The sequence below is a fragment of the Telopea speciosissima genome, chromosome 2 (assembly GCF_018873765.1).
Source record: "Telopea speciosissima isolate NSW1024214 ecotype Mountain lineage chromosome 2, Tspe_v1, whole genome shotgun sequence".
Lineage (NCBI taxonomy): Eukaryota > Viridiplantae > Streptophyta > Magnoliopsida > Proteales > Proteaceae > Telopea > Telopea speciosissima.
Genome location: NC_057917.1, coordinates 63888162 through 64175474, shown reverse-complemented (window position 1 = coordinate 64175474; position 287313 = coordinate 63888162). Strand labels below are relative to the sequence as shown.

Here is a 287313-nt window from a genome sequence, read left to right as displayed (position 1 = left end):
CCCCTAGCTAAGGCTTTGGTTGTTTGTGTTTTTCTTGCCCCTAGGGGCCCTCTGTATTTCTTTTCTTCTATTCGGTAATGATATTATTTATTCACCCAAAAAAAAAAAAGTAAAAGAGAGAACGACCCTAGTTTATTTTTCAAAGTACAGTAACAAAGTCCCAACTTCACCACAAGATAAGTCACCTTGACATTTAGTTCATAGAGAATTCTCATAATTTTCTCGGATGTACCCAAGATTTTGTCTACCACCTATCTATTTACCTATGTACTCAAATATGATCTTAGGTCTAATTTAAAAAATATCAGCCAAATCGATTTCAAAAGTATGTACATTTTAAAATTTCTATTATGACCGCATCATATGACTGATAACGAGTAGATGAAGAAGGTGATTATACTCTTCAACAAAATCACGACACTGATATTGTCCATTATCCAAAAGCGCAACTCCCATCTGGGCAAGAGAATCGGTTCTTGCCTTTGCTTGAGGTTTGTTGTATCAATATCCCACTTGTCTTTTTTTCTATATCCTTATTTATTATATATAAATCTTCTTCAAGTTATGATTGTTTTATTTTTGTTGCTCTTATGTGCATATTTTATCTTCACTAAAACTCATCCTTCCCTCATAGCTATTGTAGAAATCATGTGCCTCATTCTCTATGCTAAACTTCTTAATCTGAAAAAAAAAAAAAAAAAATTCTCTAAATTAAACTTCATGTCGATCCGAGGGCGATTCTCAACATCTATACCGATGTCTTCATCTCCCATACTATACAATCAAATTTGTGTTTGAGAAATTAGTAAAAACACACACTAAATCAAGAACCTAAAAGATATTCTTGAATTACTCAGCAATTTCCAGAATAAATGATCCGAGGCAGCAGTCACAATTGTTCTCGAATATTTTTGCTTGTCGCAAGAACAATAAAATATTTGATGAAAGGGACTGATGGTTTTCTCTCCAATGTCTTCATCTCCCATAGTTCTCTTTCTCCTTCGTGCTTGATTTACCCTAGCAGGAACCAAACAATTAAGAAATTTAAAAAAGAGAAAACTACAATGTGCTTTTCAAACTTCTCCATGATTCACTCAAACAATCAATAGAGAGAGAGAGAGAGAGATCATAGAGAGAACCTAGGCCAAATAACGCTAATGGCAGCTACTGCTGCTTGCCTGCTCATCAACAGAGGTGGTAGTGGTTCGACAGAAGCAGAGAAAAAGCCATTCCTACCAATAGCATTTCTCTGAGATGAAAACAGGGGATTTTGAGCAGTGAAAAGGGGGATTCACTCAAACATGTGCTGCATATATATGCGTCAGATTCAGAAATAGGATAAAACCTTCTTCCCAGGCCGCTCTCTTCCATTCCATTCTTCTGGCCGTTTCGCTGTGTTAATGGCGCGTTCATTATTGGCGAAGAAGATGAAAACAAATTAATTTTCACTCTACTTCCTTCTCACAAATTGTAGCTCTTCATAGGCATTCATGAGACTTTTAAACCATGGTTGGGTGGGTTAATTGATGAATTTCAATTTGGTCAAGAATACTTCAAATTTATCAAAGCTTTCTCATCCCTGCATCTCAAAGTCATTTTACATTTTTGGGTGTAATATGCGCTTTAAATGGGAAAATTTGGTAATCTAATATGAGACAATTTTCTTCTAGACCAACAATTCTTGAGATTTTTTTTTGATAGAACATATATTTACAAATACAAGGAGGCAAACTGGAATTTTGTGGACTTATGGGCCCCAAATATCGCTGCTCATGCCAAATTTTAATACAAAGAAAGTTTGCAAAATGGTATTACCGAGTTGATGCATGTACTTACATGGAAGAGTGTAATGGCATCAGAGGTTACATGATTGAATATGGATCCGAAATTTGAGATGTGGTAAATCCAAACAATATTCGAAATATCTATATGGTTGGAGAATTGCTATATTACCCCTCCATGTCACACATATTGCCACACTAGCATCTATGTGTATTGGGGATTCATATAAAAGAGAGTAGAATAATCGCATGTTTTAATAAACAGATAGGAATTCTATTATACAAATATGAACATAATTTTCATTTCCACGGTCAAGGGAGAATCCCTCAAGGCATTTTATGTAGTTGAGAGTGTATTGTACAACAGTGGGAGTACAGTATTCTCAATCATTCCTAAATAGGGAGTAGACATTTACGACCATTGCTAGACGATGGGAAATCTTCCTCAGAATTTATTAGTGGGAAGATGATAAAAATATCACTGCGCTTCTGTGATTTCAAGCTTTTACACGTTTAAAATCTAAAACATGCAGTCAATGGTTGCTTAAATGATCCTCAAAAATTGCAGGCAAGCAGACATCCCTTGGAAGTACTACTCAAAGGACCTGATCTGTTTTGGAATCAGACTAATCCACTTTCAAGATTGTGCCCTTCGCATTCCAAAGGAATTTGCAGAGATATCTGATGTGAAGCAATGAATAATACACATAGAAGTCTGAAAAGTTGTATGTTTGTATAAATAGCTGTTGCAACAGATTCATCAAAAAGACAGGAAAAACTGGGATGGGATTCTAATCAAATTGGCTATCAAACCAATATTTCAGTAATGAGGTACCTCATAACTGGATTTCCTTGATAATTTTTCACTATCTGTGAAGAATGTTCAAGTCCACACGTGTCATCATTTTCCAATTGATAAATCAATGTTTGAAAAGAGATGGACAGAGAAATACATATATATTGAGTTTCTAACTTCAAATGAGGTGGTCAGAAAATCAATTTACATTTATAACATTGGGGCATAAGTGGAGATTCGTGACCTTTTTCCCTAATTAAATTAACATCAGTATTACTAAGCAAAGCACTTTTGCTCAAGTTCACCAGAACAAATGTATATCAGAATCAAGCTGTTGATTAAGCTTTTGTACTTGAGGTTTACAGATTCAACTGAATCTCTGACTACAAATATAGATTTATGATGACAAAAATGCTGCATCAAAACCCTACAGGGAGAATCAACAAGGTGGGAACTACAGTTACTAGCATAACAACTATGGACAAAAAATGCCAGCCAGACAGCCAAAACATGGGCAGAGTAAGCAACAGAGTGACCCAACCCCGCCCCCCCCAAACCAAAAACCTACTCAACCCAGTTATGTATGCAAGGAAGAAAAAGAACTAAAGTACTACAAGGAGAAACCAATACTGAAGTGCAGCCTGTGAGGGTTCCAAATTTCCATGTTTACTTCCATCCTGTTGTTAGCTTTTTGTGACTACTAGTATGTACTTGTACTAGATTATGTATGTACTGTATCCTACGATAGTGTTTTTAAAAGCTTCAGTAAAGCAAAGTCACAAGGATAGCATAGGTATATTGCTAGGGTTAATCCCAGCCACTTGCAACAATAGGCCCATGTTCAAAACCGTATCCATGGAGCGAGGCAGTGTGCGAGCCACCAGTAGCTAAATCACTGCCAACCCCATACGAACTTGAGTGGTACTTACCACCCCTTGCAGAGGAATCTCCACGATAGTCATGGCCTCCAAATCTGGCACTACCATATTTGCGGCCCCTTCCACCGCTACCATAAAATGATCTCTCAGCATATCTAGCGAGCCAAGGAGGAACCTCCTGGTTTGCTTCTTTCATGAGTTCTGCCAATGCCTTCGCCAAAGTTCTGTTTCCTTCATTAAAGAATGCTGTCGCTAGGCCCAACTTACCAGCACGACCAGTTCTCCCTATTCGATGAACATAATCATCTATGTCTTTAGGCAAGTCGAAATTGATGACATGAGCAACATTTGGAATGTCTAGGCCTCGTGCAGCAACATCTGTTGCTACCATAATTGGGGTATTACCACTCTTGAAGGATCTCAACGCTTGTTCTCGTTCCTTCAGAATAGACAAAACAAAAGATACAGGAAACACAAATCAATAACTAAACAAACATAATGATTGCATTCAAAATAAATTGGACATCAGAACCTAACAATCAGGTCTGCGAATGATTTATACGTGCAGGCAAATCCTATAACTCTAAAGTGCTTCAAGAATTTGTTCCTTGGAATTCAGGAAGAATTGCCAGCATTGGTGACATCAACTTTGACAAGGATAGATTATACAAAAGACTTCATATTATGCAGCACCACAATCGCAAAAACATCTAATGGTAATATTAATGAGAAAACACAAAACTGATGCTGCACAATCACCAGTCATAGATGCCAAAAAATGCCCAAGGGGGAGGGGAATCACAAGAATTCATACTAACCATTTGCACTTTGTCACCATGAATCGCCGTTGCAGGAAAACCATTCTTTGACAACCAGTTCTCTAATGCATCAGCTCCTCTCTTCGTCTCCACAAAAACTAAGGTCAATGCTTGCTGCAGCACAAACAAGAGAATATTACCACCACACAGCATTGTCAATATATTTCTACACAAACCAATTGATTCAAATTTGAGTATTTCTAGTTGTAAAGTATGAAAGAAGACAATAAAGAGTGACTACTTGGCCAGAAGTAGACATGCAACCACAGAAAGAAATCATCAATTTACCTTCCCATGCATTCCATTCTCTCTTTGGGCATGAAGCAGATCCATCAAGTAGCTTCTTTTGTCCATATCCTGGACAAAATCAACTCTTTGCTCAATAAGATCTGTACTCGAACCAACCCTCCCAACAGCCAGGAAAACATAGTTTGAAAGAAAATCAGAAGCCAATCTCTGCAGAGAAACATCAAAAGTGAAATAAGAATATGTGCTCACATAGTTAGCAGATTACAGCTATGAATACCACGGGAACCAAAAGCTCAATGGTAGTTGGGGCACAAAAAAGTTGGCCGTACCAGTACAAAAGGCAAAGCAAACTGCAGTGTCATCTCCTATCAAAAAATCCAGCCAAGGAGGTCTACTAAGGCCAACTTAGATCCAGACAACCATAACCATGAATTTTATTTGTTTAGTATGGTCACAGAAGGTATAGACAAAATAGAATAGATGTTTGAAGAAACAGTAACAACGTATTGTACTACCATTAACAACATATGTAATATACTGTTTTTTATTTTGGGAAAAAAAAACCCTAAACATCTATTGAATGGGCAACATGGATGTTTTGCACAAGGTTTGCTAAATGCTAACACATTCGAGAATCATTTGACACATTGGCAACTGGTGGCATATCTATAATAGATAAATTAGGTGAAAGGTTAAAATGATTCAACCTGTATCTCATTTGGAAAGGTGGCGCTGAAAAGCATAGTTTGCCTTGCACCAGAAGGCGGCATGTCCATCTGCTCAACAATCTTCCGGATCTGTGGTTCAAAACCCATATCCAGCATACGGTCAGCCTCATCCAAAGCCAAATACTTTATCATTCTAAGTGAAACCCTTGCTCTTTCAACTAAATCCACTAAGCGGCCAGGGGTGGCAACTAAAATGTCTACACCTCTTCCCATTTCTCGCAACTGTAGAGAGCATAGTTTCAACACAAAATCAGCAAGCATCAATCCGCAATTGAAATAAATTAAATATGACAGACAAGCACAGCACATTGTACACAATGGGAAGTAATCTAAAGATGATGACCAATATAAACATCATGAATAGGTAATAATTAAGGAGTGAGCAAAATATTTAACTTCATCATCAAGCAATAGAGTTCATATACCAAGAAATGTGAGAATATATAGCTTAAAGTCATGTATTACAGTGGGGCAGGTTAGACCCAAGCTATGCAACCCCCCCCCCTCCCTTCTGTTGAAATTCAGTCGTCTGCTGGGTATGCACAGTGAAGCTTATCTCAAAAGACAAGGTTAACAAAATAGGAATTTTGCCATAAATGAAAGTAGGCGTTCTATTGAATGATTTGATTGAAAAAACATGAAATCAACATCATCTTTAGGGTAAGTATCTGATTAATAAATGAAATCACAGTTGGCTAGGCTTTTGAACTAGGCCATAATGCCACAGATCCAAAACAGTATAGTACCGAGTTCTACCCAAATTGCATACCATTAATAAAGGACATAATCAATGATCAACTCCAAAGGACCACATGTTCCTTCTGATAATTCCAAGCGCAAATCATATGATGGATGTTTACAATACTTGCACAAAAAACAAGCCCAAGAACAGACCCGACCAGGCACAAATAACTCTACCCCCAACCCAAGAGGGGAAAAAGATTCAGAGCTGGCTATGAGATACGTCCAAACGCATAAACAATAGCTTAACAGACTCTTAAAAAAGGAGATAATAATTAAAAAATAAGAATATAAACAAATGAAATATTTCGTAGAAACAGCAGACCTGATGATTAATCGATACTCCTCCATAGGCAACAGCCACCTTGACACCCGTCTGATAAGAGAATTTCTTAGCCTCTTCGTGTATCTGCAGAATAACAAACACAAGGGTTTGAAGATCTCCAAGCAGGAGGAGAAAAGAATATCCAAAATCCAAATATATCCATAGTTCCTAGTTGATATAAAAGCACCTGGCAAGACAACTCTCTGGTCGGGGAGAGAATGAGAGCATTGGGAAAAGCAGTTCGTGAGCCACGCGAAGGCAAGCGCTGTTGCTGTTGCTGTTGCTGATGCAACTGGTTCCTCATAATCCCACTGATAATTGGGAAACAGAATGCAGCCGTCTTCCCCGAACCCGTCTGCGCACAAGCCATCAAATCCCGGCCAGCAATAACGATGGGGATAGCGTGGCGTTGAACTGGGGTTGGCTTGACGTATCTGCACCTCGTAATGTTCTCGGTAAGAGCTTTCCCCAGATCGATCTCTGCAAAAGTAGTGACAGGTGAGGGCACGTCCAAACCACTGGTCTCAATAGGTATGTCTTCATAGGCATCAAAATTGATCCCCTCATCACCACCATCATCGGTTTCCTCCTCTGTAACCCCCAATTCAGCAAACTTGTCGGCAACATCAAATGGATTTGGTTGCTGACGCGTTACCCTCCGTCGATCTCCCCATCGACCCCTAGACGACCTGCCGAATTCCCTACCACCAGAATGCTTCAAATGATAACCAAGACCAGGAGACGACTCGTCAGGAAACGAAAAGGAAGAAGAATCAGGAGAGGCTAGGGTATTGTTTCTTAGATGAGGAGGAACGTAATTAGCACGGGTAGGACGAGATGACCTAGAAGTTGCATCAGCTACATCATCAGCCCAAGACATTGTCATGGCAACACAGTAATGTCAGTTACCTAGCAAGCTAGAAACGAAACTAAAACTATGAACCCTAAAAGTAAAGAAATCCGCAGTTTATATAACCTGGAAAGGAAAACTAAGACCAAAGAAATGAAGGGAGAATAAACAGTAAGCAAGGTCCAAACCAACTCAACTAAGCCTTATCCCAGCTAAATGGAAGTCTGAAAACCTAGAATTATTGACAACGAAGACACGGGAAATAGATCGATTTTGTTTAGAAAGGAAGGTAAGATAGCTACAACTCAGCAGAAGAGAGCAGAAGCAGAGCTTTCGCTGCACTGTTCCAACGAGTGAGGAGCCATAACCCTTAAAAACAGAGAATGTGTTTGCTTCCCCATGAAGCTCTCGTAGACCTAATAAAATAATAACTGCTCTCTTAAAAGCTCACATAGATGCCCAATTGCCCTTAACAAAGTGGTTACAGAAAAATAATAATAAATAGATGGATAGCGAGTGAGAGAACTCAACAGTAGTGACTGGATGGTGTAAGCGGTAGGCCTTGGGGAAGCGTAGCCGCAGCTTTTGCCCTTTTTCCAATTAACATTTGCGGCTACTGGGCCGACGAACGATTCCCCCAAAATGAAAAGGCTTATTATTATATGGTCATAATCGTGCTTTAAATACTTTTAGTACTCACTAATGTATTAATTAAGTCTAAACCAAACTTCAACTGCCATGTTTATTTGCATTTGCGGTAGTGGGTAGGGAAAAAGAAACACATGCATGCATGCAGTGTGGAAATGCTTCCCCACGCCCTACACACATTCTCACATCACTTCAGCTCTACAAAACTGTTGGGTGTCAATTGGTTTGGTTCTGATTTTTCAATTCGGTTCAAAATAAATATGCATAAATTGAAATGGAATACTTTTTCATGACCTAAAATAGAAACTGAATTGAATTGGTTCGATTTGATTCGATTCTTATTCGGTTTGTTAGTCTATCTTCAGCACAGGATCATTATCCCTTATAATTTCTTGTCCGTCCATTTCTTGCAATTTCTCTTATAGGGGGGTGAAATAATTTTTCCTTTAGCACAGCACACGTACACTCAGTTACCACCAAAAAATACTATCTAGAGAGGGGTAAGGGTGGGGGGCTGTGGGAGGAGTCGTCACTAGGGGACTGTCCATGTTTTAATGGTTGATTCTCAAGTGTGATGCACTAGGCAGTGCATCGCACTTGTGAGGATAAAAGCCCTAAGTGGTTCATGACAAGGGACTGTTGCTCATGGAGGGAGATGGGGAGAAGGGGCTTGCAGGAGGAGACATCGTCGGGGGAGTGGTGGTTTGTCTTCTCTATTCATCCTCTAACCAAGAGAAGGAGATGGAGAAGGAGAGAGTGAGAGATTGATGAAATAAATTAAAGTGATTTGAGTGAAACAACTAAACACCATTTACGATATTTTGATTTCCATTCAGTCCAACAAAAGATAGTCTTAATATTCTACCAAAAAATAAAGATTGCCTTAATATAGAATGTTACACGAATTATAGAAAAGAGGGTGGAAAATGCAAGGTAGGTAGTACAAATGTTAAAAATAGGAAAATTAATAGATGGAAAACTAGTTTGATGAATGAGGCTTGTTTGGTTGGCAATAAAAGAAAATTTTGAAAATAAAAGAGTGTCATATACGATCATGTTTTCGGTTGTTGAATGGACATGATCGTGTACAATACAAAACCCTTCATCCCCATCAAACAGTTGCAGGCACGATCATGCATGGTCATGCACCCACAAAACCTTTTACCTTTTTTTTTTTTTTTTTTTTTTCAACCAAACACTCCCATGCTTTCAGAAAATGAAACTAGCATTAGCTACATAGTAAGAAATTACAGTGCCAAACCCAACCTCATGGCACCAAATTCATAAAAGAATGTTCTTCATTGGAGCAAAACGCCAATAATTGCTGAACAATTGCTATGCCTTTTCTTTAGTGGTGGAAAAATATATTGATGGAAGGAGACCGACGACAGAGATTGAGCATCGTAACCCATGGGTCCGTCTCTCAAAAGCAACTTTACTGCATCTGTATTTTTATGAAAAGTGAGCATTGCTTGGATGCTACGAATAATTTGGTGCGACAGTTCATAGAAGTAAGTTCAAATATTGAACAGTAATTTATGACATCTCTTGATAAGTTTGCATCATACACCAATGATAAGGCTAGATATAAGAGGGTAATAGGTCTTTTCCAAAGTTGGGGAGAAGAGAGGGCATTCTTGTGGGTGTTCAGATCTTCTACGGCGCAGCTGTCTATCTTGCCTATGCTACATAGATATAGGGGTGCAAGTAAGATCATTTTACCCCATTCGAGCAAGGCTCTCAAACAGGGATAAGGTGATCATTGCGCATGACCCTATGTCTGTGCAATACAAACAGAACAGGCAACTGCGCCATAGAGAATCCAAATCCTTCCCGTGGTGTGCCCAAATTTTTCCTTTTTTTTGAGGTCACAGCTTATAATGGGATATGGTTCCACTTCCACAACGAGAATACATATATCTAGAAATATCTCTTTCACTAAAAGTAGATGGTTGATAAGTTCTTACTTATGTACGGTAAGAGGGGGGGCCACTCAGACTTGAGTCGGTTTCTTGGTGCACAAGTCACCGAATTTTTATTTTTTTTTGTTTATTATGCGTAAAAAATAGCAATTTATCAAAAAATAAAAAAGTCAGACAATCGATTTCTTGGTGCACAAGTCACCCATTTTTATTTTTTTTAATGTAAAAAAAATAGCATTTTACCAATAAAGAAAAAAGGGAAAGTAGCGAGGAAAGACAACCTCTCTCACTTTGTTTATTCTGAATTTTTTGATTCCGCGTTCAAGCCTTTTGAGAAGAAAAGTTCTCTTTATGAAAAGTTTAGTTTCGATTCCAATTACGTGAAGTGGTGGTTTCGGCTGTTCTTCGTACTAGATTACGGTGTGACGGTGTGACGGTGTTCTCTTTATCAAGGGTTGGGGGGAGATATTTTGATTTATGTTGTATTTATCGGGTTTGAAGTGAGGGTTTTTTTACTCTTGTAACCCACTTATTTGGGTGAGTTAATGTGATTCAAGAGGTTTTATTTCTCTTGAGATTGGTTTCTTCTAATTCTGTCTAAAAAAATTGTAATCTCATTGTTATTATTATAGTGAAAGATTTATCTGGATTAGATTCCGTGGTTTTTTTCTTTTCACCTTGGAAGGATTTTTCATGTTAAAAATTGGTGTCTTCGTTCGGTGGTTTGGTTGATTTGATTATTTGTATTATTGGATTTGCAAATATTTTTCCGCTGTGTTTGTCCATTAATTTGTATACAGGTGAAAAAGGGTTTGATTTTCCCAACAGATTTTAATGTAAATAAAATTTTCAAGGACAGAATAATCCTATGAAGGGGAGGAATTCATTGATCACGAGGCTTGAGATGCACGTAGGAGGATATTTTGAGGAACATACTAAAACCCTATAGAGGTTTGTGAATCCTAAGATGGTGCGGTGAACCTTCCCACACGGTGGAGGAAAACTTTCTCCAAATTTCAACGTATAGCAACAATAATTAAGAGTTAAAAGTTGTTTCTATTAGGACGAACCTCTTATAGAGATTCAAAACACTGAACTAGGATCAAGATCAACCTGTATATTCTTGGCCTCTAGGGTATTTTTTCATAGAAAGATCAACTTAGCTGCATCAACTGGAGTCGAGATTAACCTCGTGATTCTTAAAATTGTATCCTCCTGCCATTTGGACATTAAATTATTAGTGGTGGCGGTGTGTTATCCAATATTTTTGCAATTTTGTTAAGAAAAAAAAAAAAGTAAACGCTTTTTTTCCTTTCACTTGGACTATATTTGAATGTCCATAAAAATAATGAGACAAAAATCATTATAATTCAATGATTGATTTATGTGTCTATTTTTCTCTTCAAATTCAACCTTTTTTTTTTATTTTTTCATTTCTTTTTCTCCACATTCAAATATAGCCTTAGGGCGAAAAAAAGATAATTTCTTCATCCATGCATGGTGATTTCATGATTTGACCTTTCATAGGAGAATGGGAAAATGAGAAAGTAATGGAATGGTCTACATAGGGTTTAGCTAGATTTTGGAATTGTTCATGCTAAAATACAACTAATTTCATATGTTATGATATACATAAGGATGAGCTAGGATTTTGAACTTGTTCATGCTATGTAGAGCCAAAATACACTAACGTTGGTCCTTCGTGGCCCCTCCTGACCCCTTGTGGGTCTATTGTCTTGGCCCCTTTGTGGGTTTGTCCCTAGTGTTTTATCAAAAAAAGCCAAAAAAGTCTGTCCCTAGTGGCCCCTTGTGGGTCACCTCTAGTGGACCAAATTCTAGCATTCAAAAAAAACAGCTGAAGTTCATATCTTATGATTTACGTAGGGGTTTAAGTTGTTTAACTAAGATTTTGGATTTGTTTATGATAATGTCCAAAATAAACTAATTTCATAATTTTGAAGTCCATGACACCTACCAAAAAAAAAAAGTCAATGGAATCCACTTCACCAAAAAAAAAATGTAAATATCAATATATTGGGTAAATTATAGTTCACCCCCTGGTTTTCATACGAAACTTAGATCACCCCTGATTTTTGAAAAAAACTTAGATCACCCCTTAGTTTAGACCCCAATATATCAAATTAGTCCCTAATGTTAGTTTGATGCTGTTAAATGATGATGTCAGCCAGTTAAATAATTTTAAATATCTAAACTACCCTTGACCAATGTTGATTTACGATTTTACCCTTGAACCTAAAAACCATCCTCATCCTCACACCACTCTCTTCCTCAGGTGACCTACAACTCAATCTCACACAGAAGAGTCGCCGGAGAGAAGAAAGAGAAGAATACAAAGATTGCTTGCCAAGATACACACGAAAACCACAATCCGATTCTGTGGAATAACTTGAGGTCCAGAACTTCTCAATCTCCTTTGCTGTTCTTCCTGGAATTCTCTCAGCAATTAAAGACCATCTGATATCAACGAAACATCAAATTGGGTAAGAAACAGAGGAGACCCAAATTTGGTCAAGAAATTGGCCTCCTCCATGGCAGAATCACCTCCTCCGATCACAGCCAACGGCTTGATCATGATAAGAATATTTTTTTTCTTAAATAAAGATGAAATCATGAGAAGATGAATGATAAATAGAAGGATTAAAAAGAACCCAATGACCGTTTTCTGAAAAATGTCAAGAACATAGAAGGAAATGAGATGGGTAACTCTGTATTTATCCTTAAATTGATGGACTCAGCATAGAAAAAGCCCCATTTGATCATTATATAAGCGAAGAAAAGATTGTTGGAAGAACACAACATAGTTCTGTTTCTGGTAAGGTGTGTTCATCATCACTTTCCCCCTATTGGGTTATTTTTAGTTTGTCGTTGATTTATTTTCGTTCCCTTAATTGATCTGTTTTCCATTGTTCGTTGTTGTTTTTTATAATGTCGTGGATGTTTTCTCCAATGTTCTATAGATGGGTTTCCGTTTTCCACTGCCCTACTTAACATTTTTCTTTGTGGATCGCATTTAGGGTTTGTTCGATGTCATGAATCATGATTATGGAAGAGTGGTCCTTGTAGTCGAAGGTTGGATAAACATTAAAAATTCTCTATCTCTCTTGCTTAATGTTTGCTGGTCTTTCCCATCGTCTTATGATACGTGTTCAATCGTTTGAGTTTGATTTTCCCCCCTTCTTCTAAGTTCTTTGACTATGGACAGTTAATTGAGTGTAGATTCGGTCTTATGATATGGATTCAATCGTTTGAGTTTGATTCTTTCTTCTTTACTTATGGGAATTTAACCAGATAAATCCGATTGTCTACTGTACTCTTTTTTCTTAGATGAAGATTCTTATTTCAATTAACCTTCTTCTAATTCATTGCAACCTGCATGTTGTCATCTCAGGAGAAAATTGGAGAAAACCCACCTGGGTTTATTGCAGAGAAGGCAAGAAAATGGAACTCAGGATGGAAAACTTGGGTTCCTTAACCTCGGAAAAGAAGAAGAAGAAGAAGAAGAGGCTTTGGAAGAAAAAGATGGAAATGGGAATTTGACGCCCTTGTACCTACGATGACGGTGAGGAAGAGATCAGAATTAGATGGATCTACTTATGAGGAAGAGAAGTAGATAGAAAGAAAAGAGGAGAGGAACCTGAGAAGTGTGAGATAGAAATCAACTACTTCGGAGGTGTAGTGCCAGTGACAGTGGTGGTGGTGGTGGTGAGCGAATGAGAATCCGACGGCGGGTCCGATGGTGGTGGTGGGGCTGTGAAGTCTCAACTCCCTGAACATTTGTGGAGAACGATTGAAATAAAACCCTAATTATCAATTTTTATTTGTTTAAATCTAAAGGGATAAATATGTCATTTTAATTTTTATTTGATTTAAGTTAACACCGTTACAGCAGAGGGGAGGGATGAGTTTTTTCAAAAATCAGGGGGTGATCTGTAATTTACCCTAATATATTTATATTACAATGAAAATTTTCCCACGACGCTAGTGGGACAGGATAGTCTCTCTAACCATGGTTTGAGTATCAGTATTAAATTGCTTGTATCACAGGATTCATATTGGTATCTTTAGTCATCGATCCTGATCTCTAGTGGATACTGTATCGGTAGAACGGTATGGATCAAAAGTAAAAATATCAAAAAATCATGTTTTTAAAGAAAAATCAGAGGCATTTTTGCCTGATATGGACGATCCCATATCGGTTTTCAGGATGGTCAATACTTGATCCAGTATCGTGCACTAAATCCATGTCTCTAACTTCTCCCTTAAAACCCTAGACATTCTCTCGCCTTTGCTGCTATTGATAGAACCAATATGTGCCTCACATTTTGGGCAAAACTGCATGGAGTCGAGGTTTTAGTTCACGGTATTGTAGATACAATGGACAAAAAAAATCTGGTTTGGTTCACTCGGATGTGAGAGCGATGTAGGATTGTTGTGATATGATAGGAACATGCCACCTAAATCGGGGTCTAAGACCCACAAATTAATGGTGTCCTTCTTTCGTAGAAGGGGTGTTAAAGTAACTCCAAGACTAAATGGTTGGTCTGCCCCAAATCTCTGAGTAAGTGTCAGTGGACCGGGAAGGTATTAGGCATCCAACAACTGCGCGACCGATGGCTGGTCTTCTTAGACCAACCTTTGTTGTATATTATTGTATTATACGTTTCTCTATGGTCACAAACAAGGTCAATTGTACAAGAGTGACTAAGACGCAAAACTAACAGTGATACAATGGAGAAAGGCAATTTATTTGGAAGATAAATTGACTTAAGAGACAAAATTATGCAAATGCCCCTAGGTGACCAAAATATGTACAAATGCTTAAAATCACATTTAAATGCCACAAATATTTAAAACATGAACATTTAACATTAAAAACATCCATATGAATTATTAAAAATATTTACAATGCTAAAAAGCACAAAGTGGCAACATTATCAAAATGCTCTTATTAGGCAAGAATGCAAATATACATGAAAACTCATAAAAATGCAAACTTATGCTTAATAAATGCTTATGAATAATTGAACATACAAAGAAAGTGTTAAGAACCTTTCCATGACCCTAAACATGATTCAACCACAAAATGATCAAAATGCTCCTAAAGGGCAAAATGGCAAAAGTGTTAGAATAGACACTTTTAAGTCATTGCAAGCATTGGAAATGATTTTAAACATACTAAAATGACCAAACATGCCAAGTTATGGTGCTGGAAAACCATTTTGGGCTTTGTATGTGATAAATTATCAAAATACCCCTAGAGGAACAAAACTTAATTTGTATGCATGAGATTATGACACATGATGGCTGTATGAACATGAAAAAAATTTGTAAAATCATTTGAAACAACATAGAATGCAAGAAAATTATTTTTTTTCTGATTTTTATGAAGTTACCGTTATGACCCTAAAATTGAAAAAACATGGATAACATGATACATGTATGTAAAACAATGGATACTGATTCTATAAACTTAATCACAATGAAAGGAGAATTCCATACTTTTTTGGGGGGAATTTTATGAATTTTTATTATTTTTAATATTTTTTTAAACATAAAAATAGGGTAAGAAGAGAAAATTATAAAACCTATCATTAGAAGCTGAATTAGACCAAACCAAAACATATGTATACTAAACAAAACAAAGTTTTTAAACTCAGCACAAAGGTTGAAGTGTTGAACCCAAGTCACACCCCATAGGTTCAGTTTTTACAAACTCCCAAAATCTTCACAAGGGTAAAACTGTCATCAATAAAAGTATTTGGACCCCAAAATTTAGTGGAAATAAAAAACAGTGATACATCTCCCATTAAATTATAAAACTCTTACTAATTTTAAGATTTTTCTTATTAAAAATAGCCTATTTTATTAAGAAAAATCAAGAAAAATATATATAAGTACTTAAAAAAGAAGAAGAATAAATACCCTTGAAGTGTGGAAGGATCTGAGCTCAGTGTGGGTAACCTCTAATTAGGGGTGTAAATGAATAATCGAAATCCGTTTTCGTATCCGTGTCCGTATTTGTTTAGCACTATTCGAATCCGTCCGAAAGCTAAACGGATGCGGATACGGATACGGATATGGATAAGCTATAGCTATCCGAAAAGTTATATTTACATGTAAACGGATAAAATATCCGATCCGTATCTGTATCCGTTTAGCCCTATCCGAATCCATCCGATAGCTAATCAGATGCGGATGCGGATATAGCACTATCCGAGTCGAATCTGATCCGTTTACAGCCCTATCTCTAATGGTCAAAGTAGTTCATTGAAATCATCCGAAACGCCGTTCGAAGTGCGCAACCCAAATGACAAATACTTAACAACTAAGGGTATTTCAGTAATTCTAAATCTTTATTGGGCAGGAATATTGGGGTGTGGCCGGAGGCAATAGACGGAGGGGAGTAAGGGCTTGGTGTGCATATTTAGGTGTCTGGACACTGGATCGCTCTCCACAATGAGCTCAAATAGGGATATTTATAGCCCTCCAAGTGCTTGTGGAAAAGCCTAATGGCCCTGGGCATTGATGGCAAGGGGAAATCAGGTGGGTGGGCGGATGGGTCCTGCATGTGGCAAGGCTCCATGTGCTTGGCCCTTTGTGGGGCTTTGCATATTTTTTGGGCAACCCGGTCTGACACGGGTCAGAGAATTTTTTTGTAAATAAATTTTATTCCATTTTAAGGGTCCATATTCAAATGGAAATATCTTTCAATCTGTATGGTCGATTTTGATGTGTCACATTTCGCCATGAAGGTATCGATGCGTACTTTCCATCCGTATGGCGGTCATGACCAGATTCTGTCAAAAAACGATACGAAAATTGAGAAAAACACAAAATGATGTTTCACATTAATTGAAGCCCAAATAATACAGAATCACATGAAATTTTACATGCAAGCATAATATGACTAGGTAAGCCCATCCAAATGATTTTGGGTCACATCGGGTGGTCCAAATACTGAGAAATTTTCCAAGGGCAAAATGATCGTTTTTGCTAGATTTGGATGAAACTTCATGTGTATGCTTTGTCCATGTAACGTGCATTGGATGCCCAAAGATCATAGAATTTGTTTTTCTCATTCGTTGGTGGGGTAGGTAGCAGTGTCAACCGGTCAGTTTCGGTTGAGCCTAAACAGGCTTAACCAATTTCAACTACTGCACCGTGACCACCCGTTTAGCTAATCGGGCCGGGCTCGGTCGGGCTTAGGTTATAATGGGGAACTAGAATCAAGTCTTAACCAGATTATGGGCTTGTTTAACTTTGGACAGTCTTTTAACGGGATCTAAACGATGCAGCCCTAAAATTGGTCTCTAAAGTGGGCCAAAAGGCAAAATAAAAAATGGTTGCTCATAAATTCCCATTTCACATTAATCATGGGTTTTAAATGGGCTTTCTATGTCCTCGGATAATATTTTAGATTTGTGAATTTAAAAAAAAAAAAAGATATGTGAATTTAAATTTTGTATTTCTGGTTTGATAGGAGTGTAGGACATCAATAGTCAACACTCATCGACTTAAGGAAATGGCCTACGTCTAGACACAACCCGACACAAAAAGACCACTATACCCCCTAGAAAGGTGGAAAGGTCTAGGGTGAGATAGTCTTTTCGCATCAGACTGTGTCTAAACATAATTACATGCCCATACATAGCACCGATTAGTGTTCCTTTTGCCTAAGAAAATATATAAATTAAGTATTGAGTTTTCCTTTCACTCATCGTGAAAAGATTTGACCTTCTAATATGTTGTACCACCACTTAGTTTATGAGCGTTGGAGGGAAAAATAAAAAATAAGAATTTCAAGCAATATTAAAAGGTTTGGTTAGGCCAGGCGTATAATCGGTTGGTCCAATCGAACACTTGATGGACTAGGACCCCACATTGGGAACAATCGATTTAAACCTGATACTTTAATAATCGAGTCGATTCAAACCGAACTTTAATCGATCAATGGTACCTTTTCACTCTACAACTCTTGTAATCGACTTTAGAGAGAATAAATGTAACTTCAAAATTTATCCAGTATTGGTTATGGACGATACCATACGTGTTGGACGTTATCAATCCAAATCGGCTAAAAACTAAACGACCTTTTTGACCAACACATGATATATATTATTAGGGAGAGTGTTTTCTGTACCACCGTAGCGCAGGCTGTGACCAGGCGCATGAGCCTGCCATTCAAGGGGTAGGGTGATCATTATGCCACCCCTATGTGCCTGGGCACAGTCTGCGCTACAGCACTGACAACAATGCTCCTATTAATTTATATCGCTAAAAGTCAATCCATATATATATATATACTGATCCGATCCAATTCGATAGGTCGACCGTACAAGCTCTTTGTTTGGTTGTTTAGTTTAACGGAACAAGTAAACATTAGTTAGTTTTTTTTTTAAAAGAAAGTAAACCTTAATTAGTTAGTGAATCAAACTTAAGAGGAGGGCATGGGCAATCCCGCACGGCACACTCTTGTGATACACTGTTGTCTACATTTGGACCAGTTCAACGGACAGGACTAGAGGGGCCTTTTGACTTATGACACTTTGGAGGCAACGAGGCAAATTTATCTTCTCAAATGCATTACAATGCCCAATACTACCCTACTGCTCATGTTTTTATTGTTGGATTCTTAAATGTGGTGTCTTGGATAGTGTCGGTACTTGAGGGACCGATTTAGCATTTCACCCTTTCTCTAATAAGCTAATCTTTTGTTTAGAATCGAAATCCTACTAAAACGATCAAACTAGTAATAGACAGAGTTTCGAATCCAATTGCTTGCACCTATGTGTGAGAGGTAACCACTTGTCCCATTTTTGCCAATTAATAAGGGAGGAAGGGTATTAATGGAAACATAAAAGACAAGGGACAAGGGACAAGTGGTTAGGAATGTAAACAGATCAGATTCGGCTCAAATAGTGCTATATCTGCATTCGCATCCGATTAGCTTTTGGACGAATTCAGATAGTGCTAAACGGATATAGACACAAATACGAATTTGATATTTTATCCATTTACATGTAAATATAGCTTTTTGAATAGCCATAGCCTATTCGTATCCGCATCTGTTTAGCTTTCGGACGAATTCAGATTGTACTAAACGGATACAGACACGGATTCGAAAATGAATTTCGGCTATTCAGTTACACCCCTACAAGTGGTTACTTCTCACATGTATGTTCACCTACACATACGTGCAGATGATCAATTCTCGAGATCTTTTCACCACCTTACGTCATTAACAAGTGATAGGGTATGTTGTTCTCAAGGGCACAAAGATTCCAATCCAACGTTGAGTTGGACATTATCAGATTTGATAGAGAAGATCAACCAATCAGATATAGTGTGTCGGCCGATACAAGATCCTTTTTTTGGGGGATCAATTCCTAAACCCTAAAAACCTAAAGCAATGGCGATAGATAAATTCCCGAACGTGTGAGGATATTTTTTTCCCGTGGACTTCTAATATCTTTTTTTTTTTGACGAAACATGGATTTCTAATCTTGATCACGTGAGTTTCGCACCGACACTGACCATCTCGGATCATGTAGCCATGTAGGCCCTGTTGACGCCATTGCCATTTCCAAATACTCCAAATAACCTGTCTCCACAGAAGTATAGGATTCTGAGAAATCTCTGAAACCTCAATTATATATATGTGCGTAGGCTTCTTCTAATTTATATTTTCTTTGGTCCTTTCTGTTATCTTTTTTTTTTGGTATTGCTGTTCGCTTATTAGCTTCTTTGATTCTTTGTGTTATCTTCTTTGTTATCGCTATACATCCAAAAGCTCCGGAATCCGAAAATTCTGGACTCCCCAAAAATTTCTGCTTAATTTAGTTTATAGTTTGTAGTAGAAAAGGAGAGCGAAAAAGAAGGAAAAGATAGATAAAGGAAAAAATGGGAGCGGAGAAGATCTGGGACGCTAAGGAAGTTGCAGAGGAAGTTCGAGAAAATGGTATTTCAGACATTCCATCTTCATCTCTTACTGTGGACATCAGCCTCCCTCTTCCTCAACTGAAACCACATATCATGTTCGTTATTTGCTTCTACTTGCATCTTTTCTAGTTGTTTAATTGGATTGCCTGTAATTTCAATCGCTTTCTTTTGAATTTTCATTGAAATTTGTTGCTTCTGTTCGTATCTCCTTTAGCTACAGAGGAGCTGACAGTTTTGGTTTTGTTTCATTTCCAATAGAGGGTTGTGCAAGGATCTATTCAAGAATTGGTTGCAATTGGATGAATCTTGTTTCTTGGTTGAGACAGTTTCTGGTGGCATAACAAATCTTCGTGAGTGAAAATTTTCACACCTCTGCTGTTAAGGTTCCCCCTCCCCCCCATGGAGATCTTGATTAGAGTATTAGGGTTACAGTATGCTGTTGTAGTAAATTATTGTTTGAATTCAATCTTATGTTATTGTCTTGTGTTCATCTCTTCCTTTTTGAAGTCAGAATATAAATGCAGTCTGTCATCTGTTCTTGCAGTTCTAAAGGTATCTGTGAGAGAAGACAATGCACATGAAGTTTCCATTACTGTTCGACTGTATGGACCAAACACTGAATATGTGATTGATCGACAACGGGAATTACAGGTGGGTTCTTCTATTCCTGTTTATACATGTAAGTTTCAAAGTGACCAGGTCATCATTATCTGACAATCTGTTGATTTTGACTGTAACAATTCCCCGGTCCTTCTTTTTCACCCTGCTTGTTTGTGACATCCCTCTCAAGAATGAAGTTTCATGCTATTCACGGACTGGGCTTCCTTTAAATGAATTTATTTGTCATGCTCATTTGACAATTCTGTGGTTGTCCATCTTCACTTAGAATTACTAACTACTCATTTGTTTAGGCCATTAAATATCTCTCAGCTGCGGGATTTGGAGCCAGGTTGCTTGGAGTATTTGAAAATGGCATGGTGCAATCTTTCATCGATGCCCGCACTCTTTCTCCCCCAGGTATATATGATGAAATACATAATGGATATGAAAGCTATCTTTTTAGATGCTGTAATGTATCTAATTGACTTAACTTTTGAATTATACCTTCGATTAAGCACTGAGGAAGTTAGTGGAGAACAACAGAGACATATAAGATGCACTCTTTTCTGTTGAAAAGTTCTGCTCCGATGCCAACACTTGTCCTTTTTTTTTTTTTTTAATTTCCGAAACCACGTTATCTCCCAGCCATGCCTGGGGCCTTCCTTGCAGTCAATATTTTCGGTCTCTATTTCAGGGCTCTTTTGAGTTATTTATATAAATAAAGAAAATTTGATTTTATTCTTTTGAGGATCTTATAAAATAAAAAAGACAAAAAGTCCATATAGTTGTACAATGTGATTCTAGATGCTTTTGAGCTACTTTACTTCCTGATTTATTTCAGAACCATTGCATTTGGGTACCAGCTTATTCCATATGGAACTAAGGTTAAATTCAGACGCCAGTGCTTTTAGGTTTTATTAGCATTCAAATTTGTTTCCTAGCGATTTAACACGTTTTTCTGTTTCATTTGAGTGAGTGGCAAGGGATGTCCAAGGGAGATAAAAATAAAATGTTTAATTTCTTGCGAGGCTAAATACATTTTGCTTCTTTGAGCTGCCTCCTTGTCTGCCAAATGGAACTGAAAGTATTGCTTTCACTAGAGTCAAGGAGTAAACCAGACAGAAAGTGGAGCCCGTGCGAACACAATTGTATGCATTCTCAAATTTCCAACAGGATACCATAAATTTCTGTTTTCATGAATCTTTCTCTTATTTATTGGCAGACATGAGAAAGCCAAAGCTGGCTGCTGAAATTGCAAGGCAACTTCGTAAATTCCATCAAGTTCAAATTCCTGGTTCTCAAGAACCCCAACTGTGGATTGACATCTTCAAGTTCCTAGAGAAAGGTCCCTTCTTGGCTAATGCTGTTTTCTTTGGGATTATTCATCTAAGAGAAAGATGTTGGTTTGCTTAAGTCATAGTTTCTGGAGAGGAGGGAGATTTTTGAAATGGCATATGTTACTTGTTATAAGTATATTTCACTCTTGGTTGCAGCCTCTGTTCTTAAGTTTGAGGATAGCGAGAAGCAGAGAATGTATGACACCATTTCATTTGAAGAAGTTGGCAATGCAGTGGTTGAACTCAAGGTAACCTTTCGTTTAATTGATGTACTTTTCTGGAATTGTTCATAATGCATGTCTGAATTCAAGGTATCCTAATTTGATTTTAGGCTTCCCATATGATGAATAAAATTTGGTTATTTGATAAAAAGAATCACTTTCTCACAGATAAATGAATCAAGATAATGGGAAGAGTTTATCAAGCGTGACTGATGGCTATGAAAATTTCATCCTTGTATCTAGAGGGAACTTAGGGCAAACAAGATATGAAAAAACTGACAACTTTGCAGCTTTTCCAAACATTTTGTGTGACCATTCAAAACTACACTTTTCCTCATTTCATTATATGTGGGAGGATGGTTAATTTCATCCTCACATTGGTTATTGTATAGTTCTCATAATCAAAATTCCTTTTGGGGTTATCTCTTGGTCACGGTTTCGAGTCTGGAAACAGCCTCTCTGTGAAAGCAGGGGTAGGGTTGCGTACATTATGAACCTCTCCAGACCCCGCTGTGGCGGGAACCTCATGCACTGGGTATGCCCTTTTTAGCTTATTAAGAGCTTTGGTTCTATTTGAGCGATAATGAGTTAATGATGTGGATTGTTCAACAGGATCTGACAGACCTTTTCAATGCACCCGTGGTATTTGCTCACAATGACTTGTTGTCTGGAAACTTGATGCTGAACGAAGATGAAGGTGGACATACTCCCCATTCTTCACTAGATGAACTTTTTTGTGGTTTTGATTGAAAGCTTGGCTAGCTTCCTATTTTTCTGTTACAATTTGAAGCTGGTTAATTACTTGTTCTTTTTCCTTTTTTTTCTAATGCAACTTCACAAACCATGTAAAGTTAGTATTTGCAGCCAGTTTTGTCTGTCTTCTTCTCCCTCTCTTCCCTACTTTTCTTTCTTTTTCTTATTTACGTCAGGTAAGGTGCCTGTCATATATTCTGAAGTCCCTACCTGTTACATCTCCTGCATGAAAATCTAATTTGATCTTTATGGTCTAGAATCATTCATAGAATGTCCCTATGCTTCATCTTTTTGTACCTTTGTCAATTATGCATTATCATTCCTTTTCTGGTTAATTTGTGAATAATTTCTTCTGTTTCTTGCCTCTAAATTAATGTACTTGCAGAGAAACTTTACTTCATTGATTTTGAGTACGGGTCATACAGCTATAGAGGCTATGACATTGGAAATCACTTCAATGAATATGCAGGCTTTGATTGTGACTACAGCTTGTAAGTCTTCTTTTCTCTATTTATTCTATTGTTTTTTTTTAAAATAATTTTTAGTCTTCAAAGTATACTCATGGTTGAAAAACTAGACCCTGATTGTTGGATCTGTTGTTTAATGTAGATACCCTGATAAGGATGCTCAGGATCTCTTTTTTAGGCATTATTTGCAACCTGACAAACCTCAGGAGGTAAGCAAGTTGGATAATTAGCCTACTTACACTTCAGATTTGTATTGAACATGTGTGTGGTCATTTATGGGTTTCAAAACTTCTGAGTGATTCTTACTTTCTGTTTCTGCAACCTCTGCGCACAATCAATTGGTGATGACTGAACCGCTTCTTTGCTTCCATGATTGATACTGAGAACTTCAACCCCGAATGACCTTAGGCCATGGTATCTGTTTCCTAGAAATTTTGAAAACCCAATCTACGATTGCTTGGACCTGTATGTTTGCTTACTTGTAAACAAGTAGACTTAGAAATTGATTTGGGTCTATGAATTTAAATGTAATTGTTTTACCTAATGATTTGGAGATCTGAGACACAGCATGGCACACCAAATCAAGTATTCTATTTGGATTAGAGTTGAATCTTCCATTTGCCAGCTAATCAGCCTTACCATGATACTAAACACATAACCCCCTCCAGTTTTCTAATAAATTCAAGCTTTTTGAGCACCAGGTGTCTGATGAAGATCTCAAAGCACTGTTCATTGAGACAGATTCCTACATGTTAGCATCACACTTATATTGGGCTCTATGGGCACTGATCCAGGTAAGCTCCAGTGTTCCCTCAGCTCCAAGAATTGATACAGGAATCCAATTTCGATCTTAAATCGTTCTCTGTGCTTTGTGTAGGCAAAGATGTCTCCAATCGATTTCAACTATTTAGGTTATTTCTTCCTGCGCTACAATGAATACAAAAGGCGGAAGGAGGGATGTTTCTCATTGGCACGATCATACCTTGCACAATCTGGGTCTGGGTGAATTCTCCATGTCTTTGCTGACAAGAGAGACAAGAGTGTGTAACCTATTCCTGTTGTGAAGTTGTAGGAGAAGATCCTTTAGATTCTTAAGATAGATTGTTTGTAGGATATTCTTTGTAGCTGATTGCCAGAAGAAAACCGAATTTCATTTGGTTTACGTCTCCTTGTTCTTTTTTCTGTAATCCTGAAACATGAATGTTGAAATACAATAAAGTAGTCAAAATCTAGCGATTCCTTTTGTCTCCTGAAAAATGATTCTGTTCTCCATCCATTTTTGGCTAAATTGAATGCCTAATTCCTAGATGAAGCGGTTGTATGACTGTTTAATGTGTTGCATGTGTAGAAGTTGGGGTTAGGATAACTGCTCTTCGCCTGGATCTGAGCCTGCTGGGTGATTGTAACCTGTTCATTCTGTTTTGTCCTGATACAGTTTTCAGATGATGCTAAACAGGCCAGAACGGTATATATATATATATAGACTCATGGCCGGACACAGTTATTTTTTCATATATATATATATATTCTTTGAATTGGCCAAAAGCCACATTTTACCAACTCTTGGCTATATTAGTGTCATCAATTTGTTTAGATAGCTCTAAATTTTGTCAGTAGTTGGATTTCTTCAAAACATGACACAGTGATGAAGCTCTGAAAATTAATTGAAAAGTCAGCGTTTTTGAAAATTTTGAGCTTTTGAGGAGATAAAAAAGGGAAGTTATCTTATGTATGTAGCTGTATGCCCATGTAAGCTTATATTACTGTTGTCACCTCCAGGAAAAAAATAAATCCTAAAACCTGCCTTGCATCGAGCTCGCATGGTTAGATGAAGCTTCTTCCACGTGTCGGCTCTCAGGCCAGCACTGCAGTGCACCGCAAGATGCCAGCACTATAGAGTGTAGAGGATTTTAATCCTCCACTTCCAGGGATAAAACAAGGCAACCCAAACATACTCTTTATAAAAAATTAGAAGACAAACCATAAAAAGATGGGGCTATTCAAGCCAGGCTAGCCAAGGTAGATGTGTTGTTTGGTTTTTTAATGAGAAAGGGTAGATGTGTTGTTGGGTCCTTGATTTTAAGACTTAAAATCAGATCAGCGGCAACTGATTCATCAGATACCTACCTAATCCTACCCCAGTTCTACTCAGCAAGAATTGGGCCAGATTGGCCGAGTCAACTCTGGTCCGAGACCCAAGTTTCAAAAACTTGGTTGGGTTAGGTATGAAAGATCTCGACCTGAGATCAAGTTGTTGGTCGAGTTGACTTCTAAAAAAAACTAGGAAGTAAAGACTGTAAATTGGGCATCCAAAAATAAAAAATGAAGACTGCTTAAATTAACATCAGAGAAAATATACTAAAATATTTTATAATGTAAGATTATTGTAGGTAAAACATGCTTACAGGAGAGATGGAGAGATCTCCATCAATTTTGCAGTTTCAACATATATATTTTTCACATTTCACACAACTCCAAAATGGTGCAAATCATCTAGCTCTCATATGAAGGATGCTTTTGGCTCTTTTCAGTCAATAGGTTCAAGTGGAATCTTGATGTCTTAAGCTTGAAGAACCTGGCAATGAAGAATGTGGCTTTTCAGGCGGTTACGACCTGCAAGGCTTGACCAGAGGTTTGTGATCATATTCTTAAACTGCCCTTTCCCTGCAATAGTTTCCCACAGCTGATCTGCATCAGCAGCTTGTAAATTGATGGACTTTGAGAGATCCACTAGAGAAATGCTCATGTTGTTACGGATGATACACAGCTTGCCATTGAGAGGGACAAGTGCCGCAGCTTCCATGGCCCGGGAATTGCCCTGGTGCATTTTGCTGTCAATGTGCTTGTTCCAAGAATCAGTAGCCTCATCATAGACTCTTAGCTTGCACCCATCCTTGCAGTCCAAAGCGTAGAGCTTCCCATTCAAGGAGGCACTTGGATTCCGCCAGCCTGCAACCATTCCATTATAGACTGGGGACCAAATGTCAGTCTCAGGGTGGTAGACTTCACTCAGGACCTGGCGATGAGAACCCAGCCCCTTCAAGAACCACTTCCTCTCGTAGACAACCCCAATGAATGGTACCATAGCGGTGCTCATATCAGCAATGAAGGACCATCTATTCTTGTTAGGATCATAAACCTCGGCAGATCTCAAGAACCGATGAACCCCCTCACTCTCCCCACCAGCCACATACAGGCAGTTGTTTATGACGCATGAACCAAATAAATGCCTTCGGCGTAGCATATCAGGGGCACGGTGCCATTTATTTGTCCGGGCACTGTAAAAAATAACTCGTCTCATTGACCCTTTGAGTGGGTCCTTACCTCCAAATAAGTAAAGGTGACAGCCACTGAGAACAGCACACCCAAAGCCAAGGGCTTCGGAGTACTCTCCAGGTATAGGAGGGAGGGGCTGCCACAGCTGGTATATGGGGTCAAAGGCATGCCATGATATTTTCCCATCTCGGTCTCTCTTTATCACATAGATCCATTCTTCTGCAATCCCAAGGCTCTTGCGAAGGGAGTAAAAGAAGTTCCCAGCAAGGAGACGATACCATCTCTTGCAAACTAGCCGTAGCTTTTGGTGCTCAATTCGTGGGACCCGGATCAAGCAAGCAATCGCCAGGTCATCAGGTAGCCCAGGAAGCAGAGGAGATTCATTTCGACTCCTTTCTCCACGAGCTGTTTTGTGTCTGGAAGGATGAATGGATGGTTTGATGTTGGCCTGAATGCAATGCTTTGTACCTGGAACAAATTTCTTTGCCCCAGCAACAGTTTTGAGGCCTGCGTCTACTCTACAGAAACACGCAGTAGTATCAACCTGAGGATGCCATTAGTTAGTCTTTGGGTTTCCCTTGACAGCAATTCAATATGATAACTTCTACAAAAGGGAACTATTCTCTTAAAAGGACTTGAATTATGTCAAACACGTAACTCAGAATAAATTAATAAAATATGACTAGTATCTGTATTTGACACACAGTAGGCGACTATTGGCTTCTAAGATTTGTAGCAAGAAATGACAAATATAACATTCTGCTTTTTGATGATATAAACAAGTATAATAAAAGTAAAGCAAATTGTGGATTCACAGTTGAGTATTATAGAAAGATCAGTAACAAAATATTAGATCTAAAAGTAAAGCATAATCAGTTTTATCATAATTAATCTAAAAATACTTGTCTTCCTAGAAATAATTGATAAAGAATCTCAATGCACCTCCGCATTGAATTCTGAACTCTGAAGTGTAAAGCATCTGCTGATCATGTGCATAAATACAGGCAAACTCATGAATTTGACTTTAGCACACCAGGTATCTATTTCACATGCAGACTTGGGAGGAAAACTCAACACTAAGGTTGCAACTTGGGCCTGGATGGCTGAAAGCCTGATACTCAACCTTTTGTTCACATCAGCTAGGCTTGAGACCACAAAACCCGACATAAAGACAGATAAAACAGATGAAAAGAAGTTTTTTTTTAGATATGCCACATAGATTTCTTTGCCATGAGAATTCCATGACTTAAGCCATACTGAGGGATGATATGGTCAGACTAGAACTTCCATAAATAAGGAACATTTGGGATTGTCCACATGACAAGTTTCATATTCGGCCTCTAACTGTAATGCCAGATGATCCTCATATTCTTCTCATAATATTAGACATCAAATTATTAAAAAAAGAAAGAAAAGAGGGCTACGTTTGTCACATGGCATGTTACACTCAAGAAATTTTTAAATTTGACATGGAATAGATACAACCTGGAAACATGATGGGCAAAGCATATAAACTTTTAGTAGTTAGGCTGCATTTGTTTCATCGTTGAATATTTAACGGTTTTTGAAAATCAATACAAAATTATATAAGGATCAGAAAGAGGGAAAGTATTTTACTGAAATGCAATACAAAAAGTTGTAAAACAATATTCATTTCAAAATTCAGGATGATTTCTCAAAATAGTGATGGTATCTTGATCATTGGTACTCTTGACACTCATGCAGCCCCATCATATGATTAGATTATTTCCCTAACTTAATCATGTTCAAATGTGATTATTGGTCATGTATAACCAATAAAAGGCTATGTGACTGGAAAATATAAAATAAATTTAAAAATAATAATTTTATCCCGTAAATAATTTACGGAGAAACAAATGCAGTCTTAGGGACAGAGCTACAGCATTCATTTTCCAACATCCTGTGACCAATGTTTTCAAAAATGGACTGGGCATCGGATTGGTCAGGCCCAGTGGTTGGTAGTCCCAATGACTCAATTCCTGGCCCAACATTAGACCTGAAAAGGGGGGGGGGGGGGAGGGGGGGAACTTATTGCGGACAATTAATAAGGTGTATGTTCCAGATGATCTGACCACAGCCAAATCTTCTGTTCCAACTTCCAACTGGTCCCTTTACAACATTGATGATAGCTTTGTGAAATTGGCGCCAAGATGACAATGGAATGATGTAAGACAGCTGCTTAGATTTTCTGCCCTCCAAGGCAAGTAATTGATTTGGTGATGACTACAGACTAGTCAAGATATAAGTAGGTTGACTGGTAAACATATTATGGTAGTAATGAAGTAGTGGCACAATATATTTTCAGCCTTCCTTAAAAGCTCTGATGAAAGAGCCATGTAGTCATACACATTAAACTTATAAGAGATGGGTGTTCAAAATTAGCTATTTCACTTCCTGTAAAGAGCTATGTAGTCATACAGATTAAATTGATGGTGTTGAGTCCATATGACAATGACAATTTCTCATGGTATTAGAACACACGGAAAGAAAAAAAAAAACCTCAGGTAGCCATTGCCAAGTTTACCTTTATGCAGCCTATAAGATCTAGGTCATTAGAGTCTGTCAAGTAGTGATTATCGTTTTTCTCTTTTCTTGACCAGCAACGAAAATGAACTAGTCATTTCCTAGGCAAATGGTTTGATTACGCTGCTTTGAAGGTTGGCAGCTTCATTGTCAAAATCTGGTTTTATAGATAAACTTGAATTCCTTGTGGCTAACTTGAGCAACTACTTCCTAAAAGCAATATGAATCATGGTTCGAGTAAACGTAATTGGATCAGGTGATTCTGTAAACCCTCTTTCGAATCACCTTGGTTTCATGTTTGATCTTCATTTCTTTGCCATTGTTTACTTTTTTTAGCTAGTAAAATAGCAGAAAATCAATCAAACTTACATTTTGTAGCAAGATCCGCAAGTTTATTGAGTCAGAAACTTAAAAAAATCATAGATTTTGGGATATCTTTGCTTATTCTTCCTGATTCCAATTTCTAGGGTTCAGACTGATTCTGAATCAGATTCATCCAATTTGGATCAGAATTGATGGTGACTGATTCTGTATACTTGAACTATGAAATGAATACAGGCCAGTTAATAGCTGAAAACTAAAATTGAGACCAACCAGATCGGATGCAGAATCTCCCACTGAAGCAAGGATGCCCATCCCTACTTTATTTTCTATCTCTGCTAAATCCAACCCCTATTTTGATGCAATCAAAAGAAGAGGAGGAAAGCATGAATTGCATAGAACAAAAACTTAATAAATTGTACTGAAAAGATCAACAATAAAATTTACAGATGACAATCAGTCAAATACAACCAGAATATTAAAGGAGTTCAGAAGCCCTAAAACAGAAATGCACTTAGACATCGTCCACAGAACCAAGATCCAAACTGAAAATATAATTGCAGAAAAGAGAAGGAGATCGACTTACCAATGGTGGTTGAATCCCTCTTTCCATTTCCCCTCATTCAAAGATTCATCAATCTGACAGAGTGACCATCTCTCCACCTTCACTACCAATCTCGTAGATCGAATATACCTCTCGCGAATAAACTCCGGACTTAAAGAGCAAACACAAAGTACGTATCAAAAAAATAGTGACTGCAACTCCATCTCCAAGGTTCCACCCCACCCTCTCACAATCAAGAACCCAACTCAGATGAAATTTGTAGTCAACTTGCCCACAAAACAAGCACCGAAAGGCACCATCAATTCACTCTACTTAACCGCTCAGGGATCAGAAATGCTGAATCTGGCAGGCGAACTAGAAATCCAATCCCACCAACTCTCCCATCTCCTAAACTTCACCTAAAAAATGCAAAAAACCATTTCACAAACACCCTGAAACGAAACGCCGCAAGAGTTACTCCAAAAACCGCCACCCTCTCATTTTTCGAACCCACCTCCCAAATCAGAAACCCATATAAATAATGTTAGGTGTTTTACTTCAGATATAAAAAAGCACACTCCCAAATTCTCTGCTCCAGAGGAAACCAGAATAGAAATGCTAAACAGGGGAGGGCACCAAAAGGGTACAGAGATAAGAGGTTGACAGAGAGAGACATTGCATTACTTGCATAAATTTTCGGTGCAGTATAGGGCCCATCACCTCAATGGCACAACCTAACAAATGCTAGAGAGTTTATAACAAGAAACGGGTACCTCACTGGAAGACAAAAGCGAACCTAAACCATTAAAAGAGAAAGAGAGAGAGAGAGAGATAGGGAATCGGGAAGGTGTAAGTTTGCTTTACCCTTTCCTGCTCGTCTTATTGTGGAAGGACGAACAAAAGCTGCAAATTGATAGGAAAATAGTTGTTGTTGGAGTTGGGAGTTGGAGGGAGAGAGTGAGACAACAGTGAAGGACAAATCTACAATGACGACTCATCATAATTCAAAATACAGAAAAAATTGAAATTGCGAGAGAAAAGAGAGGTCAAATGGTGTTGGGTCTTTTTAACTTAAAAAAAATTATTTAAATCAATTCAGAGAGTCTACAGACCTTAAAGACAGAGAGATCCAGAGGCCCACAACTCCACCAAACTGGATGCTTTTTCTGAATTCTTTGATTGATTTAAAATTCTCAAGCCAAAAGGACCCCACATAGTTGCCTACTCCACTTGAGGGCTTTTGGGTCATTCAAGAGATTGACCTCCTTTTAACGGAAAATTATCCTCACCATTTCCTTAAAGCTCAGCTGTGCTACAGTGCTAGGTGGACATGTCGACATGTGACAGCTTGAACATCTAACGGTCTGAATTCAATATTTACTGTCGAGCTTTAGGAATTGGAGAGGATAATAATCCCCCTATACCTTTGGGAAGTTGTATGTGATGTAAAAATTGATTTTTGATGCTCAAAAGCCAAAACTCAGAAACAATATCATTTTCCATTGCCATCCTGCCCAAAACAAATGTGCTTGGATGTCAAAAAATAATAATAATAAAAAGTTTAGATATATAAATTAATCATTACTTTTTCATGATTTTTATCTGGTTACGTTTTTACTTTATTTTCTTTTTCTTTTCTTGGCATACAAACATAGCATTATGGTGAAGAATAACTTGAGACTTTGAAAGCATTTCTTGCAATGCTGGTTCTTTGATAATAATTATCATAGTCAGTACTTGTGGGAGTCTAATCATTTATGAGTTTCTCTACACCCATGGTGAGGAGGGAATCTTCACATCTAAGGTCAGCTAACCCTTTGGATTAGTATAAAGAAGGGTATTTTTAATCATATACAATAGACTGTGGGAGTAGAGTCCAATCAAATGATTACATCATCAATGTTGAACAAATTTCTCTATTCCACGGTCGAAGGAAAACTTAGTCTGAGATTTCTTTACTCCACAGGTGAAGGAAAACTTAATCTGCATGCTTTAAGGTGCTTGAAAAAAAGAGAGGAGATGAGGTGAGATTTTCTTTCAATCACGACGAAAGGTTCACCCACGAATCTAAGGTAGGCCTTTCTTTTCTTTTGGTACTTCTATTGGATTTTTAAATCCATAATAAACATCACTACTACTTTGCACTTTCAATAATTCTTTCCCATAATTTGAGTACAGTGGGCAATTGGTCATTACAATGACATAACATCTCTCTCTCTCTTTCTTTCTATCTATGTGTTTTGATTTTTGAATCATGAGTGACCCCAGAGATAACAAGGCATGCAGGACTTCCTTTGCATTTGAGGGTAACTTTTTTCCTTTGTAGCTGGACAACAGACCAATAGTGCAATCATTTGTTAAACTAGAGGGACTAATGTCAATTTCACAACTCCAGTACCAAATGATACAAATAAATATGACAAAGCAATTAAAATAATTGTCATCATCCTCATTCATTCACAACTGGGAGAGTTCATGTTCACTTTAAGGGCCCATTTGGTAACAACTCCATTCTAGAACGATGTTCTTCCACAAAATAATCTTTTACTGTTTCTTCATTGAAAGATCATCCTTTACCTACTGTTGGGGGTTTGGTAAACTTGTTCTGAAACTGTTCTTGGGATCGTTCCTGAATTAAATGGTGTTTGGTAAAACTTGGTCTGGAACAGAAATTTAATACTATTGCCAATATTTACATAAAAACCATTATGTAGATTAGTGACATTAACATTTGGGTAATTGATAAGTGGGATGACAAGAATTAAGGTCTGTAATGACTGTAACGAATATCACTTTCTTCTGAAGGCCTTGCCATTTAAGTACCAGATGAACACTAATAATATTTGTTCCAAGTGACTGCTCTCTACCAGTAAATATTTTCTATCAAATCTGAACTTTTCAAACACTAGCAATTTTCTATGTTGGAGGGTCTAATAAAAATCTTAAAGTATTAGATGAAGAGAGCTCCTCAAGCATACAAAGACACTAAAGACCTGAACAAATCGGATATGAAACTATAAATCTATAACTCCCAACATCTCAACATTCTGAGCTGCCTAAAACAGTGAAGTTCTCCACTAGGGTCTGGTTTTATCACTGAAAGGTCTTCTATATTCAACTTGGATAATGGAGACATCAAGCCCATGAAATTGCAGATAAAACTGAAAACAAACATTGTTCATTAATTAGGCTCATCAACATCCATGAAGAGAGTATCTGACTTGGACTAACTTCATATTTTCATTTTTAATCTTTCTTACTCATTCATAGAAAATTTTGAGTAGTTATGTGAAAATCCACATGTTACATTCATAAAGGACTAGGCTAATTTTCTTTTTCCCTTTTTTTTGGCTTTTTTGGTCCACTTTTGTCTGGAGACTGCAGTGGTATTGTCCTTCTCAAACTTGGAGATGGATTGAGAAAGAGTCAGTGAGCATCCATCCAGCAAAGCACAATGTGGTCAAATAACTACTAAAATAAATTTGAACAATCACCACAAGGCATCATATATAACTGAGGCAGACTCTCTTACCATAAGTTGCCCCTCCCCATCACACTTTACTATTTTTTTGGGGGGCTAATGAAGGGTGTTTGGATCTTCGGCATACCTGAATATTCGATTTGATAACTTGCTACTAATTCTTCTTTTGCTTATGGTAAATCAAAAGGTAATCTCTCAAATTCTGCTAGGGAAGAATTAAAAAAAAAGTAATCCCTATAAATTGCCACCACAAATTCTTCCCCTCAATACCATATTTGGATTGTGCCTCAATTATATATATATAGAGCAAGATAAAATAAAAATTATAAGATATTGTTTTTTAATAAATTAGAACTTTTTTGGTGCTTAGAATAGACCAATATTAATCTCTTAACACAGTATCTATTGTCTATCTTATTTTTTTTCCATATACTATTTGCAATGCTAAGCTTAAATTATCCATATTGCTATATGGAAAGGTTCTTTAAAAGTTTCATTAGAATGCCTTATTTTTTGTCACCCAAAAAAAAAAAAAAAAAAAAATTAGTTAAATTATTGAAGATGCTTGAATCATATATTAAACTAGTATTTAATAATTGAACCATAGAATTGCACATCAGAGTGGCGCAGCGGAAGCGTGGTGGGCCCATAACCCACAGGTCACAGGATCGAAACCTGTCTCTGATAGTTTCAAAATATTTTTTATAGCTTTACAAGCACATGTTATCCCACATCGGTTACAATAGTCATATAAATTAGTTCATATTTTTATGTGTCACAGTGCAATGCACGACCTTTCTTGAACAGGATCTGTTCTATAAGCTCGTGCCTCTGTATCCTTAAGTTCGCAGGAGACAGGATCCTAAGTCTGGTGGATGTACAATGACCTTGTTATCAGAGCGTGATTAACGGACAAGATTTCTAATTTTAGATTCGCCTTGGCTGTAGAGGATCGCTCTCAGTCAGATCTTCTGGCTGAGATGGTGGCATGGTTGTCTGACAGATTTTCAAAGTAAATATTTTTTGGCTGCGGCACAGAGAATATTCTCCCATATTTTTAATCCTAACCCAATAGATTATTAGATAGTTTAGGAATTTTCATCTGTCTCTAGTTTTAGGCGACTCAACATAGCCAAAGTGAGACCACAACACCACTATCTCTAAACTCAAGACTTCCACTCTCTAATCTCTAATAGTGATGCAAATGGATATTCAAAATTCATATTCAATTTGTATTCGTGTTGAGGGATTTATAATCTAACAATTGGTTTTAAACCTAATTGGATACAAATACGGATAATGTTGTATTCAATTTGGATTCTATCTGTTTACATCCTTAAAATTTATTACGAAGAAGTCCTTTACAAGTTACATTTGAATGATAGATTTTGAGTACTCAGAAGGGGGAGGTAATATTGTCACAAGGGTTTAATTTATCATTATTTCAAATTTTACCAGGCATCTATTCTACCATGTGGATAGATGATGTGTACATTTAGACTATTGGATAGAGAGGACACCAGACAAAGGTGATAGGACAACATGAAATGACAACCTCACCCCCTGAAATTAAAAAAACCCACCTCTTTGATGCCCCTGCACATGCTCTCATTGACCCCATGCTTGTGCAGGACTGTACATCTTGGCAGCATTCAATGTAGGTGCCACACAACCTGGTCGCTTGTACACTTTTTTTTTCTTGGTAAATAAATGCAAGATTAAGATAAATAAGGTTAAATAGTCTCCAAAATCACAAGACTCCTAAGCTGAGACTCCTGAGAGTTACAAGCTAGAGTAGCTAAGTTATTCACTATATACAAGTGTTGTTGATCCTTCACATAAATAGATAAAGACTTAAATTTAGACAACAACTTTGAAACTAAGAAAATAGCAGGAAAATAATCCCATTGCTACACTGTTCGTTTTCCGGTGTCAAACCATTGAACCATTTACCAATTGTGGTTCTTATAAGGATTGGAGTCCTCACTCCCTCATGAGGCCTTTTAAAACCGTAAAGGTGACATTAAGCTAGCTTTGGTGGGCAACCCAGATCGAACAATATCATGAGACGTATTTCCTGACCTCATCATTGGTGCTGTATGTGGGAACCCCTGCTCGGGCAAGGTAAAAACAAGCAACGCACGTTTCCTTGCATTTGTGGGGGCGGGGGGGGGGGGAACTAGCCCAGGGGCAATTAAAGATAGCCCCACATCGGTGAGGGAATGGAAGATTGTGGTCCGTATAAGGATTGGAGTCCTCACTCTCTCATGAGGCCTTTTAAAGCCGTGGATGAGACATTAAGCTAGATGCGACAGGCAGCCCAGAGCGGACAATGTCATGAGCATATTTCCTGACCTCATCATTATGTTTTCTTGGAATGCATTCTAGGTTAGTTTCCTAAGATACTAAAAACAGGCATTCCAAGAATGCATACCATACACAAGGGTATGTCCATGCCCTTTAAAACTTGGATAAGAACAATCAGAATCCAAAGTTTCTCATAGGTCAATGTAATTAGAGCATTTCTTATATAGCTTAGGCCTTGTTTCAAGTATGACCTGGAATAGAGCTGATTGAAGGGCGATCCATGTAGCCGACCCCATTTACTTAGGATAAGGCTGAGTTGTTGTTGTATTATAAGAAGTTTGTTTTCTCAATGGATGGCTTTATCCACTTGACAGCTTCAGCTCAGATGACAATGCTAAAGCTCTCAAATCTGTAAGCCTCCCACTCCAATCACAATTCAAAATTTTGACTCGTTTTCAGTTTCTACATATTGTTTCCTCAACCGAATCCTCGTATCAAAAAACTAAAACCAAATCAAACGAAACCAAACCCTAATTTTGCACTTTCAAATGAATGAACTCTCAACGAAGAATAATGGCATTTACAGGACCCAATCCACACATCCATCTTCCCACCAGTCACTTCACTTCCCTGTCTTTTCCATGATATTAGAAAACAGATCACCAACCTCTCTCTCTCTCTCCTTCGATAGTGGAAACCCCCACCCAACTCTCCCTCTCCGTTCCTCACTTCACATCCCTCCATTGACAGAATGCTCCTGCACTGACTCCACCTTACAACACCAAAGTTGGTACCCAAATCACAATATATCTACTTCCTCTGCAAGTCACCCAAAAAACTTTGCATTTAGACCTTCAAGTCTGTAATGTCCAAAGGACAGGCAGGGTTCATTAAGCGTTCTGTCGACTGAGAGGGTACATCAGTTTAAAATACACAAGGAACAAATCCAATACAAATGAAAATACACAAGGAGCAATCCAAGACAAATGGGTCATATGATGCAGTTAAACTATCAAATTTGAGACCATCAGATTCTATACTTTCCAATATTTTATATAATGGAAGAAGTTTCTGAACTTAATCTCGATCAAGTTTGGTTATGGAATACAGGAAAAAAAGGAGGGGGGGGGGGGGGAGTACCCTGAATAAAGCAAAAAATGCACTAGATAAAACCATAGAATAAAAAATGGGTATATGTTTTGCAGTTGAAATAAGAGAAATATGACTAACATGTCCATCAACAAAAATTATCTGGTCCTCGGTTGAAGATTTCTGACATTTATGCAGGCTTTTTGAAGGCCTTTAGATAACAAGGCTCAAACCTATTAGCTTAGTAATTCCTTTCAAAGTTTTCTCTTCAGTGAATCTGTCAGGTATCATATGCAACATCCTTGTGTGATTATCATGGTTCAGAAAGCTTTTTGAACAATGGAAAGTTCATAACAGCAACAATTTCAACCAAGTAGAGAAAGAATACAACTCACAAGTCTAAGATATAAAAATCTTCAAAATCGTTCAAAGACCAAAGGAGAGGATACCACATCTGATTAGGATAGATTGTGTATAAAACAATACACTCAAAAACCTCAGCATCCATCCCCACTACCAACCCCACTGCCAAAATACAGGTTTCATTTCTTTAGTAATGTTTACTTCTGCCCGTAGAAGTAATCAAAAACTGACGATCTACCCTTCAAAGACTCTTCAGCAGCAAACCTTGTTGGCATATGTTTGTTTCGTATGTCATGATACAAATCTGTTATGTGTAATGTAAACGACTTCATTGGCAACATCAACATCATCATCATCAGAGAAAGCCAACCACCAAAACCATTAAAAATTCATTAGTCCTGCGACCCATCTGCTTTTTAACAGAATTCTGAACTGAACCCCATGTCTTCGCATCACTACAATTTCGACATTGAGCAAAGCTTAATCTGTACGAAGTGTATCCGTTTGAGGCCTCAATCTTCCAATCATCAAGTACGGAGATACAACTATGCAAGCCATTAACAATGAGAACTGCGACAAATATGATAATGGTGGTTAGAATATAAATGTTACATGCTATACAGATATTGTATGATAAGCCAAAAACAGGGTACACTATACCAGAAGAGGGAGGGTAAAAAAACTCCAAATTGGCCACAAAGCAAAGCACCACCTATAAAAGGAGGGAAAATTTTCAGCTGAGGCTTCTACGCCCTAGGGCATTAGAGCATACAGAAAAATAGAGACAGATGGAACAGAAAGTTTGATTTGTCTTACAAGCAAAAGGAAAGAAGCCCAAGTAAAGCCACAACTGGTGCAGCAGATGGAGCCAACATTTCCAATTTGTCTTCAGATTTCCTGAAACCCCATCCCAGAAGACTCGTGTAAAATATGATCCCAATGTTCAAAACAATACCCGCCAGTCCTAGATATAACGGCCACCTACAAGAACAACTAACACAGTTAAGTTTGACCATAGAAAATGACAATTCTTCTCCGTCAAGTAATGGATATATAGATTGGCAGTCCAAGACTTCACTTTTTTTTATCCCATGCACAAGAATTTTTTAACATTTGAGACATATTGATATGAAACCAGACTGTCCAATTGTTGGGTAGAACTTTGTATTGGCCAATTGAAAGATGAATTTCACAACTGATGTAGAAGCATTATTCAAGAGGGATTTCTGTGGTTTGGTTGCCTACTGCAGTCCTACAGGTTGTATTTTTCCCCCCATTGGGAGAATTGTATTTATTGTAAGATGGCTACCGTGCAAAATATTTTTTAAAGGGAATTTGCCAGTCAACAACCTAGAGTAACTTGCATAGTTTGAAATTTCGCGAAATATTTTTATTTTGACAGAAGTCAAAATGGGGTTGAAATTCGAAATTTCAAACCTTAGTAACTCGTTAGTTAAGGTTAGTAATGGGAGAACTATTATAAGAAGTTCAGCTGATCTAGGTTACATCTCCTATGTAAGAGTTAAAAGGTCAGTTTCATTTTGATGGTTAACTACTCGAATCAAATCTGTTTGCTGTTTTAAATATCCTAAAAACTAGTTGCCAAGTTGGTAGAATCCTAAAGATAATTTAACTTTACTCATAAAATAACTACCATGATTTTTTTGGAGGGCACGATTTTTTTGGGGGGGGGGGGGGAATAATATTGAGTTATTTTAGCGGCGGCCACCACGAAATATCATATGACTGTCTGTTGCACATTGCTCTCTATCTCCTTTCTTTTTTCTTTCTTCCTGTTTTCTATAATTCTCCCTTTCTTTTCCTGATAATTAGTAATTAATTGATGAAAAGAAATGAGTGATTAGCAATTTCTTCTCTCATTTCTATTCTTTTTTTCCTCTTCCTGATTCCTTTTATTTTCTGTTTTCTTTTTTGATTTTACAAAATTTTACCACTCATTATCCACTTCCAATATAACAAATACTAACACTTCCTATATTCTGTCATTATCCACTTCAGATCTGGTTATCTTAAAGTCATCTGGCTCAATGCAGAACCGACTGCTGAGTTGGACTTAAGGTCCTATACAGATGAAGAACTCTTTGAGGACTACAACTGTGCAATCAGTTAAGTTTGATTGGTAGATAACCCATTGGTTAGCCTTGGAAGCTCCTTAATTTTATTGCATCCATAGCCTATTGCAAATCCAGTCAAAGAGCATGAAACTCTAGCTCTCTCTCTCTCCAGCCTTTATAGTGGTGTGTGGTACCGATTCCCCATTTAAATGTAATTAAATTCAAGATTGGTGCTTTCACTTTAGTATCTTAGTAGAGGGCAATGTGGCATCAGTTTCAAAATTATAGAAAATTAGTGTACAACATGAAATCCAGCTAAACCATAAGAGGGGATACAAAAGAAAAAAAAAAGGAATACCAGAACAAAATTGACTGTTTACTACACCCTCAACAAGAAGGATTTAAGATCAAATACACAGTACACATACACACAAAACACAGACTAATTAAAAGAGATGGGCATATAGACATATGCACAAACAAAAACAAATAACGAAAGAATATCCATTGAGGAAAAGGATAAAAATTATGCCTTGTCAACTGAAGTTCCAAATTAAGAAATTCTGAATAACAGTTAATATGTCTTCCTCATAATCTTTATTGCAATCAAAACAAGTAAAAAAAGGGAAAGGAAGTCTACCATTATACACAAATATAAAAAAAAAAACAAACAAATTATCATTAAAATCAAATTACAGAACACAAATCAAGTCAAGAATGAGATATTAGAAAAAACAATAACAGAACCCAAATCAGGAAATTGGCAAAGATGTTCTTACCTCCTAATCCTATCATCCCACCATAAAAGATATATGAGATTAGAATGTCGATCACCAAAGTAAATAATGAATGCAGCAGAGGCAATCCAAAGAACATTCTCCACAACCTCAGTCCATGTCCTTGCCTTTGGGATTTGAGGCGTCGCTTGCTGAAATCTTGAGCAAGCATCGTCCTCAAGGTCATCTCCACTGGAGCCATATCCCTGACTATGTCTCTGTCTCATTAACCCACCTGCAACGGGTGTCCCCCCCGACATTCTTCACAAACAAAATGGAATACAACTACACAAAGAACACACAATTTATGTAACCCCTCACCAATGAAAAACCCTTATATTTGGGATTACGTTTGAATTCCAAATTCTAATGATTATCTCTTCGTCTAAATAAATTTTCTCAATCTCAAACTTATCCGTTACATCTAGGATTCTAAACCCTAGTAAAAGAATTTCCTATAAAACCCAGCTAAGCTCTCAGAATAAAAGACCCAAAAAACAATCTCTCTTAAAAAAAATGTGGAATAGCCATAACCCAACAATGGGCCATTCACCGTTGAGAGGAAACTCTCCACCGACCCATCAGAGGAAAAGATTATCTCAAGACCAATGAAATCTCTGCAACTCCAAAGGAAACAAAAAGATTCGATTTTCGTACAAAACCCATATCACGCATTCTGCCCAAGACAGCGAATCTGAGATCCAAACCGAATATTTCTCAACGAACCCATCGTCTGTGTTGCGACACCTCTGCAACCCCAATGCTTCTGCCCCTCCAAACCCACTTATCATTGAGATTTTCTTCTTTATAGGTATGATCACTCCCTATGTTTCTAAAAAGAAATTTCAATCCTGAATTCATCAAGAACCAACCGCCATAAAAAAACCAAAAAATTCAAACGCAAAAGAAGAAGAAGAAGAAAACGCCGACATAGGTTGACTCTTGGGTTTTTCGGTGAGAATCCGTTATCTTATGGGGAGAGGAGAAGGATCCTTTAAACGAACGTAACGGGACTGGAAACTGGAAAGATATGCAGGAAGTGGGCGGGATTCGTTTCGTGTGCGATAGACCCTAGACCACATAACATTGGAATCTTCAATGCTATTTCGGAACATCAGAGGATATTTAGTCTCTAAAAATATTACGATTATTTCCAATCTTACAGGATCACTGCCAATGTGTGACAACGTGATTTCCATTTTCTACAAGATTTGACTAAATTAATCACAATTAGTTTTTATTTTTTATTTTGGGTAGAATTAATCACAATTAGTTATAAAAAGATGCTAAAGACGTTACCTTTAGCTTACTTGTCTTGGGGGGTTAAGTTTGAGAAGTTATGGTGCACCAGTATACAGCACAGAAGTGAACTAGACCATGAACTGGGATCCTCTGCTCCCCTCTTTGCGTTGCTGTCCATGTTCCCACCATACACAGGAAAGGAAAAAGAATCTCAAAGTATCTCTGATAGAGAAGAGGGAGGGGGAGGAGGGGGTGGGGGGAACCCTATTTTGGATGTTAAGTAGGAGCTGATAAGATCAATTTTGATGGAACAACATTGCAGGTGACATTCTATTCTAGGTACCATTATTGTATCGGTCGTCAATACATATCGGTATTGTGGGAGATCAATATCGATATGGGTACTGATTGTATTAATGGATTTTTTTTTATTATTGAAAAGTGTCTTTTTAATCTCAAATCGATCTGATATGGTCCGATACAGTCGATCTGTACCACGCCAATGGACTGATACGGTGCCTGATAGGTACTGTGTTTTATAACCTTGATGGCACCAGCAAGTTTGATTGGAAACTTTCCTTCACTCTTGTATTGTCTTCAATCCTGGATATATAGATCACTAGTTTAATCATTCTTAGCTGCAAGTCAAGGATTTGAATGTAAACTTTGGGCTTAGAAGTTAGATTTCTTTGTAATATAGATTGCATGACTGGACTTGAAGAACATCTTTTAGCTCCAATTTTTTCTTGAATCCCAAGTGAATCCTAGGTGGGTGTTTGCAATCATGGTTTTATTGTACTTTGACAAGAATCCTAAAGTTCACATTTTGATCTTAGAACTTAATTAGCTTAACCGTAGTTCTTCATTTGCCTTTTTTCATGGGAAATTAGGGAATTCAATCAACTAAAGTTCAAGAGGGTCCCTGCATGTATTTGATCAAATATAGGATATTTATACTTTTGGACTATGGATCCAGCAATTAATGGGCTCATATGGAGATGGAGTCCAGCATGGTAGTTGGACTTTTAACTGTACAAAGCCCTTCATAATCACAGTGTCAAGCTTTAGCCCCCCAATGAATCATTATTTGGCTTTGTTAAAAGCTAGCCTCACAAATAGAACTCTATTTTTTCTATGTATAAAATGTAAAATTTTACTTGTTGGAATGCCAAATTCAACTTAGAAAGCAAAAGTAATCAAAGGGTTGAGAACCTTATTACCTTACTTTAAGAGGAAAAAGTTTTTATTTAATGGGGTGCTGTTCTCTGTGCCGCAACGCAGGCTGCACCCAGGCACATGGGGGTTGGGTGCAATAATCACCCTGCCCCCTGAGTGGCAGGCCCATGTGCCTGGGGCGCAGCCTGCACTGCGGCACAGAGAACATTCTCCCTTATTTAATTTATACTTTCTAGAGTTTTGAAAAGAAAAATCCACTTATAAGAAAGAGACATTTTCAAGGCAGCTCTATGATTTATTGATTTATGCCTTGAATGCTTAAGTTGGCTTACCTGCCATTCCGTAATCTTGTTGCATTATTATACCTATTAGCTGTGGTGTCATAGTTAAGAAATTGAGGTGAGCACGCTTTGGATTTCTTCTTATCTGGATTTCCAGTATTCGAGGGTCCAGTTTCTTCAAGTACTTTCTTGTTTTTTTTTTTTAATAACAAAGATCGTTAAGGACCTGGGGTACACAGAACGTAGGGCTTCGCCACTTAAAACTAAGAGGTAGAGAGAGACCAATCTGTTTGTAACAAGTAACAATAGCAACATAAAAGTTGCATACCATGTGAATCCATAGTAGATGAACTCACCACAATCTGATCAACAACCAAGATTGGTAGAGAGAAGAATGGCAAATTCAAAGAAGAAAATAAATTTTTTATTAGAATAACAGCAATACACAACTATCCTGATTACAAGAAAAAAACAGACAAATTAATTTCCTGCCCTTCTTCAACTGCTGTCTTACCTACCTACCTACTTCCTTCAAGAATCAATGATTAATTTCCACTGCTATTACACAGCAAGGTCAAAAAAGCGCGTCATTAATGTAGAGAATACAATGCTTCCAAAGATAAGTGCCCTAAATATCGATCTCCTAATTTCTTCAGACCCACCCACAGTGAAATCCATCTGAAGCTTGCCCGGCCTCTTCCATCATCCCATCCTCCATAACCAACCACCATGAGATGCCCCCGGCCATGTATCTTCAGGATCCACGTTGGGTGATCCAGTTCAAATTAAAGACAAGCATAGAAAATCCCGGCTCGCCTTCATTCCCACCATATATAAGAGCTTCCTCATGAAGCCAACGAACAACTTGACTTGCAACCTGTCACAAATTAAAGACCATCACTGAATACTTATAATCAGAATGTAAAACCATATATATAGGACGTTAAGATTTGTGTCAGCATGCAACAAACGGCATGGGGTAGCATAACAGTAGAGGTTACAGGAAGACTACTGATTGGGGCTATTATGACATGCCCTGCTACAATGATGTCATCTATACCCTCCCAAACAAGCAAATAATACTTACTTCCAGACTTCAAAAATGAAATTCGAAAGCATTTAATGTCAAGATTCTCTTCCTTTTTTCCATTTTAAGGAAAAATTAATTATAAATCCCCTTTCGATAAATCAGTTAATGGCTGACCACAACCTAAATACTTCGATCAGCAGACACAGAAATATTATTTATATGAATGATGAGAAATTTTAAAATCCACCATCAGAGCTAGTATCAAATTGGAAGAGACATACTTGCTGCATGCAGGAGGACCACAGGATGAAGATCAGGCAAATTAAATCCATAACTGTAATTCATTGAGCAGAGATATTCTCAGAAGAACTGCTCTTGAACAAGCCAACAACAACATTAGGTGCACCCTCCCCTTCTACACTGATCCGGTCATCATTCACCACGACCTTGGTCTGAAACTGTGACTTGACAACATTCTTCGTGCTTTGGACATCCGATGGCCTGGTTCGATGGCCAGCATGAAGAATGGACTGAGGAACCTTCATAGTCAATGACCATGCATGAAGAAGTCCGAGAATGCCAAGTAGTAGGATGAGATAACAAATGAAGATAAGGCACTCTGCTGGTCTGCATGTATGGGGACAACATTAGTGAGGAGACTGAAGATTTTCTCTCCTTTTTAATTAATTAATAAAAACAATCAAAAAAGTTAATACCAGAATTTCTAGCTCTGCCAGAACTTTGTTCGAAAAGATTCTATGAACCAAAGTCATACAAAAATGACCCAGAAGACCAAATCCATCTGCTGCTACAGGCTGACCAGATAATTGAGTTCTAGCAGTAGATGGGCCGCGGCGTCTATCCTTTGCTCTCACAAAAACATTTTCATGGAGAATCTGTTGCAGATAAATTTCATAACCGAATGGATTAAGAAACCTTGACTTGCATTTCAGGGAATCCTGCTTGTTTCCAGCTGCCTTCAACCCCTCAAGTGGGTCCGAAGATAAGACTGCAGTTTCCAAATTATTGGAAAGCAGTTGCATTCTCTGTCGTTTGATCTGCATCTTGCCCAGAAGGCACAAGTGAAATAAAAACTGAGGCTCCTTGACCTACCCTATTAGCTTCTCCTAGACCTGCCCATAAAAACCATATAAGATTCAACCCTATTCTCATAAACCTAATCTTAGATTTGACATAAAATACCCCAACCGGCCCCAAATCAGCCAGCACCCTTTTGTGAGGGTTTGCTCTACATGGCTCCTAGTAGGTTTTCTACCTATCTAGGACTACATTAACAGCCCAGTCCACCATTGCTAGTGACAAGTTATGGGATGATCTAAAGAAGGTTGTAAATGTTAGACCCAGTTGTTATAGTGTTGAAAATGGTGGATCAACAGCGGAAGCCCACCTTACCACACTTGTGGGCAGCAATTGATATGATGAAGATGTAAGTGGAGGCAATTTACAGAAGGAGAGATTATCAAGAATCGATCGGAGACGCAGCTCATGCATCCACTACATAAGGCTAGTGAGTTACTACTAATAACTTATTAGTTTATCAACTTCAATTCAACTTATCAATGTACCATTTTCATTTAGTCTCTACTTGTAGAACTTTTTTTGTGTTCAGCATACTATCTAAATCCCAAGTACCACTACAAGCATCAACTTAGCATGCAACTAGATTTGATAAATGTGGTTCACAATGTAGTGGAAAGGTTCGAGCCAAATTCAACCACCCAGTCTATCATCAATGCTGAGGTGAGAACCAATCATTGTTTAGTAGGTAAAAACATATTCAATTATACTTGTTGGTATTGATGCTAATTAAAATGATAATATCAGATGAATGCTTTTCAGGATGCTATTGAGAGTTTTGGCCGATAAGTGGCAACAACGGTTCCTGAAGGCACTACTGCTGGTTAGTATGACTGAATTAGTCATTCCATTTATATTTAAGTATATAACTATATACCCTTATTTACTATTACCTAACAATATTCTTTAATGCTCTCTTGCAGCTGAATGGTGGTTGCAAAATGACAACGATTCACCCAACCTATCCAAGGTAGCACGCAAAGTGCTACCTCAGACATGTTCTGCCACTGGATGCGAGGTGATATGGTTCCGAAGGATGAATCGGGTATGGACAGTTCCAATAAGATTTCATTCTGGAAAAAAAATCCATTTTTTGATTTATTTCATCTATTCCATGAACGGAACAGGGGGGGATATACGCTACACCACGATTTTGAATCAGAAGAGAGATATCAAGAAATGGCGAATCTATTCACTCTATCAATAACCTAGCTGGATCTGGTGAATCATAAGGGATTTGCCTTTTCTATTGATTCCTACGGATTGGATCCAAAAAAATTCTTGAATGAGGTATTCAACTCCAGGGATGAATCGAAAAAGAAATCTATATTGGTTCTACCACCTATTTTTTATGAAGAGAATGAATCTTTTTATCGAAGGATTAGAAAAAACATTGGCCCGGATCTCCTGCAGGAATGATTTGGAAGGTCCAAAACCAAAAAGAGTGGTATTTGCTAGCAACAACACAATGAACGCAGTAATTGAAGGACACTCAACCTCATCCACTCCAAGAGGCAGAACCGATTGGGTGTGAAGAGACTAGAGGACTTGGTCTATGTGCACTATAATGCGATTGAGAGAGAAGCACATACGACTAGGCATGGAAGCTGATACAACCCCAATTGAGTTGGCAGATATATTCCAAGTAGATGACGATGATGAGAATTCCCTTCATGAGTGGGTCAGGGATCGAGGTGAGCCTTTATTAGATGAGGATGGGGGTTGACCTAACATCCATATTGCTTCATAGATGGGTGCTAAACTACTACTGTTGATGTTAGTATAGCAACAGAGGGCAGATCTTATTCACAGACCCCACGTCCATTTGAGCCACACCCTGATAGTAATGGAGCTGATGATGATGGCTGGTCCCATTCCTCTGATGCCACTCAACCACCCACTGATGATGATGATGGTGGTGGTATGAGGATTGGTGGGATATCTTATACAAGTTGATGATGGGGCTTATAGATGGGCAGTTATGGACTAAGGACTATCAGAACAATTGGACTCAAAGCATGTCATGGGATACATATGTGGTACATTTAGAGGAACGGCTCCAAAATATTCGGTGGTACACTGTTGGTGGATTGGACCCACCAAGAAACTCCGCATGGAATTAAGCAAGTGTTGACTGTTGAGCACCTTTTTTTTTATTTGGATGTCATGTATTATTCAATGTTCTTGTACTTTTAACTTTAATGTAGACCTAGGTTGGAATAATCCTTACTGGGCTGCTTGTGGGCCTACTCACACAAAGGAGCACTCAAATCCAAGAGAAAATGGCAAAACAGTAATTAAATCAATGTTTCCAAACGGAGGGTGGCAAATCTGTAATTAGATGGAAGTTTAAACATCATAATCATATCATACATACTCTTAAAAGTATAAACTCAATTCTATTTTCGTATACTTTTTCTGTAGACAAAACTACCTTTGCTATGAAATGCTTCCCTAAAAGACACCTCCCAAACTAAAAAAACACGTCCATCCATCCCTGTCTGTTCTCTCGGTGGTTAGTTATTTTTTTACCTTATTTTTTCTATTTTTTCCTTCCTTTTTCCTCTATTATAGAACTCAAAAAACACGTCCATCCTGGAAAGGAAAGCTATACTATAACATAAATAAAGGTTTTGGAAAACTACTGGAAAGGAAAGCTATGTCTATAACATAAATAAAGAAAATAAAGGAGGGTTAGGGTTAGGAAACTTACATGTTGGTTCTAAAGGGCCTAGCCTAGTTGGGCAAAGTTTCAATGTTTCTTAAAGAACTCCGACTCTGGAGTGTGCTGGAGACTTTTGGGACTCTGGAGTGTGCTTCTTATTTTTTCCTCTCTTTTCTCTTCTTCTCCTCTGCTATTTATAGGCATTTTGGAGGTAGGGGGAGTGTGCCAGCGCAGAAAGGGGACTTTCGCCGGCTATTCAGCTTGCTTGCCGGCGAAGTGGGGCAATTTGCTAGCACATGTGGGGGTTTTTGCACCAACGAATTCTTACTTTGTCAGAACCGCCTCTTTTAGATAATTTTTTTTGGGGAAAAAGTTCTCTGTCCGGGAGTGTAGCCTACGACAGTACTCCCATGAGTCTATCTCTCTCCTCCTCATGTGAAAAGACACCTCTGCCCCCTTGTTTTAAGGAGGAGAGAGATAGACACATGGGAGTGCTGGCGTAGGCCACACTCCCATACAGAAAACTGCTTCTCCTTTTTTTGTTTGTAAACTTGTGGGAAAACTTTGGAGGGCGATATCTCCTAATCCGATTGTCGGAATTTGACGATCTGGATATTGCCGCAAAATTTTTCACGCGCACTACCCAATGGTATCGATATTAGGGGTAAATTATGTTGGAAAGCAGGTTAGAATGTCCCAGAAAGTGGGAGACCTGTATTTAGCTATTGGAAAGGGCGTTATTTGGTCGTGCCTTCCTTAGTGGGTACGACCAATCTTTATTTGTGAGGTTTGGTTGAGAGGGGCAAAATTCAATGTCTACACTAACCCATCTATGTATTCCCAAAATTGTAACTTATTACTTCATCCAATTCTACTTGGGGTGCATAAGTGCTAATTATATTGACAACCTCTTTCTCAACAAACTTGATGGATATAATCCTATCATCAAATCTTTTAACATCCACCACATCATTCTTTAAAGTCATCCAACTCCTTACCTTTTTTACCCTCCCATCTAATCTCTTGAATACAAGCTATTATAATCATTCTTCTCCTCTTAACATCTATCAATTTTAGACTCTTACCTGTAAAGATCCTATGTTCCAAGATGCAAGTCTAATCTTACGCTTAGCTCGAAGAATCATTTATCTAAATAAATATTTCTAAATGGTATTCATCTAAAGGGGAAAAGATCCCCACGATGCCAGTGTTCAAACCCCTTTTGCACGCCCAAAACTGTACACGGGCATTGGAAGGCCTCTCCCTTATCTAAATAAATATCATGAAATATTTGTCTAACTCGAGACTCAATTCAAACACTGGACTTTCTTCAGAACTACAATCTCCAGAACTATAAAACCTAAAGTAGAACTTAAACCCTAAATCAATTTTATTCTATTATTTATTTATTATTATTATTTTTTGGGGGGAGGGGGGTTGGGTCCATCCTGAAACCCTACATTCTTCCAGAGAAAATGCCAATTCATTAGCTTCAGTTAACTATGGAACCATACTGCCTAGAGCACCTTCCTTTATCTCCAGTAAATTTGAAATGTGAAATCTTCAAATTCATAAGAAATTCAAATGCAAACCGATATCGAATTAATGAATAGCAATAAGAGAGACCAATTGGCAATACCGTGTTGATGAGATCAATAATGAAGAAAGCTCTTGATGAGCCAACTGCAAATTGTCCATCAAGCTCTGCCATGGCCACGGAGTCGAAGTCTCCTTGGAAGTCTTCTGCTTCTTGGCGTCTTTCTCTTCTGCCCAAGCAAAGTCGATACGCCGAATCAAGGAAACCCACTTCTCGTCGTGACCTACGCCATTGACACGAAGAACAGATATCGAAATTACTTGGAAAACAACGAAACGAGAAGAGAAACAGGGAAGAAGAGTATCATACGGAGGAAATCTTTCTAGTCCATTCTCTTCAATGGCGTCCAATCGTTTGATTGGGAGCTTATCGAGCGAGATCTCCATGTCTCCGTCCATCTATTCGCTTTTTTTCTTCAGAGATTTAGAATTCGCGCGCAGTTGGGATCTCGAACACTTAAGCAGTACGACAGCCCTACATCAGAGTCGGGCTTCGAAGTTCACAACCCCTAAAACAATTCAAAACACAGATTTTTTTTTTTTATTTTTTTTTTGGGTGGAATTCATTAGACAGATTTACTCCTCATATTCTCAAGATCAAAGGGATAAAAATTTAAAAAAAAAAAAACTTCAGAATTAAAGGAAAACTATATGGGTATAATAGGAAATAGATTACTGATGAAGGCTCGCTCTGTATTGGTTCTCCGGATTATTATCCTTTCCAATTCTTAAAGCTCGGTAGTGCCGCAGTGTGGCAGTGCTAGGTAGAGATGCTGACACATGGCAGCTCAGACATCCAACGGTTTGAGCTCAACATAACACAATGTTGGATGTCCTAGCTGCCATGTGTTGGCATCTCCACCTAGCACTGCCGCACTGCCGGGCTTTAGGGAATTGAAGAGGATAATTTTCCTTGGTTCCCTTCCCTTTCATCAATGACATTTGGGCCATAAGCCCAAGAAATGGTTCCAAACCCAGACCGGCATATGCAGAACGTCGTTTATTGAATTGTCTTTGAACCTACTACCCGGTTTTACAAAGCCTCCTCCACCCCATGTAACATTTCATTCGTGGGGACTCGAACCTGGACCCCCATGACCGAAGCACATCATCTTAAACTAGCAGAGCAAACTAACAGGGCCTCTAAAAGCAATCCTAGCACAAAATCCTATTCTTCCTATCATTAGAGAACAGATTCTCTCTTCACTGTACGTGAAATAAAACTTAATCCATTACAAAATCCTGTTCTTCCTTTACTTTCCACACAATCAAACAATGAAGTAGTCTTATGAGAAGGAGTATAATTGTACAATTGTACTCTTATGATATCCAAATAAGAAGCACAATTGCATCAATGACTTAGAAACCAGGAACATGAGGAGATATCGTTGTCTTAGTGGGTCTAATGTACAGGTTTATAGATGTAGAGCCCAGTAAAAGGGAATGCTGGGAGAAAACGAGATTCTGTAGAATTCTGAAGCCCACATCTATAATAACCCCATAAGTGAAGGCCAACCCTGGACCTTTCACCAGCCCAAAACTTGTATTTAGCTCAATGGGGTGTGTGCTCATATTCTAATAAAGATGAGGGAAGCTTCCCCATGACGGCAATATATTATTTCCCTTTCACATTGGATTTTTTATTATTTTGACTATCCTACTTTGAGTCTATGATCAAATGGATCCCATGTAGATGATTCAGGTATTTGTACATCCATTGGTGTGGTATGCATAAGGATGTCAAAATCGAACCGAAATCGATCGTTTACAATCAAACCGAACCGCACCGTAGAAAATGATCCGATTTTGATTTGATAGGTTCTCTTTCCGGTTCGATTTTGATTTTCACCGCAAAACCGCGATTCTAAACCGAATAAGAAAATGATACATCTTACTTTAATACTAACCCATGCATCAATTGGATTAATTAATAATATATAATTAATTTAATAAATATAATTATTGCATCAACATGAAACATAAAATAAGTTTAATGCCATGGGTAAACTATATATATTATATTTGTTTAATTATGAATTGAAAATTATGGATGATGTTAAAATGGATTAACACAATCCTACTTTTTAATAGAAGAAATAGTTTGTTCATCATATGAGAGTGGATAACAAAAAAAATATGAAAAAACAAAGAATAGGAAAGGAAAAGGACGGGTGAAGAAGGGAAGTTTTTTATTTTTATCACGTAGGCATAGGAAATATGATGAATGAGGGAGATCGGGAGAGAATGGGGAAACACGGGAATATAAAGGCCTTGAAAACCAAGGTTGTCTTCATTACTGATTCCCAAAACGAGACTACACAAACCGGTTGTGAATCAGGTAACGAAAATCGAATAGAAACCGATAAAATCGGATCGTATGCTAAACAATTCTGATTTTGGCTGATTCCTATCCAGTTCGATTTTGATTTCACCTTATCACAATATAAACCGCACCGCAACCGAACCGAATAATTAGAACCGCATCGTTTGACACCCTTAGGTATGCAGATTCTTAATTCCTCACAATTATGTCGAGGGTAACAGACTCACAGTCTCCCCTTAAAAATATAGACCCTGTTTGTTTAGAGGGAAAGGTGGGGTGGGATTGTTGGGAAAATTAGGGTGGAAATGTTGAAGGAAAGTTACTTTTTCGTGAATAATAACCAAAGTCCCACCAAATTTGTGGGACTTGGTTAAGCTAGGGGTGGGATTTTGAAGTGCTATTACATCAGCAGACAAAGCAATTACTGATGTACAATTAACTTTTGTATGTTCACCACCCAGGTTGGGGTGGGATTTTGAGATGCCACATCAGCATTTTCCCACCCCAATTCTCTCACCTCACCTATGTTCCGTCTAAACAAATGGAACCTATAAGGAAACTAGTTGGTCCGGTGGCCATCACTTTTTTCTTCTTCAAAGGTTCAGGGCTCATGGCAGATTTTCAGGGTTCTATTTGGAAGTTACTCCGCAACTTCCATTTAGCTTTCAACTGAACCATCACAACGATTTCAGGTGAATGGATGGTTTGGAATTTAGTTCCGATCGACCACCTACCTTGATTGATAGATAATTTGATATATCTATGGGTTTCAGGATCATTCAGATCCGAATTTTGTTATCTTGTTTCCTATTAAAGCTTCCAACTTTGTGGTTTAGTTTTAGTGGTTTTATCACTTTATGCGGGAACTGAGACAGACAATTCATTCTATTATTTTTCTCTTGTTTTGGTAGGATTTTATTTTGAGGCTATTGTTGCATCAAGAAACCTTCGGTGGGTCCTCCAAGGATAGAACATGTACAGAGGAATAAACAGACAAAGGAGAAAAGTGCTTGTGGGATTCCGGTAAGGAACTCTCTGATTCCTAAGTTAGGTCTTTTTAACAAACAAATGAAACAGTAAGAGTTTCAAGAGTTTGATCCCTTTGCATGGGGTATTAACTTCCTATTTATAAGATTGATTTGATGGATTGATGTGGTAACGAGAAGATCCTAATTGGATGAAGATGAGACACTCCTTATTGTCGAGAGATGGAGTGTTTTTGTTTATCAAGTACTAATGGTGAGTTCCTATCTGAGTAGATCTCCCAATTGTCAGAGAGCCTTGTTTGGTGGGCATTCTTAAATGCTCATTAATACGATTGTGGTGTAGGGTATGGCTTCCTTATTTTGTTGGATAACCATACTAGTTGGTGGTGATGTGCCAAGGCGTGATGACTCACCTTGGTCTGTTCAGAATGGATTCTCTCATATGAATAATCGGTCGACCAAGTCGTACCGGACTCGTGCATCTAGAATACTGCACGGATACAATCCATCGATTTTCTTCGATCAGGTTTCTTCTGGGCACCACGTGTCACACTATTATTGGGTGTCTATTTTATGGTATAATAGTTAGGATAGATTATGCTAGATTTGACAATGATTAATATATCCATTGGTTTCTATTGCCTTCTTAACCCATCCAACCTGCCCATACGTTGCTTTCTGGGCTAACATAATATCCTGGTTTTAAATGAAAACAACTCAAAAACTAATGCCTCTGTTGGTTGCAAGTAAAGAGAAAGAATAAACAAGTGAAATCAATTTTAAAAAGAAAAAGAAAAATTTTATAATTATGCTCGTATAATCCACTTGAAACTCGATCTTACCAATTTATTTATTTTACAAATAAAAAAAATTTTGAGCCGATAATAAAGTAAGTGAAAAGAACCACTTCACACTTTTACCAAATTTAACTAGTATTTTTTAGATAAAATATTATTTTATTTTTCAAAAAAAAAATTTGAGTGCACAATAGAGTAAGGGAAATTAATTGCACCGAAGTAATATTTCTCTATCACATTGGGTTCTTTATTATTTTCTCTCTTCTACTCTAACCATGTAGCTAGGTCTCATGTAGACGCTTTTGTTGACTGTACCACCATTGGTGTTACTTGTAGATTCCTCCCCACATTAGCATTGTGGAAACCCTTTATCGTTAAGTAAATTTAATAGTCATATATATTTGAGATGTATGTAACTAATTACTCAAGCGTGTGAGACAATGATTATAAAAACTTACAGTTTAATTTTGATTTGATTTCACTTCTCTTCCAATTATGTCTCTTTTGCAACTAGGAGTAGTTAGTAGGATTTCATCACTCAATACTAGTTGGCTCTATCAGTTTACTAGTAAAGAGTAGGGAAAATAAATGAAATCAGTTTTAAAAGAAAGGGGCGATGTTCTCTACCTAGGAGTGCATGGGGGTGCAAGTTGCGCCCAGATACATGGGGCAGGATGGGGCAGCCAAGGGTAGACCGATTATTTCACCCACCCCATGTGTCTGGGCCTTAGTTAGTAAATATGCGTACCCGAATTTTTGAACGTATAATACTCCCGTCCCCATATTTTCCCATATTTTTATAAAAAAATGCATTTTTTAATCGACCACATATTATACTCATATAATACACGTATCATACTCGTATAATATGCGTATCATACGAATTATACTTTCTTTTTTTTTTTAAAAAAAAAAAATACCCACAAGATTAGAATTTAGGGAAACGATTTCACTTTCCCTTTCGTCCCTTTTGATTTGCGTTGAACATCCAACCGTAGCAGGCAACAGTAGCCGCCCTCCATCTCCAATCATCCTCCCCATCTTCATTCAACAAAGCTTCGTCGGCGACGGCAGCGGCGACGTTTCTCCTTCTTCCACTATTGTTCGGTTAGTATCCCTTTCTTTAGTTCCTATTGTTCAAAAATCACAAAGTTCAAAGACCAAGAACTGAAGCTCTGCAATTCTTTGGGCAGCTCAAGATCTCTAATCCTCAGTTCTGTGAAGATTGCAGAAAGGTCGATGGAGAAGAGAAATTTAATTTTTGGGAAAATAAAGAAAGAAAGAGGGAGAGAGAGTGTGTTCGGACACTTTTTGTGTTTTTGGATCTTTTTCTACTTTAGCTTGTCATATGCACGAGCTTTTATTGACGACAGAGATGGATTTGGTTATTTCTTTGGGACCCACAACGCGGCACTTAAGTCTTGTACTCTCCTCTTGTTTCTCTGGTCTTTGAACTTTGATGGTGGTAGTGAAGCAAATGAATCTGGTGTGATATTGGCGAGAACGGCTGAATATCTATTCTATTTTATTCTTGTTTTTCTGTCTCTTGTAGCTAATGTGTACAGTGGAGATCCATATCCGGAACTCTCCCTCTTGTCTTGTGTTGGTTAATTAGTGGGAACTCATCCCCCTTCACAAGAACACATCTGGTTAAAAATATATGGCTATCTCATTGTAGATAGAAAGAAATGTAATGTTGGAAGAATGATTTAATGATAAAGTAATCAACTTGGTCATCTCATTTTCAGACAATCTACATTCATTTCTTGTAGATTATTAATATTTTGGTATGTTAAATGATAATCTTAGAGATATTATATAGCCTATTATATTATTGTGTTTATTTTAGTTCATAAAATCATGATATTATTTTGTTTATTAGGTGGTGAATGCATGTTATATAATGAATATATGTTCTTTTTTTAAAAGTATTATTGTTGTCTATGCCGTATTATATCCGTATTAAACACGTATCATATTATTACCGTATGCGTTTTATGAAGTCGGATTTTTGAAAAGTATTATTACCGTCTAATCCGTTTAATTGCCATACGTATCCGTTCCCGTTCAATTGCCGTTCCCGAACTTACTAACTAAGGTCTGGGCGCATCCTACAACCCTAGTGCAGAGACCATTTCCCCTAAAAGAATAATCATACTTGTGGGTAATCCTTAAACTCTTATTAAATAGGGTATCATATTTTTTCAATGTGATATTTATTTTACTTCTTAAACTAAGAATTTTATTGTAAAATATAGTACAATTTAATAACTAGATTTAGAATGTTTTGGATTTAGATAGACAATCTTGTTATGTAAGATTTCACATATAATAAATGGAAGGGAAAAGATCAAAGCTGTTGCGGGATGGTTCTCTCTCTGTCTCTTTCTCTCTTATGAAATAACGTTGTTGCCTTTCTATGTACAAAACCATTTCAGTGCCTCTCCTTGGTACGCTCCCTTGTGCCGATTGCTCAGAAAACCCTCTCTCTAATCTTTAAAGGGAAATAACAATTTGAAAGGTTTGTTTAATATTCAGTAAAATTCACAAGTTGAAATGGGATTAGCAATGACAGTCTTGACAGACATGGATGGGTCACTCTTATACAGACTACCATAGGCATCTTTTCAATCAAGTTTTAGCCCGGTAAGAATACACCCTAGATTTAGGCTGTCTCGTGTTTGGTGGATTAAAGCTCCACCTTTAACTGTAAAAACTTCTCTTTCCTTGCCTAAGAACTTTTTCTTGACAAATTTTGAATAAAATTTCCCTTTGACCCAAAAAAAAAAAAAAAACATCCTAGAGATCAAAAGATGATTCAAAGTTGGATGAAAATATAAAATTGCCATTAAAACCTAGATGTAATAATTAGAATAGGTTAATGACACCTTGGTAATTTTCCATGACCTTCAACACACTTTTAATTATCATATCTAACTTATGTTTTTTGGGTTTTTAGGGAAATGGAGAGGGGGGGGGGGGATTAAGGAGTTTTGTTCATTTGTTTTTGAAAGAAAATTCTCATTTGCATAAACACTCAAAGGGTCAACCAAATCAATGACATGGATAAGGGTTTTCCTTAACAAGGACCCACCCAACGTATGAAATGTAATAATTATATAAGGGAAAATTATGATCATGTTGTCGGTATCATAAACCTTCTTACATTCTCTCTCCTTACTGACATGTGGACCCATATTTACGTACCATGCAACACCCCTCTCATGCTCCCATTGACTTAATGTGAAAAATTTCATCCACCCTACTTAAAAATTTGTGAATATTTATCATCTCATGATTTAACATTTTACTTTTGATTTCGAAGACATCATGGAATATGATGTGTGTAAAAGTTGTAAGATTAAAATATCATGGGCAGCAAGTATAAGACTAGAAACAATAAATAAATAATAAATACAAGACTTATCGATTGGTATGACAAATAGTATGCATATAGTCAACAATACACGTCCTCTTGTGTAATCCGAACAATAAATGGTAGAGTTGAGTCGCATCAAGCGATGCTCTCCTTAAGGTTTTAGATGCCCCATTCATACTGGGTTGACCATGCATCTATACCTCCAAGATGAAACAACTCTCTAATCACATAGGTTGCGATTCCAAATGTGATTACAAAGGGTGTCAAAGGCTATATTCACTAACTCATCGACACTAATCGACATAAGGGAAAAACTAAAAATGCTTCTAAAATTAATTTCAAAAGCAATTGTTAGTTTTTTTCCAATCGTAATCGATTAGTGTCGATGAGTTAGTGAATATAGCCTTTGACACCCTTTGTAATCACATTTGGAACTGCAACCTATGTGATTAGAGAGTTGTTTCATCTTGGAGGTATAGATGCATGGTCAACCCGATTGCGTAACTGGGGCATCTAAAAACCTTAAGGAGAGCATGCGTTGATGCGACTCAACTCTACCATTTATTGTTCGGATTACACAAGAGGACGTGTATTGTTGACTCGATGCGATACTATTTGTCATACCAATCGATAAGTCTTGTATTTATTATTTATTTATTGTTTCTAGTCTTATACTTGCTGCCCATGATATTTTAATCTTACAATCTTAAGGTTTTTAGATGGGTATAAGACTGTAGAATTGCTTGATTTCCTATATGAAAAAATTTGTTCTATATTTATTGGGATTGAAAGGGAGAGCGTCTCTATTACATACACTGAACATGGCAAACAACACAAGTATTTGTGAAGTTTGATTTTTCACATGTATCATTCTCATTGGACATGAAATGCAGTCAATGGCATTTACCCAAAAGCCTATGTGTGAAACGGTTGAAATCACTGGTTTGTGGTGGTTTTTCAAAAGAAAGAGGGTGCTTGATTGTTTCTTGTCTAAGAGAGAATGGGTAAAGTTATGTGGCGGACGAGATGTATACTAGAATTATTGGAGGCGTGCGGCTTATGTTCTTCCACGTTCAAGCTTCAATTCCAATCTCAACGGAAATGATGGAAACTCTAAATTACAGCCCGGGCTGCTTAGAATCGGCATAGAGGAGGCTTGCGTTCACGAAGATACGCTGTGCCGCCTTCAAATCGAAGAAGGACTTCGTAGACTTGTCTGTGGAAAGGAATCAAGGAGGGAATTGGCGCTATCTGGCGGCCGCATGCAGTGCGATTGCTCACGGCAAAGGAGATTGATATCTTTGCTTATGTGGGAAGCGACGGTCCCTCCCTCTCGATTTGTGTTTGGCACAGCATTCGTGTGGACAGCCATATGAGAAGAAGTCGATTACGCTCGATCGGTAGTTCATGTATGCTTTACTGTGGGCAGCCACTGTGTCGAAGATTGTGGAATGTGGGCGTCATAGTTGTGAGCAAATTTGCCACTTTTGGAATAGAGGTGGTATTTAAATTCCTCTTTATTAGAGATATAAAAGGATGATCGGTTGATATGTGACTCTTTGTCATGACAACCGTTGGAATAATTGTAAAGGATGCATGGTTTCACACCTACACCAATTGGTCCTTTTGGTTTTATCAGTACACTATTCTTTGGTCTCACATGTTTGGGTTGACAAGTTTGGTCACCATGTGGTGTTGGTAAATCATAGCGTGTGTACCGTATCTAGTTGTCTTTGAGAAGTGCAATCACGAAGGTTTGATTTTCAATTTCACTACAATTCGTCTCCTAGAATGGATTAAGTTCACGATCTCTTGTCTTAATAAATGATTGGATTGTTTTTAATTCCAATGTGTTGCATTATGGTCATTGATAAAATGTTTCATGGAATTTTTGAGTTTTTCTTATTGGTTGTATGGGCATATTCTATGGGGTAGAAATTCCATAAGACCGACCAATTTTGTTTAAGCGATCTTTGGCGGTTCAAACCATGTGGATTCGTCTATTGGTTTGGTTTGTTGGCTTTTCAAGCCAATTGGTAATTAAGTTATTTGACTGTTAGTTGATCGTAAGTCTCATTTATATGGATATTTGCAAGTATTTGTATGCATATAATATTGTGAACACGCAATCGGTATTGCTCGATTATTGTGTTACAAGATGCAAATTTTTTTATTGAGAGGATCGTGATACTTTCACTTATGGGCCTAATGGACAACGTTATATGTCGGAAATTGATTTATTCAGCCCTTCAATATGTTGCATCATATGTTATCGGAATTGGATGTTTAAGTTGAAGGCTTGGTTCTTATATTTGATACTTGGCCAGGTTTATACATATTATTATTAGATTGGATTATGGAAAGTCTATGTATGTATTGGCTAATAAAGCCATGTACTAGATTGACTACCTTAATTGTTTGTCTATTAAGACAAGTGACAATATATGATACATGTTGGTTGAATGCTTGTTCTATCAAGTATTTGTGCATGTAATTATATATATATATATATATATATAAGTGCATGGTTTCATGGACTGTTTATTGATAAGCTATAATTTGATATGCAAGTAAAGTTGCATGGTTGAATTAGTATGGAAGTGTGGGGGTCACAGTTCTCTCACAAGGACATTCTCATATTAATTTGGCTTATATCTCTAAAAGTGATAAACTCAAAATGTGGGGGTTATTATGAGAATGCGTGTATTCGTATGCAAAGTCTCTCTTTTTCAAAGAGATAGTTCAAGTAAAATGTTTGATTTCTACTTGGAAAGGAAGTCAAGTACATATGGAACGATATGAAACAACACTTTGGTTCAAAGGTGGCATGTACAAACATGTGTTAGTGGGTGTGATTCATGGAATCGGTAATATAAGCCTAAGTTATAAGTTCCACCATGATTTTATTTTTTATGGCTTCGTAAGAAAGTCGGATTTGGAGCCATACGGCTATGAATATAAATGATAGATATATGGTGATGACCAAAGCCAAATTGTGTTACGAAATACAAAGGATATGGTCGGTAGAGAAATAAAGACTAATATGTCTTGATTACATATATCCGGTGAGGCTAAGGAAGGTAGCATTATCATTTCAGATAGTCGGACAGAAAATGACTAATACTATTATATAGCCTCGACCATTATTGTGGTATACATTTAAGGAATGAGTTTAAAGCTCGTGTCATAGGTCATGTGATGGACACCCAACCTATGTGAAGAGGTTTAACTCCCGAATTAGGTTCAAAGGGTACAAACGAAGTCACCGATGACCGACTAGTACTACTAAAATTTACTCATTCGATTACATGGGAAAGTAGTACCACCACAATGAAATGAGGATGAGTTAGATACTCTTAATCAAGCCAAATCCTACGAAATGTGGGGGTGTGTTAACTGTGGTGCGCATTGGTTGACCTTAGTGGATGTAGGAGGTGAGGCCGCCTCCGGTGAGGAGTTTTAAGGCGAACTCTTTAAACGTCCATGAGACCAAGATAGGGGACAAGGCCGGTTAAAAATGTCCAATTTTGTCATGAACGGGTTAAGTCACGTAAGGTCGATGGTAGGATATGGATGGTGAGCTTGCGCTCGCCAATGAGGAAAGGTTCAAGAAGTCGACTTCACCCGTACTCGTAGCGAAGTTCATCAAACCTAGTGTAGGTTCAAGTCCGAAAGACACACGCAACGATGTGTCCTACTAGGTCTAATATATTCACTAACTCGAGTGTTTTGTTTTATCGGTATTTTGAATGCGTGGGGGATTATTGGATTTTTAATTGTTTTAAAATTAAAGATTCAAAATACGATTTTGTTGGAGGGTTGAGTGCTTTCCTAATAGACACCTAAATAGCCAATAGGTGCCTATTGGAAGACTTGTTTGAGTGGCTAACAAACAAGCCTTATGGGAAAAGACATGAGTTCGGACATATCTCTTGGAGACATCCCTTAGTGGTGTCTCTTCCTCTCCTATATAAAGAGAGGGGTCTTGCTCATTCTCCAACAATTGCTTTTGAAATTAATTTTAGAAGCATTTTTAGTTTTTTTCCACTGTAATCGATTAGTGTCGATGAGTTAGTGAATATAGCCTTTGGACACCCTTTGTAATCACATTTGGAACGCAACCTATGTGATTAGAGAGTTGTTTCATCTTGGAGGTATAGATGCATGGTCAACCGTTGCGGGTGGGGCATCTAAAAACCTTAAGGAGAGCATCGTTTGATGCGACTCAACTCTACCATTTATTGTTCGGATTACACAAGAGGCGTGTATTGTTGACTCGGTGCGATACTATTTGTCATACCAATCGAGATAAGTCTTGTATTTATTATTTATTTATTGTTTCTAGTCTTATACTTGCTGCCCATGATATTTTAATCTTACAAAAGTAGATTAATATTTGTGAATTAATTATGTAGTCTTTTCATTTTTTTCGTAGATTAGAAGTTTTGTTGATGGCAATGTGGAAGGTGGGGACTTGGCTCTTATCCAACACTCTGCCCGGGCTGCGTGTGCAGCGCTGGACACAATGAGGCATGAAAAGACCGCCTCACACCTGCCCGAGTGCCTTGCTCGAATAGGGGTGAGGCGGTCTTTTCATGCCTCACTGTGTCCAACATTGTACATGCAGCCCCGAACACAGTGAGGCGTGAAAAAACCGCCTCACCCCTGCCCGAACACCTTGCTCGAACAAGGGTGAGATGATCTTTTTCCGCCTCACTGTGTCCGATACTACACATGCAACCCGGACAAGGTGCTGGACATGATCCTTTTAGGGAAGGTGGAGCTTCTATTTTGTATCTTATTCTACTGATAATCTTTTTATTTCATTGCCTTCTTTTAAATACCATTCGAAAATTTTTAGCAAAAAACAAAACAAAAAAAAATAAAATCATAGGTCAATATGATGTGCTGATTCTGGTTCAAACCATTCCACTGGTTGACAGCCCATTTATACGGCTGAATGAACAGATTGAATACTACCGTCCACCCACCATACCTCTTTGTCTTTTCTGGCCGTCTCTGTCTTGTCCAAACTCCTTTCTTAAAACCCCCACCAGCCTAAGCTTCTCCAGGGCATTTCGTCAAACACCTAGTGGGTACATTGAAGCGACATGAAACGTATACAAATTTTAGTAAAATATTGACATGTTAGGTATCTTAGTGACATGCATGCATGCAATAAGGACAAAAAATGAAAGAACATCATGGACTCATGAATGGTCTCCTAAAACTTTAAAGAGGCTCAAAGTGCCCTTTGCACTTCAGTCCATCCCTGCATTACCATTTTTTTCCTGCGTCCAGCACTTCTGTTTTGGCCGACAAGAACAATATTATAGAACAAAAGAGTCTGAAACCCACTGAAGCTGTTAACCTTACAGAGAAGGAAAGGTGGAAAACTGGAAAGCTAGATAGGAATATAGAAGCAACAAGATAAATAGCGGCAAAAGTTGACCTTTCTTCTAATTTATTTTTGGGAGATGGTTCTCTACCTAGCAGCATGGTCTCCGTGTTAACACGGAATCATTCATAGCGTGCATGGAAGCATCAATAAGGATGGCATTTTTTGCAACTATCATTTCATTGAGGGCGTAGAAACCACATTGCTAGACAATTTTCTTTTTTCCCAAAAGTTTTTCACCACATTAGTGTACTATCATCTTCTAATATAAAATTTCTTTATTATTTTTCTCTTATTCTGATCATGTGGGCTCATTTAGACGGTAATAATCTTCATTTATACGGTAACAATCTTCGTGCCACCATTAGTGTGAAGTGGAAGAAACTCCCTACACGTATGACGTGGAGAATCCTGTCCTTTTTTTTTTTTTTGGTTCCAAACAAAATAAAGTGTGAAAAGAGAACTCTTGAAGGGTTTGTAGGATTGGAAGTGACAGTGGCCACAAGGGATGGAAATTGCTCAAGTCTTAAGAGCCACAAAACATTTAGTTTATTAATTTTTGTTATTATTTAAAGGGAACATCTAATTATAATCACATTGGTTATAATTAGATTTATAATCCTGCCTTAATTATTCTATACGAAGAATGATATATGACAACTTTGACAGATTGGATATCTAGGGAATTGTCCAATTTAAGTAGTCTTTCTATTTTAAAACATTATAAACTCTAAGTGAACTGAAACTTGACATGTGAATTGAAAACCTTGGGATCTATATATATTTCCACAAATCTTAAGCTCCATCGATCTGAACTATCATGTAGTAGAATCAAGGCCATGACTACAGTTTAGCTAGTAAATTGACATGATTATAACTACAAACTCCCTTAAATCATTCAATAGAAAACAAGTTGAAGCAATGGTGCTTGAGTTGGTTTGGATAAGTATGACAAAAAAAAAGGGAAAAGTTGGATAAACTGTCTGCATACCGCAAGCTAGAGTCTGTTGTGTCTATCTTTATCTTTCCCCTTTGAAATGACACCCTACCCCTCTAATATGATTCCCCGTCCTACACCCCCATTGGTATTACCTGCTAGTTTATCACATGTACACGTCATGCCTATCCCTCTCCCCAAAAAAAAAAAAAAAAAAATAAAACACAAAGGAATTGAGAAGACTTAGAAGCCGGAAAACGTGTAGGCCGGCTTTAATGATTTATTTTATTATGACTTTAAGTCATTCTATAGAAAAGATGTACAAGGAAAGGTGTTCGAAATAGTGGAAAGTATTTTACAAATGGGAGAGGGTAACCCACGAGGCCAATGTGGGACGGTTGTCTTGAAAAATATTTATATATATTATCCAGATGAGGCGTAACAATACAGAGTAAGAGTGAGAAAATAAAAAATTCATGTTAGAGATGGTTCTGATAATCAAAATGTGCAACGTAACTTAGAGCTAGCCTTAGAGGAAGTAATGTGTACAAATTACAAGTCATAGAATTAGAGGTATTATTAATAATCAAGAAGAGATCGAACAAGATGGTCAAAGATGACAAGAGTAGTTGTGAGTTAACAACATAATTATATGGTCTTAAATAAGTAGAATGGTGTAGATATATAACATTATTTTGTGTTAGGTTAAGGCTTATTCTTGTTGTTGTTATAGGTGTTGTATAGAATTGGATTCATATTGGTAATGGGTTTGTTTCAGATTAAACAAAAATTAAGGGTGTTAATCGATTCAGTTTTGATAATATCGAAATTAAATCGAATCGAAAATAAGAACACATTTTCAAAACCAAAATTGAATCAATTCAATTAGATTTAGTTTTAATTTTATTTTGGAAATAGTCTTTGTGTGAAAATAAGGATAAGATTGCGTACATTATGACACTTCCTAATCTCTGCAATGGCAAGGGGTTCTTTAATTTAATCCATGTGCCCGAATTTTCTATTTGTTGATTCATGGAAATTGTATATATTTCATATGGAAAATTAATTAATTAATGTGCCAATTGCAAGAGAACCTTCAAATTGAAGTTAATTATACTTAATATATGCGCCCTAATTATCAAACACATTTGTAAATGATCCATATTTTCTTTTGTCTGAGATTGAAAAAATGGACAAAAGTCATATGGAAAGATTTATGTAAAAGGAGTCAGTAAACATCACATTCCCATATATGAATCACTATAAGGTGGGTTATTCATTTCCAAGGCTGCGGTTGACTTTGTATTTCCCAGTCAATGCCCATGCATGCCCTGGGACTTTGTTCCCAGCCGTGAGAGAGACTTGTGCCCATGCGCTGCAATTGCACCGTGGGTGCATGAGTGAGTCTTTGCGTTTTAGTCGCACAAGCAATCGGAGCGCGGCCACTCTCTTCATGTTTGGGTGAGAAAAAAATCTCTCTCTCTCTCTCTGTCAGATTCAATCCACCACCTGCTTCATTCCATTTTTTTCTGGGTTTGACACGATCTGATGAGCTCTTAACTTACCTCATCACCCACAAAAGAAGAAGAGGACGATGGATGACTATAGAAGTCATGAAATAGGCCTATTGACATGTCAGTGGATGAGCGTGAACGCAATTAACAGTCAAACAGTTAAACTAGATATCTAGTCATCAGGGTTCACAGTCATGAGATGTGGAGATACGTCTCTCTAATATTATCTCCTCTAGTTCTCTGCTCGGCCCAGTTCCTCAGTTCCTCTAATAGGGGGTGGTGGATCCCATCAAGGCAGAGTGTTTGGGCAGGGATAGGATAGTCATTTCAGTCCCCCTTGTAAGAGGAATTGGACCGAACAGGGAACTGGAGGAGATCGATAAAGATCTATCTCTCTCTCTCTCTCTCTCTCTCTCAAAATACACCATTGAAGTGTTTGGCTCTCTGAGCCTCTGTGGGGGAAAATTATTGTCGCTTCTGTACGCATCGTGCGGCGCAGCAGCGCCCATGTGTGCACAGTAGGCCCCACCATGCACACATGAGCACTGCTGTACCGCACGATGTGTACAGCAGCGCCCCCAGTATTGGGGCGGATAAAGATCCCTCTGTGGGGGCTTAATTTCATAACAAAACATATAGATTAAAATGGAAGCTCGTGATCCATGAGTTGGTGAAATGGTCGGATACTGTGTATCTCTTTGAAGGCCCCATTTCTACTTCCTTGTCTTCTAACTTTATCTTCAGACTTGTATTTCTTTTCGTATTTTATTTTACTCCTTTTTATTGATTACTGAGGACTGACCTCTCTCTTGTCTCCTTCCTTTTCAATTTCTCTCACTCGTCCTTATCAATGACAGCTAATGCTATACACACTCATACTCATACACAAAAAGTAGTATTCTGAATTCAGGGTTGGTAGCTAATAGGGAGTCCTGATCAAGTAAAAAGTATTAATGGTTTATTGGTGAAGCATGATCTCATGATCTCAGGGGAAGTACTTGTTGATTCTTTCTTAATCTCCGCGGTCCCATTTGCTAGAGAGTACGTGGGTCCCTTCCTCCCACTTCGAATTTTTGGGACGAGTTTTGTATTTTCGGGGATTAGGGTCTCTTTATATTGTAACATGTCAAAATGCTACGTATATATATATATACACACACACAGAGAGAGAGAGAGAGAGAGAGTTGATATCGAATTATTCCTGCAACACTGATGAGAGAGAGAGTTGATATCGAATTATTCCTGCAAAACTGATGTTGAGCCATTCTCGTCCAATTTGAACGAAATCAAGCTACCCTATCCGTGCTACGTTAGATTATTATTTTCTTTTACCAATCGTTATTGGAGTTCGGTTCCTCTGGACGTACCAACAGGTGAACACGTACATGTGAGAGCCAACCACCTATCCTACTTTTATCATTTACAAGGGGAAGAGGGGTTTTTTATGAAAACAAAATTAAAATGTGATTGACTCTGAGATGTACATTCACCAGTTGGTACGTGCAGATGATCCATTCGCTCGTTGTTATCATGGGTTGTTAATTCTCTATGGTACTTGAACATTCCAAGTAATACCCAATTAAAAAAATTTAAAAAAAAAATCTAAGGTCATTACTTACTTAAGCAAGAAACAATTAATTAAGAAACTGATCGATCCTTGTCTTTTTGTAAATTAATGAATATTAGATTATGATTAGTTGATTAAAGTAACTCCATTTAATAAAGAGAAGTGGCCATGCATAATTACCGGCCATTACAACCGTTTTAAGAAACAAGATAACATGCATAGTGGGGACAGTACTGGGACTTAAAACGAGTACTGTTTTGTAATGCTGGCATCTCTTCTTTAAAAAAGGTTTTATAGACCTAATTACATATAATAAGATGGGAAATTAAAGAGGGAATAATATTAATATACATTACAGGTGTGCTCAAAGGCATTAATGGCCGTGATCCCACTTTATAATGAATCCCATTTTTCTGATACAAAATGTGATCAGAATCTTATTGCATTGAGTTCGTTAATCAATTTTTAAGATTCTGACTCGCGCACGTTTATATCACGTCTCTCTTCATTCTACAATTTTATTTCCTTGAAGTGGACCAAGAAATTTTAAGTCAATTAAAATGAATCAAATTATTAGAATAGAGTTTCAAATTGGTTTGATTCTAGGTCTAGAACGCATTCCGGAATTTGATTTATCCTTATCTTTCCTGTTTTGGAAGGCATCCTATGACCGAAATCTATTCTGAGAATGTTGTTATGGTTGAATGCTATCGGTCTACAAAAACCAAAGAAAAAATCTTTTCACTAACCATGGAGAAAAACATTAGATTAGTAACTTGGGAGAGGGTTTTCTGTCTGGCAATGTGGTCCTTATGCCAGTGCACGCAGTAGCATAAACGAAAGATTTTTCGCATACGTGGGGGTTGAGTGGTCATTTTGCATCCCTTTGTGTCTAGGCGTAGGCACCGTGCACGTTGTCAGACATGGTTCTTTTTCCTTAATAACCAAGACAAAATGGACCCAGTATTTCTTCACACATGATGAAGAGAGAATCTTTTCACCCAATTGTTGTTATTACCATTGAATAGGGCACTAAGGGTGGTTTCACACTTCAAACAACGGGGAAGATGATATGAACCTTGATTTTTCATGATTCTCTCAATCATGGATGAAAGGAAAATTCCTTCATCGAGGGCCTCAGATGGTGTGAAAAAGTTTTGGGAAGCAATGAGAGGCATTATCGATTTAGTACAATAAGAGTAAGTAATTATGACTCTTAGACTGTGTTTATTGTGCATTTTTTGTTAGACTCTAGGTCTAAAACTTTTTGAAGCTAAAAAATAAGAAGAATTAGGTTTCAAAATGCAATCTAGACCCAGATTCTATTCCCCCCAAAAAAAAAAAAAATTATCAAACACAACCTAAGATTCTAGGAGTTTCTTTCACCATGGATGGTGGAAGCTTTTACATTTTTTGGGTAAAGTAAAGGGTTTTATTCCACCCTAACAATTAAGGGCTCCAAAATGTTGACTTCTTAACCGACTGGTGACAAGAAGAAAATAATTGGCAATTGGGCAGTGAATAGGGACCTTTATTCACTGCTATAATTGGAGCACTGTTGTGTGCATCATGCGGTGCAGCAACGGCTATGTATGCACAGCCTCCTGCCGCTGTTGTGCCACATGATGTGCACAACAGCGGTCTAATTATAGCAGCGGATAAAAATTCCAGTGAACAGTTGGGCACTCACAACTCATAAGAGAAGCATCCAGAACTCCTTTTTTTTGCTTTCTTTAAATCTGGCTGTCTCTAACGTGGCAGCAATTAGTAAAAGCCTCTCTCTACCCATGAATCATGATAACAGGCCGTCCGGGTAAAACCATATGCCGGACCCTGAACCTGAACCCAAACTCAAACCCGAACCCATGAAAGAGTATGCCAAACTCTATACAGCAGTTACCCTAGCTGGTTCCAGCTTCCAACTAAGCCTGATCCCAATCCGGTCTGGTTCACCATGGCTAGCATCTTTTTTTTATTTTCCATAAAATTGCTTCGATAATGTCCAGTCTGGTCCTACCTACCCGAGTTGTAGTCTCTTTCCAAGCTTAAAATTCTTGGACGGCTTGCGTGTACAAAGCTAGCCTGTTATCTTGTTTGTGATCATCACGAAACAATCAAGTTACAGAAACGGAAGTCATGAATTGACCCGCAGGTGACGCTCTATCATTATATGATATGGGGCGAGATTACGAAAATGCCCATAGATATTTTTTCTGTTCAGCAATTACTATCACTACCCTACACTTAGCCTATGTTTACTAAAACTATCCTACCTTAAACTTTTTTGCTGAAACTACCCTGCTTTTAAATTTTTACATCTCCTTCTACCCTCATGTTTTTAAATATCCAGATTACCCTTCATTTTCACCTAGTAACCTTCTAATCTATTTAACCTACCATTCTTCTATTTTTTACTATATTTGTCATTAGAATAGTAAAAAATGAAAACACCCACCTGCTTCTTCTCTCTCCGTTTTTTACTCCTTTGGGTTTTTATTTTATTTTATTTTTTTTTCTTCAAATTTTCTATTAAATTAATTGTTATTCAACAATTCATCCTTGTCTATACCGTGCTACCGATACGGTATCAGCATGGTATCGGTATCAGTGACTAGTAAAATCGATATATATCGTTCGATATGGACGATACGATACCAATACTTAGAACCATGATCTGTTCGAAGAAGAACGATAAGGATGAAATGTTGAATAAAAAATTAATTAAAAAGAAAAATTGAAGAAAAAAAAAAAGAATGGAGTAAAAAATGGGAGAGAGAAGAAGAGGGTGGGTGCTTTGATTTTTTATTATTTTAATGATACAAATAGTAAAAATAGAAGAAGAATGGTAAGTTAAATAGATTAGCAGGTTATTAGGTGAAAAGGAAGGGCAATCTGGGTATTTAAAAACTTGAGGGTAGAAGGAGATGTAAAAGTTTAAAAGTAGGGTAATTTCAGTAAAGACGTTTACAATAGGGTAGCTTTAGTAAATATAGGCTAAGTGTAGGATAGTGATAGTAATTGCCCCTTAAAATTGTGGTTGATGTAGTTTTTCAGGTCAGTTTTGTGGGTGAGGCCTGAGGCGGGTAGTTTTTGTTGACGAAGTCATCAACGTGGCATCTACGTGTACAGTCACCATCGCTATCCTAAAAGTAGGGTTTGGAAGAGATTACGTGGCACCCATGAGATTCCACTCACTCACGAGTCACGTCTATAAAGGGCCACAACATCATCGAAGGTAGAGGAGTGCCGTAAGAAGCTATTTCTGCCTCTGCGAAACTAGCTCTCTCTTTCTCTGTGTTTGCTTCAGTCTTCGTGTTCGTGGTTTGCTCATCGTATCCTTCCCTTTTAATCGTTGGTTCATCTTTCTTTCTCTCTCTTGATCTTTCATTATTGGGTTTGAAGAGGAAAAATCTCCTTTCTTTCTTTAGATCATCGTCGTCTGTAAAAGCTTGAAAGAAAAGAAAAAAAAAAACCCTAAATTGTTTTGGGGTTCTGGTTTTACTTTCTCCAATTCTTTATTTAAATACTCGTTTTCCAAGTTCGAACTCGAAGATGTTGCAATCGAACGGTAGTTCTCTGCCTTTGACATCCTTGAATCACATATCACTCGTATGTGCATCAATCGAACAATCCTTGAATTTTTACCAAGACATTCTTGGGTTCTTCCCTATCCGAAGGCCTGGTTCTTTCGATTTTAATGGAGCATGGTAAATTTAATTCAAAATCTTCTCGGATTGCCAAATTTGTAAATTTAAAAATCCCAGAAGTTTAATATAAACATGATTTTGATTTTGATTTGTTGTTGTATGATTTAGGCTATTCAATTATGGAATTGGGATTCATCTTCTGCAATCTGAGCATCCTGAAAAGATGACCAAGAAAACCGAAATTGATCCAAAGGACAATCATATCTCCTTTCAGGTAATTTAATTTGAACTTTGATGCCTCTTCGGTTTTCGGTTTTTTGTGTTATGGGTTATGAATCTTCAATGGAGATAGAAACAAAAAATATAATTGACAACATTAATGACATTAACACGTGGAGGAGGATGGCCTAATAAAAAAATTGTCCTGTATTGGGCAAAATGATCTTCTGAGCTCATCAAATTTGTTTTGGTTTGTGTTTGTATGGGCAGTGTGAAAGTATGGTTGCAGTGGAAAAGAAGCTCAAGGAAATGGGAATCGAATATGTGCAGAGGGTTGTAGAAGAGGGAGGAGTTCATGTTGATCAGCTGTTCTTCCATGACCCAGATGGTTTCATGATTGAGATCTGCAACTGTGACAACCTCCCTGTAGTCCCACTTGCAGGGGACTCAGTTCGTATGTGTTCCAGAATCAATTTAAAGCACCAACAGCAACAGAAACAGGTGCAGCAGCAAACTACGGTTCAATGTTTACCTACAACTGCAGTTCATGTGAAGGAAGATGACTATCTATCTTGTGCTTAGATCATGCTAGAGAACCTTTCTCTTGTCAGTTTTGAATGATCTCATTCTTATTTGGTGTCCCCCATGGTTTTGTAATTTACAATAAAGATGATCAGGAGGAGAAAAAATAAGTCCAAGTGTTTTACTTTCACCACCTGCAAATTCAATGAAAAAAAGCTTTTCTTCTTTCTTTCTTTCTTTCTGTTCTGGATCACTTTAGTCTTCCTTAACCTAACATGATATAATGCCTACCAAAAAAAAAAAAAAAAAAACCTAACATGATATAATTACATGATAAATTTAAGGAGAAAGGAAAGATTAATAAGAGTTTAGGTGATATTTAGCTTTGTTGGTAGAGAGGCACATGGGTGTGGCTTGGGGGCAGCAACAGCCTTAAGAGGTCCCCACCCCAAAAGAATTCAGCATGTTTCAATCTGGGCCCACTCCATTTGTTTTTCATGGGTGGGGCCAGGGGACAGCAACAAACTTAAGAGGCCCCCACCCCAAAAGACTTCAGCTGGTTTCAATCCGGCCCCTCTCCATGTTTTTCATGTGTGGGTATGGGGGCAGGGGGCAGCAACAAAACTTAAGAGGCCCCCACCCCAAAAGACTTCAGCTGGTTTGAATCTGGCCCCTCTCCATTTGTTTTTCATGGGTGGGGCCAGGGCTTCCTTTGCTGAGGAGGTTGGCAACCTTGTTATGAAGAGGGTTTGAAAGAAGAAGTCCATGTCAGGACTGAATGACTGACAGGACACAAAGGAAGGAGGGAACCCACAACCCCCCCCCCCCCCTTTCTTATTTTGTTATCAAAGAGGAGTGGGTAATATTTTGAAGCTTGAAAATTCTAGTTTGGATAGTTTTTAGGGACCATCAAGGAAAAATAGTTAAGGACTTTTGTTCTTCTCATATGGGAGCGGCATTTCCACCATTCAAAGGGTGAGACGGTTATTTCATTCAATCCCATGTGTCTGGGCGTAGCGTATACTCACATCACAGAGAACATTTACTTAAAATTATAATATACTAATGGAATTTTCTAATTGATACCTAAAGGTGTCAAATTTTGTAGAAAAATATATAAGACAATGACTTATGTGGCTTTCGAAAAATTCTGTTATATCTTTATTTTAAAGAATTTTTTTTTTTTTTTGAATAAGACAAGAGGTAATGGGAAGAAGTGATAAATTCTAAATGCACCTATAGGCTATAGAGTGTAGATGTGTCATTCAAACCTATAATTCTATATATTAAAGAGCAATGGTAATGTAATAAATAAACATAATCTTAAAAGTCAAAGATCTAAAAAAAGGAGAATTAAAAATTAAAAAATACAAGGAAAATTAAGAATTAAAATAATTAAAAAATATGGGCTAAGTTAGAAATAAAGAGGAAGAGTCACATGGAAGGGAAAAGAGAGGAAGAAGGAGATATAGATTAACGAAAAAATAATGGTTTTAATGATCAGGGAGACAAAGGAAAGAGGAGGGTGGGAAACAGAGCGAGATCAGCACACAATCGCAAACAAGTCAATTTTTATTTAATTCTCAAATTTATTTAATAAATTAATTTCTTACTTTACCAATTAATCCAATCTAAGCTTTTCATATATAAATACGGGGAGAGGGCTCTGTGAAAGGTAGTATGACCCCTGCACCAACACAAGGGCCAATGAGAACACGCATGAAAGTATCAATAGGAATGGAATTTTTATCTTTCGTTAGGGATAGGGCAATCATTTTACCTTCTATTTGTCTGGGGCACAAGAGCCACGTTGTCTTTCATGCTTCTTTTTCTCAATAAAATTAATTATTACAAATTAATCCCAATCGTATTACATGATTTGACTTTTGAACAACAATATGGTTGAATGATCAACCAAAGTATTTCCTTCTCTTTCCGTATATCTGCATTAAATTGCACAACTGATAGGGTGGAAATAGAAAATGAGCTGTACTTATTTACTCACCACTTATTGTGTATTCTCCACCCAAAAATTTGAAACCCAACCTATTATTATTATTAATTCCATCCTTGTGATCAAAGGAGCCAAGAAGATGTACTTCATAATTAATTATTATTTCTTTTTCGTGACGTGTGGTTATCATTGTCACGTGCTGATGAGCTGTTCTCATTGGTGGTCAAACCCAGTTACAAATTATTGACCATGATACGGACTTACCATTGACACACCATGACAACGGAGAAGTAAGTTCTAGCCCTTGGCTTATTTATTTATCCTTTTCCTCGATGCCCTCGAAGTGCGAGTCAAGATTTAGACCGTCCGAACTATTTTAGTTGAGTTGGGAATATTCTATTTGTGGGTCCCACTTATTTAAAGGAGCGTGTGATGGGCTTATAATCCCATGGTGGATGGACCCATCCCCAAGTGGGTTCTTTTCTATTTGAAACCTATGGGCAGACCCATTTAGTTAAGAGGCCCATTCAACTTGAGGGCCCATTTGACTCTATTTAACCCAAAGATGGGTTAACCCATTCCTGTACCCTAAATAAGACCACGGGTCAACCCATTAAGCCCTCTTGACCCATTTATCTTGGATCCACCCATTTAGCTATTTGACCCATTTAACTTAAAGTATCCATTTAACTATTTGACCCATTTAACTTAAAGGACCCAAGCCCATTTTCTATAAATAAGACAAAGGGGGGGGGGGGGGAGAAGCATTCATTTTCATTTCTTCTCCCATCTAACCTAAATCGTGGAGGAGAGAAAGAGGAGAGAAAGGAGAACGAAGAAAGAAGAAAGAAGAAAAGAAGAAAGAAGGAAGAAGAAAAGGAGAAGGAGCAATGGAAAAGCTTGGTTGAAGGCTTGGAACCTCACCTTGTGGGAGCCCTCTACGTGGAGCTTTTCTACATTGGGGAAGGTAAGCCATTGAAACCCACATCTCTTCATCTATTTTGAGTTTTGAGGTTTGGAAAATGGGAGAGACTCGACCTAGGGTTCTCTTGGAACTCAAGGAATCGATGGAACCTCTAAACCTAGACTATGGTGGAGTTATTTCACTCCATTACAAGCCCTAAGCCTAAGTAATCTCTTTCCATTTAAGAAATTTAAGGTTTCTACTCTATTATGTCCTAATTTAGGTTCTCTTTGTTTTCTCTCTTAAATCCATGGGATTACATGGACCTAATGAGGTCTTAGAACCCTAATGGACCTAGGAGGAAGCTTTCTTGAAGCCTCCTTACCTTTAAACCCCTTGGAAAATGAATCCCTAGTGAGAAACCTTTCAATTTTCGATTCTGCGGGTATGTGGTTTTACATGTGGTTTCGGACTGAGAAACCACACGCAACCACCCTTGGCGAGAGACCTTCCTAAGCCCCCGGTTAGCTAGGATTTACATGTGGTTTCGGACACGAGAAACCACACCGCAACCACCCTTGGCAGAGACCTTCCTAAGCCCCCGTTAGCTAGGATTTATGTGGTTTCGCACAAGAAGAAACTACCCAAATTACCTCCCGAGAAGGCCCCTGTGAAGCTCGGATTTATGGGCGGTTTGGTTTTCAAACCACATCCGCATCGACCTTGACTAAAACCATCCGACCCCCGGTTTCCTAGGATTTACACTCGGTTTTAGTTTTAAAACCACATCCGCAACCAACCTTGACTAAAACCTCCGAATCCCTGGTTTCCTAGGATTTGCATGTGGTTGCGGAATTTGGGCATGAAACCACTCCTGCAACCACTTTGTTTCTAAAACCTTATACTTAAGTGATTATGGAAGACCTTTTGGGGATCCTTTCCCTTCGCTCGTTTAACCTTATTTCACTCTTTGTTTAGGTTAATATATTCATCTTGTGGCTTATTGCTTGATCGAGGCGACAATTGATAATCTTGGTGCTTGGCGATACGTTGTGAGTGGGTTTGGTTGTTTGGGCTTGATATTATTATTGCATTGTATATTATGTCATCATTATAAATTATTAAGCATGCTTGCATGATATGCATACTTTTATATATGAATGTTATGATGTTAATTGGAGATGCTTTACTTTGATGGGTCTCGGTGCCGGTGGGTGCCAGTCTTTAACCCGATACTATATATATTTATGAAGAAATTATGTTGAATGTCAAGTTGAATCTGTATGCGCGTGTGTCTTGTGTAGGGCACTAAACCGGATGAAAAGTTGATGCGCCCGGATTACCTCTCGGGACGATAGGACTTGCATGTAGTCATGGCTAGAATTTTACACCCTTATGCTACGACCCTTACCAACAGGGGTTTAGGTGTTGGGTAATCGACACGGATTCGTGAAAGGTGGGAGAGGCCACATGGTAGTATTGGTTATCGGGGTCCGCCACCGAGTGGTCTTGGAGGCTTCGATCGGCGTGGTCCCAGGTGACAATTGAGGTTTCATTGTGGCGATAAGTTAAGTGACCCACGTGTCTCCCGAGTTGTCACGATAGCATATGCCATTGACTTAGTTGTGATGTTAGGTGAAAAATTTACTTAACATATGCATGCATCATTGGACTATGTGAATTGTGTGTTTGTGCATCCCCATCCCCTCATGGCTCGGTGGAGAGCTAACCCCCTCGTGTACATAATTTTTAGATTATGATGCGGTGCGGAGGAGCCGGAAGGCGTGTTAGAGGAACATGGCAACGGGTGTCCTTGTGACGATTGCGCCTACGGGCCGTGAGAATTCTAGGGACTTGTTCCCCTTTTGTTTATTTTAGGGCGTAGGCCCATGTAAAAACATTCTTGTTATACCCTTGTTAATCATTATTAGATGGTAATGAAAAATGGATAAACTACGATATTTATCATCTAGGCTTTGATCATCTTGTAACTATTGATTTTATACGCTTCCGCAAAACTACTGATCATTTGGAATGTAATATTTCCCTTTCCGCACTCTGATATTATATTATTTTAATATTAGTTATGACTATGCGTTGGGACACGTGTCGATGATCGAACGCGCTTAGTAGGATGACAAGCGTTGTCCTAGTCACCCCTTATAATGTATTTTATCCCTTGTTGGGATGGGGGCGTGACAACTTCAATATACCAACAATTGCTTAGCTCAGTTGGTGAGCCGTGGTGCATTTCATGCCCATGCTCATCAGGAGGTCTCGAGTTCGACTCTCCTGGCTGGTACCTTATCCCCTCCCCGATTCAATTCCCCCCCCTCTATACAAAATATATATATAAAAGTCCCAATTCCAAAAAAAAAAAAAAACAAAAGATGTACCTCAATAGAATCAAAACATGAATTTTGATCAAATGACAAGGAGAAAAAGAAAGAAGAAGGATGCTTTCACCTTTAATACAGTTATTAAGTGGTCTACGCCAGCACTCCCATGTGTTTATATCTCTTCTTCTCAAAATAAGAGGTCAAATGTGTTTTTTCATATGGAGAGGAGAGAGAGAGACTCATGGGAGTGCCGGCGTAGGCCACACTTTCGGACAGAGTTCTTTTTTCTTAAACTTTATATATATTAGCTTTAGCTTGTTCAAAAACATGTAACACACCCAAGCTCTATGAGAGATGACTTACATCTCATATTACCAAAAAATGAGTTTTTTTTTCTTTTTAGCTTAGAATTCTTTTATAATTTATATGTGTTTAGGAATGACTCTTTTAGTTCAAGTTATTGATTTTGAATAAAATAATTTAGAGAGAAAGTTTTCTGTCTAGAAGTGTGGCCTATGCTAGCATTCCCATGAGTCTATCTCTCCCCTCTCCATATGAAAAGATACATTTGCCCCATTGTTTTGAGGAGGAGAGAGATAGACACATGAGAGTGCTGGCGTAGGCCACACTCCTGGACAGAGAACTACTTCCCAATAATTTATTCTTGTCAATTTGGCACTTAAGCCAAGAAAACCTCCAATTTATAGAAGACATCAAGTCAGTTGGGTCGTAGTCTATATGAGCACGACAACTGCCTCAGAAGGGTTAGCTTTGGTAATTCGGGACCATTGAGTTCTTTATTTGAATAAGACAAACATAATTAACAAGCTAATTGATTTTTGCGCTTGTTGTATTTGTGGAAAATGATGATAATTTACATCGTTGTTAAGAATAATAAAATAAAGGAAATCTTATGTAATCAAGGTTGGTGAAAAAAGAAGTTATAATTTTTTCTTTTAGTATATCATATATATATTTTCCAATGAGATTAAATTCTGTTATTTTACATATAATAATGACACTACATTCCTAGAAGTCACTTTCAAGTTATTTTGAGGAAAAATGATGTATACATTACGGATTCTGATTCTCTATTGCCGCCTGCCCGGCTTGCGGGCGTGTTTCCTCATATAAGTAGGGGCACAATGATCGCACTACCCAAATCAGGTAGGGCGCTCAAGCAATGGGTAGGGCGGTGGATGGGTACGCAGTAGTAGATGATTCAAATTGATACATGACACCTTGTATATATATACCCTCTCACATATTTTCTCTTGGTCTCTCATCATTACTACATGTGGGTTCCTTGTTGTACATTCTATTTTTTTATTTGGTAACACCTTGTTGTACACTCTGACACCCATCCAAATGAAGGTTTTCCTCTCTAGCGTATTCAATTGTACACTCTCACACCCGAAATGGAGGTTTCCCTCTCTAACATATTCAATATACAATGCTAGTGTATGAATCTCTCTCTGTGTCTCTCTCTCTCATTTTGAAAACTTCTTTTTTACTCTCGACATAAATAATTATTTAGGAATAACAAATGCAGCAACAAAAGAAGGTTACAACATCTCTTCGTCGATTTGGTGATAACAAGATACATCCAAAATAAATATTGGAGAAGAAAAAAAAAAAGGGGAGAGAGAGAGAGAGATATATTTGCTAGTAAGCTATAATAAGGAGTTCCTTTTCCATATCCTTTCAATTTTTTTCTTCCTTTTTCCAGAAAGTAAATGATTGAATTTGAATAAAATATGTAAATGTCCTCAAAATTGAATTATTGATTGTTGTATTATTATTTTATAGATGCACTTTGGGTCAAAGCACTTGTTTCAAAAAAGCACTTTTTCAAGTGTGTGTCAAAGTTTCAAAATTGTGTTTTGTTTCATTCCCTCCTTTTTTTGTTTTCCTCCTCTATTTTGTTTGAAATTGGTTGTACTCTCTTGTGTGCAAGAGGCTAGAATTGAGCTCAAGAATAGTCCCACATTGGTTGTGGGAGAGTTATGAAGGGTATATATATAGGATTGTTTCCTTAAGGTGTGAGCCTTTTGGAGAGGAAGACACCCTACTCTCTAGTGTGTGGGGGGTCCTTGGGGTGCTTTTGAATCGCGCGCGCGCGCGCCGAGCCGAGCCGTGGCCGAGGTCGAGGTCGGGGTCGGGGTGTGGACAAAACCTTATAGGAGTTTTAATGTTTTGTTTAAAACTCGATTTGGTTCATCCATACGGTTGAACCACACTTGTCTATTCGTACATATATATGAATAGTTACACCCCTGTACGTATATCACCTATATTCATACGGATGTATCCCTTCATGAAAGGGTACACCCCTGTACGTATATCACCTGTATTCATACGGATGTATCCCTTCATGAAAGGGTACTCCAAGATTATATATATACACCATGTCATGCCTGTTTTTGATATAGAAAACAGAGACGTATTGTCCCTACCACAGTCGTTCCAGAGCAGACATCGTATTTTTGTTTAAGTATTAAGAGGGTCGTATAGCCGTTTGATATCCCGGTACTCGTATTAGGTTCCGCAACCTATACGTTTAGGAGTTGTATTTATCTTGGAGGGTAAGGTGCAAGGTCAACCCCGTTGCGTAAGAGGGCGCATCTAAATCCTTAAGGAAAGTATCTTACAGATACGACTCAACTCGATTGTCCGTGCTTCTTCCTTCTTCGCTTCACTCGCAACCGGTGTGCGATAACATGTATTTCTCTATTTCGTATATCTGCTTTGTCTTACAAGATATGCCTAATATAACATTGATCGATAGAAATCAATGCCATTGAAGCATATAACAACTATTTTATAGGGCTGCGATTTTTGGAACAATTTTTTCAGTATTTGGTACATTCTTTATGAATATAGAATTAACTTGACCAGTCACCCTGAAAACCAATTAATCTTTTAATAATGGGTGAGGTATATCTAGCGGCCCAAAAAACTGCCCTGCAACAAGTTAAATGGGGCCCACCAGTCAAGTTTCAGCATAATTGAAATTGGTTAGTGGCAAAATAAAATTTTGAAAAATGCAAAACTTAAGGAATATGTAACCAGTGCGGTTTCGATTAAATGGTTCAGTTCGATTCGGTTCACGATGTTCAGAGGTGGAAACAAAAATGAACTGTTTAAAGCGTTGTATGTAATGAAATCAAAATCAAACCATTTATTTAACAGTTATACGATTTTTTTAAATAGTTTCATAGAAAAAACCTTACACGAAAAACCTATTATCATTAAAAAAAAACATATAAATAATTATTTAATATAAATTTATTTTTATAGAAAAAAAAAAAAGCTTAAACAATTATTTTAATATAAATTCATACTATTTTTTTGAGTTTTGAATGAATGCTTTTCGAAGAAGTATAAACAATTTCATTAATGTGGAGAAGGGATTACGAGGAGGTCGAACATTTGGGAAGATGTTATTTATTTAGTATATAAAGTAAAATTTAATCAATTAAAACAGTTTCGTTTTTTTTAAACCAAAACTGAACCATTTAACTAAATGATATTATTTTTTAAACCAAAATGAACCATTTATCAAACTGTTTTTGACATAAACGACTCGATTTGATTTCTATAAACGATTTCTGTTTGGTTTTGACACCCTAAATTACAGGGGATGCATGCCAATGCATGGAAGGTTAGGAATACATTGTTACATGAGACATAAATGGCAGGTTATTTCATTGAATATGAGTTTGGAATTTGACACATGATCAAATCCAACATTTGCCTATTCTATCCAATGTCAACTAACCCATGAAAACTCACAATTTGTAGAAGATGCCTAGTCATGGTTCAACATCTCATATACTTTACACTTGTGGATCTTACAATTGATTTGAAATATCTTTACCAGAAATGCAGAGAGAAATAAAAGGGGGAAAGGCATGGTTTTAGAGCACAATATCGATCAGTTGTAAAATAGATATGATATTGATACGGTATTGGTACGGATCGGTCTTATCAGACAAATTTTAGCATTGATTTTTCTTGAAAAATGATTTTTTGACAGTTTTACATAAGTGTGTCAAAATCAAACTGAAACCGAATCGAGCCGTTGACATTGAAACCGTGAAAGCGTTTAATTAAACAATTTAAATTGAATCGAACCGTTTAAACCGATGACAAATCATTTAAACCGAAACAAATATTAGTACCATGTAATGGTATTAATTAAGCATTAATGAGAACAATAAATAATTAGTAAATATATAATGATACAAAAGAATTTATTTAAAGAAAACATATAAGAACTTAATTCATACTTCCATTTCAATTAAAATTTAAAGAGGAATTATTAATGTAACAAGGGTCTGTTATTTATCCAAACATAACAAGACACCAACTACTCTCTTAAAACTAAAGTAAAAGATGTGTTTGAAAATAAATTTATAGGATAGTTCAGTGAAATCACATTCACGGTGGGAAATAGAAACAAAAAAATTGAATAAAATCTAGAATTTAACGGAATTTCTAATAAAGGATTAAACCGTAATTTACACACCCCATCTTCCCCAACGGCCCAACCCCCTCTCTTGGTTGGCCGGTGAATCCTCTGTTCACTCCGGATTTTCTTTTCCACACGTCTCTCTCGTTTTTTCTACCGAAAACCTTCTTCACTATTTTTTCTCTCGTTTCTGACAAGGGTTTAGGTTGTTGATTAAATCCGATATCAGAATTCTAGTGTTTTGGCTGCATCGCTCTCTTTGACAGCAAATGGTATGCTTACTAGTCGGTTTCTATGCGAAGAAACCCCAAACACTAATACGTAGGTGTAGCAAATCATGGTTTTTCCATTAGAACATTTAATATTGTATTTTTTTCACTCTTAACAGTTTGTGTTCTCCATCAATGACTCAGAGGTTCAAGAAGGGAAAATCTACTCATGGTCTATGAAAGAGAAATTACAAAATTTCCTTCTGGATTTTGTTGGCACTGATCTATGGTGTGCCCATATTAGTGCGCTTCTACTTCTTGGGTACTTCTTCAATACGGTGTCAAACCCTAATGTTTTGTAATTTTCTTTTAATCACCAGCTCTGCGTCTCTGCTTTCACCAAATAACCTCTCTCCTTTGTCTTCCCAGTGGAAGTTGCTGCAAGGTTTTGATGTGAGAGAAGCAGAAATAACAAGAAGACTAACGAGCAGAAAAGTGGATTAAAGGACATCAAAGACCCACTTCAAGAGTGCTTCCTTTCGGAAACGAGTGAGACACAGGGAGGGAAAGGGTAATTGTGAAAAGACAGAAATGTCAATTTACAAATTAATCGTGAGATGCTAATAAAAGAAAATGAAATGTCTAAATTGTCCTACGTAATTCGTCCTTCAATGTTCCAGTGCTTATTGTATTGGTCTTTTCATCATTTTGTTATTTTTTCAAACATAACCCACCTTTGTTACATGAATAACAAAGACATATAATGAAAAATAGCCATTTAAATAAAAAAAAAGTTTAAAAAACCTTATAAAACCGAAACCGTTTATATATGATTTCGGTTTATTAAATAGTTAGGTTTTGGTTTCACTTGAAAAAATTTGCATTGAATCGAATTGAACCGTTTACATTGAAACTGAACCGTTTAACACCCTTAGACTTTTACTCCTTGTCCATATTATGTCACCGATATGGTATCAACACAGTATCAAGATTGACGTCTAGCAAACCGATATGTATCACCTGATACGGGCAATACGATACAAATACCTCAAACCATGGGAAAATGATTGCTACGCTTCCCTGGGTGTCAATTCCAGGCCCGGCTTAAGCCTGATATGTTTAGTATTTGGATGGTCCCAGTGTGAGATCCTAGCCCGTCGGACGCCTAACCAAACCAATTGATTCTAAACCTAACCTAACCCGCCCGGTACAGTCCGACCTAGCCCAATCCTTTATCTTGTAAACATAAATTTTACGGTTTACCTGAACCCTAGAAACATATTGGAAATTGGCAGCAGCTCCGGAATGCGGAGAGTTACAAATTTTAAAATACCTATTGAATCAGAATCAGAATCAAAATAAAAATCCAGGAGATCCTTTCACAGTACACACTGCACAATAATTGAGCCCTGTAGGCTGTAGCCCTCTTCTCATATGCACATGTTGAGCACCCAGTCAACCCCTTTGTTTATTCTTCTTCTTCTTATGGTTTTTTTTTTTAATTGTTTCTCTTTCTTCCTAGTTGTCAAGTTATAGTGGCTTATGTTATGTTGGAAGAATCCTTTCTTTTAAAATTTTCGAACGTTACTGAATTATTATTTCAAGTACTAGTGATGCTCTCTTACCTTCGGTCTTCTTTGAATCCTTGTTTACATAGCTTTGGGCCTTCGGCATCATCATGAACTTAATTTTTTATGCGCACATGAAACGTACGTGTTAGCAGCCGCATCACCACCAGAGTGAGGTCAAAATTAAAACCTTACTTGGGTGAAATCACGAAACCCATATTAGAAAGGAATGAAATCGGGTGTCACACTACCCACGAAATGGCTGCAAATGCCCGATTAAATTATCAATTGGGTTTCGGGTGGACTGAATTGCTTGGGGGGTTCAAGCTAAGAGGGGAGAACATTCATCAAAACTTCTATCTTGGCGCTTTGTAGATCCCTTTTGGAAGCTGAGGAGGATTCTTAGTGTGGAGTCTGACTGTGCTCTTAAGAAGAACATAAAGTTCATAGGGAGTTTTTAATTTTAAATCTTATATTGAATGTTGGTAAATTGATTAGGAAACCATTTAAATTGAAATAAATATTAGTAATATGTAATGGTAATAATAACCAGGTAAACCGTTTAGGAACAAAGTTTCTAAAACTGTGATTGAAACATTTAGGGCCGATAAACTGAAACCGTTTAAAAATAAGAAATCGAAACCGTTTACTAAATGGTTTTAGTTTCAATAATTGAAACCGTTTAATAAACAGTTTGGTTATGGTTTCACCTAATAATCCTTGCACCAACCGAACCGAACCGATTACACCAAAATCAAACCATTTAACACCCTTACCCACACCTAAGGGTGTAATGGTTCGGTTTGATGCAATTTTTTAGGTAACCAAAAATCGAACGTGTTGAAACTAGAACCATTTATAAATGGTTTTGGTTTAATCGGTTTTAAAAGGTTCTTTAATTTTTTTTATTCAAACGGCTACTTTCCATTACATGTCTTTTATTTTCTTTTATTGAAATGGAAGTATGAATTGAAATCTTATATGTTTTCTTTAAATAATTGTTTATTTATATCATTATATATTTACTAATTATTTATTGTTATCATTAATGCTTAATTATTACCATTACATATTACTAATATTTGTTACGGTTTAAACGGTTTACCAGTGGTTTAAATTGTTTGATTTGGTTTAAATCAGTTAACTAAACGGTCTCAATTTAAAACCAAAATCGTACCATTTGTTAACCAGCTTTCACGTTTTGCAGTGTAAGCAACTCGGTTCAGTTTTGATAAACAATTTTGGTATCATAATCGATACAAGCAATACGATACCCCAGTTGTGGGAGGAGAGAGATAGGCACAAACGTAAAATGAGGTGCTAGCGTAAACTATGTAGTTGGACAAGGAACTCAATCACAAAAAAATATTTATGTGAGTAGGCGGAGGAAATGCCTTAGGTTCAGAGAACCTTTCTCAAATATTAAAATCAAAGTTTATCAGATGTCTCCAAAGTAGTGAACTAAGATATTGTAATGTTCTTTTAATCGTCCCTTGTATTATTCCCAAAAGTTATTTAATGTAAAGGAAAAAATGGTTTTCAAAATTTGAAAGTTATTTAATGTAATATTTATTTAAAATAGCATGATTTATCTTCATTGAAAAAAATGTATATTATCTTAAAAGGAAAAAAAAATAAAGTTACAACCACTTTGGTTACAATAAGAATTTCTATGATAAGAAATTTTCTATGCAAAAAAATCAAATAATTTAACAATGGACATTTTTTCACCAAGCTGTGGGCTTGGGCTGCGGTTTGTCAGAACAACTTTTCCAGTATTTTAGTCGGCCCATACATTAATTTCCCCCCAAGGGATGCTATACTTGATGCTAAGGAAACCACATTCTGACCTATAATTGCTAATTATATAGTATATAGTATATAAACAAAAGAGGGACTTGTGTGGGGAAATCGAAAAGATCAAAAATAGAATACATAATTGAATGGCTAAATATGGGCCTGGTAGCTCAAGTTCAGCCTAAGCCTTCACAGCTGGGCTGGTCTAAGGTTTAGGCCCAACTGGGCCCGAAAATCTCCACCCCTTAAAAGAGAAGTTTTTTTTTTTTGGTAGTAGTGCATCATAATTCACAAATGTAGGTGCTAGGTGAGGTAAGAGCTAGAGAAAGTGCCCCTACCACTTGGGCCCCATGAGGGTTATTGAATTCCTTAGATACCAAATTTGTTTGTTACATTTTTTCCTTGGGGGGTGGGGGTGGGGGTGGGGTTAACGTACATAACTACCATAAAACATTGGAGAAAGTTTTCCACCACTCAGTGTGAAGAAAGAATCTCTTCATCCAATAAGATTTGATATTATGATTGGACTCTTGAAATAGTGAATACCATCGTCAACTCCTATCCTCTATTTACAAATGCCTGAATAGTATTTCTCAATCCAGTCAGAGGGTCAGATCCCATGGGTTAAGAAGTTCCTTTATTCACATGAAGTAAAGGTGGGGAACCCTTGCCCTTGTCTTATTGTTTTGAGGTTATTTCCAAATGATTGAGCCTCTTTCATTCCATTGCAATTTATGAAGTTATTGGGGCCACAAAAATATTTTGTCATAAGGACGTTTTTTTTTTTTTTTTGGAATTGAAAGTGTCCGGACTTTGGCCTACTAATTTTCCCAGGACTCATGCACGACTCGCAACACACACGAACCGGGAGATACTAGACCCTCAATGTTCACCACATCTGCAAAGAGTTAAATGGTTTACAGATCTAGGAATGCCTTTAAGTGTGCTTAATGCTTATCCCTATTGACCCCAATTATAATTGTTGAATGAAAGGCTTTATCCATTCATGTGTTTTTAATAATTAACAGGATCTTATCATGCACATTTCAATCACATAAAATACAAATATTTATAATTGTTGAAGACTTCGATTTCTCATGAGATTCTTACAATCTTAAACGAACTGGCCTTGGTGGCCTAGAAAAAGAGAAACCCAGACCAGAAAACAGAGTGTTCCCAGGACAATTCCACATTTAGATCAGATCATCATGGAAACAAATACGAATAAAAATGAAAAAATAAAAAGTGAAACGACCAAGCATGATGCAGAAGAGAAGAGAACACATAAAGATCGATATGAACAAAGATTAATATAAATTGAGGAGTAGGGGTGGAGTAGTTAGAGTCCCCTGCTCAACATTTGCTCATAATTTTCTATGGATTCAAGACGTTGGATCTGAAGTTGCTGCTTGAATCTCCTTATAAACTCCTCAGCACATTCATCGATGTTTTCTGGCGATCTGCACTCCCCTTTCTTCTCATCCAGAGCCAAATTCTTTTCCCCTTTACTTCTAATCACAAGGGAGTTGCTCAATCCTTCGAGGTCTCCTACTCTTGACTGTGGGACTCTCTGCTTCAAATCTCTGCTGGCTCCAACATGAGACTGAGACTGAGACTGAGACTGAGACTCAGACCTTTCTCTATTGGGAGGTGAAGGAGAGGGTTCCTGATCATCACCTGGTTCCACTAGTACTCTTCTATCTTGGAGGGTAGACATGGATGGAGCTTCACTTCTTCTTGACTCTCTCTCTCTCTCTCTCTCTCTCTCTCTTTCTCTGATCTTTCAAAATTGAAAGGACAAGTTAATCTGAATCAAAGCTTATCATCATGTTTCATATATTTATAGGGTGAGAAGATGAAGGTCAGAGAGAGAGAGAGAGAGAGAGAGAGAGAGAGAGAGGCAGTTTGGTTGCTTGCCTGCATGTGGGCATGGTGGGGATTGGGATATACTTCAGGTCAAAGATTTTAGCGGAGAATGGGGGCCGAAAGGGACCCCCTGAAGTGGGTTTTCTTTGACAAGTGGTATTGCTGTTAAAGGAGATCAGGAAGAGGAGGAAGAGGAGGAAGAGGAAGGAAGCTTGTTAGTAATTGCTTCCCAGCTGAATCACTGAGATGGTTATCACACTTTATACGTCTGCTTCACATGCTGGGAGACTTGAAAATCTGGTCTCTGCTCTGTGTGTTAGGTAGAGATGGGTTTGACTTTGATGTAACTTAAATTATTAATTTCACTGATAACGTAGAAATACTGGAAAGTAGGAATTTGGAACGTCGGTGCAGAATAAAATTTCGCTGCTATGGCCATAGCAGGATTGTTCCTGCTACATGTACGTGGCTGATACTCGGCAAGCCACGTTTCTTTTTCATTATCTAATATTAAAATCCAATATAAAACAAACTTAACGGAAACTAAATCTGTTTGTTCAACGTTAATTTAAATTTTATTCTAGCTTAGCCCTTTAGTTTGGGGATACAATAGTAAATATAAAATTAGAGATGCAATTAGACTTGATCTCTCTCGCCTGTTCTTCTTCTTCTTCTTCTTCTCGGTTTCTACTTCTTCTCAGTTTCTACTTCTTTTCTTTTAATTCTTCTCCATTTACACACAACAACCATATATAAACAACCACGACCTCAGGGCCTCCTTCGATAAGGAACTGCTCCTCAAGAGAAATTTCTTCTCCGTTCTTCTTCTGCGTTCGTCTCCAACCTCCCTTGCTAATTAGAAAATCTGTATCACAGAGTGAAAATCACTTCTTTGGGCCTCACTCCAATCTCCACTGGGATTTCTGTGTGGTTGATCTTCACGGGTAAGAGATACTTCACACGCACACTCCTCCATAGCGTTATCTTTATCTTCGTTCTCTCCAAACTCACAAACTGATCAGAACTTATGGAGATGTTTACAAATTCTAAGGCCAAGGCCAAGGCCAAGGCCTGCGGTTAATTTGCTTCCCTCACGGTAGATGATTGAAGACCTCTTACACTGCTATTGCTATTTAAATCTAGCACTTGCAGCGCCGCACGATGAGTATAGCAGCGGATAATGATCCTAACTGAGACAAGGAGCTGTACCGTTTGAATGATTCAAGAAGGTTCATAAACCTCTTCAAAAATATAGAAGAATATACATGGAATCCCTCATGTAGGATTGTTGACCACCGAAAGTGAGCCCAAAAATTAAGCAACTTTTGACCTTTTCCTTTTGTGTGTTTGTATTGGGTCTCTGAGGGAGACGATTTATTATATAAAGGGAATAAGCCTCTCTAGCTTTGCCGTGGCCAAGCAAGTCAGTAAAACTCTCTCATATGTTTATTTCTTTCATCAGTTCCACTCCTACATTCTATTTTTAACTATTGACAACACAGAAATATCCTTGAAAAGACCAGTGATTAAATAACAGATATTAGCTATAAACTCTAGAACCATGTTAGATTCATTAAAATAAGGAATTCCACGAATTCTACATATAACTTTTACAATGGCAAACCACAGTGAGGCATTCACCATCACCAGCTCCAGAATTCTCTATTCTCAAAGCTATTTAACTATTTTCTGTCTCTTTGACTTTTTGGGTCGATAATCCTCATTAATTACTCGACTACCATGAGCCCCCATTTCTCTCTTTTTCTTGTGACTCCTGTCTACTTCTGAACTTTCTCTCATATGTTTATCTAACCAACCAACACTTCCCAGTATTAGCAGGAATCAGAGACCTAGAAATGTGAAAAATCTCCTCGTCAAAGCTCTTGATTAAGAAGCGTATCATGCTTCCAACCTTGATCACATGTCGCTTGTGAAGTGTGCTTGCAAATACTTCCTCACCATGCTTCCAGCCTTGATCGCCGTCGCCATCGCCGTTGCCGTTGAGGAATTGAGCCATATAGCAAAGATTCCCAGGAGGCCATTGAAGGGAGATGGGGAAGATGAATGGGGATTGGGGGCAGCGATGGCTATGGTTCGAAGATATGGTTGTTGTGTGTAAAGGGAGAAGAATTAAAAAAAGAAGAAGTAGAAACCGAGAAGAAGAAGAAGAGGCGAGAGAAATCAAACTAAAGGGCTAAGTTGGAATAAAATTTAAATTAACGTTGAACAAACAGATTTAGTTTTCGTTAAGTTTGTTTTATATTGGATTTTAATATTAAATAATGAAAAGGAAATGTGGTTTGCTGACTATCAGCCACGTACATGTAGCAGGAACAATCCTGCTATGGCCATAGTAGCGAAATTTTGTTCGTCGGTGCACGAGAGAGCCCTCAAGTGGTTTTCAATAATTTAAGAGAGTATTTTTTTGGAAAGTTGCTGAGTTGAAGCAATTAGCCAATTTACTCTGTTATTTTTTTATTCTTGATTCGGGTTACAAGGAATTTCATTCCTTTGACCTCTTGAGGGGCATGCGCTCAATCGGCAATGCCTCATATTGGGCTCTTCTTCTTGGAGGACATCTCCCAATGAGGCATCTAATGGCTGGGTTGTGTCAATTCAGTGCGTGCCCAGTCAGCCATCAAGATGTGTGCAACACAACCCAACCGTTGGATGCCTCATTGGGTACTCATTGGACGATACACTCCAAGGAGAGGAGCTGAATCCCAATGCCTCCTACTAACCAAGCTAGCGGTTGTTTGCAAGTCCTTCGTTGGTATGTATAAATAAACTTAGGGAACCAGTTTTCTGTACGGGAGTGTATAATTTTTTGTTTCCAAAACTACCCATATTTTCACGTCAAATTTCCATCCCACACGATCCATCATTCCATCTCTCTATTCACCAAAGGGATTTGCATTCACGGATTAGAAATCTAGAAAGATGGCATTTGAATGAAAATTTGAAAAGGCAATAAGGATATTTTTGGTAAAAAGAATCATCTGTTGCTGACATGGACCCCCCAATTTTAAAAAGAAAAAGGCTAGGCACGCAGGTAATGTTCTCAGCCTGAGTCTGTCTTTCTCTCACCCCATGAAAATGACTCCATTGCCCTCCTAATCCCTCTCTCTTCTTTAGGCACGACTGCTAAGCTCTAGGAAAGCCTGTGGCGTGTTCAACCCTTTCCCTTCAGAAAAAGAAAAGCAGGTTTCTGGCCTACGCCAACACTCCAATGTGTCTATCTCTCACCTCCTTAAAACAAGGGGGTAGATGTGTCTTTTCACATGGGGAGGAGAAAGATAGATTCATGGGAGTGCTAGCGTAGGCACACTCCAGAACTTTTTCCCATAAACTTATTATGTACGATAAAAACAAAATTTTAAAGGCTTTTGTATTATATCCGTATTTATACGTATAATCATATGTGTAAATTACGTACTTTTACGTATCATACGCTATTGCATTATAATTAAAAAAAAAATCAAAACGCAAAAAACCCAAATTCCCAAATCGAAAGTTCGAAACAGCGAGGAAGAACTACTTGGATTATCATTTCTCTGATTTTGGAACCCAAGCTCCTGCCCCCTTCCTCTTCTCCGTCTCCGTTCCCAGTTGATAGCAGCAGCGAATCTACGTTCCCAGACCCAGATCACAGTTGATTGCAGCTGCAGCCGACGAGTCTATTCCGGTAAGTCCCTTCCTCTTCTCCGTAGTCAGTACTCTATATCTATGTTTTTTCTCCTGTCGATGGCAGAGGTGAACGGTGAACCAACTTTCGCTATGAAAGGATAATCCATCTTCTCTTCTCTAGACATTCTAGTTCACTTTCCACTACATTATTTTTCTAAGATTATACGATTGTCACCATTGGTTCTTTTGCCTTTGTGATGATTCACGTTATTCTTCTTTTTCGGTTGGTGAGAATTGAAGAAAGCGTCTGCAGATAAGCTTTTTGTTAAATATATGTATCAGACCATGTAGGTTGAACCTGTTGATCCCGAACACCACACACTAATAATTCATAGAATCAACAATATTCCAGCCTGATCTCACACTTCCAAATGCAGCAAATGCATAGTGGTTTGAACTCCGTTGATTGTCCCATACCGTCTGAAGTTCTGAATTAGCCAGACCCAAATGTTTAAAACAATATTTTAGCCCCTGTGGTTGGTGACAAGTGACAACAGCTCGGATTAGGCATTGCCCTTGGTAATGGTATGAGAACATAAGATTCATTACTAGAAGTTTCATGAAAGGTGGGTTGGATAACCTTATTTTTTTTGCCCTTGACCTACAAATCTGCAATTCAAAGTCTAAATGTTAAGCCTCTTTTATGATCTTGGCTAAACACCTATTGAACTGACATGCAGTCATAGCTTTGTAACTCGGAATCAGTACACCATGTCAACCGTCACCTTTAAATACTGAAATTAACAGTTCATAATGAAATTTCTTCTTTTGGAAGATCTATACAATGGCTGTTTACTGTGGATTATGTGTTCTGTGTGAAAGTTGCACCGTGTTAGATTGTTATATTGTTGAAGATTGCTCCATTGTTTTGGATTACTTATTCTATTCTGTATTTTGCTGCATTATGAACATGTTATTGTGTTTATTAGGTGGTGTAAATGTCTGTTGCATAGTGAATATATGCACGTATTTTCGCTCTCGGAGCAGCCATATTTAACACATATTATATCATTGCCGTACACATTTTATTGCGCCAGATTTTTGAAAAGTATTATTGCCTTTTGAGCAGCCATATTTAACCCTTCTTTTTTTTGCCGCACCTGTTTTTTGCCATACCCGAACTTACTGAGTCCCAATTGCAATTTGCATCCATCTCCGTTCCCATTTCAGTTTATTGGTGGCTGATGAGTCTATATCTAATGCTCAATACCCCTTGCCCCCTTCCTCTTCTTCATCTACTCTCCATCTAAGGCGGTTGCAGGCTGCGATTGCAGCATCTACTCTCCATTCCTCTTCTTCTTCTACGTCTCCGTCTTCATTCAGCCAAAGATTGCAGCAGTACTTGAAGCAGACCTTGGCCCCTTATTCTTCTCTGTATTAATCATACTATAAGTTGCTGGATCTTGAAATATCCCATTGTAAAGGTGCTTGAGTAAGCTTTCAGATGGTTCAAAATCCAACAAGCCAACACCACTACTTCCTCTCCATCAGACATTTAGGTTTATGTTCTTCCCTCCATCCCTGCCAGATTCAGTGTGGGGAATATACAGCATCAATTTCCCAGACAAGTTTGCAGCTCCTATTCCAACTGTTGAGTGATTTCCTGTAGCTGTAGGTGTTGTAGCTTGGCAATACTTCCATTTTTAATCCAACATCTCTCTCATTGAAAATACCATAAGACAAATACCCTATTTATAGTTAATGATTTGTTCATATTGACCCAGCAATTTACTCACATCTGCCGGTTAGCAAATTAGTCAATTCTCCAAGTTCTAAAACCGTGATTTGGAACATCATTCGTGGAATGATGCCAGTTTAATGGTTTCCAACTGAATCAATTTTTAGCTTGTAGATGAGGCAACAGTTGTAATAAAATCCAAGATTCAAAATGAGATTCAAGTAAAAGAAGTAAAGAACATTCAAATTAATACCTTCATTAATACAACGGTAAGGTTGCTTCATTGTGACCAAGTGGTCACAGGTTCGAGTCTGGAAACAGCCTCTTTGCGAAAGCAGGGGTAAGGCTGCGCACATTATGACCCTCCCCAGGCCCTGCAGTGGCGGGAGCCTCGTGCACTGGGTGTGCCCCCCCTCCCCCCAATTAATGCAAGACCCACCATAATCCAGAGTTTTTGATTTTTTAATTGGGTTACACAGGTTTGGCTGTGGATTTGTAATTTTGCCATAGTAAAGGCCAGAATTAATTCAGAGGACCACCTTCAATTTTATTGTTCTTTTATTATGTTTATGATTTTTCCCTTCTTGGTAGTTGGGTTTATGAGTTCAAGGTTTGATAAATAGGCCCAATGACGTCATCAGTCTCATGGCTCCATGACTGATTAGAGAGAGCCCACCACTTGAAAATAGGGGATATTATATTGTGTTTATTTCACTTGTGAGGCTTCCCTTTGATAAAATTATTGTGTACATGCTATTATTTTGTTTAATCTATCTGATTCAGAAGGGAAGAACTTGCATTAGGTGGTGCATGTCTGTTACATAGTGAATATATGTCCATATTTTTGCTTATGGAGCAGCCAACACTTACCGTACATGTTATATTACACCGGATTTTTGAAAAGTATTATTTCCGTCTGACCCGTTTAATTGCTGTACGTATCCGTAACCGTTCAATTGCCGTTCCCGAACTTACTAACTAAGATCCATAGTTGATTTATCCTCTTCTGCGTTGTTTAGAAAGTATGCAGAAAGTCTGTAACTTAATCTCAGTTACTGGTTGATCCCACGTCTCTTATGTGTCGCAAAATATTTGACTTTGTTTTACTCCTCTTTTGAAGTTTGAAACCTGTCGGAGTTTGAAAGTTCTTCTGGTAGAGAAGGATATGGCAGGTACAGCATGTTTCATTATTGTCAGCAAAAATGACATTCCTATATATGAAGCTGAAGTGGGCTCTGCACTTAAGGTATAGTTTCCTTTTTGTTGTATTTTGTATTCATTGTCTCTATGTGCTTCCCCAGAGGCATCTCCAACCCCATATTTAATTTGAAGTCCTAATTCTAATGGAGAGTGTTATTTTTATGCAGTTTTGAGATGATATAATGTTCCAATACTTTGCTTGAGAATCTTTTTTATAATTATCATAATGAATGGCTTTCCTAGTGGAACGCTTGGATTTTCAGCAAGTTTATATGTGGGGACATAGTAACCATGTGCTATTATTTCATGAGTTATCATTTCAACTTCTTTCATTTCATGGATTTCACATCATTCATCCAACTTGTCCTATTCATTTGAAGAGTTTGATAAATTATTTCTAACCGTTAGCAATTCAGTGTGTTTATTTGTAATTTTCCTACTTTCAATCCAGTGTGTGGATTTGTATTCCTATTTTCAATTGTTGGATGTATTAAATAACTTTTTGAGAAATACCCAAACCGCACCTATAACATGCGAATTATGCAAAGTTCACCAATAATATGGAAATTTGCCTACTAGGCTTCTAAGAAACTTTATGTTCCAGTCTCTAACAATATGTTGTTCTAGAGAGCACTTTGGCCACAATAAATTATAATGTTCCTGGTGCATTAATCATTAATGTGTTATCATTAAAATGTCTCTCAAGAAGAAATGTGTAGTAGTTTCACCATTACAATGTGTGCTGCTCTACTGCAACTTAGTATAGACTATAGATGCTGTATGTTCAGTATCCTCATTTTGGGTAAATGCTTTTGTACTTTCCTTAGTAATCATTTAGGGTTGACCCAATGACCTTTCACATTATGGCAGAAAGAAGAAGCCGCCCAGCAGCATCAATTCATATTGCATGCAGCTTTGGATATTGTTCAAGACATTGCATGGAATACAAGTGCTATGTGAGATTCCATTGCAGATTTTCTTTTAAATTTTACTTGATGGAGGTTCACATTAGCCAATTAGTTCCCTCTTCCAATAAATTTATGCTCGCGTGGTTTTCTTCTTCCCTTTTTTTTTGTTTTTCATCATCTTCTCCCCTTCTGGTAATTTTTTCTTGCGACATTCTTCGTACAGGTTCTTGAAGGCAGTGGACAGGTTCAATGATTTGGTGGTGTCAGTTTATGTTACTGCGGGTCATATCCTTCTTATCTACAAATTGATTCATGGGGTAATATAATTTAGGGATAATGTTTTTCTGTCTGGGAGCCCTGGGTTTATCTCTCTCCTCCCCCAATTGGAGGCAGAGATGTCATTTCATAGAGGGGAGGAGAGAGATAGACAGGGAGGGGCGCTGGTGTAGGCCACGCTCCCAGACAGAAAACATTTTCCCTATATTTTATTATTTTGACAGAAAGAACAAATAACAAATAAACCAGAGTGCCTGTAATTATTTTATCTGAGGGATATTTTGTTAGGGGTAATATTGCGGTATGCATATGTGGTGTGCATGTTCGTGCATGCATGCTTACGTGTGTGTATTTTTCACATACTACATTGTTTAATTTCTTTGACTGATCTTATCATACATACACGATTTATGCTGCTTCATGATTCTCGTAATGATGATGGAATTAAAAGCTTCTTCCAAGAGGTCCATGAGCTTTATATAAAGGTATACCTACTGACCCTTGCTTTTCTGTTGTGCAATGTACTTCCACATCTTTTTTATTCTGTATTTGGAGAATGGGTTCTACTGTACTACTATGCTAAACATGAGTACTGATGTACTTTATGAAACTGATTTCTGAAAGTCTATAGTCCTGCATATTTTTTTGAATTTGGTCCACTAACCATGAACTTAAGAGGGATAATAATTGGGTTCACAAGTTATTCTATCATAACATTCCGGGCAAGGGCCTTGTGTCTCCTTTCACTTGACTTCTATAATTCCAGAAATCCAAATCTTAGCTGTTGAACAGCTACATCCATATGACTGTAGTAATAGGCTTATGGTGAAAATTTTTATATACTAGAAGTTAGAACTCATTGGATTCAGAATTAATTGCCTAACATTTTTGAGAATGCTCGAGTGTTATTTCAGCAAAACAATTTGAGTAGCTTGGTCCCTGTGATTGATCTATGACAATGGTGGATAGAATCCTTGGATCTTCCTCTAGATTTTTAGGAAGGCATGCCTTTTGTGAGGCAGACCTCTATCTCTTAATTGAAGTTGTATAATCTCCTCAGCCTGCATTACAGAAGAAACCCATTAAGTAGGAGTTCCTAATCAAATCTGTTCTGGGATGGTTCACAGAATGTCATACGAATTTTCCAATAGAATCCATCGACTTCAATTATGAAATAAGAAAACTTCGAAGTACATTTTATGTTATCTTGACTTTGACAACAGTTACGGTGAAAACCAAGACCCCTATGAAGGTAGAAAATGAGTTCTTGACAAATAGTTCGAGAACTCGCGAGATCTCGCCGAGTTTCTTGGTTTTTCGAAATCCCGAGACGAGACTGCCTACGAGTCTCAAAATGTCAATATCTCGCCGAGATCTCGGATCTCGGTTTGACATAGGAAAATGCCCATATAGGTCCTTTATATGAATGCCAGATCTCGAGATCTTGCTGGAAATTCTTGGTATACAGACACCTATCTATGCCAGGAACCAAGACAGACAAGATAGACACTTATTTATGCCTAATATCATTTAAGTAAATGGTTTCATTTACTTAAGATATTATTCATAAATAAGCAAATACCCCCCTATTTGAATCCACTAAAAATAGTTAAAAAATCAAATTCCAAAAGGAAAAAAAGTCAACCCCCCAGTTCAAGAACAAAAACTGGATTTTCGGCGGTAGGAGCAATTTTCAACTTTCTAATGCTGGGGTTTTTCTCAAATCTAAAAATTTCATAAATCTTATTATGGTAAAACATTACTAAAAACCAAAAATGCGGTAAAATATTCATTTGTTTTGATGTTCAAAAAACTATTTTCATTCAGAGTGATTTTGACAGCATTCGCGCACACCGAATTAAGTTTGACCGGTACATAACTCTTAAAACAAATTTTCCAACAAATCCAAGATTGCTAAAATCTGATTTATATTGAAGGAGTTATGTACCGATCAAACTTAATTTGGTGTGCGCGAATGCTGTCAAAATCGCTCTGAATGAAAAAATATTTTTGGACATCAAAACAAATGAATATTACCGCACTTTTGGTTTTTAGCAATGTTTTACCATATTAAGATTTATGGAATTTTTAGATTTGAGAAAAACCCCAGCATTAGAAAGTTGAAAATTGTACCTACCGCCGAAAATCCAGTTTTTGTTCTTGAACTGGGGTGTTAACTTTTTTTCCTTTTGGAATTTGATTTTTTAACTATTTTTATTGGATTCAAATAGGGGGGTATTTTCTTATTTATGAATAATATCTTAAGTAAATGAAATACAAGCATTTACTTAAATGATATTAGGCATAAATAAGTGTGTTTGTTCTAGTTTCTAGCATAAGTAAGTGACTGTCCTGCTTGCCCACTAACTGAAACTCCTATTTGGACTTTCTTTTTGCAAAATCTGATTGTGTCATTGTGTTTAAATGACCTAAAATAGGCTGAATACCAAGTTTCAGACCCAAACTAGGTCTAAAACCCACCGAGATGAGGCTTCGAGTCGAGAAAAAAAAAAGTTCACCAACTCTGTGAGTTCTCAACTCGACTCAATTTTTCAAGGGTCTGAGTTGGCACCGAGACCCGAGTTTTCGAACCTTGGTTCCTGTAAGTGTATGTTGTGCATAATCATTGAATATAGTTTCATTCATATGTTTATAGATAGGGTGTTAGGAGAACTAATGAATTTCATTACCTTAATGTGAATATTCATCTTAGTATGCGTAGTTTGTTTTATTTACTTTCTTGGCTGACGTGTACAATTCTCAAACGTTTGGAAATTTGGCAGATTCTTCTCAATCCCCTCTACTTGTCTGGTTCCCGTATTACATCTTCCCATTTTGATACCAAAGTTCGAGCACTTGCCAGAAAATATCTGTAAAGCCATCCTATCCTCTTGGGTGAAGTGATGAAGTCAAGCTCCAGGGAGACAACATGAAACAGCTAATCACTTTCTTGCATTATGCATTTTGATGCCACTTTCTTTGGCTTGACATGAGATGTATTGAGCAGTACCATAGCCAGTTTCTTGAAGTGGTCTAGAATTTAATTCCAAGATGAAGTTTATAGAAAGGTTTTGATCATAAAATTGAGTTGCTTGTGTGGTATACCTTTTTTTTTGTCTTCAATTGTACTCAACTTTATTCACAAGGAATCATTTTTCCCCTTAACCTGGAGGGCAATGCTTACAATTGCTAAAATTACTGTTACTGTATATTATGTGTAATACCACCCTTTAGCGAATGCAGCGATGATGAAATATAGGCTGAGAGTTGAATGATCCTAACAGGGTTCCTATCTTCCATTCCCATCATCAGCAAACCTGGTTCAGGCAGGTGGGTCATGATCTGCTTCATCAAGTAGATCCCCTATGAATCCCATACTGAAATTTGACCTCGAGGGAGGGTCTGCTTGACCATTTTATTGGGGTTGCTCGTAACACGATCAACCAACAATGATGGTGTACTACTGACTTCCAATGGCACCCCAATGATGCATTAAGGCATTAGAAGTCCATATGATGAAAGTGGCTTTTCACATAATCTGTGTGTGTGAGCAGAGAAGTAAGGCATTTAAGTTGAAATTGTGGTACACCCTCTGCTTTATCTTCTGTCATTCCAAGGACTTAGATCAAACAGAAATACCTTCTCAAGCACATAACATCTGGTTATCGTGGAATGCAAGCTACAATTTGACATTTTGATTTCTGTATTTTTCCCAACCCGAAATACCTTCTCTCTTTGGCATGAAGCTGCCACTATGGAATTTCACAACTATACTGAGTGGCTTTGATTTCTCATAGAATACGTTATGGGATAAGATCTATCAGAGCATGGAGATGACAATATATTTTTGGGACACTACATTAGGTGGGGATCTGGTTTTTTGCCAATGTTTCTATTTTCAGTAAAGAGCAGAAAATTAAAGAAACTTTCCTCCTGTTGCAAGATCCCCAAGTTTGTTAAATAAAAAACTCTAAAAGATCAACAATTTAGGGAAATCTTCGCTTCTTCCCAATTCTAATTTCTATGGTTCTTGCCAATTCTGACCGATTCTAATCCAATAAAAATCGAAGGAGGTTGATTTCATGTCCAATCCCAATTATTTAATCCTTACAAATGACACAGATTAAGATCCCCACCTGCCCATCAAAAAACAGATCCCCACCTTCCTTTCAAAGTTTCACCTTCCTGTGGAAATTGACCAAAATGTAACCATTATGAAGGCCAAAATTTGGTGATAGGGCTCAGGAGAATGCTTGGTTTTAGTACTCATAATCAGAGTTGCAGGTTCCACGAATTGCCATGAGACCAAATGGAAATGAGTGATCTCTGACATGGCCCAAGACCTGCTTCCTATTTGGCCACCTAGTCCTAAAGTGGCCAATCTTCAGGTTCTTTTACAGGTGTATGAGGAAAGAGCATTCATCCAACTGTACTTGCTGATCTGTACTGGCCAAACCTTAAGCCACCCAAAAAGAAAAAACAAGAGGTTCTACAACCTAGTTTGTTAAATAGGGAACCAGTTTTATGGGTAGGAACTCATAAAGAAGGTATCTGTTCTGCCATGTGAAAGGATGTACAGGACTAAAGTTAGGACAGATACACCTCAAGGTCCCATGCTAACATGTCAAGTTCCAACCTAAACATGATTAGTCACATAACAAAGCAAAGCGTCGAGAAAAAAAAACCCAAGTTACTGAGGGAAGAAGCATAAATTGGAACAGAAATATCGTTTGATTTGTCGATCCTCAAAAAAAGAAATAAGCAAAGTTGCATTGTTGATAGTGCACCTACACGTCTTCATCGACGTTTTTCGACCGGAAGACTGAGAGCTAATTATCGAGACTTTGGGTTATCAAAACACATACTTCGCGAAATGGTTCATGCACGTTTGTTGTCGAGGGTAAGCTGTGCGAGATGAAAGTCTCATGCATTATTTTGAATGAGAGAAAGAAGTGAGGGAATCTTCTTTTCCACTCTGACTCGTCCACCCCAGTCGTTGCCTTTTTTTTTTGTTACTTCAGAAGTAACTTCTTCCACTTCAGCCACTCGAATTTTCGATATTCGAAATTCAAAGATAAACTAAAGAAAGAAAAAAAATGCAATTCCAATTATCTTATTGGATTATTAAATTTTTATTTCAATTTAATTGGAATTCCTTCATATTTAGTTTATAGTTTAGAAAACATTTTATTTGTCTGAAAACGATTCGATCAATCCCTTTGCCCCTCATTCATTGAGAATCAGAAACATCCTTTTCGAGTTTGAATTTGTTTATTTTGAATCTGGGTGGTTCTTTTATACTTTCTTTCTATTTTCTTTTAAATACACAGGGAGGACTAATGAACAATTTTGAATCTAAAATTTAACGTGTGACAATCCAAATGTGGCAAATATGGATGTCCAAGTCCATATATTCCATGAGTGAACTAAAACCTTTTGCCAATTAGATATTGGGAAAGGTTCTGTGAGTTCTCTCTCCTCACATGAAATGACCTTGTGAAGCTCATTGGTGGGCTTTCTCCACTATGCGGCTTGCTCAAAGAACCCTCTCCCTTATTAGATATATATATATTTTTTTTTTTTTGAATTGGGACCTTTTACATATATTTTATCTTTTTTTAAGAGGGGGGAATAGGGAGAGGGTAAGGTACCAACCAGGAGACTCGAACTCGAGACCTCCTGGTGAGCATGGGCCTAAAGCGGACCACGGCTCACCAACAGCACAATGCAGTTATTGGTGACTTAACCCCCTCCCTATCCTCTCTCCCCCCCCCCCCCAAACAAAAAATAAAAAAAAAGTAAAATGTATATAAAAGCTCTCAATTCCACAAAAGATTTAAATAAAAATTTATTAGATGAAACAAAACAATACTTAACAAGTGACATCATTGGCGCATGATTGAAATTGAAACAAAACAATGAAGTCTTGAAAATAGATGAATTCACACCAACTTGGGAGTAACTGAAGAACCACTTGAATTGAACAGTTTGAGTCAGACACAAAATGAAACAATCCCACATTCCAGACAATGAATGGTTTGAATCTGTTGTTGGCAAATACAATAATCAAAAAATACTAAACACAAAAACTCAACATCATATTCTGACATCGATGGCATCCTACCTAACCTAATAGGAGCCAGATAAATAATATTGGTGAGGAGGCCCATAAGAAAATAGTCATCTGATGCCATCACCCCAACCTCCCCAAAACAAGCCCCCCCCCCCCCCCCCCAATTCCCTTTTAGCTAATAAGCTATAGAACTAAAATGACTTTTGAATACACACATGCTTTATGTGGTATCTTGTTATCTACACAAATGTGAGCAGAAGGGAGGCACAATATGGCTGCCGCAACAAACGATTGTCCAAGGATTAGCAATCGATGCCACATTGACTAGCTGTAGTAGTTGTCGTAGTGGAGGAGGTGAAGGGATCAATACGGACCCATAGTAACGAAAAGATGGAAGCAATAAGGATGGACCAGACGATGACAATCGTTGGCGTACGGTTTTGGCGACCCAACAAACCCTTCAGGAAAGGATAGAGATGGAGAATAACCCATATGGCAAAGAAAAGCTTGCCAAAGAGAGGGCCCCAGGACTGGTACCCGCTGTTCACTGCAAAAGAGACACCTGCCACAATGCCCACTAAGTTCACGATGATGAGAGTCGTTGGCGGTATCAGAAGTGACGTCCACTTAAACACATACAGTTCAGCGAAATCCCCATCTTCATCAGATGCCTTGGATGTGACAGTGAAATTGGTATCAATCCCAGCAAGCACCTTCAACAGCCCTTGGAAGACGGCAAAGAGATGAGCAGATGTACCACCAATGACCCAGAACTGTTCGTTTCTCCACCAATCCTCAATCCCAACCCCACTCCACCTGAGCTCTAGAATTCCAGTTGAAAAAATGGAAATGAAAAGCAGGATGAACCACATGCTTGCAAGGTTACTTATCTGCAAGTAGCAGTTGTGACAGATCAGAAAGATTTTCAGAGTTCACCCAAGGACATCTAGTTGTAAAAGAAAAATCCCACACATAAATTTTTCCATAATTAAACAAATGCAATGCCAAACATTCATGTCATACCTGATAATATGAAAGACATATGAGGGGAAATCTTATTCGGTCTTTAACACAATCAATTTCCCAAAATTCTCAGGTTTGAGAAGATGTCAAGAGAAATATGCATCAGTTATCCATGAGGATAGGTATACATTCACATATGTCAACGCGAGTAAGTGGCTGGATGAACAAATACCCCCGGATGCCATACATCCTGGAGTGGGTATGCATGTATGCATAGCTCAATGACTTTTAAAGTCCACCAGAATTACAGCAGTCAAGAAACTAGAAGAACACAAGCATAAAATGGATCGGAGGAATTCTACTCACATTTGGGATGATGAATTTCCCCGTGAGAAGGCAAACTGCTGGAAGAATACAATAGGCAATCAATGGAATGGAAGTGAGCGGGTAAACAATGGTATTTATGTAGGCCAGTCTCTCCAACAGCTTCAGTCTTCCACTGTAACCATACCATATAGGACAATGCCTACTCAGCAGAATCTCAATTGATCCTAATGCCCATCGGAGAACCTGATTCAGACGATCAGAAAGATTGATTGGTGCAGACCCCTTAAATGCTGGGCGGGGAGGCATGCAATAAATTGATATCCATCCTCGGGCATGCATCTTGAATCCAGTTAAGATATCCTCAGTCACAGAACCATAAATCCACCCAATCTGAAAGAAGAAAAGAAGCTTTGTCCAGTCATATAAGAGACAAATCCCATTAAACTAAAGAAGCAAGATGTGCTTAGATTTTGGCTCACCTCTTTGCCCCATTCAGACTTGTCCTCGTAACCACAGCTAATGACATGGATTGCTTCTTTTAGCAAAGTCGCGGGATTGGTTGATGGAGGGATGCCCCCCTGTTCCATGAAGGTGGATGCAATAAAAACCGGGGACTGACCAAATCGCTTCTCTAAGCTCTTTTGAGACATGAGAAGTGACTTCTCATCATCATAACCTGAAGAACATCAACGGATGTGATACACATCAAATCAGGTAGACAGACTATAAAAACAATAAATCTAGACAGATTTGTCATAGACTAGTCACATATACATGGGAATTTTGATACATTAGATAAGTTGAGGTCGTGCGTATGTATGTGTATGCTTTTGTATGGAAACTGGATTCCACCAAACATGGATGGGATCAGCAGTGAATATTCACTTTAAGACAAAAGAGAAAGGATTCATGAAGTTTGTCTAAAAAAACACACCTTCTACACCCTCTTCAATGTCTTCCATGTTGAAAATAGGAACTTGCGACTCAGTTCGATTCATTTGTTGCTTCTTATCATTGTATTTTTTATTCCCACTCCTGCCCTTCTTTCTTGAACCACAGCAACTCTTCACTATGATGTTGGGTTCCAAGTCTTCCTCCGTTAAGACAGGATCATATCCATATAGAGCTTGCCTGTTAAAACAGCATCCTGTCCCCACATAGACCGGACCCTGGATGCCATCCAACCCCTTCAAATTGATCTGCAAGTAAAACAGCATTAAGAATGAATTCTTCACCTATGATAACTTCAAATATGGTAGGTACTCGAAAAATTTGTCGATGGGATGGGAGATGAATTCATACATCAAAGAAGACAATGTTGCGATTAGCATATCGATCGTGCAGATCAATCCCATCAAAACGCTGGGGGAACTGAACATAGCAAGTTTTCCTCCCCAGGGCAGGATCCATCATGAAGCACATAGCTTCACGAAGAGCTTTGCTGTTATTGAAGTAGTGATCACAATCAACATTCAAAAGGTAGGCGCCATTGGTCAGGACAGCTGATACTCTGATCTGAAATTACAAGATAAATCCACGTCATTACCATGAAATAGGAAAACTAGTAGTGTGCTACTCCTAGGTGGAACCACATTTTCCGTCTGGCAAATTGGCAATTGATCACATTTTCGGTTTCGAGAAGCCTCAAAATCAAACAGGGGTTGATTCTATAGGGGTACCAGATTTTGACCGAAACTTCAGCATTTCAGCTGGAATTTCGGTCTCATTTCGGCGAAACGATACAAAGCAATGTTATAAATTCAACATTTCGATCAAAATGCGTTAAAATTTTGACCCGTTTCATGAGTTTCGACAGCTTCAACAGGAAGAGAAAAAACCCCAGAAAACCTCATATTTCATGATGTTTGCCAAATCACCTACATTTCTTGGTGGAACAAAGTGTTAGGGACTACTACAACACATTTACATCAACGATTTGCAGGATTTAAGCAAGATTCCAATTTTGAATGCATTCCGATTATGGAACAAGGTGTTGGGGACTACCATGTCAGTATGGAACATGTACAATGTAATGTGATTGATAATTAGAGAATGGCTTCCAATATTATGTTTTTCATTCCTAATGCACATTTTAGTTGTTTTAATAGACTTTTGTGTGTTCTAGTACTAAATAATGTGTAGAATAGGCTATATTAGAGAAAGTATACAGCAGGGTCTAGCATAGCCTAGCAACCTAGGATCCAAAGCCAAACTACCATTTTGGTTGTTTTTTTTCAATAATCTAAAGGTTCAAATATGTTTAGAGATGTTTAATTAGGATTCCTCTAAAGTTTCTGGGAAAAATACAGCCATTGAAATGGCCAACCGAAATTTACAACAGAAATATACCAGATTTTGGTTGAATTTCGACCAAAATCCAAAATATTTTGGTTTCGAAACCCAGATCGAAATTTAAATGATCACCTTGACTCTGCACAATTTTTTATGATCCGTAAAACGCAAGTGAGGCCATCAAACTCATTCTATTGGCAAGATATTTGAGCTATGGCCCATCCAGCTGCTACCCAGTCACAGCATGACTCAGCAAGACGACCAGCAGCATCAATTACTCCTAAAGATGTATCTAGGAAAAACACTTGCACATAAAAAAATTGGGAATTTTTAGAGAATACATACCAAAGCATTCATAGCACCAGCTTTTTTGTGATGTTGGAAACCTGGTCTTTTCTCACGGGAAACATAAACAAGTCGAGGCAGTTCATTTCCATCAGTATCAAGCCCTCCACTATGGCCTAAGAACACCTGTGCTTCCACAAAACAAAAGAATAAGCAGACAAACAAAATAATGATGGTGTCAAAACATAGTTTTGGAAGGGAAACAATACCTGGATCATGCCTGGGTGATCCCTAGGATTATTGCCTGGCCAAGGAGTACCATCCTGCATTGTCCAACCCTCTTCAGGCATTTTCTGAGCTTTGGCAACTAACGCATTGATTCGCACCTTAAATTCTTCATACTCCCTCTGTGAACAAAATGATCCTCATCTTAGAGGTTGCAAAATCAATAAAAACATAATAAACTAGTTTCATTCTACACACACAAGTTCGTTCCAATGGTTCTCTATATGGAGTGGTCCAGTATTTTACCATGATGCCTACCTACCATATCTTGCACAAGTGACTTAATGATTCAGGTTGGTAGGTCAGCAGATATGCTTCTCAGATGAAATGCACACCGAAACGTAGACAGTGGCACAAGTCTAAGGTCTAACCACCCAACCTTGAAGTTTGCCAGTCATTAATATAATCTTCCTTAAGCCATCCATGTTCACTCCACGCCTGAAGGTTTAGATTCCTCTGTAATTTTTGGGATGTCCAATTAAATGTAGTGACCAATTTCAACAACATCATTCAGTGACTTAACAAGGGGTAAGATCCATTGAGACTGATTGGCCAGGGGCCCTCATATCGCCTATGTACTTGAGTGTAATCCAGTTACATGCAATATACATATCCAAAGTCATAGTCATGGTGCCAAGGTGATGGCCCATTTCCATGATGCCTGTGTGTCAAGGCAAGCACCATATATTAGATTCCAGATGACTTCTTATTTAATTATGTCTTCTAAATATATTATAGTTAACTTCTTATTTAGTTATGTCTTCTAAATATATTATAGTTACTTATTTTATAGTTCATAATTTATATTTTAAAGTTTTTTAGTTAATATTTAATAATTCTTCCGTGCGTCAAAGCGACCAGGATATGACTCAAACTAATGCACTCACTCTCACTCACCTTCATTGCCCTGCGCTCTTTCACAAAAGATGGTTGTATCTTGTCCTTCAAGTAATCAATCTTCTGGGCAAAATAGAATTCAGGGGCCCGAGGCTCAATACTATGCTTCTTACAGAAGGGCACCCATTTCCTTGCAAACTCTGCAGTCTCAGACAGAGATTCAAAAGTCAACATGGCGGAACCATCATCAGATACATAGCATGAGACCTTGTCAACTGGGTAATCCACTGCAAGTATGGACAACACAGTATTGGCAGTTACAAGAGGTGGCTCTTTGAGAGGGTCCACCGTACTGACAAAGACATCTATTGGAGCAAGCTGTGATGGCTCTCCTTCCCGGTCATATCTGTAAATTCAAACCGTAGATAAACAGAATTATAATTCAGAATTTCTAAAATATGGAGAAACAAATATAAATAGAACAATTTCTACTCCAATCAGAAAAGGAGGAAACAATTGAGGGAATTAAGCATTTCTCCAGCATTTAATCCTTTCTCCCATTCCAACATAAGTTTCAATATGTTTTAGAGCACCAATAAAAGGGAAGAGCACACACAACATAACTAACCTGAGAGCAAGCCTGTCAAGGTATGTTTCACGGTTGACAGGATACCATTTCGGAAACTGATCCAGAAGCCAAGACAAGGCAAACCAAATCTCACAGATAACTGATGTTAGCCATAATGGATAAGCATCAGGTACAGGGTGCGTCACACGGTATTGCAAGAAGAAACCCAGGATAATAAGCCGTAGTATAATCACAATGCGATAAGGGGTGAGATGAGAAGAAGAAATTGGCACCACACGACTCATTGGTTGACGAGCATCATCAACCCTGCAGTGGAGGGATGAGTGTATTGGTTCAAATGTTAAAATCATATTGTATACACCAAAGAATATGCTGACCGAGTGCTCAGACATTCACAAAACTCTAAATAGAGGACATCATTAATAAACAAGCTAAATAAATTTTTAATTTTCAACAAGCCAGTGCTCACATTTGGAGATCTTCACCATTTGAACCAGTGCCTTCCATGTCTCCCTTTCCTTCAGTGTATCTGCTGGTCATTTGCATCATATTCTTTTCCTGTTTAAGTTTCCAACCTTCCACCCTTTCCTTCCAGTCAACATTCCCAAGCCCATAAGAATTCAAATCCTTTGAAGGATCAACAATCCTCACAGGAACTGTTATCATTTAGAACACAATCATAAGATGCTCCAAAGAGGTTAACAGCATTAATAAATACAAGTACATTGATACCTGGTTGACTTGGATCAACATAAGAAAGCGAGTGGCCACGCTTCTCACCAGAACACAGAGGACCTGACGTAGTTCGGACAGATTGGTTGTCAGGTGTAGCATTAGGCATTTCTCCAGAGACCTGAAAAGATGGTTAAGCAAATAATGGCATTGAACAACACATCCACTTTCACAAATTCACCACGTACCGTAGCAAGCCAAGATGGATATTTTCAAACTTTTACAAAACAATGAATGCTCTTTACACAATAATAATGATCTTGTTCTTGCTGTGTGTTAATATCGTTTTACCAAATAATTAGTAAAGGGAAAAAAAGGACATTTTAGCATAAAAAGGGCTTGACAAACTGAAGGTATGTAGAAAGGTTTTCTTACTAAAATAACCAAAACAAGAATGTCATTAACAGGGCATAACCAAATGTAGTTGTAGCCTCTGCCTCTACATATGCTTTAAATGAAACAAAAATCTTAGATGTCAACAGCAGTTGGTGTAGCTTCTCAAATGAACAAAGTTCCAGATGTCCAGTTGGTCACTAATGTCCCAAAGCTCTTCATTGATCAAAACCTGACTGAGTCACATAGTTTAGCCAGGTTCAGGATCAGATCATAAAACTACTGCCATGTGAGCATTAGGGTCACCTGATTATAAAATCAAGAAAAGATTCCGTGACCAAAGCTTGTACAGTTAATATGATCTGAATACTTATTTCTTGATTTGGTGTTTTGTAAAACACCGAAGGACACCAGACCTATACTTGTGATTTTTTTTTTCCGATAATTGTGATTTGAACGAACTTAGAAACAAAAAGCTGGGAACACTGGAGCTACCATTAGCTTGCTGGTGAGGGAATTCAAACAGAATGGAAAAAAAGGGTATTTACAGCATGAGGATGAGAAAAATAATAGAAAGAAGATACAGAGAGGTGGAACTCACCAAAAATAAAAATAAAATATCCTAAAACACATACAACAGAGTAGTGAGTCAAACAGATGACACAGAGAGAACAAATAGATGAAAATTGCCACTCTAAGGAAGAATCATTATTGATGGTTAAGATTGACATAATGTGCATATATATTAACCATAATTCCAACAGAAGTGATTAAGATTGACATAATAGAAGTAAGTGGATCGATCAAGTGGCCGAACTCTAAGGAAAAATCATTATTGATGGTCCAAGACCATACATATTGACAGATAGAACTGCCATTTATTTGAAGAATAGACAGATCGACCGAAAAATCATAACTATACTTAACAATAAAACACTAAGAAAAGCCCACCATACAATAAATTTGGGAATTGTTATTATTCTCATATACATTGAACTTTGAAACATACATGCCAAATAGCATTTTTACAAAGATACTGAAAAATGCACGTATTTTATATCTTGCCCATACTACTAGTTGAATTTAGCAGTACATTTCCTTATTATTCAATCTTCTGCAGTATTTTTCATTTCCAAAAGATATTTATATTAAAAAATAATTAATACACATCAATAAAAAATATTACTACATTAACATTTTATATATCTGTCACATTTTGCATCGAACATAAACCAACATCCTATTTTTTCTGTTCCAGAATTTGGTTGCTAACCATAATAACCAAGCATTTTAATTTCCCTTTTCTTTTTTCAGTTGGGTGTATGCATGTGTGTGCTTATGGTAAGTAAGCTTTTACTTTAACCTACCAGAAGCCCATTAGTGAGAAGCGGAATTGGATGTTGGGACTCATGTCTTGAAGATGAAGAAAGCTCAACATCATCTCCCTGCCACTGACGCTTTCCATGGGTGTAATTGAACTCATTCTCCAGATCATCAACATCATCCTCTTCATCATCACCCTCAACTCGAGGACTCCCTGAAATTTGTACGTCAATAACTTAGTACCCAGAATTCGAGTTCCATGCCCACTAATGAGTCACTAGGGTGATATCAATGGAATTTTAGCAGCAGCTCATAGTAGCAAAAGAATTATAATTTAGAATCAATCAGAGGAACAGCACATGGATATTGAGAAATAGAACTTACCTTTGTGTCTCTTGTACCTAGTCTTGCACTGGGGACAAGACTGGTTCCCATCTTTCCGTTCATACTCATAACAAGGCCTACACACAGGGAAACCACACTCATTGCAAGCAACAAAGACATCGCCGCTAGCAGTAAGCCCAACAGTATCTCCACAGATCTGACACACTTGCCCATTCAAATGCTTCAGGGGCTTGGGCTGCATCATCCACAGAGAGTAACTGATGAGTGTTAAACAAGAGGAATCAATAAAAGATGCAAGTCAGTTCCAACGGCAAAGTATCCAATTCAACCAAAGTCCCTGGAAAATACAAGTAGGAGATCAAAAGAACACCATCAAGGTGTAAGCAAGATTTACTTAGTAATGGGTATACACACTGCTGTTCTTCACGTCTCAATTCCCAACAAGAAAATCTTACGAAATTGAAGAAACCCATTATTCCTAGATATTATACGAGGCCAATTACAGAAGGGAAAGCATAACAACCCCAGAAGAAAGAAAGAAGGTCCCAAACACGAAGTAAACAAATGGTTAACGCATATGCCTCAACACTAAGGCCGGAGCTCACACACTGTGGTGCAACTAGATTTAGTCAAAATAACTAGATCTGGGTCGGAAACCACCACAAAACAGATAATATAGCCATCCCCACTCATAATACACGTAAGAACTAAGTGACTGCAAGCAGATCTAAGCAAAGAAGAAGCAAGAAGAGAAACTGAAGGAGGGGAGGGGGGAGGAACTGACAAAATTTTGCAGAAATTTAAAATTATATGACCGGGAATTGGAAGCAATCACGAAAACAGTAAATTTTGCTAGAATCCGATCATCAATAACAAGAAAAGAGAGAAATAAAAGGCAATGCAATTACTTGCACGAAATATACACATACACTGCGAACCTTCAACAAGATCCCCGCAGCTGAAACCCAAATACCAATGTTTTGGACACCTAATATGGCGAATCCTATAATCTAATCAATACTGGGTTTTTCTTGTTCCACGAGAAAAACCCAGAATTGGATGTCCAATTCCAGTAAACAGGGTTAACGAGAAGATCCAAACACCACATTCACGCCAATCAAAATGAACCCAAGAAAAAGAAAGGATTTTGGAATCGGTTGGGGGGGGGGGGGGAGAAAGCAAAATAGGTTGAGAAGACAAACACACCCCAACTTCTCCTTCGTGTCGAATCATCACAAACTCGTTCCGTTTGTGCGAACCAGCAACCATTCCTGCATTTGCTTCCATGGATTCTCAACACAGATAGAAACAGAAAAGTGAAAGCTTTCCTTCTCGTCCTATCAATGATCTCTGGATTTTATCAGTTGCATGGACAGAATACAAGAAGGAAGTTCTCACTAAAAGCAATGAATCTTTCAGCTCAGATCTCTCACAATCTGAGCATCTCTTTCTTTTCCCCAACAAAATCTCAAATCCCTCATTTCCTCTCTATCTCCTTCGCCCTTTTCTCAAAGCTCTATGTCTCTTCCCTTCCTCAAAGCTCTCTGCCTTGTTTTTATCTTTTTCCTGCCTTGTTTTGTTTATTATTTTATGTTTATAGAATTATAGATAATTACCGGATGAACCAGTCATATGGGTCCCAGCTCTTGTCGGCTAAAGATCGGCTCAGCTTAGTGGGTTAACTCAGCTTGGGAATAGCTTCGTGCTCAACTTGGTTCAGCTTCTTTCTTTTGGTCTAGAACTTGGTTCAACTTCAGACCAGTTCTCCTCACTAGTTATGACCTTAAGATGCTAAATTGGATATTATCACCATTTTCTCCATCTAATCCCCAGACGAATTAGTTGCTAAATACTTAATTTATTGACTAATTTCTTATTAATTGGTCTAACAATTGGTAGTTTGGTGTACATAAAATAATAGTGGTAGGTGATACTGGCTTATCAAGTTAACTAATATATTAGTTGGATTTTCATTTGATAGGAGAACGTTTTTCTTCACCCACCGTTGCAATCTCATAATTACTCTTCTCCTATTGAACAAATGTCCAAAATGTCTTTTCCATTATTCAAGGAGTGTCACTCACGCGCCAAAAATCATGAGTGAGAGATTCTCTCTTATAAGAGAAAGGTTCTTTAAGCCGCGAGGGGCAAGTATGCTTGCACATTTATGTTTATATCTCTCCTTCTCACACGAAATGACCTCATTTCCTTCCTATAATATTTTGGCTCACCTCATTTGTGAGTTCCCTTACGCTGCTTGCTCAAAGAACCCTATCCCAGCGGGAGTAGCAAGGGTTTGCCACACCCACTTCAGATATTCCTTTTGTCGTGCTCTTAAGAACTGTTATGATGTTCACACATATGATATTGAAATTTTGTGGGCATGTGGATCCCACAGATCTACTCATACATCAAGTTTTAGCTCAAATCAAATTGATAAAGTGCCAAACATTGAAAGATCTGACTAGATAGAGGATGCATGGGACTATGATACATGGGGAGGTACGCCTATATACAGAAGGATGAGAATATATTGAATTTTAAGTCTTAAAATTTGACAGATGACAATTCACACTATTACCTAGATATGCTTTAATACTTGGAATTACCACATTATTCTTCCATGTGGCAAAATTACGAGACATACTATTGAAGAATTTAGGTCAAGGCATGGCAGAACTTTTTTTTGGGGGAGGGGGGGGGGGAAGTTCATATTAATGTCACAACTTTTTTTTTTTGTGATTTTCTTGGATGTAACAAATGGATCTAAACCATCCATTTTTCTTAATTCTCTATTTTGCTAAACTTGAAGAAATGATCTTCTTCTCTGATGAAATCATCAAAAACTTCATAGGCAAAACATTGTCAATCCTTAGAACTTGGAACCAATGTTCATAAACCTTTAAACCTAAAACATGAAATTCTAGACTTTAAAAATTAGATCTAAGCCATTGAACCCCATTATGAAAATCTTTCATGAACGGGAAAACAAATTCATTGAAAATGCGCAAGTGATGAGGGACAATGACAAGGAGATTTAAGGAGAAAGAAAGCAGAAAAGAGATCTCAAGTAAAAAATGCAGAGGAGAGGCAGATTGAGAGAATGTTGGATCATGTCAAAGATGATCACGTCCCTGAATTTGCAAATGATCAGGTATTGTTGAAACTACAAACAATTGCCTTCATCAAAATTATAATGTTATGTTGTACTATGCACAAATGCGTTATTGTAGTCCCTGAGATGGGAGAAAAAAGGATTGAAGAAGTAAACAAGGAGAAGGAGGAGTGCATGTATTATCCATTATTTAAAGTCTTTTATGTCGATCTGAGGGATAACTTACGTCATATTAGATTATGTAAAACACAAATCATTGTAACATTAGTATTAAGTCTTTTTCCCTAAAGATTTTATTTTGATTGTGATAGATTTCATAATATTATCAATGTGTGACATCCTAACTATAATAGTGGTTACAACATCACTATGAGAGCAACACCTTAAAAATCATATAAAAGGAAGTTATTTAAGTAAGAGATTTTCATATTGACATCCCTTAAGGTGTCAAATAATTTGTAGTCCTTCTACCAAAAAATTAATAATTTGTAATCTTACTTTTTCACTCTTTTAATAAAATGCATATTTTTTCCAATGAGGGTAAACCTTCTAATTTCATACGTGTAATAAAAAATGTGGAATACAATGACTTAACGATAAATCACTTTCAAATCATTTTGAAAACTCTATTTCTTTTTAATTTTTTTGTTGCAAAACTCTTTTTTTTTTCACATCTAACTTAAAAAAAACTTTTGAGAATAAGATAAAAAGCAATCAAAAGAAGGTTGGAATTTAGATGTTCTAAATAAACATTTCAATGAAATGATCATGACCTAAAATAATATTTGATAAGCACGTCATATTTATCAACCTTTATAAATCTTTTTGGCACTCCAAAAAAAAAAATGATGATAGCTTACAAGTAACTTTTGCATTGCATCTATTTAGGAAAACAAAATATTTTTATTTTATTGCAACATTTATTTACTCTCTTAATTTTAAATGAAAATTATGAAGAAATGTTTTTTTTTAATTTGTTAATTTTGAATATCATAAGAGGTTTTTTTTAAACCAGATTGGTTTTAGTTAATCGATTTGGTTCTTTATTGATTTTGGCCACCAAAGACCTAGATTTGAACCAACCAACTAACCAATCAGTCCTAAATCTTTAGTACCATGACCATTAAATATTCGACCATTCAGTCCTAATACATTGTTTGGTTCTTGCTAAACGATTTAATCGATTTCAATCTAATTCAAGACCAATTTGAATGTATAATTGGTTTCATAAATTAAAATATAAAAATTGCAAACCTGAGAATAGTATTATAGAAATAAGAAGTTAGAACCACAAAACTAACTTAACCATGTTTCAAATTCAAAATTTAATCAATGTCTCAAATTCAGTTTCTTAATCATAACCTACATGCACTTTGGCTATGAATAACATAAATTTTGTTTAACTTGAAGGAATTGAGTAAAAGTCATTTTAGTATTAGAATAAGAAATAGAGATTATTCATTTGATGGAGACTTTGATGATGAAGACTTAGATGCAATACTACTAATATCATATAAGGCATTCATGCAACGTGTATGATATATTGCATTCCAACCATAGTTTAAATGTTGGTCATACCATATATTTTATGAGTATTCAGACATCACACATTTAGAATGTCTCATATGTATAATATGTTTAAAAAAAAAAAATGTTAATTAAGGGAGAAAGAACGTTACCTAGGTGTGTACGGTGTACTGTCCCTGCAACCAGGCAGGGGCGGGCAAAATGTCCACCGCACCCCATGGAAAGACACAATTTTCTGGGGGTGGCCCTGACTGTTATTTTGCATGTCATTGTGTCTGGACACATGGGTAGTATACTGCACACGTCCAAGTAGCATTTCTATTCCCTTTAATTAAAAAATCTTACCAAAAAATAATAATAACAATAATTAAAAAATTAAAAAATTAAAAAACAAGAGAAAAAGAGGCCTACGCCTGACGTCTCAACTCACCCTGTTTTCTATTAGAAAAAGTCTAACTCGGCACATGGTCTTTCTCAGCCCACTGTGGCTGCTCATCACTGAGGTCCAAGCCGCTGTTGTTGTTCAACCAAACCACCAGAAAAACTGCCATAATCGAAGGTAGCTACCTCTCTCTCTCTCTTTCTTATTTCTTCTGCAATTTAGTTGAAGGGGAGAGGGTTCCCTACACGGCTAGAATGCAGTATTGGCAAATGAAATAATTTTTTTTGGAATCTGATAATAGGGGGAGGGGTATTTATGACATATCATGTCCTCACATAAACAGTGATATGCTAAGGAATGTGCAATTTGATTTTTGATTTGGTGTTCTACACAACTTTGTCCCTTACTTAGTCTTGACTTGGCTGCAATGAATTACTAGAGTATATTGGGGAAAAAGAAAATTTATGACCGTTTAACCCTATGTAAAATTAAAGATTTCATTCTCACAGATGCCACCGCACATGCTTTTATTGGTCCCTATATTAGTGAAGGATTACACGATCAAGCAACGATCTCTTACCTATGTTATTTATATTCTACATGCTATTTTTTTTTGTATGTATATGCCAGTTGTTTAGTGAATATGTACATATATTTTTGCTCCAAAATTTTTAAAGAGGACTTATATTCTTAAAAAAAATATTATTGAACCGTAAGTCCATTTACCATGTGTATATATCCATACCCCAAATTTTTTTTTTATCAAACTTTATTTCTAACTATGATTTCAACAATAGTAGTATTTACATTTTCTCTTTTTAAATTACATTTATTAAGATAAGATAATATATCTCAACAAGAACCATAGATGACCTTCCTCAACCATGGATTTAGATATTGGTATCAGTACCCATATCCATCTTGGCGATACTGATATGGATCGACCGTTTCAAGCCAGATCGGATTGTGTTGTTCCTCTAAATATGGATACATAATTTTTTTTCTTTAACCATTTTATCCTACCTTATTCCAATACCATCGATAGATATGATATCGATTAAGTATAAGTATCGATCATGATCAAAATCGAAAAAAATCAACGAATACGATGGATCCGATACCAATATCTGAAACCTTTTTTATTATTATTTTTCTGAGTGAAAATACCTGGAACCATGTTGTCAATATTCTTGATCTGATTTGATGAGCTCACCCAAATTTGATAACTGTATGGCAATATATAGCGAGACAAAAAGCAAGGGCCACCTATTAGTTTGGTTTATTGATGTGAGGTCCTTGTGGGGGGATCGGGTTGGAAATTAGAAAAGTCCAATAAAGAACAGCACCCAAAAAAAAAAAAAAATTTGAAACTAAAGAATTGAGAGCTATACTTTAGTATAGTAAGCTGTTGACAGCCTGTCTCCAGTAATACTGACCGGTAGTTGCCGGTAAGAAATGACACTCTCTTTGTCCACAACTTCAGTAGTTGTCGGTGGACTAGACAATGGAGCTTTCCGACTCCCTTGAAAATTTTAAAATACCCTCCTAAGCCTTGACCCTTCAATAAATTACAAAATTACCACTTTGGTTATACTTGCTTTTATATTGTATTTATGGTCAATTTAATCCATAGATAATTAGAATTCCATTCATGATAAAGAATTTATATAAACTATTGTCTGGAATAAAAATAAAAATAAAAGTAAAATAAAGGTATTGACTGCATACATATAAAATAAATTATTAAATGCATTTACTATTATTTTTACATATTTTATATGTTATGATGTGATATTTTTGTTAAAGTTGCTGTTAAGTTGTTTTAATTTCAACTACTCCAAAAATCAAATACTCTCTCACCCCTTCCAAATTGTCCAAACTTGGGTTTGGTCCCCATAAATATAACAGCAGAGAGGATCTCCTTATGAGCTTATATTATTTCTTGGAATTTAGTAAAATGAGTTCTATTATAATTTTTTTGGAAAAAAAAATTCTAAGAATTAGGAATAGCATTGTCCACTTCTTTTCCTGTACATACATAAGAATTGTTTAGATTGCTTAAATACACATGTGAAGATAAGAGATGTTTTATATATCCTTTTGAAAGAAGTCATTTTGCCGCTCTCTATGTTTGAACATGTACGATGCACTTTCTCATAGAGAATTTTTAAATATTTTGAAAAATAAAAATAGTATGTGTAAATATTCAAAACTCACAGATATTTTTTTTTTTAATAAATACATGATACCTCGAGGGATGTATGTGTAAATTTCTCATTAAAAAATGCATCGTCTTTTGGTTGGTTGATACTTCTGATTCGTATCGATAACGGGTACCAAAAATACTGATATGCAATGACAGATATGACCGATACAATACCGATACCTTGATCCTTGTATGAGAGTGGTTTCAATCAAATTAAATCACATACGTAGAGAAGCTGTATTGAGTGGCTCCTCACAATCAAGTTACAAGATCGATGACCAGTATCTTTTATTGATTTTTGGAGAGCAAGAAGGTACGGGAGTTAAATGGGTTGGAGAGGTGGGGGAAGGGTTTTTGTTGTAGTTTCTCATAAAAGGGATTTTCCTCCATAATGTGCCCTATGGATTTTAATTTTGTATCCTATTTCTTTAATTTGTTGTACCCTACTATTCTAAAATGAACAATACTATTGGATATATGTAAGGTGTTAGGTTGATTGTCAATTTGTAGCCATCGATGTTGTTATTCTTTACTGGGTGTCGGTGAGAGAGACAGAGTCTTTCTGGGTGTCGGTGAGAGAGAGAGAGAAGAGAGATGTGGCCATGGCTGTTGCATTCCAAATTTCACAGGGAGACACGTTAAGAGAAAACCTTTTCTGATTGAACCCATGATTTCATTTCTAGATGAAATATATGTCAAATGTTGTAGGTTGCGCCAGACACATGGAGGTGGGCGAAATGATCACTCTACCCTTTGAATGAGAGGCCTATGTGTCTAGGAGCAGGGTGCACTGCGGCACAGAAAACATTAACCCTATATATATAGTCATTTTTTTTTACTTGAAATAGTAGGGGGTTGACCAAAAACATTTTTTTATTTTATTTTTTATAATTCTGTTAAATAACAAATAGAAAGCGATAATTAGGTAAATGATCCAAAACAATAATGTTTCCATTAATTCCCATTACAAAATCCACTTTGATGAAGAAGACTCCCCAGCATCTCATTCTCGTCATAATATTTCTTTTTCTCACAGTGAAATTCTCAATTGGTCCACATATAGAACAATATATGTATTAATTCTTTTTTTTTTAATCTATCCTACTCAAGGGTCCAAAGGCCAATTACTACAAGCTAAGGGGGAAGGTTAAGACAAGCCCACAATCTACAACTAAGAGGGTGGGGGAGGGGAGAAAGGGGTACCTTTTTTGGCATAATAGGCAATCCAGGAGAATCGATCCCTTGACTTCCTGGGGGCATGCACTCAACTATGCATTAATTGACATCATAGTCTTATACTTCCCAATTGGTCTACATCTAGATCTAGTGATAATTCCTTAGAAAACTCTCAATATTGTCATTGATTTGGGATCTCTCTCTCTCTTACTCTTTCTCTCTAAAATTATATATCTTCATCAACCATTACTATCCATAATTCCCTTCCCTCTGAGAGTTTTATACTTTGCTTATGACAAGGATAATGATTCTCATTTCTTATGTGTCTAACTAGAGACATCAACCATGTCAAGATTAAAGGTCGTACCCACATGCATTCTCTCTACATAGGTAGCAATTATTCTTTTCCTGATCATCCTAATTAATAAAAGGGCAGAAGTTTTGCAAGTCACCCAGAGTGGTGGGAAATCGCACCAATGAAAGGGTGGGATACGAATTTGTTCAATTGAGAGCCCAAATTTTGTCTAAAGAGAGAGAATGTCAGTATAAGTTTTACAACTTATTATATGGGCTGGTGTAGGAGGGAATCCCCACTCCGACACTTGGGGATCCTTTTTACCCTTACAAATATAATGCAGTTTAAGAGATAAATATTATTTTTTTTAAATCCCAATAATTCTATGAAAGTATAAATTAGGAAGAAGCCAAAGAAACACATGCAATAAAAAAGAAGGGATAATGTTCATTATGTGAGATGGTGTAGGAAGGAATCCCCACTCCAATACTGGCACATGGTAATTCAAGTAGGACAGGAAATTTTTATGTAGGTGAACCCCAAAGTTCTCTACTTTGCCCCAAGTTTTGTCCTGTCACAATATTAGATTTGATACCACTTAATAGAGACTTGTGTAGATTTTATCCTCAAATGGTAATTGTTGAGGAGAGGGTGTTCAAGTACTTATTAACCCCCCATATTCCCCATTCATATCCGATATGAGACTATTTTTTTCACTTATTACGTGAAACTTCAATATCAGTCACTATTGATACCGGTATGAATCGACCGTAGAATGCCTGATCAAACAATTTAAACCCCAAGATTCCAATTACAATACTATTCTCAAATCCATGGGCAAATCCACATCGTTTCCTAACCATCCAACAATCAAATTTTCAAATCACCTGTCCACTTGACTAAAAAACACAGGTGACGTTGGGCTACTTCTGGCCAGTCCTGGGTGATGGTGTACTAGAATTTTATTTTTTCCAAAGAAATAATAATATCTACCAAAAAGCAATCAATTGTGAAAGATGCAGAGACTATTTATATATGAAGGAAGGAAAATGTTTTGGTTTCTCACTTTTTCTATTGCTTTGCCTCCATTAGTTTATTGATCCCCTCCTTTTTATACATTTTGATAAGCTAAGGTGTAGCCGACAGTTCCCCTTGAAGCAAAGTGCAAATGTCTGATTTCTTCTTATAGTTTAATTTCATGTAAGGGAGTGTTTATTGAATACTAGTTCTAAAAATCGGTATTGGTATTGGTAGGGGCTAATATCAATTCTTGGTTGATTCGATATCGATTTTTAGAATCATTATTTCTCTGAGATCTGATAAAAAAAGGTGCATTTTCTTGATTCCTACCCGATCTAGGGTCAATACAAGCCGACCCAAATGGTATTGGATCCGTATTATTGGCCGAGACCGATATCATATCCGATATAGATTATTAAATCAATCAATGGTTTGAGTGACACTTTTATATAGGTGTATTTAGAACTTGACACCTTTAAATTGTCTCTTGTCTTATTCTCAAAAATTGTTTAAGTTACAAGTATAAAATGATTTTCAAATATAATTTAATAGTAATATATCATTATGTCCTTATCAAAAGATATCATTATCATACACAGATTTCGAGTACATAAGTGAAATGATAGTATTTGCCTTCATTGGAAAAAAATGTGTATAATACTAGGAATGTAAGAAAGTAAGGTTAAAATTTGTGAAACAAGTTTGGTGCTCTAATAAGACGATCCCTGATCTTCTTCCGTCTCCAACTCAATCGGCATGGCCTTGGCTTCAAGTGTCCTATTTTTTTGAAGATCACTAATTTTTGCAGTGGATTCTTATTCTCTACAATTCAAGACCTTTTGCTTTCTGTGTTTTTAATTACATTGCTAACAAAGCCTAGCAAAATAGGCTGTCTTTTGTATTTGAAAATCCAGTAAATCTCTCGTTTATTTAATCAATTTCTTTTTTCTCATAAAAAGAGAAAAGAAAATAAGCTTAAAAGTAAATTGACACCTTGTGAGTGTCAAACTGTCAATAAGAAAATCCCATAATATAACTACTGAGGTTAAAATGGAGGAAAGCTTAATGTTTAGATCACTGGAATGTTAAATTCTTCTAATAGGGGTGGCAATGAATACAGTTCATGAATTCTCATTCCATTAAGATCATTAGAATTAGAACAGTTCAGAGCAGAAAAGAATATGTGGAAAGGGGGTCTTATGAGCTTGGGATAATTACAAATCTATTAACAAAAATGTTGTTTTTGGAATATGATCATAAGCACAAAAATAATTTTGCCAAATGCCCCTAAAACATGACTGAATTCCTTTTAGCAGTACTGGAACTTCCATGGTGATCCCTTTAACAAGGTTTCAAGTTGACCAACAGTTTCTTCACTGAGGTTTGGACCTTATTCCATGTGGGTTGATCTGATGACATTCTTGCTACCCTTTAGATTTTTTTTTAAAGATTTGAGAAAAAATATAAAAAATCCCATTTGAATTTATTGGGTAGAACTCTTTCTAGGTTTTGAGGTGATCATTTGGATTTTCCAAAGTCTTCCTACGTCTGGGTTTTTGACAAGATTGTTTACGTCCATTGTAAGATGAGATCTGTTTCATTATCAATGAAGAATGGGGTTACAGCTGCTTGTCTTCACACCTCTCCCAGATTTATTACAATGGAAGAAACCTTACTATATATTTTATAACGAAACTCTATACAGGTAATTTATCGAAATACTCATATAGCCCCAAAAAAAATTCTCATTGGGCCTCAACTCAGATGCAAAATAGTCCATCGATCTACCTGAGGGCTGGGCCAAACAAGGCATTAAATGGAGGGAATTAGAAAAGCCCATTGGGATTTAACCGATTTTTTTGACTTTCTCGGACTCGGATCACGGACCAGATTAAATCGAACTCATACAAGTGTACACAACTATGTACAAAAAAAGGGTTAAGATCAACCAAAGCTTATGTTTCTTTTCTAGATCTTAAAGGTACGCTCTGCTCTCTCTCTCTGTGTGTGTGAGGTAACCCTCTCCATTCTATTTTTGGCCATCCATGGTTTTAATTATTTTATCGAAAGCTTTTGTTTTTGAATTGGACCTTGGGCTAATTGGCATCAAAATTTGTGCTTTAACTTGATCTACCATCTGCCAAATATAAAAAAGAATACAAAACTTTCCGATGTGGACAGCCAAACAAAGGGATCAATGCCTTTCCATCACCTCTAGAAATTTCCAAAGTTCAATGGAATTTCAAAACCTCAACTCTTCTTGTGAAGCATCAATTGGAAGATTTCTCAAAGTTTTCATTCATTAGGTCAATGTGATTGCAGATTCTCCAGCCAAAAAAAAAAAACACACAAAAGACTAGTATATTGTTGATCTTCTCTTGTACATTAAATAGAAAACAACAATTGAAAAGTTTTATAGATGATCATGTATGAACACTTCAGCTAATAATAACAATAGCATCCATTATCAAAACTTATTATCTAGATTTTACAAAACAGCTCTTTCTTTTTTCCCCCAAACAAAATCGATTTGGCAGCCTAGAATCAGAAGTGGCCCCAAGGAGGGTTAAACTCAGAACCTCAGGATTTTGAGACAATGGTCTCCTTGCCAACTGACCTACTCCCTTGGGGTTACCAAAAACAAAAAATCCTTCACATCTTTTGCTACATATGTATCTCCTCAACATGGATTGCGGAGGAATGAAAACCCAAAGAAGCAGCTCTCTCTCTCTCTCTTATCCAGACGCATCAACAGTGCTACTATTTCCTGCTCTCCTGCCCACGGTTGTGTTCTTCAGTATCTGCAAGTTCACAGAGTAGGACAAGCAATATTGTAAAAGATATTACAGAATAACATGTAGAAAACAAAAAGACTACTAGATGGGCTGTGCAGTAGGGAGGTCAGTGAGTATTATCATCATGAACTCTATGATTTTTTACCCTCAAAAAACCCACCCAATGAACTCTCCTCTGTTTTTCAGCTTATTCTTCTACAGTTTTGGCTGCTTACAATACCAACTACCAAGGATGTGTTTACAGAGAAAGTTTATATGATGAATATGGTTGGAATGGAGATGTGTATACTTATCTGTGTAAAAAAAAAGAGATTAAATCCCTAAAATAATTGTGTTCAAACAACAAATGAAGGGAATCCTATCTAATTAAATGACAAAAAACAATTCTAAATATAACATATAAACATAACAAGAAAGAGCTCCAAATGTTCTATTGACAGCAAAGCTAATTAAAGGAATAACAGGTGGCTTTCAGAGGGGACAATTGTAATTTTTTTTCTCTTTTCTGTTCTGGGTGTGAGGATATTTTTCACTCCAACTTGGGACATTTATTAAGAAAAATCTGATCTTATGCATATTTGCAGGTTATAGTATCCATAAGACTGCCACCAAGAGCAACAGACGGGCTTCTGTTTTTATGGCTTGCAGAGATATTTTCCGAGAAAAAAAATAAATATAAAATGCTTGTGTGATAGAATTCTTCCTCTGAGAGATATTTCTAGATATTTTTCTAAATTTTGATGATGATGCACATGAGCCAGCATGAAAGCCCTAGTGCTTAAGCATTAATGATTTAATGTGTAGAACCAAATGCCCATAAATCTTAAATCATAAATCATAAATCACTAGAGCTGTGTCCATAGCAGTAGGCTAGCAAGTTACTGATTAATGATAAGATGATAAAATCATGTTCCTGGACCATGGACCCATAACCACCCATCATGACACTAGTAAGTACCCTGTACCCACACAGATCATTTCATATTATCAGCTTCCCAAAACACACCTCAAGAAAATTATCCTTTTCCATGGGAGTATCTAGAACGGCCATGGATGAATGCATACATCTAATAGTATGATGTGATGTGTTGAGAGAGAGAGAGAGAGAGAGAGAGAGAGAGATAGGGGCATGGATGAATGCATACATGTCTGAGCATCTGGTTCTCATTTTGCAACGTGGAGAGCCTCTCTTCCAGCTCAGAGTTCTTTTTCTCCAATCCCTTCACCCTCTCCTCCAAGTCAGTCAAGTATGCCTTCTTCCTCTCCCTGGCCTGTTGTGCTGAAACCCTGTTCCTCAGCAACCTTCGATACCCAAAAGGAATAAAGGTAAAGAAATACTATCGGTAATATTCGGGAAACAATGAAATGAAGCAGTGACCAGAATCCAAACTCACCTTTTTAATCTCTTGTTCTCTTTGTCAGCAGGGCTTCTCCCTCTCTTCCGCTGAGCCACTTCTGCTGCTGAAGCCTGAGCCTTGTCCTGATACCCTCCTCCTCCTCCTCCCACTGAACTAGCGCCCCTGCCTGAGATGGACGGACCAGCCCCTTCGCTGACCATTTCTGGCACTCTCCTTATCTCGTCGTCGCTCTCCATCTCTACTTCAATATATTCGACGATTGAATCAGTTTCAGTCCAAAACAAGTAAAAGAAAAGAGATCACACAAGCAGACCATTATTGCCAGGACAAAATTAGGTGAAATGTTTGATTACCAAGATCTAACACTACCAGAAAAACAAAATTTTCCATTCTAAGGAATTGCGATGAAAACCCATATCAGATAACACCACATTCTTCAACATTAGCAGAGACGAAACAGAGTATTTCTGTGTAAAATACAAATAAACTAAAACGAATCCAAATGATTGAAAGGAAATCGAAAAAAATACTCAAAATATTAACGAAAAAACAGCTCCGTTCATCAATTTAAACTTAGAAAAAAAAAACAAAGAAGAACAAAGAAAATCCAACCTTCTATGACTCCGAGATGGAAAGCAGAGCTCGAAGATTTCTCGCTACTCGACGGCAGCGAACTCGCCGCGAGCGAACTCGTCGCCTGCTCTTGCATTTTGGTCCTCACGGGCAATGCGAGAGAGAGGAAAGCTTGAGAGTGTAGAGAAGCGCTGAAGCGGAGATCTTTAATTTTGTCTTTTCGAGAAGGGGGAAAAAGTGGCGGGTTATTATTGTTAATGTTAGTTAATATGGATTAATGAAGTTATTACAGCCGTTGGTTTCATCTCATCGAACGGTTCTGAATTAGTGAGCGTGGAACAACAGGAGCCATAAAAGGGTTAAGTAATCCAAAGGCGAGGAGAAAGGAAGCGTGGTTTGTTAGGAACCGATCGATTAGAGAGAAATGGAATGAAGATTATGAGATGGGAGGTGAGGTGGGTGCAATGAATTGGGACTAGAGGATCTGACCTGAGCTGTCTCAAGTCTCAACTCTCTGTATTAATTTCTCTAAGGGCGACGGTTTCTCATGCCACCGCCGGTGTGGGGAACCTCCCACGCCACACCAATCATAGTGCAGAAAAAGGTTTTGTTTAGTAAGAAAAAATATGGTCAAAGATTTTAGGAATCGGTCAGGCATATTGACCGGTCTGTATCGATATTGGCGGTTTCCGATACCTAACTGATACTATATCAATGAACTGACTTGTGGGGATGTAAACGGATCGGATTCGGCTTGGATAGTGTTATATCCGCATCCGATTAGCTTTCGGACGAATTCGGATAGTGCTAAACGGATATGGACATAGATACAGACATGGATACGGATCGGATATTTTATCCATTTACATGTAAATATAGCTTTTCTGATACCTATAGCCTATCCGTATCCGCATCCGTTTAGCTTTCGGACGGATTCGAATAGTGCTAAACGGATACAGACACAGATACGGATACGGAAACGAATTTCGACTATTCATTTACCCCCTACTGACTTGTACCTTAGATTTTCAGTTTGTGGAAAAAAAAAAAAAGAAGGAAAGAGAACACTACCCGGTCGTGCAGCGCATGCCACCCCTACACCCTGACACGGTGCATGAAATGACCGTTGTACCCCTGATCATTTTTGGGGTTGCAACAAATGTAGCAGTCATTTCACGTGCCCCTACGTCAGGGCACAGGACAGTGTGTTTGGCATAATTGAGTGGCATTCTTTCTCCCCAAAAAAAAAAAAAAATCACTTTTTCATGTCGGTATCAATTTCAAAAACTATTGAGACTGGACATTGGAGCTGTCAATTTGGTTGCTTAATGGTTCCAGTCCTAAGGGGTCAGGACTAGAACTAGACCAATAATTTAATTGATTCCAAACTTGAGATCCATGACCATTAACTAATGGGTGGGTCGGTTCTGGTTCTGGTTCCTAAACGGTTCCAAGCAATTCAGAATTTAAAAATATAACTTCCCTAACACATGCTATATATATTTAATAATATTATAATAAGACACTAATTTCAATAACATGAGATATGCTTCATTTTTTTCCCCTTTCAAATCACAAAAATAGTTTATATTACCTCTTGCTTTGCATTAATTAATAAGTAGGAACATCACCACCCTCATAAGTTATGATTATTTTAAACCATGTTCTTAAGTTAGTATTCTCAAATGGACCTTAAATTTACAATCAAATCTTTGGTAAAATAGTATATGAGACAAGTGGTACCAGCAAAAATTGAAAAACTAAAAAAATAAAGGGTTTGACCTAAACTCTCATGACCTTGAGTCTTAAAAATTAAGGTTAAAATGTAAATTTATTTTGATTCTACCAGTTCCACCGGCTCCTAATTGGTAGATCCGGAATCGGATCAATAAGCTATTGGGTGGGTTGGTTCCAGTTCCTAACAGGCTGATTCTAGTCCGATTTCTGGTTCTGGTCCAAAATTGACACCCCTAAGACTGGTACAGATTCCGTGAATTAAAACCCTAGATATGGTGTCTTAGGAGAGAGAATGTAATATGAGACCCAAGAAGATCCACAGCTGTGTGAGAGTGGGATCCCTATTTACAAAAAGAACCATGTTAGAATCCTAAAATACAGTATATTTGGTATGCATTCTCAAAATAGATTATGGAACTATAATGCATTTGAGATCTAGTTTCTTCTGTATTTTCTGGCTTTTCCATACCCATAAAGTATTCTAAGAATTTATTCTAAACACATACATGCTGAAAGTTGTGGGAAGCGATAAACAAATACATTCTTGATTGGCTTGAAAAGGCTATGGGCAATGCAGACAAAGCACACCCAAGAATATCTCCATGCCATGGAAGAAAAGAGCTGTCACCACTCACCACAGTTATGGGGATTGGACGAATCGCCCGGATCAGATTGGTATTGGTGGAGGGCGATACTCATTTTGGGGTGATCCCGTGTCAATGGATCCGTACGGTCCAAGGGCAATAAGATTTAAAAAAAAAAAACCATTTTTATATGAAAATCAAGATTAAATCTGTCCGATCTAGATTGATACAGAGCGATCTTGATAAATATTGGCCGGATTAGTATCAATTGAGACGGATCCAATATCAGATACTGATTTTCTAAATTCACTCATGGTCAAGGTTCAAATGTGTGGAATCAACAATGAGATTGATCTCAGCTGATTCTGATAATCACCTAAACTCTAAAATCCAACGCGGGTTGGTCGCTCCAAAATCAAGATAAGGCTGGCCAGGGTAGGCCTCAACCTCCCATGAAACGTTACTTCCAATGGGGGGAAGGGGGAGATGAGTTTCTAGCTTAGTGGTCGGCCTCCACCCAGTGGTAATGGTATAAGTCCAGGAAGTTAAGGGTCCGACTTCTATCCCCACCCAACTCAACATGTAATAGTACCTAGTATGTAGGTATAATAACGGTGGCCTTGTGTCCTCTTGTTGGTCCCTAGTGGGTCCCTCTTTGGCTTCAAGGTGGCCCTAGCACTTAAAAACAAAAGCATCAAGGAGCTACTTTGATCAATGTACCTACCAATGTGGTATGTTGAATTATTCTTAATTTATGATTTTAAAATTTGGATCGAAATCAATTAAATTGGAGTGAGTCGACATAGAAGCAATCGATGGGGCTGATATTGATTAGATCTAATTCTATGCATACTGAGTCCGTCCGATCCAGTTAGGTTGAGTTTGGATAAGTTTGATCGAGTCTGACCGAGCCTGACTAATTCTTGACTGATTCTGAGATGATTAGACTCGAAATTGACGGAAATAATCCATGCCTGGTTCAGAGTTTTAAAACTTGCTACTCTTGGAGCACAATCTCAATAAGATCTATTTATTGTAAAATTTAGATCCGAAACTCTCATATTTGAGTACAAATGGAGACATAGAATTTGACATGTGATTAATGAAGGTACAGCCATAAAGGTAGGTGGCAAAGCACATGGAACCTCCAATGTTATCACTTATCACCTCAACCAGGATCCAGATCCTCTACGGTGCGCTGTCCGTAGCGGTCTATGCGGCGTAGACTGAGTCGCATGTGCAAAGACTGCCTTACCCCCATCCAAATGCCTTGCCTGAAACGGGGGTAAGGCGATCATTGCACAGGCAGCCCAATCTACACCGCACAGGCCGTTACAAGCAACTGGACTGTACATGATCTGCATTGCCTCAACCATCACGATGTAAAAGAGAGAGAGAGAGAATGGGACAAGTAGACGAATTTAAGGGCTGGGCTCTTTGGGCCTTGGGCCAACCAGCCCAGTTCAAACTTGACATATGTTTTTTGTTAAAAGATGTGGGCAGCTTGGGAAGAACACTCACGTTTGATCTGATTTCAGCTTAGTAAGCATATTGTTGATACCAAATTGTCACGGATCCAGTTCCACACCTCAAAATCTGCAATCTATTAGAGGGTTACCTTACCCACTTATATGCCTAAGACCCTCCCCTCCTAGCCGATTTGGGATTGGAGGAAGGGAGATTCTTTAAATCCATAATGATATGTCACAGGTGTTGGATTTATGTGTCCATTAAACTCGGTTTAGTTTGTATTGAAATGTTAATACATTGTGGTTTAATATTATCACATGTGATATAAATATTTTAAACGTTATGTGTTGTTAAATTTACATTGAAAATGATAATCACGACTAGGGTTTGGATTGAGCATCCTTATCATATGGTCGTCGCATTAAGTACGTCTAGACATGCTGATGTCAGGGTAAGAATGCGATTACACATATGAATGTGTATTGACAAAGAATCTTTTTATGTCAATTCCTTCATGTGTTACTACTAGATGTAACTATGCGATAGATATGTATCATAGAGACCCAGTACTTGAGAGGACCTTGTTACTGCGAATAATGTGAACACATACTTTGGTTCGTCAATGACTGAGGTTCTAAGAACCAAAGCTAATGTTTTGGGAATGTGCGAACATTTCGTGAGTGAAAGAGTCACTCAACATGATCTCCATTGCCCGATCGGGAACATCAAGAGAGAGATTGTCTGTGGATGGTCAGATTAGAATCTATATCCAATATCGTTTTAGAAATGGTTTGCAAACTTATTTTCACATAAAATATTGGTTTTGCCGATCCGATCACGTACACAGACATGTCTGTATTGTTCAATTTAATATGTGACAATTCCGTCAAGATCTCTTCGTTGGTTGGGGGAACAATTCGCACGAATCAGATTTTTTGAGGATATTCTAATACAAACATGTACTATAAAATGGGGTTTGACAATATTTAAATATATGTCCTAGATTCTATAACTACGTTGTTGATTAGTGGAGGATTGATACATAATAAGATGTTATTATAAATAAGATGTTATTATGTGAGAGTAATTTTAAATTAAATTAATTAATTATTTTATTTCCCTTTTAGATTATTCTTCTTACTGATTAGAAGCACACTTGAAATGCATGTTGGGTTTCAAGTCAACTAGATGAAGAGAGAGAGAGTCAGATTCTCACAAGGAATTAAGAGATAACTATATAAACCCAAGCGGGGGGAGTCGGCGAAGCTTCTTGGTTGATTTTTTTTCTCCCCTCTCCTGGTAGAACAACACTTGAAGCTCTCTAGGTTAGCAAATCTTGATGTTTTATTATCAGTCATTGAAGTTTTTTAATTTATTTGATATTCATAAAATATAAAAAAATCCTGAATCGATCTCTTTCTACTGCGCATTCGGGTATAAGATGGTTAAAGAGATTGGTTTGATAAATTTTTATTGAATCAAAAATTTCATATAATTGATTTCTGATGGGATTCAATTGAGATGATCCCATTTCCACTAACAACAGGGCCAATCTAGAACAATAACGAGGAAGGTTTAAACCGGAACATGGATTTTCTGTGAAACATTCTCCCTATCAGGCCAGACCAGGTTTTCTTTTGTCCTATCCAATCTGTTAGAATACCATCTTGTTCAAATGCCACCCCGTGTGTGGCTCCGTATACCCATGTTTCTAAACAGTCCTCCTCCAATTGTTTGTTTTAATATAATATACAAAAAAAATTGAAAAAGTAGGAAAATTTTCATATAAAATATCATTTACACAAAAAATTTTACAACACAATAAACAGGGTTATTTTTTTTGGGGTAATTTACGCATACCATTCCTGAAGTTTGACGAAAGTATGATTTGATCTCCCAATTTTGGAAAATTCTGTGTTCCCCTTAAGGTTTATAAATGGTAACAAATAAACCCATTCCGTCAATTCATGACTAACAGTGTTAAAAACATAAAGTGAAATGATAAAATTACCCTTGTAAAGAAAAAAAAAACCCCTAATTGGAGAAGATGAGTTGTAGGTATGGAACTCCAAAGATCCCAATCCCGCAAAGCTTTTCGAGGATCTTCACGAAATGGATTAGAGAACGCCACGAGCTTCAAATTGCTAACAATCCGAGACAAATCTCTCTTCAGAGTATCCCACACAGGCTCTGTCAAGGGTAATTTGTCAAGAGGGGGAGAGAGAGAGAGAATGGAGGAGAGAAAGGATACCTGCAACTCATATTGGGGAAGAGTTCCCTGTCGTGAAACACAATGGTGGCAATCCCTGAACCTGGGGAAGAACCAGAGAGGGCACCGTCTTCCTCTTCCTTCTTCTTCTCCACCCTTTCTTTTCTCATGACCGAAGTCCCCAAAACCTAACACCATCTTCGATTTGCCAATAGTCGAAACCGTTCCACACCATTTCTTTTCATTCTTCTTCCCATCTCCACCGATTGTAGCAAACACGATTGAAACCCTATTTCTTTTTCTTTTTATAAAAGCTAATCTGAAAATCTGAGATTTCAGCCATTACATTTGAATCGGCTATGAATGTCGCAATCGCAGATCTCCACTGAATGAGAGACGTCCCCATCCTGCCCGAGCTTCTCCGCAAACGGCTCCGACCGGCGAGCACACGGCGATGGACGTTCATAGAAATGTTAAAGCCATCTTTGGAGCTGATGGTAAGCTTCACATCACCCACACTCTCACCATTGAGATTGTGAAATGGAGCTTCAGCCAAGATCTTGGAAACCCTCTTCTGTAGAAGACTAGAAGGGTTGGACGGAGAAGAACAAGGAGAAACCTTAGGAACCATCCTTAAAGGAGAGAAACAGAGAGATGGGAAGGTAGGAAAGGATCAGGCCTGTTAAGTATGAACCCAGGGAAACCCAATCATATTGGACCGAACAAGCTCGGGTATCGTTTTTTTCCATTATTGACTATGGAAGAGAATCAGAATAAAAAATAAAGAATCCAGAATCTGTGATTGATAGATACAAATCAAACAAAAACCCAGAAAAGATGAACAAATTAAAACAAAAAAAAGAAGAGGTTGATAGTGTAACAGTTGATTCAACTAATCTATCACAGTTACCATCCAATTTGGTTGGTTTCAGGGTAGGTTTGCTTGAGGATCGAGATATGTGAGTTGCAGGTTTTTTTTTGGGGAAGATGAGTAGTTGCAGGTTTTTTTTTGCAAGGGTAATTTTGTCATTTCATCCCATATTTTTAACACTGTTAGTCATAAAGTGATGGAATGGGTGTATTTGTTAACATTTGTAAACCTAGAGGATACATAGAATTTTCCAAAACTGGGGGGTAAAATCATATTTTCATTAAACCTTAAGGGTGGTATGCGTAAATTACCCTCTTTTTTTTTTTGGGAGGGGGGTGGGGGAGGCGGTTGGGGAAGAAAAAAAAATACATTTTAACACCTTTGGGTTTACCCATTGAAGGTCCAAAGCCAACAATTGACATTGGTTTCATCCTATCCCACTACTCTCACGTACTTGAGAAAATGAGCTTCTCCAGCCCCATGCCATGATCTGCCTCCTCTGTAAATGGAGTAAAGTTGCATCAAATTCTCTGAGTTGTATAACTGATAACCTTCTTTGGGCTCATGTTGGATTAATCCCAACAGTATAGATTCTCAAGATTCAAAATGAGCCATGGAATCCCAAGGGGTAGCTCAGTTGGCAAGTGCCAACACCTAACAAAATAAAATTATGAGCCATGAGGTAAACATAAATTAGACTCAAAGAGAGGAAATAGAATGTGATCAGCTTGAGAACACAAGTAATGAACATCTGTTAAGGGAAATAGGACATGATCAGCTTGAGAACACAAGTGATGACCATCTGTTATGTTCTATTGACAACATAATGGAACAATCTTAGGCTTACCGTTGCTTTTAAGCAGCACGCTGTTGCTAGTTACTGGGTAATAATGGCCATTATTAGTTCTTCAAGCCCTGTCATGGATATTTTGAGAACAAAAATTATTAGCAGTTGATGGTACCTGAAATTCATCCCCTAATGACTTGCTATATAAGGTGGAAGCTCAACGGTCAGGACTGCAGAGTGAAGTTATAGCCCATGCGAGCTTAAGTTTTGGTTCATGAAACTCAAACTTGTGCTTCAGTGCCTCATTTAACTTCACCAAGATCCTCAAAGCACAAAATGAAATAAAGCAACTAATTCATATAAAGAAGTCAGATTTACTAGTTGGTAAGCTCTGTGAGTGTTCTTACAGAATGACTTGAATTCAGTACTTCAGTACTGCCTTCAATGCACAGCTGCTCCACTAATCATTTACCTGCTTGCCTGATCCAAGGAAAAAGATAATTGTATAACTTCAGTACTATGTAGATACAATAACATGAAAAGATTTCAACTGCTTAAGATGCAATTAGAAGGGCAAATGAATTTCACTCACAAGGTTTTTATGACTATGTTCACCATAAGAAGTGCAAATAATCCATCAAGGCTAACTACCTCAGCAACCCATATGGAGATCAACAAAGGAAAAGAGAAGAATTAGGAGCTCCCTTCAGTCCAAAACAGCTGGTGAGAAGATGATCATGGACTGCTTTGGGCTGGAAGGAACCCCCATTTCTGCAATTTTCTCATTTCAACACACACAGGAGAGTTACAAACAGAGTGAGGGATAGAATCATATAAGAGAGAACATAAAAGAGAAGCAAGGAAAGAAAGATGAAAGAATGTATTTGACAAGGAGCTTGGCTAGTTCTATAGCCTAAGAAAGAGCTGCTTTGCTCTTTCAAATTCACTATTGTTTTATCAGATGTGAAAGGGGTTCATAGCCATTCATGGAAATGTGGTGCACAGACATAAAATGGGCCTTTATTGCATGGCATGGCTGTGAACCTGTAGAGGCCAAGGCTATAATGCTAATCATGCATTTGCATGGCTTGCTGATGATGCTATATTAACAAAGCCCTACTGAGGGAAACTACAGAAACACCAACATCTCAAATCACTGGATCTAATGATAAACTACAATATTTTGAAGATGAAAATAAATTACATTTGAAATCCATGTTTTATTTTTTCTTTTATTCATGTAAAATAAAAAAATAAAAATAGGGAGGTTAGATTTTGCTAATAGAAGTCATAGTAGCTATCAGAGTCAGGTTTCTCTTCTTCAGCTGTGGTCCCTCAAGTCATCAATAACTCCACATATTTTTCTCTAAACCTACCAGACTTGTGTTGTTTCTTTCTTCCATACTAGGAACCTTCCCCCTCTTTTGATAAAAGTGACTATTTCCTTTGTTCCCTTTATTGGAGGTATGATCTCTCTCAAAGTCTGAAGGGATTGCTTTTTCTTCATGCCTCCCATTTATGTTCCAAGTGATGGTGATTCAACTCTCTCTATCTACCGCGAAAACGTTTCTCCTTTTCATTCTATGTTGCTTCCATGAATCTGCCTCCCCATTCTCATTGGGATTCAGTTTTTAGTAAATTTAGTAAAAAGTGAAAGAACCCATTTCCCAATCAAATATTTCTAAGTTTATTCTGCTAGGACCATCTAAGATTACCTTACTCCCACTGCTCTCAATCCTTGCACCATACATGTGTAAAGAAGAGGAGCTTGAAATATGTAGTTATGTACTGGAGCAAAGCATATAAATCTATCAAATATGGCTGTCAATACCATGGACTTGGGCTGGGCCAAAGTCTGCTCAAGCTCTGCCTTACATCTAGGGGCCAACACAGGTCAAGAACCTAGATGTTTGAGGTCATAAAATGTTGAAAATAACTTTAGGAAACTCTGAGCTAGAAATTGGTCAGGAGATTGAAAGCCCAGCTTTGATTTTCAGAGCATCCAAACATGCTCTTACGGCTTAAGTCCATGCTGAGCTCTTGAATTGAAAATGCTGTTTGACCCCAATCCATAGTTACTGTGACTTTCTTCTTGCATTGTCCTTTATTGCTGTTTGTGTTACCCACAAGAATCCAAAGGGATAGCAATTGAAATCTACAAACCCCACATGACAGTAAGACCCTTCATCCTCATCCAAATATTGAGTGGAAAAATACAGAACACCAGTCAACCTCACCCCTAACAAACTTGTTAGCCCCACTGTTTGCATCTTTTCTTTTTGGGTTGGAGAGAGAGAGAGAGAGAGACCATATAAGAATGTTACTAGTAATTTTTTTTATGAGGCCCTTTTTTTTGTTGGGTTTTTCCAGAGATCTTATTCCCTCAACCATGGGAATGAATTGATGGGGCCAAGCAGATAAAGACATTCATTCATTCATTCATTCATTCTTCTTCTTCTTTTGGGGGGGATAAAGAAAGACATTCATTCTTTTGGGAGGACAGATATGGGTCATGAAACTCATGATTTCCTATAACTTTTCAGAAGCAATAAAGCAGAAGGTAAAGGAGAAGCCAATGACAGATCAATGAACCATGAGAACTAAAAGTCCTAAACAGGGGTGAAAGTGAAACACCAGGCTGGGTTCAACCTGAACCCCACTGACCTGATCCCATCTGCCATTTTCATACTTCTGCAATTTGATTAATTTTCCAACTGTAACTTAATTCAAGAAAGCCAAAATAAATTGTTTAAATGAGTTCAGCTAAAAGGTCTTGTGCCAGTTTACTCAAAATCTTCTTCTTCCTGCCTTGGGGCTATTTGTTCTTGTAAGTGGTGATGCGAAGAACTCTGGAGGTGTTAATTAAATGAATTACATTAATAATATAGTACAAAATCACATGAAAACCCTCAGTTACTTCAAAGTTCAGATTCTTATTTATATATAATGAATACCTAAATAAGTCCAATCCAGTCATTAGAGATTTGTTTATCAGTTAGGCCAAAGGAAGAGAAGTTTCCCTTGAGTATCAATTTATACATCTCTGTTTACAAATCAAGCCTCTGGTATATAATTTTCTAAAACCCCAACCCTTGACCTTCTGAATAATAAACAAACATCATGAAAACACCATTATAGTACTAGATTCAGTGCATACAGAGTATTGTATAGGTTAAGATAGATGAAAATGTCAGTGTCTTGATAATAATTAAATCCAAGTCTAGATTCCAATTAATATATGGCATGAGACCATATAACCATCAAGTTGGAGACATTATTGAACAAGTTTACATCTTCTGAATAGATGGTAATGGAGGTTATAAATCATCATGTACTCTTGATTTCTAGCACCATGGGGTACCAATGGTGACGTGATCGAAACCCTCTCTCACTGTCAACATTCAATTCATCTAAGCTTAACTCATTTGAATAATTGAGATCTCTTCAGGATCCAATTAGAACTTCACAATTCAGTAATTTCCAAAGTTATATGCCATTTCCACTCATTTGGGGATTAAATAAGTAGATGAAACCATTAAAACATTTCTTGAACTGTTGCTAATTTACCTCTCTAGATCTCAACTACTACTTATAATTCCAATTTGGTAACTACATTTTATACCTTAATTAATTAATTAATTAAGTTGGGAGACACAGAAAGGAACAACCCTGTGGGGTACCCAGTGTAAGGAGACATTAAAGGGGGAGTTATTGTCACATTTGCTGGATCTCTACAAGCATATCCATTGAGGACAATCAAGGTCTAGACCAATTACCACCACAGAATCTATTATTAATTCTGGCCCCAAGCAACAGAATATATCAAATCTTTCCCAAGCACCTCCCACCATTGTTTATCCCATACATCAGAAGCAATAACACATGGGTTGTTCCTGTGAACTATTCAATCCCCTCCTACAAATCAATATTATCTTAATGGGTATATATCTGCCTTGTATACATTCATGATTTCAAGAAAAGAACCTTTCACCTATTACATACTCTGTGAACTAAAAACATTTCAAACCAACCCATGTAAGAGTTTCTAGTAATGGATACCCATGATAGGCAAAGAAGAGGCTTCTTTGGTGCTTACCGTTCCGGCGCACCGGAATCAGTTGCAGCAGCAGCCAAGGCAAGCAAACCTTTGTCAAGAAATTGGGTTCTGAGGAAATCAAAGACTCATCATGAGAAGGAAAAAGCAGGACATGGCGATACAGCGGTCGCGGTGAAATTGGAGGAGTCAAGGAAATCAGTATCACATGTTGAAACAAACCTATCATCAGTGACTTCATTCCTTCAAGTCAAAGTTCTGGCTACAGACATGCCAGGATACATGCAGGTTCATGCCTTCAGGTGTGCAAGAAGAACCTATGACAGTTTAGAGAAGTTTAGTACTAAACATATGGCTTACAACATCAAGAAGGTGGGTCTCTTAAAGTTATAATTCTTTCTATTGATCTCTTCCTTTAAAGTTTCTCTCTTTACTTAATGGGTTCTTAGAGTTTATCACTAAACATATATGGGTTCCTTTTAACTTGCCTTATTGGGATGTTTGTTATGAAGCATTGTAAGCTTTGTTCAGAGAGACAGAGAGAGACAGAGACACAGAGAGAGAGAGAGAGAGAGAGAGTTTCCATTCAACTAGATAGGACATAAGTGTCTGCAACAAAATCTTTTTTCTTTTGAGGTTTGAATTTTGTCAATGAGCCCCACAAGGCCACAAGGAAGAAGACATGATCCAAGATTTCAGATCTTACCCTTTTCTGTTTTTTTGTTCTTCTTTCCTTTTGGACTCAACCTGAACCAATACATAATGTATCAATCAAGTGGGCAATAAAGCTTTTGCTCTTTTCTTCTTTTATTAAACTAATAAAGGGTGCATATGGGTGTTGTTGCAGGAGTTTGATAGAGTATATGGGCCTGCCTGGCATTGCATTGTGGGTTCAAGTTTTGGATCCTTCGTGACACATTCGACAGGTTGTTTCCTTTATTTTTCAATGGAAAAAATATTTGTTTTGGTGTTTAAGACAAAGGTTCAGAAAGCACAGTGACTAAAGAAACTTACAACTCCATATTATAGGCCCAAACATGGGTTTGACATCTTTATGCTTTCTTTCATCACTATAATATTTCTTTAAGAATGATGTATATGTTACAATTGTAATAAGGATTTATGAGTTTATATAATGATTTTAAGATCGGTATTTTTGTGTGAAATGTCTCAAAACTGTAAAATATTTATTATTTGGGGTTATCGGCTGATATGTGTGGTATCGCTAGAGCCCGATACCGATATGATATTGATACAGATCGAGTAGATCGGCCGACAAGTGGATCGATTTTTGAATTATGCTTGATATATATCCGCCTGATATGGCTCGATTCTAGCTGTTCCATATCAGTATTCGTAATGTGTGTCTAGAATTCTTGTATCGTTTTGAAGATTGGCCCACTTCGACATTATTGGTAGTGAGTCAAATGGGATTTTTTTTCTTCCAAGGATTGTGATGGTAGTTATATATTTTTGTACGATCCAACCCGATGGATCGACCTGACTTGAATGAGGAGTATTTATATGTCTTTGTGTCTTGTTTTGAAACCAAGAGAGAGAGAGAGAGAGAGAGAGTTCTTGCTGCGTCCGTTTGGTGTTCTTATTGTGCTTTTCTCCTATTACATAGTGAATCATTGTCAGCTTGGCCTATGGGCGTAGCACATCATATTGATGTGTGAACCATATTAAATCTCCATGTCATCTTTGCTCTGTTTTGTTTATTTAGTGTTTGTTTAAATAGTATTGTATCGATATCGGCCAAGACCAGTACGAACACTGATACCGATACCGATACCAATACCAATACCAATACGGCAATACCTATAACCTAGGGTGGGATAGAGAAGACTATCATTGGAACAAAAAAAACAGAAAAATCTACTTACAGACATTACACTTGTTTCTGCAACTATAGAGTGATGATATGGTAATTATGGCAAATGGATAATTGAAAATTGTCACTTGTCAAATTTAGTTGTTATCTCAACTATCTCAATTATATGATCCTTTTTTCTCCAATTGTCCAAAATTTTCAAACGCAATTGACTCCTAAAAACAATTTTGGGAACTATTAATTGATACATGGAAAAATCAAATTGGACCCAAAAGTTACCCATAAATATGTCTCTCTAGCATTGAGGGCTGCTGCTAAGGCCCATAGGTTAACTTTAAATAGTTTTAGCATTTAACTTTCTATTTAACTAATCTTGTAGCTTGGAACACCATTAATTTTTTTTTTTTTTTTATAGATTCTTTTGTTCCACCAAACCACTCATCTAACTACTCATCTAATTAAGGGGTCAAGTATATAACTTCCTCTCTTTCTCTTTTTAGTTGTAGGAGATCTTGTTATGCATTCTACTTTATGTTTACATGTATTTGATGTGATAGAGGATTTATATGTTAAATCGTATTTATTTCGCTGGTGTATATGTCACAAATAGGCTCTTTAGTTTTTTTTTTTTTTCTTTGGTAAACAATATGCTCTCTATCATGACCTTCCTACAAGTTATTTACACCCCAAAAAAATGCCTACAAATTTTGAATTTTCATGTAAAGGATTTTCTTATTCACACCCGTAAGTTATCAAATAATTTATAATCTTAATTTTTTTAAAAAGATGGTTAAGGTTTTGAAGAAATCGTACAATCATCATTGGACGAAAATGACTGCCCCTTATTTATGATATGGTCGAAAATGACTCCCATTGTTGCGTGATACACTATAAACACCGTCCATGGGTGTGGGGAAACTCGATCCTATAATAAAGATTTGAGTCACAATTTAGTCTTTTATAGTTCAAATAGAATATAATGGCTATGGATTCAAATATTGCAGCTACGGATTCAAATACGTTTGATAAGGATTGATAAAGTCAAATCCTATCATTGCACTTCAATTGTTGCATGGCCAAGGACTATCTTCACGATTGTAACGTTTCTTTTCATTGTTGTAATTCTATTTAAATTCAACACAAATCTTCACCTTAAGTGTTGTGGGAGAATACAATTCAAATTCAAACTCTGAATCCTTACACAGAAAAATTCTATTTCCAATGTATGACATTGAACCGATCAAAACTAGATTGTATCGAATCAAACTTTAATTTGCTTTGGTTTCGGTTTGAATTTTCATGAAATTGGTATAAAACTGGATCAAACCCATGACTAGACCAATCGAAACCAGAAACCAAACCGAAACCAGAAAAACCTGATAAAACCAAAATACATTATAAACAAAACATGTTTTCCCATTACTTTTAATGTATATGTATGGAAATTTGAAATAGAATCGATAACAACCTGATAAAAGATCTAACCATACCAGACAAAAACCAATTTTGTTTTAATGGTTTGGTTTCGCTTTAGCCTACTACCAAATCGAACCAGTTCGGTCTAATTGAAACCAGACCGAACTAAATACTTGACACCCCTAGGGGTGGTCTTCTTCGTACTATATATAGGGGAGGGGGAATGATAAATACATTATGAGAAAAGGAGGTACACGCTCTCAATGACTCAGTGTGTACTTTCCTCTCATAGTTTCTGTCCTCTCTCCATATTATTCTGTCCCCTACTATGTATACGAAATTGATATGCCCACCTCCCAATTGTTCTTATATCCATTCCAAGACAACCAAACCCACTGACAAGGGATTCTTCGCTCTCCATGACTAAAGGAAAACTGTCTCTGTTCTTCTCTTAATCAGTCCATATCAGATAATGTTATAGTTTCAAAGTAACCATGTCTGGTTACATTGAGAATATATATTTTTCTTTTAGGGTTTTAATACTATCATAACAAAAAGTACCTTTCACTCTTTAATTTAGTTAAAACCTCCAAAGCATGTCAAACTCTTAAGATAAATGGACATTTTCTTGTTCAAATCATTTGAGACTGGTTTCAATCTTCAAAACAAAAAAAAATTTTAAGACCCAAGATCCTCTACTGCTGAGCTGTCCGGCAAGACGATACTATCGAGACACAGCAAGGCGAGGAATGACCGCTTTACCAATGCCCGAGTGTCTTGCCAGAGCAGGGATGAGGTGGTCATTCACCACCTCTTTGTGTCTCAGCAGCACGGTCCTACCGAGCAGCTCGACAGTAGAGGATTCAAATTGCTTGAACTAGGCCATCAACCGGGTTAGAATGGAGTTGATTTGTAATGTCAAACATAAGAGAAAAAGTCATGTATAGCTCCACTAGTGTTTTTTATTTTTTTGTGGGTAAAAAGTAAAAAAAAATAGCTCCACTAGTGTCACTTATGGGAAGTAAATCCCTTAATTGCCACCCTTTATTTTTCCTTTTTTTTTTTATAAGACGACTACCATGGAGCATGATATAGTGGTAATAAATCAATTATTTCTCTCTAGGTTTTGGGTACCACGACCATCTAAAAACTGTTAAGTTCACAACTGCCTAGCTACAACTAAAATATTATAACCACCATAAATTCCCCACAATCGTCTACCTTTGGTATTACTCTAATAACTCCTAGCTTTCCATTTAACAATAGGGGAAGCTATTCATACACGGGAGATCTAATAACAAATACACTTGACAAACTTGCTCATGCTCTTCATCAAGTCTATAAGATTGAGCTCTTATGTTAGAAGTTAACAACACAACGATAGCAAAAAAAAAAAAGAAATTATACAAACAAAACACAATAATTCTATGCGGTTCACTCAAGATGAGCTATATTCTTGGTAGAATGATAAATCAGAGCGTCTTTTTCACGTAGTCCATGAATGGTATATCCTCTCATATAGTTTTTTTTTTTTTTTTTTTTTTTCTTTCCCTTGACCATGTGGATCGAATGTGGATGATAATGTTCTCTGTGCTACCATTCGTTTCTCACTCACAGAACATTCTCCCCCACCCCACCCCACCCTACCCTCCCTCCCCTCCCCTCCCCTCCCTCTTTGGAAGCATGAGGAGGAACCCTCTCCCATAAAAATTATAAGAATGTCATTTCGTTGTCATGAAATTAATATTGGAATATTTAATTTTTGTGGGAACTATGAATTCCACTTTTAACGAACTTCCCCTACTTGCTTTGGCATGGAATTTAAATGCTAAAATTGATGCGAGTTCTTCTGTCACATGATTTCATCTATGCATGCCGATCTTAACATAGCAAGTCGGGACAAATTTTAGTTCTCATGAACAACAACTTTTTTATGGAAATCATAACCCTATTTAACATTAATTAGTTGATATTTGTTAAACATGGGAGGAGGTTTGGTAAACTTCATTTTCATTGTCAAAAGCCAACTTGTATTGTCCATATGAAGACGACCCTAGCCTTGATCCCTACCCCTCACTTTGTGTCATATCATAGTATAGACTATACTAATTAGGAAAAAGAAAGAAAAAAACAAGTTTTGCTAACCTTACAAAAAAACGACCTCACACAGATTGCTCACTGTACTACTTAAACACATCAGATGGGATCTCGAATTTTTTATTGGGACCCCTTAAAGTAGGACCTACCAAGAAATACTTTCTTATTTCTTTAACTTATGAATATTGAAGTTAATATATTTTGGTTTACTAAAACAAAACAAAACAAAACAAAAAAAAAAAAAAATGGAATCACCGTCCAGCATGTGGTGTTGCAAACTTGCCAGTCGGAAGCTACAAGTTGCAAGGCGATTTGGGTCCCCAAGTAAAGTATGGATTTCGTTTTCAAAACAAAAAAAAATAAGGGGCAATTACTATCACTATCTTATACTTAATCTATATTTATTAAAATTATTTTACCTTAAACTTCTTTTCTAATATTACCATGCTTTTAAACTTTTACATCTCCTCCTACCCTCATGTTTTTAAATACCAAGATTACCCTTCATTTTCACCTAATAACCTGCTAATCTATTTAACCTATCATTGTTCCTCTATTTTTAACTATTTTTGTCATTGAAATAGTAAAAAATAAAAGCACCCACCCGCTTCTTCTTTCTCCCGTTTTTTACTCCATTTGGAATTTTTTTGTTTTTTCTTTAATTTTTTTATTTAATTAATTTTTTATTCAACATTCCATCCTCATCGTTCTTCTTCGAACAAATCGACCTGATCACCATGATCCAATTCTTCTCCTTCGTCTTCGTTACAAGTGCATTCCCTTCTTTGAAACTGATCCATCTTTCATGGATTCTCAACTCAAATCGCCAAGAAGGCAAAGACATCTGATGAGTGATCTTGTGCCGTTCTATCCCATGGCTGCGAGGTTGAGGAGAGATGAACATGGTCGTGTAGAGGTCAATTGTAATGGAGAGGGAGGATTGTCTTTTGCTTCTGCGAATATGATGAGGGAGAAGAAGAGTGACGACTGGAGAATAGTGTTGTAGGTTAATAAAAAAAATAAAAAACACAGAAAGGTAAATTGAATAAAAAGAGAAAGAGTGAGAAGAAATGGGTGCTTTGAAGAGAGTCGATTTGTTCCATGGTTTTAGTGCACGGTATCGAAACGAGTATCGGTAACTATCGGTATCGCCCTGGATCGACTGTATCAGACAAAATTACCCATGAATCTTCTTAAAAATGAGTTTTTTGACCATTTTACCCTTTGTTCGTACCATGCTACCAATACGGTATCGGTATCGGTTAGAAAAACCGGTAGGTATCACCCGTGATACCGATTCTTAGAACCATGATCTGTTTGAAAAAGAACGATGAGGATGAAATGTTGAATACAAATTAATTAAATAGAAAAATTGAAGCAAAAAACAAAAAAAAAAAGAATGGAGTAAAAAACGGGAGAGAGAAGAAGCGGGTGGGTGCTTTCCTTTTTTACTATTTTAATGACAAAAATAGTAAAAAATAGAGGAAGAATGTGGTAGGTTAAATAGATTAACAGCTTACAGGTGAAAAGGAAGGACAATCTGGGTATTTAAAAATATGAGGGTAGAAGAAGATGCAAAAGTTTAAAAACGAGGTAGTATTACAAAAGAAATTTAAAGTAGGGTCGTTTTAGTTAATATAGGTTAAGTGTAGGGTAGTGATAGTAATTGCCCCAAAAAATAATTATGAAAATTTCCTTCTAAAATTTTAAAAGTGATCAAAATTTATTTAGAGGAAAGCGTTCCCCATGGCCCATGGGTTTAAATGTGGGAGAATTCTCTCACGCCACGCCACGCCACGCCATGTCACACATGTGTGGGAAATTGTTTCATCAACAAATGGAAGAAAGAGATTGCCACATGATCAAGATGTTAGAGGATATGGGAAACGATTCACAGCACATGGTCGGCCTAAGGTTCTGCTTCCCTATATTTAGAGTATAGTTGGAAAATTAGGTTTTTTGATTGGTCTTGCCCTTTTCAAAACCTATTGAGTCAATTGACTTATGTTTTTTCTTATTTGTTAAGGGAAAAAGAATGCTGCCTTAGCACATGGCCTCCGCATCAACACCAGGGCCAATCAAGGGACATGTAGGGTATTGGCTAGGAAGATTTTTCATTTTGTAGGGGGGACTATGTCTGGCGCAAGGGCCATGTGATTAGGCTGCATTATTAATTTTTTTAAAATATTTTCCTTTTTCTCTCCAAGTGAAGAGGGGTTGACTGTATCCTTGCGCTTCATAATGAGAAGGGAAAAAAATGTTAATATCAAAGATAACAAACAAAAATGCTAGGGTTGGTATATAACTAGTATCTTATCCCCCCACCTTCCCCACAACCCCCAAAAAACCAAAAAGATAGATTCGGTGAATTTGTCATGACTTGGGTAAAAACATTGAACCAATAAGAAACTTGGACTGATTCGAACCTAGTTTGATCGTTTCTTAAATCTGGGTGAGTCTTCATGACTCATGATCAGATTTCATATATTTATATTTTTGTACTCCAATTGAATGATTTGGTCGATTCAAAACTTGGCTTTCTACCTCGATTGGGCAAAACAAATGGCTAAGTCAATTATTATGCAACATGATTAAACGACTAAGCCATTAATTAGATCAGTCAAATGTGCTTGTCCATTTGGATGATAATACCATCGTGACTCATGATTCTTTCATGAGGATGGATGAATCGGTTGACCCTGATACCGTATCAGTCCATATTGGCCGATTCTTGTAAAAAAAAAAAAGTGTTTTTTTTATTCTAATGGCCGAGCATTGTATCAGTATCGATCACAATTAATACCGATACATATCTGTTACGATACCAATACTTAAATCCATGGAATTGACCTTTACCAAATTAAAAAGTAAAAATTAGAAAAAAAATTCCATGGAAGTGATCACACTCCTCCTCATGCCTCATGTGTGGCCATATGGGGATTGGGGAGTGGTTTCCGCCTTATTTGACTTTGGTTCTCGACCAACCGCGTTTCTCACAAGATTGATTGATTGATTCACTCAACTTCGTATATTTCCTCTTTTTAATTTGATTACAAGGAAATGGTGTCATTATTAAGGTAGTTATCTAAGCAATGGCTTGTGATGTTTTCAAAAATCACAGAACAAATCTGAACCATCCATTTTTATAATTTTATTAATTTAAATTGTCTTTTCTATTCAAAGTTGGGATAACGCATGATATGCATGACAATACAACCCCGGTGTTTGATTAGGAGGATTCCTGAAAAGCAGCATGACGCTATGCTGACATGCTAATACAAACAGGGTATTTGAGTAGAGAGAGAAGTTTCTTGAAAGACAACGTGGCCCTACACAATGGGAGTGTATACAGAAGCAACAACAGGGATGAGATTTCTACTTCATGGGGGTTGGCCGATCGTGCCTCTTAGTGTCTAGGCAAGACGCTATGCTGCTTTTCAGGGTTTTCTTTTCTCTAATAAATTAAATTCTAAAATTTGGCACATAGTTGATTTAGATGATGTTCTCTCTATTTAACTGTCGGAATATATGCCTTGTGATGTTTGAAAAATAACAAATTTTGTGATAATAATAATAATAATAATAATAATAATAATAATTATTATTATTATTATTATTAATGATTAAACAAAAGAAGAAAAATTCAGTTCAAAAATACTAAGCCCGCACCATTATTAATTTTAGGGAAATTTACGAAACACCCCCTGAAAATAGATCGAAACTCAGATCACCCCTTGAAATTTGAAAATACTTAGATCACTCCCTCTACACTAACGGTGTTAGTCTGCTGTTAGTTATTGATATAAAAGGACTATTTTACCCTTGTACTAAATCATTAGAATTAAATTTACAATATTGCCCTTTCCTTCATCTTCAACCTAAGATACCCCACCCCTTCCCTGCAACTCCGCTGGCAGCACCACCACCACCACCACTGCCGCCGCCACCGCTACTTCTCTTTACGTAGGGTTTCAATAACCCCGCGACTTAGGGTTTCAATAACCTCGCGAAGAGAAACTAAAAAGAAATCCTGTGCCCTTTTGTTGCTTCATTTGAGAACGAAAATCACACGATTCCTCCAAGAATGGTGACCCAAAAGAAGGCATTGCCATGAGAGATGGGAACTTAAAGAAAAATTCACAAAATTTAATTCTAGATTTAAAATGGAAAATCCAAAACGAGAAGGTTCTAGGGTTTTGGTTCTGCCGAATTCGATTTCTGCAATTCTTGGGTTGGGAATTTGTTCTATTGATTTTGGAAAGGGTTATGGGTTTTCTGATTTCTCATATGATTGTCTTCATCATTTTAAGGGCTTCTAAATATTTGGTTTGTGTGAGCAGGGAGAAGAAAGAAGAAGATCTATTTCCAATCTCTGATTCACTTCCTCTGGCTTGGTTTTAACTTTGAACTTGGGTTACAGAAATGCAACATGTTGGTCTTGGATGCTTTAGTCCTTATTCGTGATGTCCGTAATTCGATTTCCATAAATGATAAACTTGATTTAAATTAATGAGTTAATTGTCGAACAAAAATGTCGAGTCTTAGAAAAAGGTTTTTTTTGCAGGTGGAGAATCTTGGAAGGAAAATGAAAGGGTTGTCGAATTCTCAATGATGATCCGATCGAGTAAACCTAGAATTAATCGACCACCAATCCTTCGTAAATGATGCTCAGCCTCATTCGAAACGATCTAAATACCAAACTTGGTTCTTCTGGAAGAATTTCTCTGCAATTTCCTAATGGACTCAGATCTTGAAACTCCGATTCTCAACTTGTCATTGGAAGTCTTAAACAAATCATATCATAATATCCATCAAACCCACCATTCTTGAATCTCTGGTTGTTCAGTTCCAAAACTAGAGATAACTGTATTTTCTTATTCCATCGAGCGCGGTGCTAGCCTTCATAGCGAGACGATACTGTAGGCGACTAGTATAGAGGACGAAATAGATCTAATCCGCCAGAAGTTCATCAAAGGAATCGAAGGCGGGAATACAGTCATCGAATAAGAGACAATCATGGTTGAAGGAATCAAGAGATGACTTTGGCTGTAGATGGATCTGAGGTATATAACCAGTGGTGTCTGAAGAGAAGCATGAACCCATCTCCAGATTTGCAGTCTCAAGTGCGAAGAAGAAGAAAACGCAGTTTTGAAATCCATTTCAGTTTTTTCATTGTCATTCATGGGTTTTGAGAGGGTAAACAAAATCAGTTTAGGGTTGCAGGTCGGTAGTGGTGGGTTGCAGGTGAAGCCCTTAGCTTTGAGAAACTGTAGGTTGCGGAGCTCAGTTAGGTAATCTGGAACCAGATATTTTTCTGCAATATCTTCCGGTTCTACTCTTCTTCTTCTTCCTCCTCCTCCCGCTTCAGTTGTTCAGATTCAAAATTTTTTTCTAGTGTTGTTCCACCTTAAAAAAAAAAATTCTTCTCTCCGGTGAAGTGAGATTAAGTTGTAGGTGAGGAATAGAGTGGTGTGAGGAAGAAGATACAATTTGGGGTTTTTAGTTATAAGGGTGAAAACGTAAATCAACACTGGTCAAGGGTAGTTTAGGGATTTAAGTTTATTTAACTGGGTGATATCATCACTTAACACCATAACATTAACGTCAGGGACTAATTTGATATTTTGGGTCTAAACTAGGGGGTGATCTGAGTTTCGACCCATTTTCAGGGGGTGTTTCGTAAATTTCCCTTAACTTTATTATGAATTAAAAATATTTTCAAAACAGATCTATTCAATAATTTCTTGATACGAGAGAGAGAATTAAGGTAATTTTGAATGCTAAAATAAAATAGAGAAGAAATGGAAGAAAAAAAAAACAACTATTAAAATTTTTTGATAATTTTGATATGGCCTTTACCATTTCGGTCTTGATCAGATAGTTGAGTTTCTTCAATCAATTTAGTTTCCATGATGCATCTATGGAAGGAAAATGTGTTGCAGACAAGCAATTGCAACCATGTTTAAATCTCGGTGTCGTATCGATATATCGGTCAATACATATTGGTATCGATCAGATTCAAAACCGATACAACACTAACATGGATCGACAGATAGAGTTAAAAAAGTGATTTTTTTAAACCAAAAAAATGACCTTCAAGTTTGGAATCGGATTGATACAAAGCAGATTCAATCGATACAGATTGGTATTGATATCGGTATCGGCAATGACTAATACCATGATTTAAAATCTTAAAATCTTAATAAAGGAACATCCATGCGTGTAAAGGAAGTTTATGATCAATTAAGATGCACATCCGAATATACTTATTGGAGTAGTAGAAGTGATAAGTGCTATATAGATGATGCACGGCAATCCAGCTTAATTAATTAAGTAACATCCGTAACACATGAGGTTACAAATAATTAATAAGAGATATATTGCCGTTAATATTATTATCCAATAGAAGATAAAAAGAAACTGATTGGTGACAACACCAAACGTCACCATGACACACTCCACGCCTGAAAATTGCCAAACCCACACCACCTCTTCTTCTTATCTTTTAATTAATTACTTAATAATAAATCAATAATTATGTTAGTTTTCTCTCTCTCTCTCTCTCTCTCCACCCATACACCAGCTAACATGCGCCTTTTGGCACATGAAACCCTCAAGCTCATCAGAATTCAATTGCCTAATGTTTGTTTTAGAGAGAGAGAAGCATGGTTTGAGGTATCGATAACGGATTGGTTGTATCAGGTATCGGGGTATCCGATCCGTATCAATGGAATAGTATAGATTAGGGGTAAAACTGTCAAAAACTTTAATTTTTTTAAAAAAAATCAAGGGCAAAATTGTCCAATATAAGCCAATTTGTGCTGACCCATGTCCGTATTGTATCGGTTTCAGGATGGCTGATATCTGATCCGATACTATGCACTGAATCCATGAGAGAGAGAGAGAGAGAGAGAGTTCAAAATAATTTATGCAGGACCCAAACAAAGACACCATATGTATGTTCAAAAAACTAAGTTAGAAAGAGAGAGAGATGAGGGAACCTCAAAATTTTCATTGGGATTTGTTTATACATCAAAATCATTTCTGCAGGACCCAAACAAACGAAGACACCCCCATATGCACAACTGCACAAGCATTACAAGTTCAAAAGTATACAAGAAAACTACAAAACCATGTCTAATAAAGAAAGAAAGAGAGAATTGAAGCAATTAAAGAAGATGATGGTGGTAATTAATGGTCCCATGTCTATTATATTTAGACAGACCTGCATGTCTTTCTTTGATCATCTCATGTCATTCTGAAACTTTGAGATGGAATTGATCGACTTGGATTTTCTATCTCTGTATTTTCAATAGAGAAACAACCAGAAAAACCAAAAAAAAGGAAAAGAGGCCAAATGATCTCTCCAGCAATTAACATAATAAGTGGCCAAGGCTAGGACTTGTGCTTACTGGCCAGGTGATGAATGATGATTACGAATCTGCTGCTCTGGCTTTTTGAAGACAGTACAGAAGCCACAGAAGGACACTTTAGGAGAAGGTGGGTCTACGACAGGTAAGACCTCCTTTTCAGTCCGGTACCCTTGTCCTTGCCGTTGCCGTTGCCGTCGCCGGCGGCTGCCCTCCGACTGGCTACGCTCCAATTTCGTTGCATCCGATTGGTGGTGATCTACTCTTGTCTTCCCTGCCCTTACACTTCTGCTTGTTCTCAACTCCCTGTGCTCTTCTGTTCCTTCTTCTTTCTGCTTATTCATCTCAGCTAACTCCCCTGACAATACTTTGTCATCCCATACCAACCCTGATGAACCTTGCCTCCTAAACGATATTGTAGACCTTTGCAGACCAGCCATGATGGACCACAACCCCTCTCTCTTTCTCTGTCTCTCACACACTCTGTTATAGGATCTATAGATTTCTGTTAAGTGAATGAATTAGGAGAGAATTTTAAAGCCTATATGCTTCTTATTCAGACAACTTTCTTTATATATGTATATATGTGGAGAGAGGAAGAGAAAGAAGAGAGGGGCAGTGGGCATGTGTGATGTCTCCCACAAAATATAATAATAATAAACTTCTTATAGCTAATGATGTAATTATGACTTTATTATATACTTCAATTACACAAAATTCCTAATTTTCTTTTAATTTTTATTCCTAAGTACTTATTTGACTAGTCATCAGTATTCATCCAAACCCCCCCATCTTAGCTATATATGAAGGTAAGAACTCAATAATTACTGGGATTAATACTAAGTAATATCAATCAATTAATTGAGAAATGTATAAGAAAATGCTCCAACCATTTGAATCCAAGTCAAAACTAGTTTAATTAGTGAATCTGTGTAGAAACTTCTAAATTTGAATTTGATAATTAATTTGTACAACTTGGGTATGAGATTTTTCCTTCCAAAAAAAAGAAAAACTATTTCCTTGAGACCATATAGAGGAAGGGTCAAGAGGACCCAAAGAACACATGGGTGCACCAACAATGGGACACTTGGTGGACATCGAAATTTGTACCAACCTCCCCACCCAAACCATTCATTGACTTAGGGAGAAGTTTGGAACCGGTGATGTCAGATTGGGACTGTGAGTGCAGTTGATGGATGGAGCACTTTTAAAAAAAAAAAATTTAATTTTTTTAAGGTCGATGGATTCAATGATCCACTATTTTCCGCATGATGGAGCATGCTTATAATCAGCATCACATATGATATTTCTTAGAAGGATTTCCTAATTGATAAGCTTTAAGGTGTTAAATAATTTGTAATTAATTATCAACACGTCGCTTGGTCGCATAGGTGGGAACCTTAGTCGTCTTGTTTGTGTCATCTTATGTTTATAAACTCTCCAATGCCTTGTGTCACCTAGACAATTTGACAACTATGATTTGTAATCTTTTTTTTTTTTTTGCATGTTTAATGTAAAAGATTTGAGGATAAATCCGTTATTTCACATGTATACTGGTAAAATGAATAAAAACAATTATAACATAATGATAAGTTACTTTTCAAATTGTTTTGATAACTTTTTATTACTCCATATGAATTTTTGAGAGCTAAATAAAAAAGGACAATTAATACACCCATAGAAGTGTCATTTATAAAGTCCCTTATTTAAATTTCCCAAATCAACTTAATTGAATTTGTCAACCCTTGCAAGCTCTTACCAAAAAAAAAAAAAAAAAATCCCCTTACAAGTCGATCCACAACTATTGCTTTTCAACTTAAGCTAACTCAATTAGGAGCGCAACCGTATTATATAAACTATATAAAATATAAATAAGGTAATTTATTTTTTTCTGATCCGGTCAGGTCAATAAGGTCATGAAAGATTTCGACTTATTTATTTCTTATTTTACATATAAATAATATATAATGGATTTAACTGGGGAAATACATGATTTTCTATTAATATTTCTAGGATAGGCCTTATACTAGGGGGTGTGGGAGAATATTACTTACCAATCCCACCAAGTCAATTAAAATCTAAAAGATTATCATCAGTTATCATGTCAATGTGGGTTTTCCAGTACCTAAGGATAAAATAAGCAACTTAGCATTCCCTCTAGCATTTAGAAATTGGAGAATAAGAAATTCCATCATCTAAAGATAAATTAGGCTTTTTTGAGGTCATAGGTGAAGGATGGGTCTTTTCCAAACATGATTAATGAAAAGGCAGCTCCAAAATGGATCAATAAAGTTGCCACATCAACTACTTTCCTATTGCAATTTTCTCCAGCAAGTGGCAGAAAGAGAGCTACCTTTGTATTGCCTGCCAAAAAAAAGTTGCAAGAAATTAAGGAAATTTTTCCAAGGCTGACACTCAGTGGTTCAGTGAGGTATGGATCCTTAATCAGATCCAATATTGGGGGAGAGTCCCACTTTAATACAGGGGCCAGGTCCCACCATATGGTACATGGAACTAGATGAAGACAAGATGAAGACATTCCATATCCGGGTAGAACTACGCATTTTATGACTCTGAATTTGTGACCTGAAGGCAGATGAGAAGTTAGGACCTATGAAGTGCTAGAATCTACCCTTGGAATTTTACAAGTCATCTTAACTTGAGACCTGGAAGTGTCAAAGCAGCAGCAATAGATGAACACAAAATACTCTATAGAATATAAAAAGGAAATCATATTTAAATACATTCAAACCAGCTTTTACAGATCAATTTAACTGCTAAAGACAGTTTCAGGAGCAGACCGCTGGTACGGGAGGTGGTGATCAGGGACCCCTTCTTCTGTGCGCTTGTCTTCAAACCATTTCAGCACTCTTTTCCGTGGTAAATTAGTCACATGAACTATGCTGCTGATCATTGTGTTCTGCATGGTCATTTTTGAGCAAGGTGTAAGGATCAAAGGCTTCCTATACAGCTAATACATGTCCAGAGTGACAGTATAGATTGAATAATAGCCACATTACGTATGTAACCCCATTGAAAATTAAAATAGCATCCACAAAATCATTGTAATGCATGCAATTATTTATGAATGAGTAAAATAACAGTTATGCCTTTATGCCCACAAATATGCCATCAGATGGGTGGTGGGTATCCTAGGTAGGTCAGTATATATGAATGACTAAAATGGATGGCCAAGACAGACCAACCCAACCATTGAAACTAGCAATGCCAAAAGATGGGAGAGTGAATTGATAAGCATGTACTTCTGTTCTTGAGTTGGGGGCTTTTTGGCCCCTCTATATCATATTCATACAAGGTAAATGGGGAAGGAGTCTACTGAACTTTAATGTCTTATGAGAGTCATCATAGTATTTAATATTACAGAATACAGGTAATAAGAAGTTAGAACTCATACTAGAGCAGCAAACAGGCAAACTTGGAAAATCCATCATAGTACAAGTACACTATTACATGAAAAATATTGGAAAAGGGAATAAATATTTCTTGTCTATAGCAATGTTTGAACATTTAAATTGATAAATAAAAGGGTGTACCCAGTGCACGTGGCTCCCGCCACTGCAGGGTCTGGGGAGGGTCATAATGTACGCAGCCTTACCCCTGCTTTCACAGAGAAGCTGTTTCCAGAACTTCTCAGTACATTTATGATGTCAAAAACTGAAGTTGCAAGGGAGTTAAAACCTATGGTAGTGTAACTTTTATTTTTAACTCATTAACTCACTGGAACAGCAACCATTGAGCTGGTCAAAAGATACAAAGAATCAAAGCTGAACGTATCAATGAGCATTTGACGTTTTGAGTCAAAGCAACACAATAAAAAGACATGCTTACAAGCAATTTTTATGTACCCATTTGCACACCAGTTCCAAGTATTTTAAAAGGATATCTATTTCTTCCAGATCTGTTATGAATTTGGATATTAAATAGCCAACATGAATTGCTGTATTGTTCTTTGGCCGACTCATGACTACTGTTATATTCACATAATTTTTAGCAACAAGCAATAATTCCATAAAGAACAATACGGGTTTCCTCTTTTTTTTTTTTTTATTTATTTATTTCCATTTATCTGATGCTGTTTTGACTGACATATTCTCTACCAACACATTGCACCAACATACAAGGAATTTTACTAGCAGATGTATAGAAAAAGAAATTTACTTACAGATGGACGTTTTGTGCGTCTATAAACTCTTTCAAAGGTTTCAACATGCACTTTCTTCAGTCTCTTCTGAGTGGACCATCTACTTTGCATTACATGTACTGGTTCTCTCACCTTGGTCTCGGGCTTTACAACATCAACCTTCTCTTCTACAGGAGAAGACTCCATGCTTTTAATTACAGGCTCTGAAATTGCTGTTGCAACTTTATCAGGTAAAGCAGCAGACATCAATACGAGGTTTGGAGGGGGCTCACGAAGCAATTCAAGGACCACTGCCCTATCAAGACATAGCTCAGCCGCAAGACTTTTAATCTGCAAAAATAGAAGTTTTCTGATCTATAATATTGAAGCTAGATTGCGTACCTGGATTACTATAACATTGAAAAGAAGACCATATATGAAGGATAAATCATGCCTTTAATCATGGAACTAAATCTCGGTTGAAGCTGACTGAAATCTCCGTGTTGTCTTGGTATTAAGCCTGATCGAAAACGAAAGCCAGGGTCGAAACCCAGTGTCGAAACCTTGAAACGAGATCCCACACCTCTGAACCTTGCCTTTAATAATTACCATAGCATGCACGTCAAGAGAATGCACAAGCTGATAAGGCATTTAATAATTACCACAGTATGCACATCAAGATAATGCACAAGCCAATGGGGCCAAAAAACTGTCTTCCACCTTTGCTCAGTCAGCACCATCCATGCAGTACTTTATTTAACAAGTTCATAATTTAGACTGTTTAGCATGTGCGTGCACCCACACCCACACACACAACAAGAAAAAAACCTGTTGCTCCCACACACACACATACAAAGCCTGTTGCTTTATAATGATTGTTCAAGGAGGCTTGTGTCTCGACGTTTCTGTTTGCAAAACAAAGGCCAAACACGAAGAGGCTCATGGAATCAAGTTCCATAGTGCTGTGCATATGGGAGAAATCAACAAGTGGACATTTCCCTACTCTTACCAGATTGAAGACCAAATTTTCTAAAGATTTTCAGTATGTGATATTTTTGCTAATTATCAGGAGTTAAAAGGGTACATATTTTCCACCAGTCAAAAGGAATGTGGAGTATCATCTTTGACCATGTATCTACTAAATTAAATTAACTTAATTTTCCATATTCCCACATTGGTGGTTCATTCATTCTTGTCCATCTAAATTTTGTAATCATTGCAGGTTGCATCATGATGATTTCCAACACCAAAATTGACCTGATCTCATGAGACCTACCGACATATACATTCCCAGATTTCTTATCTGGCAATTAATTCCGGCCAAATGGAAGGAAGCTAATGTGTAATAATGGAATTTGCATCCATCTGGACTTAGCACGTATGAAGTTTCTTAATACGCCGCTCAGCTGATGGCCCACTATGTACAGGATTTCTCCAGTTTTCCATATCAACCATCAATGTTAAAGTTCTTAATTAAAAAATGGCCAGAAAAGAGGGATCATTTTTCCAAGAGAAATGCTTCAGGGCTGGAATTCATCACATGGATATAGGGTCAAATGGCTACTATGTCCAAACTCCTCAGCCATACCAACTAAACTGACAAATAAAGATTCTTTGATCCCATTTTTCTTGCTAAATGTGACCACTGATATGGCAGCTCAAAATTGATCCACATTTTGCCACCTAACCATCTTACCCTGTGGTGAATTTCATCCTAAAAAGCTTCCACCATGCGGCAAAAAGACGTCATGTTTCTTTTCTCTTGTTTGAGACACATCCACATAGAGACCTCAGCAAACCCAATAACTGTTAGGATGCTTGATGCCCCCCTTCCCTTGTAAGGAGTATTTTGGTCATCATAGAAAATAGTGTAATTTCTTATACATCACTCGTCTGTCTGTGTATAAATCAAATCACTCCTTACAAGGATATATGCAGCAGCCTGATTGGGCCTACCAAAGTTTCTCCAGATAATAATTTAATCCTGAATACTCTCTATCAGACGGAAGTTATGGATTTTCAAAATCAGCTATTTCACATGGCAGAGAACCTTCTTACAAACCAGGCTTCAAAGCCTTAACTCCATATTGCACTAAATGGGCATGTTTTACTTCTCAAAAACTATATGACATAACATTTTATTAGAATGGTCTAACAGGGTCAAACTTTAGTCTAAAGGGAGCTTGGAGGAGAACAGCCTCCGAATTTTGGCCCAGATGCTCTAAAACCCTAGAATATCCCATGTATATGACTATGCCAAGCAAACAAGATTCATTAGATCACCACATTTAGAAACAGAACAGATGAGTGCTTACACTAGTTTTACGTCGACCAATCTTTAAAGCAGAAGCCAATCGTCGAAGCTGCCAATTTTTAAGCTTCAATGGTTTTTCGTCCTCTTCCTCTTCATCTTCATCTTCCTCCTCGTCCTCCAAATCTTCCTCCTCATCTTCCTCCTTGTCAACATCATCATGACCTGTTATTTGGTCCTCAGCCAAGTCAAGCATCACTGATAATTCATCCTCTTCACCAAGTGCCTCTTCCAATTCACGTTCAAGCCTAGCTAGGTCTTCCTCACTTATCTCCTCGTCACTATCGTCCATAGATGGGTCATCATTTTTAAGATCATCTTCCAGCTGACGAAAAAGAGCCTCGATAGCATCCTCCTCCTCCAGATCATCACTTTGAGGCAAACACTGCTGGAAGAGACAAAGTGAATGAGTTTGTATATTTTGAATACTAAAACAGCCAAAGATTTCAGATAAACAAAAACACTTGACAAAGGTCCAATGTAGATTTTAATTTATAGAATCCATGGAATTAGAGATACCAAGAAGCTTCATAAATAACCTAATTAGACATTTGATAAAATGGCAACAAAATTGGCTAGGCCATCCGTACATGGTATCCATAAATAAGGAGGATGTCCATCATCAAGCAATTAACATATGAATATTGCATTTACTTTATTTAGTTTATGTGTACGTCTAACTCAGGAAAGGAGAAGCTCAGAAAGAAAGCCAGCGCATTTTTAATGCTGGTAGCTTCTCATCTTGAATAAAACTGCAAGATGGGCAGCAATCAACAAAATCTTAAATTTTCCAACTCATTGAAGACATCAAAGCCCACCAACGGAGGCCTTTGAATAGGTTGAAAGTTAACCAATATGCTTTATATTGTCACCCTAAATGGCTTGCAGAAAACGATGCCTCTAATAAAGTTAAAATACATTAAGAGGAATAAAAGCCTCCATTTTATTAATTTGGAATAATAACAAAATATTGTTTCATCTGATATCATACTGAAAGTCTGAAAAGTAGTTTATACACAAATAAACCTATCTAGAACCAAGAACACAATTAGGAACATCGGACATGTAAATGAGTTTAACAACTCAGCACCTCTAATCAGGGGTTGTAGGGGACTTCCCATCCTGGAACAGGTTCAGGATTGGATTTTGGAGTGAGATCATCAACCTAACAGAATATTCCTTGAGGGAAAACTCCACCTGCCGCCTGGATGTCACCAGGACATTACATCCACAGCTGTGGAAGACACGGTCAATGCTCCCTGTTGACACCCTGCATGCTTCATGGGGAGACTTTGCAGAGGTAGTCCACACTGATGTTTGACTTCACTTCCAAATTTGTTTCCCAAGTTGTGATCATGAAACACAAAGCTAGTGGAGAGCATAGTGATGGAAAAGGTACAGGTATTGTGATCAGCTCCAAATGAGATAGTCAACTTTAAAAGCCACTGGAAGTATATCATTCAAGAGAGGTTGGAATTGAGAATGCTGCATAAGATTTCTAGTTGCCTCAGTGACTTTTCCTGGTTCACTGTAGTCTAATGTACAAGTTTTGGCTGCCGTTTCTGAACTCTTTTGGGATTCTTCAACCTATCCCATGTGATCTGAAAGGAGCTCTATCTATATGACAATCTAGAGGTTTGAGTAGGAAAAAAAAAATCATTTTTAAAATGCTCCCTCTCTGACTCACTGGTGTGGTGTGCTTGGTCAGAAAAGAAGTTGTGTTTTTTTTAGGGCCAGCACAGAGCAAACTCTGAGAATTTGAAGCTTACTTGGGAGTTACTTACCTTCTGGGACCTAGCTTCTAAGGAGTTTGAAAGATTGTCAGCAAGTTTCTTGGCCTCCAGTTGGTGGTTATCTGTAATTAGAAACTAATAGTTTTTTGTTTCTTTTGCTTTGTATCTCTCAGAATCCTCTGAATTGTTCCCTGTACTGGGCTTTTGCCCTCTTTCTTCGTCTAACCCTCTCAATAAAATCTTTTATCCAAAAAAAAATAAAATTAAATAGCAGGTTTGTAACTCCATTTTCTTTCTTTCCAACCCTCAAACCCATCGAACCCACACAATAAAAGAAATCTTTCAAACTGACTTGTCAATGGAGACAACAAGTGAGGAACATTAATCTTCAAGCAAATCAAAGCATTGCCCATCATTGGTGAAATCACTAGACCCATTCCAACCAACGAAAACGGAAGCCAGAAAAGAGGAGACGCACATATGCGAAACTAAAATGAGCAAATACAGAAAAGAGTAGAGCCAAATCTAATTGTTGGCTGGGCAAGCGTCCTGTAGTAAGAGTAGTAGTTATGAGCAGATATGGAAGCTCTTATCATTATGTAAAGAGAAGTGAAAAGGAGAAAATTCCCATAAGATGAATAAGAGGAAATCATCACCTTCTTCTTGTTGTCGTTGTTTTTCTTCTTCTTCTTCTTCTTCTTCGAAGATGTTACCACGGAGCCATCGTTTCGACGTCGGGAGAAAACGAGAACGGAACGAGGGAAAGGGAGGCGTGGGAGAGTCAGGTACGTTCTGGGTTGGGTCACCAAGAAGCGTTCACTGAGTCGGGTCACCGTCAGACTCCCGAGTGAAGAAGCAGAAGCGGAGCTCGAAGCAGCAGCAGCAGCCATTGTTGCTCTTCCCAAATTCAATCCGCCGCTTTCGAAATCCGAAAAATCCAATTACAGGGACTGGGAGTGGTATTATGGATATTTTGATTACAAAACCTTTGTTAACGATAAGAACCTGATCATGGGGCCTGATGCGGTGCCACCGGTAACACCGTTGAGACAGCACCTTACCGTGGGAATGGAACCCACGTTTACTTAACTCTTTAAAGCCCATAGATTATCGAATGGGCCGGAGACCCAGCTTGATCCATTGATCAAAGTGATATCAAAATTCCGCCACAACCTTGCCGGAGTAGACTGACCCAAAGAGCCCACCTTTTACCTTCATGCTTCTTAGTCTATAAAATTTGGTGATTTGTCTCAACCTTATGTTACATTATGTATGGGGTATTCTCCCTTATTTTTATCAAGTCTCCCTTCAGTCACGAGATCTGACCCTTTGACTGAACCCAATGAAGGTATTTAGGACCTTCATTAGTAAGGGGTAGGTAAGATTTAATGATGAGAATGTTTCACAAATCCAATAATAGTGTCAACAAATTCTCTCTTCACCCTAGGTGACTACAAAAAATTTTCAGTACTGAATTTTATTATTTTTTATTTTTTGGAAGGATTTACCCTAATAAACTTGTCAAGACGGTCTAGATTTCTACCATGTGGCAAATCACATAGAAACTAATTTGTTGACAATAGCACAAGTTCCATAAATTTCATCCCATACAGTGTTCACCGAATGGAAAAATAAAAATCTGAAAATCTAAGGTGTACAAGAAGATGCATCAGCATACATGGATGACTGAAAAATTCAAAGAAGCATGCCAATACAAATTAAATCCTGAAATTTGACATGTGACTATCCTACACCTACATATTGAAAGATGAGGAAAATACAAAGATGCATGGCAATACACGAGAGAGTGTTTAATTGTTCTTAATTGTTCCTAATCGTAAAATTTAACATATGACTAATCCAATCCTACACATATATCCATCCAAAGATCAGAACGACCAAATCACCCTACCATGTAACTAAAAATTGGTGAACCACCACAACAAGCTCATCAAAATGGCTCATCCTCGTGAACTTACTTTTGCCCTTTATTTATTTATTTTTCATTATTATTATTATTATTATTTATTTTTATTTTTTTGTTTGGGAGGGGAGGGGGGGGGGGAGGAGAGGGGTACAGAGAGAGAAAGAGATGGAGAGGGTTCTTCCATGATCTATCCATTTGCAATTCATAGGGGAAATTTAATTTTCGTTTACCAATCTTTGCAATGCAGAATGACCCCAGTAGCAGGGGCCATCAATTCGCAAGGCTCAACAAAACAACTTTCATATGAGACCTTCAAAATGGCAACTGCACTGTACACAAAATGAGGAGTTCCCAATGGTGATGTAATGTTCTCAGTAAAAGTTGTAAATCTAAACTGCAGCCAAACTAAACTCTAGGATAAAACTCTTAATACTAAGCACCAAAGGGCCCAGGTCGCCAAGCATGGCAAAGGACCTCCCAAGGATCAGCAACAGATTCTGCTAGTCATTCTTCTCAATATCAAAGGCTGATTAACTAACGGGACTTGCTTGATTCAAGAGAATATGGTGGCAAACTTCTTCTCAAGGCCATCATCATCTTCATCATCCTCGTCTACATAGTTATCGTCTTTGTTTATATAATCATACCTCTTCCCGGACTCACCATTGCCATGCTTTGACCTGCTTCTGGCATTCTCATTGTCTACTGACCACAACTTCCCTTTGTCCTTGAGGATTTCACTTAGAGGTTTAGGGCCCTGGAAGTCCACAGATGTGCTTCTATTTGAACGCGCTGTGCTCCCAAAGCCATTTTTGTTCTCCCTCGCTTTTCTCTTTTCTTCTTTGATTTGGTCAAGGGTTTTTGGTCCACTAAACTCAGAAGAATCATGCATATGTCTCCTGTCCCTAGGAGCTGTGCCCCTCAAAACCTCGGAGGGAATAAACTCTGGCCTTCCCTGCCTTCTTTTTTCTCTCTCTCTTTGCCTGGACCTGCTATGCCTTGGCTGCGAATGCCTAAACCCGCTACCTCTGTGGTGGTCGTTTGGCCCAGCAATCTTATCACCATGTGAACCTATCATGTTCTTTCCCACTTCTGATGCCAGTCTTCCATGAAGAGGATCACCCATTCCATGCCTTCCAGGCCGTTCCCTCATCCGATCATTCAGGTGAGACGAGCCATGCCTTCTTGGGTTTCTGGAAATCAGACGATCATCCATCCTCCTGCGTTTCCTCAGGCGGTCTCTAAGATCCACACTATTCTTCCCATCAATTTCAGGATCCCTAGGCAAGAATTTCCTCTTCTGGAACAATATAGGATCTACCATCCTCTCCCTCGAGTGGTCAGAGCCTCTACGGATATAATCAGAGATAGGGTCATCCTCCAAATGTTCATATGATTCATAATGACCATGTTTGTACAAATTTCCTGCATCTGTGTATTCCATGGGATCATAAGCAGCTGGATCTTCATATTCATACTGGAGCAAATGGTTATGCAGCTCCCTTGCATCCCTATCATGGGCAATTAAGTACTCAGGATCATCCTCGTAGCCCAAATTCTCTGATCCATCATCCACGAGTACATCAAATCCAGGTGATGATTCCCACCACTCTTCTGGCACAATGGAACCAGCAGCTGCATGCTCCTCAGAACTCTGTTCTTGACATGAAGGGGACCTACCTTCAATAGAATCTTCTGCAGGAACTGGGATTTCTGACTTAATCCTTGCCTCTTCAAACTCAGGCACAGATATCTCGGGGGATGGGCTTTGCTCCACAACTATATTAGGAACTGATTCTTGGTTATCGCGCCCAGACTTTATGCTCAAAACAGGCTTAGAATTGATTTCAGATGGATTAGGAAGGGCTGCTACTGATGCTGGACCAGCACCACTTCCTGTGGATGTCTTCGTTTCAATATGATGGACATCAGTGACCACACCAGTGGTTTTTGTAGATTTAGAACCAGAATTAGCACCATTGGGAGGACCATGCAAGAAAGAGCATCTGTCGCCTTTGTTACAATACCCACTGAAATAAAAATAACAGGGGACACTGGTCATGTTTACCGGCGCAGATGACTGATTCAGCGGGGCAGTAGGGTCTGATAAAGCTTCAGTATGTGCTTCTAATGGCTGTGAAAGCATCAGCAAATTAGTCAGTTGGCAAATCAGAGAACCAAGCTAAACCACCCCCACCCCATACACACACACACACACACACACCAAAAAAGAGAGAGAAAATAAAGCTCAGTGATTTCAGAACATCGAAGCAAAGAATATTACCATTCTTAAAGTAAGTTATCCTAAACATGTCCCAAGGAGTAGACCTGAAACACAAATCACAATCATGCATGGGCCTCAACCAGCAAGACCTAGCATTCACAGGTGAAGCTCCAGAGATGCATCCCAGAAAGCTTTTTGAGGCATATATTTGACTAAAAGACCAGAGAAGAACCTCTTGAATCTATAGTGAACTTTTGAGGTATACTTTTCAAGTGTTCCTTGATGGCTTGCACTGAGGATAAATATCATACCAAAAATATACCCTACCATCTCTCCATGGGGTGGTTGGTATCCAAACCCCACTTCTTTTCCCTTCCCTTGTCTGTTTCTTTTTGGTCCCTTTTAAAAAAAAAGATTGGTATGTCTTGTTCCATTCATGAAAATTGTTTTCGTGTGTTTGATGGATCTTGTCAGCCTGGCCATTTGCATCTCTGTTCCTGTCTTCTGGAGCCTTCCCTCTAGTTTTTTTATTTTCGTTCTTGTTTTGGCCTCTCCTGCTCCTTGTGGGCTACTATCTACCTGTAAGGATTTGGAAGTGCACTTTTTCTTTTTCTCTTGAATTTTTTAACAAATTTGTAGCAATTGAAGAAACGTCCATCAGATTGGATCATTAAACATTTTCCCTGTAAATCTGTGGTCTCCCCCCTCCCCGGAGAAATTTGAAACCTTTTCAATATTTACAGTCATATAGATACAGGACCTTTGGCAGAAGCTGGTTCCGTAAGTAGAGAGAAAGCCTCTCTGTAAGTAGAATTTAAGCCTCTATATGTCCTTGGATTATCCCCAGTAGAAAATCTCTAATAGATTAGTTGAAATTGAACAAAGGAAACATGTTAACCCAAGTGTACCATTATGCTTATTGAGAAATTAGAAAAAAATAAAAATAAAAATTCAAACATATGTTTTGCAGCCCAAAGCAATGTTCTCTTAGAACACTTTTCAGTGCTAAAAAACGGAACACCATGCTGCACCCAATTACATAGATTACAACAAAGACTAATAAACCTTCCTCGAATCTTCAGGAACATACCATTAATAGGTATCAGATCAAATCGAAGATATATATCGAACTAAGAACTTTTTTCCATTTTGGGCAATATCAGATTGTTAAATGCAATCATTTCATTCATTAAATTTATGAAAAAAAATGTTCACCTTTAAAAAGGAAAAGGCATTAAACAATGAAGAAATTCGATACTAGTAACATGAAAGTCCTACACATGACCAATTAGGGAAAAGGTAAAACATATTAATTCTAATGTTAAACTCAAGGTTATCTAAATCCGATGCAACTTTGATCTTGAGCAACCAAATAGGTTCCCCAACTGATACTTAGACAACATATACAAAATAGAATGAAGATCTCACCGGATGTCGAAAAGCACAGGTTGGGTTGAGGCAATTCCCATTCAACCAGTACCAGCAATCCCTCGGATTGAGCCTTGCAATATCACTATGCCGATACTCACACTCAATCCCCTGGAAAGAAAAAATATAATTCAATATGGTTATTAGATAAATAAATTATTGAACCCTAAATTGACATGTAAACACGAACAGGAACTGGAATATGCAGGCACATACAGAAAGCAACTGGGCTCAATGCCCAATATCCGCCAACCTTTTGCGAAAATACAAGGCCGCCAGTTTCAAAACGAATCTCAGTTGATTCCGGATAAGTTAAATGAAGCCAATGATAGGAATAGATACACAATGCGAGAAGAAATACGTTTTGAAGGCCAAAACAAGGAATGCAAAAAAAAAAAAAATCGATTACCGAATCAGGGAAAGCAAAAGAGGCATAGTTTCACTACACTACCAAAATTCTCTTTAAAAACCCTAGAAACAAAGAAGCCCAGTCGATTAAATACGAAAAGAGCAATGAAACGAGAAATCGAGAAACTATTTCCCAAAGCATCAAAAGACAGAAAGTTAATATTTCCCAACATTCCATTCAATCTCGTTGGAGAAATAGAAATCACACACCATTCTATCAAAAACAACTGGACATACCCAAGATCCCTAAAAGGGTTCCAAGAAAACAGAGACAAATCAAGGGGAAAAAATGCGCGGAAAATAGAAAAGAACCTATTACATAATACAAATAGTAATAGAAACATAATCTAACTGATACGCACGTAATAATCGAAGAAGAAACAGAAGACGAAGATCGAAAGGGATTTCAGAGAAGACAAACCTTCTTGCAGGTGAGAGGAGAGGCCAAGAAGTAAACGCAGTCAGTGTTACGCTTCTGTATTTCATCTTCCATTTCGAAAGACAAAAAAAAGGGTATCTCAGAATGAGATGGTACCCTGGAAGCTCTTCGAATTTGCATTCATGGCGGAGACATCACAGATCGCGCAGTGAACGAGAGACGCCTTCTTTTGTATCGTGAGTTTTATGGTTCCATGATTCTTCTGGGCTCTGGTTCTGGTTCTGGCCATCTCAAGGGTCTGGGGTTTTTCAGTATGAATTTACCAAGTGCAATTTATGCAAATGTCCATCTCTCTCGTTAAATTGCGCTTTGATTCCTTCTGCTATCCAATATTCCAATCCAAGCACTAGAGAGAGAGAGAGAGAGAAATTTAGTTTTTATACATATGGACCCACCAACTCAGAAATTTCCACCGTTTGATTATTAGAACTCCAAGAGGTGGGCCTAGAATTTGAGCCTAGTATTTTGAGTTGATGGGCTTCGTATGTGATGGGCCTTTATTAAGAACTCCTCTTAGGAGAGTTACTTAAAAGACAGCAAGTAGGTCATGGACTCATGGGGACTCATGGGCCAGTATGGGGTGGTGATGTGATCATGGTGGGTGTGGAGAAACTTGGTCCTACAAATATTGAAATATTAAGGAGAAAATTTGGATAGAAATTAACATTTATATCTAATTTCTCATAACCTATAGTGAAGAGAGAATTTATTCATCTACATGATCTAATTCTCTCTCTCTCTGATTGGATTGGAGAAAGGTATTTTAGACCTTCAATAGTAGAGAACATGAATTAATGATAGCATTCATTCTTCGCATAATTCAATCACAACGTGGAATCATCGTGGGTGAATAGATTCTCTCTTTATCAACCCTATCATTTGGTTAGATCACTATTAACTATGATGCATGTGTATTTGGTAGATAGAGAGACCCTCTTAAGAATGAGACAACCCTTTGTTTAGCCTAGAGAGTATTTGTTTTAGTCCCATTTCATCTTTGGGATAAGCGAGAGCCAAGAGCATCATCTTCATTAGGAAGAAATGAGCAAGGTAAAGTAAGTTTAGCACACAAGAACAAGCATTTGTTGAATTAAAGGACCCTCCAGCTTGCTCCACACCAATAACCATTTTATACGAGGTTTAAAAACCCCTGAATTGGACATATGATTGGTTTTCATCAGTTTCAATTTAAATCGGATCAAAATCGGTCAAAATTAGCTTAATATAGGTCAAAACCCTAGAAAATGGAAACGAGAAGAAGAAATAAAGGTTTTCCATTGATGTATAGATATTGCTACAAGAGGTAACTTGTGATGATTTTCTATTATTTTACTTACTAAATGAAGAAAAATCACAAAAAAATGAATTTTTTTTTTTAAATTTTATTATTTTGGCATGAAAACCCCGTAAGCAGAGCAAGTTAATTAAGCCACAAATGGCAAAAGGGAAAGTAAAGTTCGGAAAAAATCCTTCGGAAAAGAACTCTTCCACAATCCCAAATAAGGTAGCTCAAAGCCCATTTAGAGATAGCATGGATACAAGCATTGTGCTCTCTACAAACTAAAGAAAAATATATAGACTAAAAGTAAGGTAAAAGAAGTATAAAGATCCATCATAATGGTGGGGTCTACAATTGGGGAAGGGCCAAAGGATCCAATAAACAGTTGATAAGAACATGAGAGTAGGAATCTATGACAATGCAACGGAGACCATCATCAACTGCCGCTTTCAAACCCAGGCAAATGGCCCTAGCTTTACCAATAATAGCTAACTATGAAAAACATGCTCAGATATTGGCCATCATGTAAAGGCTCCCATAATTACCAAGAACTGAAGATCCCACGACCCTGGGTCTTGGGACAGAGAGCATTTGTAAATATATGATAAGACTCTCACACCAAGAAAGTAAAGCGCCAAGGAGGGAGAGATAGTTCAGCAGCTCTGGGAGGGGAAAGTACAAATAAAGTCTCCATCACACACATGTTCACCAAATCTACCCATGGATGTATGTGATACTCTTTTGAAAGGCCATAACATTCCTACACTTCCAGACTTCCTAGAGAATGACTATATGGGCAGAGAAGTACTCCCCTTGCTCCTTCCTTGTCAAACCAGGAAGGTGGCCCAATGCAACACCTAATCCAAGATAGGTCAATTAGGCCACATAGAAACACATGAAGCAAACTGTGCCTGCAGGGTCTGGAGGAATTGCAACAAGGTGTGCTCAACAATCTTAGAGGCACTCCCACAACATGAGTGGAGGTCAAAAGCAACACATTCATGTGATGAAGATTAGCCAGACGCCCAATGGATTAATACATGCTTTTCAAATGAAGTTTAGGACCTTTGGGTGGACTTTAGATGATCATATAATCTTCCATACAATTTTTCATATAGCGGTGATCCTCGAGCTAGAGGACGAAAAGCTAGAGTGAGAGAAGCTCCGAGATGATATGCAAATTTCAAAGAGAAGAATCCACCCCCCCCCCCCCCAAAGCCTATCCTAGCAATCATCAGAGCTAAGGGAGATTTTCAACACTACCTCCACCTCATGTAGAGAAAACAGAGACCTCCGCTTAGCCCCATCCCAGGAGGCTTTAGTAATCAATTCAACAACCCAGGCAATAGAGCATTAATGGAGGGGTTGGAGGGAATGTATCATGTACTCAAGTAGAGAGGGAATCCAAAAATCACTATAAATATTAATACTTCGTCCATTTCTCACAATCCAAAGACGACCTTTAACAAAAAGATCTCTACCTTTCAAAATACTCTGTCATGCCCAAGATGGGTGAGATCCAGGCTATGCTTGAAGAAAGTTGCCACCAAGGATGTAAACATTGCATAGAAAGCAAGCCCAAAGATAATATGGAGAAATTGTCACCCTACTTTGTTAGTAAGACTTGTTTATGGGTATGAAAGACCCTAATCCCATGTTTTCCATCCAACTTTCGCTTACAGAGACAATCCTAAATAATCCAATGAATCTTCCTATCGTCCTTCTTTTACCCCCCCCCCCCTCCCAAAAAAAATAAAATTTGCATCCCTCTTTGTTAATTTCATCAAGCAAACCATTTGGGAGCTTATAATGAAACTTTTGTTTTTGGGAAATTTACACATACCACCCCTGAGGTTTGACGAAAGGATATTTTTACCCCCTAGTTTTAGATAATTCTGCGTACCCCCTGAGGTTTGCAAATAGTAACAAATAAGCCTATTCCATCAGTTCATGACTAACACTGTTAAAAATTAGACTTGAACTGACGGAATTGCCCTTACAAGAAAAAAAAAAATACCTGCAACTCATCTTCCCCAATCGACTTTGGGGAAGATGAGTTGCAGGTATCCTGAAAATCTGAAAGGCACAACAAGAATCCTAGTTCATCTCTGGTGTAAATTTCAATCGAACCTTTGTGACAAACATTCGATCATATATTCGGACCATCACGCATAGAGATTGAACAATGAAATCCGAAACTCAGAAAAATCTACTAAATCTCTAATTCGCAGTTCAAAAATCACGAGATCAGACATCATAACACATCATTGAGGATGCAATTGATCATTTGACCTCGAGAAAATTCATCTGAGATGTGCTTAAACCCATAGAGATGCTCAAGGGTTCTGAATCTCAAATTTAGATCGATTAATCCATGATCCACCCAACTCCAGATTATAAGATCATATATTATAGAAAATGTAATTGATTGTTTGGTCCTTTCGACAAAACAAATCAGAGATCAGAGACTGAGTTTAGCGCAACAAATCAAGAACCAGAGTTTCTGCAATTCTTCAATAAAAAATTTCGATTCTTCTCCTACAACTTGATTCGAGGAGGTAGTGAATCAACGGTCAGCCAAGTCCAACAATCCAAAATAAATCCTTAGAGTTTCTCCGGAGAAGAAAAGAAACCTGTCGGTGATGGGATTCAGAGAACATTTCATATCACCGTAGTGAAGTTCCAGGCTTGACACGTTTAATTGTAGGAAAAGCTACAATCCAGATCGTCTACAGTTGGGTATCCGGTGGCAGTAGGAGGATATTTAGTTGAATTAGGGTTATTGAGAGAGTCCAGATTAGGGTAATAAAGAGGCGAGATGTAAGAGAGTGGTTAGGTATTGGGGTTAGGGTTTGTTGGGAAGAAAGAAGAAGCTAATGGGGAAGAAGAAGATGGAAGAGGAAACAGAGGAGAAGAAGAAGATGAAAGCGATGCTTGCAACTCAGGGGCGTATGCAAGCATCCCATATAAGTAAATTTCCCAATTTATTTTTGGTGCTTCGCTCCTTATAAGTAGGGAGTAGAGACAGAGTTGCAGAGCATTCTCCAATTGTACAAACTAGCTTGTCTGCTCATTCTTCACTGAGAAATTCTTCTTCATCTTCCGTGAGAGAGAAATAGAGAGAGAGAGAGAGCAATGGCGATGAATGCTGCTGCGTCTATCATTAAAACCGTCGCTGCTACGTCTGTCATTAAAACTGTCGCAGCTTCATCACCCATCTCCAGAGCCCTTCATGTATGTAAATGCTCTTCTAGTCTCCCTGTTATAGATTCAATACTTAAACAAAATTTAGGTAGCTGAGGTTTCCCCAATGATGGTTTGGTTTTATTTTGCAATTTCAGTTGTTCCCATTCTTACCCATGAACTGCAGGTCTTGTTTTTACCTTCTCCGGTGGTTGGAGATGTATTTCACGGTTAGAAGCACTGATTGTTGCTTGTTTCTCTTCAATCGGCTACAAATCATGAATACCCACAAATTGGGGAAAGATGAGTTGCAGGTGTTGTTCTTTTTTTTCCTTTTCTTTTAAGGGCAATTCTGTCAGTTCAAATCTAATTTTTAACAGTGTTAGTCATGAACTGACGGGATGGACTTATTTGTTATCGTTTGCAAACCTCAGGAGGGTATGCAGAATTTTCCAAAACTGGGGGTGAAAATATCCTTTCGTCAAACCTCAGTGGTGGTATATGTAAATTTCCCTTTTTTTTTGTAAGGGAAAAAAAAAAATGAGATATTGAATAGAAAAAAAATAAATTGTATAAAAGAAAAAAAAATTATTTAGATCTCAAATCAATCACTTACCCCCGTATTAGCATCAAGGTTCTTAAACTTGTGATCGGGATTTGGATCGGGTCTAGCTCAGCTACAATTGGCTCGGACCTTAAAAATACAATGGAAATTGGCCACTCAGAAAAGGTGAGAATCAGGATGGGCCTCGATCAATTTGATACCAATTCTTGAAACCGTGATGACTTGGATTCTGTGTATGCCTATGCACACCTATTGGTACCCTTGATTAAGGGTGTGAATTTAGGACCAGAACCGGCCCACTCATTAAATTATTAGTCCGGAACTTAGAAATAAAATTGGAATCCCCGCTCAAAAACAGTGAGAATCAGGATGGGCCTCGATCGATCTGATATTGATTCTTGAAATTGTGATTGACTTGCAATCTGCGTATGCCTATGCATATCTATTGGTACTTTTGATTAAGGGTATGAATTTAATACCATAACTGAAAATTGGACCGAAACTGATCCGCTAGGAACCAATTCCAGACCACCCATTAAATTATTAGTTCGGTTTTGGATCTAGTTCTTGGAACCAATTAATTTATTGGTCAGGGCTGGTTCTGATCCGGTTCTCCCAATAGTTCCAGAACCAATAGACCAATTAAGGACGGTTAGACCTGATATACATTGTGTAGAAACCTTGGATTTAGAAATTGTTTTTGTTGGAGCTTTAGATAGAATAATGACAGTTATGATTGAGTGCAGGTTTCCGGAGGAGATCCAACAAGTTATGTAATATTGTTGATACATTGAGTTGACATGTGATAGCTAGAGGGCTTCCCGAACTGGTCTACATTAGCCTACCTGTCACCATCTTTCTTTATTGCCCAACTACTACTTCCATAAGAGAAGGATTTATGTCTCCATCAACCTACCTACAAAGGTATTTGCTATGAATATAAGCTCCAATATCCAAGGATCCTAAATTTGCCAACATATAGTTCTTTCTTCTTTTATTGAAATAAACATTTTTATATTCCTCTAGATTTTATGTAATCACAGTAATTTCACGCAAAGTGTCCCTAACTTAAGAATATCAACACAAAGCTTCTATGGACCATCTCCAACTCATAGAGACCATGATTCAGCTATCACCCATCCTTTTGATCTGTCTTTTACATGCATTCTCTATACCCATATATGCTTTTTATCCCAAAGTATATTCAAAACATTCATTTCTTCTTTATATTATTTGGGATATTTGGTTATCTGTATACTTGGGAATGAATATTTATTTAATAAAGAAAAATGAAGGCTATTTGGTCGTGTGGTTCTTGTGTCTAGACATAAGACCACTTGAAATTATCGCTCAAGTCCCGGGACCTATAAAATTCCATTCAATCAAATGCTCCTGCTCACGCTCTTATTGACGCCCACACTAGTGCAAACGTTACAACACTAGTTTCACGCAAAGTGTCCCTAACTTAAGAATATCAACACAGCTTCTATGGACCATCTCCAACTTATAGAGACCATGATTCAGCTGTCACCCATCCTTCTGATTTATCTTTTACATGCGTTCTCTATACCCATATATGCTTTCTATCCCCCATGTATATTCAAAACATTTAAGAACAATTAAAAGGTGTCAAGTTCTAACTACCCCAATAGATGTGTCATTCAGACGCATTTTTTAAGCATACTTTGATATATAGCAATTGCATATGAACTACAATCCCACCATGATTATGTGAGCAACATATTACATCTATTCCCTCAAACCCCCTCCCCCATCCAAAGAAGAAAAAAAAAAAAAACAAGAAAAATGAGAATTGGAAATCATTCAATCAATACTTGGGTATACAACAATCCATAATTTCCAACACTAAATCTCAAAATTGTATCACCCCAAAACGATGGGAGGAAAGAATACAAAATTGATGATCAGAATGTACATTTTCCATGATAGCAGACATTCAATGATTTGTTCAAAAAGAATCAAAATGAGACTAATCAACCCACTAATAGATCAAACGAAGAAAAAATTGCGACTCATCCTTCCAGACCTCAAGCAAGACCCAACGCACAAAGAAAAGTAAAACCCATACTAATTTGCCTAATCTACTAGAGAAAAAGGGTATGATACTAGAACTCTAAATTTCAAGTTCCAGCAAAACTTCTACTCTAGAATCAGCTCTCCACTTTGCTAGGCGAATTGCGAACAAGCGGCACATCATCAATCCAATCAGCATAAATGCGACTGATCTTCTCAGCTCTCCAGTTCAGCAGACACTTCTTACCTTGCACTTGCTGCTTACAAGTTCCCACCCCTGTATTAGTGGGTGATACATCATAATTGGAATTCATAAGAGGTTTTATGGGAGCTGTGTAAACATTCCCTACTTCTGCTTCAATGTGGCCTCCAATCTTCTGCAGTTCTGTGATCAAGTCATCAGCCAATATAATTAGTAATGAATAGTTTCCTTGACATAAGTGCAAACTACATGATACTGAAAATGATTCTTCTGTGAAAACTACATAGAACTACAACAGACAATTAGCTAAGTATTACAACATACTATGTATGAAAGGCATCATAAATCAAGCTATCTTGACGATGATTTACTAGAATTTCCTCCATAACTATTAATTTATCATATTTTGACCCAAAAAAAAAAGAAAAGGAGCAAATTCACAAGGACATGAAGGGGCCAGTATTGCATGGGAAATGGCTGATGTTATAACTGTAGGATGAAGCCTAAACAATAGATAAGATTATTTGTTGATTGTTCTCTGGATTACTAACATTTTAGAAATAATTTCTAATCAAATTTAAGGGCTTTAGCAGCCATACCTATTATTTTAGAGACTGTGAAAGAGATGTTTCATTAGCTATTCCAGGTTCAATTAAAACTGAAGGCTTAAGTGGAAACAAGAGCTTTTGTTGGACAGACTTTGCTCCAACTGAGACTCTTCCAGACTAACAGAGTGACTCCAAGGAGTACCGATTATCTGGAGTAATTTGGCACTAATGTGATTCTATAAAGCCAACCTTTGATTTTTGCTCTTCCGAAGCAAAATCTTTTTGCTTCTCATCTTGCATTTCATTGTAAGAATCACTTGCTCATTCTGTAAGCCATCATTTACAGTAAGTTGGTTACTATAACAATCACTTGTACGGATCAAAGAAGGAAATTGTCTAGGGGATCCCACTGTGAGCCATCTTGAGGCCCCCACCCTGGACTGGACTTCATGGAATTGAAAGTTCCTGAAAAGAAGGCAATGAAATCAGGGGATACCAATCAATTCTAGTTGGGGAGGGGGGGGGGGGGAAGAGGGGGGTTGTGATTCCTCTACACAGCTGACCCTGGAGTCCTCCTAGCATAGCTCATCAAAGTGCTTCTTTGAAGAATCACTCAGGAGCATGGATCAAGGTATCAGAATCCCGATACATATTGGTATTGCTGATAATGATACGATATTGATACGGATAGGTAGTATTGGCAAAAAAGTGGTAGTTTTTTTATTGGATGTCTCCGAAGAGACCAAAAAAAAGTGGTAGTTATTTGAATTTATGCCCAATACAGGTCTCTGTATCGTATCAGCGGTAACCAACATGGGCACCAATACCGATACCTATAACCCTGCTCAGGAGTGCTTCCAAACATGCTTTAGTTACCTCCAAGTGATTGAAAAATAGCAGTGAGGAGTCGAAGAATTTCCTGCCCTGGAGACTCTTCAACTAACAACAAGGTTAAGAAGCAATACAAGTCATGCAGAAATACGGTCCCTGATAACCAATTTCTCCGTCAATATCTTCCTGGTCTAGTGGTTGATTGGATTGAAATTATTTTTGGTGAAAAATACTCTTATCATACAAGCAACACAAAATCAATAAGGCGAAATGGGTATACAATAAGCAGAAGTCAAACAAACACAACGAATAGGAAAAAAGAAAAACCATCAAAGCAGAAAAACAGAAAGCTTGGTTGCCGCAAGAATACCTGCTTGCCCATGAGCAAAGTGACATTTATCACCAAAGGGGCAGGTCGCAGAGATCTCCCACCTGGAACAGATTCTTGTCTTCCAAAAAGGCTTCACATTGATCCGATTAACATCAGAACCGGAATTCACAAACCCATTACTTTCCTGTGGATGGTCAGACCCACTTCCATTATTCACAGGAGATCCTGTAGTCCCAATGCTGATTGCAGAACTCTCCCTAAATCTCCCAGGATCGTCCCTGAACTTGGCTGGATCTTCGTGAAGAAAATTACATCTATCCCTATATGGGCACTCCTCCCCATTACAGTACTTCTTGCAGAGCTTGAGCCTAGTGATTATTCTCTGATCTTCATCCCAAAGCCCAGCGGCTCTTTCTTCCTCACGGGCTCTGGCAGCAAGTATTTCCTGCCAGTTGGGTGGAGGCTTCCTCAAATCGTCAGGCCCATGGACAAAATTGCAGTTGTCCCCATAAGGACAGGCCCCAGTAAAGAATTTTGCGCAAGGACGGGTCTTGAAAAACATCCTGTTTACGCCCCTACAAACAGGAGGGTTCAACGCTGGCGGAGGCGGCATTCTTGGATTTCCAGGTGGGTTTGAAAAGGAATTCGAGCGGTTATCTTCGAAGTTTCTGGGCTTCTTGAATGGCGGTGTCCAATCGGCACCAAAAGCAGGTTGGGCTTGTTCGTTGTCAAAAGGGATTTGAGGCCAGAATCCAACAGGTTCACCGCTTACAGGGAATGATGGCAGTGGACAGAACGGACGGGGAGGAGCAGGAACACTCATACTTGCCGATGTTAGGGCTTTAAACCAGTTTTGTTCGGAAGAATCAGATAACCAAGATGGACAAATCGGAATGCCAGTGAAACAACATTAGATGAAGATTTATTATTTGACCAGAAAACACCAAATAATATCAATGAGTGAATTACCCACTCACACAAAATTAAGATCCAGTTCCTATGAACAAAAAACTTCAGAGCCTCCTCGGAATGAGTCGGCGGGAAAGAATTGTAAAGAATATAAATCTGAAAAGCTGCCAAACCAGAAACCCTAAATTCAATGCAAGGCTGCAAGCCAAAACAACTAAACCCTAGTGAAGTCTAAAACCCTAAAACGGCATCTCAACGACTGAATTAGTCAGAATTCCTTTCTAAGAAGGTTCTTAATGAATTTTTCTACTTCGTGCACGGTTGTGTGTGGTGCAAGACCGTGCCTAGCAACCATGGGATGGAGATGAAAAATACGTGATCATATCATCCAACGGTTGAAAGCACGAACGTACACCATGCACAGCCATGGTTCCCCTCTCTTCATTCTACAATTTACTGGGGTCAAGTTTCTTTACCCTTACTCTCCCCGTGAGGGAGGTTAAGAGTTAAGACAGGCGATGGAGGAAAAATTTAGAGGGTGGAGGATAAAAATGTCCCACTCATACCATGCTTGTTGAGCTAGCTGGTAAAATTTGTGTAGGCAAACACGGGTTGGGTTTGGCCCGGTATTTAAAATCTAAGCCCAGCCCAGAGTTCTTTTGGGGCTCAGGTCAAGTCGGGCCTGACCCAAGGTTAGGTTGGGTTTTTGAACACCCAAGCCTAAGGGTGTCAATCTGGAATCGAAACCGTATACCGAAACCAAAACCGCCCGCGTAAAACCATACCAAACTGCACCTTTGCAAAAAGGGTACGGTACGGTATGGTCAAACGGTATTGACCACGGTACGGTACGGTAACGGTTTTTACAGTCATACCGTCGGTATGTACCGAAATTGTACCGTTTTACTGAATTTGTACCATAACCGTACCGTTTTGGGGTGTAAACATGCACAAATGAAACCGTACCGTTTTCGTACCGTATGCATACCATTTTCGTACCGTATATATACCGTTTTCATATACATATCATTTATAAAAATCGAATTTATACCGTTTTTTGTACCATATATATACCATTTTCGTACCGTACCGTATACATACCATTTTATATATCGCTTTCATACCATACCGAAACTGTACCGTAGCGGTACAGTTACGGTATTGAAAATAGGGTTCCTAAACGGTACGATACGGTATCGGTATTGGGTACCTATTTTTTGTACCGTACCGTATTACCGAAACCGTACTGGTTGACAAGCCTACCCAAGCCCAGCCAGGTGTTGTTAGGGTTTAGCCTAAGCACACGACCCCAGGTTAGGTTAAGATATCTCAGCCAAAGCCCAGCCTAATAGGGCATAGGGAAGGCTGGATTTGGCCTTACAAATATACGTGTGCGTATGTATGTATATATGGGCCGGGGCTCAATCCAAGGTTTCAGCACAAGACAGACCCCAGTCGCTGAAAATTTTAAGTGGGCTTCTGATTGGCATGGAATTACTCGGCCATACTTGCACCCTCTAAATTTGGCTTACCTAGTTACCTTCCCCGTTCAGCTAAACGGGCAAGGTTTCCTCGCTGCATAAAGTGGGAAATTAGGATGAACTGCCAACCCTAATTTTTATATATCGAACTGGTCAAGGGCATCCTAGCTAGAAAACTGCTGACTAAGGGTTAGAAGTCCCAAAATTCTTTTTTTCATTCTTACTTGTCACGAGTCCCGAGTCATGACCACCCTGGAATCTATGGATTGCAACACCTAATTGTGCCATGAGGCAGGTTGTATCAGGATTCAATTTTGTGCGCAAAAAGACCTCAAGTTCTTATTAGGCTATGTTTGGATGCCAAGAAAAGAAAAAAAAAGAGAAGAGAAGAGAAAACATAATGAGACAAAAATCATATTGATGCAATAGATGATTTAAGTGTGTATCTTTCATCTCAAATTCATTTTTTTTTCTTGAATTTTTCCTTTTCTTGGCATCAAAACATAACCTGAAGTATATGACCATCAAAGTTGGTCATATGCTCATATAATACTCATATGGCAAGATAAAATAAAATGTTGAAAAATCCATGTATCTATAGATTTGGCATATAACTAACAAGTCAAAAGACAAATATGCATTCCAATGATGAACTGTTGAAAATTAATGGAAAATTGACCACTAAAAGAAAGGTCATATGGCTGAGTTGGACTTTCAAAGTTGACATGATCAAATGGTTGCAACTTACCACATCATCTGCAATGTGGCTAAATGAAACAGGCCATTGTGCTAAGGTCAATAGAACAACTTTTTTTTTTCTTCCCATTTTTTGTCCACTTAATTTGACATGTGGCAGGGTTCATTTGGGCCCAAATTAATAGATGATGAGGAAAGGGTGGACCTTACCCTAGTGAAATTTAAGCCCCAATCAATTTGCAACATTGCAGAAAAATGAAGCCTGAGTTGTCTTTCAAAGCAAATAGGCCAAACTACATCCACCTTCCTTTAACAATAACTAAAACAAAAGGAATTCTACTATCCACTGTGGCATGACATCTTCATAAGACATTAGAAGGACTGAGATTTCCCACACCCAAGGTTAAGGGAGAATCCCTTGACCGATGGACTTGGATGGTCTCCATAAGGTACAGGGGAATAATGGAGGTGTTATCGACCATTCATAAGTAGGGGGAGCAAACATTGACAGCCATTGATAGCAGTAGTTTTTCCTGCACCATGGTAAAACTTTCTCCAAAGAAAAAAAAGACACAGCTACGTCAAGCTGCAGTTCTTTGATTCCAAGAAAAAGTTATTCCACCCGGAGTTCATGAAATTGCATGCCACGGTGGGTTCACCATATCATTTTCCACCTTAAAAATTCAGTAAAGCGTGTTTCACTTCAAGTACCAGCACGGAATATTTTGAATATTGCAGTGGAAACAAAAATTACAAATAAGATTCGTAGAGAGCTTAATGGCATATTATTCACAATGAGAGGAATGCTGGCAGGACAAACTTGTAGGCTACAAACTCTATGAATCAGCCATCTCAATTTACAAGTGAGATTAAAATGTGAAAAAAATAATAAAACAAAAACTTTGAAAGCCCATGTGTATGTACGTTGGGGTGTTTTGTTCAGTTAGTAACCCTGCCTACTTCACAAAGATCTTGCTTGAGTTGTTCAGTTAATTTCTTAGGATTAAGTATTCCCTTCACCAGCGTGATTTTCTCTTCACCAATGGTGATGTACCGTTGTGATTGGATTCTGGGTTCATCATGGACTCCCAACCTCAATTATTCATGGTCTGAGAAACTAGGTCCAATTTCTGGTCGACTTTCAATCATTTCACCTTATTTAGTCTGTGAGTTCTTCTATGAGATAACAATGAAAGTGTTCAGTCAAAGCCCCCAACTTTGCCCAGTTTAGGGGGGCCATTCAAGCCATGTCTTTCAAACCAGGTTCTAACTGAATGCAGGGTTACCATCTCATGGGTTATAAAAATGGCTGATGAGGTTCTGATGATAATCAATAGCTTTTAACCAAACTATCTACCTGATAATGACAGAGCTGCCTTGCCTCATCTCCTACAGTAGGGGGGGGGGGCGAGTGGCCTAAAGGCAGTGCAATAGTGAAACGGACACAGTAAACAGAAGAACATGTTAAGATGGGCTGAGGAAACTACTTATCCAATGTAAGATTTATTAATGGGTTGTAAAAATCTCATCTTTCAAATTGACGAAATGACAATTCAGCCTTTATTACATCAGATGACTCTGAATATGAAAAGTTTGTCCCCAGCCTTTGTATTTAACTTCTGTCAACCCTAGTTCTTACTAGTCCTACATCCAAGTAATATGGTTCAATTTTCTACCTTCTAATAATAATAGATTAAAAAAATCTAATAACTGAATCAGAATAAATGGATGCACACAAATATCCAATTTGGATTATGAACAATATCCAAGTCTTACATTTACTTCATTTCGTCACCTAAATGTTATGATTTGACAGGAGTAGCTGATGTTCAATATTGAACTAATAAGGGGATTATATGTCCAATGGGTTCTGGGGAGTGGAATGGAAGAAGGACAACATGTTAAACTCTATTCCTCTAAAACATATGATGCAGGACGATGGGGCTTGAAGAGGAGGAAGATCCAGACACAGCTGGCCAGGCCTGCTCCTATCGAGCCAGCCCCCTGTTGGCCTTCATATGGGCCAGCATGACCTGCATTATAAGGCCTGATGGTTGGAGTTTTAGGCCAAACTAATGGGCCTGGTTTGGGCCCATTAAGAGACTCTTTTAATGACTTGTGTGGGAGGCTTCAAGGAGATCTTTTAATCTTTGTTTCTATATTTCTAAGCAGTTATTTAGTTTCTATTTTAGTGTAACCAGAACTTAGGAAGCAAACAACAGCTGCCTAGCGCAGTTGGTGAGCTGTGGTGCGCTTCATCACGAGTTCGAGTCTCCTAGCTGTTACCTTCCCCCCTCCCCAGTTCCCCCCAACCCCCTCCCCAAAGAAAAAATATATATAAAAAAAAATGAAATTAGGAAGCAAGCTAGATTAGTTTCTATTTTTATTGGGCTGTATTTTGTAAGGGATCTTCTGTCCTCCACACAAGGGAGGTTTACTTTGAGATTATCAGTAAAGGGAGAGGGTTCCATCCGACACCCGTGTGCAGTTTTAGGCATTGGAGGGAGGGGTATTATGGGAAACCCTGATAATAGGGGGTATATGGGAATTTCAAAAGGGGGGGGGGGGCGTGCAAAAGGGTCGGGTCCAGATGCTGGCGTCGTGTGGATCATTTCCCCATCAATAAAATAGAGGCTGCACTACAGCCCCCACAATTGGGAGTTTTGAAAAAAATTTGTTGCTTTGTGCTGTGAGATTCAGCTATGGTGAGAGACTGAACAAGGCCATAGCTGAGAGGACTTGGTTATATCCCCCCTTTTTCTTCCCCAATCTTCTCTCTTCCTTTTTCTCTACAGTTTCTATTTTATTAATCCCGCAAAAAAGTCACCAACAGAGAGCAACCGAGACTCCCTCGTGTCTCTGTTTGATTGCTGTTACAACTTACAACCCTCCAAGGCTGCTCCATCAATTCCTTCCAAGAAGCTGGTTGAGAAGACCTCTAAGCTGGTCATCAACTTCTGGCTGTATTTTGGTACTGTAATAACCCTCTTATTCCCTCCCCTCAATACTGATATTATCTCGATCTATTGGCTGCATATGGCCGTGTCTGTAAGTTGTTATTTCTAAGGAAAAAGAACTCGATCGAAACCAACCGAAACTACCGAGATATCTCGGTTTCACAAGAAACCGAGACAAGTTAAGGTGGGAGTTTAAAAAATACCACATCTCGGTTGTTTTGACTGGTTTCAGTCGAAACCAGTTGAACCAACCCAAAACGGAACTTAAAAATGGCAAGTTTTGATTGAAACATAATAGATCTCGGTGGTTTTGACACAGGGAGTGGGAGTTTGGCAAAAAAGTGTTTATTTCTTTGCATATTTGCTTCGTTTGGTGCATCTCCAACCTACATTAACACTCTTAATCTAGTGTGTGAACCTCTCTTTGCATGGAATTGAGCGAGTGTTGACTGTTGAGCACCTTAATGTTTCATTTGGATAACATGTATTATTCAGTGTTCTTGTACTTTAACTTTATGTGAACTAAGTATTTATAATACCAGATTTAGTGTATCCTTCAGTACACACTAGTAAACTTGGGTCAATAACCACAAGTACCATTATGAGTGTTTTTTTTTTTTTTTGGTGAAAATAGTTCATACATTGTGTTTAGAATGTCAAAAATAGGCTGTATACAACAAGTCAGACCTAAAAAAACATTTCTGGGCCTCGAAACTAGAGTCTCAAGTTGGCTGGGAAAAAGTACCAGGTTTCGACCTAGTTTCAACCATATCTCGGTTTCGGGCTGGTCGAACCCAGGTCGAAACCCGAGATTTAGAACCTTGGTTATTTCTGACCTAATTTCTAATTCTGTGTGAGAACCATTCACCCACATCTAGCCCTCCTTTGAGGCTGATATTTTGGAGTGTTTAAGGGTATCCCATAACCATCCTCCAATGAGAGTTTGAGTGCCATCCATGGGGCACATCGATGGATGCTGCTGATTGAAGTTCTGACCTTTAGTTTCTAATTTTGAAGGTTTGCTGATTTGAAGTTTCTGTCCATTGGATCACCTTGGCTTGATTTATGTTATTCCCTATATTGAATGGTCGTTGTGTCGTCATTTTGATGGGGATTTACAATGTTGACGTGGAGTCATAGCTAGATTACTATTCTGAAACCTAGTTGCTATTTTGGTGGACATACAATATCTTCTGCCTTAATGGTCCCAAAGCCAGGGGATTCTTACAGGTTTGTCTCTCATAAAGACAGATTCTTTAAACCGTTGGATGTCTGGACTAAGGGTCATGACAATGAACTGGGCATCCACTGATAGAGTCATGAATCATGGTATTTTTGGGTAATTTAGGGTGAAACCAAGAAATCCAAACACAATTCAAGCAAGAAATCTATTTATTCACAGAATATTGATGAGTAGTTTTTGTTTTTAATGATATTGACAAGTATATAAAGCATAGATATTCCCACAAAAGAACATACTTATAATCATTATTTAATTATTTACTATAATCACATCATCATCATGGATGATTGTAAAATGAACATACTTTCCGTTTCCAAAGATGATCTGCAGCTTGTGGTAAAAGGTTTCATAGACCTGTTTGAGAGCACCATACCTGCTACATGTAGTAGTATATGCCTGGTCCAACTTCTTATGGGATACAATGTTTGTAAACTGTCGGATTGGGTTCTAGCATAGCCAGAGTGGAAGTTTGACAGTTGAATATGTGGAGCTCCTCCACAGCTACCTGAAGGGAGGAAATAGAAAAAGATCAGCTAAAAAGATAATCTCCAAAACTTGACGTACATGTTCTTCTGTAAAAGAGATTAAAGTTCCATATAAGAAACACAAAGGTAGAGATTATCAGACACCAGAAAACATATAAATTACAAACCTACCAAAAACAGAAAAATCAATGTCAATAAATAAATTCACAAACCATTGTAACAGAAAATATATCTCACCATGAGTATGAGCAACAACCCACATTACTATGAGAAGGAGGCATCCACAAAACAGAAAGCTAAGAGTCCTGAACTCTACTCTCTAATCCTTATCCCAGCTACTTGGAGTTGTCTACACACTTCCTATGTTTCCATTCTACTGATTAACACCATACTGTATGTAAACTCAAAAGCCCTTTTCAGTTCTCACCACCCAACTAGCACCATATAAAATTTTCACTGATGGCTTTGCTATCATGGTGCAACTCCTAGTTACCTCAAACTAAACAATAAATTCTGAAATGCATAATACACATAATATTACTGAAGCCCATGATTCACAAAGATTCCATTAAATTGCATGGTTTTAAGGACTGCTACTGAATAAACCAGATTGTCCATAATCTCGATCTGTACTGATCTGATTGAATATATGCTATGGATTAGCCAATCCACTTTGTATTCGGGCTTTTTCTCCTCCAATTAATCGATCATTTTTGGATCATATGATCTAGAATGATCCAGATTGGTATTGCCCAGGTCCAATCCAATCCCAACACCGATACTTAAATCCATGTTGCATAGAGATATTAATTATTTTCCATATGACCATCACAGCCTCAACCAGATTTTTTAATAATGTTAATGCATGATAATAATTTATGGAATTGGGGTTGATTCCTCCATGGTTCCAACATGGACCACCAGTATATCTAAATCAGATTGTCTTGAATAAGAGTTGAATACACTACACTAATTTGGTCATTCAGTCGTCACATTTTGTTTCACTTCAACTTCCCCTATTTTAGGTATCAGCCTGGTCTTATTCTATTATTCTATTTTTCAGAGTATTTATTTATTGCTTAGGTTTAGTTTTATGTCCTAGCTACATTACCAGTAACAGTACTATTAAGTCATAAGGTTACTATTCAGTATTTGGGTCTTAGTTCAAGGTCAGAATAGAAGAAGCTAAAGGCTCCAAAATGTAGAAAATCTTATATAAGGCCTTTAAAGTCCTTTGCTCGTCAAAATTATCGGTTTTCTCCTCTCTGTTTTTTTTTTTTTTGGATGTGTGGAGTAGTGAATATTCAATAAGCAACCTTGACAACTCGAGGAGTTCTAGCAGTTGGTATAGCAAATAGAACATTGTGTCCATGAATTTCTTCATTATGTTATCAGTGAATAAAATAGGGTTTAAACAAGGGACAAGGAACAAGTTCAGGGCTTAAATAAGTATAGGGAAACTATTGGTGACTGATCGTACTCATGGATAGTATTATAAATGGTAACAATAAATACTACCCCATGATTAGGGCTTCAGTATAGGGAAACTATTGGTGATGGTATTGTACATTTGTACTCACGGATAGTATTATAAATGGAAACAATAAATACTACCCCATGATTACAGTTCTACTGTTTGAAGAAAACATGGAGATGGTATCACTATAAATCAATGAACATCAATAATAAAACTATGGAATGTGCAGAACATTTAAAATGAAAATGTACAAGCAAGGATGTTTCTTACTATAATAAGCTAATATTGAATGTAGCTTAGTGATGAAGATCATCACTGCTTTCTGTTTAAGTTTCATCTCCTACGTAAAAGCAACAATGGGTTTTCTATTTTGATTGACCTCCACTCATGGAAGCCCTTTGCTCTTTCTAGAGCAGCACACCCTCATTGCAAGAACAGAGTCCATTGCTTTGTCAGTCCAAGTTATTTAAATCATCTAGTGAGCATTGACAGTCTCTGTACACCTGAAAAACTCCACTCTAAGGATTTGGTATTTTGAAGACTGTAACAGATGGCAATTTTAGCTGTGACTTCAACTAGCAACCTTTACCAATAGTCATTGCAAGAACAGAGTCCATCCCTAAAATGGTGAAAACGACTTGCATCTCTGACAACAATCTTCCGATCCACAATCTTGCTAACCTGCTTTATAAACAAGTGACAATCCCCACATATCCTCAAGTTCTTCATCACAACTATCTCTTCCCCTGAATGACTATTTAAAAGCCCAAACACAATTGCTAGCTTCTCACTATGTATCCCTGCTCCCTCACTTCTCTTTTTGGGGCTCTGCTTCCAATCATCAGTTTCCTTCACTAAATCCTCCAGACCATCTAACATCATGTATATCTCCTTAGTCTGAGGATGAGTCCTATCATCGGCCAAGAAGAGGTGAACCTTTCCCTTGTGCTCAACATAGCTACACCCAGGATCCTTCCTGAGTTTCCGCTCCCTCATCATCACTCGGATCCTTGCAACCCCATCCAAGTCCTTAGCCTCAGAGTATATGTTTGACAACAACACATAGTACCCAACATTGGTGGGCTCAAGTTTAATGACATGCTCGAAAGCCACCTCTGCCAGCTCAACATTACCATGGGTCTTACATGCAGCCAAAAGGGCACCCCAGACTGCACCATCAGGCTCTACTGGCATTGATGCAATAAGCTCCCTGGCTTGCTGAAGCTGGCCAGCACGGCCCAAAAGATCGACTATGCATGCATGATGCTCAGGGCCAGGTTTCAACCCATAATTCTTCTCCATCTGAGAAAAATACTCCAAGCCTCTCTCCATCAGTCCTGCATGGCTACAGGCAGACAACACACTCACAAATGCTGCTCCATCAGGAAAAATTCCAGTCCTCAGCATCTCATCGAAGAGTTGCACAGCAGTCTCTCCTTGTCCATGCATTCCATACCCAACAATGAGTGCAGTCCATGACATGATGCTTTTTTCTGGCATGTCATCAAAAATCCTGCGACCTCGAGTCAAATTTCCACAGCGGGCATACATGTTTATCAGAGCATTTGTTAGAAAGAGGTTGAACCCCAATCCTTTGCATGCTATCTTCTGTTCAATTTCATAACCAACACTGTGAGCCCCAAGATGGGAACAAGTGGACAGAACTCCAACAAGCGTCACGGCATCAGGCTCCACTCCAGAAGACTCCATCTTGTGATAGAGATCCAATACATGGGTAGCAAGTCCATTTTGAGAGTATCCATTGATCATAGCATTCCACGAGATCAAATCCTTCTTAGGCATTGCATCAAAAAGCCTCCTTGCATGATCAACTGACCCGCATCTCACATACATAGTCAGCAGACAGTTCACAACAGATGGGCCGGTGTCGAGGGCCCACTTAACATTGCAAGCATGGAGAGACATGCCAAAGCCAAGGTGCACAGGAAGGGTGCATACAGGGATCAAGCTAAGCATGGTGATATCATCGAATGCAACACCAGTCCTCCGCATGCGGCAAAAGAGTAACGAAGCACTTGGAAACTGAAAATTAAGGGTGTAACCAGAAATGAGGGCATTGTAACACACAGTGAGTTTTCTTGGTTGGGGACTTTGGTCGAACAGTTTCTGACCATTCACAATTAAAGAGCATTTACAGTACATTGAGATCAGCGATGACTGGACATATGGATCAGACTCACAACCAGTCTTGACAACATGGCAGTGGAGCTGTGACCCAGAAAATGGTAGTGAGAGAGCTGCACATGATTTCAAAGTGAAAGGGAAGGTGAAGATATTGGGGAAGGCATTGGATCGTAGCATTTGACGGTAAAGCTCAAGACCCTCCCTGAAAAGACCCTCCTTGGCCAGTTCTCTCAGTTGAGTGTTCCATGAGGTGGTGGATGTGCTGCACTCTCTGATGGTTTGAAAATGTACTATCTTCATATAATGAACAATGGAGCATGGTCTGATCATAAACAGCTTGCGCTTGAGGCGTGAGGGGCTGTACTCGGGGGGCTTCAATCAACCTAACCACTTCAAGTAGTATCAGACAAAAGAGCCAAATTTAGGTTCTAATAAATGAGTGGTTTGGTTCCACTGAATGTTGGGGTGATCGGGAAACGAACCGAGAAATAAATCAGTTTTGAAATTCGCTACTTAACTACACTACCAAAATTCTCTTTAAAAACCCTAAAAACAAAGATGCCCAGTCGATTAAATACGAAAAGAGCAATGAAACAAGAAGACGAAGATCGAAAGGGAGACCCCAAGGGTCAGCTCAGTTGGCAAAAGACCAATTCCTCAAATAAGAGGTCATGAGTTCAAACCACCTTGGGGCCTATCCCCATCCCCTAATTTCCCCCCCCCCTTATTATTCAAGCTCTTAATCCAGAAAGGGATTTCAGAGAAGACAAACCTTCTTGCAGGTGAGAGGAGAGGCCAAGAAGTAAACGCAGTCAGTGTTACGCTTCTGTATTTCATCTTCCATTTCGAAAGACAAAAAAAGGGTATCTCAGAATGAGATGGTACCCTGGAAGCTCTTCGAATTTGCATTCATGGCGGAGACATCACAGATCGTGCAGTGAACGAGAGACGCCTTCTTTTGTATCGTGAGTTTTATGGTTCCATGATTCTTCTGGGCTCTGGTTCTGGCCATCTCTAGGGTCAGGAGTTTTTCAGTATGAATTTACCAAGTGCAATTTATGCAAATGTCCTCTCTCGCTAAATTACGCTTTGATTCCTTCTGCTATCCAATATTCCAATCCTACACTAGAGAGAAAGAGAGGGAAATTTATTTATTTATTTATTTTTTGTATTAAGAGCTTGTATAATAAGGGGGGAGGGAATTAGGGATGGGGATAGACCCCAAGGTGATTTGAACTCATGACCTCTTATTTGAGGAGTTGGGCTTTTGCCAACTGAGCTGACCCCTTGGGGTAGAAATTTAGTTTTTATACATATGGACCCACCAACTCAGAAATTTCCACCGTTTGATTATTAGAACTCCAAGAAGTGGGCCTAGAATTTGAGCCTAGTATTTTGAGTTGATGGGCTTCGTATGTGGTGGGCCTTTATTAAGGATTCCTCTTAGTAGAGTTACTTAAAAGGCAGCAAGTAGGTCATGGACTCATGGGGACTCATGGGCCATTGTGGTGTGGTGATGTGATCATGGTGGGTGTGGAGAAACTTGGTCCTACAATTATTGAAATATTAAGGAGAAAATTTTGATAGAAGTTAACATTTGATATCCAATTTCTCATAACCTATGGTGAAGAGATAACTTATTTATCAACATGATATGATTCTCTCTGATTGGATTGGAGAAAGGAATTTTAGACCTTCAATAGTAGAGAACATGAATTAATGATAGCATTCATTCTTCGCATAATTCAATCACAACGTCGAAACATCGTGGGTGAATAGATTCTCTCTTTATCAACACTATCATTTAGTTAGATCACTATTAACTATGATGCATGTGGCCTCATCAATGTTGTGAAATTAATCGATTGGAGGCACATTCTGAATGTCTTTTGATAAGCCATGTCATCCTGTGTTTTTGGTAGATAGAGAGAGCCTCTTAAGAATGAGACAACCCTTTGCTTAGCCTAGAGAGTATTTGTTTTAGTCTCATTTCATCTTTGGGATAAGCGAGAGCCAAGAGCATCACCTTCATCAGGAAGATATGAGCAGGGTAAAGTAAGTTCAGCACACAAGAACAAGCACTTATTGAATTAACGGAGCCTCCAGCTTGCTCCACGGTAATAAGCATTTTATACAAGGTTTTAAAAACCTTGAATTGGACATATGATTGGTTTTCATCAGTTTCAATTTAAATCGAATCAAAATCAGTCGAAATTGGCTTGATATAGGTCAAAACCCTAGAAAATGGAAACGAGAAGAAGAAATAAAGGTTTTCCATAGATGTATAGATCTTGCTACAAGAGGTAACTTGTGATGATTTTCTATTATTTTACTTACTAAATGAAGAAAAATCACAAAAAAAAAAATTGATTTTTTTTTTAATTATTATTTTGACATGAAAACCCTGCAAGCAGAGCAAGTTAATTAAGCCACAAATGACAAAAGGAAAAATAAAGTTCGGAGAAAATCCTTCGGAAAAGAACAAAGCCCATTTAGAGATAGCATGGACACAAGCATTGTCCTCTCTACAAACTAACGAAAAATATATAAACTAAAAGTAAGGTAGGAGAAGCATAATATCATCATAATGGTGGGGTCTGCAATTGGGGAGGGGCCAAAGGATCCAATAAACGGTTGACAAGAACATGAGAGTGGGAATCTATGGCAACGCAATGAAGACATCATCAACTGCTGCTTTCAAACCCAAGCAAATGGCCATAGCTTCCCCAATAATAACTAAGCTAAGAAAAATATACTCAGATATCGGCCATCATGTAAAGGCGCCCACAATCACCAAGATCTGAAGATCCCACAGTCCTAGGTCTTGGGACAGAGAGCATTTGTAAATATATGATAAGACTCTGACACCAGGCAAGGAGGAGGAGATAGTTCAGCAGCTCTAGGAGGGAAAAGTGCAAATAAAGTCTCCATCACACACATGTTCACCAAATTCACCCATGGATGGATGTGACACTCTTTTGAAAGGCCATAACATTCCTACACTTCCAGACTTCCTAGGGAATGACTATATGGGCAGAGAAGTACTCTCTTTGCTCATTCCTTGTCAAACCAGGAAGGTGGCCCAATGCAACACCTAATCCAAGATAGGCCAATCAGGCCACATAGAAACACATGAAGCAAATTGTGCCTGCAGGGCCTGAGGGAATTGCAACAAGGCATGCTCAACAGTCTTAGAGGCATACCCACAACATGAGTGGAGGTCAAAAGCAACACATTCATGTGATGAACATTAGTCAGACGCCCAATGGATTAATACATGTTTTTCAAATGAAGTTTAGGACCTTTGGGTGGACTTTAGATGATCATATAATCTTCCATACAATTTTTCGTATAGCGGTGATCTTGGAGCTAGAGGACGAAAAAGCTGGAGTGGGAGAGGCTCCGAGATGATAAGCAAATTTCAAAGCGAAGAACCCATTTGGGTGCCCCCTCTCCCAGCAAAGCCTATCCTAACAATCATCAGAGCTAAGGGCGATTACTACCTCCACCTCATGTAGAGAAAACATAGACCTCAGCTTAGCCACATCCCAGGAGGCTTTAGTAATCAACTCAGCAACCCATGCAATAGAGCATTGGAGGGGTTGGAGGGAGTGTATCATGTACTCAAGTAGAGAGAGAATCCAAGAATCACTACAAATATTAATACTTCGTCCATTTCTCACAATCCAAAGGAGACCTTTAACAAAAAGATCTCTACCTTTCAAAATACTCTGTCGTGCCCAAGATGGGTGAGATCTTGGCTATGCTTGAATAAAGTTGCCACCAAGGATGTAAACATTGCATAGAAAGCAAGCCCAAAGATAATATGGAGAAATTGTCACCCTACCTTTGTTAGTAATGCTTGTTTCTGGGTACGAAAGACCCTAATCCCATGTTTGCCATCCAACTTTCGCTTACAGAGATAGTCCCAAATAATCCAATGAATCTTCCTCTCGTCCTTCTTCTATTCCCCCACAAAAATTTGCATCCCTCTTTGTTAATTTCATCAAGCAAACTAATTGAGAGCTTAAAATGAAACCTTTTTTTCTGTGAGGAAAAAAAAATTATTTAGATCTCAAATCAATCACTTACCCCCCGTGTTAGCATCAAGGTTATTAAACTTGTAATCGGGATTTGGATCGGGTCTAGCTCAACTACAATTGGCTCGGACCTTAAAAATACAATGGAAATTGGCCACTCAGAAACGGTGAGAATCAGAATGGGCTTCAATCAATTTGATATCAATTCTTGAAACCGTGATGACTTGGATTCTGTGTATGCCTATGCACACCTATTGGTACCCTTGACTAAGGGTGTGAATTTAGGACCAGAACCGGCCCACCCATTAAATTATTAGTTCGGAACTTAGAAATAAAATGGGAATCGCCGCTCAAAAACAATGAGAATCAGGATGGGCCTCGGTCGATCTGATATCGATTCTTGAAATCATGATTGACTTGTATTCTGTGTATACCTATGCACACCTATTGGTACTCTTGATTAAGGGTATGAATTTAATACCATAACTGAAAATTGGACCAAAACTGATCCACAAAGAATCAATTCCGGCCCACCCATTAAATTACTAGTCCGGTTTTGGATCTAGTTCTTGGAACCAATTAATTTATTGATCAGGGCTGGTTCTGATCCAGTTCTCCCAACAGTTCCAGAACCAATAGACCACTTAAGAACTATTAGACCCGATATACATTGTGTAGAAACCTTGGATTTGGAAATTGTTTCTGTTGGAGCTTCAGGTAGAATAATGATAGTTATGATTAATTGAGTGCAGGTTTCCTGAGGAGATCCAACAAGTTATGGAATATTGTTGATACATTGAGTTGACATGTGATAGCTAGATGGCTTTTTGAACTGGTCTACATTAGCCTACATGTCACTATCTTTCCTTATTGCCCAACTACTACTTCCATAAGAGAAAATGATTTATGTCTCCATCTACCTACCTACAAAGGTATCTGCTATGAACATAAACTCCAATATCCAAGGATCCTAAATTTGCCAACATATAGTTCTTTCTTCTTTTATTAAGATAAACATTTTTATATTCCTCTAGATTTTATGTGATCACATTAGTTTCATGCAAAGTGTCCCTAACTTTAGAATATCAACACAAAGCTTTTATGGACCATCTCCAACCCATGATTTAGCCATCCTTTTGATCTATCTTTTACATGCATTCTCCATACCCATATATGCTTTTTATCCCCATGTATATTCAAAACATTCATTTCTTCTTTATATTATTTGGGATATTTGGTTATCTATATACTTAGGAATGAATATTTATTTAATAAAGGAAAAAGAAGGCTATTTGGTCATGTGGTTCTTGTGCCTAGACACAAGACCACTTGAAATTACTGCTCAGGTCCCGGGACCCTATAAAATCTCATTCAATCAAATGCTCCTGCACGCGCTCTTATTGGCCCCCACACTAGCACAGACGCTACAAGACCAGACAACGATCTCTTACCCATTTAATAATTTGAATATGGGTCGGCATTCTCTACGGGACTACGTGGCCCACGGGCGGGGGCCAATGAGAGTGCATGCATTGGCATCATGGGGGAGGGATTTTCACCTTTCAGGGGGGTTGGGGCGGTCATTTCGCCCCCTGTGTCTGGGTGTGGGCGGTAAGGGTGTCAATGTGGAATCGGAACCAAAACCGAATTCGGATCCGGATTGATAATAGTCTGGTTAAGTCCTAGATCTGAAATTTATGTTTATAATTCAGTTCGGTCCGGATTCGGATCTAGCCACTAAATTGACAGATCTAACCAAATTTGAACCGAATTACCGCATCATTAAAACCCTAATAGCTTTTACCCTTTTAGTGTTCTACTGCCTTAAGGCTTAAATCTTAAGTTAACCCTACAAATACGATTCTACGAACTTCTTGTCTACTACTTTAAAACTATAATTTCAATTCCAATGGAACCCGAGAGCCGCAAACTAGGTGGTTGATGATTTGGCAAAGCCGGGTTTTTCGACCAAGACTATGCTTTAGAGATGATATTCCATCATGAATATTCATTTCTCCACTAACATGTAGGGTGGTCTCTAGTCTATATGAGCCATAACAGCCATTGTGTATTTGAGCTTACTCATTGTATGATGTACTATTGTTGTTGTTGTTGTTGTAGTATCACTACTTTGTAGAAAATATGATTTATGAGACTCAAATGTATTCAGATAAAAACCGGATAAAGTAAACAGATAAGAACCGAATTGTAACTAGATCCAAACTGAACCGACCAAGTTCAATTAGAGTATCAAATTCTAGAACCGATCCGGATCTAGATCCCGTTGCCACTACTTGGAACTAAATCGGAACCAAACTGAATACTTGTTTCAGACCAATTTACACCCTTAGTGGGCGGTACACTCCTCGGTTTACCGATTAGCCTAAGGCCGAAATTGCTAAGGAACCAAACTGATTTTCCATAACCAGACCAATTTAGACCCCTACACTTGATGATTCTATATACAACATAACATGTGAGCAACGGGATTTTGGGTTTAGTCCCACATTGGGTATGTGAGTGTAGTGTGTGTTGTGTGTATCCATCATTCCACGGTCCTAAAAGTCTATTAATGTTTTGGGATTGGTGTGTGGTTTGTATGATTATTTTGAGTTGTACTATTTTTTGCAATCATACAAATCATATGCTAATCCCAAAAGGTTAACAAACTCTGAGACAACGGAATGACGGATATATACAATTCACACCACACTCACACACCCGATGTGGGAAAATTATCGCCCCCAGTACTACTTGGGGTGCTGAGCGCGTCGTGCGGTGCAGCACCTCCCATGTGTGCACAGTGGATCCTACCGTGCACACATGGACGGTGCTACGTCGCACGATACGCACAACACCCCCCGTATTACTGGGGCGATAAAAGTTCCCTGATGTGAGACTAAACCTACGCACCTTTGGGTTCTACACTTCTTGCTTGTCCACAAAACTTCACCCAATCTCATCTGTCACATGACAGAATTAGGCATCCGACCAAGGTTTGGTTAAGTTGACGGCCTGACCAGAAACGGTTCCGTTAACTTTTGCCTTTTGTCTTGCTCGTGTCCGCCTGAGAAGAGGAACAAAACAATCTCTCTCTGTGGCAATGGCTTCTTCAAGCGGATGGATGGGCAACATGTACTCGATTGCTTCTCGCATTTATTTCTTCCTCATCATCCTTCAGATACCTCTCTTCAGGTGAGTCTCACCGGTCTGTTCTTGGATCTGTATATATTTTTAATTTTCTCTTGGAATGTTTACACTCTCGAGATCTATGTTAGCCAAATTAATTAACTCGAATGAATGTTCTACAATCTGGGTCTGCTTTTCGGAATGTGGAATTTTACCCCTATCGAAACTTGGATAGTTGGATCCCAGTTTCCTTTAAATTTCTGTTTTTTTTTTTTTTTTTTTTTTTTTTTTTGGTGCATATCTCAAGTTGATCCAGTATGTCGCTCACGCCCAGACAATATTGTTTTTTATAAAGCCAAACATTATGAGTTATTCTCCTTAATCTTCTGTTAATTGGGTTTCAATTAATTCAAAGTTTGACTACTCACATCCCTTCTCAAATGATTTGGGTATATCGAATCTAGTTAAAACAAGAAGCAGCAAACTCATCTGTTCCTGTTCTCGATTAAGTTTTATCCTTTCTTGGAAGAGAGAGGAAGGGAAAATCAATTTATATCATTTTTAACTTAAGAGTTCCCAACTCTATTGATCTTTAAGTTTTCCAATTGTGGCATTGCAATACTTCTCCTGGGAGCAGCTCAATAAGCCTGTTGACTTAATTTCGAGGATGCAGATTTTTTTTGTTCTTGGAATTTCCATTTATACTGTCTCAGTGGATCAGACTAGAAATGTTTACTTCCCTGTTTTAAATTTGGATTTCCTTTTGTCTCTGAAAACCTTGTTTCTACCAGTCTTAAGTTGATCCAAGACATAACTCTCATGATTTACTGTAGAAGCAGCCACTTCACTTCATTTCTTATGGTCTAGGTCTCATTAACTTGGAAATGGAAATTCCACTTCAACTGATCCTAGATTGATCCTAGGCAAGGCAATGGCTATATGATGTTTCTTGATGAAACAAATTACTCAGTTTGTTTCAGTTCTAGGTCCAAGATATGTGCTTCCTTCACTCACAAAATATTGACATCTATTCAATTAAAACAACGATATCTATAGAAATTTCCCTCGTTGTGGACCTTAGTTTGATCCATCCAGTGGTTATCAACATTAATTTGATCCAGACAAAGCTACATTAAGCTTTTTAATGCAGCCCCTGTTGTAGAAGTTGTTTTCCTAGATGAAATCCTTACTGGCTTTATCCTTTTGGATCTTTGGTCTCAAAATTGATCTTGAAACTGATGGATTGCTTTTTGGCCTTGGCTCTAGAGTTAATGAACTGATTTCCATCCTTGTATTTACTAGTTAATCTAGTCAAATTTACCCACTTCAAATTTTCATCTCCCTTTCTCTGCAGAGGTAACCTACTTTGGACTAACAATGGAATTTTGTTCTCTTCACTTCACAGGGTCCCATGTCGATCAGGGATATGTACCACGCCATTAGAGGCGACTTCTTCACAGTTGATAGCAACTGACGTTTGCCCTGTATTTGTAGTGAAGGCTCTTCTCTACCCTGGTGCTGTTGCTAATGGTATCATCAACAATAGAACCATCCCTAGATGGGATAACATACTAAATATCTACAACTTGACAAATGTGAAAGAAGCCTCACCAGAGACTGACCTCAAGCGCCTTGAGGTTTTATATCTCAACTTTTCTACTCTTTTTTAATCTGAGGAAATCCAAGGGACTAAACAGGCTATACACTTCTGTGAATGTAAAGAGGCTGGCCTCTATATGGTGAACAGAGAACAAGAAAGGCTTCTAAACAACTCAACTTGGGGCATTTTCTCTTGTAAATCTTTCACGATTTGAAACCATCTAAGCTGAAAAAGACTTGGCATATGACCTGTAGCTTTGCCATGGGTAGACTGCTTTAGTACTTTTACCAGATGAGATTGTCTTGGAGTTCCCCTTTCTATTTTCTTCCAAGTTATATATATTTCATCTCAATTTCCTTTGGCTCTCTTGCCAGGTCCTTGCAGGTAGTTACTTTGCTGTGGCAGGAGCAATTGTGGGTTTGCTGAAACCAGGAAGGATGAGCATGTTTGGGACACTTCTCGTCATTTGGGGTCTTGTAAAGGAAGGGATCTTTGGAAAACCTGTTAACACGGATCCTACAAAAGCCGTTTATGTGTACCCAACAATGGTAATTGCTCTGGTTTGTGCATTTGCATCCGTAAAGTATGATTTGAAGAAGATAACCAGAAGTGCACCAGTCCGTCCTATTGCCAAACCTTTGCAAAGCTCTAAAAAATCAAAGCTGAAATGAGTTGCCTTTGTTACAAAATGTTTTCTTCCGTTGGAAGCAGTTTTTTTTAGTTGAAGCCCCTTGTTTGGGGACCGAGGTGGCATAAAGCAAACAGTCTCTGAAATTTATCTTGCATTCTTTGTGAATTGCAAAACTTTACTTCCCGTTCTGTTAGCTTAATTTAACCTGTTTGTCATTCTCAGCTGTAAAATTTTGCATCAGATGCGTGGGGTACTATGGGGTAATTTTATCCCCATTTTGTGCTGTAAAAATAAACATTTGCAAACAAGTTGGACTTCCATTTTTATTACTATAGGGGAGGAAGGGCTAAACTCTGAGTCTGCATTACAACCAAATGTTTCCATTAAAAAATTTGAGGTTAATGAGAACTGAAAGGCTTTGGTATTTCAGTCTTGTCAAAACTTATATACCATCTGCTCTGTGTATCCAAGTCCTTTTAGTAGACCTGAGACCTGCACCATGTAGGAGATATAGAATAAGTATAATAGTATATGTAAAACACATTTTCAGTAACAAAGAATCAACACGGGTAAAACTATAAATCGTCCTCAAATACCTCTCCTTGTGAACGGTCTTTTGCTTTGTCTCCAGAGATGTGTTTCATCATTCCAGGGGGACCACATACCTGGAACGAAGGGTAGCAAAAACAGTAGCAGGATTTAGATTGAATTCTCAATGAAAGTGTACAACACAAGGTCAGGATTTTTGCCTCTCGTCCACTTACTGATGCATAAATTTTTACAAACTAATTACAACTTCAAATGTAGGATTTAGATCGGTTCATGCATATTCTGGTCATCAGAAGTGGAAATCTGACATTTTTACCAAAAAAACAGTGGGCATTGGAGATATCCTTCAATTTGTGATCTTAATATTTTTCCCCATTATCTTCCTAGAAAGACCTTTCTCAAGTCTTATGGAGGATGACTATAGTGATCCTTACATGTAATTATTCCTATATATTCATCTTGAACTTAGATTAACCACCAGAAAAACAAAGAAGTAAAGAAGAAAATGGGAGAAGAAGGATGGTAATGGGACTATGGGTACTAAATAAAAGGTCTACACTAAAATGGTAATCCAATTTTGTCGTAGCAGCCATCTATTCTATCCTTCTTTTGGACGTTGAATTGAAACAGTGAGTGCAGAGAAAATATTCCACTGCTCAAATGCTTCCATCCTTCCATTTTTCTCAAAAGTAAAAAACATGGCAACAATATCTTATTAAATGCAGAAGTATCACAAAACACCAGCTCAGAAACGGAAGGCTACATGGGCAGCTTTAATTTACCCATATGGAGGATCCCTGTGGTCAATCTGAACCATTAGTTTGACAGATCACCATATTGATTGGTCACATGTCAAATTTCACGATATAATTCAACCATATGACTCACATTGTATATTAGATTTTCCCTGTGGATTTTGAACTGTTTAACTGTTAGGCTTCTTTTCATTCTTATTTTGACTTTTTAGCCAAGATTTGACCATGACTTCTGCCACATGTAGGAGTCCATTAAGACTGAAAATTTACAGGGGGTTGATAGACCCTATCTGAGGCTAAAATTTGAGCACCAAATATCCTGCCACATTGCAGTTAAAACCTGCCCGTGTAGCCTGCCCCAATTGAACAGGCGTTCAGCTACCCTCTTCCCTTAAAATTAATGATTAGAAAAACCAAAAAAGATGCCAATATTGATGCAGCAAATTTTTAGTACTATTGAAACGGAGTTGCTCCATTGCAACATAGTGGTCGTGGGTTCGAGTCAGGAACAACCTCTCCGTGCAGCGGGGTTTGAGGCTGCATACATTATGACCCTCCCCAGACCCCGCAGTGGCAGGAGCCTCGTGCACTGAGTATGCCCTTTATTGAGACAGAGTGTTCCTTTGAAATGGTTTTGATGCTAAAAATTGATGAATTAGTGAAAAGCTGCAAAGCTTTGAGCACACAAAGTGAACATTAGTACTCACAAGGATCAATGAGTCTTCACCAGGACCAGGTAAGCCTTTCACAGCCATATCCTTTGAAATGTACCCTTTACCTCCTCTCCAATTCTTCGAAGGATTATCTACTGTGTAAAATACCTGGTATTTCCAGAAAAATTAATCAACTCCTTGTTTAAAACAATAAAACCAACTCCAGGACTCAAAACCACAAATAGCATGTCAGTTAGTAACTGCAGCTACCTTCAGATTAGGATGGCTAGTTGAAAGAATGTCAAGTTTTTCTTTGAGTAGAATGTCATCTGGGGATACGTTAGCATAAATCAGAGATACCTGAAAGAACAAAAAGCCATCCAACTTAGAATGTTACTACTCATGCATCACAGATATTTTGAAACTTAATGAATGGTTGCAATCATCAAATCCATAAAACTCTTATGCAGGACAAGCACCAAACTTCTACAGAAAGCCTGAAAAATGTAGACATATTATATTGAACAGTAACAATCATCAAAGAAGATAAATTTTTTGACATTGAAGGTCACCAATAAATGCATGTAAAATCAACCACTGAATGCCCTAATATTGTCCACAAAACAGCAAATTAATATGGATATACTGTTCTACTGACTAGAACAAATTTGCTTAGCCAATCTGGCAATGGACATGAAGAAGTTATTGAGCTCTAGATAAAAATGACAGATCTCCAACTCAACAAAGGCTTCATAAATTTCAAGTCAACCACATGAATCCCGTCGCATCATTCAAATCTGTCTAGGACCATTTCTTATGTTGAACTTGAAACATCATTGTACTTTAGTTACAGTACAAGGAAGAGGAATTGGTCATATAACGGACCAGTTCAGATGGATCCCAATCAGGATTGACCAAACAAACAGAGGATTTGCCTGGAATCGGATCTTGATCAGGATTGGGTGATCCAGACAAAGAATATTGTTGTCTGAATCGCCCAGTGAGATTGGAGTTTCTCATGCAAAATGAGTACCTGTGTACAACTCCATTGACTGTAAGGTCTGCCAACTGCCAAGTTAGAGTATGACAAAAAAAAATAGTATACATATCCCTAAAAATATCCTGAAATGATCAACAACAATCACCATCCCTATTTACACCCTCTTTATAGCAGACACAAAAGGATTACCTTTGTGTTGTCATCAGGATTCTTTACAATAGCGTCAATTATCTGCAGCATTGGTGTAATGCCAGTACCACCAGCAATCTGCAATGAAAGAATGAATATCTCAAAGCATTAAATGGGCATGCCTGTTAATTTAATGTTTTTCATTTGGTATTTATATATATACCTGTATCCTAGTTTGGTTACAGGGTTCCAAAATATCTCTCATTGAAAATTAGATGTCCCCAATTAAGGGTCCACCTATAGCCAACTTCACCCTCTACTCAGCTGGTAAGTTTCAGCTCAAACGTAGTACCAAGCTTTGGAAAATGGAGGTTAAGTCAACATTTTGAAATGGAGAAGGTTTTGATGGCCAATAAACAAAGGAGAACTTCCAATACATGGTAGGCCATACAGTAGAAGTTGCCTACAACTATTAACAAGTAGCAAATCTAGAAGGTTCCCCTATCTATCCAACTATATCAATAGTCAAATCTTCCATCCATGTGGCTCAAAGCCTCAAATTAATGGTCCGCAAGGCAATTGTTGGCTAAGTGGCCACCAGTGAACCAAGTGAACTGGACTCAACTGGAGGGATGATGTAGCCATTCCATCAGTTGAAAATTTCTGGCCCATCTCAACTATATGATCAATCATGTGATTGAGTTTTCCCCTTGTGGTGACTGTCAGAGAGTTTACATTTTTCTGATAAGGGGTATTTATATTAACAAAATTTAAAAAAAAAAATCCAGAAAAATCTAGAAAAGGAGGGATATTAGCTACATGGTGAACTGCATTTAGGCTGAAACTGCACTATAAGAGGGTCAGTAATATGTCTATAAAATTTATGCGCCAACTAAGCCACCACATGGCTGATATATATAGACATCTATTTTCTGTAGGCATCAGTTTCTAGATTTAAAAAAGGTCACTCTTTTTAAGGAGAAAGTAATGTTCAAGCAAGCTACTATGTTATTGATAGAAATAGTTATAGCAAGATTCATAGCCTATTGTAATCGAACATATTTTTTTGTGCAAATTACTTTCTAATTGATACTAACAGTAACTGCACTGACTTCTATTTCTAGACCACCTATTATTTTTTTCTTTAAGTTCCATTTTTTAAAATTTTTTGTCTCTTTGTGAGCACTCTACTTTTGTAAGCATGAAGAACTAAGTTCATCAAAAACATAAATCCAATCATGTAAAGGGAACCTCGTGAACAATAAATCCAATCATGTAAAGGAAGGCCTCGCGAACATTTTTCAGGATCTGTATGTTAACTATATTGGGTAGCAACCTTACTTCTATCAACCTTATTCCAAAGAAACTGGAGTAGAAGATTTGAGAGATTCCAAGCCCATCAATCTGGTTTGAAGCATTTACAAAGTAACCACCAAGGTGCTGGGTACAATATTAAGAGGCACAACTATCTTATTTCTAGAACACGAGGTGCATGTATTACACACATAGACTTTGCACACAAGGCAGACCTGAGAAAGATGGAACGAATTCACGTGTCACCTTTAATATATATTGCAAGTCACGACCTTCTTAAGAGAAGAAAGTTCTCAGCACTTCCTTGTGATTGTCCCTTTGCTCAAGAGGTTTCAGAACAATTTATAGGGGATACAGAGTTAGGTTATGTTGGACACAAAGGATCCAAGGAAATCTTGGTAAGCTGGAATTTTTTTTTTATGTCGGCCTGCAAAAGCAAGGGAATTCTGGTTAACCAGTACTAGCAGTGAGTCTTGGCCTGTTGGGCTGGAATGAAACAGTCAATTTTTCGGAGATGGGTGGAACCAGCCGATAGGGAAGCCCAAGAACTGAAGGATACTTGGCTTTTGGGCTTGCAATGAAAAGAATTTAAAATGGAAACAACTTGGTATATATGTCATAACTGACAGAACATTTTGTATGGTTATGTGACCATAGATTGGCTGGTCACATGTATACGGAAATTGTATATATGTTAAAGTTGGCAAAGCATTGTGGCTGTGACCATAGATAGGCATATTCATGTGTATAGTGATATCTTGGCCTGTTGTTCTGGAATGAAACAACCAATTTTTGAGAATCAGGTGGGACCTGACCATAACGCAGCTCAAGAGCTGAGGAATCACTAGTATTTTAGGCCTTGCAATACGGTATGTAGGTCATGATTGGCGAAGCATTTTGTGTGGTTGTGACCATAGATTGGCATCGTTAGAAGTTATAACTTAGATATCCACAGTCAGTAACAGTCCCGATGACAAATGGTAGGCTGAAACGAGTCAGCACTAACACATCTACAGAAAACCAGAGTTGTAGTGATCAATATGCACAGAATATAAAAGGGTGTACCCAGTGCACGAGGCTTCCACCACTGCGGGGTCTGGAGAGGTTCATAATATGCACAGAATCTGTGGGCAGGATAGAGAGGAACTAATAACTCCTACTCTGGCCGATGGATGAGGGCCATGAGGCTGATATCACAGTCAAAGGAAGGCTTTGTGATGCAGAACCAAGGGTGCATTCAAGGAAGAAGAACAACAAGAAGGCTGCTGCTCACGATTTTGAGTAGGCTACTGTCCAGCAGTAGCCCACGATTCCACTATGTTGTTTTATGTTTTATTTGTTGAGTCTTGTAATGAACCACTGAACTGGTTGGTTCAGATGGTCTAATTTAAGTCAGTCTGGTCCCATAGTTTAGTTGAGGCTTTTATTTATTAAGTTGTTATTAGAATAGTCAGTCTCACATCAGCCACAATTTATTTGGGCTACTAGTGTCTTGTAACTTAAGTAAGGTCCAAAGTTGGAAGATTCTAATTTTGAATCCTTGCTCTTTATTTTAGTTTATAAAAGCAACCCAGGAGGGCAAGAAGAAGCCCAAGATTTTGCTATTCAATACTGCTGTCAAGCTGGCTGTTTCTATGAAGTATTTCCTTGGTGTTTGATCCTTGGACAAAGGAGCCAGTGTCTGATCTAGGTGACTCCTTGCGGTGGCAAGCCCAGGAGGTCCCTTCTTGTTGCTGTTCTTCATCCTCTTCAAGCTTTCAAGACCTTAGAAGACCTTTCTACTCCAGCTGAAACTCACTGCTGCTGCCTCCACTGTCATCTCCTGGTTAGCTTCTATTTAGAACCTAACCTTCTAATTTCATCACTTCTTTTCCCTGCTCAATCCAGCCATTAACTTACTTCCAAATTCTGAGCAAACCTTCCCCTCCCCAAGACCTCCACTCGATCCCATTCTTAGCCCCATCTGACCTGCAGATTACCTTCTATAGGAAATCTCTTTAAATTCCATTAAAACCCTGTTCCTCAGCCTACAACTCAAATCGACAGGGACAACAGCCCTGCTACAGATTTAATTGCTCAACCCCTTTTATCGCTCTACTGTCCCAGACCTATTCCTTCATACTAAACCTAACCCTTGACCTAAACCCTAACCGATCAAACTATCCCAGCCTTAACTCATCGAACTGAACCAATTTCCCTTGAATCCAGTTCCTGTTTTGGGACTGGTTGAACCTTCATTTGATTCAACCCTGTCCTACATTAACTTGTGGGATTGGTTATATGCATAAAATTTCAAAATCATCCAATGGAGAAATAGGGAGAAACAAACAAGGGAAGAAAATAGAAATTAACAAGAAACTAATGCATCTTTCTATCCAACAGTCCAATGAAGTCCAGACTAGGATCGAAGGGACTAGAGAGGGGAAGGACCAGCATAACAGAATATCAATACAGTCAGATGGTCAGATCTTCTGAAATCAGACACTGAAATTTAACAGATATTGCTGTCAAACAGATCTATCGCAGGCACTAACAGGACTGGAAAATATATCAGTAACTGTGATGCAGATTCATCACCAAATAGGGCTTGTTTCATTGGGAATAAGTCTAGGTTGGGTTACATATATGTTGGGCCTTTGATCCCATGGGTTTCTAATGTAATAGGCCACTTTTATGGGACAAAAATATGGGTAAATAGGTTGCATACGGGATTAGCTCCCATACTTAGCTTTTCATTTGGTGTTTTAAATTGAACCAGTTCAACAAATGGTTCAATTGAAGTGATTTTATTAGTTTTTCTTTTAGTTGTTTAGTTGGGCTGGATTAGGATTCTATTTTGAGTCTATTCAGTTTCCTAGTTAGTTTAAGTTAGCTAATATGTTAAGGATTGGGTTAGGCTTTTCCTTTTTAATGTCTAAGTCTATTTTTGAGTCTTCTATATAAGTTTGTAAGGGAAGCCAGCATTGAATACGAATTTGATTAATAAAAACTCTGTTTTATGCTTACTGCCTTTGTTGCTGTTGTTGCTACTTGAGAGTGTTGCACCCTTGTGGGTTTATCAAGATGGAAGGGATTGGTGGATCTCCAATCGACTCCTTGCATCGTGAAGATCGGGAGGGCTGCTACTTATCTCCTTGCATCGTGAAGATCAGGAGATCCCATTGTTCATCTTCAAAGCTGCTGCCATTGAAGATCAGTGTTCAAGTAAGTACTTTACAGTTTCAGCAATCACCCTTCTCCTAATCCTCTAAACCCAGCCCCATCAATCCCCATTGCCAATATTCAATCATTACTACTTTCCTCATCTAGCATTAATACCATAGATCCATCAGAACCCTAAAACCTGCAACTATTCTTCTTCCCTTCTAGGAGGTCACATACAAGGTGGTTTTTGAGATCTACCAAATCAGCCATCCGATTGAACTCAGATTTTCACCGTACCTCTACTAACCCTAATTTAGGAAGTGATTCAAATTTGACCTAATTCCAGTGGCCTGATTTGAATATATTCTCATATTTTCCATTCTGCCCCTACCTCCATTAAAGCACAGTTTCAGACCTTCAACCATACTCGATTCTGATTTCATGCTCAGAATAAGTAGTTGATTTCATGACATGTTAATTCTGAAATTAGTAACCTAATCATACCTCTTAACCCTAGTTCCAATACCCTATTTACCATAATACCCTCATTCCAACCCTAACTAGGATTCCTTCATAACTTCAAATCTGTCCATCAGTTTCAAACCAAACTTTCAGCATACATCCCTTACATCATTATTGACACTCGATCCAAGTTTCATCAGACCCCCACCACCCTAAACCCTAGAATCCCCTTCTCCTACCTCCTTTAGGAATCGTCTCAAATAACCTTATCTTGCTGCCCAACTCACCTAACCTACTTCCATTCACTCAAACATCATAAAACCTATACCATTAGACTTCCCTTCACTCAGTTGTGTGCTATGCTGATTGCAGCCTTGTTGTCACAGTACCATGTTGAAATAGGCTACTTATCACTTACCCGATTGGGGTAAGCAGTCCTAATTATATTAGGACTGTCCCCTACCCGATTGGGGAAGTACTCCTAGTCATATTAGGACTTTCCCTCTTTATTCCCTCTTTTATTTTTCTCTTTTTTTATTGTTTTTCTCCCTCAGCCGAGTCCTAGTTTGGTATTCCTAGTTGTACTAGGAATCCCTAATAGGATTAGGACTGAGGTAGATTCCTATTTGTACTTGGATTCTTTATTATTCAGCTTAATATAAATACAGGGCCTGTGTGATCGATTATAATCACTCAAGCATTATATTTCGTGGCTTCTAACATGGTATCAGAGCCACCTCTGATCTGATCTGAAGAGCAACTCCTCCCCTCAAATTTTCTGGTTCTTCTTCTTCTCCAACTCTCTCGGCTACAGGTCTTCTTCTTCTCCACCACTCTCGGACTCTCTCTCTCATTCAGGGCAGCACCTTTGAGGTGATCCAATGAAGGTTTAGCTGCTGCCCTCAATGCCACCTCACCGAAGATTATATAAACTTGGGTGTGATCAGAATCTGCCGCAGGTTTCCTCCAAGCCTTGGAGATCGAGCTACTACCTTTTTCAAGCTGGATTTCTGTATTTTTCTTGGAGATTGGTTCCTGCACTTGTTGATGTAGCCACCTACATACTTTCAGATTGCAGTTTTTTGAATCCAAACTAAATCAGATTCAGACCTGCAACCTTTTTAAGCTATTCCTAAATTTTTTCAAATTTAGGGTTTCTTATTCCCTCATCAAAAGTTACTGGTTTTTTTTACATCATTGCTGCCCAAGTTTTATATACCATGGGAGATTCAGATGTTACCACAGCCAACTCTGGAGGGGATTCTCAGTCCCGGACAGAATTCCTACCTTATGCTGCCGCCATTAAACTAGATGGCACCAATTATCTCATATGGGCCAGATCTCTCTCCTTGACTGTGGCTGGTAGAAACCTCACTGGACACCTTACTGGCACTACCAAACAACCCACTGAGGAAGGTGATGCCCGTACTAAATGGGCTGCCAACGATGCTATGGTCATGTCCTTTGTTTTGAATTCTATGCACACTGACCTCTCTAGCCAGTATCTCCTCCTTGACACTGCTACTCAGATATAGACTGCTGTCAAGGGAACCTATGGCCAATCAGGAAGTGGTGCACAGGTTTATGAGATCAGGAAGACCCTTCAGAACACTACTCAGAAGGAGTTATCTGTCACTAAGTACTATGCTGCCCTCAAATGCTTATGGCAGCAACTGAATCATTATGCTCGATTTTAGCCTACTACTGCCGACATTACTGCCTATCACTCCTATGTGGACAAGTTTCGGGTGTATGATTTTTTGGTTGGCCTTAATGATGATTATGATCCTATTCGGGTGCAGGTCCTTGGTAGGGTTCCTTTCCCCTCTTTAGAGGAAACTTTTTCATATGTTCACAGTGAAGAGACTCGACGGGCTGCTATGATGGTTGCTCCTAAAGTTGAGAGATCAGCCTTACAGGCTTCTGACTCCACCTCAACTCCTTCTTCTGCGAGTATTGCTACCGCTGCTACAGCCAAAGAGCCTGTGAAGTGTGATCATTGCCACAAACCGTATCACACTAAGGCACAATGTTGGAAACTACATGGGAAGCCTGCTGATTTTGAGGCCAAACGGGGTCGTGCTAAGCCTAAAAACAAAGCCAATCATATTGAAAGTGTAGCTCCAGGCCCCACTACTGATATTGGTTTCTCCCAGGAAGAACTCCAAGCTCGCCGGCGTCTGTTACACACTTCCGTTGCCTCTACTACATCTGCTGCCAATACAGGTTCCTTCTTTGCCCGTACAGGTATTTCCTTTGCTGGTCATTGCGCATCGGTTGTCTCCACTCCATGGATTATAGACTCCGGTGCCACTGATCATATGACAGGTTCTTCTAACCTCTTCCATTCATATTTTCCTGCTTCTGGGAAAGATAAGGTTAAAATTGCTGATGGGTCCCTCTCCTCTATCTCAGGGAAAGGATCCATCGGATGTTCCCCTTCCCTTACTTTGTCTTTTGAGCTGCATATTCCCAAGTTTACTACTAACCTTCTTTCCATTAGCAGTATTACCAAATCTCTAAATTGCAAAGTGACTTTTTTTCCTACTCATTGTGTTTTTCAGGAACTGGACTCGGCGAAGACAATTGGATCGGGTAAAGTGCATGGCGGATTGTACCTGCTTGATGGCGACCCTGCTCCTACCCAGGCATTACCTTCTAGGCTTTATCACCCGGCATCTTTTTCTTCTGAATTACATAAATGGCACTCTAGACTAGGTCATCCACCTCTAGGAACCTTATCCACTTTATTTCCTGCATTAGTTAAAGAATGTAATAAGGAAGATTTTTTTTGTGAGCCTTGTGTTTTGGCCAAACAGACACGTTCAAATTATCCCATTTCTAATAATAGGTCTTCTTCCTTATTTCATGTTGTTCATACTGATGTGTGGGGTCCTAGTAGAAAAGTTTCACTTTTGGGTCATCGGTGGTATGTCACATTTATTGATTGTTTTTCTAGATTTACTTGGGTCTACCTCATGCACACAAAGAATGAGGTCTTTTCATGTTTTCAACACTTTCACCAGATGGTTAAAACGCAGTTCAATGCCACTCTTCGCATTTTGCGGAGTGACAATGGGACAGAGTATATGGACGGTCAGTTCCAAAATTACCTTGCTGCCCATGGGATCCTCCACCAGACTAGCTATGTTGACACTCCAGCCCAAAATGGTGTGACTGAGAGGAAACATCGCCACCTCTTGGAGGTCGCTAGAGCACTTATGTCAGACTAGCTGTGTTGACACTCCAGCCCAAAATGGTGTGACTGAGAGGAAACATCGCCACCTCTTGGAGGTCGCTAGAGCACTTATGTTTACTCGCAATGTGCCTTCTTTTTATTGGGGGGATGCTGTCCTTACTGTAGCCTATTTAATTAATAGGCTGCCTAGTCGGGTTCTTCAATCCCAACCCCCCATTGAGCTCCTACTTGGCTCTTCATCCTTTGTTGTCCCCCCTAGGGTGTTTGGATGCGTCTGTTATGCCAGGTATACACGGTCCCCTGGTAAACTTGAACCACGTAGTCTCCGCTGCATTTTCTTAGGTTACTCTGCTACTCAGAAGGGGTACAAATGTTTTACCTTCCATCCCGCAGGACCTTCGTCAGCATGGATGTCGTCTTTCATGAGAATGTATCCTATTATGTGTCCCCTCCTCTTCAGAGGGAGAGTGTTAGTGAAGATGTGCTGACTATAGACTCTCCACCTCCACTTCAGTCTATTTACAATGAGCCTGATCGGCTTGCTCCTAGTTCTTTCTCCCCTAGTCCTCCCTCTGAGTCAGGGGGAGAGGTCCCTATACAGGGGGAGACCATCCCTATTCAGGGGGAGCAATCTACCCTAGTCCAGACTCCTGTCCAGATAACTATTAGTGAATTTCAAAGGAGGATTGATGACAATGGTGTACAGACCTATGCAAGGAAACATAAGTAGATTCAATCAACTGTTGCTCCAGTACCCATCCAATTGCCGAACCTGGATCCAGAACCTGCCTCTCCACTTGGTAATGTTCCTTCTCCTGATTTACCTATTGCTCTTCGCAAAGGTGTCAGGGCTTGCACTCAACATCCCATATCCCATGTTGTATCTTATGACTCCCTTTCTCCATCCTTTCGTGCTTTTGTTTCTTCTCTTTCTTCTGTTTGTATTCCTAACCATTGGCAGGAAGCTCTATCAAATGGAAAGTGGAAGGCAGCAATGATGGAAGAAATGGAGGCCTTGAAGAAAAATAACACGTGGGAGCTTGTGGTTCTTCCACCTGGGAAGAGAACAGTTGGATGTAAGTGGGTGTTTGTAGTGAAACAGAAGATGGATGGCACCGTGGATAGGTATAAGGCACGACTAGTGGCCAAGGGGTTTACTCAGACATACGGCATTGATTATCAGGAAACCTTTGCACCTGTTGCAAAGCTGAATACTGTTCGTGTGTTGTTATCTTTTGCAGTCAACCTTGGATGGGATTTACAACAGCTGGATGTAAAAAATGCTTTCCTGAATGGGGAATTGGATGAGGAGGTGTACATGGATATTCCACCCGGTTTTTCTTGTGAAAAAAACCAAGGTAAAGTGTGCAAATTCAAGCGTGCACTATATGAGCTGAAACAATCATCTCGAGCATGGTTTGGCCAGTTCCACAAGGCGATGATTTCTGTGGGCTATAAGCAGAGTAATGCTGATCACACACTCTTTCTAAAGCGGGTTGGTGAAAAACTCACTGTTCTTATAGTCTACGTGGATGACAAAGTAGTTACTGGCAATGATGGTGATGAGATCAGACGGTTGAAGACCTTCCTTGGACAAGAATTTGAGATTAAAGATCTAGGGAAACTACGATACTTTCTCGGGATTGAGGTTGCCAGATCTTCTAAGGGCATCGTTCTCTCCCAAAGAAAGTATATCCTAGACTAATTAGCTGAAACCGGGTTGTTAGGCTGTCACCCTTCAGATACTCCTATGGATCCTACTGTTCGTCTCAAAGAAAAGGAGGGTGAGCCTGTTGATAAAGGCCGGTATCAAAGGCTTGTAGGGAAGCTGATTTATCACTCACATACTTGTCTTGACATTGCTGTCGCTGTGAGTACTGTGAGTCAGTTTATGCATGATCCCTACTCTTCTCATATGGGGGTTGTTCTTCGTATTCTGCACTATCTGAAGTCAGCTCCTGGAAAAGGAATTCTTCTGTCTGCACATGGTCACCTACGGATTGAGGCATACACTGATGCCGATTGGGCTGGTTCTGCGGATCGTAAGTCTATCTCTGGGTATTGCTCCTTTGTAGGTGGAAATCTTGTCACTTGGCGTAGCAAAAAGCAAAATGTAGTTGCTCGTTCTAGTGCTGAAGCTGAGTTTCGAGCTATGGCACAAGGTATTTGTGAGTTACTTTGGCTTAATGGTTTGCTACAAGATCTTGGTGTTCCTATTCGTCTTCCTATGATGTTGTACTGTAACAACAAGGCTGCAATCAGCATAGCACACAACCCAGTACAACATGATTGTACCAAGCATGTTGAGGTGGATAGGCATTTCATCAAAGAGAAGTTAGAAGATGGGCTGATTTGTATTCCCTTTGTGACATCTGCTGATCAACTTGCTGATATCTTCACCAAGGGATTATCTGGAAAATTGTTTCATCCTAATCTAGTCAAGTTGGGCATGATCAACATCTTTGCTCCAACTTGAGGGGGAGTGTTGAAATAGGCTACTTATCACTTACCCGATTGGGGTAAGCAGTCCTAATTCTATTAGGACTGTCCCCTACCCGATTGGGGAAGTACTCCTAGTCATATTAGGATTTTACCTCTTTATTCCCTCTTTTATTTTTCTCTTTTTTTATTGTTTTTCTCCCTCAGCCGAGTCCTAGTTTGGTATTCCTAGTTGTACTAGGAATCCCTAATAGGATTAGGACTGAGGTAGATTCCTATTTGTACTTGGATTCTTTATTATTCAGCTTAATATAAATACAGGGCCTGTGTGATCGATTATAATCACTCAAGCATTATATTTCGTTGCTTCTAACAGATACCTATCCATTACCCTAACCCTAACCCTAAACTTGACATACAACTCCAATTCTGTCCCATCGAACCAGCAGCTCAACAGGTCCTGGATGTCTGGCTCCTAGTAGATCTCATACCTATCTAGGACTACATTAAACTGATTAGAGATTGAAGGGCAGTAACATTAAATCAGCAATGATTTTACTCGAATTTGAACCATGACAATGAAAGGGAGTGTGCAGGAGTATCACAGGATATAGAATGAATAAAATAGAAGAAGAAGAAGATAGAAGAGACCTTGGCTTCACCACCAAACGCCTGCGGCAAGGCTTCACTCCCACCAACCTATTGCTTCACCACAATAGGGCTGCTGCTACTTCACCATAGGAGCACACACTCACACGAGCATACTTTTCTCAACATCAAAATTGTTTGGGAGGGTGTCTATCTTCTTCCTTACTAACAAAAGCAATCTTACAATAAGAAAAAAAAAATTAGAAACCTCCCATAGGTAGGCTGCCAAATCCAAATAAAATTCCCTCCCCCCCCCCCCCCCATCCTCTTACAAATTAGAAAGTACAGAAAATATAAACCCAACATAATAGAAAGTCTACTTTCCTACTACTAAAAGAGAATAGCATAAAATAGAAACTAAACTAAACAAATAGCACTAATATCTCCAAGGATCTCCATCAAATCTCCTCCATATGGGCCCCACCCAAGTCCTGCGCAAGTCACACAAACTTCTGGCATTCCTTCTCCAAGCACTGGCCGATGGGACCCACCAATTCTGTCAAAACGAGATCTCCTCCAGGCTACAACTGCTAATCGATCACCACCTATGGGCAGAATAACCCATATATGGGCCCAAGTGTGGGCCAACCTAGGAGTTATGATGTTCTTTTACCTCCCCCCTCCCCCCCAAAAAAAAAAAAAAAAAAAAGAAAGAAAAAATGATACTTTATCATCACATATGGGATAGTTCTAAATATTCAAGAAGATACCACCAAAATAACTAATGGAGAGAGAATTAAAAAACTTGTTTTCTCAAGCCAATTAAAGTTTTACTTTAAGAGTGTCATAATATACGAGATGATTGTATCCTCAGATCAGGTTTGACTTTAGTTCTAAAAAGTTTGGTTTCTGCTGTACTGTGGTTCCCAACTCTCCTACATATGCTCACCATGCATAGCAAAGAAATGAGAGTCAATGGACTCTCATCCTCCCACCCTGATGCAGTAATGTGTGCTGTCATGGTTAAGAGTCATCGTCTTATTCTCTCTCTCTCTCTCTCTCTCTTTCTCTCTCTCTCTTTAAGATTTCTTTCTCTCACTTCCTTTCCTTTAGTCTTTGAATGATGAAACTTAAAAAATTGATCTTAGGTCCAAAGATGCCAGTTCCTTACCATGCCAATGTTTTTCTTCATGTTTGGAGTGTATCTTAGTTTCTCAATTGGCCTGCCAATAAAATGTCCATAAATTAGTAAGAACAGGAAAAACTGAGGTAGTTTTCCAGCTGAGAACAGTGCATAGGAAGAGGGTTACCCTTTGACTTCTAACAAATCGCCTGGTTTTAAACTTGCTAGATGCTGACTCATTTTGCCTTCAGGATAAATCTGCACCAGTTATAGAACAAAGCACTTCAAGATACATAGATCAGGAGGGCTTTCTCTTTTAAGCAAGAACATTGATAAATAGGTGTAAGTAGAACTGGAGAGTAATAGAAGATAAGTTCCCATTGACAATGCCATACCTTAATCAATAAATCAAAATATCCCTTCGCATCTGGATCTGATATGGGTGTATACCTGAATATAAATCATACATATAAGAAAATCTAAGCAATTCCATGTTCCTTGTAGGTTTGAACCAAAAAAAAATATTTGTTCCTTGGAGGAAAAAATAATTGATCAGTAAAATCCAAAAGTACAATAGCATTACAACCAACAGGAATGCACACATACACGCACACACACACACACACACACACACACACACACACACACATGTGAGTGCATGCACATGGAAATTTATGTAAAATTCCTACTCCGTACGTTTTAAACTAAAGGATCACAAAAAGATTATATGACTACTCAAATGATCACTTGAGTTGCGTAATCATACGCTTATAATTAAATAAAAGATATGTAAGACTAATTCTACCATATACTAACCCAACTATTAAGTATTAACTCAGTAACTTATTAAAAGAAACATCACTGTTCCCTTCCCTCAAGGAATGAAACCTACTTTGACTTTGACTCTTTAACCCTTATAAGGCCCCAATAACAAGGCTAACTTGCCATGGTTTGGTTCCGTATGGTTTTATATCTGGTTCATCTCTAATCAACAAGTGGCAACATCGTCAGGCAAGCAGGTGGTTAGTGGGTTAGTAGTTTTGTGAGGAAATTGTGGTTTGAAACCGAGATCGGTGGCATCAGAGGCACAGACATGTTCACATCGAGCATGTTATGATTTAAACAGAGACTTACGGGCGAATCACATATTTTGTTTTTCCTTCATCATCTTGTCCTTGCGGGGCCCTGCAGTAACAAGAAAGTATTAACTATGATCAGACAATTCAAGAGATTTCAATAAAAAAGTTCATCTTTTTTCTATATAAGGAATCACTTAAATGGACTATAATCATTGAAAAAGCTCCTTCCATTAAAAGGCAAAGCGGTTGATATGCCATGTGTAGTACCTTGTTATAATGCATGAAGCAATATCCAGGCCCAACTTAGCAGTGGGATCAAATGAAAACCTGCAATAATGTGAAAGATCGGTCAGGCTTGCAAATGCTGTTTGGAAATTCCATTAAAGTTTAGATGGTTAGGATGAAGGAAGTAAGGAACCCCAGAAGTCAGAGATGTTAGAATTCTGAACAACTGATACGCCAGCACTCCTATGTGTCTATCTATCTCCTCCTCAAAACAAGGAGGCAGAGGTGTCTTTTCATATGGGGAGGAGAGAGATAGACTCATGGGAGTGTTGGCATAGGCCACACTCCGGGACATAGAACTTTCTCCCTTGATTGAATTAGACTCGTGAATTTGTCACATACATGGCTATTCTAGAGTCCAAGACCATGTCCTCTTTATCCAAGGGTCAAAATGGAAACATCATCTGCTCATGTGACAGAATAGGTGTCTTGTGAGGTTTGAAAATAAAACGAACCCTTGTGACAAACATATTTCACGAAAATAAAGTGGGGAGGGCTAGGGGTGTTTGGGAGGAGGGAATTCAAACAGTTGTTACATCTAATAAACACGTGGAAAAAAGGACACAGTCCTAAGAACAAACACTAACAACAGCCAATGTGGGTCGAGAACCTGGCCCATTTTGAAATCATATGGGGTTCAACTTAAACCTGTTCTTTTATGGATACAACATAAGAGTCAAAGAAGGAGAAGAGAGTCAAGAGACAGACAAGGTTGAAGAACCGAACCAGATCTCTCTATAGACTATAAATAGATCAGTCAGCAGTAGCCCAAGTCATGTCATTCTCGAAGATCCAGTGACAGACCTCAATTCGTTTTTTCGTTCTAACAATACTCTTGAGCATACTCAACGAGAAATTTTATCTTTTTGTTCTGAGCATAGTATGAAACATCAAACTAGTTGTCATATTCTCCTCAACAGAATACTGTTGCTGAACAGAAAAACCGTTATAGTTACGGTTGCCGTTTACCGGGGCTTCAGTCGCTGGCTACCCTGTCATCAGGTCACCAACTTCCTTAACTTTCAGCCTGACACTTGTTAGAAGTTGCTCGAATTTTTAATGTTTCATATGAATGTTCAAAAGATTTATTGAGGAAATGTGTTGAAATGTGTTGATTGCTTGCCTTTTCGGTACTTCTCCCAATTTCTTCTTTTTTTGCTTTATCTCCATGGTTTTTGGTTGCACTTGTTTTGTTCATGTTCTTCTTCTTGGCCCCTGGTGTTGCTAAATTATCTCTTTGTGCTGTTAAGTGTGTATTTCTTGGATATTCTTGTGCCCAGAAGGTTAGGTGTAATGATCTTGTTAGTGAAATAGTGGTTTACCAGTGCGGCTATCACCTTTTTTGAAAATACTCCATATTTTTATACTGAGACTCCAGTATGACCTCGAATAGAGCTGACCCCATTTACTTGTTGTTGTTTTTGTTTTGTCTTGGAATCGGATGTCTTCAATTCTCCACCTGTTCTTGCCATGGTTCCTCTTGAAGATTCTTCTGTTCCGTCTCAGTCTGCACCACTACAAGTGTATAGCGCCATTTTAAGCCAACTCCACCCATTGCTCCTACACCTTCTCTTCCACCATCAACACAATCGGCTTCTTTGTTTGGGGAACCTTCTCTGTCTGATTATCTGCCTATTGCTCTTCAAAAAGGTACTCGATCCTGTACTCATAAATCTTTATTGCTCAATTTGTTTCTGTTTCTAATCATCCTACTTCTCTTTGCAATTTTTCCTTATCTTTATCTGCTCATACTATTCCTAATACTTATCAAGATGTGCTTTCTCGTTCTGGTTGGAAGTCAGCTATAGATATGGAGATGGATTCACTGCTTAGTTGCCAAACATGGCATTTGCCTCCCGGTAAGGACCTTGTAAAATGTTGTTGGGTGTAGTGGTGTACACTATTAAGTATAACCCTGATGGTTTTATTGAATGCCTTCAAGCTTGCTTGGTTGCCAAACATAGATGTCATGGCGTCTAGGCAACCCAAGGCAGTGGAGGGGGCCAACCGGCCAAGACACAAGGCGACTTGCCAAGGCGGCTGGACGCATTGACATGTGCATAGAACTTGTGACAACAAGGATTTTGTGGACACTCATCGGTACAAAAGATTGATTGGCAAGCTTATTTATCTTACTATCATCAGACTTGATTTTTCATTTGCCATTGGTGTTATTAGTCAATTTATGGAGAGGACTAAGCAGACTTACTGGGAGGCAGTGTGTCATATTTTGAAGTACTTGAAGGGTGCTCCACGAAAATGTCATATTTATAGATGCCAAAATCATATTAATGTTGTTGCTTATTCTAATGCTGATTGAGCTGGTGTTGGTGAGTATTGTACATTTGTTGATGGTAATCTTGTATTCTTGTTACGTGCTTCTTCTTGCTGGTTTTCTTGTTTGTTTTATCACAGTGATAATGGAGAGAGAGATAAGAAAAAATTGCAGAAAGCAATGTATTACTACTACATAATGGGAAATTGACTGTCACTCAAGTCAGTAAAAATATTAATGATTGCGAAACTCAGCCAAGTACAACCATTTTTTGTGCCCTGATGAGCTGGCTGACCTTTAGACTTGATAAGCTTAAAACTGAATCAATCAATCAAGGTAAAAAAGCCATCGCTTCCCAAGTATTTCAAACATAATTTGTCTAAATGATGCAGCATAAAACTGTGGCTCAACCTCATTTGACGGAAAATGAGAAGTACAAGCAGAGGATTACCTGAATAACTTGGTGTTGTGGCTGACCCTTGCAGTGTCTTGTAGCTTAAACTCGACCCACTTATCTGGATTGAGTGCTGGAAATGGAACAAAAGCACTGAATGAGTGTATAATGTAATGGCTAGAACACATACAGAAGGTTACCACAAGGCTAACACAAGATAAGAAAGCTGGAGTTTGGGATGTTTGGGCCTATTAACATGGGGACATTGTTTGGAAGGTGTACACATTTCCTCTTAGTAATCAAATGAATAGGATTTCTTATTCATAGAAATCTAAGAGCATGGTAAACTTTACAACAGGTCAACAATACGTGACTGAAACATTTTCATATTACACCAAGAAAATCAAATTGGACACATTTTACATGTGCTGTGAGTGTCTAACATTAAATTCGTTTTGAAATAAATTAATAAAAATTCGTTTTGAAAGAGATTCTGAAAGGAGAAAAGAACCCACCAACTTTTGCGCCCCCTTCTTCATTACTGTGATCTAGCTGAACCTGCAATCAAAAGAACTTTCACCTCTCCACATTTAATCAAATAACAAGTAGACGCATATTAAATAGAAATTGCAGGATAAGAACTATAACATTGGATACAAATAAAGTAAGATGCAAAAGAGGCACCAAAACTTCTCACATCCATGACATAGAAGATAAGACTAATAAAAATTCAACATGCAATTAGTTTCAGTGGTTAACCAAACTTTTCAGGGAGTGCCTGCAAACAAACTGATTCGCCAACTGCAATGATCAAAATTGCATCTTGATAATGATAAAGACTACAAACCGGAACAAATATGGACCAAAAGAATCATATTATTTTCAAGATAAAATATGGATTTTTATTCTTGGAACCACAGATTTGGTTCAATAAGAATATTTCTCGACAACAGGAAGAAACTAGCGTAAAAACTACCAAGGTGATTCAATAACTCTGAAAAAGGAATAACCTGCAGAATACAGAACTACAAGTAACTAGAAATTAGTTCATCACTTCATTGTTACCGATTATTCCAATTATCATTTTCCCTTTTATGTATGTAACCACTTCTCTCACAGAAACAAAGGAAACTAAACATACAATTCAACAATTCTTAATGAAACCAAGGAGAATTGGAGCCAAAGAATGATATGAACATCAAAATCAAGAAGTCAGCTATTAATTCTAGTATTTAGAATCCACTGAGTATCTACATAAAACATTCTCAACACCCAAATGTATAGAGCAACCCAAGGTCCAAAATACGCCATAACCGTATATATATACACAACCGTTTCCCACATGCTAAAGTTGAAACAAGACAGTAGTCCTAATTTCCTGCAATCCAGAACAACTTTTATTCATGAAATCGATACAAACATATAAATGCAAATACAGATCAACCCATTTCTTCTATACTGAAAAGTAAATACATCTCCGTCACTAATAAAGCAGACTTCCTCGAAACCCAAATGAAGGAAGATTCCATGGTAACAACCCAATAAACATCGAATCCGTCATATTCAAGCAAGAATGCAAAGAGCAGACCAAATAGGGTGCAGGAATTACCATATTAGGCGAAGAAAAGTAGTAGTAATATGAAATCCCACCAGAAAAAGCAGCAATTGCCCCATATGGAATTCGAAAACCGCCCAAATTCGATTTGGATCCACCTCTGAATGCATTGGACAATGTGACGGGAGCAAACTTTGCTAATCTTCTAAGGAACAGAGCCATTTCGATCTTTGATCGATGAGAAGAAGAGACGAAATGAGGCTTTCTTTCGCTGTATAGACTCCTTTCCTAGTGCTTCTCAGCAGCTCTTTTTGCAATTCTGTTGAGCGTGGGAATCTGATAGAGTGACTTACTAAAAGAAAACCAAAAAAAGAAAGCCCAAAAAAAAATGAGTGAATGACACGTAGAGCAGTGTGATGGCGCTATATGACAGTTGCTATTCACCATTTACATCAGTCCGATTGGAATCACGAGGGTATTTCTGTGAATCTATCAATTTAGAAGTAGGTAAATTTCATCCTTATTGATTCAACCATATCCACAACACTCTACTCCCCTGAATTAATAAGTAATTACAATCCATGCAAACTCGGGTTTGGCTAAACATTTTTATAATGTCGGTTATCGAATAAACGCATTAATCTATCTCCTTTAGTTAGGACCAGGCCCAGCAGCATAAAACACTAGTGGAGTTTATGGAGCCTCCAATTATTAAATGGGAATTTTCTACCCCAAAAATATATATATATATATATATATATATATATATATTAAATGGGAATAAAATTCCCATAATGTCAGTGTGGGGATTCTTTCAATCTTTCCCACGTCCTTTTGAATTCTGCTTAGGAGACGCCTCACTGCTCACTCACACTATCTCTCTTTTCACATTAAAGAACCCCCTCTATAATTTATGGGACAAGGTTGGGTATGTTAACGGTATATCGTAAGCTAGCACCCCATGAGTTTATCTTTCGTTTTCTCCCTTTGAAGGGTATAAGAGTCATTTCAAAGGGAGGAAGAGGGAGATAGACACATAGGATACTAGGTTACGACATACCACCAACATACCCATCCCTCTCTCTCTCTATATACGAAATGTTTGTCACAAGCATATTGGCATTGTGAGAGATTTTCCCTACATTGGCGTTGTGGAAAACCTCTATTTTTATCAATTGGCAAAAGTTTTTATGCACGATCGTACCGTGCATGTACATGATTAATATTAAATACAATCAGATTGGCATAATCTGAAATGACATAAAACCCCTACACCCTTTATTTGATGGTGTTGATGGGAAAATCTCCAATGTACGAATACCATTCTCTTATCAAATTATGTACCATGAAGTTGCTGTAGTAATATAAAGATCTTCCATTTTGTAATTACAGAACTACCCAATTTGAGATAGATATATGGTCTTTATATTTAGATTATTTTTGCCCCATTTTTTGCCCCTTGTGTATATGAAGAGCAAGATCAATAGTATTAATGTGGGTTTTCATTTTTTTTGTTGTTGGTAAATGTGGGTTTTCATTGCACTAACAAAAGAGCAAGTATTTACCAAAAAAAAAAACAAAAGAGCAAGTGAGCCTTATTCATATAAAAGTTGAGAATTGATATTGGTGGGTACTAATATCAATTCCATGAAGTGGAGTAAAAGGGAAAATATTCTCTCTTGTGTGGGGTGGGGGCTGGGGGGGCATGCAGGCCACGCCTAGATATAGTGGGGGCGAAAATGACCACACCACCCCTCATGAAATGTGGAAATCCCACCTCTTGAGATGTCAGTGCATGCGTTCTCATTGGCTACCACACGCACGACCTACACTCCCCTGGAGTAAAATTATGAATGTTGACTCTTCTTTTGACTAACCTCTGTAAGCTTTATTTTATAAAATCAAGGACCTCTTGCACTAACAATTGGACCTTTGGATCATGGGGTAGTTTCTAGTTAGCTATATCTGTCATTTTAAAATTTTAATTTTAGAGATGTGCTTATTTTATAAATCTCGGCAAAAGAAATGTGACACACATGATTACATGAATGCCGCTATCTCTAATTAAACATAGTTTCTTTTTCTTTTTATACTAAATTAAGCACTATTTCTTATACTACAAACTTAACTTATACACTGGCTGGTTGCACCCACACTCTACGAGGGTGTTGGTGGTTATAAGTAAAATATGTTTTCTATTAAAAAAAAGGGTGTGGGAAAGAATCTGCACGCTGCATTAATTAATGATTTAAAAAAAATATTATCCGTCATTTTATATTTTCAAAATAATTAAATTAAAATAATATAAACACGTGTAGGAAAAAAAATATCCACACACGAACAATGTGTGGCTCTTTTTGTCTGAAAAAAAATCAAATTTTTTTGGTGGCTTTAGTCCCATTTTTTTATTTACACCCCCAATACCACCAGGCGAGTAAAGTAATTATTTTTGAAAGTATCCCGGCCCTTTATGTTGTCAAATGGGCCTTATACTTCTACCCCTCATGAAATGTGGTCTCATCCCTAATGTAAAGAACTTTGAGCCTCTTTTGAGGATGAATAAAATCCGCCTATCAATGGATTAATACCCAAAAAAAGAAAGTAAGATACGTATGAAAATAGTCAAGATATACATAGAAATGCATCGTTAGAGTAAAAAAATAGTATAAATAAGTAATATATAACATGAATCAAGCATAAACACTAAAATGAAGAACAACTTTAAATTGAAATTTGTTATAAAGGATGGAGTTCTCTTTTAGTGATTTAATGAGACTCTCTAATAGTCATTTCCGCCTTCAGAACTCAGAATTTGTGAATCGCATGTATCGTAACGTATCGTATCGCATCATAACAATTGATACGTTAGCGATACGTATCGATTCTTTATTAACAATCTCAATGTAATCAGCTGTCTTAGACTGAGCAAAACCCTTCTATTAATGGGAGCTTCTGTTGTAACCACATTGTTTATAAGTTAAAACTATCACTATGGCCATGATTATGTTACGTGACAACTCATATGGGTCTTAAAATCTGTTGAATGTATAACCCAAGGTCTCCTATTCTTACCCCTAAAAAAAAAGTTCTACTATTTACGTGTCAAGTTTTAATCCAATGAGAGAGTTTGCCATGTGGCAAAACAAAATTCTTATATTCCAAGTTTCAGTTCAATAAGAGTTTGTCATGGAAAAACATAATTAAAGACTACAAGGATGCGTAGGACTAGAGTGGGGTGCATGCATATACAAGGAAAGACATGACATTAGCTGGATGGGTAATACTATTTTAAATGTTTGTGCCAACTTTTTACATCTTCAGTAATAAAAAACCATTATTTGTCCGGATCATAGTCCATCAAACTTTTACCAAATACTAAAAATGAATAGAATTAATCATCCACATTTGATTGAAAAATAATTTTAAAAAAAGAATATAATTGTATTCAGTTCTTTATTTGGTTTGAAAATAGATAATGCAGTTCGGTTTAACGGGTTTAGGCATGAAACTGATCTGAATTGAACCGAGAAAAGATCCCAACATCTAAAACCAAAGCCAAATCGAATTTACTTTGGTTCAGTTCGGTTCCAAACGGCCAGTTTTGATTTCGATTTTCAGTTCTAAGTTGACATCTTTAGGCCAGTAACAGTTTCAATTTCTTTTTCTTTTTTTTGTATCCCTTATTCTATTTACATGATCTATAATTTATTCCATTATAGTCCTTGACTACGGATCTTTATCCCCTCAATTTGTCTGCCCCTCAATTTCCTCAGTTCCATCTAATAGAGTGGTAGAAATGACCATCCTACCCTCTGCCCGAACACATTGCCTGGGGTGGAGTCCACCTCAATAGAGGAATTGAGGAAATTGGTAGGCAGGCAGGCAAATTGAGGTGATATTTTTCCCCCTGACCACAAACTTCCGTAAAAAAAAAAATTTTTCTTGTATTTTAACGTGCTATTTTTTCTTTTAAAGTGACATTTGGACTCCTCTAGATTCTTCTTGCATTATTTTAGGTGTGACTATGACTTTTCAATCCAACATTTTGGATCCCATTCACCGTGAGTGGAGGGATACTCGATTCTTTATTCTCAGACTTTGTTGCATGTATGATTCTTTTTTCTTATGTTTTTAGCACATTATTCCCCTCTCCCCCTCTCCCCCTCTCCCCCTCTCCCTCTTAAGAATGACTGGTTTGGATAGAACTCCTCTAATAGATTTCTCTTGAAATATCTTGGAAAAGAATATAAATTCTCTCAATCCTCTATTTCAGTTTCAATTGCTATCAAGGTCCAAACTACATACCAAGATAGAAGGCAATGAATGTGGTAGCCGTTAACATCTCAAATATATGAGTCTCATTCGCAAGAGATCATATTTAGATTCACCATAATTATGTATATTCACCAACTTCTGCGATTTGACAAACTAAATAATCAAACAATTCAACTAAGCCTTCTCTGCTACCAAAAAACAAAAACTAAAGCCTACTCTCTCTTGTCTAGTCATTTTTAGCCAAGCGGGCCTTTGATTTGAACCAACTAGAGATAGAGGATGATGTGTCGAGCGATTTATGTCCACCTATTCTTGAGATGTCCCATGCTGTGGCAATTTTAAACTTCCACATCGCTGGATGTGAACATTTTTAGGGTCACATCCACCATGTGGCAAGCTTAATTTGGACCCTTTAGGCATGGTCCATCTAGCAAATAGTATATGCATTAGATATATGTTGAAAAATGATCCCTACAACGGGACGTTTTCTTACACTCTCTCTTTTCTCTGACACTCTACTCTTGTATTTAAATTATGTTTCATCCTATCCAGTGCTCCCATTAGCTTGGTGTAGAGATTTCATCCCACGTTGTTGGTGTGGCTCTCCCCTCTCTCTGTAAATGACATTGAACTCCCATCCCCAAATGAACCCAGGTAGGTCCTTTTATATGAATAATAAATTAACAAATAAATAAGTAATTCTTTATAACAAATAATAGTTTTGACGTACTAAGTTTGTTCCACAGTTTCAAGAATCATATCGGAAAATCGATCGTGATCGATCCCATCTTTGGTCAATCATGCCCAGGAACCCTAGAATCGGTGAGATTCAGATTTGATGGCGATTCTAGGGTTATTGGGACTGATTCGATCTCCGATTCTTTGTTTTGAAATGGTAGTTTGTTCTCTCGTGTGTACCTAATAATCCTCAATGCATGCTTTGGAAGAGTATGTCCATACATATAAGCATGTATACATGTCCCTTGTGTATGTATATATATCCATATGTATGAGCGGTCATACATATCCCTGGATGTGTCTCCATGTAGAGACACATCCCATATGGAAAAACATATTTGAAATAGTTTAGGCCCAAGTCCACACCCCTACCAACTACCAAAAAGATAGGTGGGCCCAAGACTACACCACACTGATCTGGCTAGGTGTACACATGTATGAAAAGAAAACACCCCAGACCCAATCTCGGACATCTACAAGGAGATATACTTCTTCTATAGAGCCCTCATTCCTTATAGTTCCTATAAGTATATAAGAACATGTTTGAGTTTTCTTCCACTTTCTTCCATATGAGACTGGAATTTTTTAAAGCATGATACTCTTTGCTTTTGATAAAACAATACTTTGGAGTGGTGAAGAGCTAGTACAAGCCTTGAAGACAATAAACCAGAACAACAAAGGAGAATAGCTTTTTTCAAGGGAGAGGGTTGGGCACACCGACCACTCTAGGTAAGTGAGCAGCCTTTGCTAATGGACGGGGTGGGATGGAAGGGGCGGGGTGATCCTTTCCCATGGGAATGAGAGAGATAGAAACAGCGTGGGCACTATACCACATGACACAATTTAGAAAGTCAATCTAGTCAACATTTGAGTAGTTGAAAAACCAAAAAACGGAAATCACATGCCATGTGTACTACCACCCAAGCATGGTTTGAAGAATCGGAATCGAATTAAAATCAGCTAATTTTGATTCTGATTTTAATTCCAACTAATTTGATTCATACTTATTTTTTAGGGTTCAGACCAATTCCGATTGATTCTGGCCAATTTGGAATCAAAGTCCATGGATGCCAATTTCGCTTAATTGAACCATACACCCAAAACCAAGATGGACAACATAGTGAGGAAACGTGTTGAGAATAAATTTACATCAAAAAAAACTACGAAGTGTGAAAGACTTCATAAATAGTTTCAACCTCTCCACTAATATTTTAATAGCTTAAGTCTTTGGGTTGGATGACTTCGCAATTCAATACTTTGCGAGCCATATCATTGAGCTTTGGTTCTTAGGCTAGAAATTTTGCAGGTTAGGCTATCCACATTTTTCTATCTATTAGTCAAAACAGTCTTCTACCCAAAAAAAAAAAAAAAAAAAAAAAAAAAAAAAAAAAAAAAAAAAAAAGGGAAAAGAAAAGAAAAGAAGAAAGTCAAAACAGCCAGATTAGTCTTTAAGAATTTAGGCTGTGTTTGATATGCATTTTTAGAATGCATTCTAGGTCAATTTTACATTCTCGGATGATAAAAATAGTTGTTTTTATCGTTCGAGAATGTGGAATCAACCTAAAATGCACACTAAACATAACCTTAATGTCTTCAATTATAAGGCTTTACTACGTACAAGGCTTGGCTGAGATGCGTAAGAAAACACCCGATTTAGTTAGAAAATTTAAAAATGGTTTAATTGAATGGATTAAGGTTATACCTTTCATAGTCCAATCAAAGGATGAAATCCCATGGTTGAAGATATTCTGAGTCTTAATTGAATAGTCCTCAACTTGGTTGGTGGACTTAGGAAAAGGACCACTAAGGGAATATATGATGCAGCATTTGTTCTCCTTCTTCCCCTCCCCCATCTCCTTCCCACTTAGCTTTCTAACCTTAGTTTTCATTATTTCAAACCAAACAGCCTACTAGACATGCTTTAAAAAAAAAGTATAAAAGTTAGCAAGGAGATGAGTGAGACTGAGATTATTTCTTATTATATAACAAGTATAAAAACAAGAACAGGAGCTCAATTTGAAGCTGAAAGCAAGTAGTTCAAATTAAATTATAAAATGATGACCAAATAATAATACAATGAGGTTGACAAGGACCTTTTGATCTTGTATCTACCCTAATGTTCATTCTAGTCTCTTCTGTTGCTCGTCATGACTAATCTTAATTAGTTCAGTACCTTTCAGTCCTACTAAGGATATGATTACACTTCCAATAAGCCAATGTCTGGGCCAATTTGATGAACTGACAGTGTGTACTATATGCCATTTGGTGATTAATCACTAACTCAAGTTGGCGGGGTCTTATCATCGATTTATCGGTCAAAATTGTCTTCATTTGTTTATCAAAATTCTACTATTTTATTCCTAAATATCAAGCAAGATTTTTTCTACAATAGTAAAGTCAATTGAATCAATATATTTTTTTTTGGGGAAATTTACGAAACACCTTCTGAAAATGAATCGAAACTCGGATCACCCTCTGAAATTTGAAAATATTCAAATCATCCCCTAAATAGAACCCAATACTCAGATTCAACCATACCGTTGGTGGTCCACTGTTAAACGATGAAGTCAGCTATTTAAATAGTTTTTAAAACCCTAAACTACCCTTGTGCAATATAAAGTTACAATATTACCCTTGTTGAGAAAAAACCCCAAAGTCTAATGTAGAGTTACTATTTTACCCTATATCCATCTTCTTCCTCACATGCTCTGCAACTTAATCTCTGTCCAAGCTCCCCAAAAGCAATAATGGAAAACCAAAAAACAGATCGGCGCCCCATGATACCCACCTCTCTAAAGTGTGAAACCGCAGCCTGAGAGGGGAAAAACGCACTTTAATTTTCTAGTTCAGTTTCAGTGTTTGAGGGCCTCAGAGAAAAACCAAAACCATGGTCCCTTCCTGCTTCGGTAGTCCAAACCAATTGACTCAAGAAACCCAGAAGCCATAAAACCTCATCACCTGCATGTACCAAACTCAGCTCTGGAACTTCCCAACCTTCCTGACAATAACCTGGTCCAAAACCCTTTTCTCCCATTCTTTAATCATCCATGCCTTCGATTTAGAGAAGAGAGAAAATAGTGGATTCCTCTATGTTTTGAAGAAGAAGAATCCTCTTCACGGTTTTGGGGAGTAAAAGCTCCCACGTCTGGAGAGAAAATCCACAAGAGAGTATAGAGATTGAGAAGAAAAGAATGAACTTGGGAGATAGACAGTTCTTGATCTCTCCCTCCCAAGGTTTTATTTCTGAAGTTTTCTTCCTGGATATTGAGACCGGGATCCGACTATTTTCCCTGCCGTGGCTCGAGATTCAAGCCAAGAACAGAAGCACTTAGTGAAGCTAGCAAGATCTCTGCGATTTCATTGCCCAAACTAGGGATCAGAGAACCTGGTTTTCTCCATGGGAAGTGCAAAGGTTCGAAACCGACCTGGCTCCAAATCTGTCTCCCTCACCCATCAACATCACCACCGAGTCAAGCGCTATTGGAATTTTTCTAAGGCAGAGTTCACCGGAAACTCGGCCGAGCCTGCCTCACGCTTCTACATTGCCATGATGCCCGCATCAAATTCTTCATCGTGATCTTAGAAAAGATGCGCTGTGACACATCGCCGGAGCAAGCCGAATCTCTCCTTCCTCCGATTCCACATTGTTAGGAAATTTAAAAACACTCATTTAGAAAATAGAAATCAGGTGATTTGGTATACCCAATCTGAATCCGGCATGCCGAATGTGTTCATCCGGCTGTTCCAGTGACTTTGTTGGTTGACTAAGAGGGTTTTGAGGAGATGAATCTGAGAAATAGAGGGTTTTGATCTATGGGGCTTTTTGAGGAGAAGAATCTCAGAAATAGAGGGTTTTGAAGAAAACCCAATTGCCTTGTTGAATTTTGCACGGTCCTCCTGATTGGGAGAAGATTCTTCAAGGGGAAATTATGCTTGAGATTGAGTTGCAGGTGTGAGTCACCATTGGAAGCAGCTGCCTCGTCGTTGAGTCACCATCGGAGCAGCTGCCTCCCGCTGTCTCTTGTTTTTTTTTTTTTTTCCCTTCTCTTCGGCAAACTTATGCTTGAAATTGAGTTACAGAGGAAGAGGATGAAATTAGGTTGAAGATGAATGAAAAGGTAGTATTGTAAATTTAATTCTAATGATTTAGTATAAGGGTAAAATAGTCTTTTTACACCAATAACTAATAGCAGACTAACCCTGTTAGTGTAGAGGGGTGATCTGAGTATTTTCAAATTTCAGGGGATAATCTGAGTTTCGACTCATTTTCAGGGGGTGTTTCATAAATTTCTCTTTTTTTTTTTTTTGACATTTTTACATTGAAAATTGGCTTCTTGTAATCTTAGATAGACTTCATTAGATATTCTAGAAGTGTTTATTGGCCCAATTAAATTGGCAGAGATAAACTTATCCAATACAAGTTTGAAAATGGTATACCCTGGACAACTTGAATATATAAATTTCATTTAAGGTAAATGTTGGAATAAAATAATGGGAAAAAAAACCATAGATAAGTGAGTAAAAATTGCTTTCTGATGTCACAATTATATTTACCAAAAATAGCATTATAAGATATCCTAAATTATTTCACTAATGAATAATAGTCTTTTGCTTGACCATATAATGATGGATTAACCAAATTAAATTCATATCCCAGTCAATGTTAAGAGCAAAGGTGAAGACTGAAGAGCAATGGATACCCTCCAGCCTGCCATGGGCCAAAAGGAAGGTAGATCAGTATATTCAAGCTTTGTTTACTGCACATTCCTTGCTGAAAATTAAACCAAATTTGAGTAGTTAATTGGAGAGAAAACTGTAAAGAGCTGGTAGAACTCCAATAGAGGGGCCATGGACACACAAGTTAACAGAGTTGAAACAAGGCCTTAGACAGTAAGCATTATGAGGTTCTCTAACTCTTGCCATTTTTTATAGGTCTTCCCACAGTGGTTTTTAAAATTTGGAGCGAGTTTTCCTTCACCTATGATGAAGAGATAATCTCTTAACCCAGATCATTGATCATTGGATTGGACTGAGAAAAGATAGGTTCGATCATCTACAATGGGGGGCGGGAGTTAAATGATGAAACTAGTTTAGGAATCTAATCACAGGGTCACATTGTCTTGAATGAAGACAGAGTGACAAGAAACTTTCTCCTTAAAACTGGTATTTTCACATTATGCTTGGGCTTCTTCATGACCTGACAAGGTTTATTTTTTCCTTCTTTTTTCTCCTTTTTTAGGTTGAAATTTGACAAGTTGTTTTTGTTGAAAATGAATCATAAAATGATGAAGAAAAGAATGAAAATCATAAACAATAATCACACAAGGATTTACGTGGTTCAACAAGATTGCCTACGTCCAGAGATAAGATTTGCTTCACTATCGATGGAGAATAGGGTTATAGCCGTTCGTCCTTGCACCTCTCCCAGATTGTGTTATAGAGAAAGAACCCTCGCTACATATTTATAGTGAAAAAACCCTATACAATAATTTTAGCGAAATACCCATATAGTCCTCAAAAAATTTTCTACCCACTAGTTAGTCGAAGTCCCGCCATAACAGTAAATTAACGCGCAAGTGGGCCGAATCCTCCGGACTTCGAGGCCTACGGCCTCTTAACGGCTCTTCGAAATCAACCCACAAACCAAGCGACAGAATACAAGACATTGTATCCCAACAGTTTGTTTGTCTTTGATTTGAAGAAACATTTTACTTGTTAGTCACAAAATACAAAAAGCCGAAAACGGTATGTTCAAGTCTTTGAGAACATATACTCATTTAGTGAAATGAGTGTGGTACTATATATTCTAATAGCATCAACAGTTATGCTAAATTCAGCACTTATGACCTACCCAAGGGAAAACTGAAAATTAGGATAAAAATAAGCCTTTGGGGAATCTGATGGAACACAACATTTCAGGTTCATTATTTCCTCTCTTGCTCTGCTCTGCTCTGCTCTGAGCATATGGGTACCATGTGAATGATACCATTCTTGCACCACCATTGATATTACATGCAGATTCCTCCCCCACGCTGGCATCATTGGGAAACCCTCTCTCATAATGTATAATAGGACTGCTTTAGTCCTTTAAGATTCATGGGGGAGCAGGCAACATCATGTGCTCTTTTGGATGCATTATCACAATTTCTTATTGAGAAGATTCTCAGGTCATGTTGTGGGTGTCCCACTCCCACATATGTTTTTCATAGGAACCTGATGTTGGAGATTACCCAAAAAATTTAAAAGCTTTGAAATCAGAATCTTCAATCTGAGAAAGAAAAATTTAAGATCCAGCGAAGAAGTAGTAGACTAGTAGGTGGTGTGGAGTCAATCTGTCCCCCTTTGAAGGCCTTGAACCCTGTAGGACCACCTCAATGCATTAGATTTATTTGAGTGCCTGCCTACAACATAGGAAAAATATAAGAGGGAGGCTGATAGGTTGAGCTCTTTTGGGCCCCTCCTATGCTTAGCTGCATGGTTAGAGAAATTGGGTAGGAAGAAGAATGGTCTAGAGAGTGGCCTAAACCATTCAAAACCCAACGGTCTTGGAGCCCCAGGCCACAACACCCAATGATGTTGAGTCGCTTGAGAAAAAAAGGGTTTCTTCAACAGTAACAGGCATGTTACTGTATCTTTTTCGCTTGGGAGATTGAAGATTTGAAGGTGGAGAGCCTCTCTCGCAGTACACCACAATACAGAGGTAATAAAACACTTCTTAGTATATTGAAGAAAATCCTAATGGGGTATTATCTATCTATAATTTATATAGAACTTTTGGTTTATTTGGAATTTAGGATAGGAGCTGACAAAGAGATTTACAGTAACCGACAGAGAGATAAGCATTAAAGAATTTTACAGTAAACAGAAGGACTAAACGTCCACCCTTATCCTTGAGCCTTCAGAATTTAAGATTAATATCTGACAGAGAAGGACAGGAAATCAAGGGAACTCTCTGTCTTGTCTGGGTTTGATTCCCTTCTCTCCCAAGTTATTATGTATTTGAATGGTAGACAGTGATGCGATAATTGGGTGGGGAAAGGTGATTGAAAGACAAAGCATGAAGATTCCTCCCACTTGACTTCATTGATCTATTGGTGAGTCCTAAATGCAATAATTAGCCCTTGGAACTTGGAGGATGATGTCTTTACTTGCTTCCATAAAAAAAAATTCCATTTTGATGTTGGGCTCGTGTTTCTTTGTAGCAATTATGGAGAACTGATCGAAATAATGAGTTTTAGTGCTAAGTTTTAGTTTTAATGCTGGCTTATATGAGGAAAGCATCAAATTTTCTAATTTTGGAGTAGGATTTCGTTTTGTTTGCTTAGGTTCGCTGGGTCCAAGTTGAAGCTTTCTGGTCTAGGGGTGGGTTTTGGGTTTAGAAGCTGAAATTTGGACGGTCCATGAAGGTTTTCCAGTTTAGTGCAGTGTTTTGGTTATTAAAAGCAGATATTTGGAGAGCCCATGACAGATTTTAGAAGTGGGTTCGGGGTTTTAGGGCTAAAAATATAGGTATTTCCTTGGGAATTTACTAGTTTTCCAGACAGATTTCTGGTTTCAGGCTGAACATTAGAGGCATCGGTTTTAGCAATCAGTATGTTTGATGGAAGCTTGAAAATGTCTTTCCATGCATTATTTTGCCCATCACATCTTGCCAGTAATCTAAACAAGCATACAACTCAGTACAAAACCAGGTCCAGTCCAGCTCGGGCTGTGCAACCTTCTGCAGTTCTCTTGCGCACTGATAAGAGCAGTAACTCATCAGAATCTAAGAGGAGTTCTGGTTCAGGTTTGGCTCCAACAAACAGTCAGATAACCAGTCCCCTGCTTAGCCAAGCCAGTACAGTCGGTATCATTGGAGGTGTATCAGCCGTTTCTACTCTGAATTTCTTGGAAAAACTCGTCGCATGGAGTTCAAAAGATGGAGAAGTGAACCTCCCTTTTATTGTCTGCAATGATCCAATTCTGAGCAAGGAGCTTTTGTCTTGTGAGAGGAGTTCTTTTCCATATCTAAATGTAAGACATGCTCGTTCCCAATTGGATCACACTCCAATTGTAGATAATTTACGACATAAAAGAGTATTTCTTGAGCAGTCAGGAGCTCGCTGCATTGTTATGCCTTGTCATATCTCACATGGATGGCACAGTGAGATATCTAAAGACTGTTCAGTACCTTTCCTTCATGTAGGTGATTGTGTTGCTCAAGAGCTCAAAGAAGCAAAGATGAAGCCAATCGAAGCTGGGAGTAATCTGCAGATCGGTGTTCTTGCTACAGATGCAACTTTGACAGCTGGTTTTTATCAGGACAAACTCCAGAGTCAGGTATTCAGTCTTCAACTTGTCTGATATGGTATGGGAAATCTAGTTAGAGTTCTGGATCATGAACTCAGCAGAAATCTTGTCCCATAATGAGAAGCATATCTAATAAATTTGATGAATTGGGGATTTCTCATTAGATTCGTTAGTGCATGAAGTTGGGTTTGAACCCAGGTTTGATGTATACTTCTATAGTAGCTTGTAGGCATACCAAGTTATTGCACACCACTATGAATAGGTTAGATCTGATTGTGATCATTTTTTTTTTTTTTGTTTTTTTTTTTTTTTTTGGGGGGGGGGGGGGGGTTGTACATATCGCACATGAAATTTTACATCTTCCCTTTTTTTTCTTGATGCTGAAAGTACTGTATATTGCATGAGTTTCTCATGATTATCTCCATATTGTCTCCGGCATTGTGTTTGCTCTCTCATACTTAATTTCCACTAACTTAATTATGTTTTATATACATTTTCTGTCTTAGAAATTAAGGCCATGAGCTTTATAACCTTTCTTGGTATAATTAGAGTACTCCCAGAGAAATTGATCAGAAATTCTACTCCTGATTTACATTAGAGTCAGAGTAGTTTTGGTGTATGATACATGTCCCAAAGAAGGGTCACAAAGTTACCTGAAAGGAATGATACAGAAAGACTTTGCTTTAAGATACTGATGCATAGTATAATGTAAAGCTAGGTATGACTTAACCTAGCCCCAGATAGGATCACAAATACAACCCCAAACAGCCACTGTTTTCCAGACTTAATAACAGTATATAAACTTGATCTAAACAGCAAGTAACATTAGGTTGAAATAGTCCCTGTAATCCTTAACTGCACCCAATAAAGGTGTTAACAACCCCATCTCAAAGGGATCAATAACAGCAGCCCAATACAGCCTATTGCATAGCACCCTCCTAAGGTCCTATATTAGGAAAGTAAACTGAACTTTAATAATAGCAGTAGGAGAGAAGAGAAAGGCCTGATGTTACCATCAAGTGGAGGTCTTGAAGGAGAGAATCAGTCCTCAGAATCCCAGATCAAGTTGTTGGCTAAATTCTGAGTTCTCTCAGTTTCTTGAATTAGGGCTGATTTGGGAGATTTTTGCTAGCAGCCACACTGGGGCTCAGAACTGCCCCAAACCACAGTCGCATGGGGGTCCTAGTATGGTAGTTTGATCCTCCAAATATCAGCAATGGTTGATGGTTGGAAGCTCAGAAATGAAAAGTCGATGTAATAGCAGATGATGAAAAACAGAACCACAGGTGCTTGTATGTGTTCTCTGATCAGCAACTGGGCATTATTAATTGAGTAACAGTGATGATCAGCAACCTCTGTGGAAGGCTTAATTGGGAACTCAGATGCTCAGAAGTCAGAATTCAGAATAGGGTTGAGATGGGTATCTTTGAGTGAGCCACAACGCCCAGCTCGCATGGGCTGGCCCAGCCTTAGCTAGTTGGCCCGAAAGCCTATGGATCTGCCCATTCGATTGGCTTATGGGCCAGATCCTCTTTGACTCCTACGGCTATATTTCAAGCCCAAGAATCGATCTACATCATAATATGTACTTTAAAGAATTTAAAGTAGTATGTATTTTATAGCAACCAGAGTACTTAGTATCCATTCTTATCGGTATATTATGCCTTTCAAAGAAAAACTTAGCTTTGTTGAGGTGAATGAATTGAGTTTTATCCTTTTTGTGTTCTTTTCTGAAAAATACATCTACCTTCATTGGGACCTCTTTGGTTCCTCTATATAGAATGTTGATAAACTAAAATTACTATAAAGTTGATGAATTAATATTGCTCGTGCTGAATCCTGGTTGGCGCATTTGGAGTATTATGGGATGGTCTTGTCACCCTTAACCCTGGTTTCATTTTATTATCAGCTTTATTGGCACTGATAAAAGTTCAGATTTCTGATAATAATGCATAATGTTATTAGGATGCTCAGATTCTGATTTCAAATTATGTTAATGGAGTTGAATTTGATGGAAAGTCATTGACTTTCAACATTAATTTTGAAGGACGAGATTATAAGAATTGTAAATAGGTTATCAACTCACTAAGTGCTGATTACTTGAGCTACTGTTAACTGATGATTCTTATGAGTTTTGGCTTCTTTAAAAGAGTTGGAATGGGTTTTGAGATATTATAAATTCATAATGCCGACCTCATCCAAAGTCTGATTGAGCAGGATACATTATGTTATGTGTTACTCTGTAGAATCATCAAAGTTATCAATTGCAGAGCTGTCGTTACTTAAAGCAATTGTTAGCTGCTGATTTCTGTTAGTCTGACTCATTGTTGAAAGGAGATCAAATAGGTTTCAAGGTATTATAAGACCAGCTTCAACCAAATTGACCAGGTTACATTTATATGATGCATTAGTCTTATATATATATATTTTAAATTGTCAGTACTACTCCCTACAATTATTAAAACTGCATGTAATTTCAAAATTTAAACGACTGTAGTACTTGGGAATAGCTTGACATATTGTCTGTTTCACTCTGATTTTTTGAGCATTTTTTCTATTAAAAAGATAAAGAAAAGTAAGGGTCGCTTTCTCCTGAGCCATAATAAAATAGTTATTTATTGTCTATCTTACTATCTTAAGATACTTACTGATATAAAACATGAGACACATAAAATAATAGACAAATCCATATCAGGTATACACACGAAAATAATTAAATAAATAAGTAACCTTCTCTCAAGTGGTTGTGATTTATATCTTAAAATTCTTGCCAAGTCCTTAAGGAGTCCAGGATGCAATGAGCCATGGTAACGTAACGTGTAAACTAACTTAACTCCTTCCAGTGTTCTACTGTCATGCCTTGTGGAAACTGAAAAGGAATATCTAGTTTGTGTCAGTCATTTTTGTCTCTTAGACCAGAAAACATTTAAGTGTGCTACTACTTGGGAAAATCTTATAATCTTTGGATGCAAGACATATTTTTTTAACTGAAACTTCTGATTTTTTATTTCTAAGTTTTACGAAAAAGTGAGAAATGAAATAAAAACCAACCAAATATTGCCATTCCAAAATAATTGCTACAACTGCAGATTCTGGATCTTCCTCCTCTTCTAACAATATTTGTATTTGGAGAGTCCTTTTGTGGAATTTCTTGAGTTCCTCAAACAGTATTTTGAGTTGGATAACTGATGTGGGAGATGCTCCATATTATTTAATAAATAAATATGCATTCCTTCTTGATTTCAAACATGATGAAATGGTGTTGGAGAAGGTAAGGAGTTATTTGATGGCAGTGGAGATTATAGGAGAATCCAAACGCCCAACATGTCAAATGATGCTTGAACGCATTCTTTCGTATATAGTGGTTATATAGTCAAAAGGATTCTTCAGTATCAGCTAACATTTTCAAGTTTAATGTGTATTTGTATACAATTAGCTTAAATTGTGAAATCCAACAGAGCTTTCAAATTCCAACCTGTATTCAAATGACTGGAGAAACACGTGTATTCTTGTTTATTGTTGTTGGCAACTCTACTTGTTTGATTCTTATAGCAGACTTTTGTAAATGGGCTAATGGAAATTAGCTTGATATTCATCATCTGAGAAGGGAAAATAGAAACCATCTTAGATATTCTTATTTATCTTTCCTATTCTGTTCATGTATTGTGTAGGGATTTGAGGTTGTGCTGCCGGACAAAGATACTATGGAGCACATTGTAATTCCTGCCATTGAAGCTTTGAGTAGGAAGGACTTGGAAGGAGCGAGAAATCTCTTGAGAATTGCACTCCAAGTTCTTCTGGTGAGGTCTGTGAATGTGATCGTTCTTGCTTCTGATGACATGCGAGGTCTTTTGCCCAAGGATGATCCTCTTCTCAGAAAATGTGTAGACCCTATTGATGCTTTAGCTAGATCAACTATAAAGTGGGCTCAATCTACAGAGAAGCTGCATGAGACCTGTTAATTAGAATTGGCCAGTGTTTTTGTGTAACCATCCCCAATAATTACCAGGGGATCTTCTTATTATTTGTAAAATATCGATTTGTCATTGCAACCTGCTTCTTATTGTTTCATATGATATTGTAAACATTGCAGTTCCATTATTTCTCCTCTCCATTGTATCAATAAACCGTCTGTTTTGCAAGTCCTGAGACATGAAAATGACAAATGGAGAACATCTTTGATTTTCAATTCAACTCAAGTCTCTTGCAAAGACCAAATTAAAAGGATGCACATGAATATATTTTGAGATTTACACTAAATGAACAAGTGATTAGTCAGATTACTAAGTAGCCACCTGTTTGGATTTGTTGTTAAGGCTCCCTTTGTTTCAGAGTATAATTTTTCATGGAAACATTTGACATGTAAAATGTAGATGTGATTTTTTTTTCAATGTTTGTTTCTATGAGGTAAAATATGATGTAAAATGTCATTGTGAACTTTTCAATGTTTGTAAATTATTTAAAATAGTTACATAAGATGCCATTATAACAAATTTGAATTGGGAAGATCCATAATATATGATTGTAAGAACCATGTATTGACATGGGATGACAAATACATAAGTCTTATGTGATCCAAGGGAATAAAAGATACACTCAAAGTAGAATGTTTCCATTTTTAATTTTATTTTTCCAATAGTTAGGTTGATAGCCATTCATCATGTATTCAAATTTGTTAATCCATATAAAGAGGAGGGCACTTCTGATTTATTAGTAACTATAAGGGGAAAGAAAGTATTTGTGCATAGGAAATTCTCCCATGAATCCCATCCACTCCATCAAATAGAAGACAAGGTGTTTATGTCATTTTGGATAATACACATCTGTTTGCACTTAATGCCGGTTGTGCACATGCATGGCTGTGCAAAAAAACTTTTGGCTAACTATAATTTCTATCTTTCTTTATAAACTTTTATTGAAGGCTATTATAATCATCAATTGTTGCTAAGACTTGTAAAACACCTATGGAACACATATGATCTCAAAGGCAAAGAGGTGTCTATCAGAGAAACGGTGTGGCCAATTTCAGTTGTCCATTAGATAGGTGAGCTCTGGTATGGATACAACCTGATTTCTTAATCAACATTGTCTGTAAACCATTATTTAGTAAGCTTTTTCTATAATTTCATTCAAGTAATAAAATTATTACCACAAAGGAAGGATGAATTTATCACTTTTTTTTAATAGATAACCCACAAAGTACAAATGAGAGTCAGACTAGCCACAGGTGACAAATTTACTGTTTATGGTTTAACACTGAAACTAGCTTTAAGGATTGAGCATATATATATTATATATCAGCGAGGAGTGAGCATATATATCAGCCCTGATACAACTACGCATTATCAGCCATAAAATTGAAATCTCTAGTCTCCCATCACAGGTTATAAGTGAATTAGAAAAAGATCAACTTCATTTTTAAAACTCTTTTATTTAAGAATTTAAAATGAAATAAGTCAACTACCAGCAAACCAAATTTGCTTCATTTTCATTTCTTGTATAGTTTCTTTGTTTATTATTCATGTTTGGTTTGGTCCCTAGAGTGTGGAAAGTGCCCCTCCCAACATTGGATGAGAAGATTGGTGCAGCAAGACACTTGGTGATGTGCCACTCACTCTCTTATAGCAATCAATCATGTTTCATATACAAAACTACAAACTTTTTCAATGGGGAAGTGAATGAAATAACCTAATTGTATACATCTCAAGTTATGGATGAATAGTCTGTATAGTTCCGTGTTAGGTTTTGCTCGATACCTATTACCAAATCGTATCATTTTTGTTACAAATATATGGAGCTAAAAGAAGTGTAACATCTCCAAAAAAAAAAATCGTAATAGATGTGTTCAAGTGCTTTCACACCATGGACAACAACACTTTCTATGTTACAGAACAATGATTAGAATCATTGAAAAGTCATCTTGAACAAGTGATTTAGAAGTTTGAACACCTATAATTTAATGATCTCATAAAAGAAGACAAAAAAAAACAAAAGGTGGAGGTGGGGGGGGGGGGGGAATGCATCTAAACAACAATAAGAAGAGGTTTGCAGAACCTTGTCAGGTGTTGGTTCAATCGTCTCATGTGATCAGGTTGCATTTGATCAAGCTGTCGCATGCAATGATCTCTTATCTCCTGAAGTGGTGATAACTCTTCTCTTGCACATCATGTTTGTGAATAGTATATTTCAAAATTATCTAATCATCTAAAGTCTTCAAGCCAATGTTGTTCAGCAGAACAAAAAATAGTTTGTTAGCCATTACAAGAATTAACTCACTTCTCATTAGGGGAAAAAAAAAACACACAAAAGTTGAATAGTGGAAGTGTAGAAGTGAAGACCTGTGATATTTTGGGAAAACCTTTAAGCATAAGGACCAGTTCAAAACTTTCAGCAAACTTGATTCAAGAGCCAAAATGTTTTAAAAACCATAGTTTTCTCTAAAATCTATCTATGTATACAATTATGAAGCACAGTTACCAGCAAACATATCATAATACACTATCTATTTCATGAAAATACAGTCATCTTAGAAAAATTTCTCTGATGCCATTTTCATAATTTCATTTGAGTTAATGCTTCATAGATACATCAAAACAGCTGTCCCAGATTTCCGATACTCAGATTTCTACTGAACAAATATAGTGACAACAATGAAGCAAGCAAAAGATGCAGATGTTCTATGCCTTCAAGAAACTGGTAATAAAGTCAATTTTTGCTCCTAGCTGGACAGCTTATCATAATCTCTATGCTGATAAAATCTATGTTACGAGAGTTATTTTGTACTAAAAATTTTCGCGAATTCAGTGTGACAAACCCCCTTTTCATCAAACTCTTCCTACTCCCATTAACAACCTCAACCCAAACACAAAAAACCAAGCCACACAATCCCTTCTAGATATTAACGACATCCTATCACATCCTATACATCAACAAAAGGGCGTATCCAGTGCATGAGGCTCCTGCCACTACGGGGTCTGGGGAGGGTCATCATGTACTCCGCCTTACCCCTGCTTCATAGAGAGGCTGTTTCCAGAGACTCGAACCCAGAGAATAACTAGCATGAAATCTTATTAGAAGCCAACATTGTCTTTAAAAAATAAATCAACAGTTGCCCAAATTCCAAAACCAACAAAAACATGAATTTGAAGTTCACAGAGGAAGGCAAATATGATAAGGAACACCCATTTTTTACTGCACAGCCCAGCCCAGCAATAGATGCTTAGGATTCCCACCCAAACTTTAAAAAAAAAGGCACACCCATGCTAAGAATTCAAATATGATTGTGCTATAAACAATGCACCATGAGAAAAGAAAGACGTGGCCAACTGACTGACCCAGTAAAGTTGGAAAGTGTTAATCATGAAACATCTGGTGGAGGATTTGGTGTTATCTCGAAAGAGAAAAAAATGCCTGTCATATGTGAGTGGGATCAAAAGAAACCATCCAACTGCATAAATGCCTACAGTCATCTTACAGTCCCAGTACTTATGAGCTCCAAGAAAGATGATGTCTACCTTGATTGAGAAAATAGCTTTTGCAAAGACCTAGTCACAAACATTGGTTATCAAAAATCATCCATTAGACAATAAGGGACTCAAGGCAAGAATGGGAGGACAGAGGAATCATTTTTAAGATCACATCCTCCACTTTTACATTCTGACAAGGCATAGCATTTGCCAACCAAATTGCTACCCCAGAAATCTGAATTACATTATGCAAAGGAGTGACTACCAGTCTGTATCAATCAATTGAAGAAATTAATCTTTGCAAGCCTGATTATCTTATCAGAGCTTTTTACTTTTAAGAACATGGAACCAGACTTGTACAACTATAGCTTTAATTAACAGTGCAAGTTATAGTTAGGAAAGAACAGAGAAAAGCAGGAAAATACACCAACCAATGTGTACTTTGGGTGTAGCAGTTGCTGTGGCATCAACAATGACAGTCAGAGGTTTGCAATCCAATGCAACCGCATCGATACAGTCCGCCTGATACAATTCAGGGTTTGAACTCCTAATAACAGAGGATTGAAAGGTTTTTAAGCTGCTAATTCATGCAGTTCAAGTGCAGCTTGCAGAACAATATAGCAATATCTCTTACCAATGCGAAATGGTATGCATTAATGGTCTCATATAGACTAAGTACTAGCACACTATAACTTCATTTGTCGTACTACTATTAAGTATTACCATTATCTTTCTCCAAATACGGTATATATTAACATTGTAAATTGGATTTAGATATCGGTGTTTTTGGACAGCTTACTAGATTGCATGGTCTTAGAAACACAACAAGAGTGCATGCACCTACACTGTGTAGGATCAATAAAGAGTTACTTATTAGTATATGAGAAGAAATGAGGTACAAGCTATAAAGCCACAAGGGCTTAAAAACAAAGCAGAGAATAAAAAATAAGCAACCCTCTAGAACCAGGGTGCTGTGAGATGTCAGCAAATGTATTATGGGAGCCAATTGAACATAAGTTTGATGACCACACTCGGAGCCCATGGTCTCATATGTCTTAAACATTATAAATTACATGGTGAGCGATGACGGTCCCAGACAACCTCCAAGTCTTGATCAGCATAAGGTTCCGCCTACCTACTGCTTTGGTCTATTTTGCTATGGCTGCAAAATTTGAAGATGACTTCAACTAAAAACCATCACCAATTGTTGTTGCAATACAGATTCCATGTGGTTTTGTCTGTTTTGAGATATTATATGCATACACACCTTCAAAGTTGTGATAGCCACACCTTCCATCACTACATGCTGCCTTTAATATTTCCAAAAACCTTGGTGCAACTTGAACCAGCAACCTTCACCAAAGCAGTAGTTGCTGCAAAGGCACTCGAATCTCGTCTGTGAACAATGATAGTCTCCACATGCCCTCTTGCTACAGCTTCCATCCCTACCTACTGACAGAATTTTTCAGCAGCAGAACACCCTCATTGCAAGAACAGAGTCCATTGCTTTGTCAGTCCAAGTTATTTAAATCATCCAGTGAGCATTGACAGTCTCTGTACACCTGAAAGACACCACTCCAAGGATTTGGTATTTTGAAGACTGAAACAGATGGCAATTTTAGCTGTGACTTCAACTAGCAACCTTCACCAATAGTCATTGCAAGAACCGAGTCCATCCCTAAAATGGTGAAAACGACTTGCCTCTCTGACAACAATCTTCTGATCCACAATCTTGCTAACCTGCTTTATAAACAAGTGACAATCCCCACATACCCTCAAGTTCTTCATCACAACTATCTCTTCCCCTGAATGACTATTTAAAAGCCCAAACACGATTGCTAGCTTCTCACTATGTATCCCTGCTCCCTCACTTCTCTTTATGGGGCTCTGCTTCCAATCATTAGTTTCCTTCACTAAATCCTCCAGACCATCTAACATCATGTATATCTCCTTAGTCTGAGGATGAGTCCTATCATCGGCCAAGAAGAGGTGAACCTTTCCCTTGTGCTCAACATAGCTACACCCAGGTTCCTTCCTGAGCTCCCGCTCCCTCATCATCACTCGGATCCTTGCTACCCCATCCAAGTCCTTAGCCTCAGAGTATATGTTTGACAGCAACACATAGTACCCAACATTGGTGGGCTCAAGTTTAATGACATGCTCGAAAGGCACCTCTGCCAGCTCAACATTACCATGAGTCTTACATGCAGCCAAAAGGGCACCCCAGACTGCACCATCAGGCTCTACTGGCATTGATGCAATAAGCTCCCTGGCTTGCTGAAGCTGGCCAGCACGGTCCAAAAGATCGACTATGCATGCATGATGCTCAGGGCCAGGTTTCAACCCATAATTCTTCTCCATCTGAGAAAAATACTCCAAGCCTCTCTCCATCAGTCCTGCATGGCTACAGGCAGACAACACACTCACAAATGCTGCTCCATCAGGAAAAATTCCAGTCCTCAGCATCTCATCGAAGAGTTGCACAGCAGTCTCTCCTTGTCCATGCATTCCATACCCAACAATGAGTGCAGTCCATGACATGATGCCTTTTTCTGGCATGTCATCAAAAATCCTGCGAGCTCGAGTCAAATTTCCACAGCAGGCATACATGTTTATCAGAGCATTTGTTAGAAAGAGGTTGAACCCCAATCCTTTGCATGCTATCTTCTGTTCAATTTCACAACCAACACTGTGAGCCCCAAGGTGGGAACAAGTGGACAGAACTCCAACAAGCGTCACGGCATCAGGCTCCACTCCAGAACACTCCATCTTGTGATAGAGATCCAATACATGGGTAGCAAGTCCATTTTGAGAGTATCCATTGATCATAGCATTCCACGAGATCAAATCCTTCTTAGGCATTGCATCAAAAAGCCTCCTTGCATGATCAACTGACCCGCATCTCACATACATAGTCAGCAGACAGTTCCCAACAGATGGGCTGGTGTCGAGGGCCTACTTAACATTTCAAGCATGGAGAGACATGCCAAAGCCAAGGTGCACAGGAAGGGTGCATACAGGGATCAAGCTAAGCATGGTGATATCATCGAATGCAACACCAATCCTCCGCATGCGGCAAAAGAGTAACGAAGCATTTGGAAACTGAAAATTAAGGGTGTAACCAGAAATGAGGGCATTGTAACACACAGTGAGTTTTCTTGGTTGGGGACTTTGGTCAAACAGTTTCTGACCATTCACAATTAAAGAGCATTTGCAGTACATTGAGATCAGTGATGACTGGACATATGGATCAGACTCACAACCAGTCTTGACAACATAGCAGTGGAGCTGTGACCCAGAAAATGGTAGTGAGAGAGCTGCACATGATTTTAAAGTGAAAGGGAAGGTGAAGATATTGGGGAAGGCATTGGATCGTAGCATTTGACGGTAAAGCTCAAGACCCTCCCTGAAAAGACCCTCCTTGGCCAGTTCTCTCAGTTGAGTGTTCCATGTGGTGGTGGATGTGCTGCACTCTCTGATGGTTTGAAAATAATAAACAATGGAGCATGGTCTGATCATAAACAGCTTGCGCTTGAGGCGTGAGAGGCTCTACTCGGGGGCTTCAATCAACCAAACCACTTCAAGTAGTATCAGACAAAAGAACCAAATTTAGGTTCTAATAAATGAGTGGTTTGGTTCCACTGAATGTTGGTGTGATCCGGAATCGAATTGACTAAATCAGTTTTGAAATTTGCTATTCAAATCAAGTCGATCCATTTTTTTGACAGAAGGAGGGGTAGGAATGTTGTGAGACTGGTCCCACAGTGTAGTGGGATGGAAAACAATGATGAGATTTTTATTTTTTCCATGAATAATAATCAAAGTCTTTTGTTATTTGTGGGAAGTTGGATTAAATGGGATTTTTTTACCAAAAAAAAAAGAATGGGTAGGATTTTTTAGTGCAACATACAAAACATTTAATGATGTTTCTTAAGTTTTTTTTAAAGTTTACCACCCCATGTTAAACAAACAAGGTTAAAGTGGATTTTTGAAGTGCCATATCAAGACTTTCCCACCCCAATTCTCCCATCCAACCTAAGTCCCCGTCAAACATACGGGGCCTCAAGAGACAATCTTAAGAGATAAGAGGTGATATAGTGTTACGGCTTGACATATTTTTTATCTGAACCCTAACCTGAATCCGATTATAGATCCGAAACCCGAAGTCGTAGCATCAAGTAACGTTAGGTGTTTGAATGGGTAGATGATGAAAAAAGAACCTTTTTCGACAATACGTCACATATCAGTAAAATGATGGATACCTCCCCTGTGTAGTTGCAAGATCCATTGATAGATGTATGGATCACGGTAGGTTCCACTAATCGACAAGCATAAGTCATAAATAAGGCATCAGAGGCAAGAAAGGATGCAAGCAGAGTCTTGGGTCCAGTCTTGAGTCCGGTGTGGGCTGAACAACGGAGTACATCGGGTTCACACACGGATTCACATTCAGGCTTGGATCCGGCCTTATATACGATGCGGGTCGGATACGAAATTTCAAGAATTTAGTGTAATACATTATTATATGAATTTAAATGGATTATATTATAATAATGTTACTCTATAAAGTAAGATGTAATATAATGTTATTTTAATATAAGTTTTATATAATATAATAATATGGTATTTATATTTATATCTATGTATATATATATATATATATATATATATATATATTTATTTATTCATGTAGCACATGAGTAATATAGTATTACTTAAATAATTGGTGAAGCATGAGGTAGCTAGGGAGCATGAGGTGGCTTATTGGTGAAGCATGAGGTGGCTAGGGAGCATGAGGTGTCTATTTAGTGAAGTAGGAGGTGTTTAAAGATGAAATAAGGGGTTAGTGGACAAAGCCACCTTGCATGTGGTGGCCTTAATGAGAATTTGGGCCAATTCTCCTATCTGACAAGAGACTTAACGACTAAATCAATTTTGGCAAGATTAAAAGGAAAAGAGAAGAAAGAAAAGAAGAAGAAGAAGAAGAGCAAGAACTTGGAAGCTTAATTTCGGTTTGTAAATAAGAACCTCACCCTCTCTTCCATTTTTATGCCAAACCCCATGGCTGATTTATCAACCCTATGCTCTTATCCAATACAAATCCTTGATAGTTCCTTTAAAAATCTATGGAAATTAAAGTTAAATCATCTCTATGACCACTCTTCCATTTAACCTCTCACTTAAATCTATGAGTTTTAATGCAAACCCTAGATTTGAATCTTTTTTTTTTTTTTTTTATGATTTATTTATTGAACCCAACAAATCCTTTGATAAGAGTATGATATTATGACCCTAGGTGGCTTAGTGACTTCTTTCCCCAAGCCTTTATAGTTTGAAACCCAAGTGAAATCAAGTTGGGAGACTCAAATCTTAGAAATTCGGATTCAGCAAAGGTGGACTCATAGGTGGACTCAGACCAGAATCCATAATAAGAGCCCACACCTATTCTGTTTTCAGGTGAACTCAGAGGTGGACTCAGACTAGAATCCATAATAAGAGCTCGCACCTATTCTGTTTTCAGGTGGACTCAGGCCAGAATCCATAATAAGAGCTCGCACCTATTCTGTTTCCAAGTGGACTCAGAGGTAGACTCAGACCAGAATCCATAATAAGAGCTCGAATCTATTCTGTTTCCAAGTGGACTCAGAGGTGGACTCAGACCAGAATCTATAATAAAAGTTCGCACCTATTCTGTTTCCAGGTGGACTCAAGCCAGAATCCATAACAAGAGTCCACACCTATGCTGTTTTCAGGTGGACCCAGACCAAAATCCACCTAAGAGTCCAGTTCAGGTTTTTGGGGCATTTTACCCCGGTTGGACCCAAACTGTTATACCCGCACCCCAGGAGTATAATTAATTATTAATTCTTCCCCGTGACGTGTAGTTATCACTGCCACGTATGCCGGTGAGTTGTTCTCACTGGTGGTCAAACCCAGCTATATTGACCATAGTACGAGGTTGCCTGTGGAAACTAGTCGGGACCACGGAGGTTGCACCTTGACGTGTCGAGGGTAAGTAGTTGACCAAATTTTGTTGTGTGCTTCGCCCTCTCAAAGCCCTCGAAGTGTGGTCCAAAGGCCCCGACCTCTTATGGTGGGAACCACCTTCCTACTCGCATCGGAGGCAAGGTTATGCGCCTCCGACCCCGCATCCAATGTCGCTAACAAGGACCCTTGTGGGTGAGACCTTGTGGCTAAGGTGCTATTGGTGCCCTGCCATGTTTGACCCTACCCAAATAGACCCTAGGTTACACTTATGAGGCCTTATCCAAATAGGCCAATAAATGTGAAGTCTATATGAGAGAGAGGGGTAAGACTATTCCTTAGTCTTTCTTTTTTCTTTCTCTTTCCTAACCTAATCGTGAAAGGAGAGGAGAGCTTTGAAGAGAGGAGGAGAAGGAGGAGAAGGAAGGGAAGAAGAAGAAGGAAACGGCTGCTGGGTTTGGAGCTTTAAAGAGGGCACCTCGTGTGTACCTCAAACCAGGTAAGCCAAGTGCCCTTTTCCCCCATTTTTCTCTCTTTCTCCCTTGCTCGTTTGAGCTTGGGTGGTTCGTTGGTAGCAGCCCCAAGATGGGGATTTCTTTTTGAAACCCAAAGGGTTAGCTCGAGTCATGTGTAGTTTCCCCTTGTAGGATGCTTTCCTATTTTCATTACAATCCTATAAAGACCTCTAGTTTGACCTCTTGCTGAATCTATTTGATTCTAAAGCTTCAACCACCAAAGAAAACCCCAAATCTGGATTTTTGAGCTTTTGATCCTTTAAACCCCCTTAAATCTTTGAATGTTGGGTGTTTCTAAGACCCAAATAGACTCCAAGACACCCCTCCCTAGTCCCTTGAGGCTTAGAGAACCAAATGGGACAACCCTGGGCTTTTAAAGACCTTGAAATCACACTTGGGTTGCATCGAGGCAAGACTGCGTGAGTCCGATGTTTGCCTCCTATGTGTCCCGAGCCTCGCAGGAAGGTCGGAGGCAAGGTCGAGGCGAGCCCGCTGAGTCCGACGTTGCCTCCGATGCGCTTTTAAGGCTTATAACTTATGTAAACGGTGGGGTTTCTCTATGAGGCCTCCCCTACACTCTCTCACACTCTTATTCACTTCCATAGGCGCCAACATATGTGCAATGGGGTGATTTTGAGCGGAATCGTTGCGCTTATACAAACTCCATTTGAAGTAATTGGTGAGTGGGTTTGGGTGATTGTTTGAGCTTGTTTACTATTGCTTATTCATGCATTTATGAATTATATTGTGACATTATCATTCAAGCATGATTGCATATTTGCATTTATTCTTATTCGATGATGATGATTTGGATGATATGGATTTGTGTTGGGTTACGGTCGGGAAGTACTGCACCGGAACCCCGTATACGTGGAATTGTATATTGCATCTCATTCTTGCCGTATGCGCCGTGTTGTCTTGGTACCCGGTGTTAGATGGAATGGGGCGTTGACACACCCGGATGTACCTCTCAACACGATAGGATTCATGTAGTATATCTATGGTTAGGCTCAGTTCCTATGCTACAACCCTTACCAACAGGGGTTTAGGTGTTGGGTAGCCGAGCACCCCGCTGTGGAGAGTTAGAGAGGCCAGGCCAGGGGTAGTAATGGTTATCGGGTCCGCCTCGGGTGGTGATGACTACGACCGGCGCGGGCTCCATAGTAATAATTGAGGTTGCATTGTGGTGAGAATGGAAGGATCCACAATGTCTTCCCGAGTTATTGCGGTAGCATATACCCATTGACTTAGCATTGTGTGTTAGGTGGTAAATGGCTCGAGTTCCTATGCTACGACCCTTACCAACAGGGGTTTAGGTGTTGGGTAGCCGAGCACTTTTGCTGGGAGAGTTAGAGAGGCCAGGCCGGGGTAGTAATGGTTATCGGGTCCGCCTCCAGGTGGTGATGACTACGACGGCGCGGCTCCATAGTAATAATTGAGGTTGCATTGTGGTGAGAATGGAAGGATCCACAATGTCTTCCCGAGTTATTGCGAGCATATACCCATTGACTTAGCATTGTGTGTTAGGTGGTAAATGAATTAATAATAGCATGCACCATGGACTATTTGTGATTGTGTGATTGTGCATCCCCTTTTCTCTCACTAGCTCGGTGGAGCTAACCCCGTGTACACATTCTTTTTAGATTTTGATGCGATGATTACCGTGGAGCCAGAGACCGTGGATCGAGGATCATGGCGATGGTTGCCCATGATGATTGTGCCTCACGGTGTATTGATAACTTGGGACTTGATCCCTTCTTTTGTTTTTTTGGGGCCACGTGCCTTGTATAAATATTTATTATTATACTTGTTTTGGGGTAGTTATGCTATGGTCATTCTGGGATATCCATCCAAACTATTTACGTATCACTTAGCCGTATGAACATGAGGTAACTCATCAGAACGCTTCGCTTATTTTATGATCGTTGGAAATGTAATATACCTTTGTCTTTCGCTACTGATATTATTGTATTATAATATTGGTTTATGACCGGAGTTGCACATGATCGAGATCCTGGCGGTGAGGTGGGATGACGCGTGTCACCCCAATCATACCCCGATATTGTATTTTATCCCTTGTCGGGATAGGGGTGTGACAACATGGTATCGTAGCCAATGATGCTCTGCACCAACCACAGTCTGGGACTCTTGATTTACTCTCCATAATTAGGTTCTAAATTAAAAATCTTCAAGAACATAAATGATTGTGTGCAGACATAGGAGAACCGATTGTGGTGAAACAATAACTTAGAAGATAATAGGCAACATGAAACTTAGGAATTGAACCATAGGCTGTTAAGCTACAACTATGTAATTGCTTGGTTGAGTCTTAAGTAGGTCATAAATGGGCAACTATATGTTAAAATTCATAAACAATAATGAATCAATCATAACCAAGTACAAATATCAACAATGATTTAAACAAGAGAGAATTAAGCAAATACATCGAGATACTTATAAGATTAATTTCAAATATCTAATTGTTCCAAATCTTCTTGGGAGGCGATCATATCCTTCCCATTTCAACATTCATGATTTCATCCATTCCAACAAAAACATATGACTCCATCCCGCTCAATCAAGAGATACCAATCTAAACACCATAATTGTTCCAGTTTCTCTGTTTGGGCATAATCGTGCCTTTCCCAACTCGAATGCAAGACCCCATTTGTTCCAACTCAAACATTTGATTATGTTCATCTCGATTAAATATACAAGTCTACCATTTCTAAAAGTTTCCAGTTGTTCATCCTAAGACAAGAACTAGAAGAACTGATCCGGGATAACTTCAATTTGTTGAGAGAAAGTTGGGATAGTCATTTGCACCACCGCCACCATCGCGACCAAGAAAGGTGTTGATGTCATCTACCCCTCTCGATACCCTCTAGGCGCCTAGTCCGGTCGAAGAGTTGCTTCGTGACCTCATCGAAGCCATCCACCACTCGTAGGTTCAACCGCCTTATGGTCGTCGAATGTCAATACCTCCCACCTAATGAAGGTATAGGGATTCCTTCTAGGTGAACAATAGGTCTTTGCTCCTCCAATGGACATGTTGATAACGCCACCAACCGTGTCTGCAGTGAAGGCTATAGGAACCCCTTGACATATGAGACAACCTGATAATTTTGTATGCCCGGTTCTCGGTGTCCAGATTTGTATAGAAATGGCGAATGAGTTTCAAGTAGTATGGTTCAGGAAGGTTGAGAATGTTGGTCCACCCCAATGCCTCAAATCTCTGCCCCACCTTGTAAGCTTGAGATCATCCAACACTACATCCCGCCCTTCCATTATATTTACGGCGGAAGTAGTGTCGATAAAGCTCTTGGTCCTCTATCTTTTGGAACCATAGTGGATCTAGGACAGTTGGTGCAATTTATTCTACGCATGTACGTCGTGTTCTTGGAGCCATTGATTGTTTTAACCTGCAGCCAAAAGCCAAGTAGATAGCAAATTAATACCTTGAATGCTAAGGCCTAAGTAGATGATCAATGTAAGGTTATGGGGTTTAAAACTTAGCCTGTGATTATTTTCCCAAGGCAATTAAGTTACAGCAGGATTCTTAGGCTAGAAATTTCTGATTTTTTATCCAATTGTGATCTAAGAAGTTGGAGAAAAAAGGAAAGGCATGGCCATTATGTGAATGACATGATAAATAATGAAGATTCATGGTCATAATATGCCTAAAAAGTAATATTTTATACAAAACAATGGGTTCAAGCAAGAAATAGGTTTATTCAATCATGGAGCATGCCTTGAACTTCAAAGAAAATTTTCAGATTTTGTGGTTGGAAGTTTGAATCTTAGGAAACAAGTAAATATGATTTGTGACAACTCAGAGAATGTAAGCTAAGCCCTATCTAGTAAGACCGAATCAAATATGGCAAAAGAGAAGAGGAAAGATTCTAAGGATTTTTATCAACAATCATGTATACAAGAAAATATGTTTGAAGATAAGACAATGTGATAATTTTCTATGAGATTTTATGGCATGTAAAAGAATTAGATTTGAACTTGAAGAGTTTTCCCAAAATATTGTGAATTGATAACTTTACCACAATCAAAACCTGAATATAATCCTAGTAAAATTCAACTAGACTTGACAAACATAGCAAAGTCTCTAAAATGCGCAAAGACTTGAAAATTTATAAAAGATGCAATAATCAAACAAAGATCCAACAACTTAGTGTCATCGATCAAATAGGACTTGATTTACACCTAAAAACCCTAGTTTCGCCAATCGGTTTGGTATGAATTTGGTGTACATGGCCATGGGATTACAAGCAAAATCAAGACATGATCACAACTTGAGATGATTCATCCCAAATCCAAGAAAGAGAAAGTAGGAATGAGAAGAAAGTCATATCATGAACAAGTAAGAGTTGAACCTTGAGGCTTAGGATTACAAGGAAACCACCTAAGGGGAGCTTAAACGGAAGTCCCTGTAGAGATTTTTCTCCCTACGGTTATGTCCTTTTCTTTGAAGCCAAAAATGAGTTTTAAAACTCGTGGCTCTGTTTTGTTAAAATTCTACGAACAAGCGAACGAACGGATCCACTTGTCGTGAATCCGCTCGCACAAAACTTGAAATTATCATTTTAAAACGTGCGGATCAACGAACGGATCCACACTCATGCGTCTATCCATAGATTCGTTTGACTTCAACTCTCTCGCCTTTGAGACTTCGAGACCGGACGAATGAACGGATTTGCATTCTACATCCGCCGTTAATCCGCTCTACCTATTTTCACGGAGGAGCCACGAACGCACCGAGAGTGGCGACGTCGCTGTGAGTCCACCCGATTTTCTTTTAAGATTTTGAGCCTATTTTGGAGACCTTTTGACCACACTTATATGTGATGATTATGTGCCTATATCCTAGATCGGACACCCGTTGTGTGACCCATTGGTGGGAACCACCTAAGTCTAGTCAATACCTCGAATTGAAAGAGGTTAGGACTTGTACCCGATCGACCAGCTAATAAAAAGTAGCAGGCATTGGTAACCTTTGTGACTCCTCTCTTACATAAAGGAAGAAGAGTTACCTTTGAGGATGAAGATCCTTAGACCCTATGAATGTAAGGACTCAAACCTTATGGATAGGGAAACCTAAATCTATGCGGTAGAGACCCTTAAGGGGTGCGTAGAATCTAAACCTGTGGGTAGGTACTAGGAAAGGAAAGTAATAAGTGGTTTGGGCTGTTTTATTTGAGTAAGCCATGAAGGTCACGTGTATTTGGAAGTCACTCATACCACCTCAAGCTAGTGATGACTCTATTTGGACTTTACTTGGTCCATCCAAACCTTGTTTAGACTCATAGAGAAAGTCCTACACCGTGATTCGACTTTCCAAAGAAAGGACTTAGCGAACCGTACTGAGAACTTCTTGTTCTTGTGGATTGACCTAGATGACGATATGTCCATAGGGATTTGAATGTAATTATTGAATCTATGCCTACATATTGGTGTGATAAATATATATAGATATCCCTTAGAACCTTGGACTTATGTGACGAGTGATTCTCCGGTACTACAAGTATGACTTACCTCGACCTTGCTTGTGAAACTAGCGGAGCCCCGACCTTGGTTGACCAAACCTTAGGGTAATGAATAATGAATTTAATGACCGGATAGGTTAAATTATGGAGACTGCTTGAAGAGTTGACTTGGACAAAAGCTAGTAAAGGTTGTTGGTTCTCAAAGAGGACTGATGTGGACTCTTTCCCGTGGGATAACGTGTTATAGGTTTAAAGGTTGTGAAAGCTAAAACGAAGGATGTAACAAAACCTTCTCCAACGACAGATATGAATGGGGTAATGGATCACCAAATGCGTTCCCTCCGCTGGAGTGAACAATAGGAGATTCCATCAATATTCCAAATCATTCTAAAGTTGGGTTAGGTAATGAGACAACCAGATGTGAAAGCCTTCAGAATGTGAACCCTATGTTGGGTCATGGACAGTTAAATCCTGTAACCCAAGAATGACCAGAGTACTCAAGGCTAGAGTGGTATCACCCGATCGGAAGATCTAGGGAACCTTTGTTCCTTGAGACTTAACTTAGTAGTTGGAACCCTGTTTTCCTAGGGTTATTGTGAACCACACCCGGTGGTAATGTGACCTGTAAGGAAAAGAGAATTGTGGAACCCGACTTGCTGCGACATGTAGGCACTTGCCCGATCTTGACCCGACCTTTGACTTAGTTTAAGATGTGGGTGACTTGGGATGTTGTTATCCAACGCCCTTATCACTGAGACCCTAGTGCCTCAAATTTGGGGACGAAATTTCTTGTAAGGTGGGGAGAATGTTATACCCGCACCCCAGGAGTATAATTAATTATTAATTCTTCCCGTGACGTGTAGTTATCACGCCACGTATGCCGGTGAGTTGTTCTCACTGGTGGTCAAACCACTATATTGACCATAGTACGAGGTTGCTGTGGAAACTAGTCGGGACCACTGAGGTTGCACCTTGACGTGTCGGGGTAAGTAGTTGACCAAATTTTGTTGTGTGCTTACGCCCTCTCAAAGCCCTCGAAGTGTGGTCCAAAGGCCCCGACCTCTTATGGTGGGAACCACCTTCCTACTCGCATCGGAGGCAAGGTTCCGGCTGCCTCCGACCCTCGCATCCAATGCTGCTAACAAGGACCCTTGTGGGTGAGACCTTGTGGCTAAGGTGCTATTGGTGCCCGCCATGTTTGACCCTACCCAAATAGACCCTAGGTTACACTTATGAGGCCTTATCCAAATAGGCCAATAAATGTGAAGTCTATATGAGAGAGAGGGTAAGACTATTCCTTAGTCTTTCTTTTTCTTTCTCTTTCCTAACCTAATCGTGAAAGGAGAGGAGAGCTTTGAAGAGAGGAGGAGAAGGAGGAGAAGGAAGGGAAGAAGAAGAAGGAAACGCGCGGGTTTGGAGCTTTAAAGAGGGCACCTCGTGTGTACCTCAAACCAGGTAAGCCAAGTGCCCTTTTCCCCCATTTTTCTCTCTTTCTCCCTTGCTCGTTTGAGCTTGGGTGGTTCGTTGGTAGCAGCCCCAAGATGGGGATTTCTTTTTGAAACCCAAAGGGTTAGCTCGAGTCATGTGTAGTTTCCCTTGTAGGATGCTTTCCTATTTTCATTACAATCCTATAAAGACCTCTAGTTTGACCTCTTGTGAATCTATTTGATTCTAAAGCTTCAACCACCAAAGAAAACCCCAAATCTGGATTTTTGAGCTTTTGATCCTTTAAACCCCTTAAATCTTTGAATGTTGGGTGTTTCTAAGACCCAAATAGACTCCAAGACACCCCTCCCTAGTCCTTGAGGCTTAGAGAACCAAATGGGACAACCCCGGGCTTTTAAAGACCTTGAAATCACACTTGGGTTGCATCGGAGGCAAGATCGCGTGAGTCCGATGTTTGCCTCCGATGTGTCCCGAGCTCGGGGAAGGTCGGAGGCAAGGTCGGAGGCGAGGCCCTGAGTCCGACGTTGCCTCCGATGCGCTTTTAAGGCTTATAACTTATGTAAACGGTGGGGTTTCTCTATGAGGCCTCCCTACACTCTCTCACACTCTTATTCACTTCCATAGGCGCCAACATATGTGCAATGGGGTGATTTTGAGCGGGAATCGTTGCGCTTATACAAACTCCATTTGAAGTAATTGGTGAGTGGGTTTGGGTGATGTTTGAGCTTGTTTACTATTGCTTATTCATGCATTTATGAATTATATTGTGACATTATCATTCAAGCATGATTGCATATTTGCATTTATTCTTATTCGATGATGATGATTTGGATGATATGGATTTGTGTTGGGTTACGGTCGGGAAGTACTGCACCGGAACCCCCGTATTACGTGGAATTGTATATTGCATCTCATTCTTGCTCGTATGCGCCGTGTTGTCTTGTACCCGGGTGTTAGATGGAATGGGGCGTTGACACACCCGGATGTACCTCTCAACACGATAGGATTCATGTAGTATATCTCGTGGTTAGGCTCAGCCCTATGCTACAACCCTTACCAACGGGGTTTAGGTGTTGGGTAGCGAGCACTGCTGCTGTGGAGAGTTAGAGAGGCCAGGCCAGGGTAGTAATGGTTATCGGGTCTCGCCTCGGGTGGTGATGACTACGACCGTGCGGGCTCCATAGTAATAATTGAGGTTGCATTGTGGTGAGAATGGAAGGATCCACAATGTCTTCCCGAGTTATTGCGTAGCATATACCCATTGACTTAGCATTGTGTGTTAGGTGGTAAATGGCTCGGTTCCCTATGCTACGACCCTTACCAACAGGGTTTAGGTGTTGGGTAGCGAGCACTCCGCTGTGGAGAGTTAGAGAGGCCGAGGCCAGGGTAGTAATGGTTATCGGGTCGCCTGGGTGGTGATGACTACGACCGCGCGGGCTCCATAGTAATAATTGAGGTTGCATTGTGGTGAGAATGGAAGGATCCACAATGTCTTCCCGAGTTATTGCGGTAGCATATACCCATTGACTTAGCATTGTGTGTTAGGTGGTAAATGAATTAATAATAGCATGCACCATGGACTATTTGTGATTGTGTGATTGTGCATCCCCTTTTCTCTCTCACTAGCTCGGTGGAGCTAACCCCGTGTACACATTCTTTTTAGATTTTGATGCGATGATTACTTGTGGAGCCGAGAGCCGTGGCCGAGGATCATGGCGATGGTTGCCCATGATGATTGTGCCTACGGGTTGTATTGATACTTGGGACTTGATCCCTTCTTTTGTTTTTTTTGGGGCCACGTGCCTTGTATAAATATTTATTATTATACTTGTTTTGGGGTAGTTATGCTATGGTCATTCGGGATATCCATCCAAACTATTTACGTATCACTTAGCCGTATGAACATGAGGTAACTCATCAGAACGCTTCCGCTTATTTTATGATCGTTGGAAATGTAATATACCTTTGTCTTTCGCACTCTGATATTATTGTATTATAATATTGGTTTATGACTGTGAGTTGGCCACTGCATCGAGATCCTGGCGGTGAGGTGGGATGACGCGTGTCACCCCAATCATACCCTGATATTGTATTTTATCCCTTGTCGGGATAGGGGTGTGACACAAACACTGTGCCTCCACCTGAATGGGCTAAAATATCACTTTGAGTTAGGTAGCATGTTCTATCCTCTACTTTGGGAGATTGATCCCTGTTCAGTAAAATGGTATAACTCCTATGTGATCTGAAATGTACATACAAAATTCCCCATTTTTCCTTTAAATTCTTGTAACTACCATTAAACCTACATGTGATTCTAAACTTAATCTAACCTAATCCTAAGGCTACCCTAGGATCCCACCAACACTCAAACATATCCTAATACTTGTGTATGACTTAATAATTATAGGGAATAATCATTTGGTCATCGAAACCTATCGGCAACCGTCTCAAAGACTACTGAAATCTCACGAACGCAAACATAACAAGGTAAGTGGGGGTAGGCTTTGATTTCTTTTGGGAGTGTTTAATTCATTCTTAGTACTATTTGTTAATGAATCATATGCATATTTAAATTCCTGTTTTGCTTATGATACTTATTGGTTTCATTACTTATGATTCATGGACGTGAAAATGTAACGTGGAATGATATGCAACATGAATCTTTGTGTTAGAATAGATGCCATAGTCGGCTTGGAAATGAGTGGTATGGTGTGCCATAGTATGGGATGCGGGAGCACCGTACACCTCGTACTATGCCATTTAGTCCATATGGCTAGGTATGTCATTCCTTAGTGCTACAACCTTTACCAGCAGGGGTTCAGGTGTTAGGTGATCATAGCTCCCTGTCACTGAGGAGTGTGAAGGACGCCGGGATGGGGTTCTGACTATAATTATCAGGGTCTACCCATGGGAAAGTATATAATACCAACGACCACTGTGGGCTCCCTACAACAGTTGAGGTTACGTCTCGGTGTGGTTAGGAAGGAACCGAGAACGTCTCTCGAGTTGTTGTCGTAGCACAGATCCGACTTAGGCATTTGTGTGTTAGGTGGATTTAATATTAAAATTGAAGCCATGCATTTAGGCCTCATGCTTGTGTGTGTGGTCTATCCTTTACTTGTTGGGTTCAGTGGAGCTCACCCCTGTGGGATTTTCTCTTTTTAGATGATTCTGCAGGTGAATGCGTTTGTGACGGAAAGGATTATTTGGAGAACAGGAACTGATGATGTGGCGTTATTTTTTTTTATTTTCTTTTGTTTAGTACTATCTTTTGTTTGTGGAAGGATTTCCACTGTTTAAATTTTAGAATAGTTGTATGTTGGCTCGATGGTCGTGATCTTGGGAATATCGAGCTGTTGAAACTTTAATATAAATTATATATATAGGACTTGTAAATATTTACTTTCCCTGCACTCTGATCAATGTTACACTTGTTATCTCGATATTGTGTGGTGCTTGTGACGTGTATTTACTGCATCTGGATCCTGGAGGTGTCTGAATACTTCGGGTATTCGGGTCAGCCGTCGAATTCTCCCAGGGGTGATTTTGGGATGTGACCATATGGCTTTCCATAATGGAGCCAATGATCAACCAAATTCCAAAAGCATGCCTAATCCCATTAAAGTGTAGTGTAGAGAAAAGATTCTCTTTTTCACAATATCCCTTAATCTTGATGTGAGATTATATCTCTCACCAAGGTCCCAATCTATTGAATAGTATCGAATGGACTATGATCAATCGCAAATATGGTACATGGATGGGTTGACCATTGGGAATCCACTCAGCATGTCGTATGTCAGCTCAATGTTACATTCTCAATGTAGTATTTTCCAATACATACGCTGCTTGGTAGGTGTAACCAAAATTTCCCAATTTAAGTACGTAATTACGCTTCAGTCCTTCCACTGTACGATATCATAGGATACATTATAGGACATATGTAAAATTACTATCAAGACCCTAGTGAATTGGAATTCCAATTTCAGAGATTCTGTAATTCCGATTAGACCAAGAAAACATTTCCAAAAATGTTTCTAAGACATTTCAAACAATTTATCAAAATAACATTGGATTTGGATTTGTGTCTAATCATTACATGCACTCTCCCAATTAAGATAGTGTATTCCATGCATGTTGGGTATTTCTTTCGAATACGGCCAAACATGTTGTGAATCCAATACACCGATGTATAGTCAGGAAGACATCAACCGTTGATGTGCCAAAAAACTCATGGGTGGGGACGTGTACTTGATTTCTACGGTGCCATGAAGGGGTGTGACATCAGCTTGCTGACGTCACACACAGCGCTGTGAAAAAGTCCCCCACGACGCCGTGGACATCTCCATGGTGCCATGGAGGACTTATCTGGCCAAGGGTGAGGGTCCTCCCTCCCCTATAAATAGGAGGGTCCCCCTCCCTCCAAAACACGGGTTTTTCGGGTAGGGAGACCCTCCCAGCTCATTCTTTGGCACTTTTTTCCCAATTCTCTCCCTCTTGAGCGTGTGTTGGAGCGAGACTCCAAAGGTATGGGTAGATCCTTCGATTACCCATTCGAGTAAAGAGCGATTCTTATCCAGCAACTTTGTTATCCCGTCAATGTACGGATAACGAAAAATCCCCTTCGCAGCCGTTATTCTGTCTGCATACAGATAACAAAAATCCCTTATATACCCGTTACTCTACCCGAAGTTTAAGTAGCGAAACCCATCTCATATAGTCCTTACTCTGTCCGACAAGAGAGAGAGACAAGCTGATCGTCCGTCTCCAGCTGAGCCGTGGGACATCAAATATTTCGCACTCGGTACGCTTTCATTTATTTTGTGTATTTCTTGACAGGTATCTATCTCTTTCCTTCTTATTATTTTTTGGCATAATGTAGACAATTAAAGTAACTCATTTTAGTGTACATAGTAAATGACTTTTTCTTATTTGTCATGATTAGTGCATCATAACTTAGCCTTACATGTTAGTGTAGGATGTATTATCAAGGGAAAATATTCGAAAATCAGCATCTAGTAGAAAAATCGGTTTATCCGGGCGAGGTGGATGCCTAACACCTTTCCACCCTCGTAACTCCTAGATGGTGACTCCATTCCTTTATAAAGCATGATCCCAATCCCCATGATGATATATCGTAACGATATGCCGTTATTCATCGAAGTCAATCCATGTCGCCAAAAGGCTGAGGAACCCTCGTCGGACCACAGTACTTTTCTATTCCAACAATTAAGGTGTCTCCTGCGCACTTTCATCGGATTTCACGGTTTTGTAGAGAGAGAGAGAGAGAGAGAGAGAGAGAGGTGCCTTTTTTGGTAAAAGATACAATCTTGGAGAGTGGATCCCTTGACCTCCTGGGGGGCATGCACTCCAACAGCAATGCCTCCAACCAACCGAGCTAGCAGTTGTATATATTGAAGCAAAGAAAATTTTCCTATTTATTACTCCTTTCCTTGCTCCTCATCGCCATGTTTGTTGCATTGTTGGCTAGATATTCGGGAAGGGGAAAAAGAGAAAATGGGAAAGTGATTTCATTTCCAATGTTGCTTGGCCTAATTTGGTATGAATTTTATTTCAATTTCATTGGATGATTTCTATTTTGGAAATTGTTTCGTTTGAATTTTGCACTTTATTTCAATGAAATAAAAATCAAGTAGAATAGAAATTCTAAATGGGGAGCTGTTTCAAAATTTTATTTCATTTAACCACACACATGATTAATTTGATGGGCAAAGTAGTAATTTCATGTTAAAAATAAAACAGTACCCTTCTTCTCCTAATGGTCCCACCACCACCATCCCATCACCACCATTGCCACCACTACCACCACCACCACCACCAACCTCCCCCAAAAAATATAGAAAATCTATTCTCAGAAATTGAACTACAAAATGGATTTTTTTTTTCTTGAAATATTTCATATTGATACAACTAAAACAATTTTAACTTATTTGACCAAAAATCTATTTGTTGACTATTTCATGAAATCAATCCAACATTAAAATAAAAATCATATGAAATCTAACCTTAATTGTACTTGGAAACTGGAAAGTCAAGGTAAAAGAGCAAGGAAAGAGTTTTCTCCATAATTTATTTTGCTTATATTTGTGGAACAAATTTCAATGGGAATTTTCCATTCAGGCAATAATTGTAGGGCATATGCATTGTTAGGTTTGACATAACATTTCATGTAACTACTGTTGTGATATTTTTTAGGGACAATTCCCTAGATCTATTAGATAAGAAAGAGTATTAGAAAACAAGTAGGTTTACAAGAAAAGTAAACCTACTTGTTTTGCAATATTTTTTTCTTATTTAGTGGATCTCGTTAAACGTTAATATCCTTTTTTGGTTAATGACAATACTGTCATCTCACATGTGTATTTGAAAAATGCAAATAACATGATAATGACGCCTTCTAATAATGACAAATCGTTTTCAAATTATTTTTGTTTTTGATAAACAATTTGAAATCATTTTTGAAGATCCATTATACCACTACCTTAGAAAACTTTTGTGGTAAAAACTAAATACAACGAACAATTAAAAAATGTCAACAGACGCATTTTTTAAGCATTACTTCGACATACAGCAATTGCATATGAACTGCAATCCCACCATTATTATGTGAGCAACATATTACAACTGTTCCCCCAAACCCCCCCTCCCCTCCAAAGAAAAAGAAAAATGAGAATTGAAAATCATTCAATCAATACTTGGGTATACAACAATTCATAATTTCCAACACTAAATCTCAAAATTGTATCACCCCAAAACGATGGGAAGAAAGAATACAAAATTGATGATCAGAATGTACATTTTCCATGATAGCAGACATTCAATGATTTGTAAAAAAAGAATCAAAATGAGACTAATCAACCCACTAATAGATCAAACGAAGAAAAAATTGCGCCTCAGCCTTCCAGACCTCAAGCAAGACCCAACACACAAAGAAAAGTAAAACCCATACTAATTTGCCTAATCTACTAGAGAAAAATGGTATGATAGTAGAACTCCAAATTTCAAGTTCCAGCAAAACTTCTGCTCTAGAATCAGCTCTCCACTTTGCTAGGCGAATTGCGAACAAGCGGCACATCATCAATCCAATCAGCATAAATGCGACTGATCTTCTCAGCTCTCCAGTTCAGCAGACACTTCTTACCTTGCACTTGCTGCTTACAAGTTCCCACCCCTGTATTAGTGGGTGATACATCATTATTGGAATTCATAAGAGGTTTTATGGGAGCTGTGTAAACATTCCCTACTTCTGCTTCAATGTGGCCTCCAATCTTCTGCAGTTCTGTGATCAAGTCATCAGCCAATATAATTAGTAATGAATAGTTTCCTTGACATAAGTGCAAACTACATGATACTGAATATGATTCTTCTGTGAAAACTACATAGAACTACAACAGACAATTAGCTAAAGTATTACAACATACTCTGTATGAAAGGCATCATAAATCAAGCTACCTTGACGATGATTTACTAGTATTTCCTCCACAACTATTAATTTATCATATTTTGACAAAAACAAAACAAAAAAAAAAAAAAAAAAAAAAGGAGCAAATTCACAAGGACATGAAGGGGCCAGTATTGCATGGGAAATGGCTGATGTTATAACTGTAGGATGAAGCCTAAACAATAGATAAGATTATTTGTTGATTGTTCTCTGGATTACTAAGATTTTAGAAATAATTTCTAATCAAATTTAAGGGCTTTAGCAGCCATACCTATTATTTTAGAGACTGTGAAAGAGATGTTTCATTAGCTATTCCAGGTTCAATTAAAACTGAAGGCTTAAGTGGAAACAAGAGCTTTTGTTGGACAGACACTTTGCTCCAACGGAGACTCTTCCAGACTAACAGATTGACTCCAAGGAGTACTGATTATCTGGAGTAATTTGGCACTAATGTGATTCTATAAAGCCAACCTTTGATATCTGCTCTTCTGAAGCAAAGTCTTTTTGCTTCTCATCTTGCATTTCATTGTAAGAATCACTTGCTCATTCTGTAAGCCATCATTTACAGTAAGTTGGTTACTATAACAATCACTTGTAGGGATCAAAGAAGGAAATTGTCTTGGGGATCCCACTGTGAGCCATCTTGAGGCCCCCACTCTGGACTGGACTTCATGGAATTGAAAGTTCCTGAAAAGAAGGCAATGAAATCGGGGGATACCAATCGATTCTAGTTGGGGGGGGGGGGGGAGAGGGGGGTTGTGATTCCTCTACACAGCTGACCCTGGAGTCCTCCTAGCATAGCTCATCAAAGTGCTTCTTTGAAGAATCACTCAGGAGCATGGATCAAGGTATCAGAATCCCGATACATATTGGTATTGCTGATAATGATACGATGTTGATACGGATAGGTAGTATTGGCAACAAAGTGGTAGTTTTTTTTATCGGACGTCTCCGAAGAGACCCAAAAAAAAAAAAGTGGTAGTTATTTGAATTTATGCCCAATACAGGTCGATATTGAACGATCTGTATCGTATCGGCGGTAACCAACATGGGCACCAATACCGATACCTATAACCCTGCTCAGGAGTGCTTCCAAACATGCCTTAGTTACCTCCAAGTGATTGAAAAATAGCAGTGAGGAGTCGAAGAATTTCCTGCCCTGGAGACTCTTCAACTAACAACAAGGTTAAGAAGCAATACAAGTCATGCAGAAATATGGTCCCTGATAACCAATTTCTCTGTCAATATCTTCCTGGTCTAGTGGTTGATTGGATTGAAATTATTTTTGGTGAAAAATACTCTTATCATACAAGCAACACAAAATCAATAAGGCGAAATGGGTATACAATAAGCAGAAGTCAAACAAACACAACGAATAGGAAAAGAGAAAAACCATCAAAGCAGAAAAACAGAAAGCTTGGTTGCCGCAAGCATACCTGCTTGCCCATGAGCAAAGTGGCATTTATCACCAAAGGGGCAGGTCGCGGAGATCTCCCACCTGGAACAGATTCTTGTCTTCCAAAAAGGCTTCACATTGATCCGATTAGCATCAGAACCGGAATTCACAAACCCATTACTTTCCTGTGGATGATCAGACCCACTTCCATTATTCACAGGAGATCCTGTAGTCCCAATGCTGATTGCAGAACTCTCCCTAAACCTCCCAGGATCGTCCCTGAACTTGGCTGGATCTTCGTGAAGAAAATTACACCTATCCCCATATGGGCACTCCTCCCCATTACAGTACTTCTTGCAGAGCTTGAGCCTAGTGATTATTCTCTGATCTTCATCCCAAAGCCCAGCGGCTCTTTCTTCCTCACGGGCTCTGGCAGCAAGTATTTCCTGCCAGTTGGGTGGAGGCTTCCTCAAATCGTCAGGCCCATGGGCGAAATTGCAGTTGTCCCCATAAGGACAGGTCCCAGTAAAGAATTTTGCGCAAGGACGGGTCTTGAAAAACATCCTGCTTACGCCCCTACAAACAGGAGGATTCAACGCTGGCGGAGGCGGCATTCTTGGATTTGCAGGTGGGTTTGGAAAGGAATTCGAGGGGTTATCTTCGGAGTTTCTGGGCTTCTTGAATGGTGGTGTCCAATCGGCACCAGATGCAGGTTGGGCTTGTTCATTGTCAAAAGGGATTTGAGGCCAGAATCCAACAGGTTCACCGCTTACAGGGAATGATGGCAGTGGACAGAACGGACGGGGAGGAGCAGGAACACTCATACTTGCAGATGTTAGGGCTTTAAACCAGTTTTGTCCGGAAGAATCAGATGATCAAGATGGATAAATCGGAATGCCAGTGAAACAACATTTGATGAAGATTTATTATTTGAACAGAAAACACCAAAATAATATCAATGAGAGAATTACCAACTCACTCAAAATTAAGATCCAGTTCCTATGAACAAAAAAAAACTTCACAGCCTCCTCGGAATGAGTCGGCGGGAAAGAATTATAAAGAATATAAATCTGAAAAACTGCCAAACCGAAAACCCTAAATTCAATGCAAGGCTGGCTGCAAGCCAAAACAACTAAACCCTAGTGAAGTCTAAAACCCTAAAACGGCATCTCAACGACTGAATTAGTCAGAATTCCTTTCTAAGTAGGTTCTTAATGAAATATTCTTCTTCGTGAACGGTCGTGCGTGGTGCAAGACCGTGCCTAGCAACCGTTGGATGGAGATGACAAACACGTGATCATATCATTCAACGGTTGAAAGCACAAACGTGCACCATGCACAGTCATGGTTCCCCTCTCGTTCATTCTACAACTTGCTGGGCCGGGTAAAATGTTTTTACCCTTACCCTCCTAGCTCCACGGGTAAGTTTCTTTACCCTTGCTCTCCCCGTGAGGGAGGTTAAGGCAGGTGATGGAGGAAAAATTTAGAGGCTGGAGGGTTAAAGTGTCCCGCTCATACCATGCTTGTTGAGCTAGCGGGTAAAATTTGTGTAAGCAAACACGGGTTGGGTTTGGCCCGGTATTTAAAATCTAAGCCCAGCCCAGAGTTCTTTTGGGGCTCAGGTCAAGCCGGACCTGACCCAGGGTTAGGTTGGGTTTTTGAACACCCAAGCCCAGCCAGGTGTTCTTAGGGTTTAGCCTAAGCACTGCCCGACCCGAGGTTAGATTAGGATATCTCAGCCAAAGCCCGGCCTACTAGGGCATAAGGAAGGCTGGATTTGGCCTTACAAATATACGTGTGCGTATGTATGTATATATGGGCCGGGGCTCAATCCAAGGTTTCAGCCCAAGACGGACCCCAGTCGCTGAAAATTTTAAGTGGGCTTCGGATTGGCATGGAATTACTCGGCCATACTTGCACCCTCTAAATTTGGCTATCCTTACCTTCCCCGTTCAGCTAAACGAGCAAGGTTTCCTAACCTTTACCCTTACCGTTCCCGCTGCGTAAAGTGGGAAATTTGGATGAACTGCCAACACCTCATTGTACCATGCCGCAGATTGTATCAGGCTTCAATTTTGTGCTCAAGACGACCTCAAGTTCTTACTAGGCTATGTTTGGATGCCAAGAAAAGAAAAGAAAGGAAAGAAAAACATAATGAGACAAAAATTATAATGATGCAATGATTGATTTATGTATCTATCTTTCTCCTCAAATTCATTTTTTTTCTGAATTTTTTCTTTTCTTGGCATCCAAACATAGCCTTAACTTTTAGGCAACAAAGTTTGGTCATATGGCAAGGTAAAATAAATTGTTGAAAAATCCATGTATCTAGAGATTTGACATATAACTAACAAGTCAAAAGACAAATATGCATTCCAATGATGAACTATTGAAAATAAATGGAAAATTGACCAATAAAAGAACGGTAAGGTAATATGGCTGAGTTGGACCCTCAAACTTGACACATGGTCAAATGGTTGCAACTTACCACATCATCTGTCATGTGGCTAAATGAAACAGGCCATTATGCCAAGGTCAATAGAACAACTGCTTTTCCATTTTTTGTCCACTTAATTCGACATGTGGCAAGGGTTCATTTGGGTCCAAATTTAATACATGATGAGTAAAGGGTGAACCCTACCCCAGTGAAATTTAAGCCCCAACCAATTTGCAACATTGCAGAAAAATGAAGCCTGAGTTGTCTTCCAAAGCAAATTGGCCAAATTGCATCCACCTTCCTATAACAATAACTAAAACAAAAGGAATTCTACTATCCACTGTGGCATGAAATCTTCATAAGACATTAGGAGGACTGAGATTTCCCACACCCAAGGTTAAGGGAGAATCCCTTGACCGATGGACTTGGATGGTCTCCATAAGGTAGAGGGGAATAATGGAGGTGTTATTGACCATTCGTAAATAGGGGGAGCAAACATTGACAACCATTGATAGCTGTAGTTTTCCCTGCACCATGGTAAAACTTTCTCCAAAGAAAAAAAAGACACAACTACGTCGAGCTGCAGTTCTTTGATTCCAAGAAAAAGTTATTCCACCCGGAGTTCATGAAATTGCATGCCACTGTGGGTTCACTATATCATTTTCCACCTTAAAAATTCAGTAAAGCGTGTTTCATTTCAACTACAAGCACGAAATATTTTGAATATTGCAGTGGAAACAAAAATTACAAATAAGATTCATAGAGAGCTTAATGGCATATTATTCACAATGAGAGGAATGCTGGCACGACAAACTTGTAGGCTACAAACTCTATGAATCAGCCATCCCAATTTACAAGTGAGATTAAAATATGGAAAAAGAAAAAAAAACACTTTGAAGCCCCACGTGTATGTACGTGGGTGGGGTGTTTTGTTTAGTTAGTAACCCTGCCTACTTTGCAAGGATCTTGCTTGAGTTGTTCAGTTAATTTCTTAGGATAATGTATTATTCCCTTCACCAGAGAGTCAGATGGGGTGGATGAAGAGATTCTCTCTTCACCATGGGTGGAGAGAAACTAGGTCCAATTTGTTAAGCCATTCATAAGGGTGTTGTATTTTTACCCGATAGTCATACTAGCTTCTGGTCGACTTTCAATCATTTCACCTTATTTATTCCATGAGTTCTTCTATGAGATAACAATGGAAGTGTTTAGTCAAAGCCCCCAACTTTTGAGTAGTATAGGGGGGTCATTCAAGCCATGTCTTTCAAACCATGTTCTAACTGAATGCAGGGTTACCATCTCATGGGTTATAAAAATGGCTGATGATCGAGGTTCTGATGATAATCAATAGCTTCCAACCAAACTATCTGCCTGATAATGACAGAGCTGCCTTGCCTCATCTCCTACAGTGGGGGGCCGAGTGGCCTAAAGGCAGTGCGGTTGAAACAGACACAGTAAACAGAAGAACAGGTTAAGATGGGCAGAGGAAACTACTTATCCAATGTAAGATTTATTGATGGGTTGTAAAAATCTCATCTTTCAAATTGACGAAATGACAATTCAGCCTTCATTACATCAGATGACTCTGAATATGAAAAGTTTGTTCCCAGCCATTGTACTTAACTGTTATGTCAACCCTAGTTCATACTAGTCCTACATCCAAGTAATATGGTTCAACTTTCTACCTTCTAATAATAATAGATTAAAAAAAATCTAATAAATGAATCAAAATAAATGGATGCACACAAATATCCAATTTGGATTATGAAAATATCCAAGTTTTACATTTACTTCATTTCGTCACCTAAATGTTATGATTTGACAGGAGTGGCTGATGTTCAATATTGAACTAATAAGGGGATTACATGTCCAACGGGTTCTGTGGAGTGGAATGGAAGAAGGACAACATGTTAAACTCTATTCCTCTAAAACATATGATGCAGGACGATGGGGCTTGAAGAGGAGGAAGATCCAGAGACAGCTGGCCAGGCCTGCTCCTATCGAGCCAGCCCCCTGTTGGCCTTCATATGGGCCAGCATGACCTGCATTATAAGGCCTGATGGTTGGAGTTTTAGGCCAAACTAATGGGCCTGGTTTGGGTCCATTAAGAGACTCTTTTAATGACTTGTGTGGGAGGCTTCAAGGAGATCTTTTAATCTTTGTTTCTATATTTCTAAGCAGTTATTTAGTTTCTATTTTAGTGCAACCAGAAATTAGGAAGCAAACAACAGCTGCCTAGCGCAGTTGGTGAGCTGTGATGCGCTTCATGTCCGTGCTCACCAGGAGGTCACAAGTTCGAGTCTCCTAGCTGTTACCTTCCCCCCTCCCCAGTTCCCCCCCACCACCCCCCCTCCCCCCCCCCCCAAAAGAAAAATATTAAAAAAAAGAAGAAAGAAATTAGGAAGCAAGCTAGATTAATTTCTATTTTTATTGGGTTGTATTTTGTAAGGGATCTTCTCTCCTCCACACAAGGGAGGTTTACTTTGAGATTATCAGTAACGGGAGAGGGTTCGGGTTCCCTCCGACACCCGTGTGCAGTTTTAGGCATTGGAGGGAGGGATATTATGGGAAACCCTGACAATGAGGGGATATATGGGAATGCAAAAGGGGTCGGGTCCAGATGCTGGCATCGTGGGGATCATTTCCCCATCAATAAAATAGAGGCTGCACTACAGCCCCCATGATTGGGAGTTTTGAAAAAAAAAAATTGTTGCTTTGTGCTGTGAGATTCAGTTATGGTGAGAGACCAAGGTCAGTGAGAGACTGAACAAGGCCATAGATGAGAGGACTTGGTTATATCCCCCCTTTTTCTTCCCCAATCTTCTCTCTTCCTTTTTCTCTACGGTTTCTATTTTATCAATCCTGCAAAAAAGTCACCAACAGAGAGGAACCGAGACTCCCTTGTGTCTCTGTTTGATTGCTGTTACAACTTACAACCCTCCAAGGCTGCTCCATCAATTCCTTCCAAGAAGCTGGTAGAGAAGACCTCTAAGCTGGTCATCAACTTCTGGCCGTATTTTGGTACTGTAATAACCCTCTTATTCCCTCCCCTCAATACTGATATTATCTCCATCTAATGCCTGCATATGGCTGTGTCTCTAAGTTGTTATTTCCATATACACCGTGAGCATCCTGTGTTTGGAGTTCTTTGACAGGGATTTTCAGACCTCTACATATATTTCAATCTGGTCATCAACTTCTGGCCGTATTTTGGTACTGTAATAACCCTCTTATTCCCTCCCCTCAATACTGATATTATCTCCATCTATTGGCTGCATATGGCCGTGTCTGTAAGTTGTTATTTCCATGGAAAAAGAACTTGGTCGAAACCAACCGAAACTACCGAGATATCTCGGTTTCGCAAGAAACTGAGACGAGTTAAGGTGGGAGTTTAAAAAATACCATATCTCGGTTGTTTTGACTGGTTTCAGTCGAAACCAGTTGAACCAACCCAAAACGGAACTTAAAAATGGCAAGTTTTGATTGAAACATAATAGATCTCGGTGGTTTTGACACAGGGAGTGGGAGTTTGGCAAAAAAGTGTGTATTTCTTCGCATATTTGCTTCGTTTGGTGCATCTACAACCTACATCAACACTCTTAATCTAGTGTGTGAACCTCTCTTTGCATGGAATTGAGCGAGTGTTGACTGTTGAGCACCTTAATGTTTCATTTGGATAACTTGTATTATTCAGTGTTCTTGTACTTTAACTTTATGTGAACTAAGTATTTATAATACCAGATTTAGTGTATCTTTCAGTGCACACTAGTAAACTTGGGTCAATAACCACAAGTACCATTATGAGTGGTTTTTTTTTTTTTTTTTTGAAAATAGTTCATTCATTGTGTTTAGAATGCCAAAAATAGGCTGTATACAAAAAATCAGACCTAAAAAAACATTTCTGGGCTTCGAAACCACAGTCTCGAGTTGGCTGGGAAAAAGTACCAGGTTTCGACCTAGTTTCAACCATATCTCGGTTTCGGGCTGGTCGAACCCAGGTTGAAACCCGAGATTTAGAACCTTGGTTATTTCTGACCTAATTTCTAATTCTGTGTGAGAACCATTCCCCCACATGTAGCCCTCCTTTGAGGCTGATATTTTGGAGTGTTCAAGGGTATCCCATAACCTTCAAGGGTATCCCATAACCATCCTCCGATGAGAGTTTGAGTGCCATCCATGGGACACATCGATGGATGCTGCTGATTGAAGTTCTGACCTTTAGTTTCTAATTTTGAAGGTTTGTTGATTCGAAGTTTCTGTCCATTGGATCACCTTGGCTTGATTTATGTTATTCTCTATATTGAATGGTTGTTGTGTAGTCATTTTGATGGGGATTTACAATGTTGACGTGGAGTCATAGCTAGGTTACTAATTCTGAAACCTAGTTGCTATTTTGGTGGACATACAATTTCTTCTTCCTTAATGGCCCCAAAGCCAGGGGATTCTTACAGGTTTGTCTCTCATAAAGACAGATTCTTTAAACCGTTGGATGTCTGGACTAAGGGTCATGACAATGAACTTGGCATCTACTGATAGAGTCATGAATCATGGTATTTTTGGATAATTTAGGGTGAAACCAAGAGATCCAAACACAATTCAAGCAAGAAATCTATTTATTCACAGAATATTGATGAGTAGTTTTTGTTTTTAATGATATTGACAAGTATATAAAGTAGGGGTGCAAGTTTGGCCCTGCCGGCCCGAACCCGCCCTGGCCTGCCCTGAGCCCGAATAGGGTCTGGGCTGAGATATTTGGCCCTGAGGGCGGGTCAGGGTTGGAAACTTCTAGCCCTGAGTTAGGGTCGGGTCGGGTCGGGTCGGGTTAGGGTTGAGGTCTTGAGCTAAGCTTGGCCAACCCGGCCCGACCCTGATTTAAGTTATACTATAAAATATATATTGATATAAATTATACATTATGAACTTTAAATTTCACCCACATTTTTTTATATAATATACTATATATGAAGACAATAAGTGTTATAATATAATTTATTATATTGTTATTTTATGTAAAATTAATACGTTCTTCCCAACCCATGCATTTCTTTCCCCCTCCCCATGATCAGGGCCAATTAGGGTCGGGCCGGAGGGCGGGTCAGGGTTGGATTTTTCTGGCCCTGAGTCAGGGTCGGGTCGGGCTTGGGCCTAGCTAAGGGGACTTAGGGTTGGACTAGGGTTCTATAAAGCCCTGCCCAACCCGACCCTGTTGCAGCCCTAATATAAAGCATAGATATTCCCACAAAAGCACATACTTATAATCATTATTTAATTATTTATTATAATCACGTCATCATCATGGATGATTGTAAAATGAACATACTTTCTGTTTCCAAAGATGATCTGCAGCTTGTGGTAAAAGGCTTCATAGACCTGTTTGAGAGCACCATACCTGCTACATGTAGTAGTATCTGCCTGGTCCAACTTCTTATGGGATACAATGTTTGTAAACTGCCAGATTGGGTTCTAGCATAGCCAGAGTGGAAGTTTGACAGTTGAATATGTGGAGCTCCTCCACAGCTACCTGAAGGGAGGAAATAGAAAAAGATCAGCTTAAAAGATAATCTCCAAAACTTGACATACATGTTCTTCTGTAAAAGAGATTAAAGTTCCATTCAAGAAACACAAAGGTAGAGATTATCAGACACCAGAAAACATATAAATTACAAACCTGCCAAAAATAGAAAAATCAATGTTACTAAATAAATTCACAGACCAATCGGAAAATACATCTCACCATAAGTATGAGCAACAACCCACATTACCATGAGAAGGAAGCATTCACAAAACAGAAAGCTAAGAGTCCTTAACTCTACTCTCTAATCCTCTTATCCCAGCTACTTGGAGTTGTCTACACACTTCCTTTGTTTCCATTCTACTGATTAATACCATAGTGCATGTAAACTCAAAATCCCTTTTCAGTTCTCACCACCCAACTAGCACCATATAAAATTTTCACTGATGGCTTTGCTATCACGGTGCTAGTGTGCTACTCCTAGTTACCTCAAAACAAACAACAAATTCTGAAATGCATAGTACACACAATATTACTGAAGCCCATGATTCACAAAGATTCCATTAAATTGCATGGTTTTAAGGACTGCTACTGAATTAACCAGCTCGATCTGTACTGGACTGATTAATTATATGCCATGGATTAGCCAATCCCCTTTGTATACGGGCTTTTTCTCTTCCAATTAACCGATCATTTTTGGATCATATAATCTAGAAAGATCCAGATTGGTATTGCCCAGGTACAAGCCAATCCCAACACTGATCCTTAAATCCATGTTACATAGAGATATTAATTATTCTCTATACCATCACAGCCTCAACCAGATTTTTTAATAATGTTGACTCCATACATTGCATGATAATAATTTATGGAATTGGGGTTGATTCCTTCATGGTTCCAACATGGACCACCAGTGTATCTAGATCAGATTGTCTTGAATAAGAGTTGAATACACTACACTAATTTGGTCATTCAGTCGTTACATTTTGTTTCACTTCAACTTCCCCTATTTTAGGTATCAGCCTGGTCTTATTCTATTATTCTATTTTTCAGAGTGTTTATTTATTGCTTAGATTTAGTTTTATGTCCTAACTGGATTACCAGTAACAGTACTATTAAGTCATAAGGTTACTATTCAGTATTTGGGTCTTAGTTCAAGGTCAAAATAGAAGAAGCTAAAGGCTCCAAAATGTAGAAAATCTTATATAAGGCCTTTAAACTCCTTCGCTCGTCAAAATTATCGGTTTTCTTCTCTATTTTTTTTTTCATGTGTGAAGTAGTGAATATTCAATATGCACCTTGACAACTCAAGGACTTCTAGCAGTTGGTATAGCAAATAGAACATTGTGTCTATGAATTTCTTCATTATGTTATCAGTGAATAAAGTAGGGTTTAAACAAGGGACAAGGAACAAATTCAGGGCTTAAGTAAGTATAGGGAAACTTTGGTGACTGATCGTACTCACGGATAGTATTATAAATGGTAACAATAAATGCTACCCCATGATTAGGGCTTAAGTATAGGGAAACTATTGGTGATGGTATTGTACTCACGGATAGTATTATAAATGGAAACAATAAATACTACCCCATGATTACAGTTCTAGTGTTTGAAGAAAACATGGAGACGGTATCACTATAAATCAATGAACAGCAATAATAAAACTATGGAATTTGCAGAAAATTTAAAATGAATACATACAAGCAGGGATGTTTCTTACTATAATAAGCCAATATTGAATGTAGCTTAATGACGAAGATCATCACTGCTTTCTGTTTATGTTTCATCTCCTAAGTAAAAGCAACAATGGGTTTTCTATTTTGATTGACCTCTACTCATAGCAGCCCTTTCTAGATGAAAAAATAAAAATAAAAATCTGCAGTAGCACATCACAAATAGGATTCAAAGCAAAAAACTCAAACCCAAGAGCCAATGATACATTGATACAGCTGTGGAACTCTATGACAGTAGAGCTTCCGGCAGTATAAGATGGCAATGACTTTAATACTAAAAAATTGACCAATTCTTATACTAATGACCCATTGTTTATGTAGGAGCAGTAAAATTAACCAGTAAATTCGTTAGCGTAGCAGTTGTTTGAGAGCATCATCCAGAAAAGTTGTTATGCCTAACAATGTATACATTGAAATTACATGTTCAACCATCTGCTAAAATAAGAAAGATATAAAATTCATGGAAGGTAAAGCACTACGACTCAATTTGGAAACAACAGAAGCAATGGCAAGGACCATTGGTAGGAAAAGATCTGCCAACCACACCTCACAGCAGGTAACAAATAAGTAAAATAAACAAAATAAAGTAACAATTAAAAGGGGGAAATTGCAAAAGTTCCAAGTAGTAGTTCGAAAGTTTTGGATTATGGAGGAAATGCCAGAGACCCACTTCACTATAGGATCAGAATTTATTTTCTAATTATCGCCCAGTTAACAAAACATTTACACCCAGAAGTCCCTGTAATCAATTCTTAATCCAGCAAACCTCAGTTTTTCAGAATTTCTCAATTGCCCAATAATCACATAGATTGGATAACAGAAGGGTAATCAAATAGTTGCACAATAGAAAATGGACATCTAAGGCTTCTTTACTACCATACCAGAGAGAGAGAGAGAGAGTTACATTACTTGAAGCCATCGAAGTCGTAGACCCCTGAGGACAGGAAAAGGCCAAGTAGAGACTACAGATGATGAATCAAAACTCAGGCAAAAGATAGATTTAATTAGACACACAACGAATGAATCGAAAAGGAGATATTCACCGGATTGATTGATAATAAAAAAAAAAAAACCACACTGTGCTGGGGACGGTGATTCTAACGGTAACTGCGGCATCCGGAGCTACCTATATTCCTGGCTGGAGCCCATTGGGGTCCAGAGATCATTAACGAGTCCAGCCCGTACCAATAGAATAATGAGCCAAGAAGCAGTATAAGAACAGCCCATTTATTAACTGGGCCGGATATGTGCGTGATAAGCAGACCATGTTTAAAATTTCCAACCCTTGATTGTTATATTGCTATCATATAGGCCTGCATTTGTTTCTATTGAAACTTGCTTGGATGTAAATAAACTTTGAGTTGTTGAGTTCTCAGTTCCAAGCTCAAGCTTAATTGGACCATTAGGATCTTGAGAAACTTGCCTCATGCTCGGTTCGGTTCGGTTCGGTTCAGCTTACTTTTAAGTCTAACAAACGTGTTGGTTTGGTTCAAACCCAAAGTTTAACTGTAGACTTCTTTAGAAAAAAAGGAAAAAGAGTGCGGCACCTGCACCCAAACACAAAGGGAGGTAAAATGACAACCCCATCTCTCGTGAATATGAAAATTCCCGCCTCTGTTTATGCTCCAACATGCATTGTGATTGGCCCGTGCTAATGCAGGGGCCACACTGTCTGGTAGAGAACTCTACCCCTAAAAATAAATAAAAAGGGAAAAGAAAAAGAACCATTGTGTGCTTTACAAAATATATTTGATCTGCAGTGGTTTCTCATGACATCAAGGGGGAAACCAGACCAATTAGAGGGCGGAGAGACAAATTCTTTCAATAGGAGATCGATATATTGATTAAGGAGAGATAATGCCAGTGTGAACCCCATGGGTATGCAAGAGGGAGTGTGGATTCCTTCCCATTCCGATGTTGTGGGAATCTTTTTATCATATTTGATTATCTTTGCTTAAAGTATCTAAATCAAATATTCTTCACCCCAACCCCCCCCCCCCCCCAAAAAAAAAAAAAAAAAAAAAAAAAGAGAGATAGGCAGGGAAGAGATCAACTAGTAGCACAACATACTTTGTCAGGTGAAAGGAGTAATTATCTTCCATAGCAAACTTGGCATCTGAAGATGATTCCTCTGAGTCAATAGCATAGTACCAATCTATTTGAAACGTGTCCATCAAATATAAATTAATTCATTATGCATGATTATAAACGAGTTATGGATGTTCTTAAGTTTTCATCTAAAAACATACTCGACTAGGAATAGAAATGGATATCATGTTCATATGGTCGTCACACTATTTATTCTTCAAACAACGATTCTAGGACACAAGTATGAGTGCATATCTGGCGTGTACATCTAAAAACATACTCAACTAGGGATAGGATTGGATATCTTGTTCATATACATTTACCAAAAAAAAAAAAAAAGTATGAGTGCACATATGGCGTGTGCAAAGTACATGATCACATGACAGTCATACATGTGTCACTGTCAGTTGATGAAGAACAAAATTCTCGTTGATAGAATTCGATTGGTCACTTGACTTGAGAGGTCCTTGTCATTGTGGTTATGCATCGTGGGTTTTGGCCCACCATTGGTTGATGTCTCTCGGATATATCGGTATACTGGATTCATGGTGGTTGTTCGTGAATGAGAGAGTTGTTCAACACGGAATCCATTATCCTATTGAGGAATATCAGGGAGAAAAACTGTTTTGTGTATGATTGGACAAAAATTCAGATCCGGGAATAATTTTATAGATTATTATGAAAACTAATATTATTTTATTAAAAATTTAAAAAATATTTTGGTCCAATCACTGACACAAAATCTCTGCATTAACATGTTCAATGGATTGGGTTTTGGCAGTAATAATTTACATGCCCTATAGTCCATATTGTGATATTGTTTAGGACAAATATGCAAATAAATGGATGGATTAACTTGCAAATATCTTGGGGAATTAATTGAATTAATATATCATTATTATAACCATTAGTTACTTTAATGGATATTATAAGATATTTAGATTAGGTACCTCTTCCCTTTTTTGTACCAAATTAAATAAGGATACTTGTCATTGAAATGTTTTTCATGTTTCTAAGGCCCTACAATAACTTGTTTGTTTTTATTTTTTGTTCAAGGAACAAAAAACAAAAAGAAATTACATGCCCTTTAATTTGGAACTTCTCTACTCCATAAAGAAAAAGGAGAAGTAATGGGCAAAACAGTAATTTTCTGTTCAAAATAAAACACCACATCCAACGCAACTTCAATTACCACCACCAACACCACCTCCACCATTGCTACCACCACTACCAACACCACCTCTGCCACCACTAAATTTTGGGTATTCAATGGCATTTTTTAAAATTTATATAAGTTCTAGAAACAGAAATTACTGCACATAACAAACACGATTCTATTTCTTTTCGGGCCAAACATGGCCCAGAAACAGAAGCATTATCATGTAGGGCCTAACATACTCTAGTCTCTCTTCTTCTTCTTCAAATCCCTTGTTTCATTCGGATAGTATCATAGATTGGGATGGATGCTGAGGAAATGAGCATGTTTCCGTACTATTATGTAAGTAGAATATATAGAAGATAATTTGGATTATGACACATCACTTTTTCTACTTTTATTGATTTTGTACTGGATTTTATGAAGCATGTTCATGCCTGACATGATTTGGGTCTAATCATTGAAAAGATTCTCCTCAAGCAATCCAACATATCCACTGTATGGGGCTTATGTGGTGGTTAGAAAAGAAACACATTTGGTTGTGAATTCCAATGTGATAGATAAAATCATATATCTGCACAGCTCAATCAACAGTTTTAAGTCACACACTCACATAATCCATATTCTCTTCAGAAAATCTACTTCAAATGAACTATATCATTTGATCCCTCTCTCAGCAAAAAATTGTAATAATGCAGAGGGATTTGAACAGGAATCCATCGATCCTATAGGACTTATTTATTCAGACTGGCATGTTGGATCCTGTATCAAGGTTTTGGGCTGATACAATAAGAACTGTTTCTTTATGTCATGCTATGTGATAATAAAAGCAAGGAATCCACTAATGTAATAGAGTCCATCCACTAAGGTATTGAACATTGTTGCAACATCAGATCCCAAAGATAGTAAATCCTTTCTTTCTTATGGAGGAAAGTCTTTTTCAAAAATTCTATATATAAATGCCTGCAATGCGATCGAGTACGTAGCACTATGAACGAATGTGTTGAGGAATTAGGAGTTGTTGAGTGAAGAATTCATGCATTTAAAGTGAGCAATCCATGAATTTAATGATTTATATGTTTTGATGTTCACAATCTATTTGTGTGTGAAAAAGCTATATGAAAAAAATATCGCTTTACAGGAAAAAAATTATTTCCCACCTTTATAAAGAGATAAGTTTCCTCCTTTCTTTCCTCTGTTCTGTACAATGTCATTAGAAAAAGCCCCAATTGGGTTTGGCAAAACCCCTCCCCCTCTCCCTCTCCCTCCCATTATTTGCAGTTCTAGGTCAGCTATTTGAAGGATGTCTGGATTGGCCATGTCATTTGTCCTTCTGAGGGGAGGTGGGCATGCAAGTTATGTTTTAATCTCTTGTTGAGAATTCCCATGTGTATAGCATAGTCTCTTTCATTCCTGCCTCTCTCCTTCTCTTAATTTATTACCTAAAGCACCAAAGAAAGAAATGTCCATCCAATATTGAGGATTGCATTCTCTCTCTCTTTTCTCTCCTTTTTTTGTTCTTTTATGAATTATCTCTTGTTGCTACCATTGACCATAACAGAGTGATTTTGTTTCAAAAAAAGATGTGATTTGACCAAGAATAAGATGAATGTTTGTGGGGATGTGTACTAAAGCTACATACAAAGATGTGTTTTAAGGGGAGGGTTGAAATGCAACTGGTCCAAATAGGACTGGACCCCATTTGTCCAGGGGAGAATTGACAACCCATGGATCTGGTTCACTCCAATGGAGCACTTGACTAACATCGGTAAAGCATCTGAAGTAACATAAAGCCAGCTTAAAGGAGGACAAGAATCCTGCTAAAGCTAAGTAAGGGAGTGTAGGAGGAGACACTAATGAATGTATAGTTTCTTTTTGACCAATAATCTACAAAGGCAACTTAAGCCATGAGGTCAATAAAGGGAACTAATGGAAAGATCTTAGCTCAAAAAGATACAGAATCCAATGCCAATTACATCTTAAATCTCCCAAGTAAGGCATTCATGATTGGAACTACTGAGTAATCACAGTTACTCTTACTCCTCTACAAATGCAACCTTCTGTAGCTCTAAAGATAAATTACATAACACCATCACCACTTCATAAAAACTTAGCTGGAATTAGTAATTGTAACAGCAGCATTTAATCATTACCAATATCACTATTAACATTATAAACCAATAATTAATATTAACCTTTAATAATAGTAATCCTTTAACATTATTATGATGATAAAACCAATCTTAGATCAATTTTCTTGCTGTATACTACTTGTGTTTTTTTTATCAACTAAAGCTTAAAGACCCAAAAAGGAAAATAATAATACTAAAATGATTATAGTTCTTATAATCATCAGCATCACCATCATTATTTTCATTCATGAGTTGAGTCTTCTCATAATCGTCTTTGTCGTCTTACTGTCAGCAAAAGAAAGGATTGAGAAATAATCTGTTTGATGTTTTCAAGATTGAAGAAACTTATCAGTTAAATTTTTAAGCTGGACCTTCAGTTTCTTAGGCAATACTTAATGACAAGTTGTATTAGGCTGATCATAATTCTAATGGATGACTGACAGAGTAAAAAGGGTTAATTTGGTCATCCTTAATAAAGGCATGACGGACAACCTAGTATGAAAATAATAATAATAGAAAAGCTTCACCCTCTTCTAACTTTTTGAATCATATTTAATGACAAGCTTCTTACTTGATGATAATTCTAATGGCTGAAAGAGTTTACAAAGGCTAGATGAGTTTGCCTTCTTTGATTAAAAGTTTAGGGTTAAAGTACAAGCCTAGTAAATATATATGCCTTTACAGCACATCAAGAAGACCATTCAAAGCCCATGCAAAAGAAAAGGAAAAAAAAAAAAAAATAGATCATTCAAAGAACTGGTCCTAATGATTCTTTGGATTATCTTCTTTTGATGTGCTGTAGAGTTACCTTTAATAGACAGAGTTCTAAAATAAACAAGAATGCAACAACAATCACAGTGCCTGGGCCTGGGTGTTCTGAAGGTTAAGGACCATGGTTTTATTTTATTACCATTTGACATTAAAAAAAAATATTATGTCCTTAATTAAGCCTTAACATCCAGTTGCCTTCCTCATATATAATATAATTAGTGGTTAAACACCATCTTGTGTCTCCTTACACTCTAACCTGTGATCAATGCTCCTATATAAAAAAAACCCCTATAAGAGTAGTAGAAGGAAAGAATTATTCAAAATAGACAAATAGTGTCCTATTATTTCAATCTGCATTTTGATGGGCTGTATCCTAATAAGGGTGTCTCAGGGTACAAGCCCCATTGCTTAAAGAGGATTTGACCAATTTTGTTATTGACAGTATAATAGTCTCAAAAGTGAAAAGTCACATTTCAATGCTTGCTTATTCAATAAAAAAAAATAAAAAAAAAAATTTGAGAAAAAGGTGGGTTTTTCTCACTTTAGAGTTGGTATTGCATCCTATACTTTTAAAGCACTGCATCTGGTTCTTTTCTTTATAATGACTCATCGTTTAGGGACTCTGATGCTTGGAAGAATCATGATTCATTGCCTCAAACTCTGTTTTTAAAATCAAACATGTAAAACACTACAGAGATATTCCTTGAATCCTTAATCTAATAATTCTGTTGCATAGGTTGAACCCAAAGCTCTAATGGTGGTCCAAGTTATTATTCTTTAATTGCTTTGTAGAGATATTCAACTTTGATTGATATTTATGAATGCAGAAGTGTTGACAAGCATTCTTTGGACCACTCCATAAAAGCACTCTCGAATTATAGATGTTAGAGCTGAGAGTGATAGAGAAAGAGAAGAAACAAGATTAAAGTTTATACCAAATATATCATATCTCTATTGATAAAAGAGAAAGGCTTTCATAAGCTTCTTGTAAGAATAACATGCATCATACAATGAAGCTAGAAACTCTTCTTCCAAAACATACAAAGACACTGAAGATTTTGATTGAAGAACACCAGAACTACATGGCTATAATTTTTATGAGAAACCTAAGAAAATGCAGATGGAAATTGTCCAGCAGACATGGGTCTTCAACCAAGATTCATTTGGACAACCCTATCCAAAAAAAAAAAAAAAGACTACGCTGGCGGCGGACAAAAACAAGCAACTTGAGCTATTATATTAGGCCATCTCTCTTTGGTTCTTTCAGATTGCAGTACCTGAAATGGGAGCAACATGAATGTATAAGTCCACAGAATTATTATCTATACTACATTAGGCAAAATGCATTAAAAATCTACTATGGGCTATAGTGAAGCTATATGTTTATACCCAAAAATGGAAATTATGAATATGAAGATTTGTCACCAGAGTCCCTGGGTGCACTGCATCTGAAGCACTCCATCCTGCTCGCAAAGTTATGCTCGTTGCACCCCGACCTGTTCATATATTAAAAAAAAATTATAGTAACTTTACACAGCAAGAGTAAGCTGGCATGGCCATATGTATTTATGGACTAGGTATGGAGTATGTGAGCTTGGGAGTTTCAACTTATTTTTAAATGATAGTTTAGCTATAGAAGATGAATGTAAGATGTGAAGAACAGCAAATGCAACTAAATACCATATTTTATGTTATATTCTTTAGTTTTTTGGAGAGAACAGGACAAAACAGAGAATATGGTCTGATCATGGAAGATACAGATGCTTTTCTGTATTAAAGATAGTATAAAGAAAGCTGCTACTTCATATTTTTTGAGGAAGAAATCAGCTTTGCATCTTGTATCAGTACAGAACTAAGAAAAACTATATTTTACCTGGTGCAAATCCAGTCACCGGATTTCCATCCTGAGCGACCAGCACCAGCACCACTACCAAAACCATAACTTCTTGAACGCGGCATGTCACCTTCATAACCACCACCAGCAGACTCGTCCTTGCATGCACCACACTTGAAACAGCTTGAACGGCTAGCAAAGTTGTGGGCACCACAGTTCACAGCAGAGCAGTACCAGTCACCAGGCCGGACGTCGGAGCCGCTAAATCCGAATGAGGATCCAACCCTGGCACCAAAACCTCCATAATCACCGGACCTTGGCTCCCCACATCGTTGGCAAGAATCGCGGCGGCTGAAGTTCAGGTGCTGGCATGACCTGCAGTTCCAATCTCCTGGTCTGCTCATTTTCTCTGTTTCCAACATCCAATAAAACAAAACAAGCCAATGAGTGAAAAGAAAAAGACAACCATAACTATATCTCAGTTTTTCTTCTATACATGTCTCTACTCTCTACCACACTAGTAATAACCCATATGACAAACATCTATACTTCCATGAAAAAGCAAAAGAGACACAAATTGCCCCTCTTCTTTATTAGGGCTATAGTAACACCTCTCCCTTTTAATATTGCTGGTAGTTAGACCAAGTAGTACACCCAACTAGAAAGCTAATCTATAGTAAAGCCAGAGAGAGAAAGAGAGAGAGAGAGAGAGAGCTTATGAAAGTTCCTCAAACAGGAAAAAGCCATGAAAGAATGACTCCAAGTTTATATTAACTTGAAGTTCTTCTATGGCAGTGAGACAATGAGTCTTAACTCATAAATGACATTCAATTATATCTGAACTTGAATGCAGCTAAATGGGTTGCCATGAGTAGGAATTGCAAGCAAAGGAACCAACTGGAACTGAATGAGAAAAAAGAAAAACATTGAAGAGGAAGAATGTTTAAGGGCTCACCTTAAGGGACTGGAGGAATAGAACCAGAGGAAGAGTGAGTTGTAATGATGGTAGAAGAAGGAACAGAGAAGAAATTGTTAAGTGAGTGTATGATTTAGTTGTGTGGGTTGGGGTGGTTTATATACTTGCATAAGCCTCAAGGATTGGGAATCCTGTGGAGGGCCTTAGATGTTCTTTTTTTCGTGTTCTTCACCTGGCCTTCTTGAACAATGGAATCACAAAAACCCAAAAGAAGAAAAAGAGAAAAGAATATGGATTCCAAAGATAGAAAAATTTTGTGAAATTAGATAAAGCTCTTACAACTTCTTTTCGGACTTCTAGAGTTGGAAGTGTGCATGCAGATCTACATACACTCAAAATTTTTTCACATCCAAATCCCATTAATGCCCCCTCTTTATAGGATTCCCTCTTCTGTATATCTCATTCTAATTAAAGCTCTGAAACTTAATTAACCATTATCCATTTCTGAAATGGTATTATGAGGTGTATGTTCTTATTTTTGAAGGATGGTGGGGGGAAGGGGGGATTTGAGTGTTTCAATTCCCTCCATCTCTCCTTCACATGGGGTGGCCATTCCCCTCCCATGTGCTTGAAAACCCACACGTGTAAGAGCATGGTTACCCAATATTCTCACACTTAATAGATGATAAATTACATTTAACAAGTGCTAATTAGGATTAATTCACTCAATATTGCACCCAATGACACCCTCTATTAGTGATGAATGAGAGAATGCAAAGGATTCTTATTTCTCCTCCCTTCTAAGACTCTCCCACTTGCTGTTATATAAGCCTTCACTGGATGTCTTGTGCTTTAGGGTTTTGTAATGCAGGTGCATATGAGTTAGGTCCAATATACTAGCTAGCTAGAGCCACCATAGAATATCGCTTCTGGAATTGATTCCCCCTTTCATACAAATCTATCACCAAAATTTTATTCCTTTTTTCGCAATAATTCAAAAGCCATATATGCATATATAGCCAATGACATTCTTCATTTCCTGAATCATGATAAGGTTTGGAACAAGAGGCCTCAAATTCTTGTTTGTGTGTGTGGCTCACTATTAAGTACTATAAGCATAAGACTACTGCATTAATGAGTCTCCTGTGCTTGAGGAGATACTAATATCTATCTGAAAGCTCAAAATTGAAAGAAACACATTCCAGAGACCAAGTTGGCCTGAACTGAGCCTAGGTACGTTTGAGCCGAGTTAGAGTGAGAGCAACTGCTCATGTCCCCATATAAAGTGAGACAATAGAGAGACTGTAACCCCTTAACACAACATATATACCCTTATTATTCAATATCAATTCAATCAACATGAACGTACCGGCCCAATGAACCTTAGGGAACACCTTTGACTATGGCATTTTAGGGTCCACATCTCAATGACGTGGCAAATCGAATTGATGTCCATGTGGGCACTGGGTGCTCACATGTTGACTAATGATTGGATAAGAAAGAATCCAATCACCATATCTCATCAGACAAGATGAATATTCCATATATTAGAAAAAAAAAAAAAAAAAAAAAAAAAACCTCAGACAAGTAGGACCCACTCACCACCTTATTCGTATCACTGATTGATTTCAATGCTGGTGTGGACTGTGGGTCATGTCTTTTATATTTTTTTTCTTTCCCATTTACACTTTGAGAACCTACATTATAACGGTTACTTAAACGGAAAAATTCTCGTTACTTTTCAATTTTGAATATTCCTTTTCAGTACTTGAACTCCATTTTTCTCATGTTAGGTCAAAAGGGTTTTAAAACAAACCCTAGGTTTTTTTCATAAACTTGGCAAAACCATCAAGTCACTTTATCCATGTTTCCAATTTTTGGGTGAAAATTAAAGTGGTAGCTCTTCAATTTGTGGCATGCATGAAATACCTCTTCTCTGGACCATAGGGTCGATCGTTAGCTCTGATATCATATAAAGTTTTTATTTCAAAAATTCAAATTAGCAGGTGAAGGGACTCCCGATGTATAAGGGAATTGTAGGCTAATTAATTGGTAATGTGGGACTACAGTTTCAATAAGTATTTCAATCATCATGAAATAGAATCTTTACCCCCATGATGATGATGATGATGATGATAATTCTCAAAAACAGTTCTAGCAATTTCATTTGTCCAAAGCCGTTGAATACTTTTGAAGATTTAGATGTATTTGTGAGTCAAAATTTTGGACTTTGGATCTTTGAAGTGGACTAAGCTAATGGGTTTTATAGAAATGTGTATATACACTATCTTTTTGAGCACAAACACACAAAAGGAAGGTGGGGGAGAGAGAGAGAGAAAGAGAGAGGAGCCGGCTGAGTTTAGAGCTGCATGGCTTTAGGAGTTGTAAGGGGGAAATGGGGGAAATTGTGTTTTGGGATTATTAAGGTGGTGTAGAATATAGAGAGAAAATGAAGAGATGCATGGTTGGATGATGGTTCAATTCAAAAAGGGGGAAAACAAAGGAAAGAAAGGAAATGGTGAGTTTCGATAAAGATAGTCGAAGCTGATGATGGAAGAGGAGTCTTCGAGGTTATATTTGACCATCTTTTCTTTTCTTTTCTTTTCTTTTCTTTCTTGTTCCTTCCTTCACTTCTCTGTGGTTTCCTCTCTGTCATTAATTTTGTTCCTCTTTACCCCTTTTTCTGACCCTCTCTCGTATATTCATTTTGAATACCTCTTCTCTCTCTCTCTCTCTCTTTTGCTTTTCTCCTCTGCAAAGAGAAAGAAGCTTAGAAGCTGACAGCCCACATCTCTCTCTCTCTCTCTCATGAAATTTTCAAAACCAGAAGAAGATCTGCCTACCATTTTCTCGGGTGCCGTTAAAGAAGGCCGTGGCAAACTGTAAAAAAAGCATAAAGGAAGGGGCTGATTCGATTCCTCTTGGGAAATGCTGCCATGCAGGACCATGACCATACCCTAACACCAAGGTTTCATTTGTCATTTACGTATCACCATTTCTCTCTCTCTCTCTTGGGGGTGTTTGAAACCCTAGGCTTAGATATCCCTGTTATGAATCCATCACAATCATTAAGTTGAGTTATTGCAACCTGTTGGTCGTAGGTTCAAGATTTGGATACAGTTTTCTCTTGGGTAAAAATGAGTAAGGCTGCGTACGCACATGTGCCTCTCCTAGACCATGAACTAGCAGAACCTCGTGCATTGGGATGCTCTCTCTTCTGCCACCCCCGGCCTTCTTTGGAGGACTTGGCTCTTGTGCAGCCATGGCGGGAGGTGCAACATGAAAACCACCCCAAATACAAGGGGGTGGTCATTCACATGTGGGGCCCAAGTGGGACTCACCTGTGAAATGACTACCTTACCCCTATTTTTGTTGTCGTTTAGCGGTGCTGCACCTGTGCAGCTCCTGCCACGGCTGCACAAGATCTTTTTCCTTCATTAGACGTTCAAATATAATTTCACAAACCCAAATTTATGAAATAAAAAAGAGGATCGGGATCCTTTGTTGTCGTCTGCCCGTTCGTCCAGTGTGCAGCCTCACACAGGTAGGGGCGAAATGACCGCCATACCCACTACCCGAACACCCTACCCGGGTGGGCTCCATGAGGCTGCACACCGGCCGCATGGGTAGACGGCAACAGAGATATTGATAAAAAAAGATGGGAAGCAGTTTTCTGTCATGGAGTGTGGCTTACGCCAGCACTCCCATGTGTCTATCTCTCTCTCCTCCTTAAAATAAGGGGGTAGAAGTGTCTTTTCATATGGGGGGGGGGTAGAGAGAGTGACTCATTGGAGTGCTGGCGTAAGCCACACTTCCTAATAGAGATCTTTTTCCCAAAAAAAGATTTAGTCTAATTGCTTAGACTATAAAAGTCCATAATCAATGTACCTGAACCTTTTCACTCTATGACATTCAAGAAATGACCCACTAACCCACAAGTTCATCTTTGAAATCATAGGGGGTAGAGTTACTAAATTTAATTAAGGGGCGCCGTTCTCTGCGTGGGATGCAGGGGCCACATTGAGCGCGACAACCAATGAGAGCATGCACACTAGCACATTGAGCGGAGGAATTTTTGCCATTCATGGAGGCAGGGCGGTCATTCTGCATCCCGTTGTGTGTGTGGACATGGCACTTACATCCCAATTCGAGAACTTTTCTCTTTTAATTAAAACTATTAATATATATGTACTCCTGGCCTGGCTTCTCTTTCTGTCTTTTTTATGGAGGAAGGAGAGGTGCAAAGAAACTTCATAAAGTTAGTCATATTATTAACAAAAAATTATGGGAAAGAGAACACCATCTATCGTACAGTACATGTTACTTTCCCAGACACAGGAGTATGCAAAATGACTGCTACATTCTTAGTCATTTTCATCTTTTCAAGAGATATGACAGGCATTACACACTCCCCTGTACGTGAGTGCAAGGATAGCGTGCGCTGCACAACCAGATGGCGTTCTTTGTCCCAAAAATTGTTTATGGGCAGCCGTGGATCTGTTACTATATTTTAATTTACTTACACGGATGAGCATATTTACATGTCATTATTTAAAGTTGGAAAGCAAAGAAGAATGGATCTCTCTCTCTCTCTCTCTCTCTCTCTCTCTCTCTCTCTCTCTTTGTGTTTGTGTGTTTGTGGGTTGCATGCACGTGAAGTGGTGGTAAATTGTAAGGATTTGGATAACGTCATCACAATGATAAAATTCCCTCCCTTTAATTTTTTCCATTTTTTTTATCAAACCCCAACACATCTTTTTCACTCTACAGAGAGAGACCAACCCCAACTCCAACCAGCTTTTGGTTTTTGGTAGAAACTCCAACCAGCTTTAAATAACGTATTATTTCTAGGGCACATTGTATAGTACAGAATCCACCTTAGAAAGTCTCAAGTGAAATATCTCTAATTCACCTTTGGCCCAGCCCATCTAAGCAAACATCATGAGGACCTGGTCCCACAATTGTTTCAGTCAGGCCGGCCAAGGTTCTTAATTTTTAGCATATCCCATCCTGAACCAGACTTCAATATATATGAACCAGGTCCAGTTTATAGTTAACTCAAATTCAAATTAATAGACTTACACAAGGCTTGATATGCCTAGGATGTCCATGTATATATGAAACAATGACAATTACACTTTGAAAGTTTGGATTAATTAGTAAAAAGAGGTTAAGAAGCCAAAAAAAATGTTGTTAGCATTTTCCTCATCTCAACGGGCGAATGAAGAACACACACTATTGGGTGTGTAACTGCAAACATGAACACGAAAGAGAGACAATGCAAAGAGAAAAGCTACAGTTCTACTAGACCGTAATGAAACTCTCTGTGATTAGAAAAAAAAAAAACTCAACTGAGTCTAACTTTATTTATTTAATTCACTGTTTTATTCCTACCCAAGCTACATAATTATAAAGAAAATAAAAACTGTAAATCTCAAACCACTACCCCTAAAGATCCTACGGCTGAGATTGAATAAAAAATGACAAAAAAAAAAAAAAAAAAAAAATTGCAAATGCTAAACCAGATAACCCTAATTTGTATAGGGTTCCTTGTCACATAAAATACTTAAATATAATTAAAGAAAGCTAAGGAAAGAGACCAAAAATGTTAAGGACATCTTGGATGTATGGTTGAAGGCTTCCCAAATACGTGTTCATGAGCATCTCCTTCGAATCTCGTCAACTGTGCAAGTTTCTTGCTTCAAGTATTGATATCTTTGGTACAATTCTCTCTTTTAGTTAATGGTAGGGGTGTCAATGGGTTGATTCGGTTTGGTTTTGGTTTGGATTTTTCAGTTTCGGTATAGTTTTTAGAGAAATCGAGATCAATCCAATAAGAACTTTTCGGTTTCGGTGCGGTTTGGTTTCGTGTCGGTTTCGGTTTATGATAACGGATTGATATCGATTTGGATTCGGTTCGGTACCGGGTTTTTTTAAACAAGTTGGGTTCGGTTTGTGCCTATTTTCTTTTTTTTCTTTTTTCAACTACATAAAATATTTCATTAGTCCCACACTTAAAAAGGAGATCAATGGAACAAGCATTGTTACAAATCAATTTCCCTATTTTCATAATCTCATACTCATTAATTTGTAACAATTTATCTTACAACCATAAATTTGCTCACTAATATTGAAATCAATTCAATGATTCATAACTTTATACTCATTATTTTCTTATCGGTTTCATTCGGTTCGATTTTCGATTTGTTATTGATTGGTCCGGTGCGATCCGTTTTTCAACCGACCCCGTCATACCCCAGCCCAAAATCAATCCAATAAGGATCGATTCGGTTCGGTCTCGGGTTTTTTCGATCGGTCTTAATGGTTCGGGCTAGGTTTTGACACCCTTAGTTAATGGGAAGGAAATTTTTGTGAATTTTCTCCTCCATATTTCGCTATCGAGTGATAGGTACCTTGCAACATTGTAAACAGATTGCTTCTCACTCCTTTGTCATGCTATGGCCTTCCCACGAAGCTGTATGGCAACAATGCCAACACGCCCTCCATTCACAAGGGTTTGCCAATCAATAATTTCATCAGGAGAAGATGTACCCGTAAATTCTGGAACGTCACAGTGGTCACTCTTATCCCAATCTGGCTCATGACATTCATGGGGTCTAGGTCTATTGTGGTGATCGAGTCCTCCTCTTCGGAATAGCTCGTGCATCCTCTAAGTCAAAAGAATGAGCCTCAGTTGCCTCCTCCTTTAAACTCAGACGCGCTTGCATTCTCTCCATCTCAAGAGTCATCTCTGCAATACGTTGTCGAAGTTGGGTCACTTCATCTCTCCCAAGTTGATGTCCTGCATTGGAGCTATACGTACACCTCTCTATCTAGGTGTCATCACAGTTTCTCGTTCTCCTCCAAAGCTCTGACACCATTTGATGCAGCCTCGTTGAAAACTTAGAATGAAAGAGTCAAGAATACACTCTACCAAGTGTATAACCGCAAATACAAAACGAAAGAGAAAGAAAATGTAAAGGGAAAGCCTACAGTGAAACTCTCTATGGTTGAACAAAAAACAAAAAAAAAAAACTAAATTGAGTCTAACTTTATTCAATCAATTAACTGTCTTATTCCTACCCATAACTTTATTCATTCGTTGAGCTGTCTAATGAACTTATTTTCAGAAAAATTGATTGGACTCCAATGCAAGTCATCCAAGCAGCCCACACAGAGCCAGCTCAGAATTCTGGAATGGAAACAATAGCTGGTTTGAGCCTAAGATGTATGAACAGGGGAGACAGCAATTCCACCACAACCACTGGCACCCCCCGACGGCTTCAGCTATCAAAATCAACTGCGATGTAGCGACAAACTCCCTTCGGGGCACTGGAGGTATTGGTTGTATTGGAAGATCCTCAGATGGTGCACAACTATTTGCTATCTCCTGCCCTGTTCTTTTCTCAGAAGTTATCACGGGGGAAGCCCTTGCTGTCCGATTGGGTTTGAAGAAGGCTCTGGAGTTGGAATTTCTTTCTGTGGAAGTCGAATCAGATAGCAGTGAGCTCATTAGATAGCTCAACGAGTCTACTACAGATGGGCCTTTTGAGCTTGCTCCTATATATACTTCATGACATACAGTCCTTGGCTAGTACTCATATCTTATTGTGTTTTTTCTTATGTTCCCAGGGAAGCTAACTGTGTAACTCATTCCCTGGCAAAGGAAGCTGTGTCTCTCTCTCTGAGATGACAATTTGGCCCCCTACTACGCCTTGGCTTCATAGTTTGTGTGTAAATGAAGCCTCGGTCTCAGTTCTTGAATAAACTTAGCTTTTACCACAAAAAAAAAAAAAAAAAAACTGTCTTATTCCTACCCATACTACATATTTATAGAGAAGATAAAAGCCTTAGATCTCAAACCACTAACCCTAGAGATCCTACGGCTGAAATTGAAACTAAGATAGCAAAAGAAAATGCAAATACTATGCCCCAATAACCCCAATCGGTATATATATGGGGATTCTTGGCATATAAAATACCTAGGAATAATTAAAGAAAAATAAGGAGAGAGACTAAAAATTGCTCACCACAGCTGTCAAGCTGTGCATAGCGATCGGCTCCTTTTCCTTAGCTAAAAATAAATCAAACTCATATACTCATAGTATCCAGATCGTCTACGGCTTGTCTGCCCGTAGCGGTCATAGCAGTGCACTAATGAGGTGAAGCGTAATGACCGTCTAATCTCTGCCTGAGCGCCTTGCCCGAACGAAAATAAGACCGTCATTACGCCTTGGCTCATTAGTGCGCTACTATAGCTGCTACGGACAGCAGGCCATAGACGATCACGATCCTATACTCATATAAAGATGAAAGTCCTAAAAACCGTCCCCACTAGTTGCCCAAAATAATGCTGGATGAGATAGATGAGCTACTCACTCACATCACTCACATCCCTGATACTCATACATCAGAGACACACTTTAAGATATATAGATGAGGAATGGAAGGAAAGGTGTATTAAATGTCTTTATCACACTGATCGAGAAATTGGCGATTGCTTATCGGTTAATCAGTACAGAATCAGGGACAACAATTAGAATATATAGCTTCATCCTTCATATATGTGGAAATTGCAGCTCAGCACCAAAACTCATATCCAAGATTTTCAATAGGGAGATCATCCCTGGAAGTCGGAGTCGTTCCCACCATTTCAAAAATGGCTATTGTTCATGGAAGGACTATATGTTAGCTTGAATGCCTTGATTTGGAGGTTGAAGGCGATCAATTGAGTAAGGGTGTTATATGGTTCGCTTTCAGTGTAAACAGTTTGGTTCGTTTCGGTGCATGTTTTTTTAAGTAATACCAAAATCAGTTATAAATGGTTTCAGTTTAATCGGTTTATAATTTTTTTTAAGTATTTTATTCAAACAATTACTTTCTATTACATGTCTTTTGATTTTTTTTTTTTTTTATTGAAATAGAAAAATGAATTGAATTCTTATATGTTTTTTCTTTAAATAATTGTTTATTTGTACCATTACATATTTATTAATTATTTATTGTTACCATTAATGTTTAATTATTGTCATTATATATTACTAATATTTGTTTTGATTTAAATGATTTATCTTTGATTTAAACTGTTTAACTAAACATCTCAATTTTAAAATCAAATCATTTATTAAACGATTTTACAGTTTTGATGTAAACGACTCGTTCGATTTTATTTTGACACCCTGAATCTTGAGGTTGAGGTAGACTCCGTGAGAGGTTTTCTCCGTCAGTCTAGTTGAGGCTCCAGTCGTGAGTTATTCGACACAAATGAATTAAAACCTTTCTTTTGTTCTTCAAAAAATGGTCTGAGAACATGCAAAACATGGTCAGAGGTGTTTTTCAAACCTTGGTTTTTTGACACATTTTCATCCGGTCCAGGATGCAAGAATAGAAGAACGGACCGGTATTGCCAAACGCTTTTTACCTATTCTTCTATTCCCGCAGCACGAAAGATCAGAAGAACTGTTCTCCGAGAGTGTTGTCAAACACAGCCTAAAAGGCTACAAGTAGCTAGAACACCAATGGTGAATGTGGGCTTGAGCCATTTAGACTGGGCTGGGCTCAAACAGTGCAAGCTGAAACCTGAGGTGAGGTTGGGTTGGGATCGTGCTTGTACATTGTGAGTCCAATCCGCTTTATAGATGTCCACCCCTAGTAAACAACCATTAGATTGGGATCTGCTTTACTGATTTACAACAAGCGCCCAAAGGACCCTACTCAAATGTTCGGCCAGGATCCAATTGGTCATCCCATGTTGATTTGGGACGAATTTCACCTTAGTAGTTCTACTTCGGTTTAACTCAGTACATATTTAAAAGGGATTCAACCTGGACTGAACCGACTAATTAACACCCTTAACGTAGGTAACTATGCATGTCAACCGGTCAGGCTCAGTCGGGCTTAACTGGGTTTCGATATTTTTTCCCCTCGCACCGTGACCTCCTGTTTAATTAGCCGGGCCTGCATTGGACAATCAAGATCCCATTTATAAATGATCGGTCAAGTTCAGGTACGGATCTTTAATTGAGCTAAACGGTTCGTAAAAGGGGCTTAAACGAGCTATGAAGCCATTTATCTCTAAACAAGCTTTAAATGTATTGGGCTGAGTAAAAGGGCTCTAAATAGGCTCCAAATAGGCTTTGAAGTTTAAACATCTTAGCTGAGTCGGGCTCTTAATCGGTTGGTCCCGATTGGGCAACCATCAGGCAGGACCCTCACACCGATTCGATCTGGGCTTGAACCCTGCAGGTTTAATAAACAGGCTGGATATAGTTCAGATTCTTAGGTGCTTAAATCAATTTCAAATATCTCTTTAGCAACAAAAAAAGACTACCCACCCACTTTGAAAGGGATCCCACTCACCGGCGGAGGACAAAAGAGCGGGTGGGAAAAGGTATCGAGAAGATATTTTGGAACATATATACTAAAATCCTAAAAAAAGTTTGTGAATCATACGAACCATCCTCTATGGATGGAGGGAAACTTAGAGCATATTAACATCTCATCATGCAAAGGAAATATATAGTGTCAAACATCATTTATAGATCATGAGATCCGGATGAAACCTGTCCTTATTTTTATTTTTAAAATTTACATACACATGAGAACCACTGAGCTAGCTAGCTAGCTAGCTAGAAGCATAAGCTAGGAGTCTCATCAAGACTGATATCTCCATCATCCTTCTCTCTCTCTCTCTCTCTCTACTTAGTAGTTAATTATTGTACGTAGAGAGGTTAAGCTTCCATGTTGGACTTGAAGGAGTTCTTTCTTGCAGATGCCAAAACAGTCTTGTCTGCAACTATGAAGTAGGCAGCACCTGCCACTGCAGATCAATATATGAACCAAATCAAATATAAGTTCCATGGCCCAAACTGCAATTAAAAGTAACATTTGAGCTAAGGGTGTCAAAACCTATATTGAACCGGTCAAACCAATCGACCCAACCTATTTGAGCCCAATCCAAACCGAACCGAGGCTTTATTGATGTGTTGATTTCAGCTCGGTTCGGGGGCTAAACTGATGGTACATCGCTTGGCCCGACCCTAACCGAATCGAACACTAAAACTAACCTCCAAACAATACCTAACCCCTACCCAAAACCAGTTTATACCCGGTTTTCAAACCGAGCCGAGACCGAAAAGTCTTTATTGGTTTGGTTTCGGTTTCTCTGAAACTCACATGAAAACCGAAAAACCAAACCGGACCGCCCCCATTAACATCCTTAATTTGAGCAATAAAGATGAGGGAAGAAACTGAGGAATAATTATATGATAGTAATTAATGAGTTACCAGTGGAGATGATGAGAGCCTGCGCAGTGTGATTTAGGTTAGCTCTGGCCCATGGCAGCATTCTTGCGCTGGCAATCTACATTTGATTTCACAGTAATTAATAGAAATTAGATATCAGCACTGGATGCCCCTTCAAAGTTACAAACTTTTATTATAAGATGAAGAAGAAGAAGAAGAAGAAGATTTACTGTAGGAACTGCAGTTGCGATTCCTGCAACAACAGCTGCCTTTGCCCCAGCCATCACGCCCTCTGTTGATCCAAAAGAATTAAGAATTCAAATTTCTGGGTTAGAAGCTCTATATATAACAAAAGAAATTTATTAAAAGGGAGGCAGAAAGAGGAATAGAAAGAAGCAATATACCATAAGAACATTGTTTTGCCATGGCTAGTCTCTGATCTAGTGGGGCATACCCGTTTCTTTCCAGGGAAGACTGAGCTACATTTTTCGCCATTATCTTTTTTTTTTTTTCTTTCTTGAAAGATAGCTAGAAGAAATCAATAACTAGCTAGCTAGAAGGAGAAGAAGAAACGTTGGAAAGAATGAAGTGTGACTGATGGAGCTCAGATTAATGGAGCTTCCATGGTGGATAATTTATATAATTGTGGAAATGAACTGGGTATCAGGGGAGTGGAGAGTTTGATGGTTTTAGATTTATAATTCCAACGTCGGAGTCACCTGTTTTAAGCGGTTACAGTTTCAGGGTTGGTGGAACAGAAAAGAGGTGTGGTAGTTTCTCAGCCCTTCCTCCTTTCCCCAAACTGACACGAAAGATATTAAAAAAAAAAAATAAAAAAAAACAAACATAACTTGTTTGCTTTTCCCTAAAATTACTAAACTTTGAGTTCTAAAATGGTTTAGTGGTGGTAATAGTAAAGATGAGATAAGCAGTAAAATTGTAGTGGCCATTGGTTTCGATAAAGCCATTCCTTAAAACCGTGGGTGGGGAAGAGGCAGGGGAGATAAAGATGACTACTGAGTACTGATTCCACTCCACGAGTTCAGATCTGCTACCCACAGGGGCTCTGGTTTTTTTTTTTGGTTTGGTAAGACCTGGGCTCTGGTTCTTTGTTTGGAATATTACCGAACCTGCAACAACTTAGGGATGCTACCACGTGGTATCAATCCAACGGTCCAAATTACTGGATACTCTGCCACACACATGTGCACTCGAAATTGTAAATTAATCACTTGTTAATGTTCTTAATGGTTCTTTCTTTGTGTTTTACTTCATTAATTAAAAAATGGGCAAGAGATCTCTACACAAGCGTCTGAGCCAATGGGGGAGCACACCTGGGTATCTACCCAAGGGACAGAGGCGTCATCTCATGGTGCGTTGTAAAAGGGTGTAGAAAACACCACCAAGTAGAGATCTTTTTCCCTTAAAAAATAATCTACATGGTATGAGAAAGAGAAAGAGAAAGAGAAAGAGAAAGAGAAAGAGAAAGAGAAAGAGAAAAAGAGGAGAATGTATCATATGCACATACATCTCAGAGTCAATCATATGTTTATTTTATTTCCACAAGGGAAAAAGATCTCTGTCTGAGAGTGTGGCCTACGCCAGCACTCCCATGAGTCTATCTCTCTTCTATCCATGTGAAAAGACATCTCTGCCACCTTGTTTTAAAGAAGAGAGAGATAGACTCATGGGAGTGCTGGCTACGCCAGCACTCCCATACAGAAACCTGCTTCCCATCCATAAATACCTCTTCTTTTTTTGTAAGTGGCAAAAATAGAACATAAGAGGGTGCACCTGCATGTACGTGTAGAAGAACCGAACTCGAAAGAGAGTACTAATCTATATGATCAGAATGCGAAAGGGTGTGGAAAAGCATCCTATACTGTCAACATGGTAATATTATGTACATTAATTTTCGCCTTTGAACCCTCTCTTGGGTTTAGTCCATTCCATCAACCATTAGTGTTAAATTAAGACAAAATCATGCCCACGTGAGTAAAATTATAGAGAAATGCTTTTCCACTCTTGGTGAGTGGCATGGCACTCTAATGAGTGAAGGATTAGGATAGGGGTGTCAATTGGTCCAGTTCTCTAGCTGTTTTGGTTCTAAGATGTCAAGATCAGATCCGGACCAATAAGCTCACCGGTTCCAAATCTGAGATCTAAGACCATTAAGTAATGGGTGGTCCGATTCCGGTTCCTAAGCGGGTCCAAACATTATTATAATGTAGAGCCCAAAACAGGACAATAGGAGTTGCTCTAGAAAAAAGGTAGACGTTCCAATCTGTCAATATATATATTATCATCTCATGCGAACAGATATGTTAGACTTGAACTAATTTTGATGTCTACAACTTTCACATAATTCCTCATATTTAGACTTAATTTGTTTATGTTGAGAAAGAGAGAAAGAGAGATTAGAAATAGCAAACTATTATAATAATTCACAATCTGTCATCACCAATTTGGTGGTTCGTGAATAAAGATTTTTATTAAAATAATAATCTATACATTGGTATGAGTGGAGATAATACCAAAAACACAGCTTCTTTTAAAGTTATTTTTCTCTATGACATCATTTGTTAAATTTTATTAGATGATAATCCAGTCCTGGTCATTTCTTTCGGTTCTAGCGGTTCCTTAACGATTTTTGGGACTAGACCAGATCCGGACCAATAATCTATCACTAAGACCAGATCCGGACCAATAAGCTATTGGGTGGATGGGTTCCGGTTCCTAGCGAGATGGTTCCGATCCGA

General features: G+C 38.2%; 20 protein-coding genes, 3 long non-coding RNA genes, 2 other non-coding genes and 1 pseudogene across 31 annotated transcripts; 11 read left to right on the top strand and 15 right to left on the bottom strand.

Moving 5' to 3' along the window:
- Positions 1–2992: 2992 nt before the first annotated feature.
- LOC122652248 (DEAD-box ATP-dependent RNA helicase 37-like) lies at positions 2993–7325 on the bottom strand. The gene is made up of 7 exons (XM_043845936.1): positions 7249–7325; positions 6504–7209; positions 6317–6400; positions 5230–5472; positions 4562–4729; positions 4274–4387; positions 2993–3894 (listed from the first exon to the last, which is right to left on the bottom strand). Exons 2-7 carry the CDS (start codon positions 7200–7202, stop codon positions 3385–3387), a joined length of 1818 nt encoding a protein of 605 aa, XP_043701871.1. The 5' UTR covers positions 7203–7209; positions 7249–7325; the 3' UTR covers positions 2993–3384.
- A 12181-nt stretch (positions 7326–19506) lies between these two features.
- Positions 19507–24306, top strand: LOC122653230 (probable ethanolamine kinase). 2 transcript variants are annotated; one of them, XM_043847182.1, is made up of 11 exons: positions 19507–19791; positions 19955–20046; positions 20241–20347; positions 20608–20713; positions 21519–21641; positions 21790–21881; positions 22467–22551; positions 22987–23098; positions 23217–23283; positions 23776–23868; positions 23952–24306. In XM_043847182.1, the coding sequence occupies exons 1-11, from the start codon at positions 19658–19660 to the stop codon at positions 24078–24080; spliced, it is 1140 nt and encodes a 379-aa protein (XP_043703117.1). In that variant the 5' UTR covers positions 19507–19657; the 3' UTR covers positions 24081–24306. The 2 variants fall into 2 exon arrangements, with proteins under 2 accessions (XP_043703117.1, XP_043703118.1); XM_043847183.1 differs by having other exon boundaries at positions 19509–19791; positions 22993–23098.
- A 1105-nt stretch (positions 24307–25411) lies between these two features.
- Positions 25412–30035, bottom strand: LOC122651674 (F-box/kelch-repeat protein At1g55270-like). The gene is made up of 2 exons (XM_043845157.1): positions 29802–30035; positions 25412–26894 (listed from the first exon to the last, which is right to left on the bottom strand). Exons 1-2 carry the CDS (start codon positions 29826–29828, stop codon positions 25635–25637), a joined length of 1287 nt encoding a protein of 428 aa, XP_043701092.1. The 5' UTR covers positions 29829–30035; the 3' UTR covers positions 25412–25634.
- LOC122651676 lies at positions 27300–28067 on the top strand. The gene is made up of 2 exons (XR_006331485.1): positions 27300–27431; positions 27960–28067. It is a non-coding gene; the product is annotated as an uncharacterized LOC122651676 (long non-coding RNA).
- A 3820-nt stretch (positions 30036–33855) lies between the features above and the next one.
- On the top strand, positions 33856–33927 carry TRNAM-CAU. The gene has a single exon. It is a non-coding gene; the product is annotated as a tRNA-Met (tRNA).
- Positions 33928–34029: 102 nt separating this feature from the next.
- Positions 34030–34246, top strand: LOC122653338. The gene has a single exon (XR_006331771.1). It is a non-coding gene; the product is annotated as a small nucleolar RNA U3 (small nucleolar RNA).
- A 2735-nt stretch (positions 34247–36981) lies between these two features.
- Positions 36982–40235, bottom strand: LOC122651675. Its single transcript, XM_043845158.1, has 4 exons — positions 39854–40235; positions 37816–37980; positions 37660–37711; positions 36982–37569 (listed from the first exon to the last, which is right to left on the bottom strand). The coding sequence occupies exons 1-4, from the start codon at positions 40108–40110 to the stop codon at positions 37480–37482; spliced, it is 564 nt and encodes a 187-aa protein (XP_043701093.1). The 5' UTR covers positions 40111–40235; the 3' UTR covers positions 36982–37479.
- A 3685-nt stretch (positions 40236–43920) lies between these two features.
- LOC122650989 lies at positions 43921–44685 on the bottom strand (annotated as a pseudogene).
- Positions 44686–69359: 24674 nt separating this feature from the next.
- Positions 69360–70379, top strand: LOC122649991. The gene is made up of 3 exons (XM_043843271.1): positions 69360–69546; positions 69655–69760; positions 69976–70379. Exons 1-3 carry the CDS (start codon positions 69392–69394, stop codon positions 70285–70287), a joined length of 573 nt encoding a protein of 190 aa, XP_043699206.1. The 5' UTR covers positions 69360–69391; the 3' UTR covers positions 70288–70379.
- Positions 70380–91793: 21414 nt separating this feature from the next.
- LOC122649765 (trafficking protein particle complex subunit 2-like) lies at positions 91794–96249 on the top strand. The gene is made up of 5 exons (XM_043843007.1): positions 91794–91949; positions 92774–92859; positions 93035–93096; positions 93487–93572; positions 95871–96249. Exons 1-5 carry the CDS (start codon positions 91869–91871, stop codon positions 95961–95963), a joined length of 408 nt encoding a protein of 135 aa, XP_043698942.1. The 5' UTR covers positions 91794–91868; the 3' UTR covers positions 95964–96249.
- Positions 96250–99456: 3207 nt separating this feature from the next.
- Positions 99457–108809, bottom strand: LOC122652268 (probable cellulose synthase A catalytic subunit 1 [UDP-forming]). Of its 2 annotated transcripts, none has more exons than XM_043845959.1 (14): positions 108678–108809; positions 107511–107706; positions 107171–107340; positions 105471–105591; positions 105208–105394; positions 104778–105044; positions 104210–104555; positions 103297–103434; positions 103088–103213; positions 101753–101965; positions 101385–101649; positions 100930–101126; positions 100490–100840; positions 99457–100050 (listed from the first exon to the last, which is right to left on the bottom strand). In XM_043845959.1, exons 1-14 carry the CDS (start codon positions 108756–108758, stop codon positions 99463–99465), a joined length of 3246 nt encoding a protein of 1081 aa, XP_043701894.1. In that variant the 5' UTR covers positions 108759–108809; the 3' UTR covers positions 99457–99462. The 2 variants fall into 2 exon arrangements, with proteins under 2 accessions (XP_043701894.1, XP_043701895.1); XM_043845960.1 differs by having other exon boundaries at positions 99457–100053; positions 100493–100840.
- An 11083-nt stretch (positions 108810–119892) lies between these two features.
- LOC122649504 (transcription factor HY5) lies at positions 119893–128349 on the bottom strand. The gene is made up of 5 exons (XM_043842687.1): positions 128342–128349; positions 121958–122069; positions 121382–121583; positions 121133–121289; positions 119893–119993 (listed from the first exon to the last, which is right to left on the bottom strand). The coding sequence occupies exons 2-5, from the start codon at positions 122052–122054 to the stop codon at positions 119928–119930; spliced, it is 522 nt and encodes a 173-aa protein (XP_043698622.1). The 5' UTR covers positions 122055–122069; positions 128342–128349; the 3' UTR covers positions 119893–119927.
- On the top strand, positions 121474–121817 carry LOC122649506. Its single transcript, XR_006331299.1, has 2 exons — positions 121474–121612; positions 121671–121817. It is a non-coding gene; the product is annotated as an uncharacterized LOC122649506 (long non-coding RNA).
- A 5032-nt stretch (positions 128350–133381) lies between the features above and the next one.
- On the top strand, positions 133382–134779 carry LOC122649505. The gene is made up of 2 exons (XM_043842688.1): positions 133382–134002; positions 134478–134779. The coding sequence occupies exons 1-2, from the start codon at positions 133628–133630 to the stop codon at positions 134628–134630; spliced, it is 528 nt and encodes a 175-aa protein (XP_043698623.1). The 5' UTR covers positions 133382–133627; the 3' UTR covers positions 134631–134779.
- Positions 134780–146385: 11606 nt separating this feature from the next.
- Positions 146386–146994, bottom strand: LOC122650988 (uncharacterized protein At1g15400-like). Its single transcript, XM_043844340.1, has one exon. It carries the CDS (start codon positions 146785–146787, stop codon positions 146386–146388), a length of 402 nt encoding a protein of 133 aa, XP_043700275.1. The 5' UTR covers positions 146788–146994.
- A 2047-nt stretch (positions 146995–149041) lies between these two features.
- LOC122650987 (zinc finger CCCH domain-containing protein 32) lies at positions 149042–161204 on the bottom strand. Its single transcript, XM_043844339.1, has 8 exons — positions 160941–161204; positions 160112–160222; positions 157016–158593; positions 156770–156853; positions 155189–155473; positions 152804–153187; positions 150531–150839; positions 149042–149267 (listed from the first exon to the last, which is right to left on the bottom strand). Exons 1-8 carry the CDS (start codon positions 161076–161078, stop codon positions 149118–149120), a joined length of 3039 nt encoding a protein of 1012 aa, XP_043700274.1. The 5' UTR covers positions 161079–161204; the 3' UTR covers positions 149042–149117.
- Positions 161205–168096: 6892 nt separating this feature from the next.
- LOC122651483 (zinc finger CCCH domain-containing protein 39-like) lies at positions 168097–170788 on the bottom strand. The gene is made up of 2 exons (XM_043844875.1): positions 169971–170788; positions 168097–168404 (listed from the first exon to the last, which is right to left on the bottom strand). Exons 1-2 carry the CDS (start codon positions 170752–170754, stop codon positions 168157–168159), a joined length of 1032 nt encoding a protein of 343 aa, XP_043700810.1. The 5' UTR covers positions 170755–170788; the 3' UTR covers positions 168097–168156.
- Positions 170789–179672: 8884 nt separating this feature from the next.
- Positions 179673–181729, bottom strand: LOC122651482 (putative pentatricopeptide repeat-containing protein At3g11460, mitochondrial). Its single transcript, XM_043844874.1, has one exon. The coding sequence runs from the start codon at positions 181652–181654 to the stop codon at positions 179765–179767; it is 1890 nt and encodes a 629-aa protein (XP_043700809.1). The 5' UTR covers positions 181655–181729; the 3' UTR covers positions 179673–179764.
- A 6692-nt stretch (positions 181730–188421) lies between these two features.
- LOC122651486 lies at positions 188422–190874 on the top strand. Its single transcript, XM_043844877.1, has 3 exons — positions 188422–188559; positions 189899–190130; positions 190468–190874. The coding sequence occupies exons 1-3, from the start codon at positions 188468–188470 to the stop codon at positions 190762–190764; spliced, it is 621 nt and encodes a 206-aa protein (XP_043700812.1). The 5' UTR covers positions 188422–188467; the 3' UTR covers positions 190765–190874.
- A 150-nt stretch (positions 190875–191024) lies between these two features.
- Positions 191025–212007, bottom strand: LOC122651484 (NADH-cytochrome b5 reductase-like protein). Its single transcript, XM_043844876.1, has 13 exons — positions 211722–212007; positions 210628–210670; positions 210170–210245; positions 207426–207485; positions 207214–207264; positions 206475–206529; positions 206267–206337; positions 206128–206179; positions 193871–193948; positions 192952–193041; positions 192736–192849; positions 191321–191389; positions 191025–191216 (listed from the first exon to the last, which is right to left on the bottom strand). The coding sequence occupies exons 1-13, from the start codon at positions 211887–211889 to the stop codon at positions 191160–191162; spliced, it is 984 nt and encodes a 327-aa protein (XP_043700811.1). The 5' UTR covers positions 211890–212007; the 3' UTR covers positions 191025–191159.
- A 6377-nt stretch (positions 212008–218384) lies between these two features.
- On the top strand, positions 218385–229120 carry LOC122652550 (broad specificity amino-acid racemase RacX). 2 transcript variants are annotated; one of them, XM_043846327.1, is made up of 4 exons: positions 218385–218390; positions 224251–224999; positions 228641–228959; positions 229001–229120. In XM_043846327.1, the coding sequence occupies exons 2-3, from the start codon at positions 224274–224276 to the stop codon at positions 228929–228931; spliced, it is 1017 nt and encodes a 338-aa protein (XP_043702262.1). In that variant the 5' UTR covers positions 218385–218390; positions 224251–224273; the 3' UTR covers positions 228932–228959; positions 229001–229120. The 2 variants fall into 2 exon arrangements, with proteins under 2 accessions (XP_043702262.1, XP_043702260.1); XM_043846325.1 differs by having other exon boundaries at positions 228641–229120.
- Positions 229121–233839: 4719 nt separating this feature from the next.
- Positions 233840–236038, bottom strand: LOC122649825 (putative pentatricopeptide repeat-containing protein At3g11460, mitochondrial). Its single transcript, XM_043843068.1, is given in 1 exon segment — positions 233840–236038. A coding segment is annotated over 1 exon segment (1875 nt). The 5' UTR covers positions 235955–236038; the 3' UTR covers positions 233840–234079.
- A 16835-nt stretch (positions 236039–252873) lies between these two features.
- Positions 252874–255589, bottom strand: LOC122649602 (zinc finger CCCH domain-containing protein 39-like). Of its 2 annotated transcripts, XM_043842815.1 has the most exons (3): positions 255083–255589; positions 254772–255010; positions 252874–253173 (listed from the first exon to the last, which is right to left on the bottom strand). In XM_043842815.1, the coding sequence occupies exons 1-3, from the start codon at positions 255553–255555 to the stop codon at positions 252926–252928; spliced, it is 960 nt and encodes a 319-aa protein (XP_043698750.1). In that variant the 5' UTR covers positions 255556–255589; the 3' UTR covers positions 252874–252925. The 2 variants fall into 2 exon arrangements, with proteins under 2 accessions (XP_043698750.1, XP_043698749.1); XM_043842814.1 differs by having other exon boundaries at positions 254772–255589.
- A 10189-nt stretch (positions 255590–265778) lies between these two features.
- On the top strand, positions 265779–284880 carry LOC122653055. Its single transcript, XR_006331694.1, has 3 exons — positions 265779–265788; positions 275258–275265; positions 284755–284880. It is a non-coding gene; the product is annotated as an uncharacterized LOC122653055 (long non-coding RNA).
- LOC122653052 (uncharacterized RNA-binding protein C17H9.04c-like) lies at positions 271489–273628 on the bottom strand. Of its 2 annotated transcripts, none has more exons than XM_043846983.1 (4): positions 273350–273628; positions 272434–272801; positions 271986–272056; positions 271489–271837 (listed from the first exon to the last, which is right to left on the bottom strand). In XM_043846983.1, the coding sequence occupies exons 2-4, from the start codon at positions 272796–272798 to the stop codon at positions 271824–271826; spliced, it is 450 nt and encodes a 149-aa protein (XP_043702918.1). In that variant the 5' UTR covers positions 272799–272801; positions 273350–273628; the 3' UTR covers positions 271489–271823. The 2 variants fall into 2 exon arrangements, with proteins under 2 accessions (XP_043702918.1, XP_043702917.1); XM_043846982.1 differs by having other exon boundaries at positions 271950–272056; positions 273350–273619.
- On the bottom strand, positions 284032–285126 carry LOC122653053 (early nodulin-93-like). 2 transcript variants are annotated; one of them, XM_043846985.1, is made up of 5 exons: positions 285117–285126; positions 284959–285061; positions 284785–284846; positions 284597–284672; positions 284032–284129 (listed from the first exon to the last, which is right to left on the bottom strand). In XM_043846985.1, exons 2-5 carry the CDS (start codon positions 285047–285049, stop codon positions 284041–284043), a joined length of 318 nt encoding a protein of 105 aa, XP_043702920.1. In that variant the 5' UTR covers positions 285050–285061; positions 285117–285126; the 3' UTR covers positions 284032–284040. The 2 variants fall into 2 exon arrangements, with proteins under 2 accessions (XP_043702920.1, XP_043702919.1); XM_043846984.1 differs by lacking the exon at positions 285117–285126 and having other exon boundaries at positions 284959–285103.
- Between the last annotated feature and the right edge of the window lie 2187 nt (positions 285127–287313).

What these genes read in the sequence shown, in the direction of transcription:
- LOC122652248 (XM_043845936.1), bottom strand. Translation starts at nt 7,202, where the DNA reads ATGACAATGTCTTGGGCTGATGATGTAGCTGATGCAACTTCTAGGTCA. An exon ending in AGAATGGAATGCATGGGAAG is followed by an intron (nt 4,388 to 4,561) that starts GTAAATTGATGA and finishes TTTGTGCTGCAG; the next exon opens with CAAGCATTGACCTTAGTTTT. An exon ending in ATGGTGACAAAGTGCAAATG is followed by an intron (nt 3,895 to 4,273) that starts GTTAGTATGAAT and finishes TCTATTCTGAAG; the next exon opens with GAACGAGAACAAGCGTTGAG.
- LOC122653230 (XM_043847182.1), top strand. Translation starts at nt 19,658, where the DNA reads ATGGGAGCGGAGAAGATCTGGGACGCTAAGGAAGTTGCAGAGGAAGTT. An exon ending in AACCTGACAAACCTCAGGAG is followed by an intron (nt 23,284 to 23,775) that starts GTAAGCAAGTTG and finishes TTTGAGCACCAG; the next exon opens with GTGTCTGATGAAGATCTCAA. An exon ending in CTCTATGGGCACTGATCCAG is followed by an intron (nt 23,869 to 23,951) that starts GTAAGCTCCAGT and finishes TGCTTTGTGTAG; the next exon opens with GCAAAGATGTCTCCAATCGA.
- LOC122651674 (XM_043845157.1), bottom strand. Translation starts at nt 29,828, where the DNA reads ATGGAAAGAGGGATTCAACCACCATTG. An exon ending in GAGGGATTCAACCACCATTG is followed by an intron (nt 26,895 to 29,801) that starts GTAAGTCGATCT and finishes TGGCATCCTCAG; the next exon opens with GTTGATACTACTGCGTGTTT.
- LOC122651675 (XM_043845158.1), bottom strand. Translation starts at nt 40,110, where the DNA reads ATGTCGGGGGGGACACCCGTTGCAGGTGGGTTAATGAGACAGAGACAT. An exon ending in TGGGATGATAGGATTAGGAG is followed by an intron (nt 37,981 to 39,853) that starts GTAAGAACATCT and finishes TTGTTCTTGTAG; the next exon opens with GTGGCCGTTATATCTAGGAC. An exon ending in GGGCTTCTTTCCTTTTGCTT is followed by an intron (nt 37,712 to 37,815) that starts GTAAGACAAATC and finishes CTCCTTTTATAG; the next exon opens with GTGGTGCTTTGCTTTGTGGC.
- LOC122649991 (XM_043843271.1), top strand. Translation starts at nt 69,392, where the DNA reads ATGTTGCAATCGAACGGTAGTTCTCTGCCTTTGACATCCTTGAATCAC. An exon ending in TTCGATTTTAATGGAGCATG is followed by an intron (nt 69,547 to 69,654) that starts GTAAATTTAATT and finishes TGTATGATTTAG; the next exon opens with GCTATTCAATTATGGAATTG. An exon ending in ACAATCATATCTCCTTTCAG is followed by an intron (nt 69,761 to 69,975) that starts GTAATTTAATTT and finishes TTGTATGGGCAG; the next exon opens with TGTGAAAGTATGGTTGCAGT.
- LOC122649765 (XM_043843007.1), top strand. Translation starts at nt 91,869, where the DNA reads ATGGCAGGTACAGCATGTTTCATTATTGTCAGCAAAAATGACATTCCT. An exon ending in GCATGGAATACAAGTGCTAT is followed by an intron (nt 92,860 to 93,034) that starts GTGAGATTCCAT and finishes TTCTTCGTACAG; the next exon opens with GTTCTTGAAGGCAGTGGACA. An exon ending in TCCATGAGCTTTATATAAAG is followed by an intron (nt 93,573 to 95,870) that starts GTATACCTACTG and finishes GAAATTTGGCAG; the next exon opens with ATTCTTCTCAATCCCCTCTA.
- LOC122652268 (XM_043845959.1), bottom strand. Translation starts at nt 108,758, where the DNA reads ATGGAAGCAAATGCAGGAATGGTTGCTGGTTCGCACAAACGGAACGAG. An exon ending in AATGGTGAAGATCTCCAAAT is followed by an intron (nt 105,045 to 105,207) that starts GTGAGCACTGGC and finishes CCTCCACTGCAG; the next exon opens with GGTTGATGATGCTCGTCAAC. An exon ending in AGTCTGAATGGGGCAAAGAG is followed by an intron (nt 100,841 to 100,929) that starts GTGAGCCAAAAT and finishes TTCTTCTTTCAG; the next exon opens with ATTGGGTGGATTTATGGTTC.
- LOC122649504 (XM_043842687.1), bottom strand. Translation starts at nt 122,054, where the DNA reads ATGCAAGAGCAGGCGACGAGTTCGCTCGCGGCGAGTTCGCTGCCGTCG. An exon ending in GAGAACAAGAGATTAAAAAG is followed by an intron (nt 121,290 to 121,381) that starts GTGAGTTTGGAT and finishes TGGGTATCGAAG; the next exon opens with GTTGCTGAGGAACAGGGTTT. An exon ending in AGAACCAGATGCTCAGACAT is followed by an intron (nt 119,994 to 121,132) that starts GTATGCATTCAT and finishes GTGAACTTGCAG; the next exon opens with ATACTGAAGAACACAACCGT.
- LOC122649505 (XM_043842688.1), top strand. Translation starts at nt 133,628, where the DNA reads ATGGATACCCATGATAGGCAAAGAAGAGGCTTCTTTGGTGCTTACCGT. An exon ending in TGGCTTACAACATCAAGAAG is followed by an intron (nt 134,003 to 134,477) that starts GTGGGTCTCTTA and finishes GTGTTGTTGCAG; the next exon opens with GAGTTTGATAGAGTATATGG.
- LOC122650988 (XM_043844340.1), bottom strand. Translation starts at nt 146,787, where the DNA reads ATGGCTGGTCTGCAAAGGTCTACAATATCGTTTAGGAGGCAAGGTTCA.
- LOC122650987 (XM_043844339.1), bottom strand. Translation starts at nt 161,078, where the DNA reads ATGCAAATTCGAAGAGCTTCCAGGGTACCATCTCATTCTGAGATACCC. An exon ending in CTCCTCTCACCTGCAAGAAG is followed by an intron (nt 160,223 to 160,940) that starts GTTTGTCTTCTC and finishes TTTTCTTTCCAG; the next exon opens with GGGATTGAGTGTGAGTATCG. An exon ending in CCTGTGCTTTTCGACATCCG is followed by an intron (nt 158,594 to 160,111) that starts GTGAGATCTTCA and finishes ATGCTTTCACAG; the next exon opens with CCATTAGAAGCACATACTGA.
- LOC122651483 (XM_043844875.1), bottom strand. Translation starts at nt 170,754, where the DNA reads ATGAGTGTTCCTGCTCCTCCCCGTCCGTTCTGTCCACTGCCATCATTC. An exon ending in CTTTGCTCATGGGCAAGCAG is followed by an intron (nt 168,405 to 169,970) that starts GTATTCTTGCGG and finishes ACTTGATCACAG; the next exon opens with AACTGCAGAAGATTGGAGGC.
- LOC122651482 (XM_043844874.1), bottom strand. Translation starts at nt 181,654, where the DNA reads ATGATCAGACCATGCTCCATTGTTCATTATATGAAGATAGTACATTTT.
- LOC122651486 (XM_043844877.1), top strand. Translation starts at nt 188,468, where the DNA reads ATGGCTTCTTCAAGCGGATGGATGGGCAACATGTACTCGATTGCTTCT. An exon ending in CTTCAGATACCTCTCTTCAG is followed by an intron (nt 188,560 to 189,898) that starts GTGAGTCTCACC and finishes TTCACTTCACAG; the next exon opens with GGTCCCATGTCGATCAGGGA. An exon ending in CTGACCTCAAGCGCCTTGAG is followed by an intron (nt 190,131 to 190,467) that starts GTTTTATATCTC and finishes CTCTCTTGCCAG; the next exon opens with GTCCTTGCAGGTAGTTACTT.
- LOC122651484 (XM_043844876.1), bottom strand. Translation starts at nt 211,889, where the DNA reads ATGGCTCTGTTCCTTAGAAGATTAGCAAAGTTTGCTCCCGTCACATTG. An exon ending in GCTTCATGCATTATAACAAG is followed by an intron (nt 207,265 to 207,425) that starts GTACTACACATG and finishes TTGTTACTGCAG; the next exon opens with GGCCCCGCAAGGACAAGATG. An exon ending in GATTTGTTAGAAGTCAAAGG is followed by an intron (nt 206,180 to 206,266) that starts GTAACCCTCTTC and finishes TTTTATTGGCAG; the next exon opens with GCCAATTGAGAAACTAAGAT.
- LOC122652550 (XM_043846327.1), top strand. Translation starts at nt 224,274, where the DNA reads ATGTTTGATGGAAGCTTGAAAATGTCTTTCCATGCATTATTTTGCCCA. An exon ending in AGGACAAACTCCAGAGTCAG is followed by an intron (nt 225,000 to 228,640) that starts GTATTCAGTCTT and finishes TGTATTGTGTAG; the next exon opens with GGATTTGAGGTTGTGCTGCC.
- LOC122649602 (XM_043842814.1), bottom strand. Translation starts at nt 255,555, where the DNA reads ATGAGTGTTCCTGCTCCTCCCCGTCCGTTCTGTCCACTGCCATCATTC. An exon ending in CTTTGCTCATGGGCAAGCAG is followed by an intron (nt 253,174 to 254,771) that starts GTATGCTTGCGG and finishes ACTTGATCACAG; the next exon opens with AACTGCAGAAGATTGGAGGC.
- LOC122653052 (XM_043846982.1), bottom strand. Translation starts at nt 272,798, where the DNA reads ATGAGCAGACCAGGAGATTGGAACTGCAGGTCATGCCAGCACCTGAAC. An exon ending in GGTGACTGGATTTGCACCAG is followed by an intron (nt 272,057 to 272,433) that starts GTAAAATATAGT and finishes ATATATGAACAG; the next exon opens with GTCGGGGTGCAACGAGCATA.
- LOC122653053 (XM_043846985.1), bottom strand. Translation starts at nt 285,049, where the DNA reads ATGGCGAAAAATGTAGCTCAGTCTTCCCTGGAAAGAAACGGGTATGCC. An exon ending in TCGCAACTGCAGTTCCTACA is followed by an intron (nt 284,673 to 284,784) that starts GTAAATCTTCTT and finishes AATCAAATGTAG; the next exon opens with ATTGCCAGCGCAAGAATGCT. An exon ending in GGCTCTCATCATCTCCACTG is followed by an intron (nt 284,130 to 284,596) that starts GTAACTCATTAA and finishes ATTGATCTGCAG; the next exon opens with TGGCAGGTGCTGCCTACTTC.